The sequence below is a fragment of the Drosophila virilis genome, chromosome 5, assembly GCF_030788295.1.
Source record: "Drosophila virilis strain 15010-1051.87 chromosome 5, Dvir_AGI_RSII-ME, whole genome shotgun sequence".
In the NCBI taxonomy this organism is placed as follows: Eukaryota; Metazoa; Arthropoda; class Insecta; order Diptera; family Drosophilidae; genus Drosophila; species Drosophila virilis.
Window position 1 is genome coordinate 24,215,001 of NC_091547.1, and position 204,440 is coordinate 24,419,440.

The window sequence follows — 204,440 nt, forward strand, 5'->3', positions numbered from 1 at the left end:
GTTTTCCAATCTTAATTTTCTTCGCTCTCGTTGTTGTTGTTGTTTTATTTTTTGTTGTTTGGGGTTGAAAAAATAATTCATTTATGCAAATGAGGGGTGTTTAAAATTAAGCAAAGAGCACGTAGGCCGAAAGTAGCAGTGCCACAACAACAACAACAACAACAACAATAACAACAACAATGAGAGCAGCGGCCATCGTGAAGGAGGTGAAGCTCCCGGCATCGAGCACCAAGCTGCGACAAGGCCAGAGCCGTATCCGTAGCCGGCGCCACAGCCGAGCAGCAGGCGCATTGGAAAATGATAAAAACAAAAGGTTTTTCTCTCACCCCACCTTCTACGCAAAGCTCAGTTGCCACCCTTACCAGCCAGCCAGCTCCCCCCTCCACCATCAAACGCTTGGCCACTCATCTTTCGGGTATAAGTTACAATTTGTAAGGTTTTAATGGCGTTTTTGCCTGTCAGGGTTGGGGCGTTTCTTAAGGGGCAAAAATCAAAAGCAAGATCTGTGCTTTGAAGGAGAGGGGGGCAGATGGGAAGCGAGCTGAACAAATGTTCTGCGTAACAGTGTTTACCCGGACGCTTGCTGGACTCTTCACAAAAAACGGAAATATTTGAAAATGGGCTGTTGAAATATACAAAAATATTTCTTATGTGGGTTAAAATTTTAGCTAGAGCTGTCGCGTATTAAAAGTATTTAAATTAAATAAAAAGTCATTTGTTTGTGCAGTTCTATATGCTCCAAGATTTTGAAAATATTTAGTTGGAATTGGGCGGAACTCACATGGACCTTGTGTGTGTGTTTACTGGAACTGTGTGAAAACCCCGCATAAATTAGGAATTAATTCAGTAACATATTGAATAGGTTTTTAGGGCGAAGAACAGGAATAGCTAATATCAATACAAGTATTTTTTAAGAGTAAAGTTTCCGAATGCTTAAAAATTCCTTGATAATCGAGTTGCTTAGGGATAGTAGTTTGTTTGTGTTTTGGTAGAGTTGAAGATTTTAAATAGATTTATCTTTGCCCCAGCACACAGAACTGACTCTTATGCTTTAAGCCAGCTCCAGCCCTGCTCTAGGCCAGAAACATGGGCCGCTTGTTTGTCTTCGCTACACGCGCATAAATAAAACTCATTTCTGCACACTTCTGGGTCGTTGTGAGGGGTTGTGGTTCTTGGAGCAGGAGGGGTGTGGTTGGTGGCGTTGTGTGGAGCCAAAAGTTTGACCAATGGAATTTGTTGATTTTTCGTGGTTGAAGTTTTTGTTTTGTGCCGTCGAAGATAAATGGCAATGGAATTAATTAAGTTGTTAATTTCCCATTAAGCAGTGCGAACAGCACGTAAAGCACACACACATGTGTGTGTGGGTGGACGGGAGGCTTCTGCGAGACGTGTCCTGACAGCACTTGACAAAATTATGTGCCTTGCGGCGGCGTTTAACCTTTCAGCGACTCGCAAAACAAACAGCAGCTGCCCCCGCGGGCAAAAGGCTCCAACTCCGCCGCCCCTACCACACTACACACATGTGTGTGTGCATGTGTGTGTGAGAATCGACCGCAACAGCACGCGTCAACATTTAGTGCTGGTTTACCAGGCACACACACGCACACACACAAGCCGCATGTGTGTTGTATTAGCATATAAAAACCTCGCACCCGTCGCATTACAAATCGTATTCCTGCGGCACCCTCGGCGAAAGGATTCGCACGCCTGCACAGCACACACATGCACACACGCACACACACATGCTGTTATTCATGTGTGTAAAAAACGCATAAAAACCACGCGCCGAATTGACTACCCATTATCCTGCCCATAGCATATCCTGCCTCCTCTCGCTTGGCTCTCGCCGCTAATAGAGCGTAATAAATGTCATGTTTTGCCAGGCTGAGCTACTCCTTTCTCCAGTCAAAGGGTCACATATGTGTGCGTGTGTGTGGACAGCCCTCGGGCCCGGCTAGAAAAGGACCTTTGCTTTTCAATTTGTTCGCTGCGCCTGTGTGTTGTGAGTGAGCTGTTTATTTGCCGATTGCCAAGTGCCTGATTTTAGCTTCAGATTTCAGTTCAATGATTGATAAGTGGCGACAGCCCCAGAGCATATGGACTTAAAAAGCATGTGCGTTGAATATGTTTAAGGCCAATTTTAGCGAGAGGGTGAATGGTCACATGTATTATCTACTCTTGAATCTAAAATGCAATTGATATACACCTGCAAGTCAGGGCTGAAAGATTGCGAAAGTGCTTTCTAAATTGTGGGTGGCAACTCTGGTCTGCAATCTTTAGTTTAAATTTAACTCGGACAAATGAGCTTAGATTTTTGAAATATATAACATTTTCAATTCGTGGCAATCGCTACATAAGATTGCATTTCAATGACAGAATCCAACTCTTTTGGATAAGATCAGGTTAATCATGTTATCCTTTGAACATATTGAATAAAAAATTGATTGAAATTATTCCACTTGCACAAGTCCAAAAAGATATAAATCTTAAATTACTCGAGATATTCACATTTGAACCCACTACACGATCTTAGCTCAGAAAAATAATATCAGCTCTTGGAAGAACTCTAAATAAAGTCAGATCTTAATAAATCTATTTCGTTCCATTCCCGTTCCTTTCCAAATAGCATTAGGTAATAAGCACATCTTACAATTTGTTTGCCTTTATAAATAAGCAATAATTTCATTTGTTAATATTTCGCTTGTTAATTCAACAAACTGACAGATAAACAAAAAATAACAAGCTCCAATATTATGAACTATAAAATATTCATATGCATTTGCTTATTGCCGAGCCTCGACATATCAGGAAAACACATTAACAAATTTGTGTGGAGGAATTACGTGGCCTTCGCCTCGGCTGTGGCCCAGGCTGCCACTCATCTAATTGCATTAGAAGGTAGCATTAAGATTGAGTTTGAGCTCTGAACTGGGTGCTGGGTGTGGGGTGTTGGCCACCCTCGCGATAAGTCTGCAGGAATTGCAAGGAATTGCCCAGGCACATGTTGTCACATGTCCTTTGGCTTTCACTGCGACTGTCTCTGGATGTGCTCTGTCTTTTCTCAGCGCTTGTCTGTCTCGCGCTTTTCAAATTTTATGACATTTTTATTCGCTGCGTTGCGGTGCAGGGGACAAGATTTGGGATTGTGGGGGGAGACATATGTCAACGCACCTATGGCCTAGAGCCCACGGGCTGCCGGGCTCCCCTGCACAAGTTGTTGTTGTATTTTTATTTTTACGTTGATTTCGCGCGAAATGTCCGCGCGTTGTAAGACAAAAACAAAAACATGTTGCGTTTATTTTCGGCCCACTTTTTCTCTGTTTGCTTTTATGTGGCGGCTTTTAAGTTTTTATTATACGTCATAATTGACGTAATTGTTTTGGTAGTTTTCGTCGACTACATTGAAAGCTTTTTGCTGTCCTTTCAAGTACTTAGGCCTAAGGAACTTAAATTCCGGCAACAAAAAAGCTAAAAGCAAAACTTGTTAGGCATATTTTTCGAGTGCGCATAACTATATTACATAATTAAATGCCAAATATGTTTTATATATGTGAAGAAATCTTCTTACAAAACCTTTGAGCTTGCGGCTGAAACCTGGATTTATCAGGAATTAATGTAAATCGATTGCAGTAGAAACATTGATTTACAGCCTCAAGCCGTATCGATTTAATATGTGTAATGCATTGTCTATAGCCCGGCGCTCACAGCTTTTGGCTTAACTGTACCTAAATACACCTCGTTTCAGTCATTAGCACAGCATTTGCTGGCGCACATCAAAAGAGTTGCCAAGGATATGAGGCCAAGGCAAAGGCACAGACAGACAGGAAGCGCAGACTCGATACCAACAACGCTCGCAGCGCCAAATTGCAAACTTAATAACAAAAGGCTCAAAGTGGGTTGGGACACGGGCACAGCATATATCCTATAGAGAGTGTGTTTGCAGGGCAGGGAGCGGGCGCGACGACGATGGGCTCATAATGAAAACGAGGCAAATGCAAATGAACAAAAGGCAACATGCCATATATAGAGGCAAGTGTCAGAGCCAAGAGTTGCTCAGCCACATCAGCGTCAACATCCTTGCCAGGAAAATCAAAGCGCCAAATGGGAGGGAAAGAGAGAGACGGAGATGTAGAGGGAGAGGGGTAGAAAATGCCAAAAGCCAAAGCTAAGGAAACGCAGCTCATGAGAAAGTAGAAGAAGATGAGCAAAATAAATGGGAAAATTGCGAAAAAATAAAATTAAAAATATCGATCAACAGTCGGCAGCATCATCAGCTAACGAACTCCAACCCCTTCCGCAGCCGCGGGTTCCAAAGGACAGCGCTATGAGGCAGGGGGCTGGGGGAGGCAAATGAGAGAAAGCAGACGAAAGGGCTTCTGATATGAGCTTTTGGCGTTGTCCTCTATGCGTCGCCTGACTGCTGTCTTAGACAAGAGGCAAGGCAGCGAGGAGTTTATATACCCACACAGTTAAAGGGGGTGTGGAGGGGAAGCGGGGCGCTGCGGCCTAGTGGTGATGAGGGGGGAAAGCGCTGCATGTCCTCGACGTGCGCTCTTAAAATTAAAAGCATGTTTGATGAGGAAATTGAACTGGCATGTAAACGTGTGTGTGTGCGTGTGTGCGAGTGTGTGTGTGGCTGTCTGAAAGAAAGGAGAGAAAAAAATGTTACCCAGGGTGGCATTACCACCACCCCCTCCAACTCCCACCCACGCCTAATTCATCAGAGGACGCGAATCGCTTCACGTTATCCTTTGCCGCGGTGATATCCCAGTCGCGCTCTCTCTCTCTTTTTCACTCGCTTCACTCATTTCTCTTAATTTCATTCACCCTTTGCAAATGAGGCAACGACTTGGCTGAAGGGGGCGGTGGGGGGCGGCTGTCGCTGGTTGCGCCAAGGGGGCTGCCCAAAGAAGGGCACAACAACAACAAATTTTCCACATTATTTCTGACTGCCGCGACGCAGTCGACGCTATTCAAATTTTCTACTTTTGCTTTGCACGCGCGATTTTCCTTGTTTTCGCTTTTACATTTTTTAATAGCTAGAGAAATTTTCGCGGCTGCTTTTCTCGAAGGGTGGCACATTTTTTCTTTTCTTTTTGTCTGCCGACAGCACGACAACCCTGGCCACTTTCAGTGTGTGTGTGTGTGTGTGTGTGTCTGTGGGTACGGCACTTAAAACGTTTTTTAGAAAGTTTCCCCACACCCCCGCACACTTGCGGGTATTAAACTTAATGTTGATAGTGTAATTTTATATTTAAGAGTAAAGCAAAGCAACAAAAAAAAAAGGAAAAAAAAAGTGCCGCGTTAGGGTTGCGCGGTGTCTATGTCAACAGCTGAGTCTGAGTACGGCTTTTTTCTTTTTTTGTTGGGGGGTGACAGTTTTTTCTATGCCACAAACGATACCTTTTTTTGCCGCGCGACGCCGCTCAACGGGTTTTAATTGAAGTCAAGTTGTTGGCACAGAGTTTGGGCTAACAAAAAACATTCCCTTCTTCATTATTTTCTTTTGGGTATTAGGTCAACCACTTCTGGCTAAAGTTTTCTAGTTGTAAGCGCTTTACATATAGTTTTAATTAAACATTTTAAATAGCTAAAATAGTTGAAATGTTTTCCCTCATTTTTTATTTTTAGCTTAAGCCGAACTCTTGCGCTTGGCTAATTTGAAGCTGTTTCATGCTTCTCAACCGTTTCGCCAGCTGCTTAAATAGAAATTACTTCATCGATTTTTTTTTCTTCTTCCTCTCAAGTCTCAAATAGGCCGCTGGCAATGAGCACCAGGATAAGGAACAAAAAAAATGGGTCTGGCGCGCGCTTCCGTCGCCTGCCCCTGGCCAAGACCCACAAAGGATAGACAAAAAAACGGAGAAAAAACTTGAGACACACGCAGCTTTTTTCAACGACTTTTTAATTTAAGGGTAGCTCTTAGATATTTTTTATACTGCACATCCTTTTGCATCCTTGCCCGGTTGCCTAATGAAAAGTCACCGTCAATTAGAGGGTCGCCACGCGTCCAAAAAAACGCAAATCAAATTAGAGAAAAGCGGCAAAAAGTTTCTCAAAATAAAAAAAATGCAAAAAATGTGACCAAAAGTCAGCAAACACGAAGGACCCTTCATCAGGAATCCTGTGCAAGCAACTTTGCTAGGCAAATGAGCCAGGACAACAGCGTAACAACAAAAAAAAAAAATAGAGAAACAGAAATTATATTCAAGGATGGACACTTTAGAATGCCAAGAGATGGACCTGGGATATAAACGAAAGACGTGTCTGCGCATTTTTGAATGTCTCCGAATATTTATCAGGACATTTTGTTTGCCTGTCGAGTGCCCGCCATTCTTCAAGACTTATTGTTTTCGCCGATCGTTCCGGCTTGATAAACCCCAATTGTATCTGCTTGCAACAGACAACTCTTTCTTTCGGAGATCTGGTCGCGTGTAATTGCAGATAAGCCACGTCTGCTTCAGTGATTGTCAGCTCTACACTGCCCATAGAAGTAGGCTACGGTTTTTTATATACTCTATAGCAGAGAATATATGAGGTATATTGCATGGAGAGTTAGCAGCTGGAAGAAGGACAGAGTGTGAAATACAAAATAGTATTCATGCATTTAAGGCTCGATGTATAGGGTATACCAACTTGAAGCAGATCATAACTAAAGCAAATGAATTAAGATGTTGGACAGTTGTATAATACATCTGCTCGAATTGTGATATATTTATAAATGTTGCGTGAACATAATGCCACAGAAATATCTTAAATAATTAGAACTCACGAAAAATTAAGTCTCGGAAAGAAACTTAATGCTCTTGAATAATTAGAGTTCACAGAGTGTAGAATCTGGGCAATACACAAAAAACGCGTAAATAATCAATTATTATCTTAAATAAACTATTGCATTTTTTTTTTAATTTTTACAGGGTATCAGCTCATAATTAGATACAAATATTATAATTTTTTTTTTTTAATTCTTGCCCATGCTAGGGTATCTTCTAGTCTTTAATCTACATTACATTATAGTCTCTGTTCGATTCTGCTGTGTTCTGGCATTGTCTACCTGCTGTGCACGTGCGTGGCTCTATCAATATTTGCCTCACAATCGTGTGTGTGTGGCGTGTGTGTTTGGTCCGGAAGTAACCTGATTTTTTGCGCAAAAACAAATTCAAAGCTGTTTGGTTGCGAGGCCAGCCCATGGAGCTGTGTAAACTGCAATGTCCTGTGCCTCCCGCTGCTGCTGCTGCTCTGTTTGGACATGTGTCTGCGCCGGCAGCTTGACCAGAGTCTAATGTTTGCTCAAGGCATTTGGGGGGGGTATAGGGCGGGTCAGCGGGGGAGCTTTTTTTTGCGAAAAGAGAAGAGAAACGCCGCAGGACATGTCAGCGAAGCCATTGGGCAGCTGTCAGGCGCAGAAACAGGAGCCGAAGCCTGGCAAGCCTTTGAGCCAGCGGCTCACCTTTGGCGCAGCGGCAGCTGTCAAAAATGTTAATAGGCGTAAATGAGACGTCCAATGAGAGAGAGCGAGATGAGAGAAGAGGAGAGAGAGGGAGAGCTGACTGAATGGTAGGGAAAACTAATTTCCGCCGCCTCCGGGCGAACAACAAAGACGCATATCTCATGTCTTTGGCCAAAATCCATTGCACAGGCCGCCGCAGCCAGGACGTGTGCCAGACGCATCCTTTGCGCAAATTGCAAGCCTCATGATCTTGCGCCGTGTGCGGCCCCTAAACAGGGATTACTGTCGCATGCAAATGGAAAATGGGAAAAACAAGAAAACTCTGCTGGCAAGTCAATAGAGAAACCAAAACCCTTTTCAACAGAAATCCCTGGCTAAACACAGATCCTGTCTATGGGGTGTAATTTCTTTTTTTTAATTCTGCTTTGCATACGGCCAAAAAAAATTAAATATTCAAAAAAAAAAAACTGAGACTGTGCCTGGCAGGACACACGACAAACGCGCACCCCTCGGTATCGTTTTTTTCCTGGCCCCGTGTTACCCAGACAACGGCTAGAGTCCTGCGGCTGTGGGCAACCCTTTTTTTGAAAGGGTTTTTCACAACTTCTTTTTTCACTCGACGCACTTTTAATTTGCATTTTGTTGGCATTTCGAAAATCAAGTTCGAAACATACCCCAGACGACCGATTCCGGCTGCCGTCCACAGCCATAAAACACAAATGCTCCTTTTTTGTGCGTACAGTTTTTTTTTTTTGTATTTGACAAGTGAATATTCATGTAATTTTTTTTTAGCTTTGCAAGGGTTAAAAACTTTTCAGGGCCGCGCAGCATGCCGAAGAATCAAAAATATCGGAGAGAAAAAAAACGTGGGTACTTTAGCATGTGCTCGTGCAGAATAATTTGGGTTGATTTGGTTGAGACAGAAAAAAAAGAGTTGAAAAACTGATGCAGGCGCTTTACAGGGTGTTGTATTAAGTGCAGATCAAATGAGAGGAGCTTAAAATAGGAATAATTAAGGTATATGGCATCTACAACAGATCAGCTCACCTGCGAAGCAACTGGAAATAAGCTGAAAACAAAAAAGTAAACGCCGTTAGAAAGAAGAAGAAAGAAGATTTGTTATTGTATATTAAATAATAAATGCCAGTGACAAATTAAATGTTTAAATAGTTAAATAATTCTTTTAACCTACAAAAATGCTCAATAAATATTCAATTTAATAGAAGAAATAACCTTAAAAACAAATAAATTAAATATTATTGTAAGTTTTAAATAAAAGATAATATTTAATTAATATAATTTTAATTTAATAATAATAATAGATTATGTTCTCATCTCATCTCAAAGATATCCTTCGATTTCGATTTACCGTGGGTTTCTCCAATACTTCATCCAGGTGCTGTTGCAACTCTTTTCCCGGCCACCCTGTTTTTAAGTCTGTGCTAGAAAACTACCCATAATATCCGCTTAAAAAACTCAAAATTCATAAAACTTGGCAACGAAAAAAATCGCACAAAAACGCAAAAGTTGAGGACCAACAAAAAAAAGTCCTTATGCCCAGACATGCAGGCAGGCAGCCCACAGCAGCCAAAGGGTTGAGATAGATGGGTTGAAATGAAAAAAAAAAAAAACAAGAAGAAGAAGCACGCAGCGTTGCATGCAAAACGAAAGTTAATCACAAAATACATAACGGTAACAAAAAAAAAATAGATGAACAGAAAAAAATGAGGCAGACGCGCGTTTTTTTGTTCCTGTGAGGGGTTAACTTAATTTATGCGCATCGCGAGGCTGAAAGCGTGGCAGCGTCGGCGACGTCGACGCCGACTGAGGCAGCGACTGCGACAGCAACTGAAGCTGATTATGCAGCGCGGGCGCAGCGCGAATGTTTTTCTTTGCTTCCTCTTCTACACTTTTTTTTTGCGCGCCGCTCGGATTTTAATTTGAAAAATATGCGACGCTTGATGGGCTCCGGTTGCTGAGTTGTTGTCGGTTGTTGATGATGTGGATGGAAATCCTTTGGCTTTATTGGAAATTATTGATTTATGATTTGCAATATGCTACATATTGCGCTCAGCTGGGAGAGCCGTATATATTCTGAGAAAATCTCAAGTAATTGAAGTTGAATTAAAAAGAATTGATGGTACTTGAGAAGTAGGTATACAAACGGGAAGCTATACACGGAACATAGCTCGGAATCTTGTGATAAAAGATTGAATACAGTGAAAATAATTAAATTTAAAACCAAAAGAATATGGATTATTTATCGAATCCAGGGATAGTGTCGTAAAATTGAAGATGTTAGCGGAGACTCACTTGGCAAATAATAATAAAAACAAGTAAAAGGTGCGCATGTCACGAGTGCCCGACTCGGGGATACTCTTAAGCCTGTTGGTGATCTGTTAAGTTCATTCTGGAAGCGAAATTTCAAATTTGTTGAGGGTAGCTCTTAAAGCCCGAGAGATTTGCTCAACAACACTATATCGATTTAGATTTTTATCGGTTGTTCGGTAACTAACCAAGTTATCGATTGTCGGGCAACGAAATCGCACTGCGCGAGCACTAGGACTACCTAATTTAAAAATTTCAATTCAGTAGCTCTTGTAGGCTCTGAAATCCTTGCGTTCAGACAAATGGGCATGCGACTCGGCTTTTGATGCTGACCTAGAATATATATGCTTCCTTCTGCCTGCACATCAAGGTATAATTATAAAATTGATAGTAATTAAGATATAAAATCATAAAAGATTATATATAGAAGGCTGTACAGGCAACATTACTCAGCATCTGCTTGAGCGAGCGGTGAAAACTTGAAATATCTATATATCTTAGGCATTACAAGGATTATAAATTAAGCTATTCTCGTTAACTTCCTGCTAGGTGGTGACTTTTATTCGAGGCATACTTCTGGTAGCTAAAAACAGTTTCAAATACTATTATGTATTTTGTGAAAGCATTTCGCCTATTTGTCTTTTAAAAGCCTGCCCTGACGCTTCAAAGCGCTCTCGACCCACTTCATGCGGCACTTTAGTAACAGAGTCTTCGCCCCGCAAAGAACACTTCAAACACCAATTAAAAATTATAAACAGGCTACGCAGTTGCAAGGTAAACGCCCACCTCTCTAAAAATATATATACTTATAATACCATCTTTATGGAAAAAAACAAAGTAAATTGTACATTAAGAAAAGCAGAAGAAGAGGAAGCAGTGCGTGGCCACCTGGGCGAGCCGGCGCCAAATGATGCCGTTAAGATGCTTACAGCGCGAAGCTCCATACAGAACGGCGAATACTTCAAAAGGCATTAAAAACAAAAAAAAAAAAAAGAAGCGCGCTCACAAAATGAAAGCCAACTGACCCACCGCCCCCCACACACGCCGTCAAGGGCTGCCGCCACAAGGGGCTGGTCCAGCAGAAAGGGTGGCAAACGAAATTAAATTTTGTACTTCGCATAAACTTAATTACTTGCCATGGAAGCGCCCGAGGGGGGACGCAGGATACTCGAGCGCAGGCGCAGGCGCAGACGAAGTGCGTCCGTCCTTTCATTAATGGCCGCGCTTAATGGGCAATATTACATTATGCGCTGCATTGTCCTTTTTGCTGTCCTTAAAACAAACTTTTGCTCTCCCCCGCCGCCGTCGCCCCACCTTGGCTGGCCTGCTAATTTAACCCTCCTTGGGCACCAACTGGCTGGCATTTGGCCTTTTTGTTCGTGAGTTGGCTGCGTTTGGTGTCAAACAGAATCATTTTCATGTTAATTGCGCGCCATTTTGTTGTTGTTATTGTTATCCTCCGCTGATTATCCTTTCATTTATGCAAAGTCCTGGCCGCTGTTAATTCGCTTATTCGCTGCTTGGCCAACTCCTGCCGCAGCTTCAGCTGCGTTTTGTCTGCATTTTAATTAATGTTTTCCTTGTTTTGTATGCAAAAGGAGCTGCTGATTAAAAGGATATGACTGGGGTTCCTGTTCTGTTTCTGGCTGGACGTCAGCGTCGTCGTCGCCGCCGTCTCCGGTTCTGGCCACTTGCCGGATATGAGAGGTAATTAAAAAATTTTCATTGCCCTGTTAAATTGCGCTTTGCATATTTTGTGGGTGCTGCCCGCTTCTTGATGCTTAGTCCTTTGGCTCCTTTATGGCCTGTCCTGGCCAGGCGACTTTGATGTGTTTGTAAATTGCATTAGGCTATTGACACAACATCACACACTCACACACACAGTCACACAAGGCCGCAAATTAGTTCAAAGGCTATCAAGTAAAAGGCTCAGCCACACACGCGCTCAGACTCCCGTCAGCCGGCGCCGCCCTGTCCAGTTGCCTAAGCGAATTATAGAACCCATTAGAGCCGCTTCAGGCCCAAATAAAAGCAAACCCTACATTATTTAATAATGTCCCTGGTTCAAGCATACATATATTCTGGCAAATCCTTTTAGACTCATATATATATCTGTATATGGGTTATAATTGAATCAACAGCCTCGGGCAGCTAGAACAAGACATCTGCTGGACACGCCCACTATGGCCTGGCATAGCACTGACCTCTGCCAACTGTTAGACAGCACACACACCCCTCACACACACACTTGGCAACATATGCCCGAAAGTATGCTACACTTTTTTTGCATAATACCCGCCAAACCAAATATAAACAAGCAAAAGGAAAAGCTGTGTCAAGGAAAACCCACAACAAATCGCTTAAATCGCATCAACAGTTTGCCACACATACACAAACACACACATACGAGAGCAAGCCCTTATCACACACACACACACTTTTTGCATATGTGTAGTGAATGATAGCTTGTTGATAGCTCACTTTTCCTTCTCGCTCAAAATGTCAACACGCACACACACACACCCCTACACACACACACACACCACCCCTATGCATATGATTTTCAAATGTTTTTCGTTTTTTTTTTTATTTGCCAGCTTTTCACTTGATTTTCGCTAAACAAATTTCTTGGTAAACGCACGCAAAAAAAGGGGGAAAAAGGGTCGGTGTATGGGACTCATATGTCCTACATAACAACGACCCACGGGACCGCCCGCAATATCCACGCAAATCGCGTGCGTAGTTTTCGTATGTATACCCTGGAAATATAAATACTTTTAATGGGCAGGTTTGGTTGTTGAGTTTAAATGTATATAAACAAAAACGTTCGACAAACCTTCTTACATAGAATCTGGTGATGCTTAACTGCTTAAATGTTACTAATAGATATAACCCGGCTTTGCAGGGCAAAATTGATACTATATAATATCTTAAAATTTCTTTTCCGCAGAAGTAGATTGGCTGGAACAGATCTCCAATGAAACTTTGCATATATCTTTGAAACAAATCTGATGAAAACCAAAAAGCCTTCAAATTTCTTGAATAACATTTCAAATATTTGGGGTACTGCCTTTAACAATTTAGAGGTGCGTTGAAGCAGTTAATAAACATAACAAGTTTAGTCCATAAATCATAATTTAGAGCATTTGTAATCCTTTATTAAGTTAAGTTTAATGTATATATTTGTATTAATTGAACCAAATCGAAAGTTAATTCGAAAAGCCAACAATCTTACTGCTCTGATAATTATGTTCACCCATGCTCGTTCAGAGTTATTACAGGGTAGCTGGTAGTCGACTATTTAGAGCCCAAACAGCTCCTACATGGTATTTTATTTGCCATTTATTGTCGGGCAATTGCCGCTTCCGCCGCCCATGTCGCGGTTTATGCATGTAAATTTGTACAAAATTGTCGAATTTTTGTGGCAAATAAAAGGCAAAGCACGAAGGGGAAAGGCTAAGCGGCAAGAGGGGAGTTTGCGTGTGTGCGGCACTTGTCTAATGTACGCGTAATCATCAACGTTTTTATCATAGAATTGCCATTGCCAGTGTTGTTGCTCTTCTTCTTGTGGCTGGCGGCTCAATGGGTGGATAGAGTTATGCCCTTTCTGGCTATTATGTAAATTGATATGTGATATGTGTAGTTTATGTGGGTTGTATGTGGTTTTGGTTTGGCTGGTGCAAGTGGGGCAGAGCGTGGGAAAATGGCGAAAGGTGTGTTTTATTGGCATAGGTCAGCAAAGAGAAATGATATAGTGTGGTCACATATGCTACACACTTAGTTAAAGGGAGTGTTATGTAGGAATACATCATATTTTTCTTGATATTTCCTGATACAGCAGAGCTACATGCACCAAACCATGTATCCCTGGGGATAATTCAATTATTGGACTTCTTCTCGATTCTCAACCAAGGGAAATTAATAAGAGAATGAAAGGGATTTTTTTTTAAATTAGTTATAGGAGGTGTTAAGCACCCTAAGTATTTCTAGTATTTCCTGAAATCGTCATAGAATGGATATCATTACAAATCGCCAAGCTTCATACACCAAATAATATGTAGCCATAAGCATTTTTTTACTAATTGGACTTACATTTCTAGAAAATTTCATTTCATGATTCTCAAGAATAAGGAACATTTTTAGAGCCTTTATTATATATGCACACATTTAATTAAAATGTTTCGATGCTATTAATTAAGAGTAATTTTTTCATAGAAGGTAGGGCTGTTTGAAGAAGAAGCACAGCAGGTGGCTAAGGCATTTTATGGGTATGACTTATCAAATTGTTTAATTAATGGACTCCAAATTCAAAGTTTTTCTAGTATGCCTAAATACTCATCACATTTAATTTAATAAATAATGATTTCCTATTAAAACAATAATCAAATATATTGCTTAAGAGTTGCTTTACAGTGGTATTTCATGTAAGTCATAATACAATGAAAAGAACTCCCGGAATAAGCTGCTATATGTAAAAGATCTTGAATTAATCACCGTTGCCAAAGCACAAAAAGCGCATTAAAATTTTTGTTGAAGAAGCCTTTTTGCATACATACATAAGCAGTTAAGCAGAAATACACGTTTGGTGACATCTGATATGGCCAGGTGCCTGGCCCTGCTCCCATGTCCCTTTGCACAACTCCCTTTACCAGCCCGCTCAACTGGTTCATCAACCTGAAACACTTGCACTTAAAATTTTGTTGAAAACTTAAAGTCTGTGCATTGAGTGCTCGGCTACAGTGTAGCGTGCGGTGGGCCCCCTCCTCTCGACGAATGCTTGGCTCCAACCGCGCAACGCCCCCCAGCCCTCAGCCTGCCCCATCCCTTGCAACCGCCCTGTGCTTGCGACATTAATACCATGAATAATATACGCTCATTTCTTTTGCTTTTGCGTTGGCGTTGGCCCCCACTCAGCTGCCCTTTGCGGCTCCTTCAGCTTTTAGCTGCTGCTACTGCTGGTGCTGGTGCTTCTTCTTCTTCTTCTTGTGCTGGCGTCGCCTTCAGAAAAGCCAAAGGGGTTGTTTGTAATTTTTTTAAAAACAAAATTTTCTTCATTTCGCTTTTACGTTGATTTTCGTGCAACTTGAGAAAAACAAATAAAAAAGGAAAATGAGTCAAAGCCAAAGCTAAAAGCTGCTGGGCGAGCGGCAGTGCGGGTGCGGCTGGGGCTCTGCTCTGCCAGTGGGGGCTGCAAACGTCTCAATGAGTTTTACGCTGCTTGCTTGATAATGAGCAGCGCGGAAGCTGAGCTGAGCCGAGCTGAGCTGAGCAGGCGACGTCGACAGTGCGACTGTGCTCAGCCAGCATTAAACTCTTTGACTAAAGCCAAAGGGCCAGAGCGAGCTGGCAACAGACATATTGCCGGCTCGCTTGCACGCAGGCGCAGGTGCTGCGGCGGCGACGCCATTCGACAAGAGCAGCAGCAAGGCAAAGGAAAAAAAATGGTTCGAAGCAGAGAAAGCGAAAGCACTTCGTATGCAAATGAGTTTCTCGTTATCGCTGCCTGCGTCGCGGCTGGCGTCGCTGCTGACGCTAGCTGCGCAACGAGAGGGTTGTTTTTTTTTTTTATTTTACCCTGCTCTGTAGGGTTGACTTGATAAAAATTACGAGCAGCCGCGTAAAGGAGTGAAGAAATGCTCGCAATGTTAAATGTGAAATTGTAATGAGCATTTGTTTATGCTAGATTGCAATTTGCGTTTGTCTCAAGGCGAAACTTTTCCTTAAAATACACACACACTCACACACACACACATATATATCTGCAACACACGCTGTGTGCAAATATGTCCTTGACAGTCCTGCCACTTTCTCTCTATATGCGGCCTGCTGTGTGGCCAAGAAAATTCGCAATGCCTTTTGGTAATTGAGAACGGGCATCGCTTACAGCACAAGAGCTGCCACTACCTACCCACTGTTAATTGTGTCAGCAGTGTGTGTGCGTGTGTGTGTGCGTATGTGTGTTTGCCAAAAATTTGCATGCCTGTGCGCATCGGAGGGGGGTTAAGGGAACAGGCCAAGGATCAAACAACAGCCACATCAATTGGCTTCAGTCTGTGTTCATTCATGCGGCATTTGCCGTCTACTCTGCTTCTTCTCTCTTTCTTCTCTCCTTTGGCGATAACCCTTTGTTTGCTCCGCACTGATCCTGTTGCAATTTGTTTTGTGTGTGTGCATTTGATTGATGCCCTATACGCCCCTCAGCGCTTCACTATTTTTGAAACATATTTCACAATGCTTGAGCTCTATTAAAAGGTTATGCGAAGACGAGCGTAAGAATTATTAATAGGTATGAGAATTTTTGTGGAATTTATTTTCGATATTGAATAGAAATATTGTATAGCGTCTCTTAAAGAGACATAGAATGCGGAGGAGATTGCGGAGGTCTCATACAATCGATTTCGCAGATCGGTTTCTACAAGTGTTAAAATTTAACGCAAAAGCACAGAAATTAACTCAAAAGCAAACTTAATAAATATATTATATAAGAAGCCCTTGTTGAACAATAATTATATATATCTTAAGGATATTTTCATGGTTTTATAAAGGCAAAGCAAGAGTTTTGCTGGTTGTTTGGAGCTTTAAAAAACTAATAAATAAACTTTATTTATGCTTACTTTAAACATAATTTTCCCAATATTTTCATTTTTGCAGAGCTGCTGTAAACGCCACCAACTGCAATTACTCAATATCAACTAAGCTAAGTAAATCTACCCAAAATTCTACGCCTACACAGACTTAACCTTACTGGAGCGAACCCCGCTGTAAAAGGACGACTCTAGCCATATTAATAAGGCTCATAATTTTACCCATTTAATTGAGGCGAATGGCCGCAGGATAATGAAAGTGGCAGCCAATGCGGCATCAGCTGCCCTACTGCTATGGCCATGCCCATTTCCCTTTCCTGCCTTTCCCAACCATCACCACCACCACCGCACTGCCCATCGCCCTTTCCACTCTAGAGTCTATTGCACTTGAGGCAGCTTATTAGAATCGCTTGCTTCGCTGGACGCGAACTTCGGACTTCAAGTCCTGGGCGCAAATCATAATTTTTCAATTTGAATAATGAGCAGCGCTCGGCGGTTGGTTGTAAAAACGGAGAAGAAGAAGCCTTTAAAATTTATTTCAACTGCCTTTTCACATTCTTTCTTGTGGGGCTGCAACAGCAACTAAGTGGGTGCAACTGTAGATACCCTTTGAGTACCTTTCCTACTTCTTTATAATAATTAATCTTACATATCTTTAGGAAACTTTTTACAGGGTATATAAATCTTTGACTTGGACACCTTGCTAGCTTCTTATGCCCTTTAAATCTCCTTTAGATATCTTAACTGCAAAATTACGATATACGGGGTTATTTTAAGTAATACGAGCTTTGTGCTTAAGTGTACACGAATGCGAGATACCTATAAATAGAGTTGTGTAAAAGGAAAATGTTCAAAATTCTTACCCAATTAAATAAAAATATTACGATTTATTATGAATATGTAATATTGTTATTGTTACCTTTATGGTTGCTTTTACAGGGTACCCTATCCATAGAGTACAGCAAAAGGACGAAAACAACCCAAATCAATATTTAGGGAGAATTCTTAGCCAATTAATTTAAGTTATTCAGATTTATTATGAATAGTTAATATACCCTTTTTTAGTTACTTTTGGAGGGTATTAAAATCCTGACAGCCAAACACTCGTAAACTCATTTGGCAAAAAATGCTGGCTACCCAAGTCTAAATCATTTACTCGAAAGGCAACGCTGCCGCTCAGCGAAGAAAGGCTGAAATGCTAATAAGCAGCGCAGGACTACCCCCAATGCAGAGGAGTGGGCGCAAAAGGAGCTCGAGCTGGAGCTGGAGCAGAACAGAATGCCTCGTGCTATGTAAGTCGACTTTTTATGTAATACATGCTGCCATTTTGTACATAGAACGAAGCCTTTTTCGGCTGCTGCTGCTGCTGCCTGCCGTTGAAAGGGGCACAAAGAAAGGAGGCGTCGCATTGCTGGCTGAAAGGATGGGGGCTGGATGGGACCTTGGTGGGGGTGGACTGCCAATGTTGTTGTTGTTTGCTCGCTGAAGATTAAATGGGAAAACACTGTGACATTTTCTGGCTGCGCGCGCGGCGCGGTTTTTTATTTTTATATATATACATATATATATATATATATATATTTTCACGTTTTGCGCTCAGCCGCCGCGCGGCGCAGAAATTCAAAACGGCGAAGTTTGGGGTTGGCGCTTGGCCCAAGGGGTGAGTGGGCTGGGGGAGTATGGCATGTGCCATTGCGGCGACAGCATTAGTGGGGCGTCTCGTGGCAAATGTAAAATAATGCGAAAGGGCTTCGTTTGCATAAATTAAAAATTTATATAATGTCGCCCGTTGTCGCTGGGTTCGGGATGGGCAGTGGGGGAAGCGGGGTAGGGGCTAATTTCGGTGGGGTAGGTGGGCGTTCTGGGTGCCTAAATATATTGATTAAAAATGTTGCGGCTTTAACACAATATTGTAATATATATTTCGCTTTTGTATTCACACAATTTGCCATAAACATAATAAATACTCGTACATTGAGGTTTTCATTTTTGGTTTTGCATTAAAAATTAATGAATCTTTTTTTTTGTTGCTTTGTTTTTTTTTTTTTTTGTTATATAATATTTATATAATATTTAAAATGCTTGAAAGGACAACAACAATAAACTAGAAAATCAAATATGCAAAGCAGCGCATGCCTTAGTTAGATTAGAATTACATATATAATAATAATGTTTATATAAGTCATATAATAATTATGAATTATTAGTTGTGAATTTTTCTAGTTTCGTTTTTTTGATACTTTTCTTTTTAAAGGTTAGTTTTTAAGTGCAGAACTTTTGGACTATATATTGCACATTATATATTGAGCGTAATAATATAGAGTACACATTAGTATTTACAGTTAAATTGACTTTACGTGCATATAGATTTATAATTTAGACGATATTTATACACTTAGATTAAGATATATTTTGTAATATATTTAAATATACATATACATAATTCATATGAAACATGTGTGAGTATGTGTGTGTACAATGCGCAGTTTCTCAAAGGCCGAAGTTTGCGGGCCTCGAGATGCGTTCAACTATTTCGGTATTTTTATTTTGTAATTATTTAATCTTGAGGAACTTGTATACCATACACTTGAATGAACAAAGAAAATTACACAATATTTTGTTGCATTTGGTTTTTTTTTTTTTTTTTGATATTTAAATTAAATCGAAACCAAAGATTGCACTAAAATTATGCTGTAGTGTAAGTTGTTCTTTGAGTAAATATGTACAGCTTAGGCTATTCGTATATGTACACTTAGATCTAGGCTAATATGTATACTAAATGCTTGGAAAATCGTTCGTTATGCTTAGGTCATAAAAAATATGCATAAAAATTGCTATATATATATATATAACTTTCGATATTGTTTATCGGTTTACATAGCTCCACTTTGCCTTTTTGTTTTTGTATATAAATTCAGTTGAATTGTACGATTGCCCAAATTGTAGTTATTGTAAGTATATATATATCGCTATATATTCGCTATATATATATATGCTATATGTGTGTATGCTATTTATGAGCTCTGCATATGTCTGTGTGTGTGTGTCAGTGTGTGCAGCTTTGTGTGTGAGTTGCTTAATGACAATCACAACAAATCGTTTTTTACATAGAGGTATTGGAGGTATTCGGTTATAGTAGTTCTTCCTGTTTACTTGGTTCACGACTTAACAATCTAGTTTTAGACAATATATATTTATGTTTGAGCTATATGCTATATATATATATAATATCAGTGGAAGTGGAAATGGAAGTGGGTGGATAATGTAGGCAAATAAATGTGCAAATAATTTATGAAGAGAAAAAAAAACATGTAAAAGAATATTTTTTGTTGAAATTTGAAAACTTTGCAACTCAAAATAAAATGATATCAAAAATACGTTAGAGCTAAAATGTGTTGTTCAGTAATATTTTGAAACGAATAACTTTAAGTGAATGAAATGTCAATAATTTAATATATATTTTTTCAGAAGAACTGAACTGAAACTTAAAAGTAAAATAAAAAGAACATAAAATATTTTTCGCTGACTTTTATCAATTTTATTTTCGCAACATGCCCCCCACAGCACGCGGCAGCAGTTGGCGGGGCTTCATTAAATACAATTTAAATAGCAGACTAAAAAAAATGACTAAAAGTAAGAATCATGTTGACATATATGATAATAAATGCTTTCAATAAAACGAGATTCATGCAATAAAACGTACTGGCTAGTTTAAATAAAATAATTAAATTTATAATTTATGGCAAACAAAACAATTGGCATTACATATAAAGAATTTATTATTATTCTTATATACTCTTTCTTCTTGTTAATAACTTAAAGTTAGTTTTGATTTTTGTGTTGATTGGCGTTTTCTTTGAGAATAATCAAAAGATGCGTACAAATTAGACTAAACAATAACTAAAATGTGTTTTTTGATTTGTTTTTGTTTGGTTTTTTAAAAGGTTTTTTTTTTTTTGTTTTTGGGAGAGAGAGCGCTGTATAATTTACAATTGGCAGCTGCAAACGCTGGCTATATACAATTACTGGACAACAACCGAGGATAATATTTAAACTAAATATAACTAAAACTAGGCTTTGAGAATGGCACAACATTAGCTGGGTTACGTTTTGTTTTTGGGTGAGAGTGTTTTCTTATCGCCTAAAATTTGTCTTAGCTTAACGTGTTTTTTGTACAATTTTTTGGAGCTTTTTGATTTATGTGCAATCTGCATTTGTTATTTGCTAAATGACTAAAAATTAATTTAATTTTTCATAGTTTGGTTGTTTTTTGTTTTTTTCTTTTTTTTGTTGTTTGTTTTGTTTTGCAAGCTACTTGTACTTGACATAAATTCCTGTACCGTAAACTCTTAGCCAGCCTCATCTGATGATCGCCGGCACTCTGAACCATATATACAAATTCATCCATTTCCCACAGAGAGCGAGTTTGCTCCTTTAATGGTGCTGGAGTTGCTGCTGTCGCAGGTAGAGAGCAGCTGCATCGTCCAGCTCATCGAGATCGATGTCCTCGTGCTGTTCGTGCGATTCGGCGGAGCGCGGCGAGTGAATGCTCAGATCCTCGGGCTCGGTCTGTTCGGGCATATCGCTGGCCACGTGCACGATCTGTGGCGGTGGCAGCCGGAAAACGCGGCGTATGTCCTGCGCCTTGCGGCGCGCATTGCTGCCGCTGCAATGGCCGTCCACAGAGCTGGCGCCATCCTCGGACAGATCGAGCGGTGCCTCTTCATCCAGGCTGCTCTTGGCCAGATCCACAGACTCCTCGGAGCCGCCATAGCTGGCGCACATGGCCGCAAATTTGTTGGTGGAGCATTCCAAAGCGGCTGCCGCTGCCACAGCCGCTGCAGCCATGGGATAATCGCCACTCATGGCTGGCGAGAGAGCGGGCGTCGGCGGTGACTGAATGCCACATTTGTGATTCATCAGATGATGGCGCCGACGGAACTTCATGTGACAGCGTTCGCACTCGAACGGCTTCTCGCCATTGTGCACCAACATATGGGACTTCAGCTGATTCGAATCGCTGAACTTGCCCTCGCAAATCTCGCAGGTGTAGGGCCGCTCGCCGGTATGGACGCGCAGATGACGCCGCAGATTGGCCACCTGCACAAACTGGCGATCGCAGTGGGAGCAGTGATAGGGCTTCTCGCCCGTATGCAGACGCATGTGCGTCTTCAGATGATGGTCACGGGTGAAGCGCTTGTGGCACTCGGGGCACTCGAACGGCTTCTCGCCGGTGTGGGTGCGCTCATGGTTTTGGAGGACATGCTTGTAGCCAAAGCTACGCGAGCAGATCTTGCACGTGAAGCTCTTGTCGCGCGACGGATCCTTGGCGGGAGCGGCAGTGGCGGCAGCAGTAGCTGCTGCTGTCACACCTGAAGTGGCCTCATGGGCCGAGGAGTTGGGCGAGCTGCCGCTGCTGGGCGGTGAAATGGGCCCGCCAGGCGTGTGATACAAATCGCTGACGCTCATGCTAATCTCCGTTTGGAATTCCTTTTTGACTGACAGTTTTCGCGCCTTCTTAACGGGCTCACCCAGACCCAGGCCCAGATGATGCTGCTGCGGCGTACTGTTCGGCGAGCTGAGCGGATGCTTGCCGCTGTTGGCCAGCGGCGAGTGCGGGCTGGCGGGCGGTGAGTGCAAATGGGTGCCGGCCAAAGGCAGCTGCTGCTGCTGATGCTGCTGCTGCTGTTGCTGCTGTTGATGCTGTGCCGCCCAGGCGCCAAACAGCGCCGCTGGATTGTGTGGAAATAGCGTGTTGGCCAGCGTGCTCATGGGCAGCTGGGCCATAAAGGCAGCCGCCTGCCGATTGGCAGCCATCAGCTGTGTGGGCGACAGCATGCCAAAGGCGGAAGCGGCCGCAGCCTGTTGCAGACCCATCGATGGGTACAGCGAGTGCGTGTTGAGGCCATTGCTTGAGGCCACTGGACTGCTGGCCGAGGTATTGGCGGACATGGGCGGCGACAGCGACATGGAGCGATCCACAACCATGTCCTCGCGCTTGATGCCAGCCAAGGCAGCGGCCAGGCCTAAGGAAAAAGCAAGCAACAAAAAGTGTGGCTGGTTAGCAAGGCGCATAATCAAAATATAAAGTAGAGCAAAATTTCCTAATTTTCTATTTTCTATTATTTTCTCCAACCTCTCAACCTCACCCGCTGAGCTGTCAGCAGCAGTTTGGTCAGTTGCCCGCGGCGGGGGCAAGCACGAGAAGCACACACAACATTTTAACTTTTTGTTCAAGGTTCAAAGCAGCACGTGTGATTGGCATAGCTGATGGAGCGGGAAGCGGGGAGTTTGAACCTTAACAAAAGAGCGGAAGAGCGCGCGCGCTCAAGAGCGTCACATGTGTCACATATGTGTGAGCTTTTGTCTGTGTGTGTGGCAGATACTCTCTTTCAAGCCCGCGCTCTCCCTCTCTCTCTCTCTCTCTCGCACTCTTTCTGGCATTTGTTTTGGTGGGCGTGAAACGAGTTAAATGCCGGCGAAAAAAAAAACTTGTAAACAAAACTTAATCGCATGTGTGTGCGTGCGTGTGTGTGTGTGTTGAGCATTTGGCAAAATGGCGCCTAATGTTAACTCAAGCACATTGAGACGTCGTTATTGCTGTGCGTGCTTAAGCATGTTTATGTGTGTGTGTGCATGTGAGCAGTTGTGCTTTAATGCGAGCTTTAATATGTTATGAAGAGATTTCAGGAAACATTCAGCACGAAAAAATACAGCGAATGCTTTCCAAATGCAAGCTTGCAGTTAGCAAAATGTAATTTAGTCTTAGCTTATCTTAGGCAACTTTTGTTTTAAATTTCTTTTAAACTTTGCCAATCTTGGTTTAGGAAAACTTGATCAAATTGATTATTCTTTAATGTTGCATACCATTTAAAAGCAAGCAAACAATTTTCTAGGACTTGTTGTCTTGTTTAAAAATTAGTAGTAAGTTTTGTTTGATTAAAACTTTTTAAAATTTGTCTTAATTTTTGAGATTGCATGAAATATGCTTCTGCTCCTACAAATAATATTTCTAAATATAAAGTTTTGCTCAACAAGACGTTCTAAAAAATCTTAGCAATTACCAAGACTCTTGGATTTAAGGAATTGTGTCTAATAATATTCCCTATACTATATTTTCCTGTTTAGTTTAATATTCCTTTTGAGAGCTTGCCCAAACTGTTTCTATAATCTTATTATTTTGCACATTTTGTTGAAATATTTTACTTACTTCGTGTCTGCGCGTCCTGCAGCATTGATATGGCCATAGCTGTGTTTGTTATGTGTGTGTGTGTTGTATGTTTGTTGTCCTTGCAAATTAAATTGCAAGCAATTTGCTTACAATTTCACTTCAAATGTTTATTCTTCAGTTCTGAACACAAATTTTCATTTGAGCTGCGTTTTATTTATAAACTTTTAAACTGTATATAATTTCGTGCACTTTTTGGTTGGGATTGTGTGTGTTTGTGTGTGTGTGTGTTTTGTACTTTGAGGTAGTTTTTGCACAGTTTACAAAAGTTCACGGTATACAAAATGAGGTAGTTGCAATTATAATTTCTTATTCTTATGTAAATTATTAACTTTGATTTTTTTTCTTCTATTTTGTTGAGGTATTTGGTTTGTTGTTGATTCTCGCGTTTCTTTTTTATCGTTAAGACACAACAAATTTTCTTTTTATATATATTTTTTTAACTAAGTTTTTGAGTTGTGACTGTGACGAGTTGTCGCTGAGAAATGATATGAAGCGACTGACTGCAACACGTTTTTATATTGAGCTGAGTAGAGAGTATCCTTTGCGCTGTGGAAATCCTTTAGAAGCAACAAATTTGCTTCGTGAGTGTGTACGAGCGGGTGTGCGTGTGTATGTGAGTGTCTGTGTGCGAGCGTGTGTGTTTGTTTGGCATCAAAAACTGTGCTCCTCTCACTGTCAGAGCCAAATCACGAATGATACGAATTCGCCGCGTGCGCTAACTATAAGTACGCTCGCACGCTCACCCTCTCTGCACGGCACACACACGCACACGCACACACACTCTGGCATACATGCACGCACTCAATCGTTCACTCACTCAGCAGCAACTCACTCGCTCGCTCACGCACATTGATAGCCAGCCAAAGGGAGGAAGCACGACACAGAACGAAACGAACAACGAAATCCGAAACGCGCTGCCGATCAAAGCAGGTAACATGCTCTCCTTTACGAGCATGCTAGTGTTTGTTTGTGTGTGTGTGTGTTTGTTTGTGTGTGTGAGATTGTAAAAAAAAAACTGAGTTCAAAAATACCTCAGCTCTTTATTTTTTTATTTTTGCTTTGCGCTCTTTGTTGTTGTTTTACCTAAAGAATTTCTGATGCTGCATATATGCAAATTAATGTGAAAGGGAAAGAGCATGAGAGAGCGAGAGAGAAAGACAGGGCGAGTGAGAATGAGTGGGATACAGCTGCTATTCCGTGCAAATCTCAACTCTAGAACAAAACTAATTTCTTTTTAAAACCGACACAAGTTGACTTTTAACCAAATGCCTTAAAAAATAACAAAACCTTATGCGGCGACGGGCGGGCGTAAATATTTTTATGGCTTTATGACCAAGGCGTTTTTTACAAGCAGCACAAAAAACGTTGCTACCTATGTGATCCCTAAAAAAAACTAGCTCGCACTTCCGTTTTTTAGAGCCTTCATAAAAAAAGGGCAATTACAAAAAATAAAAATAAACACTTGTTCGACCATTTCTAGTCAATGTTTAAAACAGTTGGGCGAAAAAAGCACTCAAACTGCAGCAATTAACTCATGTCAGAGACTTCCCCTTTGAACATAAAGGAAAACCAAAAAAAAGTGCTCAAAGTGCGCAAAGGGGGATGATAAAGAGCGCCTGAGCGCGCGAGTGACCGAGTGAGCGAGCGAGCGAGAGCGAACGCCAAAAGTCACCAGCAGTAAAGGCGGGGTGTGGGGTTAGGGCCAGGGACCGGTCGGATCGGGGTTGGCTGGGAGCGTGCGCCGTAAGAGTAAACAGGAAGTAAACAAAACGAAACGAACGCCACTCAAAAGGGGGCGAAGCCCACGTGAAAGTTAAGCGAAGGAGCAAACGCGAGTGAGTGAGTTTTTTAAGCAGCCTGTTGAGTTGACTCAAGTTTCTGAATGAGCTACGCTTAATGGCCAACTAATTGCCGGCACACGTCTAAAAAACCAAATCATAAAAAAGAGCAACAGCTAAAAAAAAAAAAAAAAAAAAACTAAAAACAGGTAACAGAACAAGAAAAAAAATGTCAAACAAGCAAAAAACTTGCACAAAAACCCTTGCTAAAAAACAGTTTCAACGATTTTCTTTTTTGGTCGTCGCGCTGCTGACTTTTGCGGATTGACTTTTAAATGGTTTTATGTAGATTTTTATGGCCAGGACATGCGCAAGTTCAGCTGAAAACATGCATAAATAGATGTAGTTAGATGAGGACATGCCGTTAGGTAGGCCAAGGACGCGACCGTAACGCGACGGGATGTTAATTTCGGTCAACATAGAACTACCGTGGAAATTTTGTAATTTTCGAAAGTGAAAACTACAATGGCAAAAACGGACCATTGTCCATCCACATTGTCCATATAGGACTGTCTGCTCGAGACATTTGCTCTGCATAATGTTACGTAAAACTGCAAAACTAAAACAATTCCCGACGGATTAGTCGAACAGATATGATTTTTGCCGGGAAACCAAAATACGCAGAAAACATTAAAAACGCAAGCAGCGAGGCTCTGGCGAAAACTCTGACTTGGCTCTTGATAAATATATTTGGATACCCTTTCTGCTGATATTTTGGATTAGTCAAAACTATTTTGGATTAGTCAGTATAATCGTGTGTTGATAACAGCTGTTGGCTCAGCTACTTAGTGCTGTCTCTTCATTAAGATCCGGTCTTTGCTGATAACACAATGTCAGGCTTGGCAACCCATTATCAGCGCTCGTCGGTTGTCAAGAGAAAGTTAAGAGCAACAGTTCAGCGAGAGACTAAGACATGGTCTACACGCACGTGCTACATGACATCTATAGTCTATCAAATGTGGGGCACTGGCACGTTAAATAGTGCGTAGTGCTATCAAAATTTTGATACTAACCTAAGACAACTTTAATTGCTGTAATTAGTGCGTAGCACACGACATTAAATACTATTAATAAGTCAGCCTACCCACAAATTGTACTTTGGATTGTTGATAGCTCAAATTAATATTCAGTTCCAAGAAATGTCTATTTGCTCTTTGATTGAGCATTCGATTTTTCTAGACCATTTTGAAAAAAAAAAAACTATATCTATATATATATATAATTATGTAAACTACATTTTATTAAATTGCACTTTCAATAAATTGATTGAATGTAAATTCATTCACATATATATTAACCAACATTTTGATCAGCTTTTAAGATGTTATAATGTAAAAACTTAATGTAACATGGAAATCTGAATAGCAAAAATGGAAGAAGTTGAAGTTTGGTTGATGTCAAGCATAAATAAATGTAGACTTGATGAATTACAAATTTTGATGGTGCATTTGATCAGCTCCTACTCAACGTACGTTCATTTCTCGAAATGCCTATAGCAAGAGTCAACATATATTTTGATCAATCAAATATTGGTGCACGTACATGTATAAAAACTTTCAACCAGCATTTTGACAACTCTTTGCCTGCAGCTGCACTAGTTTTATGCACCCAACTACAAGTTTTCTATAGCCATGGCATGTGTCCAGTCTCGTATTACAGCTGTTGCCAGCATTTGCTGAAGTAACCATAACCCTACCGCTAACAAGCAATGCACATAAAGCCAGAAACCAAACAAAAAATGCAGCTATTTTTCAACCCAAAAATAAAAAACGACAAATTTTTTACAAATATTTCGCTCGAGGCGAGCGTCAGGGGAAGAGCGAAAGTGAAAGCCACGGGCTAGGGTTAGACATAGGGTTAGGGGTAGACCAGGGTGCGCGCCCTGAGTGCTATGAGATCTGTGTGCGTTTGTGTGTGTGTGTGTGTGTTGCCCACAAATTTTTTAGCTATTTGTAACACTCGATCGAGCCGAGAGGGTTTGCTGATTTATAGTCAATCGAGCAATCGATAATGTGCTGATAATGTTCATGATGACAATAAACATGACAAATCGAATTGCTATTGATGAGCTATGTGGCCAGGCAAGCAAAGTGCGAGAGAGAGAGAAAGAGAGCAGCAACGGCGCTTAATGAACTGCCATGCAAAGCAGGCTGATTAGGGACTACCCTAATCCTGGAGCTTAGCGCTGGACCAGGCTGAGCACGCGTCTTCCTTGCTGAATGAAGACTAGGAAGGGCTTAGCCATGCAATCTTGAGTTTTATATTATTTTAGAGTTGCGGAACTAGGCATTTATTCAAATCCGCTTTTTAATGCGCCGAAAAACCAGCTACCCTTTCACTTTGAGCACTAATGATGCGCGGCTTAAGGCCAGGACTTGAGTTTGTGGTCCGCATGTGTTCTAAAGAGTTGCAGGAAATTACAAGGACTACAGCTAAGCTGAGCAAAGCTAAGCTCTGGCACAAGCATTTCCAGGAAATGTGCCTCTCCAAGAAAAAGATAGATCTGTAATTTAAAACTATCTGGGCGTGGCATTAGCTCTTGCCTCTTGCATGTGCGTAAACAAGCTCTCTGATCCCGCTGAACTGGCGCTGACAGCCGCAGCATCCCTTAAAAAACGATCTGAGCTCAGTTTTTTCCTTAGGGCGCACAGTTCAACAGGCTGCGGTGCCGCCTGTTTGATATCAAATTGATTGCGCTGTCGAGGGGCGAGTAGAAAGAGGCTTGGGTGCAGACTGTGTCTAGCTGAGGCACAAGCCAGGCGCACGACACACAAACAGCATCTTGGCAAGGGGTTAGGCGGCAAGTCGAGCGCGAGCTTGAATGAATCTTCGAGCACGCGCTCGCGAGCTCGGCTCAAGCTAATCCATGTGATTTAATTAAGCCAGCGTGTGACGTCAGCAAGCGCGGAAGCAGCGTCTGGGGATTAGCTTGAGCCAGGACGCACAAGTTCCTATTGGGATTAAGATTAGGCAACCGCTAAGCAGGCCGGATTATCGTTAGACTCAAGACATATATGTGTAGCTACACTCGGAAAATATATTAACCCATTAATACAAAATAAATTGAAAGCAGGCTTTAAATAATTTGCATAATTGTTTTTTATTTTTTTCTACTGTTTAGAAATTAATTTTTGGTTTTTTTTTTTTTTTTGGTCTTGTGTTCTTCAGAAAAAAACTATTTCAGAAAGGAAAAACCATTTCATTAGATATGTATTTTATAAAAGGAAAATCATAGTTGGTAGAGAAAACAGGAACTTCTAGAGTAGAGAGAGCTCCAGAATTTTAGAAAGTTTCCGGGAATGCGAAATGCTACTTTTGCTGCTTTTTATGATCGTCTGTCATGTATATTTTTGTGCCGTATTATATTCCGGGTAAACAGTTCACGTCTCTATAACTCATTAAAATTGGCCTAAAAATATTTTGCGCTAATTGTTTGGCCGTGTTACAAAAGCATTGTAAGAGGCCAGCGGCAGCACCTAATGCATGTAAATAGAACACCCAACGCAACGCTCGGCCCAAGGATTAAGCGACTAATCCGGCTAGGCAGCAAACGGGCAGCGTCCTTCGTTCAGCATTTCTATATTTTTGGTGGGTTGGTCCTCGGCTAATTCTAATTACAAACATACGCCAAGTGTTTGGGCTTCTTAGACTATGGAAATTCTAGGGAAATATTTGTGCTAACTATTAGCTATTGCGTCCAAACAGCTGTGCGCACACACACACAAACATACAATTCCCTCTATATATCGAGCCAATCGCTAGTCATTCAGTTTTCAAATAGTTCACTAACCTCACTTGACTCTTTTACGAAAAAAAAAATAAAAAAAACTGGCCCAGTAAAAAGCGCAATTGTAAAACCAGGTAGTATCATAAAAAAAAACGAAACTAAAACTCGGCTAAAAAACGGAAGGAAGAAACGACAACCGTAAAAAACTGGGCAAAAAAGTCAAACCGCGCACATTAAAAACAGTCAAGGACACAAATAAAAAAGGTAAGAAAAAACTAAGGAGAGAATTCTCGGCGCTGCGGCGAATTCGATTTTATGATCATGCAAATGCGCAGAGAAGGGCGAGAGAGCGAGAGAAAGAGAGCGAGGGAGTGAGAGTGGGTGACGGCAACGAAAAAAAATACAATGTCCCATCTTCCACTTTATGACGCAAAACCTGGCCTATTGCCCGGCGTTGTCATTCTTAAGCCGGATTTAGTTCAGCTTTAGCACATTTTTTGCATTGTTTTTGCCAGTGATCGCCGTCTTTTTGTCTTTTTTTTTGGCCGAAAATTGACTTCTTAATTGCCAAACGGTGACCTCAAGGCTGGCCAAGGGCCGAGCGCTACCTGGCAACTGGTCAGCGCTAGACCTGGCAAAGAGGTAACCCACGCTTACAGGTAGCACACGCTCGTGTACTTCATGCTCGTCCTCGTCTCTCTCTCTCTCTTGTTTAGGAATTCCATAATTATGATCCTCGCCGGTCAGTCAGTCAGAGCGAGTTGCCTTCTCGCGAAAAAAAGAAACACAACAAAACTGGCAGTCGCGAAAAAAATCGCGTCGCGCGCTAAGCCGGAGATTAGCTGACGGATTTAGAGGAAAATCCATCAATATTACGCCCATGTCCCCGGAGGATCAAGCTCTAATCGCCGTGCTTAAGACTGACTTATTTTGTTGAAAAAATTTAATCCGCCCTCCGAGGTAGGCGCAACGTGTTTTTTCTCTGTTCCCTCTGCGCAGTCGTCTCTACTAATCCGGGAGTCAGCTGCTTCGCGGAGTAAAGAGGTAAAATAAAAAAAAATAATTGTCGCAATATTCACATTTTTATTATAATCCGACATGCAAAAAGTTAAAGCCCGGGATTAAGCAAAAACAGTTGGCGTTGACCAACACTTGCCCAGGTATCCGACTCGAAGCACTGGCGAGTGGATCATGCATTGGATTATAGTTAACTTAAGGCGTGCGATTAGCGTTGCGATCGACCCGACTGCTGCGATTAGCGCCAGGATCTACAGATTTGTGGCGCAATAAGCAGCCGCAGATTCAGCGATAGTTCCGCGGATTTTGATTTGATCTCTGGCTTAAACTTAGTCCCACTAGGAAGTGCGCGTGTGGCTGGGATACGATCTGAATGGGTTTTGGGCTTGAGAAAATTGTGGCCACAGAAAAGACGGAAGGAATTTGAGATTTGTGTTAGGCATACCTTGGAAAAGCGATAATGTGATATATTCAAGTGCTTATAAAAAAGGCTTTGCTTAAGAGAAATTTATATAGAGAGAGGAATATTATTGAAGGAATTAAAGTTGGGATACTGCCTGAAATTACCCAAGCACATAATATGGCGGCATATTGTTACGAATCAACTGAGTTTCCCTTAAAATAAATAAATTTAATATTCTGAAAGCTCAGGATAAGTGAAAAGAGACCTTTCATAAGAATCATATGCATTATAGTAAAATTAGGTTACCTGACAACCTATAAACATTTGATCTCAAGGATTCCCGAGGAGTGCGGGCTGATCAATGCCTTAAAGACATGGAAGTATAACTAGTAAGGTTCTTACTGTATATATTCTAAAGTCAGGCAAAACTAGATATATTTCAAATCTTTTCTTAAAGGGCATTTTATATTGTGATTTTCTCAGCTACATTTAGTCCCAGATGTAGTTATATTTAAATGAATATAAATTAGGTCTTGGTATGAGACTCGGCTGAAGTTAGCTGAGCATCCATTGATGTTTAAGTTTTAAGAAGATTTTGCTGCAAGTCGTTAAAAAGACTCCTATGGCATACTACACTTTATACGCAGTGCAGCCAACCAATTCCTGTTGCTGCTCATTGCATGCACTTCCGTTCTGGCCATTCATCTGTTTCCTTAACTGTTTTTTCTTTGGCCGTTCAATCAATATCTTTATTTATTTTTTATATATATATATTTTTTTTTTGGCAATAACAATGCAGTTGGCTACTGGCCCCTTGGCCCTTGGACTCTTTTGTATAGTTTTTGGGTTGGGTTTTATGCAATTTGTCCAACTTCCTGTGCGCTTACATAACGAGAGGCTTAGCAGCCATTCAATTTTGGGCCGAGATCGTTTGTTTGAGCCGAGATCTGAGCTCGTTTATTGTGAAGATGTTACGATTTCTTTTCTTTTTCAGATACTATGCGGATTTGATCCCGTGCCTCAGTTTGCCTGTGTGTGTGACGCGGGGGCTGCAGTCAAGTCTAAGCGGCCTTCGTAATTTGTGAGATTTGTGTGCCACTTGGTGGCAGCTAGTCAGCTAAGGCAGCCTGGCTGACAGCTCGGGCAGCTGTTGCCGTAGCCGTAGCCGTTGCCGCTACTTAAGCGGCTTTTGGGCCAACTCCAACGCGTGCCCAGGACACACCCACACACCCAGCTGCCCCTCGCGTGACCTTATCAGCCAGCAGATGCAAATGCGTCCCCATTGTGTAATTAGGCAGCGAGAAGCGGCCTTCGTCTGGCTGCCGCGCGCGCCGCATTGCGCTGCGCTTATCAATTCGCGGCCCGCCGGCAGTGCAGGGAAACTTTTTTTTTAGAGGTGGGACTCTTATCAACTGCCTTATTGCTATTTCTTGCATCTGACATAGACATTGGGCTGTGGTCCCTCCTTGATTTTTAAGCGGCTGCCAGTTGAGAACGCAAAACACTAGAAACGCAGCTCAAGATCAAGGATTTTCTGGCGCTTATCAGCGGGTCGAGCAATGCACCCGGGCCGCATTTAGTCAACGAGTTTCTTATCAACAATTCTTTAGCTTATTCGGCAATATTTGCACAAAAAAATCTCCTTTCGGTGTCAAAGAGTACGACGAATGGCGCGAGCGACGTGACTGCATGCTGCGGAAATGGCAATGGGCATGAGGGAGGCTTGGGGTAGCATACGGGCGGGCATTATCAGCAGACACTTGGAAACAACTAAAGAAAAGCACAAATTAACCCAAATTCCGATCTGCATATAATTATAAGGAATTATTGATTGGCATTCAGTTCTGGCTTACACGAATTGATAGCCTGATTGTAAATATATATTTCAACGTAAAATATATGATTTTTTTTAAAAGGCTTACATTTAAATTGTGACTATAATTTGATTGTAAATAAAGTTGTTATTTAAGGAAGTGAATCTTAGAGATAACTGTGACATTTAAGGACTTCAACTTGATCTTTCTTATATAAATTTGAGCTTCCCTTTTGATTTTAATGTAGAATTCTTCTCTCATATCTATTACATCTTTTTTATTTTCTTTAAAGCATTCTATGCAATTAACAGCATGCTGTTAAATGTTTTTTTTTAACACATTCTAAAACTTTGACCTACCAAAACAACAGGCGACTAAAATACAACCGCAGCAAAATAAATATATATATTTAGAATAGAATCATTATCTTTCATGCTGGGCTGCACAACAAGTCCATAAAAATGGAAAGTGTACATTAACTTTTAACACCAACAAGAAACAGATTAACATAATTAAGTGATTGGGTTGTATTCTGTTTTTTTTTTTCGCATAACACTAAATGGGTTAATCAGCATGAAGATTCCATAGAATGCAGGCAATCTGAGGCCGAAAGTTTGTTTATTGTTTAGCGCACAATTTGATTATAATATTGAGCATTATGTTCAAATATATTTAATTTTTTTTTTTTTTTTTTTGTTAGATTTGTAGCCGAGGCACAACCTGGCGCTAGAACTGGAAATGGGCTGATAAGGTCGCAGTCATGGTCGTTCATGGCCAGGCGCGATTTGCGTGCGATTTTCGTTTTAGTTGTTCGTTTTTTGCCGCGCCAAAAATAAAAAAAAAAGCAAGAACATTTGCCGATTGTGGAAAGGTGCGTTGATGGCTTTGCGATGACGTGATGTCACTCACATGTCCACGGCTGTAGGCAATCCAATTAAACAAAGCGGGAAACCGCACAAATACTTGACGCCTGACAGGATAATCAGGCGCAATTGTTTGGCAATTAGACGGACGACGGCGAAGTCCTAGAAAAAACCCCCAAACCCAAGCCGGGCGTTTAAAAAAATGCTTAAAAAGTATCGCGTTGCACACGCATGAGCAGCTTTTCAAGTCAAACGTTGAAGGACACGGCGAGCCACATATCCTGTTTAGCAGTTGGTGATTTTGTTGTTGGCCTGGCTGTCAACAAGGCCGACTCGTCCGTGTGTCAATTTGCCTGGTGTAAATTTGCAAAAATGAAGCTGTAAATTGCATTGATTGGCCGTTGACAGCTGTGCTACAATTGACAGCAGGATAACGAGGGCGAGAGGCGCGGCTGGGCTGCGCAGGGCTGGCGGCCACACAGCTAGCAATTCGCAAGGATAACTTGTCAACAGGCGCGCCGAATTGCAATTTTTAACGGCCAATCCTTTGGGCCAACAATTAATCAAATCTACTGGCCAGCACCTACAGCAGCCACATTTGATGTCCTGCGTGTGTGTGTGTCCTTTAATCAAAGTGCATGATTTATGGTTTGCGTAGGCAGCAGCTTCATCAACAAAAAATTGTATAAAAGTCGACAGTTTTTCAGCATTTTTTTTTGTCAATGGCCTTTGGCTTTGTTTGGCGCGGCGAGACCATTAAAAATTCGGCCTGCCACTTGGCCAGAACACTCAGCCAGTTGGCCAACTTTGCTGCTGCCGCTGATTCTGCTGCCAGGATTCATTAATCATAATTCCGACCTCCACTTCAGTAGCCCTAGCTGCAGATTATTTCTTGTTCTTGTGCAAAAGACACAAAACTGCAGTTGAAGAATTTTCAATGCCTTGAAAACTTTTGTAGAGTTTTCTACCAAAAATTTCACATTTTGTGTTTCGTACTTTATTTTTTATTTCTGTAAGGTCCTGTGACACTTTGTCAAATATTCTCGTCATGCGACGACGTTCTAGTTATTCAACTTGGCCTAATGAAAGGCGCATTCAGAGGAGCAACAGCCATTGGTTGTTTTGTTTTTTCCTTTTTTCCCCTCGCCCAACTCAACGCGTTGTGGCAGATGTTTGACCTTATCCTGAACATAATTTGTGGACCATAACATATATAAGCGCATATGTGTTAAGTCTAATACTAGAATAATATGATTATGAGCAAAATTTTAGATGTTGCGATAACGAATATATAATATTTTTAAATGCATTGAAATATATTTGCATTTTATCGATTAAGTCAAAAACTTTGTGATAGTCCTTTGGATAGTCCTTTATTTAAGTGACCTTCTCTAGTTTACCTTCCAATAGTTTTAACTCTTTTAGCACACTCCATCTAAACTACAAATGCACACACGTTCGCTTTGCCATGAATAGGCTCGCAAATTGTGCACAGCTTAGCCGCCAGAAAGGATATGAATTGGGCTGCGTGCAGTTGAAGCTGCCGGCAGGATTACGGCACATCTAAGAGCAACTGCTCTCCATTCAAATATTGATACCCAAAACTGGCAACTTGTCACTCAAATTATGCAAGCCCCAAGTCAAAAGAAGCCGCAGGCAGCGGCCGGGCATCAAAGGCGAGCTCCTGCTTATGCTGCTGTTACAGTCAAATAAAAAAAAAAGGATAATCATGCTCGGATGCGTGTCTGTTAATTTGTTATAATATCACGTAAGAATTGACGCCGAATCGATTTTTTATGTTAATGCCGCAAGGTGACAACTCAATTTGTCGCCCGGCAACTGCTGCGAACGTGTGAGCACAGTGGTCCATGCTGCTTAGTAACCAGGCTCAAACTATTGGCCAAGTGCGACGTGACCTGTTCCGAGCACAAATCCAAATGCTAAATTCTTTGTTTGGGAGTTTAAAATTGGCAAAAATCTCGACTGCTCGCTGCTGGCTTCGGCGTGTTGCCTTGACGCCAGCTTTGACAGGAAGTCAGGACATTTCCGCATGTGGTTTTGCCCGCACCACCACCGCGAACCACTCCAATCTGCTGCTCCATAAAATGGAATACATTTACTTGGGTTACAGACAGACACACAAATACGCTCTCAAATTGGGTTTTTAGTTTCTTTTTCCTGCGACGCCACTTGTCGTCCTGTGTCCCCGTTGTCCTTGCAGCCCGTCTGCGCTTTGTTTTTGCTGCACTTTTGTTTACACAGTTGGCCAGGCGTTGCCTTAGCAGTAGCGACTTCGGCATCCTTTTGTTTCACCCATTGTGCAATATCCTTGCTGAACGGTGCCCAACTACTTCCTCCTACTGCTTCACAGCATGTTAAATATGCCGCTTGACTTAGTTTTTTAGCTAAAAGTGAACACTTGAAATACTTAACATATTTTAAGGGTAATTTCAACCGAATAAACTGACTATTAAAGAGACGGAGTAGATTTCAAGTAGGAGAAGACAGAACCGAGTCTAAAGTCTAACCATAGGGAACCAAACAGAGAGAGACAAAAATCCGAAAGGAATATTACGATCGCCATTTCATACTGAACAAGAATACATAAGCCTTATGGGCTGGCTGCCTCTGTATTTTCTAATATAATATAACCTGATCTAGTTTAACTAAAGAGAGTTCAACAAAAACCCAGATATACAATGAGTTCACTTAACACCTGTTTAATGTCTACTAAATACTCTTCTGATCATGGGAAAATTTTCTACATTATTTTACTAAGAGTTGCGAGAGAGCTGGAATCCCCAGCTCAATGAAATACCGATAATGTGAATATTTCACAGGTCTACTTAATAATTATCTAATAGCTCTTTAATGTCATTTGAAAGGTTTTTATGATGTTTGTCGCCCGCATCACCCGGAACAGCATCGCTGCTGCTCCACCCCGAACCCTTCGCACGACGCCCGCGTCTCGTGACCATGACAACCCACAACAAAAAAGGAATATATAATTCCAATGAATCGGGGGGGAAAAAAAACAATTAGCAAACAAACACCAATGGAAAATTTGCCTAAACAATGGACAAATAATTCAAATATTTCATTTGAATACGAGGCTTGCCATTGGACATTTGTTTGGGCTCGCAATTGTTACGCCTCCATGTGGCATAAATTAGAGGCCACTTAGATGGGCAGCTAGGGGCAGGGACGACGGCGCAGTCGCGGCTAGTCGCATAAAAATTGATTAACAATATGCGGAAATATTTAGTTATGTTTGATTAGAGCTGCGACTGAGCCAAAAATGCGGCATCATCACAGCCGAGTGACGAGCCTGTTTAAGTGGCCACTCTTAAGAGGGGCAGGGGCAGGGGCAGTCGCGGTGCTCGGGGGGCATAGTTAAAGAAAATGTCACGCCGGATGTGGCAGTTAGCTGTTGTTGCTGTCGTAGTTGCAGTTGCAGTGGCCGCTGAGGTGGTTGACTTATGCGGGTCTCGACTACACAAAACACTTTCACTTAACTCGGACAAACCACGAAAAATCAAGCCGCAAATACGCCCCTTTGGCCACGCCCCGCGACCCCCTCGCTATCGATTTGCAATACGATAACTGATCATTACCTGGGATTTATTCCATTGAATTCAAATCCAGAGTGAAACATAGAAACGTTTGCAATTGCTGCGCGACCTGCAACACGGAAGTGAAATTTGAATTTGTGATCGAGGGGCGTCGTCCAATTCGCCATTGTTCCACAGTTTGATGTGGAAATTATAGAAAATCGAAGCGTATTCTCATTTAAAGGGAATAAAAAGCGAAAGTCGCAGGACTACACGCTGATACCGGAAATGGTTTCACTTTTATCAAGCATTTGAGGTGCCCAGCTAGACGCTGATTTATGTGTGTGCCTAGTTACCCAAGTGTCAGGTTACGCATCAAGGATGCCAACGCACCCAAACACACACACACACACATACGCATAACAACAACAACACCCAACAACAGTTAATTGCTTTAAAAATGTATAAAAATGAAATTCAGCGAGGCATATGAGTTTCATATACCCTGTGACCATTTGAAATGATTAAAAGAGGGTATATAATGCGTAAGAAAACATTTCAGAGTTCATAATATATATTTTACTTAACACGAATGTGAATTACGTCTCCTTTTTGAGCACTATTCCAGATTAGGGACATTATTACTTCATATATGTTGTATACGCTTTACAGCTTGTCATATATAAGATCTGAATATTTGATAATGATAGGAATTTAAACACAAATATAATTCATATTTAATAGAGCTCAAAGGCAGAAGTGGCTTGCCTAAAGTCTTTTTTATTTAACTTGTTACAGGGTATCTCTTAAGCATTCACTCTCAATTAGTGCAGTCTTGTTTCTTTCTGGCGCTTGAACCTGTTGTTGGGCCACGCCAACGAGCAGGGGCTGGACACGCATTTTGCATGCTTGATTCAACTGAGGGTTTTCTTATTTCTCACTACTCATGCCCAAGTTGGTCAGCAGGTCAGTCCTTCAGTGCGTCCATATGGTTATTTATTTGTTATCCTTTTGCGCAAGATTGCACATCTTATGCGTGGGTTTTTGGATACTGGAACTCGGCTGTGAGAGCGCATTATACGCCTCATGATTTGGGTCGGCTATGCGGAGATTTGTTCCGGGTAGCAAAAAAAAAAAAATAAGGAGAAGGGATTATCGCTGGACACTCGACAATGAGCTGGCTCTAATGAGCTCAAGCCGAACACTTGAAGAGCTCTAAAGCGCCCTCTGTGGCATACTAGAGGCAAATAAACACAGTACCCCAAGCTGTTCACCTTCCCAGGCGGGTTCAAAGCACCCACTTGGCGCCACAGAGTAAATTTAGACAACTAATACGAAAATATTTGACCTGACTAAATGACCAAAGGCACTTTGCATGATAAGACAACCCAATAATCATCATAGACCTCGTCATCATTGGCTTTTTCAGCACCCACACACAAAGAGGCCAAGTTCAGCAACATTTTAATTTCTATTCTATATTTTGCTCAAGTCAGAAATTATCTCAAAATGCATTTGCCCCCCCCCTAAACAAATTTCTTTTCAACTTATCGGCGAGAGTCATGAATTGCAATTGAGTAAACAGAGCCGGAAATGCATTTGCTTTCACCGACTCTCAGACACATTCCCCGGGGTTATCAGGTTGTGGCTCTCGGGCTCTGATTGCCGATTGACCCGTCGGACTCGACGAAATTTATTTGCACGATTGTAATTCACTTAGTATTTGTAATGTGGCTTCTGTGCCGATTTCTGTTGACGTGGTTCTGTTTCGGGTTGTTAATACTTTTTGCATTATCTTAATGGATTGTTTACTCATTTAAAAGGGTGTAGAGAGAAATTTAATTTTTATTTAAATTAATTTTTGTACCATAATATACATTTACAAAGGTAAAGCACTCTGATATTTATAGATAGGTGTTTCTACTTCTTTTTCTATCTCTAGCATAACAACATTTGGCTTTAATGGAGACTATTATACTATACTTCAAAGGGATTCGAACCAGCAACCTGTCCAGCCAATTGACATTTGACCCGCATTTAAATCTGTAAAACGAAACCATTTTATTTTAATTCAATTAGTTATTGATCTTTAATCTTAAACAAATCGCGTTTCTTTAAACAATTTCATCAATTTGTCATATACTACATTTCAGATTCCTCCCACCTAAGCACATATATTTTATAAACCTCAATTACATTAAAATCCAACTAATGGCCATCTTTATGGGCTCCAGCTGTCCTTTGTAACTTGCTTAACTTCTCAATTTCCAAGTCGAAAGATCCTTTCTTCCATTAGATGCCCTTTCGGAGCAGATTGATTAAGTGCAAATTACTTGAGCTACGTGAGAAGCAGCTCCCAAAAAAATCGAGTGAATGAAAAACTGGATTACTAGGAATTTAGCTAGCAATTAAAACAATTCAGATGCAGATAATTGGCGAACTGTAACACTAGATGCCAAGAGTTTCAGCTACTGTGGAACGATCAGACAGAGACAGACGCACCTGATCCTCGATACTGATCAGCGACTCAGTCAGCGGCTCAATCAAGACAAGAATCATTTGACATTTTAGCGCCCCACAAAAGACAACAAATGAACAGCGATCGGACCTGTTCAATCTAGCGTTCAGAGTAGGCAAAGTATCAGATGGCACAACTCCAAGGATTCCCACACAGCCGGACGAACTTCTCACATGAGAGATGCAGATAAGCTGCCGTCAACCTGCCAGTTTTGTGGTTGACAGTGGCTCCATTGTTTGATGCTCTCAAGGAAACGCAGCCCAGTTGACATTGGCAATGTGGCAACTCAATCGCTGGCAGCTGTTGCCGCATCCCTGAACTCGCAACCGCAACAGCAAGTAATACGAAGCCATTTTGTGCCGGACACTGGACTGGCCAAAAATCTACTAGAAAGAAAATTCGGAATCCTTTGTCTAGCGCATCGGGCTGTTTTTAAGGCCGCCCTCAATGGCTTTTGTCTGTTGGCCATATTGTCCGCAGTGGACGCAAAAAAGGTTTAAGGAGTGCTCTAAAATTTCGCAACATGTTTCACATTATTAATGATCAGAGCCTCACTCAGCTCAGCTGCGTGATCCCTTTTGTTCCTTTTGCTGACCATTGTTTTGTTTCCTTATTTTTTGCTGCCCTCGTAACGAGCGTCTCATGAGTTTTCTATGAAATGCAGCGCACAGCGGGCGATCTTCAAGGATCTCTGCTCCCACATGTTGTACAGGCTCTCAAGGAACTTGCATAATCTACGCTTGACCAGCTCAGCACTTTTACAAATGCCACGCCCACTGCGCCTAATTCGTGCAGTAGGTCAAGCGTGCAGCTAAGATTAATTAGCAGATACTTTTTGTTTATTGTGGGCTAATTGAAGGAAGATCGAACGTGAGCAAAGCGAAGCTTCATCTGGAAGCTTCGCTGATTTTATGAAAAATCTTTTATTGATAAGACTTTTGATAATTTCCGATCAGCGACTTGTTCACTTTTAAACATCTATAACAATGTTTCGGTCGTGCAATGCCGGATAATATTTGTTAATATGACATATTGCGAGACTCAGTTTTTTTGCAGCGTAATGAAAATCCTTTATGCGGCCACCACACAGGCAACCCTCACACAGCAAGGATGCGCACTCACTTTCCCATGACGCATTCCCAAACTGTGGCAAGTGTTGCTGCGCTGTGGCATGTTGCATCCTTTTGCCTGTGTGCTCATGTGGGTGTGTATGTATGTGTGTGTGTGTGGGAAAGCAAACACTTTCACTTGCGCGCACTCACAGTCTCTCACATTACAACACGCATCCTGTGCGCAACCTGCAAAGGATTGACATGCAGCTGACAAGTGTCAACTGCGACGGGGTTTCTCTCTTTATTCTATTTGATAAATCGCTTGGCTCACAACAAACAATTGGAGGAGAACGAGTGGGGGGCAGCAGATCGAACCCTGAATTATGCACAAGTCGAAATAGTTGCGGAAATGCTTAGACAAAGCAAATAAAATCGACCACTAGGCCTGGCCCTAAAAAGGATATTAGGCGCTAAGTGTCATCGAATCGTAAAAAGGCCACAAATGTAATCAACTGCAGACATTCCAAGCAACGCTTTTTTTCGCTTACACGCGCAATACTCGTAAGTGTTGTCCTTGTCCATACGGCCCGGGCATAATATATCCTGGCGTGGCGCTTTTATGGCCACACATTCGACACTTTGCCGCAAATTAGTCGCCGGATTCTCTTCTTCTTCTTCTAGCACCTCGCTGAACTACTTTTTTATGCTGAACGCTTTACGCATCCTTGCGGACGTTAAACGCGACATTAAGTGACCCACAGACCATCACATAGGAGCCTTAGTTCTGTTCTAGCATCATTTGGAATTTCGCTGTGGTTTTAGGTTTTTGTTTTAGCAACGCCCAGTTTCTGTTTCAGCTATGCGACGCATTCCAAAAAAGATACTATAATCTAAGTGGGTTTCCTTGTTTCGTATCGCTCGCAGTTTTATAGATATTTTCTGTTCTGTCTTCTTGAAATCTCATAAGGTTCATGTATGCTTAGAGATGCATTTTGATTCGTGAAAAATAAAAGTCAGGCATGGAATAAGCCGATTTTAATATTTAAAAACTGATATATGTTAATATAGTAGCTCGATTTTCATTCAATTCATCCCAAATATTAAAGGCAAAATTATGATCAAGTTTGATCGAAATAACTAAAAGTTTCTACAGCAGATATTTGATATAGTGATCAGATACTTTCGGCTCGAATTCTTGCCTAGTTTCTTTCAGGACTTAATTGTTAATGTTGATCAAATATATAAATACTTAATGGGAACGGAGATGTCCTGCTCCTCTTCAAGCTTCACAATGTTTACATTAAAAGATATAAAAATTCAAGGCAAGTCGAGTTCCGAACACGCCAAAAGTTTTTAAGAGATATCCCAATATTTATCATAGAATAGAGATCTCAACCAGAACTAGTTAGCTGTTAGCTCAGCTGATTGGATGTTTCGAGTAGCTCCAAGTGGCACCTGGCGTTCGCCCTCTGTAAAACGTGAACTAAGTAAATAATATAAATGTCTTGGGCCGCGCGAAGGGCGCTATTTTTGTCAGCAATTCATTCATTTTGTTCGTTTAGGCGTTGCAATTGGTTGACTTCCCCCTCGATCTGCGATCCGGGAAGCGTGCCTCACTCACTCGCTCGCTCGGTCGGTCGCCGCCTGCTGCATTTCAAATGTTAAAAAGTTCAAATATTTTTTAACAAAACCCCAGCAAATGTCTCATTTCCTTTGCAACGCTGCAACAACTGCAGCAATTGTCTGTGCAACAGCAAGTGGCAGGGGCAGCGGCAGACAGAGTGAGAGTGTGTGCTAGCGGAGGGTTGGGGCCCGTCGCATATGCGCGCCACTTGGAGAATTTTAAATAAATGATGATATTTTTCCCCGGTTGAGCTAGAGGGAAGAGGGAGAGTCTTGACAGTGAGCTCCCAGCGCAACGTCTTCATCTGCGCTGCACATTTTTCACCTTTGCTTGACCTTGAGTGCGTGCCTGGCAGCTGGAAATGGCTGGAATACGAGCAGGACTGGGGGATTCCAAATGCAGTCATGCCAACTCGCATTAGGCCGACAACTTTTCACTTAGTTCATTTATAATAAGAAAAAATACTTGAAAAGTGAGAATGCACTTAATATGCTTGGCTATTTTAAAGACCAACAATCTATTCCAATCAACGCGTTTTACTCAATGTCGCAAATATAATTGAGTTGGACTTATTATAAAAAGTTCTCTAACAAGAGAAGCAACCATTGAGAAAATATGCTATGAAAATTGACTCAATTCTGTATGAAGCTAATTCGATAATTTTCCTATATTAAAGAGAAAAAAAAAATTAAAATGCCAAATTAAAATCCTGCCTGTATGAAAATCGGTTAAGTTTTGGCTTGGTTACAGGCCTGGGAACATTTATCCGATGGTCAGACTCAGGGAACCTCTGTCCGATCAACTGACCCACAGGAATTACCTCATTTGATGAAAGGAAATCTGTGCCAGTGGACAGCAAACAAAACCTGTGCCGGGCAGCCGAGGAAACACCTGTGAGAATGTTCAACAAAGCGCAAAAGATGCGCAAAAATTGCATGAACCAAAAATCGAAGAGCAAATAACGAGAGCGTAGAGAGAATATGAAACCACTTGAGCCAAAACAAAGATGCGCACAGACCGCAAATAGAGGACGTGGCTGAGGTTGCTTTCATTGATGATGAAAACACAACTCAAACCCGAATTCAAAGCAAAGTGAAGTGCATCCGTTTGCATTTTCACTTTCACAATGAAAATCGAAACCGCAGCGCGTACACACATGCAGGATACGCCTGTGCAATCATCATCATCAGCAGCAGCAACGTGTCCTAGTGTCCTAGTTTCGCTGGGGCAAACAAAAAACCGGACACTGCGATCGTATTGCCATACAGAGCAGATTGCATCCTTAAAGATAAATATATATATTTTTTTTGTTTTTATTAAAGAAATCAATATCACACATACCCAAAATAAATGCTACGGAAATATCTCGCAAAAATAATAGGATAAATAAAAATAGAAGAAAATTCGCTGGAAAACACATAAATTTTTAAAGTCATTTATTATTTCTCCAAACAAGTAGTTGGCTTTACTGTTTCCTCTTCTGCTTCGCACTCATTTAACTCTTAACCCTAACACAATATCTTATCGCTGTGCTGGCATCAACGCTGCCCTTTCTGCAGCCCTGGGCAGCTCGCCCTCGCATAGATCAATTTGTTGCGCTTACGATTTCAATCATTGCCCCTAGACACAGTTCTTTAGGGATCACCCTTAGCTACCCTTTCGCTGGCAAGTGCAGCGACTTTGTATCCTTTTTTCTATATTTATTCTTTCCATTTTTCTTTTTTCTCCTTTCTGAACTAATCATCGTGACAGGCTCAGTCAACCCTATGGCAACACCTTCGCATTTTATTTGTGTCTCCTGTTTTGTTGTTGTTAACCTTTTACTTCCTTTCGGCTTTGTCAACGTTTCGGCTTGTGCTTATCCTTCTTTATTTCACGGAATTGTGTGGCTGCCCCCGCAAGATTGCATGCCGTGAGAACTGTTTGCTATTTAATCCTTCGCGCGAATCCTTCTTTGTATGCGATATGCTGTCATTATGAGTCACTTGGCCATAACCCGTTCTATGCCCCATTGTACACACAAAAAATAGGGGGAATCCCCAAATGTACGCTCATCAATTTAATGAGACGCAGCAAAGGACAACACAACAGTCTGGCCAAATGGCCACTAGCAAACAGAGCACGTAAATAAAACAGTAAGTAAGCTGATGGATGGGGGCGTACACACACAAACACACACACACACACACACACATACACATAAATAAAGCTTAAGCTAGCCCATCCCGCATAGTTTCCACCCACTCACCCGTTTATTACTCCTTTCAGACACAACACAATTTTGCTGAAAGCTTTGCCGACCACAACAAACCGTTAAGTTGGCGCCTCACACACACGTACTACAACAAATATGGCCGCCCACTCAGAGACACACACACACACACACACATAGTCATAACAATGGCGAGAACGCATGTGCTCCACTTTAACACTTTCGCTCTCTTTCGAACGCACATGGCAGCAATTTTAACCCTTTTAATGCCGTCTCCGTCTGCGTTGTCGTCTGCACACACACACACACACACACACACAGTCAGACACCAAACACATACGGCCGGCCATTGACTTGCCGCCTCACACGACACCCACACACATACGAGCCAGCAGTCTCCCATTGGGGTCCCGCTCTCTTAACTGGCTACTCAATTCGCTTTGCTCACATTACTCTTCGCCGTGCTCTTTGCGTGCGCGTGCATAAAGGGGAAAGCAAGCCTTTTGTTCGCCTACCCCTTCACTCACATGTGCAAGCATTGAGTGAGTTTTTTTTCTGCTCTCGCACACACTCACTCGTTTTTTATGGGTGCTTTGAAAAGTGAAAGGATTTGTGTGCGAGCGTAAAGGGGTGAGAGCGCAGTTTATTTTTATCGATTTGCTGTGTGCGAGAGGCGCGAGAGTGAGTGCGGCGAATAATTGAGAGCAACTCTTTCATTTCGATTCGTCGCTTTCCCTTTAACTCTTTTCAGTGGCCGCGCATTAATTCTATTTTGACAGCGCCTGTCATTTGCTGTCCCTCGTTTGGGCGAGTGCGTATCTGTGTGTGTGGCGCTTTGTTTAGTTTGTGTGTGTCTATGTTTGAGTTTGTGTTTGCTTGCGTGAGCAAGTGGTGGGCGGAGTTTGATCGATATTATTCACGAAATGGCGTCGCAACTCTTTAAGGCCCAAGGGAACTGCCAAGCGTTTATGGTAACTTGAAGCAATTTAAAGAGTGTTATTAATGTGTGGGCTACTGCCCATAAGGAATAACTAATGAATAAAGGTATTTACATTACAATCAAAGATATATGTAGGAATTATAATTTTTGTCTTTAAATCAAGTAAAAACATTGTCAAAATCCAGCCAAGGCGTAATATACAAAAAACAGCGAAATCTAATCAACACAGAGCTATAGATACACATATGTATGTTTACACTTAAGCCTCATACCGCTCCAACCCCCCTCTCCCCCAACATGCTTTACAGCTCAATTTAGGACAGCATTTTGATGAATGACCACCATTGAAATCTTGGCAAATGTCTAAGCCAAATTATATAACAGACAAACATATGTAAAGAAAATGCATTTCGAGACGAAAAACAGATACATCATCTTCAGGATGAGACGACACGAACATACTAAGGGAAATTTAAAGAGCCAGGACGAGTCCTCAAGTGCCAAAGTAAATGCAAAAGTTGATATGATGAAAGAGCTGGCAACCCTTAATAGCGCAAAAATTGATGAGAGCAACTGGGGAGTCGCACACACACACTCATGTAAGCCCGGCATCAATCGTAAACCCAATGCCAAGCCCAAGCCCAATCCCATAACGTGTTCATTAATAACTAATATCCTGCGGCCGCAAATAGCATTAGCTGGCAGGACAACGCACATACAAACATACACTAACCCATATAGCGGCCATATAGCCGGCCATTGTTGTTATTGCCTTTGGTTTTCAATTACACAAGGAGTTGTGGCACAAATGATTTACGTATGTGCATGTGTGTGTGTGTGTGTGGGGGGTTGTATTAGTGTGTGTATGCCAATCGATGAAAGTTTGAAATTAACACCCAAATAATGTGGAGGCCTACTTCCTACGTAATTAATGAGTCCACAAATATCCGTGGCAAACTTTGCCTACGACTGGCCAACTTTTGGACAATCGCTCAAGCTGCCAGCTCACAGTCTCGTGTTCTGGCAGCTTTACAAGCAAATGATTTTAGCCAAAAAGACACACATATATCCACAAACACAATAAGAAATATGGGCTTAAATGCCAATTTTTGTAATTTTCAATTAATTGTAAGTATTATATTTTTCTTATTTACTTCTTTTACTCGAGCTAGTTCCCAGCATAAATTCCAATTATGCGTAAATTAAGTTGTAAAGCACATTCCCACACATAACTCAATATATACTCGATTTATTTAAATTCTCAACAAACCATAATTAAATGCGGCTTTGGCAACCCTAACAAATCGTGGGCGTTAATTGAATGCGTAGCTTCTGATGAGCGCACATCAAAAAGGGGGCGCGTTTGCGTGTCCAAGTTTATTTCTCTATTCTCCTCAAGTGGGTACAACAATGCCGCCGGGCGGCTTGAATTGAACCACTTTCTCATCAAATTGGACAGGAAATGTTTAACGAAATCTCAAGCATAATCCGTTGCCTCGTATCAGTCGCTTTTATCGTGGCATATTCAAAAAAAAGAAAAAAAAGATGAAGCGAGAAAAAAACACTTTTCAATTCGCACACAAAAGACTCATTTATGTTGGCAATTGTACGGCGTATTTTTGGGCAACCATCCGGTATTTGCAACCGTTTCGGCATTTGGCGCCTTTTGTGTGGGGCTCTTAAGTAGCGACAGCAGAAGGTATTGCACATGATATTCTATCAGATTGGGCAGTTGATATGTGGGCTGTGATTATCTTCAAAATGAAGAACTTTGCTGCTATTGTTAAGTGCACAAAATGTGTGTGCGGGAAAATACTTGTGTGTTTGTGCGATGATCGTTCATGATTTTCAAGTGTTGCGAGTTAATAAACGGTTTGTACTGGATGATAAACTTAGTAGCAGCTAAAGCTTTTGATTTGAATGGAATCTGTAAAGGATTTGAGACTTTTATAGAAAGAATAAAAATTACCAAACTGTGTACCATTCCTTTTAAGTAAAATTCAATACTTTCAATAATATCTTCTTTTACCATTCATTTCATAAATTTCGTAAAATCCATCTATTTTTATCCATGTTCCGCCAGGGAAAGTGAATTTTGAACATTTAACTTTAATACTGAGGCAAGGAAGAAGATATTTCATTTCATTTGAATCAAACTCAACGCAGCATTCTTTTAATAAAGACATAATATATATGTAGTGCTCGTAGCCCATGTACGCTACATCTATTCCAGAAGAAGAACTTTTATATTGCAGTGTTTCCTTTAGTTTCCACTCGCAAGTGTGAAATTGTAGATAGTCTAAATAATACATACTTAAAAGAAAGTTTTTGAGCTATTTGTTAATCAATTTTCTTCAACTTTCATTCGCGCTGCATACCTCATCTTTTTTTACAAGACTCTCAACGCAGCACTGTTTTAATGAAGACACAATATATCTGTAATGCTCACAGCGCATGTACACGATATCCATTCCCAGGGCCTTGTAATATGGGTAGTAGTTATATGTGTAGTTAAGAAACCCTCAACCCTAGACATGCCACGGCCCATTGAAACTAACGAGCGACACATGCAACTAGTTAACACTATGTGAACGTTCAGGGTTGGGATCAGTAGCGGGGTCAGGGCCGTGGTATCTATTGATATTAATGTGCGATCAAACATGGCACCCGTTGATTGGCCAAACTTAAGAACAGGAAGTCCGAAGTCTCATTTATGTGAGGCAGGGGCAGACCAAGAGGTAGCCTAGCAAATTGGATTTTAGTTTTTCCATTGAAATTTCAGACTTTTAAATAGAATTGAACGCCCACGAGAGGCAGCCAAGCGATCAGGCAGGCCAAAGCCAAAGCCAATTAATAGAGTCGCAAAACAAATTAACCCCAAAAGAAATCAACACGAAACTTTTCAAGCCGGGCGGCCCCGAGACTGACACACGTCAGGTTCCCAAAAGCGATGAGCGCCATATGGCCAAACGCGACTAAGTGGAAACAAAACGAAAAGTAAAAACAAGTAAAAGTGGTCAAATTGGCCATGACAGACAAAGAGATGCCCTGTATATGACTGTGCTCTGCTTTTTCTTCTCCGATCTTCCATAAAGCTTTCGTTATATTCGAGCTATGCCTAGCCAAAGATGTTAAACGATATTTATCAACATCAACTTGGCTCGGCAACAAATTCTGAAATACTCTGTTCTGCCTGCTACAAGCATACGCCCCTTCGCAACGATAACGGGGTATCAAAAAGTAAAATACAAAACAAGAACAAAATAAGCCGAAAAATAGGAAAACAAATAAACACAAATCTGAAGAATACGCTGCGTATGCTCTGATTTTAGGGAGAGGCAACGCGTGCCTGAAGCGAACTCCAACCCTTTCTGTGGGGAGGCGAACAATGAAGACATCGAGAGTTGCGAGAATGTGATGCAAGAGTCATAAAGAAGCAACAGATCGTTAACAAGAGGGGCGCCAGCACGTAAGATGATCACTAAATTAAGGGTTAGGAGAGCTCAGCCGCCGCAACAAACAAGACGATTATCAAAAGGCGTCTTTAAAAAACAGGGAAACCGAAGAAGAAAAGGGCAGAGCAACAGCAAAGGGTGCCTTGGCGACCCTTTGATCCTGATAGCATCAGAGGGTCGCGATCTCTAAGCGGCTTGCTAATGAGCTCACATATCCCGTTTACCCCCTGCCCTGCCGCTGGCTCACGTGACTTCCTCCGCGAATGGAGTTCGAATTGAATTATCTTGCGGCTGCCTTGTGGCATTTTAATGTGTCTAATGTGTCGCCCCCAACGCGCTGGAAAGAGTTGATGTGGGGGACCGCCCAGGGTTGGGTGCTGTAGAACTCAAGTGTTTCTGGATTCTACTTGGCGTTTGGCCATGTCGCTCACGTGTCAAATTAATCATTTAAAAAGAGTGTTTAGCCTGGGGGTAGCGCTTCTGACAGGCAGCTGATTTAGTGGCTTAGTTAAGATCAATGATCGTGCATTGCGATCAGCCGGAGTCTTAAATGTGTTGCGCATGAGGAATTGATCAGGTCACCGAGGTGCAATGAATACGCCGTGATGGAATGAGCCTGTGATTGAAAGTGAGCGCAGATGGAATTCATTTAGTTATTGTATATGAAAAGTGATCGCGCATGGAATTGATTTAGTTATTAGGCATGAGTTATGCCGAATACGTTGGAGGGGAGGCAAGATAAATTGAAAAGGTAATAGGGAATAGTAAGTAATAAAGCTGGAAGAGTGAAATTAAAAACGTGGTGAGAATAAGAATAAAGGTCGGCTTTTAATAATTTACTTAGATCAGTTTTAGTTTCCTTTTCGGGTACATTTCTAGTTATATGAAAAACTTGTTGAATTTATATTTTTATTAATTTACAGAATTGAAATGAAAAGCATTTTTGAACTCTTATAGTTACAGCTTCACAAATGTATAAGTGAATTAGCTGAGCGAATGATCACAGCCAGCCCTTAGCTTTGATATCTTAATGCAGCATCGATTAAGATGCAGGTCAAGCTCTGATCATTAAATGCGCTTCAGTACTCACAGAATGTGTGAGCATCAGCTTTGGCTCAGAGCTCACACAACTCTCACTTACTCTCCCTCAATCTCCCACTCTCGTTGTCCCTCAATATACAATTCTCACACGTAAACAACAAGCACCGCGGTTTTCACATGCGGGCTGCGGTTAGCCGAGACACGGCACACGAACTGACCAAAGGCGATCATCAAATCGTCTAGCAGCGATCTCTGACAGGGGGAGGGGCGCAGGAGCAGAGCTGAGACGAACGCTTCGACCGCTAATTACGAGTGCGTCAATATTTGCGGCATGGCGAGATCGAGCATAGCGGAGCAGCCACAATGCGGCTATTGACTGACCCAAATCGCAAGCAAACAGCAACAAAAGATGAAAGAGACGACGGCGTCGGCGGCGGCGGCGGTGCAGCGAAAGGATTCCCAGTTTAGCGGCTCAAGTGCGCACACGCGCAGGCGTCAATATTTGCACAAGGATAACGAGAGACGCGCGCACAAAAAGGATGTTTGCGCTAATTGCCCAAGAGCTCTTGATAAAATATAATAAAAAAAAATCCAAAACCAAAACCAAATTATGATTTGTTTAGGACGCCTCGCTCTCCGCTGCTTGTGTAATTTGCGATAAGCGCTGTGCGGTTCAATCAGAGATAAGCTTCAATCAGTGGAGCCGAAGTCGGAGCAGGCCCTTTTGTTCGCCCTAGGATCACAGGATGTCTATGTGTGCGCCCAACACAGGTGACGCTTGCCTTGATAAGCAATTGGAACGACCGAGCGACTGGCCGGGGGGTTTGTGCAAATTGTTTTTAGGCGTTTTCCGGGAAGCAGTGTTAAGTTCATGTTTGCGTCCTATTGTTTCTGGGAAAATTTTAAGCGAATGATCGCCCAGTCACTAGGAGCCTTATCTAAGTAGATGTGAACCAGAGAAGCAATCACTTCCTTTGACAAGTGACCCAAATGCAAATGTGTGAGAGCGATCGCATTCGTTATCCATATCCCTATATAGAAAATTACCTTAACTTTCGTAACTCATTGTACCATATACATATATGATGATATCTTTACCGATTATTAATCGATTATTAGGAATTATTTAATTTTAACTTCCACAAATCCATTCTCAATGCCTTCCTCTCTCTCTCTCTGGCTTCAGTTCCCGCTGCTCATTTAGTAAGTCATAAACACACTTTCGATTAGTTTCCAGCGAAATTCACTAATTAAAAGTAAGAGTGAAAATGGGGCGTCATCCACAGCTGTTGCCAAAGAAAGTGGCGAAGGGTTTTTCGATCATATGGAGAGTTGCCAGCAAGTGCGAGGCGTAACGCGCACTAACAGGCGGCACACGGCAATCGAAGGACCACACGTTAAGAGAAATTATAAACGAAATGTAGCATGTGTTTGATGGGAAAGTGAAAGAATAGGCTAGGGTCAGAGTTGAGCCAGCAGCAGCAGCTCAGTTATGACGATCGATGATGACTCAAAACGGTTTGCTTGATGAAACGATTATGCTGCAAAGCAGACCCGTGCCGAGGTCATGAGTGTGATGTTTACTTTCGTTTTCATATTTATACTCCTGCTGCTGTTGCTGCTGCTGCGTCTTGGCAGGATAACCACCACTTTCTAAGCAGCGGGTTAATGTTTAGTGCAGCGCATCTAATTGCTGGGCATGTGGGCAATGCCCGGCGGTGGCATAAGGATCTTAAGGGGTTGCCACGTTTTCTAAATGCGTCATAAAATGTAGAAAAAATAGAAAGAAAAGGAAAACGACAGTTGCTGGGAAAAAGTGTGGCAAGGGAACCACACGAGTTGAGCGAAAAGCAATCAAGTGCCTGGCTGGGCTAGAAGATAATAGGAAGCTCAAAGACAAAAGCCTCAAAATATACGCGCGCTGCAAAGGATTTGCGGTTGAGCTTAAGGATACACCAAAGCAAATGGCAACACATCATCATCATCAAGCAGAGAGTTGGCTTCGGTTTCGAATCCCAATAAGAGTCGTCAATGGGACGCGCCACGTCATCAAATCACACAGCAAAAACCTCACGCAGCAACTACAACAAGTAGTAAAAACTTCCATGTGTGTAACTGTGTGTGTGACTGTGTGTATGTGTGTGTTTATGAGATGATTTCATTTTGGTGTGCATGTCCCCAAACAGCAGCTAGAGCCAAGACCAAGCCAAGACCTCCCCAGCAGCAGTCGCCCATTGTTGGCGTGCCGAGCGGCCATTGTCCAACCCTTAAATCAAAGTGTACGCAATTTCGTTAATAATCCTCAAGACAATATCGAAATGCCATAACAATATCCTTTTGATGATTATCGCTGCTCCTATTTGGCATTTACTCCTTGGTCCTCCTGCGAGCCATCTCGCCTCAACTCGCCTCACCTCGTCTCGTCTCACCTCGCCTCGCCTATCCTGTCTATTTAATTCGGCTGCCGCAGTTGCTTTCATGTTTATTGCTTGGTTAAGGCGAAAGGATAATGGCCGCTGAGCAACAGCAGGTTACTTAGTTACGCACAGGACACACGACTGATATAAGTCGCATCAGCTGTTCCCTGGGCACAGCCCCTCTCGTTGTCGACGCCTGTCTCTGCAATGCTTTTTATTACTTATCTCAAAAAAGCTGGCTCATTAAATAGAGAATGACAACGCTCTGATCGTTGGGGTAGCGTTGGTGCATTTCAATTAAAGTACAAGCTGAAAACTTTGCTTTTATGCCCGACACGGCGGCCCCTTTAGAAAATGCTAATTTAAATTACAAAAACAATGTAAACAAAGCATTCCAATTAGGGGGCCAGCGGCTGGGAATTGTCCCCAACAGAATTTATATACCCTTTCTAGAAGTTAATTTTACTCTCGCAAAGACAAACATGAAAACAGATCTTGTTAGTATATTTAATAAACTTTAATTCCTTAGAACCCTGAAGAACAAGTGTGATAAGTCCAGGCAGAAAATAGTCTCTAAGAGCTAATCTGCTAAGAAGCATTTTGGCAATCCTAAATTGAAAGCTTAAGAACAACTCGAATAATTTACAGACCTTTCTTCAGAAATAAGTGCTTTAAAATCCTCTACCATATTCATGTCAGATTTGATAGCAATTTCACATTACCCCCAATGCTAAGCTAAAGAGCATAATGAGAGAACGCACTTAGGCCCAAAACACCTGATGCGAAATGGCTGCCAAAGGATTTTTGAAGATAGCCAATGCGCAGTTCCTTGTGGCCAGCACAACATCAGGCTCATTTGAAATGCACCAAAAGTTTGTAAGCAGGAAGAACAAAATAAGAAAAAAAAAAATGAAAAGAAAAGAAAATGATGTCCAAACTTTTGACAAAACAAAGCCATAGCGGAAAAAGATGCCCGTAACATTTCAGTTGAGGGATAAAGCAACTCGTTTGGCTGGTCCCTTTTTGCTGGCCATTTAAAATTCTTTTCATGTTTAAGCGTGCAGAAGCAAAAAATAAAAAAAATATATATATATGAAAAGAGGAAAAGCAAAAGCAAAAAGGGAAAATATGTAAAAATTGTAAGAAAATATTAGAAGTATTAAAATTTTAATGCAAATTGTTATTTTATGCAAGAATGTGCGGACGCACACGTACCGTGTCCTTGTGCCTGTCCTTGGCTCGACTTAAATCCCCCTTTTGAAAAAGGCTGCGTACGTAAAGGATTTTGGCTATAAGAAATGTTTATTGTGCTCTGCTTCTTTTTTCTTTTTATTTTTGTTATACATTTTATGCACAAAAGTCGACGTTGAGCGAATGACCTTTGCCTGAGACAGGCGGACTCTGTTGTGCAAATATGCGGCAGGCTATGTGCCGCATGCGTGTGTATCCTTGGGCATTCATATGCATTGCTCGTGCTCCGCATCTAAGCCCGATTTCCTTATGGCCTAAACCTTTACAGCTCGATCTGCCTCGACCCGAGCCAAAAAGGATAATTGAAATGCGGCCAGCTGCGCCCATCTGCATGCAAATGATTTACAGCTGCCTTGCGAAATTTTCACTGCTTCTTCTTGGTTTTTTCTTATAATTTTTAAGGTTTTTTCGACATTTTTTTGTTGGCTAGAGGGCGGCAGTAAATAAATTATATGGCCACAGAATTTGTTTTAAAAATTTATAAAAATAATTTCACTTGAACCCCAGGGAACTCGCATATGTCTTGCCGGCCAGTGTCCCTTCCCCGTTCTCCCGTTAAAAGTAATAACAGTTACAACAACAACGACAACAACAACAACAACAACAACGACCAGCGAAATGACATTAGGAATTTAGTTTAAACGAGGGTTGCGCCATTTCCCAAGTCGTTCGCTTCGTCAACGACGCGTCGCCATCAACAATGTTGTTGCTTGGACCTTAACCCTAAATGCAGGGCCCGCCACTGCCTGTCTACTTCTCTCTCTTTACCCTTCCCCCTCACCATCTCTTTCTGACACACTGCTTCTTAGTCTTATGTAATTTAAGCTTGTTGTTGAACATTTACCAGCTGTACGTAGAGCTCAAGCCAACAGCTTTCATTACACTTGAAATACTCTTTCTTAGGTGGAGCACATGAAATTCTAGATAAAGAATGTCTGAACTTAAAACCTATCCTGAAGTTAAAAGCCAAACAAATTATATTTCATAAAAACACTACTCTCAAATTTACATCAACCAAATGAATAAATGCAAGCATTTCCACAAATTTTCCACCTTTGCATGGGGAATTGTCCGAAACTATGAATCGGTGTTCATTAACAACCAAATATTCCAACTATGAACAATTCAGCTTCTACCATTAACGGTTTGTGCTATTCTTAATCAGTCAGTCAGTCAATCAATCAATAGTATGGAGCACAGCATAGAGTATACGCTCTTCGTTAGCTCACAACTTGAAGGCTCTCTTGTTTTTGTGTGTGCGTAAATTTAGTCGAGCGTGTCTGCGCATTTCGAAATTGGATACAAAAATTCGTCTATTTTCAACCAATTTCGAATTTGAGTTTCTGCATGGCGAGGGTTGGTTGTTGGGTTTCTGGTGTCGCAACTGTTTAGCCGTTTCATTTGTCACCCCTCTCCGCCCTCTCCGCCCTCACCTAGGGAACCGGCACATCCATCCACCCACTGGTCAGCCGGCCATCCACCACTTCTTTGTTGGGTGTCTCAAATTCACCCGTTCTTTGACTTTGGTTCCAGCGCTGAAGCACTGAGGTTGCCCTCTGACGACCTCGCGTGTGCCGTTGTATTTACTTAAATGTCCTTTCGCGTTTTGTGTTAATTACACTGCCAGGAAATACACACAGGCATACACACGCACGCACCCACACGTACACACACACTAGTGTGTCCTTATCGTCGCATTTAAATTGAAAGGCGTGTCCAAGTCCAAAGTTCCCAAGTCTTTGGCATTTGTTTGGTTTTATTGCCGCTGCTTTTGTTAGCTGTTCTGCGGCAATTAACCCCTTTTAGGCGCTGGGTGGTCGCCACGGCCGAAGCAAAGTGTTAGCACCCACGCACAGGTTTCTTTTGTGTGCTCGACAACCCTGCCGTGCCTGCCATGCCAGCCCATTAAATGCGCAATCATTATTCATAGCCCCGGCAGGCAAGTGCGTGTCTGTGATGGGGTGGCAACCCACTCAGCTGACAGCAGCGTTTAATTAAAAGCCAAAAGCTCGACATGCCGGGTTAAACGCTTCTGCTCCATTCAGTCCCCTGGCATGCATATAATTATGATGGTTATTATGTGCTTTTTAGCATTTATTTTCGTTGGTTCGGCTGCCATTTTGTAACCACGGGCAACCGCGCAACCCTGGTGTGGTGTAAAGGGTTGCGTCTCTTTGGTTGGGTTAAAAGGGGTTGCAAAGGGTTAAATGCATAGTAGGGGCAACTTTTTCGTTCACTTATATACCCAAAAGAATGGTAACCAATGACAACGCGCAGACAAAAGCATTAAAAATAGCATGGTTAAAAAAGGGTAGGAAATTGTTATATATATCTCAAAGAGGAACCTTGTGAGGCTTTGGATAGGATACGAAAGGAATGCAAATGACTCGGTCTACAAAGAAATTAACTAAAATTTGTATGTTTTCATCTTCTATAAAAATCATCTACCTTAATATCGAACTCCTTCGAAGATAGAGAAACAAATATTTCTGTTTATCTTTTTCGATTGGTGCTAAATAAAAGAGAACATTAAAAACTCATCTTATCAAATAAAATTTGTCTTATTTATTAAAATTTTAAAGCTTACAGAATTTCTCTTTTAATGTGTTTCAGGTTTCCACTAACCCTCTATAATATTTTATTATCGGAACAACCAACATTTTCTCGTTGAGTTTACTTTAATTTCTGTTAGCACTTTTCACCTCACCCCACGTTACCTTTCAAACTGCCTAATTGCGGAAGTGTCCCAGTTCTTTTTAGGGCTGCCTGAACTATTAAATTTCATAAGCACAAAATATCGCATATGAACAGTGGGTCCTAAAAGTAATCGCCTTGCTTCCAGTTGGCGTTACTAAACGGCCACTAAATAAAAATTTCCATTAACTTAATTAATGGGATGCAATTATGACCACTAAAAAGCTGGCAAACAGAAACTCTATAGTTTTTAATCAAAAAGTCATTAAGGATATGTCACAGCGTGTACTCTAGGACGCCCCACGGCAGGCTCCCCCAACCGCACCCGCCCCCTCTCCAAGTAAATCAAGCAGCATAAACAATTTGTCGCCCGCTGCTAAATTCGCAATAAAAAAATCACTCAACGCACACATGAGAAGGCGCAAATTAATTTGCTGTTATTATTGCCGCCTTTTATCCTTTTGAGAAGGACATCCTGTTGATATTTTTAGTGTGGCCACAAGGTAATAATTATTATATGTACTACGCACACATAAAAAGCCAGCAAATAGAGGCTGGAGGCAACCCCTATACATATATAGGGACGTAGTTCCCTTAACTCCTTGTTGCCGCAAAATATTTTGCCGCCACATAAATTTTTTATCTTTTGAGCAAAGACTTGGGCTGATTGAGTGCTCTTGCGTTTGCCCGGCTCCCTCTGTCAGCTCATTCTGCTGGCCCTTTTGCCCATCCTCAGCCTCATTGATGATGTTGCTGATTTGATGATAAAGTTCTGGTTTATCTATTGTTTACAATTATTGTCTCTTTTTTTTGTTGTTAAAAAACCCGAAACAACCCTTAAAATGCGCCCTGCCCCTAACTCGAATCTCGAGGATTTTGATGCCTCGGCACGTGTTTGGCTTTTGCGCAAATTATTAATCCATCAAGTTATTTCAATTGCTTGCAGCTGACAATGGAATTCCGCAAAGTTTATGGATTTTAAACTTCGAAACTTTGGAATTTGGAAATTAATTGGAGATAACATAATAGTATAACAAACCTTTTAAAAAAAGGAAATAGACGAAATATCTGGTTAACCACAAGTTCAAACCTTGGTTCCTCATCTTGATTCGGTTCACATTAAGATTCTGTTTGTTTGCAAAAATAAAACTGAGAATTCCGGGTTCAAGCGGGAATATTATCATGAATAGGAAAATCTCTAGAGAGAATAGGAAAATCTCTAGAGAGGTTTTTAGGATGTTAACCGCGTTCCAGATTCTTAAGCGTACATTAATTGTGTGTAAAAGTGGAAAAGCTTGCACCATTCGCCATTTAACGGCAAAGCCAGAGACAGAGCGCGAGCTTATGAGATAAGGCAACGCCAGAGCGAGAGCGAGCGATAAGGCAATGAGCACAAAATTAATTGAAATTTTATTTCAAATGCGAACTTTGACATGGTTTTCCTGGAAATCCGACGTCGAGCGTCGCTTGCCACGCCCCCATCCACCTAGCGGCACAGCGCCTGTGAAATATTTACGCACGACGACAACAACAACAACAACAACAAAGAGTTGGGGAGTCGGCACTTGCGGGCATTTTATGAAACGGATATGAGAAACAAGCAAATGCAAGGAACTTGGCCAGGACACCAGGACGACGGCCAGCTTTAAGCGGTAGAGAGAGAACGCGTGGGGCTTCGCGCTCATGACTCAGAACTTGGCGTTAGTGAAAATTAAAAAATTCTTAAAAAAAAAAAATTAAAGAAAGAACGCGGTTGGCTGGGTGCTAACTACGCGGCCCCTTATCCTTGAAGTGGTTGTCCTTGCCGCTGTTGCTGCTGCTGCTGTTGTTGTTGGGGTAAACAAAGGATCAAAAGCGCACTAATTGTTTTCTACTTAGGCGTAGTCCAACGCACTGGGGTCCCTGCCCTCGGTCCGGTACCAACCGAAGACTGCCCGCAGTTGCCGCGCCTGTACAGGCTAATCTTTCGACTGCCTTTGCCGCGTAATTTTTCAAAACGTAATTTGCAATTAAAGACGGACAACGAGCGTCCACGCAATGCGTAACCATCAGCCCAACCCCAAACCCTGCCCCAACTCCTCGGATACCCGACACCCAGCGCCCAGAGGCTTGGGTTTTAAGCTATGAGTCCTGAGTCCTGAGTCCTGGAGCCTTATGACGTTTCATTTTCATTGCTTTAGCATTAAGATTACGTTTACAAGTTGCTCCAAGGACTCTTCCTGCGACTCCGACTGTCTCTTTGTAAAGGATGTTTGCTTCAGCTGATTTACACAAAGAGAATTTTAATTAATTTTATTGCCTGGCCACACAGCAAATGGCATTCTACCAACGTTGGATGAAAGCTCGCTTAGGTTTAATATTACAATTTTAAATTGTACTTAAAATTATTAAATGCTGCGATATCGGTAAGAAAACGTGTTATATTTCGTTAACGATTGATGCTTTTTTAAGCCACTTTTAAATGTTTATCGAAAGAGAAATTATGTTACGGCTAACTTTGCCAAAACTTTGCTAAAAACTTGGCTAGCTTGTAATACCTGCCAAAAAGTTAGAGGCTACCGACTAAGTGGCCACCGTAGATACCCTAACTATGCTCGATTTTGCGACTAAGAAATCTGTATATTGATTGACATGAATAACTCGTGGAATCTAAGCAGATGAGAGTATGAGAATGAGATTGAGCAAATGAGAATGTAGATTAATAGAAAGAAATTCGTCTTCTTAGAAGTTTTTGTTTTCACTAAGCTCCCATATTAAAACATGTTATACGCTTAAACAAGTCTGTTTAAATATCTTTGCTAATAATAAGAAACATAAAGTTATAACATTAATTGCTTTAAAAATATCTTGAAGTGTTAATCTGATCGATTCACAATTTTTTGTACATTAAGCAAGCGTCTTGCACACACAAGCGCCAAAAATCCATGACGCAAATTTATCAAAGCAAGCTGCAAATCGTAGCCAGAACACTAAAGCACACTCACACACACATACACACACACGAAAAGGATCTCAGCATTGGCAATAGAAATCGATAGGTCGCTTTGTTTTTGGCAACACACAGGCAGCGGATGGCGGCGACTGAATTTGCTTGATGACATGCCATTCGCAACAGCCTCCCCCTCGTCCTTGCCCGCGAGTAACCCTTATGATGGACCCAAGTAAAACCAACAACCCTATGCTGCCAACCCATTTGATTTTCGGCTTTTTTTCGTTGCTTTTTCCCTTTTTTTTTGCGCTCGCACTGCGGCCGAGACGACATGTGGTCCGGGGAGGAACAGGGAGGACTAGGACTAGGACCAGGACCAGGACCAGGACCAGAATCGAGACCGAAGCCGAGACCGGTTTGCTTCGTGTCCGTTCAAGTTCAAGCAAACAGCAAGGACACGCGCTACACATGTCCTGTGCGGGGTGGGTTTCCCATATAAAAATAAAAACTTTTTATAAGACATGCGAAGGGTAAACGGACCTCAGCAACGGACTATGCTATAATATATATATAAAGATATACATATATATAGCATATAATGTATGTACATAAACGAGTTCTGCGAAGGGTTCGCTCTGGGACTTTTGTCACATGTGTGTGCCACATATACATAAAAAGCTGTCACATATACACACACACACACACACATACAGGCTTTGGCTTTCACCCTTTTTATTGCGTCTTGAAGTTTTATGTGGCTTATGTACTGTCCCATAGGCGCAGCATGTGTGTACATAAAGGGGCCATTATGTGCGTGCGTGTGTGTAAGTGTGTGTGTGTGTGTGTATGCATTTATGTGTGCGTTGTTGGATAACCGGAAATATGAGACATCAAGGCTTTTATAAATGGCGCACGAGACGAGCCACGTTTACTTCTTGCTGATGTTGATGCTTGATGGCAGGCACTGTAGATGCTGCGACGGGCCCGCGAAGGGGGCTGAGCGAGTGGGGCGTACTGCCTCGTGATGTATGTGTTTGACAGCAACATAAGGGGGTAAATTGAGTTTTCACATGGCGAAAGTTTTATTCGAATTGTTTGCTTTGACCAGCCGCCAGCTGCCCCCCGCGCCCTACACCCACACATTCAGGCGCCTCATGCGTGCCACATGACGTGCCGCACAGCAAACCGAATTTAATAAATGACTTTATAGTTATTTTCTTGTTCTTCTCCTGCTGCTGCCACAAACCCTTGCTGCCTCTGATCCGCAACCTCGCATTTTATGTTTGGTTGCGTGGGTGGTTGGTTGCGAGTCCTTTGAATGGACCGAACAGGCTGCAGCGACTATCAAAAATTAATACTTTTTGTCTGCATTCGGTGTATAGTGCCCCCTCTCAATACACACACACGCCAGCGCTAACGCCCACGCCCACGCCCCTCGCTTAGTCCACACGTCATTTTCACGTAATACTTTTTGCGACCCACACGAACAACAAAAGTTGTAAAAATTTTAATTTTCCTACAATATTTTTGGCATTTCAGCTGCTGGCGACATATGTGTGCCAAATAAAAGCCAAAAGCACATAAGCATACATATATGTATATATATATATATTAAGGTATGGATATGTGTGTGTGTGCCTTTTGTGGCTGTAAAAATCTGCGGCAAGAAATACGCCCTAATGTGACGCCACGTTGCGAACGCATGTTAAGCCTTTAATGGCTTTAAAATGGCCGCCTTATGGGCGGGTGATTCATTTTTGTGGGCAGAGCACATGCTCTAGGAAACTGTCCATATATTTTCTCAGCAAATAAGAATAGTGTGCTTTTTAAATTTTTTAAAGAGCATTAAATTCTGGAAGAAGGAACTTTTTAATCGGGGAATTAGGAAAATAAAACAAATAAACCAATAATATACTAAAATAGTATATCAACTCTGCGAAACTGTACAGGGCATTTTTACACTCAAACTACTTATTGGAATTTCGAAGGAATTATATACGCTATATCTTCTTTAATTTAGTGTAACCTATATAAATAAATATCATAAACTAAATTTCGAATGTTCTTCATTTTTTCAATTCATCTAACTCTGCGATAGGACCCCAAGAGTCCAATAAGACTCGTGTCGGTTAATTTCTCAACTATTTCCAGCTCCTTTTCAGATGCTTACATAGAAAACCTAACTAAATGCAACCTTAATTGATAACTGGAACTCAATGTAACGTTAGGTAACCACAAAATGGAGTTTTCTTAGAGCACTTAAGTGCAGACCAACTCTTGTGGTTACAATACCTCAATTTGACTCGTATACCTTCGTACCCCTTATAGGCAGACTCACGCAATTTTAATACGTTGACTCAAGTGTCCCGATCATAATTTCAAATTTTACATAGACATTTTCAGCTGCAACCTGTTTCATAAATAAGACACAGCACACAAAAGGACGCAATAATTTCAGTTTTTTAATAACAAGGTCGTTGCGAGCTCAGATCGGCTTGGTTCTTTAATCTGCTCTTAAACGAGACGCGGGACACGACCACACAAAGCCCATAAAAGAAAGGTGAGCAATGAAAGAGATAGAGAGAAAAAAAAATAGCGAGAGAGGAAGAGAGAGGGACAGCTCGAGGTCGAAATAATTGGAACAATTTCCTATCAAATTTATGTGCTATAATCGGGAGCAGCAGGTTCAAAGATAAAAATCGAACGCGCATTCCAGGTTCAGCGTGTGTGCGAACAGGTGAAAGTGGCTGCGACAAAGGAATATGGAGAGAGAGGGAGAGAGAGGTAGAGAAAGAGTAAGCGGACAAGGACTATGGGGTTCGGCCGAGTTATTTTTATGGCCACCAAAGCGCTTTGTTAACAATGATTTTTATATGTGTGCCACCGTGTGCCACTATTTGTGGTTAGCTCAACTCGTTAGAACGCCTTGTTATATATATGTATGTATGTTTATCCCCTGCCCCAGATTCCCTTTACCCCTTATCGCTGACGTTGCATCTTGATGGCGACGTCTTGACCGCCCAGAGAATGAGACGTCTGTGTGTGTGAGTGTGTGTGTGCGTGTGGGGTATAAATGGGATGCGAAGGATTGCGTTTGGGATTGGTAATAACCGTTTTGTCCTGCGTCCTGTCAGAAATGTCTCAATCGTGGCTTTTGTAAATTGGCTCAGGCCCATAATCGAAATTCCATTGAAACGTAAAATTGCCAAGACTTCCCATTGAATGCCAGACAAAGATAGATATAGCATAAGGACGAGCAGCTAACGGTTTCTACTTGCTGTCAAACATTTTAGGCGCCATTGTTGACATTTCTAATGTACCCTTTTCTTTTTCCCTTTGGCTTCCTTTATCGATTGCCCGATAAGCAGGCATCTCAATTTTGGTCCAACAGACATTTTATAATAAGATTCGAGGCACATAGCTTGCAGAGGACATTAAGGGGTTTAGGGAAAGAAATCAAAGAGGAAGAGAGCAGCAAGTGAAGTAAGTTGTTGACAGATCGATGAAAATGATAAGATCTCGGTTAACTGATGGATGAATTATGCGCAGACAGAGAATCCCGTTGGAAAGGCCGGCTAGACCAGACTCTATAATAAGTTTCCTATTGGGAATAGGATAAATTATGACAGAGGAAAATATTATAAGAATTAAGATAAGCTATACAGTAGCCGATCAACTCCCCAAAAATTACTTTAGACAATCGAAAATAGTTTCTTATATAGATAAATAATCCTTCTGAAGTCAACTTGATAAACTGAACAACTGTATGGTTAAAAATGTTTTCTTTAATGTGCAAGTATATGGAAATTAAGTCAGATAAAATATTCAGTAGACTAAGTAACAATATGGCAGATATCGTATCTTTTTTCTAGCCAACTATTTCTCTATTTCTCTCCACTTTGCTCATATCTATCTATATCTCTGTAGACGCAAGTAGGGGCAACCATTAACCAATTCCGTCTAACTCCTTTGAGTTCCGCACCGCTGATCTGTCTGTTGTCAGTGCTCTGCATTAATCATTTCGCTTTGTATTTCAATTAGATGAGCTCAAAACAAAGCCCAGGTCTTGGTACAAATGTGCCACACCCAGGGGCAAACAAAGCGCAGCACCCTGGTGCGCTGGTAACCGGGGGCAGCTACAACTGCAACTACAACTGCAAAGACTACTCGAAGATCGAAACTCTTTCGGTCACAATTAATCAAACGCACATCACAAATGGTCAGTTTGCAAGGAATTACAATTGTAACAAATTGTTGGGCCGCTCGATAAGACACGAAAACTCAGGTTGAGCTCAGGTTCTGCTCTGCTATGCGCTGCGCAGCGGGTGATGCACGACGGGCACTGAGCTGTAACATGGACATGAGATGGACATCAGTCGAGCACGGCATGTGGATGACCCGTTTTGCTATTTATCTTATCAGTTGGCAAAAGTCGAGTTCCTGGAAAATATTTTTACCAGTTTGCGCGCGCGCGCCGCAAAATGTTTTGGGTAATTGTAACAAATGGAATGAAATGTTGTTATTGCTCGTCTTGGTCCTACACCTGCCATTGATCGTCGGCATTCCGTAAAGACTCCACTGAACGCACAGAGGGCACGTTGCGAATGACTGACGAGTGCCTTTTGATAAGATTAGTTCGGCTTAGCTCGCAGCAGCTGCAGTTGGCACGGGCAGGTAGCAAGGTGCGTCGACTTCTAAGTTCATAATCGATCATAAGTTCTTAATTACCAATAATATGACACGGGCTCGAACACCCAAAGGAGTTTCTATAACGTTATGCAAAGAATGGATCAAGCTATTGTCTTTTTGCAAAGTACCTCAAAGTGAAAGAAGCAAAAACTTTGGTTACATGCTTCAAGTTACGAAAAGCAAACAGATTTTATTTACTCAAAAGTTCTAGGATAATGTGAACTAGGGGAAAATGTGCTTCCTCTCTCCCATTCTTTACAATTCTGAATTCGATTTTTGAGCTTAACTTAAAACTCTTTTCTCCTAAATATTCAGTGCATTATAAATTCTTGGAGATACTTATACAGTAACTGACTTTTTTCTACCTATCTCTCACAACTTGATGTCTTAACTTAACATACAACTTTTTGCTCCAAAATATGATCCTTATACAAAAACCGACTTATTTGATCTCTTGGATTTTCTCCTTAGCTGCTTCTTTCTGTGCTCATTCTAATCAAATGCATTCACAAATTCGTTTTGGACTCATTCTGTCTTGCAGCACACGTGCCACGCCCCATATCTTTAACTGCCGCCCCCACTCGCATTAACGACGGCCCGTGCCCGGCCTCTAATTACATTCTTCCGGCTTAGACCGTAAGAGCGGCTTTCGCTTTCGTCTGCAGCGGGGCACAATTAGTGGCCTTTGACACGCCCCCGCTGGCTCGTCTTGGCGCGTCCTTGAAAAGGAAAAAGGAAAAAGGGAAAACGGAAAACTGAGCTGAATTGAATTGAATTGAGAAAACCGATGCACAATAAAAACGTTCGCTTTTATTGATACGAAAATTGGTTTACACTGAAGAAAATCGCTGGCAGCTGCCTCTGCCCGATGCACACGCAGCCTCCTTCGTCGCCCGCTTGACATGCGGGGGCAACACCTACAGGACGCACGTGTGTGCCTCGGCGTTTATGTGTGTGTGTGCGCGAGTGTGTGTGGTGTTCAGGAAAATCTGCTTTTGCTTTTGCATCTTTTTTGGCCAACGGCGTCGCCATCTAAGCAAAACATTTCAATTTTCTAGGCCAGTGGGCAGGCGGAGAGGAGAGAACTAGGCGGAAACTACGACGCGAGTGGCGGCCCATGGGGCCGTTGTCCTGGCGAGCGTAACCACGCACAACGAAGGATTCGCAGCCCAAGGATTTGTTTGTCAAAAGCAGACAACAGCAACAACAACACCAACAACAAACGGACTCTTTCTTAGGACTGGACGTGGGCGTTTTAGCCTGGTTGCCTGTCAACTTTCAAGTTGCTTTATTTATTTTTCATTTTTAGGCTGCCTTTTTTACCGAGCAGATCCTGGCCCCAGCTCCTCTCGCTGCCAATCTTTGAGCACATTGATGAACCTTTTGCGCAGCATTTCCTTTTATTTTTTTTTTTAATATTTGCAGCTTTGCTGTGTTTGTTTACTGTTAAAGGACACAGAGCAGTCCACAGGATGTCCTGGGCGTAGGCCCATTTTGGTTGGTGGGATAAGCCCAGTCCGCTTTTTTTGCCACCCGGCCAAATAGATTTCTAAACGAAAAAGAAGCAAAAACTTTTCGCCTTTTGCGCTTCCCTTTTACCATTTACTTTGTTGTTGTCAGTTGAAAATAGGACACTAGACGAGGCAGGGGCGGGTGTGGTGCCACGAGCTAGGGGGCATACCTCGATTTTTCAATTTGCGCCCACAGCGATGATGACAACAACACATTTCAGAGCTGCGGCAATCAGTTGGAGAAATACTTGAACTATAATGGTTTCAAGAGTTGGCTGGAAAAAAACCTTTACGAAAAACTAGAGCGGAAGATTAAGACCCTATATAAAATGGCAGATAAATAAAAACGTAACGATAAAATCCTTACCAATCTTGACTTTACTGTTATAGACTGAAATCCCTTCTCTCTAGATATAACTTTGAATAAAATTGAAACAGTTCGTAAGTGAACTTTGTTCAGAGTCCAAGTAACTATAACATTTCTTACTTTTGGCCTCTTGAAAGAATGGTATGCATATAATCCCCAAAGAAGGATACAAATTGGAACCTTGAAGGTCGTCTTCAATGCTGTGTTCCGTTTAGACCTACCAGAAATTATCGCCCCTTACTCCTACCAACGTGCACAACAGATTACGCTAGGCACAACTCTTTTCGTGAACTAGATAAAAATTACATTTTTTATTCACCGAACTTTCACTCCCCTTAATAAAATCGTTGTTTTTGGGAACTAACTGACCATTCCCAGCTATGAGTAGGGGCATAACTTGCCGGGTCTTTGATTTCCCATCACTATCTCTTTATCCTATCCACGTTATATTCTATATACTTATATAGATTCAATTACTTTTTTAATAACTTTATTCTTTATATCTTTCTATTTATTTATTTTATAATATGTAAATTAAGATTACTTTTGAATTTTACTTAAGAATACTAATTCCTTCTTAGGTCTAGGCTCCAATGCCCTCAGTTTCGGGCGGGCAAATGAAATACCTCTAACCAAGTCCTTAAGCATTTAATCTTCATACTCATTTGTATTAAATAATTAGGAAGTCACTCTTTATTATATTCCAACAACTCTACAGCTTAGCTCTACAGCTTAGAGCCTGTGATTGTCAAATTTCTAATTCTTTAAACTCTTCTGATATTGTCCTTATAGAGCAATAAGATTATTAGATTGAAAGCTAAAATAGAACATTTCTTTTTAGGGCCTGCAAAACTACGAGGCAACAGAGTTAAAAAAAATACCCCACTCCTAGAAATTTTAAATGTTCAGAGCAAGACTTTAAACCTAGTACAAGAAATCGAGATGTTCAGGTCAGTAGCGTAGCTGTCAGGGTGACTCAGAAAACGGACCTATTTCAAAGCAACTCGCATAACTCTACAATCTATCTAGCATCGGACCCTTGACCACTGCTTCATTAACATTTCTAGTTAAACAAAATAGGTGAGCGCGTTCGAAACAGGCAATTAACCAATTAAAATGTGAAAAGTTGACCAAGCAGCAAGAAAAACCCAAGGGTTAAGTAAGCGCCAGGGGCTGACTGCATTTTGTATTCTCCATTCTCTAGTCAGATCTGGTTCGCGCGATAAAGCCACACACCTGCGTACTTCCGCAAAGGCTAGAGGAAGCCAACTTGAGCCTGCTCAAAATTGGAATTTACGACGACGATAACGCCTTTACCATATAGCCAAATGAGGCGCAGTAGCTCAAGACGCGCGAGATAATGTCAGTTGGGTGTGAGAGTTACATAAATTTAGATGAGCGACTGCGACAGCGACTGTACTTTCGGGGTTGAGCGCACAAAACGGCAACCTTAGCTGACCTGCAAGGGGACTGGCCAAGACATTAACGACTCACATTTCTTCAAAAGGATAACAACAAATTAAAGGATTTGCTGTATTGTGCCTCTTTTGTACGACTGTTTTTCCATTGTTCGCTGCAGTTTTCGTTCTTTTTTTTTAAGTGCTGGCTGTCCAAAAGGATTCCAGGAAATTGTTGTTCTTTATATGCTCCTTTTTGCTTCTTATTTACACATTGTGTTTTCCATTTTTCTTTTTTTCAAGGTAAAATGTTGCGCAATTTGCTGGAATTATGAGGGGCCGCGTGGGCGTAACCATTGCCAAAAGGCTCTTAACCAAAAGAAAATGTCACAACAAATCCGTGCAAAAAATAACCCTCGAAAGTGTAACTAAACCCTTTTCGTGGACATGCCACTTAACTTTCCGAGTTGTTTTGGTGTTGATGAAGTTGTCAGTGAACAGAGTCAACCCCTCCACAAAGGGTTGCCTCCAAGCGTAAACCCTTTAGCTATGCGCCGGCGCAACATTTAATGGCTTATTAAACGCATCAAGGCAAAAGGGGTGAACGCGAAAGGGTTGCAGCCGGCCGCGGCAAGGGTGCAAAGGGTTGCTGTGGCCGCTGATGACACCGCTAATTGCTGGCTAATTTGTTAAACACGCGCTCATAATGGAATGGGTCCATGAAAGTGGTTTCAAGAGGAAAGTGTTGTTAAATGTGTCATATCGAACCAGTGTTGCAAAGCTGCTAACAACAGCTATGGACAGGCCAGTTGGAGTCCACACTCACACCTGTTTGAAGACGCTGCGCTCAAGTGAACTCATGTGAAAATTTCTCATCGCTGGCATTTCCTGCGCCAGCGGCGTGTGATAATTAAAAACTAAGACAAACGATGACAGGACCAAGCAGCAGCAGGACGAACGACATTTGCTATGCAAATGACAGGACAATGGCAAGTTGCGCCAACGAAATTGCCCATCATCATTCTCACCAGCGCAATACAATATAAAGAATGTATACAGAAATACGAAATAGATATAGATAAAATAAAAAGGAAAGAACAGTCAACATTCGAATATTAAATGCGCTTTAGAATAGGTTAGGTGGGCCAGTTTGCCATGTACTCACATATACCAAGATTGGCCTACTGTGGCGACGGTTCCACCTCCAGGTTTAATGAAGTGGGTGGTGTGAAAATGCTTTTGGGTTTTTGCTGGGAGAAATCTATTTGTGCATGCAGATTCCCATTTAAGATATTGTAACATGAAACCAAATAAGAAAAACTTCATACCCTTTGCAAGTGTATTAGAAAATGGCGGCTAATTAAAAACGTAGCCAAGCGAATGCTGCTGAATAAACAAGAAGAAGAAGAAGCAGGAGCAGAAGGCAGTGCGATAATGGCCACGCCAAAATGAAAGGACACGAAGCGCCAGATAATGTCCTGGCACGTCATTGGCCATGCAAAATGGCCAAAAGGATAACTAAAACTCAAAAGCAAACGGCAGCAGCCCCTCTTTTTCTTTGTGTATTTTTTTTTTTTTTTGCTTTGCTTGAAAGCCTCTTTTAATATTTAAGGCACACGAGCGTAATTTGCGCTTACGAAATTAAAAGCGAAATATGCACAAAAATAAAAAGAAATATTTGCCACCAGCCATTGAGCAGGCGAAGAGGTGGACGGGAGGCAGCAGCTACTTGCGACCAGTTGTCCTGCCTGTCGCGCTTTTCTATTGTCCTTGGCAACTGGCTTTGTTGTAGCTGCCAACGCTGGTCGCGATAAGTTTCTCCTGCGTCCTGCTTCCCTTTGCTTGCTTTGCCTGCTTCTTTTTGTTTCTAAGGCAAATGCAAAACAAACTTTTGCCAAAACTCGTGCACAGTTCGTAGGTTAAGACGGGTAGGCAGGCAGCTGGGCTGAAATTGCGGGCGTGGCTGAGCTTCAAGTGCGCCTCGCTGCCTGCGCACAAAAGCCTTTATTTAATTTAATTTTTGAGTGCGTCTACTCTCGAAAGCTTTTTCATTAGCAGCTGCCTACAGGCAAAGAGCGGGTGAGTTCAAGGGGTCGGAGGACAGTGTAAAGGATGGCAGCACCAACTTTGACAAATATGAGCTGCGTGTGCGGACTGTTAAGATTTAAGGCCCACGTTTGCACTAACAAATGTTATCGATCAATTTGGATTTTGTAAGAATATTTTTTCTAATGGCCAAATGAAGAAAATGTCAATATTAATTAAGTTTCCTCTACTTTGAAATAATTCATATTCTTCTTCTTTCATACATGCATATACTCGATATTATTCGATAATATAAACGGTTTACAAAATTTCCTCTACTCTGAGATTTGTGCTATATATTTGTCGATAATAATTTATCATGTAAATTAAACTAAATTGTATTTAATGATTCTTAAATCGATAATTATCGATGATGAGACTTAAATATACTTGAATTGGAATTTTCTTCTACTTTCAGACATTTAACGGTAATAACTGATAATCTAAATTAATGAAAATTATATGAAAAGTTTCTTCTACTTTCAGACATACATATATACTCGATATTTATAGATAATAATCGATAATATAAATTTAAAAAAAAATTGTATTGAATGTTTCTAATAATTTCAGATATCTGATCGATATATATCGATTATAATCTTTTATGAAACTTAAGAAAAATTGTATTGGTAGTTCTTCTACTCTTAGATATGTTCTCGATATTAATGGATAATAATCGATTGTGAAGCTCAGCATTGCATTTAATTCATATTTATTGAAAATAATTATAATTTTTTTAAATGATTTTTACGAATTTAACTATTTTAATTTATAGCTGTGTTCTTTAACTGATCTACTTGGACATTATAAGCCTCATATCAGTTCAGTAGCACCTCGCAGCTCCCCGCCCCATCTTACTGCTACAGGCAACGTACGAAACATTAATCTGCTATGTAAATCTTGAGTCCAGTGTAAGCAAAGGCATCGTATTCGCCCATTTTTAAGTACGCCCACACCGAATGCTGGGCCAGAATGAAAGTTCACTTTTTGCGCGTTGTCATTATTCATCAGTTGTCGGGGTTGGGGCGGAGCGGGGGAAGGCGGTGCCCGGGCAACTAAACTTTTAGCTGCCGTGCAAATGCTAGGCAGTGTAATGCCATTTTCATGGCCGACACGGGCTGGGGTTTCTTTCGTGCTTTCATTATTTCGTTTCTTACTTTTACCCTAACAGCACATTAACCCACCGAAAAATGCCCATTAGAAATGTAAGCAGCGAGAAAGAAAAATTAAAATTGGCCACGATTTTCATTCTCGCTGGATCTGCTACGTGTCGGTCCGGTCGGCTCACTGTCCTGTGCTCCCACTCGCTCATCCATTGTTTCATTTCATTTTTTGCTCATTTTTCACTTGAAATGAGCCGCCGGGCATTCATGTCATGTGCCCCCACCAAGCCCCTTCCAGCCCACGTCCACGTCAACGACACCGGCCGGCCAGATAGCGGACAGGCGCGGCCAGGCGCCGTGGCTTTCAATTTACGCGGCTGCGTCCGGCACATCCTTTCAGCGTGTGTCCTTCGAGTTGAAAGCAGCTTAAACAGCCTCCCGGTTTCAAGTCTTTGTTTGCTTAAACATTTTTTTCTACTTTGGCGGCATTTTCCATTAAAATTCCGGCACTCGTAGAGCAACAAGAACAGCGCACAGGACAACGAGCCGCAGGACGAAAATTTAGAAAAATAACGCAAGAATTTAAATAATATAGCAAGCGCGCACAAATGAATCTAATTTTTCACAAAGGGGGCAACCGGCTAGCACGCAGATTTGGAGGGGAGCTCGGGTTAGGGGCAGTCCAGCAGTTGGCGGCCCAGTAAAGTGCTCAAGTGGGAGGCAAGATAGGGGCATGGTTTTCGCCTCGGCCCGGGGTAAATGAAAAAGTGTTTTGCTTTCTGTTGCTATTGCTTATTTTTTTGTTAATTTTTTCCTCGACGCTTGGAAATTAATTTTATTTCGCCTCGCTGCGCATCCTTCGGCTCGCATCGCATTGTTGTCCGTCGGCTTTCGTTGACAATTTTTCTTAAGCCTAATGGTCGACGCTGCAGAGAAAGCCCCGACAAATGGCCCTTTGGGGCTTTTGCCCGGCTTAAATAATATCCGCAGTCGATTAAAAATAAAATGTTCAGGTTGCAAGTTGAAGCACCAACGTCCACACACCAAACAAGCCTAGAAAAAGCCACGCAATTGACTAGCGAATTGGGCGGAACACTGATCGAAATTGAGGGATCGAACTCCTGTGCTTGATGTTGGCGCGAACGAATTTTGGTATAATTTTCATCTATTTATTATTGGTAGCTTTCAAGTTATCTTAAATATGAATAATATTACCTTATAATAGCTATAAGTAAACAGAAAACATGAAACTCAAAGATAATGTAAATTGATTAGTTTTACAGAAAGAATTCTTTAAGCTTATGTTTAATCAAAGCACTATCAAAAGGCAGAAACCGCCAAATAGTATTGGAAATATGTGCTAATATTGACCTCACAAAGGCCGAATTAGAAGTCAGGCTTATTAACGGGTCTTTTAACTGATTAGAACTGCGCCTAACAAACCCTAACATCACATACGCGTTAAGCATAATATAGTCGGTATGATAACAGATAAGAACTTACAGAAGAAAATTACTTTTAAGTCCAAAGATTCAGATTTACGAGAAACTTTTGCTAAATGAGTTGTGATAGAATTTAGCTAAGTCTTATATATGCCATGTAAATGCAAATAAGAACAAATCGTTTGTAAACAAAAAAAACTTTAGTTTTATAAATAATCCAACAAATCTTGTCCAAAATTGCCTCAAATACAAGAATCTGTTTTCGATAGAAAGTCGCGACATGTAATTTTGAAGCAGTTTGTCAAAAACACAGCTGAAGATATCCAATTTAGTTTTTTTCGTTAAAAACAACCCCATTAAAAACTATAAAACCGTTTCGAACACCTTTCACACTTTAAACTCGTTACGTTAGGGGTGGCCCAATAATCAAGTGTGACACATAAAGGACACGCGCACCCTTTCGCTTATCCTTTGGCAGATGAAACCAAAACAGCAAACAAAAAATCGTTAAAAATCCAAAAAATTCGCAACAAAAAACGTAAAAAAAATCGCATTTCATGTCACGCTTGGTAAAGTAGTTCAAATCACAGCTGAGCCGCCCGGCCGCGCCCCTTCATTAAAGCGCGGGGCTTAATCAACGTGCACCACCAACAGCACAAGTACGAGTTGCGGGAATCAACTTGAAAATGGGTAAAAAAAATTGCAAATTGATACAAAAAACAAAAAAAAAACAGAGAGAACAACAAGGCAACGACAGGCGCACAAAAGGGGCGCGGGGAGGGGGCTGTCAGCTCGTGCGTGGCTGATTGTAGGGTTGAGGCTGTGCCAGGATAACTGGGCACGCGCGCAGCGAAAGGATTTGTGAGCGCAAAAAAAGGACACAAAGCAGGAAAACAGAAAATACATTTCATTGAAAATTTCGGTGATTTGCCAAATGAAAATGCGTTAATTTTTGAGCTAGAGAACTTGCGGGTGCTGCTAGGCCGAATGGCGTAGGGCAGCAGGATAACCATGATGATGATGATCATGAACATGACGATGATGAAGTTGATGAGCGGGTGGTGGTTACATAAGCCCATTACCAGTATATAGTCTATGTGTATATATATATATATATATATTGTAGCCTTTTACATGGGACAGAGCCAGAGCAACCCCTTGACCAGCAGGCGCAATTAGATGACTCGAAAATGTTGCCAGCGCATTGCTGAAAAGGACACGCAACGAAGAACGGTGCGGTCAGTCCCAGCTACCTTCAATTCGCATGACCAGCGTATCCTTTGAGACAGCCAACCCCCGAAATGGCACTGGACAGCTGGCAAGCTGGCGAGCTGGCCAGTGTAGTAGGTCAGCGAGTGACCTACAAATGCCGCCAAAAGTGAACAGCAGCAATATTGGGCAAAATGTTCGGCCGAAAAGGATGCTAAGGACTCGCATTTGATGGACGCACCCAACTGACAGTTTTAATGAGCCAGCGGCAGGCAAATTTCATAGCGGAACAAACAAAAATTGCATGATTTTTGATTTTTTTCCGTTTGGTGGGGGGGGGGGGGGGGGGGAGAACAGATTACGCGGCAGGTTTTCCTTTTTAGCAAGAAAATGAGCCTATTGGAGCCTTGGCTCAAGGATATAACGCGCCAGTCAGGACACGCCAAAGCGGCAGCTGTGGCTGTGGCTTCCTCTTGCCGTTATGTGTCGCCTAGATAACCTTTGGCCCCGTCCGCACACACACACACACACTCACACAGAGAGAGAGAGACCAACTGGCACAAAGGATAATACACAAAGGACCTCTCGCTGACGCAACAATGGCAACAAAAATGTTTTAAAAATGTGTTTTTGTGTTCAGCGCGCTCTCGCATCGTGCGCTCGCATCGACTTTTTGTGTAAAAACTATAGAAAATACCGAACACCCCATGGGCCCAGTACCAGTAGCTCCTACCCCTACCCCCGGAGGCTCCTGTCATATAAAGCCATAGGAATGCCACTACGATTTCGAATACCATATGATGAGGGCTCTGCTAGCGTGTGTTGGCACAATTCGTCATCGAAGTCGACTGAAAAGTTGTTACGAGTTGCTTTTACACGGCAAAAATAACAGGAAGAATTGTAAAAGTGAAAGTTAGGAAAGAAAATAGTTGAGAACTCCCCGTGAACATTACTATTGAGTAAGGTTGGGCTAGATTAAACAAAACTTAGATATGGTGACTAAGTCGAGATGTGTTTAGCATAAATGAACATAACACAAAAAGAAGTAATAGTAGACGTTAGGTTTCCAAAGACATCGCTATACAATTAAATGGTTCAAGCCCACAAGGAAGCTTTTCATTTATTAAAAATTGAGTTCCAATCTTATAATTATTCTTATTTGGCTACAAAACAATCTCTAGTCCCCACAAGACCATTTTGAGTTATGAACAACCACGTTAGTGGGCATAGCCGCAAATGCCCCAAAATGCAAACATTACTCAACATCAACACCAGTGCGTCCCCTGCAACCACCAACCACCAAGTGTGCCCCTGCTCCACCGGCACGTGGTTGCAGTCATCAAACCGTCAGGCTGCAGCCTGGACAAGAAGTCAGCGAACTCTAGAAAAAACAATGTCGATACTTTTCTTATTTTCCTATTTTCTTGCTGTGGGGGAGAGAAACTTAATTTTTTAATCGCGCCAACTGTGTTGGCGATCAAATGACAAATCAAACAAAAGGCGCGCACACACACAAAAAAGTTGACAATGAAAACACAAGCGCAAGGGGAGCTGCGATTGAGTGTGTGTGTGTGTGTGTGGGGGGGGGAGGAGGAAGAAAGACTCTGTTGCAGCCACTCGAATGTCAAACGAAGTGTGCAACACATTAATTCCACAGCCCCACTCTCATGTGGGCTCCCACAAACTGACAGCAATTAAAAGCCGCAAGACACGCGTCGTGTCCCTCTGTACACCCCCTCCCACCCCTTGGCACGCTGACAATTCGGATATGTAAATGTGCGACTAATGAACACTTCAAAATGTCGCCTACCAACGCCTCTCCCCTCTGCAGCCAGTGGCAGCTGCGTCCTAAAAAGAAGTATGGAAAACCAAACCAAGCCAAAGCAAAAAAACAAAATCGAGCCCGGCGCGCGCTCAAAGTGCAATCTCCAGGTATGCAGGCAAATGAGTCGCAGCCTCCGTTTCAAGGAGCCGGGATCCTAGTCGCGTGCTGCAGCTACCCTCAGTTTTTTATGCTCCCTATTAAAAAAGATGCAGCTTCCTCAGCTCCTCAGCTCTCGGATCTCAGCTCTCAGCTCTCGACGCTCTCGTGCCAGGCAGACGCAGGCTATGCTCCTGCTGTCATCCTGTTGTCGCCGCCGTTGCTTTCCCTATCATTTTTGGCCAGCTCCTGTCTCATCTCATCTGCCGCTGCCGCTGTCTACCTTTTTTTATAGGTAAATCTCCTTTTTAATGCGCTTGTGCCGCGCCATCGATCCGCCTGTCGGTTGTTTGTATTTTCGTGTTTTCGTATTTATGTGTGTGCGTCTTTTTAATAGGATTTTTTATAGGCTTTGGGTGCGTGTCTCTCGATTGCAGCATCTTTTTAGTAGGGGATTCCTTCATCCATTCTCTTGGCATCCCCTTCGCTCGCTTCTGTCGCGTGCTTTGGTCTGCGTCTCTCGCTCACTTAGCGGATTGCTCGCCGAAGATTGTTCGTTTTTTATTTGTTTTGATATTTTTAGCAATTTTATTATCTTGTCTCTCTCGTTTTTTTATTTTTATGATGTATGAAATATTGATAGGTTTTTATGTGCTGCATCCAGGTAGGGGGATTTAAATGTGCGATCGCTTGTATTGCGACTAATTGTTGGGCTATAAAAAGGTTTAGGCTGGCGAGTAAGTTATAAGCTAGTTACAATGAGGAACAATTTAACATGCAGTTGAAATAATGATGCTTTGTGACACTTAAGCTGAAAAGTTTATTTACAAACTAGCTACAATGAGGATCAATTTAACATGCATGGTATTTCAGTCAAGCGATCGGTTGAGTTTTTAAAGTAATCGCAAGTGCTATTTTATCGGAAGAGTTTCTTTACAATTTACTAAATTTAGCATGCTGTTGAAATAATGTTTGTTTTTTTTAGGGATTCCTCTTAGTGATAGGCATTTCAATAAGCGATCAGTTTTGTTCGCGGCTCTTTAAAAACCTGGCTACAAGTAGAATAAATTTAAAATGCAGTTAAAATAATGATCGTTTACGAGGCATTGCTCTTAGAAGTGGAGTGATTTTCTGGCTAAAGACTTTATTTACAAGCTAGCTACAATGAGGATCAACTTAACATGCAGTTGAAATAATGATAGTTTATGAGGCATTGCTCTTAGAAGTGATTTAGCTGCGATTCTAGCTTAAGAGTTTATTTACAAGCTAGTTACAATGAGGTAATATTTAACATGCCGTAGAAATAATGAATAACTGGCTACAAGCAAGCTAAATTTTACATGCAGTTTCTAAAAGAGCACGAAATATCAGATATTCTAGATGTTCCTGTCACATACTTTCCATTAGTTTAAATCTCATTCCATTGCCTTGACTTTTGTTAAGATTGATAAAGAAAGAAACATATCCAATCATTCCAGTTGAATAGCAAACTGTTAAATGATTAGCTCGAATGCTCGACAACAAACCTCCCATAGATATATTGAAATTGCGCAACAAAAGAAAAACTTTTTAAATGATGGCGTTGATTGTCCACCAAAATCAAGGAAACAAGCAACCCCTTGTTGAGTGACAGTTAAATTTACTTTGCATAGAGCTCAGCTAGAGAATTGTCTACTAGAATGACCGTTAGAAATCTTGCGAAATGTCATAAAAGCAGAAGTACCCAAAACTCGGCCTTTGTCTAGCAGAGACATTGACAAAGTTGTTGCAGCACATGAGAGAGGTGGGGAGTAAGGATAGAAGGATAGAGGTATAAATATATAGAAGACAATTGTTAAGAAATGCGTCGCATCATGCAAACGGTCAACAAAACACGCAACATTGTAGAGGTTCCATCTGGGTATGTGTTGGGTTTGATATGACAGAGTTCGTTATATGTATGGGGTAGAAACGGAAGTTCTAGAGGTTTTCCTACACACTAACTGACAGTAAAACGAAAGTTGTTCAACAAAAGATGAGTTTAAGTAAGATTTAGTAGAAATAGATATATAAACTGCAATTGGGAATCTGAGAGTTCTTTCTATAGGGGAAACTTGTGCATTCTATGAAAAAACTATAAAAAGTGAAGTTCTGTATTTAATTTGTTTCTGGCTCTCAACGTCATTTGTCCATATATTATGCAAAACGAAAGCATTAGCTGCAATCGACACGGCAGAAATCAATAAAAATTACGGCATAAAAGTGCAATTAATGTGCCATGACCTGATCCTGGCAATGGCCAGGACAAACGCGAGCTGACAATTGCCAATGGCTGCCAGGAGGATTAAATGGACAAACCCCTCACAGTCTGATATGCATGACGAACCGTTGCCATATGCACTACACACATACATATATAAGTGTATATAGAGAGATAGAAACCGAGAGCAACCCTTGCGCGTATGCATAATATGCCACCCCTTTTTGGCATACACCCACCCCGTTTATCGAAAAGCTGAGCTGCAGCCCTCGCACGTTGGGGTTAAGCCCAAAATGGCGCGTGTTTGACAGCAGAGAAATTAAACGCACATATGCGAGCTGCAGGATCCTGTAGACCAGGACGTGGCATATCAATTTACACAACATATGCAGATCCGATTAGAGAAGCGAACAGTAAAAATAACAATCAATAAAGAACTGTTATGCGCCGGTTAGTCGAAGACTTAATACCCTGCAGGAATAATGGATTTGTTTAATAATCGACCAAGCACAAAAAATAAACTTTAGTCCGATTATTTATATAGTCCGATGTTGATGAGCTTTGGCGAATGATTAAGAATTAAATTAAGCCTTGCAATTATAGGTGTTGCAATTATAAGTTTTTTCATAAAAGACCCCAAGCTCTCCCAACGTTTCGATTCGATCGACTCTGAAAATAGGCATTAGTCTGAGACTAGCCATTAGACAGTTACAGATCAAGAAGTTATATGCCCTATGCCCGTTTCCGAGGCTAAAATACCCTCTGAAGGGCTATAAAAAACAACGAAATTTGAGGGCGATTCGGGCCACCAAAAAAATGGCTGCAACGCGTGCCGCGGCCTTCTGCTTGCTGCTTGCCTCCATGCAACACGTCGCGTGCCTGGCAGACAGCATCCTTAACCTCAGCCTGCTACTGCTCCTTTGCATGGACACAGATAAAAAATTAAAAAAAAAAAGTTGGGAAAAAAATTAAATGCAACATTCAAAATTTCAACAGCAAAAAAATTGTGAAAAAACATTGTGAAAATTGTCCAAAATGCAGGCAAAAATTCTGAGTGTGCGTGTGTGTGCGATTGTGTGTGGCTGCATCCCTTGTCAACAATGGCACGAAAATCCCGTTGCTGACCTCTCGATGACCCCAAGCCCGAGCTGCCGCTGACGCTGCCCCTGTTTCTGTTTCTGTTGATGATTTTCTATCCCTTGGACTTTATTCAGGCCGCAAACAAAAGCCGGCGTTTTTGTGACTGATTGCATGCATGCAACGGCAGCATATCCTTGCATATCCTTTTTGTCTATGCTCGTGTGTGTGTGTGTGTGTGTGTGTGAGTATATGCTGCGCCTGGCGCTTTGGCCAAACAATGTTTTCGTCTAGCATTTGCTTTTGTGCAGCGTTTTAGCGCGCCATTTGCATGTTTTTCCACTTCCATTTTCCCTACATACATTTCCCATTTCCATGCCAAAAATTTATACAAAATGCAAAATAAAGGGGGCGCCCCGATCCTTGCCTCACCTCGGCTCGGCTCGCCTGCCTGTTATTTATGGCAATGTGGCAAGCTGCCAAGCGGCAACCGAAAGGCACACGAGGGGGTTGCACAAAACGGCGTTATGCAAAAAAGGGGACATGGACGGGACACAACGCGCTGGACATCAGTTGCAAAATTATTAAAATGCATATGAGAAATACTTGCGAAAATGTTTGAAAAAAAAAATAGGGGTAAAAATGGACTGAGCAATACTCTATGCAGTCTAGTTACAGCTGGGAACTGCACGAAAAGAAAATGAGAAAAATTAGATATAGAAGAGTTCATGTTTCAAATCGTGAGTCCTTAGCTTCAAATTGCATTGATACAGAGTAATTAACAGACGCAAAATGCACAAAACGAATATACTCTTCTTCACTCTCTTACGAACAGTGTATAAAATGCACAAAATGGACTCACAATGCTTAAAAACAGACTCTGTTTTTATGTGTGTTGTCAAAGGAACTGAGTAAATAATGAATTCCGATTGCATTTTACAGCAAAAGGAATGCCATTCTCCTCTCTGGAGAATACTCCATTTTAGAATATTGACTAAGACAATTAAATCAAATAAGAAACTACCTCCTGATTAACTACATTAAAAAAATAAAGAACAAGAAACAGAGGAGGCATATTATCAGTTAATCGCATTTCCTTTAGTTCCACAAGTTAGGAAACGCTCTCTCTTTAATCGCTTAGCAATTGCTGACAGATCTTAAGTTCTTTTTTAATTTAAATCAAAATCATATCCCGATCAGATAACACTCTTGTTCAGTTCCAAGAACTTTCCGCTTTCCCTGTCAATGTAAATTGCATTTCTCACACAGTTCTGCCCCACTTAAGAGCTTGACCCCCAGGTCCTGAATCGAACATATGCAAAATTATCGCCGGGCAAACATCAAAATATTATGCCTACCTATGCAAAACAATAAAAAAGAAACCAATTTTTTCGCACATCTCAAGCACTTGACCTTGTCGACGACCCAGGACATTTAAAAAACATTTCCTTAAAATTGCACCAAATAAAAAGTCTCTCATTTAAAGTAGTGCGGAAAAAGTAGATGACTCCCCGGGCAGCAGGCCGAGGGACACGTTCACACGCCGCAGGACATCGGACATTGGGTAGCACATCATATACAAGCCAATGGACCATGCCGCATTCTTTGGTGGTCACGGGTTCGAATCTCCGCAGCATTGCGAAATTCTCTTAGCTGCATTCCCTGCCCTGGCCCTTATCCTTGCTGACATGCGAACAATGGGCAAATATTTTGCATAAAGCCGCCGTTACGCATTATGCAAAGGAGAAAATGGAAGAATTCCTGAATGCCCATGGTAGCTGCCGCTACCTAGCTGGCCCTAAGTACGCAGATCTCTCTAGACGTCGTCCATTTCTCATGACGCAGCATTTTCCACGCCTGCTCCGTTTAATTAGAACAAACAAAGGCTGTCCCAAGACGCAGTCTCTGCATTTAAGTTCTTTCTTTTTTTTCTCTCTCTCTTAATTTTGCAAGTAACCTCTCTCTGAGATCCTGCACCGGTAAACTGTTTACTTAAGCCAAGAGCCCGGAGGGTCCTGTCTGTGTGGGTGGCTTAAAAAAACACTCAGACGAGCCAGCAACAGCAATTATGTGAGCTCGGCCCCGTTAATTTGGCCGGCTTTAATCCTTTTTGGAAAAGTCATTCGTGCGTTCCAAATTTCACCAGCTCATGCCTCGTAATTGTCCGATTGCCGCAGGGGATTGGCTAGGAACTGGTCGCAAGTAAAATGGGTACGCCTGAAGGATTCAATTTCGACAAGTAATGCACTTGATTTGTGTGTTCAGAATTAAGACCAGGTGATCTACACTGGGGATTAGGCAGCTATTTCTAACGCTCTATTGGTCTCAAGTGAGTTATCAGAGACAGGTATCGATGCTAGCGGTAAATGCACAGACTGCATATACACAACAACAACACTGAAAGCTTGCTTAAACGAGTTTACTTTTTAGGTGAAATGTGAAAAAAAGCATAAAATAGTAGAGTAACTTTTAAGCTGTTGTTAATTATTGTTAATTATGTTTTAGTGGGTTTATTCGAACATAACCTCATTCTAAATATAAACAGTTTCTACTTACTTTGTGGCTGGTTGTGTTTGAAAATGCGCCAAAATGTCAATTGGGAATTTATTTCTGAACCGGCGCGCTCCTCTGTTAATGCACATTCGCGCACGCGAGAGTGGGACGGAAAAAGAGAATATCAATTTCACAATTCGTGCGTCTCTGCTCTGTCAGCGTTGCAGTTGACGCACTGAAGCTTGCGGAACATGCACAAGTGCGTGTATTCATGCACATAGATGGCAAAATTTCCCCATCAGCATATAAGGAAATATTCACAGCATGTGGGAATTTCCCAACATACATATGTATTAACAAATATGCATGCACACATATGTATGTACATACATGTGCTCATTTGCCATGCATTTTAAACTTTAAAAAAAGCAATTAATATTAAGCACTTTCACAAATCAAAGAGTCACTGAATTAAATATTTTAAACTGAACTGCACACATTTAATATATTTTTCGATTTGCAAAAAAAAAATTCGCCTACTGCAGCGTCCAGAAAATTCCCTCATAACAGGTGGAAGTGATTTTATTTTGCCAAAAAAACACAATAAACATGTACACATTTCAGGCAGCTTTCATGAATTTCGCCCTCTTTATCACTTCAACAATATATTTGTAATATTTTCACATGCACTGCACTCATATAATGCGCGTATTTCGTAATTTCCAATTAGAAAACAATAAACGTCTCGATTGCTGCGTCAACGAAAATTCACTCAATGCTGCAGCGCGCGAATGAACGCTGTTCATTTTATCAATCAATTTACGATCATTTACAACACTAAATTGCAAAAATGTGCTTTGTTTACATTTTGCATTGTCGGTTTTCGTTTTAGCTTTTGCCATTTTCAATCTATATGAAATATTATAAATATGAGTCAAGCTAATGCACAGAGCTCCAATGGATCCCTGGATGAATCAGACTTAACGGCGGCATTTGATTTGAACGTTCTGGGTATGTTGGCCATTGAACAACGCTGCTCGACGACACGCAAGCAGAAGCAACAATTGCAAGGCGAAGAGGAGACGGGTGTGGCAAATTTGGAGTCGCCAGTTGCAGGCGAGGAACCAGCACCTGATACCGTCGCTGTCACGGAACCACCGCCACCGTCACCGTCATCGCCACCGCCACCGCCACGGACACCGTCGCCGCCACAGTTACCGCCACCTACCCGAACAACACGCCGTAAACAGCCGTATCCTTTGCAGCGTGCCGCACTGTTCAGGCGCGAGGTGCGAACGCTGCAGCGTTCACCGCATTTTATGATACCGCGTTTGTCATTTGGGCGCGTGGTCCGTGAGATTATGCTGCAGCACACCGAATCGCCCTATCGCATCACCATTGGCGCTCTGGAGGCCCTACAGTCGGCCACGGAGATGTTTCTAACGCAACGCTTTCAGGACTCCTACCTGATGACCCTGCATCGCAGTCGGGTGACCCTAGAGGTGCGCGACATGGCCCTAATGGCATTCGTGTGCAAATTGCACGGACAACTCTGATCCGCACGTCGAATTTGAATTTGCCATGTAATGTACTTTTGTGTATAAAAATACTGTTAACATTGTTTCTAGATTAGCGGAAAGTTGGTTAAAAATGGGAGCGAGGTTTATGTGCATCTGTAAAATCTGGAATGCGACGACGAGCCAAGTCGGTTTAGCCATGTTTCAGAAGAGTGTACTCATTTCGTAGGAGAAGATTAGAAGCTAAGCTGGACACAGGGCAGATTCCAGTCGGATCATAGCTGCTTCGAATAGATGCCATACTCAACTCAAGACTTCGGCCAACCCAATTCAAGCCCAATCATTCATTGGCATCATATGTGCTGGCGCCCACTCAGCAAAAAGCGACGGAGAAGAGGCGAAAACTTTTGCCCCATGTGATTACTCAATTTAAATGGCAACAGCTTCCCTCAGTCTCGAGGCTTCTGTATGCTAAAACAAAAAACAAACCCCGAGCAAATCGAATCCACAACAATAAGATGCTAATGCATGTGCTCCCAAATGACAAGAGGCAAATGGCTGCGGTCTCGAGTGTCGTGGTTGGGGCACGTTTCTCTGATTGGGGTGTGCGTGTGGGCTTAGTGTTAATATTTTTATTTACACCCTTATAATGTAGCCCACACACACACGGCCCACACCTCAACCTAACGCCTGCTAATCTAAGGCACACAATCGAAATTTGCCTAAAAAAAAGACCGACCCTGCCACACCTCGCTGTAGGCTGGGCGGGGGAAATACGTTGGTCACTTGGTCGGCCTGTCGCAGATAAAAGCATATTATGGACAAAGTTTTTCTCTCGGCCACACATAGGTCTATTACATAGATCATTTATTACACGACCAGCGGCAGAGACTTCTCGTCGGGTGTTGACGGCAACGTGTGTTTCTAATGTGATTTTTTATTTGCCCGCACGCCGGACAAGCATCCCGTAATATGTCCTTTTTTACCCTCCGCGGCGCCTTCTGCCTTTTTTTTTAGCGTTCGCCTTCTCTTATCGCAACAGTTTCATCAGCCACAAACCCACTGTACGATTGCTCAATTTTCGAGACACTTGGCGTTGGAGTAGGTGGCACGAAATGTGCCAAAAGTTAAAGAGCATCTACTAGAATTCATATTCAATATGTGGGATGAATTGCAATGTCGTTTAAAGGCAACCCTTAAAAACAATTGGGTTAAGAGGTTTAGGTTAGAATTGCAAGAAAGAAATCAAGAGAATTGTGTAAAAACTAAAATCTAGAATGAATACATTTTAGCGAATCTGGCATTATTAAAATGATTATTCATTCAACACAAATTTCAAAAAAGTCATTCAACATAACCTATTTTCACTAAAACACTTTCTTAATGAATTTTAAGAAATCATTATTAAAATCAAATTAAATACGATTTTAAGGTAACTCAGTTACCTCCAAATCTTACTTATCTTTAGCGAAATCTTAGGTCTAGATCTAGCCTTGTTATACTTATACTTGTTTTTCAACTTAACCTCACTTAAAAAAAAAAACTATGACAAATCGTTAAAACGTTTGTACCTTCAACTTAACCTCACTTTTAAATTTTTGAAGAGCTCCTGGCTACTTGTAATCAACTTTCCCCAGAGTTTTGTGCCAGATGCTAACAACTTTGGTTTTTAGTTGCCACAAACACAACTGTACCCCACCGCTGCAGCACCCAGCAGCCCCCACCAGTCGAATTCTAATCAAACTGTCAACTGGCAGCAAAAGTCGTAACCCAGAGTCCGCCTCTCCTTAGTCCCGGAACATGTGAGTACGGGTAGTATCTCAATTTGTACTGTTTTCTCAGCCTTGCTGTTGTTTGGGATTGTTTTTTCCCCGCTTCTTCTTCATTTTCTTTTGGCAACTTAATTTACTACTGGGAGCATATGCTAAAAAACGAATGGCCATGACTTCTTCTATTTTTTTTGGGTTCGTTTGCTTATCAAAAGTCAAGTAAATATCTGCAGCTAAGAGATACAAAGATACAGATTGGCCCCAAACACTCACACACACACACACACACACACACACTCGTTGATGATGTCGCTGTGTGTGATGCTCCCGTGAGATAGTTTGATTAATGGCCAAAAAGTGCCCAGCATTTTGGTCTTTGGTTTTGTATTTTGTAATGTGCGCCGCATTAGGACCAAGAAAGCAGTTAGAAAAACCGTTAATACACATGTGACTCGATTGTCTGTGTGTGTGTGAGTGTGTGTGTGCGTATTTGTGGACACTATTAAGCGTACATCCCAAATATAAACAAGAAATTTGGCTTTGGCCTCGTGTTTTTAATGCCCTTTTTGAGGGTATCTGAATTCTGTCATAAAAGAAGAATTATTTATTCAACATAACCTTTAAATTATTATTCATTTAGCATAATCTATATTCACATTTTCAATATAACCCTTAAAAAATTTGTATTAATATCAAATGAAAAACAATTTGTAAAAATGTACTCGCTAATTGCATCTTAGATGGAATCGGATTTCTTAACCTAACCTCACTTTGAAGGAAATCAATTCTGAGCCCGTAGAGTGAGTATATATACTTTTAATCAGCATCTATATCCGACTCTTATACCTCTTTCATTTTCAATGAAAGCTAGACTTACAGCTTCAAAGTGAAGATTAATTAAGTTCTTTTATTCTTAAATAGGATTGTAGGCCTGTTGTAGGCCTTCGAGGGTATTTAATCTTCGACGTGCAGTTTCTACTGTTTTTCTTTTAGTTTTTTTTTTCTGGGCAGGCCAAGTGGGCCGGGCATAAAAAGTTGCCTGTTTATAACGCGAAATCATCAAGTTAACGTATCGCTTGATTTATGGCATGTTACGCTCACAAATGTATTGGTTCCGTTCACATCCAACTGGGCCAGGGGGGCGGTTGGGGTTGGCGTTGGCGTTGGCGCTGACAGTTTGCGTTTGTCACGCGAAGGCATTTAACGGGTCGTCTCAGTCGTTGTCGGCGTCGTTTTATTAATCAAAATTTCATATCGGCCGCCAGGTGGCGTGTTTGATGCGGCATTCTATTTAAATTGCTTGCAACGCCATGTTTTTGATTGCCACTCCGACCATCCATCCGTCTATCCGTCCGGCTGTCTGTCTGTCTGGCAGCCATTTGACAGGCGGAAAGGGTTCGCTATTGACTTATGACTCCACGATTTGGACAAACCCCACGGCACAAATGGAGGCAAATCGAAATGAAGGCCAAAAATTGCGGCACGACATGCAACCCGATGAAGTTTTCGAGGTATATAAAAATACTTTACAGAGCTGCCAATACAAAAAACTATAATCTAAAATTGTGTTTGTTTCAGTTGAAGGATTCGAACCATTGTTTTCTTCATTCATGATTCTAAACTAAGGCCCAAAAAGTGTTGTTAAAATAAGTGCAAACAAAATGTTGTTAATAAGAAAACCAATGAGAAACGCTTGTTTCTATTTGAGGAAACACTTTTCAGAGCGGTCAAATTAAAAAAGCTGTGGCCTGTTCCGTTCAAAGAGTTGAACCGTTGTTTTCTATTTTCATCATGCTAAGTTTCATATTCATAAGAAAACCATATGTTTGATCGATTCTCTCTTTTGGGCTAGGGCGGTTGTCTTCTCCGTGCTTCAACAGAAGAGATTCCAACCGGCTTGCATCAATATTATTGCTGTAATAGCAGGCCTATAATTTCCAATTAGTAACTGCCCAGTGAACATTCTCTCAGCCCCTCTCAGCCCCTATATCCAGCCAGATCTCATCACTCACTAAGGCCATTATACACACCCACACTCAGAGCTAACCCTTTAATTGCCTGGCTGAGGAAATGCGAAACCGGTGAACCCTACTCATATGTTCTATTCAAACAACAGATCACATGCTATGAAACAATAAGAAAGATAGTTGTTCATTTTGTTGTTTGTCGACAATTTAACCCTTGTCCGTGGGCAAATTGTGGACTTCCGTTGGGTTAGCTGGACAAAACAAACACATAATATTCCTATTAAATTCAAATTACAAGCACGAACAGTTGGCGCCCCCACGCTTAAGGGTTAGACTGACCCCAGACCACTTGAACTGCCCTCCAACCCTGGCGTGAACCGTGAGAGACCAGCATATGAGCGGCCAGTGTGTGTGTGCCATATTTTTGATTGTTTTCAAAGCAATTAAGGTGTAGAAATTTGTCTAATCGGGTGTGGGATATGGGCAAGGGTTCTACGCTCTAGCCGCCTTCTAATGGCTTTGTTGACGCGCTGTCATTAAAGTTAAGGGTTCGGTCTGGTAACAACAGCTGTGCATTAGATTATATGTTGATTGAACCCTATTCTATAACTCTTAATGCTTAATGCTGACGTGGAAAAAAGCACAAATCAACTTTAAGTTCAAGCGGAAATATCTCATACTTCCTTCCGACATTCACACAGAAAGAAACTGGAAACTATGCCGCACATCTTCCCCATATAACGACCGACCCTCATCTGCATGCGTTGCGCATAAATTTTAACCCAAAAATACGTCCGACAGCTGCCTCCAACTCCTCCTACTCCTCATCCGCCCCAGACTCAGTCACAGTTCCACTCAGTCCCAGCTGAAAGTTCGACAGCTTCCGTTTTGGTTTGGCTTCATTTTTGTTTTTTTTTTTTTTTCTTTACTCTGCGCTCATTGGCGCTGGAATTGGGTGCTTTACCCCATTTTAATATTATACGAATCTCTATACGAAAGAGTTTCTTATCGTAATGCGTGGCCTATAAAAAGTATTAGGCAACTGCCTCGTTTATGTGGGCGTGCATGTCGAGAAAATGGCTGTCATAATTTTTGTGCTGTAGAGCTGATTCGAGTTGATGTACACTGCAAGAAATTGAGGTGGAATAAACTGGAAAATCGAAGAAGTTCAAGAGAAACCATGTTGTATTAATGGGTGAATGAGCTGATGAGCTCGAACAACCTTACATGGAAAGAATTGGAGGAGATATAAACTTTGAATGTGAAGAAGTTGACGAGAATTTCATGAAATGCTCGTGGGCCTAGAACTGGAGAAACTATACACTAAAAGAAATGGAAGACAACTTCCAAAATCAAGCAGTTTTCGAATGTCCTAAGTTATTTTTTAAGTTTTTTAAGCTTCTTTTGCTGCCTATCATCATATTTTTGTTTTGCTAGTTGGAAAAAATGTACACTAAAAGAAATTTGTAGACCAGAAACTCAAGTTGACTCTCAGCAATATTTATGGACTACTTTTAATACTGGGCATTTGTTTTTCAGAAAATACTTCATACTTATAGAAACGTTTACATGCATATATATAAGCTGCAATAGCTTGAGATATTTTCTAGAAATCGTATGACACAGAGGAAGCTCCAAGTTTTGATTTGTGTGTAAACAGCCACAGCATTAGACACCCTCTGCTGTGGCCCCAAAAATAACTCAGTCAAGTCATCTCGATATTAAAAAACAACAAACAGACAACGAAAAGCAGACACACGCACAGCCAACAGAGCATGCAACCCCAAAAGGAAGGCGTAGAGGGGCGGGGGGTTTCCCAGAGGCAGGCCGACAGCTTTGCACATACGTGCCCGCCCCGAACACAGATCCACTCACATAAAAAATGAAAATGTCAAAAAAAAAATACAAGAAATGTGCCTCAACTCGGTTAAAAAAAAAGGCAGCAGAGAGCAAAAGATACAAGATACACAGGCCAAAGATACACACGAGCTGCGGCTACATGTGGCACGCAGCATGTCGAAAGGCGAAAGTCAAAGATGGCGTCCTCTGCGGGCCTTGCCACCCCTTTTTCCGCGCGCTGCGCTGTGCTGCCAGACTGCCAATGGGGGCTGAGAGACTGATTAGCATATGTGTGTGTGAGTTTTTGACTACGCAAAATGGCGGACGCATTACTATCTGGGTAGATCTGAGTAGATCTATGGGGCACTCGTGGCAAATGTTGCGGTCAGCACTTGACCAGACAATTGCTTGTGGCAACATATGGCCAGGCTCAGGACACTTTCTTGCATAATCATTGTTTGTGCGTGTGTATCTTAAGGATCTCCGGTAGCCGCTGCGGAGGGTAGGAGAACTGAAGAAAGCAAACGAGCCCGCGCGCGCGCGCCAACATGCATAATCTCCTGGGCACACCTTGAGCCCGGGTACAGTATTTGATTAAGGATAGCAAGGCTAGCAGGAATGCAACGATTGCATCGAAATTGCAAAGGAATTCTCTTTACAAATAGCCAAACAACAGCTGCCTGTCTGGCTCTCTGTGGCGTATGCAGAACGGATGCTGCGGCATTCAGCGCAGTTGAGGGTTGAGTACTGTGTAGTGTGGGGTATCAGGTAACAGCAGATATGTTTATTTGTTTTTGTCTATTTGCATTGCAAAGTGAAAGTAATTGGTTGAGCGTGTAAGCAATACAGCCGGGAGCTAAGAAACCACTCGAGAAAAGATGCACCAAGATCCAAAATGAAAGTGATTCAAAATTTGACAATATTTCAGACGCATGTATATGCGGAACTTGAATCGCTAGCGACAGATTTTGATATAAGTCAGCTTCTAAAACGCATTTCAGACTAATTTACCAATTTAAGGCAATATTTCCTGAAATATGACTCTTTAGTTAAGATTGTAAAGAAACACCAAAGAAATGAACTTTCGAAATACAATTTTACACATTTTGTAATATTTAATAAACGCAAAACTACATTTGTCAGAGCCAGCTTAAGATATAACTCAGATCATTTGATGAATTTCAGATGCACATACCAATTTTTAGCTTTATATCTGCAATATTTTCCGAAATATTCTCCCTATGTTAAAATTGTAAAGATATACAGAAGAAAAGATGAGCTATGATGCAGTCATATGAATTTAATACTCTTCAATAAGACCAGAATAATAATTGCAAGCTGAAGTTTCGGATATAAATCTGAACATTTGATGAGTTTCAGATTCACATACCAATTTTCAGCTTTATAGCTGCAATATTTCCCGAAATATTAAATACCGAAGAAAACATGGAACAATACAAAATAAACAATGTTGCACTCTTCAATAAGAGCATAACTACAGTTCCTATCTCTAGTTTTAGATAAAAACTAGATTATTTGATGAGTTTCAGATTCACGTACCAATTTTCAGCTTTATAGCTGCAATATTTTCCGAAATATGACTCCTAGGTGAAGAGTGAATATAAATACCGCAAAAAATTATTTATATTAGTTAAGACGAATAGTTAGACGAATTTAATAAGTGAAAGTCTACAATTAGTTTTAGCTACAAGCCAGATCAATTGATTAATTTCAAATCCACATATCAATTTTCAGCTTGATAGCTGCAATTTTTCCCGAAATATGACTTCGAACGGCATTTACCTTATTTCATTGAGAGTTCCAGGAATATAGTTGCTCAACCTGCAGAGCGTAAGAAGAAAAGCGGACTGCAAGACAATCGTCAATGGTTTTTTTCTGACAAACAAAAAAGGAGTACAAACAGTGCTGCCACACCCTGTCTGGGCACATCCTTTTGGTCCTTTGGCAACTTATCAAATCGCAAACAATAACTGAAAATGCCAATAAATCAAAACACCTACAAGAAAGGGAATTCTCTGGCATTGGTTAAAAGGTTAAGCAGCTCACAAATAGGGGTAAGACAGTCCACACAGAGGCCCTAAAGTATTTCCAGATTGAGCATAAAAAATCGAACAACGATAAATCCTGGCAAACAAACTCCAAGACAGCCAGCTCGCACACAAAGGACATGAAGCACCATTAAAAAATGGTTAAAGAATAGCTGAAACTCGGCTCGCATTTATAGGGTTACATTAGGTGCGAACCAGACAATGTCTTGGGGTTAAACGGAGCAAGGGGGAAAATGCAGCGAGGGGTAGCCGAAGCAAACAATGCGGCCTTAAGTTACCGCAAGCATCTTAGCCGAAAGGCAACGGGTTCCTTAACCCTAAGGTTACAAATAGGTGCGCAATAAAAGTCGTCCTGTCAATTCCAAAGGGTCGACAATGTGCATTCAGGAATTAGCCTATTATAGGGTTTAATATCGAAGGACAACACGTATAAATCGTAGGTGTTAAAAGAAATGCGGCAAATGCTCGCACAGCGGGAAGGTCTCTACCCGATCAAAGTGTTCTGGCCCTAAAGAGTGCACTGCAAACAATTTTTACATTCATTTTAAAGCCATTTCATTGGCTCTAAAAAACAATTAGAGCTATTTTAGAACTGACAAAAAAAAAAGAGTAAAATATGAACGTGTTTTTCCTTTAAAAAATGTAGCAATAATTGTTAAAAGATATACGAAAAAAAAATGTGACTATGCAAGTAAATATTAACTCAAAATTTTTGACACTGTAATCGAATAGTTCCCCTTGAGTTACTATCTATTTGCATTCTCTTCTGTTGAGGGAAAGCCAAGTTTAAAAATTTTGTAGAGCTATTTTAAAAAAAGTGCTGGTGCATTCATTTTGAGACACATAATTTACTTATTATCGAGGACTAAGATCGTAAATAAAAACAAAAACTAAAATAAATTATATTTTAACTTCATTAATAAGAAAATACTATATGTTGTGAGATAGGGAATACGCTTTGAAATCAAATATTCTTCTCTCTAATGAAGCTGGTTAAAAAAATATGTTGCTAATGAACCATTTTCAAGTTTTTTTTTTCAAATTATGTTCAAGTTTTAAGGCAATAACGAAATAAATTGTGTGGTAGACGAATTTGTCTACTTTTCTTATATTAAATAAGGAGCGACTTTAAAATTGGGTTATATTAGGCAAAAATAAATGTTAAAAAGTTTGTGAACGTTTTAAAAGACTTTTTTAACATTTTTGTAATAATTAAATAAAGTGTAAGTAAATAGGGCTAAAAAGGCCATTAAATAAATGTTGAAGTTTAAATGAGAATAAGTGAAGAATAAATTGTAGATAAGTTGAGTAAATTTAAACGTTGACTTAAATTGGAAGCATTTAAATTTTCAATTAAAAACTTAACATTTTAATCTTTTATATATATTTTGTATATTTAATTTGAGCCAAACTAATTTTACTGTGTGCCAAAACTTATCGAAAGGCCTGGAATCCGTGCACTGCTTGAAGAGAAAACCCCGTTTCTCTCGCATTATGCGGCTGGCCTAAACAGTTGTAATCCATTGTACTACCCACTGGCTAATTACCAAGTAGCTTAACCAGCCGGTTGGGCCATGCCACACTTTGGGCATCTAATGAGCAACGGGTAGGGAAAAGCAAACCAAAACTGAGATCGGAGATTGGGCAGCTGAAGCCTAGGCTGCAGCCGCCGGCTGGGCATTGATTAGTAAAGTAAACACTGGCATTAGACGGCTAATAGCACACGCCTCGCTGCACACGGCCCAGGCCCAGGGCACAGATCCTGCCGAGCAGATCACAGGACGAACCGTCTAAGCCGAACACGAAGCGTTTAGAGTTTGCAAACAGTTTGGCTAATTTGCAGCCGACGGTTACACCTACCTTTGATATAGGATATATGCAAATGTTGCGGCACGTTTTTGAAATGGTAGAGCACACGGTTTCCCTGGAAGGGATTAGACTGGACACTGACACCAGGACTAGGGGTTAAGCGGATTGTCTAAGCTAGTGCCGAAGTTTTGCTAACAAATGAAATTGGCACAGATTTTTGGCCCAGCCTGTAAACTGAGCCACATGTATATATAACAGTTGATCCTGCCAGGACATAGAGCCTTGTGCCACCGTAAAAATAAATTCAGTTAAGTGGCCATTAGGCGGCTTTGCCACAAGCTTGGAGCTTACCTGGTGTGTGGGGAAGGGGGCTGGGGCAGCACATAAAAACTGCTTAATTCGTGTTAAAATCCCAGCCCCAAAAAAAAAAAAAAATATTATTTTGAATGTGCGGCACACTCCAAGCCCGAGCTTAACATATGAAAATTTGTTGGGCAACTTAAGCTGGCGCATAAAATGCAACAGCTAGCCTTGCCCCCGCACTCTCGCACTCCATTCCCACCCCACCCTCCAGGCACACACAACAAACAGTCACATTTGCTGCTGTCAGTCGGAGTTAAGGACACATGTCGATGTCCTGTTGCCTTGCCCTGTCTCTGCCAACTAACTCATAAATTTTTTATCCAGCTACCTAGTTATTGTTTTTTATGAGCTGCGACAATTGCACGCCCACAAACAGGACGCGACAGTGTATCTATGTGACACTGCTATGAGCTAGCATCCTTTGCCAGACAGTTCCTGGAATGCCAATGCATTGGGGATTTCCTGCCAACACGTGCAAGTGCCCTTCCGCAGGCAACGTTGCGTGCGAGAGTTGTTCTTTCCTTTTCAATTATATTTATTTTAATTAGATAATGTCTAATGATACTTTAAAAACTCAGAGAGTCCACATACCAACAATGCGCGCCTAGCTGATAGAGTCTCTGAGTTCGTATGGTCGGGCTTATAGGGTATTCGAATGCAGTAGAGACTTTGACAGAATTTGATTTAATTTCCAATCAAACTCTAATTTAGAAATTTGGGTTTGTCTACATAACAAATTTTATCTACCTAGCTGCCATAGTCCCCGAGCTACTCTAGTCTGGAAAAGAGGTTTCGCCTCTTATCAAGTAGAAGCTTTGTCAGAATGCGATCTTCATTTTAATCAAATGACTTTAGAATTTTGCCCTGAGCAAAATGGGTTTTCGGCTTAAATCTATAAGAAACTATGTCAGAATCATATCTAAACTCTTATTTGAATTAAGAATGTTTCTTTGCGTGCGAGGACTTCTTTTTACATTGCGATCGTTCTTCTGCTATTTTTGGATACAGGGTGTTCCAGGCGCAGTTGATGCCCAACACAGCGCTTCTTTCGGCCTTTGCGGTAATCCTTTGCAACCAATGCGACATCAAAGTGAGCCAGCGCCTGAAATCCTAAGCCGCCACCTACAAAACAAAGCGATTACACTAAATCCGCCGACAAAGCGAGCTGTGGAAAGGGTGCATTGTGGCAAGGTGCCTAAGCGAGCGACTTAGAGCGGGACGGAACACAAGTATGTGCGTAGCACTTGGCCAAAAGCAGCCAAAATATTTGCACAAAAACCACAGCAATTAAGACCGCAAACCAGCTGGAGCCTAATGCGATGCAGTCTAGTGGAATCCTTGGTCCCGAGCTCCTCCTTGAACTGCTGCGAACTGAAAGCTCTGACCGCCTGCTGAGTGCACACAAGAGCTAAACAAAGGCTGAGTTGGAAATCAACAAGCCGCAGCGCAAATCGCAGCAGGCGAGCGGCCATTTGAAAAGCTGCAGTTCAAGCTTTAGCTAAGGGTTGTGCCTGCTCCAAGGGTTGTGCGGCTGGGTTAACCCTTTTTATGCGGTAGGCCAATCACAACGAGCCAAGGGCTGGGCAAGTACTTCCATTCGAATGTGATAAATGACTCGCTTGAAGGTAATTCAAAACTTGTTAACGATGTGAGCTGCTCAAAATATTTACGAGCCCTGATTAGGGCATCTCTTTGGGGGCAGACGGACGGACAGACAGGATGTCTAAATGTGTCAAAGGATCGGCGGACACAGCAGCTGCAGTGGATGCTCAACCACTTGGACACCTTGCCCGGGTACTACTCGAGTGTGACAGGATATGTTGGGTTATTAATGAAGTGGCGCGTCATCTGAGTAGCGTGTGAAATATGTAAATGGAACTGGTTTAAACTGACTCTCAATCCTAGCAATCTCTTACTGTAGCTGCAAAAAACCATAAAAGCTTAAGTTCAAGCAAAAGCTTAAGGATTGATCTTGAAATCATATTTTCTGCTAAGCGAGCTTTATGGTACCCAACTCTATCATACTCTAGGATAGGTAACGCTTTAAGCCTAAACTTAAACTGAGCTTTGATTGTTTGTTTACTTTATAGTAATTTTAAACTTGAACTAGCTGTAGCTATCTGTAGGTTAGAGCTTTAATATTAATATTAAAAGCTTATGAAAGCTTTACCTTTCATATGTAAAAGCTTTAATATTTGCTTGAAAAGCTGAAAAATACTTTCAGCATGTTTTACAGATTTGGTCAATTAATATAAACCCTGAAAGCTTGCCAAAGCTTTAAGCATTAGCTTAAAATACCTTTTAATTATACCTATGTATGCTTTATAGATTTATTCACTGAATGTAGCTGTCAAATGTAAGTGCTTTAATATTAACTGGAAAATGCTCACCAAAAGCTTTAAGCATGCACTTTAATCTTGCTTTACAGACCTTCCTTCGAGAAAAACTTTAAAGGAACTTTGAGCTTCACCCAAAATCCCAATACATAAGCTTGCCATATTTTTCTGAAGCTTTTCTAAACTGTTTCCCCGCTAACCTCACGCGATAATTGCTTTAATTTTCAAAGGCGCCCGGCTGCCCAGGTAACCCAAAGAGCTGTCCACGTACACACACACACTCACACACAAACTCACACACACAGTTTCGTGTTGCCCCCAGCTTAAAGCTTATAAACTCCAAGGTACATGAAAGCGAATACCACGCAGCGGACTCATCCCAGCTCAAAGAAGTGCCCGAAAAAAAATACAAAAAAAATAAAATAAAATAAAATAAAAAATAGTATACAAGAAAATGAAAAATGAAAGCCCACTTTCCTTTTCATTAGAAGAAAAACGAGCAGCGGCAGCAACACGCATTGTCCTAGCCAGAAAGGACATTCATTGAAAAACAAGAAGCTGCTGCCCGAAGAAATAAAAAAAATAGAAACTAAAAAACAAGCTAAAACAAGCCGAATTCCTGCTTTGCCGCCTGCACACCCCTCCCCCTCCCCCCCCCCAAACACCACGCAGATGAAAGTTAACAAGGCATCAAATAACAGGCGGCTGCCTTAAAAGCAAAAGGGTATCCTAGCGACCAGGCAGAAGCATCAGGACCTCATGACATGCGGCAACGAATGTCCGCCAGAAAGGAAGAAAACAGCCAAGAAAAAAGTAAAACGTAGCTTAAAATGGACTGAAAAGGGGCGGGGGCAGGCGTGGCCAGCTTATGCGCACAACTTACCTGTGGGGCGCAGGACATGCGGCACACACATGTCCTGTGCGTGCGGCATGTAACGCCCACAGCCACAACTTGAAGCTATGTCAGGCAAAAACAAGACAGCTTCGTCTCAATCAAAGCTCGAGAGCACTACAAATCAGGCTCTAGAAGAAATTAAAACTTAAAAGAGAACGACTGACCAATACCCTGTAAATGCTTCTGCAGACGCAGCCAAGGCAGGAAAGAGTCGAAGTCGAAAACTTTTATGTCTACACTTGAAGCAGTTCGAAGAAAGCCTTGCTAACTTTTTGAACATTTACATAACAGTTCCTAAGATTTTCACGTGAAGAGTTTTTTATATCCTGCGCCTTAAAAACATCCTACTTCGTTTGTTATCGCTAAAAAGGACATCCACACACACTCGAAACTGTCGAAATGAACGCCATCGAAAACACTTGAGAATCTACAGCAACGGCTTGCCCCACTAACTCCCCCCTCCACGCATGCCCCGTCTGGGCACACTTTTCCCCTCGACTTTTCCACAAATTTTCCCCGCGTCCAAGTCCCAAAAATTCATTAAAAAAATGTCAACGACTATAAAAATAAAACCGAAAATGTGCGCCGCCGCGTATAGTTTAGTTGAGTTAATTTGTCGTTTGACTTCCTGTCAGCTGGCGAAGGACCAAGCCATTTATCACATATGCAGCGCGAGTCCTGGCATCCAATGGCTTATAGCTGATATAGCCCGGCATTGCACGTGCAATGTGTTCGACTTATATGCAACAATTTTCCGCACCCTTTGCCGGCCGTGGATTAGAAAACGTCTTTCAACTGACTTGGATTCCATTTTCACGCAGAACTGTGGATTTGCGGAAACAGTATACAACGATATATAGCTGGTAATGCCCGAAATAGACCGGCATTGCACGGGCAAAGCAATTCAAAATGTATTTAACAAGTTTTCGCAGCCTTTGGCTGTCTTTTAGATTAAAAACTGTATTAAAATAAACTTGATTTCCCGTTTCCACGCAGAACTGTGGATTTTCTGGAAACAGATATATAGCTAGCTATATATATTATCCGGCATTGCCCGGGTGAAACTTTAAAACTTTCCGCACCATTTTCCGACGAACGATTAAAAACATATCCAAAATAAACTTGAGCATCCATTTCCATGCGAAGCTGTGGATTTACTGAAACCAGTGGAACTCATCTCGATTTATGTCAATCTGGTAAAAGCCTCTTGAAGGCAATGGGCTAAAAAGAAAAATGTCTATTCAGGCTATTTTTCGCAAATAAAAATCTTTGAATATAAGCTTAAAGTTACGTGGAACCAACAAATTTACACTCGATGCTTTTCCAACAATTTTCCGCAACTACAAAAGGAATTTTCTGAAGTTCCGCCTTAGTTTTCCGCTGCAACAGATAAGTTAAGCACTTTGCTGACTATTTAGTTAGCTAGTTTAGAGGGCTCTTTGCTTAGCTCATCAGTCAATTGATAGCTAAATTTTCCACTCACAGTTTGAGTGCAATAGCTGCCACAGTTTGAGAGTCACACGCTTAACACTTGTTGTGCTTAGTAATAAAGGACACGGCCACGCGTCGTTAATATTTAGATTTCTCTAGTGTGCACATGTTTTTATTTTATGGCTCCTTGCCGCACACTTTCACTATCCTTTTCGTCCTGCCGCCGCCGCCGCGTGATTATTGCCAGTCAAATATGGATTTGTTGCGCCTGCGCCGTCGGCCATGTCCAAACGCATTGGCCATGCCACATAAATTCGTAATTAAATAAGTCAAAGGAGTCAAAGGATTCGACAATGGGTTTGCTTCTTCTTCTGCTTCTAACTGCTGCCCCTACCGGAGCTGACCACGTTCGGTTTGCGTCGACGGGTGGTGCCAGCTGCTGCGGCTGGGCATGCTGGTCAGTCCTGGCCATAAATTACACAAGTCCTGTGCAACGCGCAGGACACGCAATCCTTTGGCAAACACTTTTACGGGCGCTCTTCGTTCTCCTTGTTTTGCAATTCGGTTGGATTTGGCTATGTGTGCGTGTGTGTGTGCGAGTGTGTGTGTGTGTGAGTGTGTGTGTCGCCTGCAATCAATAATTATTGTCCTGCATTGTCCTTTCTGCCTGTGCACAGCCCATTATTTATTGTGCTCTTGCTGTTTACCTTTCCCACGCAGAAGACTGACGCCATTTGACTGCATGTCCTGCGTCCTTTTTACTGTTTTTTGTTTTTTTTTTTTTTGCCATGTTGCGTGTGTCCTGTGGCTTCCAGGAAAGTCCATGCAGAGATTTCACATTTTTCAGTTCGACTTTGGAGCCGTCGCTTAACTCTTTCGGCTGGTGTCCTGCGGAGCATTTGCTGTTTGCCTTTTCATCATTATCCTTATTAGTCCTTTGTACAGGCTGAAACCTGTAATTAAAACAACAGCAGCCGCATCCTTTTTGCGCAAATGGGCGCAATTATCCTTTCAGCGGACGCGGGGCGTGCCAGCTGCCACACACGCTTAAAGATAACCCGCAGCATGTTTGATTTGCTAAACGGTTGCCTTTGTAGCCAGGACACAAGCCGACCAGCTACAGTAAATACTCGGTATAGCGCACAAAAGAAACATAAATTATTTCGAATAATTTGGATTTGTAAATGTACAAAAAAGTTTTACAGCCTCTGTGCATTGCTCAGCCATACAGTTTCAAGGAAATTGCTGTGAACATCGCCAGATAGAATGTCATCAAAGAAAGCCAAAGCGGTCCACCTTGGTACAGCAATTGTGGAGTACAATTAACAAAGATTACACATATGAACAATTAAAAAGTAAAAAATTAAGAATAATATATCTTACATTGTCTGTTAATTATCAAATGCACAAAATTGCAATGTTCATCAGCAGTTTGGCAGCCGCTGTGCATTGCTGAGCAAAACAGTTTGAGAGCAATTGCTCTAACATCACAGCGTCTGTAAACATCGCACAATAACAGAGTGTAGAAAAATCTGAAGGAATTTCAACAACATGCTGTGGCGGTCGGTCGATTTGAAGGCAATTCGCACACATGGATTTAAAAGAATGTAAAGAAATGTCAGCAGGACTTGAAAGTGCACATTGAACGACTATTATATGGCATTTACATTAACTTTTATATATTTTTTACATTTATTCAGTGATTTAATCAAATATAGATCGCATTTAGCATGGATATTTGTCACACCAAGAGAGAATCAAGTATTTAATACCAAGTCGGGTTGGTGTCCATTTTTAGCACATTTTTCCCTTGCACACATTCCGTCTTCTTTTTCCCGGCAAACAAAAAAGAGAACTGATAAACGTAACGCAATAGTGGAAAATTGTTGAGACATGACGAGTTTTCGCAAACGGACCGTGCAAAAACCAATCCGTGGCACACGCACAAGCCCCCACACCGCCCAGGTGATCACCTCCAGCGGTAATCCATCGCTCGATCTGATTTTAGGCGGCGGACTGCCCATCGGCTCGATATGCCTGATTGGTAAGTGGAAACTGCGAAACGCAGTAATGGCTAACTGATATTCTAACTGTTGTTCGCGCAGAGGAGGATCGGTTTATGACGCACGCCAAGGTGCTGGTCAAGTACTTCTTGGCGGAGGGCGTGCTGTCCAAGCAGGAGATATTTCTGGGCAGCCTGGACGATTTGCCAGCGGAAATGCTGCGTCGTCTGCCCAAGCCGCTGACCGACGAGGAGGTGGAGCAGGAGCAGCGCCAGGAGCAAGAGCAGCCGGCGGATAAGAATGGGCTGCGCATTGCCTTTCGCTACAGCGACTTGCCGCTGGTCAATTCGGAGCAGGCAACTGCCAAAATAGGACATCATTTCAATTTGATGGAGCACATGGAACCGATGATGCTCTCCTATGCCCAGGCCACCATCTGGGATGATAACAACAAAGCCAATATTGTTGTCCAAGAGGATGACATATGCAACTCCACCAGCTCACTGGAGCCAACTGCTGCTGCTAGCGGCGATGAAGCAGCTCCAGTTGTTCAGCTCGAGGCCCAAAGCACTGCCAGCAACAACAACAACAACAACAATAACAACAACAATGACAATGCTACCACGGACAGCAGCACTGCCAACAATGCAACAAGCACAGCCGCAACAACAGCTGCAAGTGCAAATGAGTCGGCGTCGGCAACTGCAACTGCATCGCCGCCAGCCGCTCAGCCACATTTCTTCTACAATCCACGATATGGCCGCCTGCTCGACTATCTGCAGCTGCTGCTGAACGACGAGAGCTTCGAGCCGGGCACCAATGTGCAGCAGAAGAATCTGTGCCGCGTCTGCCTCACCTCGCTGGGCTCGCCACTCTGGTACGATGAGCACTTTGCCGAGGATCTGCTCAAGTTTCTAACCATATTGCGCGCCAGCGTGCGCAGCTGCACCGCCGTCTGTTTCATCACAATGCCCATGCATCTGATAGCCAAATATGTGAGTAACCAATCGATTCGCTGAAATGTGTGTCATCTGGAGCAGTTACTGATTGATATTTTTCGTTGTTACACAGGAAACCAGCTTGGTGCCCAAGATACGTCAATTGGTGGACTATGCCATTGAGCTGGAATCGTTTGCCGGCTCCGAGCGTGAAACGCATCCGGCCTTCAAGGAGTACAGCGGCCTGTTGCATCTGCACAAGATGAGCGCCATCAATACGCTGGCCGTGCACATGCCCGAGACCACGGATCTGGCATTTAAGCTGCGCCGCAAGAAGTTTGTCATTGAGAAGCTGCATCTGCCACCAGGTAGGAGCTGCTGCACCCAATCACAAACTCTCCAATAACCTGTTGAATGTGTTTTAATTATCCTTGCAGAGCTGCAGGAGACGTCGGATCAGGCGGCAGCTGCTGATATGATGGCCTTGCCCAACTGCAGCGCCAATATGCCCGTCAATTCAAATGTTTCCATGGATTTCTAGTGCCTGTTTGGCCCGATATTATGGCCATTGCCACCACGTTTTGTTGGTTGTTTCATTAAACCTAATTTTATACTCTGTCTCTGCGCAAACAAAAAAAATCCCAAAGCTGTGCGAATGCAAATCAAATCTTTTGTACAACAAACCAAACTCATTATTTGGCCTCAAAATCAACCCAAAACAAAAACTAAACTAAAATGAAAGCCACAGCAAAAGCAAATGCTGAAAAAAAGTTATAAAACAATTACCAATTATATATACAATATAGAGCGTTTGGCGTTTATTAGACGCAAACGCCGTTAGTACAACCAATTTTACAAGTTTTCTTATTTTAAATAGTTAATAATAATAACACAATATTGTACACAGAGTGCGCCCAAAATTTCCATATATATGTTGTGTGTGCATGCGAAAACTATTTTCCAAAAAAAAGAAAAACAAAACAAAAAATGAGGAGATGCGAGCAAAATTTGTAAGATTTTATGTAGTTATATATGTATTAAAACAACAACAAAAAGCCATTGAAATTTTTTTAAAAGTAGTTTTTATACAATTTGGTTTTATTTTTTTTTTTGATTTTATTACAATTATATACACAAATTTTAAGTACAACTGCAATGGGTTTTAATTTGTTGTTAAATATTTTATTTACTAATATTTGCATTTGTTATATGTATTAATTTTTAGTTGATTTAAGTGCAGCCTACTCTATAAAAAAGTATGGTATGTATTTAAATTCTTCAATATCGTATAAATCATTTACAATTTCTTAAACATTCTGCAGGGCTTCCCTGGATAGCTGACTAGCCCGGCACAACTTTAATCTTGAGACTGCTGCGATATTTGCCCAGTTCCGATTTCAGTTTCATATTCGGCCGCAGCGCATCGGCAAAGTATTCGTCGCACGGCGCATATGTCATATATAGTATGAAATCGGCTGCCTGTAGCCCATCTGGAGTCTGGTAGCAAATCTTGGGCAGCAGCAGGCGGCCCTCGTGCTGGCATTCGAGCAGCTTGTGGCCCAGGCTGCCCTCAATGGCCAGCTTCATGTTGGTAACGCCAGGCAGCTTGATGCTGGAAAATGGAATGTGAGCCCGTGAATCAGGTTCAATGATGTTGTCAAGCTATTTATACTTGCTGTCCTCGAACTGCACCAGCAGCCGGTGCAAAACCAGTTGGGCGAACAGTCTGATCTCCAGATCCTTGGTCATTGTGAGCGGCAACAGCAGATCGATAATGCGCTGCAGCTGCTCGACTCTGATCTGATTGTACTTGCTGAGGCAGTAGATGTGCAGCACGGAGATCAAGGACAACTGCTGGCATGCCTTGAGCGCGGCCAACTGCTGCAGACGCTTCAATAGCAACTCCACGTTGGGCAAACAACGAGCCACCAGGCACTCGTACATATATCGAATATTCTCCCGCTCGTTGGCGGCCAGAAGCGCCAGCCACAACTGATCCGACCAGAAGCTGGAACTTTTGAATGTGATCCTCAGCAATGCCCTGGCGATGCGCATTTTGATGCGATGCTCCTTGGAGTTCTCCAGATAATGTTGTTTCTTCTCGGTCATCTCGTTGTTGATGCGCAGCAGTTCCTCTAGAAGTGGGTTCGTATCGGTTTTACCTTCAATAACAAAATTAATATAACTATCGCGCTTTCTACAGCTGGTGAAGAAATAATTATACTGATTGATCAGATAACCATACTCGATGCTGTGTGGACAAATACGGAGTATTAATTGAGATCGAAATACGAACTGCTCTACTTACCATTTTTCGCCAGAGAGCGGATTGCCCGAGAGTACGCCGCGTATAAGCAGCGCTGTGGGCACGCTCTTTGTGCAGCACAGGACGTTTATGTTCAGGAACTGGCTCGCCTCGAGCACCTCGTTTAGGATCTGATCGCTTTCCTCAATGGGCCAATGCGTAGAGGCGTACTTCACAATGGCCGTGGCACTGCAACAGGGTAAGTGGAAGCACGTTAGACTGTGACTGATCGACTAACTGATGCCCTGTTTCCAGCTAACTTTTCTTAATCTGTGTACATTAAACAACTTGGCTATATTGGGAAGTAGCTTAAGCTCTGAGCTAGTCGCGTTTATACAGACGGACGGGAAGACGTAGCCGAATTAACTCTGCAATCGATCTATTGTATCCAATACTAGGACAGAGACTTACACCAAAACGCTGTCCGGATATTGTTTTAGATATGCCATTAGGGCTTTGAGTATGCTCTCATCCTCCAATCTGGCCTCAATGTTGTTTAATAAAGTCGCTATACGTTGGGCTGTTAGAATGGTGCCTTGACTAACTAAGTCCCCGGGCTTGATGCTCATCTCGTCCAGTTGCTTCCAAGTAATCAGTTTCTCACAAGTAAACCAATCGACAGCTCGGTGCTGCACAAAACTTATCTCCTCCTCCGTTTCACATTTCAGTTTTTCGACTAGATATTGCTGCAGTTCTTTGAGATCTGCGATGCGCTCGAGCACATCTATGTTCAAATCGTAGATCTCCTGATAAAAGTCGAGTATATGCATTCGCTCACTGGGACACTCCAGTTTCAGGCTGAAAAAGAAGGAGAACAGACGCCACCAGCCATGCTGAGCCCGAGGCAACTGGCTCAGTTGCTTATGCAGCTCGATGCCTACCTTGACATCTGAACAAATAATATAGTACAATTAAATCTGGCTAAGTTGAAACTATGTTTTGTTTGTTACCTGTGCGAAAAATTGTTGTGAACAGGGCTTTGTCAAAATATACCATTTCCTCAGTGATATTTGTGCAGTTCGCAATTTTTGCCGTAAAACGTTTGTGATCCCTACAAAAATTGTCACTTGTGCTGCAAAGCGCCTTCATAAACTGTATATAATCGCCCAGCGAGAAGCTTTCAATTGTGGGCTGAAATAAAAGAGTGTGAAGTTTTTAATAGTTGGTGGGTTTTCTGCACCGTTAACGATAATTTCTCAAAATCTCTTCAATCTCAAAGGTAAAAAGTTCACCTTTATATCTCTTATGGTTAGGCTAATCGTTCATCATCAGTCAGTCAGTCAAAAAGTAGCTCTTTCTAACAAAATATAGATTATAAGACGCTTTTGCAACACTGTTCCGCATCTTATGAAACCTAACCTCAAAACCTTATACACATAACCTCAAAAGCGCATACCCTCAACTTGGAATGTGCTCAAACTCACCTCAACTTGAAACGGACTCAAACTCACCTCGAATATATCGAACATGCGATTTTGAGCCTCATAACGCAGAGTTTCATGCTGCAACGATCTGACACGCCCGCAAATCTTCAAGAGCAAACTCTTGGCCACATGCGGCTGGCGAGGATGCATGCTGCGCAGCCAGTGGAGCAGGGGCAGACTCAGCCAGGGCACAGTGACCAGCGACTCGAGGAACTGCAGCGTGCCACTATTCTGGACGAACGCCTTGATATTCAGCTCCGGCAGCATGTAATCCTCGGCATCGTACAGCTCAGTTTTGTTGGTGGCATCCAGGAATTTGGTCAGCAGATTGACACGGCGCAGCTCCGCGATGTTGGAGTGCAGCAGAAAGTATTCCAGAGTCCAGCGCACGACAAGCTTGTTTTTATTGTCGAGTAGTCTCAGATACAGGATTCGCAGCCAGCTGAGCCAATCGTTGTCCTGGCTGCTTGCCACAAAGCGCGGCAGCTGGCCGCTCAGCATGGGCAGCACCAGGTGCGAATCCTGATGTTCCAGCTGCTCCATGATGACTATATAGGCCGGCCAGTGGGGCTCCACGCACTTCAGGGCCGCCTGCACCTGCGGACAGTCCTTGTCGCAGTCCTTATTATTCTCCTTGCACTTCTCAATGCTGAGCAGCAGCTTCCGCATTATGGAATAGGCCAGCTGGCGGTTCTCGCTCAGCTCCGACTGCAACAGCTCCTGGATCACTGTGAACAGCTGCGGCGAGCAGGTGCACTCCAGCCCGAGCTCACGCACAAAGTCATCCAACAGATGCTCCAGTATTTGCCCCGCATGCGGATGCAGTTGCGCGCCCGTCAGCTGATCCCCTTCGGCGCCCAAGGTTTCGCACAGCGATATCGAGGAGAGCTTGCGCAGCAGACACAATCCCGGCCAGGGAAATTGACGTGCATGCGCCTGCACCGCGTCGAGCACCTTGGAGATCTGCTCCCGATTCACATGCACGTTGTCCCTGTCCGCGATCACCACCGAGATCAGCTTGTCATAGAGCTTGGTGCCAAACTTGACCTCGTGGCTGCTGTTCAGCTGGCTGTAGATGCTCTGCAGGACACGCTTGAGTGCCTCCTCGTTGCCCTTCACCTTGTGTATGTCGATGAGGTCGCACAGCATGTTGTCCATTTCCACATTTTCGCCATTTTCCAGCTGCGCATCATTCTCAGGCTTTTGTATTTGCATTGTGTTCGTCTTCTGAGTGATGGCAACTGTTCTTAGCTGATCCAACGTAGGGTTACTTGAACTGTGTTTATATCCTATACAAAAATATATATATATGTATATAAGTATTCGACTTAAGCATATGGGGCACAATATTTTCAGTTTTGACACAAATTTCAATGGGAAATTTGACCATTCTTCGCATTCGGTTCTCATTTTTTCCTTTGGTAAGAATTTGTCCTATGTCTATATAGGATATTTGAGGATATTTGAAGACTTATATTGCCAGATTTAGATCTAGAGGCCAACCAATGGACAAAGACTTAAGACTCGTAAAAATCGGATGAGATTTGGCCGAGCTATCGAAGTCGAAAATAAGTTTTACAACCGTTTTCCGCCAATTTTCCACTGTTGCGGGCGGAATTGTCCATATTAAGAATACTTTTAAGACAAATAGAATTGTATAACAGTTATTTTGACTCGTTTGGTAAATCTAGTGTTAGTAAATGAATCGGTTTATTCTTAAGTTAATCCTCTATCGGACCAATACGTACACTCATCTGCTTTTCACCCACATCTCCCAAATGTTCAAGTTCATTGAACGCTGCACCTCTTAACCCCAGCGCCCAATTTGGATGAGTTCCAGGCACTAATTCTGGAGCGGCTACACTTTGCATCTTTGCCGCTGCTGTGGTGATTTCTAATTGCCCAGGCAACCCTTGGCAAGTGGTTGCGCCCACAACAGCTTTGACCCCAATCCCAAATGAGTGAAGTAATGAATGATTTAATGTGCTTGCGGTGCGGCGGGGGGGGGCAGGGTACGGCTATATGCGTATTGCGCAGCGGCAGCGGAAGTGCCAGCGCCATGTGGATCACAACGGTAAAGTGGGCAGCGAGAGAGTGCGCGAGAGTGGGAGAGAGTGTATAAAGAGAGCGCACCAAGCGCAGGTCAACAAGAAAATTCAATTAAAGTGTGTCTTCAAAAACGCAAAGAACATGCTCAGAGCATTTACGAGGGCTGTTCCAAAAGTTTGTACGGTAGCTGTGCTGAGTCTGAACCTTAACCAGATAAGCCAGCAACAACAAAGGCTGCTCTCGCTCGTTTTGCCTTGCATTTGATTCCTTTCGATATTCGAACATGCATGCAGCGGCACTTTGTCGAAAGAACTGTAATTTGTTCTCGCGTCTTAATGACTTTTCGGCAGCGTCTATTTCAGCTGTGTGTTAAAAGTGAAATGTTCGAAGATACTAAGTGAAAATTATTATATAGATATGTTTGAGCCACATCCATTTGACATGTTTTACAACTTTTAAAGCAGCCGTCGCGCATTGAAAGATAAGCCTGTCCAACAAGTTTTCCATGCAGAGTTCTGACCAGCTCCCATGGCTGTTGTTGTTGTTGTTGTTGCTGCTGCTTCATTGTTTACAAACGGTTCCATTTGACTGCAGCTGCAGACGCAGCCGAGCAAAAGAATGAGAGCGAAAGCGCAGAGAGCGTCTGTGAGAGTAGGAGAGGGAGAGCGAGAGAGAGACAGATCGTAAACAGAAATGTGAGCGTTAGAGCTTGGCTGGGCTCTGCCTCAACGCTCGCGCGTGAACTTGCCACAACTTGGGGCAGCTTTGGACTTTTCAGTTAACGTTCATCCGTCAAGCGCGCTGTTTGGTTACAGAAAAAAGAAAAACCGTTGAAAATTGAAAATCGCTGTCGCTGCTTTTTGTGCATTTCCACTTAAACAGCTGCCCAGCCGCAGAAATGACATAAAGAATAGAACAATCTATGTGAAACGAACGCGACTTGCCACAGGCCACATGCCACAAAACGCTGACCGCTCAATTGTCTTAAAATTCACTTAATTAATTAAGAAACACCCACAACAACTGCGAAATGGGGCGCTGTTTTAATCACAAGTTTGTGCTCAACTTTTGCAACCTGTTGTTTTTGGTAAGTCTAAGCAGAGGTATACAGATATAGATAAATATATATACCATATAGATGAGGTGAAATCTAGGGCCTATACGCGTCACAAGCTGCCCAAATTACTTGTGTAAAACTCCATTTGTTTCAGTTCAGTTGGGTGTAAACTGAGGGGTACCATGATTATATGATGAAGTTTACAAGAATATTTAAAAAATTAAAAAAAAAATTGACTTGGGAGTTCGGGCATAATCGCCCTATTGCTAGCCGGATTCTGTATGCTATTGGGATTTATGCACTTAATTTTTATAATTTGATAATTAAATACTAAATAAATAAACATAGAAAATTAAGAACTAAAATAGTTCCCGACTAAAGAAGTCTGAAAAAAAAGTCAAGGAGCAGGCAAATAATAGCATTATAATATTAATAATAAGATTATAAGGCAATTGGATTATAAGAGCCATGAAAGCATGGACTAGTTGCTAAGTCTAAAAAGAAGTTTGGAATAAGGTAAATAATAAGATTGTAAAAAGCAATGTGATACCTAAGCCCGCTTCTAAGAAACCTACGATTCGAACCAGCAACTTCTCTTATAAATTGACTCACCGTCATCTAACGTGGATCTCTTTAAAATCAAATCAGTTTTTCCAGCTAACTTATCAAAATAACCAGCCAAATAGTTGACACAAGATCGGTTTTTCAACTTATCTTATCTCGGGTCCACTTAACTCCTATCTTCCCGCCGCACACCTGAGCTGAGTTAGAGCATACGCTCTTCGTCTCTCTGGCGTTTTACACTATTTTGCTTGCTCGATTTTGTTGTATTAGTTTATGTTCTGCTTGGCTGATTGAAACTATTTGAATGAGGCAGCTGGATGGAGGAGGAGGAGGCGGCGGAGGAGTGGGAGGAGGAGTCCAAAAGTTTTTGCCAACGCTTTTTGGCTGCCAAACGGGCGGACCAAGCGCAGGCGCAGCTTGGCACCAGTAATAAAAAAAACTCCAGTCGAGGGTATACGACTAGCAGATACCCTGTAGACAACTTGACGAAAATAACTGAATTACCTGGAGAATCATAATGAAATTTCCAAGGCTAAAAGAGGATATTCAAAGATGTTTGTTTACCAAAAATGAAGACTATGAGATCCAGGCGTATATAGAGTAGTACAGACGTTTCATCTGAGCAACAACACCCTTTCCATTGGGTACAGGGTATTTGCGAGCAGGTAACATCTCATATAGGAAATGGGCAGGGGTTAATGGGGGCAGGCGAGCTCCAACTTCCGTTGCGTGCGCGCAGACCTCATGCTTTTCACACAACAACAACAACAACAATAATAATAATAATAGAAGTCGACTTTTGTTTACACCCTCTTTCTTTCTCTCTCTCTCCCTCTGGCTCTCTTCCAGCTCTGTGGCACGCTGCTGATTGTGGCAGGCTGTTATCTGTATACGGATAGCAAACGCATTCTGCTGTCACGTCTCCTGGCGGCGCCCAGCGAGCAGCTGAACTCGCTGCCCCAGCCGCTGCTGTACTACATCGCAGTGGGTCTGGCCATAGCCGGATTTGCGGCTGTGCTGGCGGCGGTGCTGGGCTTCTGGGCGAGCTGCCTGCACACCTACTGCTTCCTCAGCATCTACTTTCTGAGCGTGGTGGTGCTGCTGCTGGCGGAGTCTGTCATTTGCCTGGCCATCACACTCTGGCCGCACTGTCTGGGCATCAGCTTGGACGAGGGGCAGATGGTGAAGGCGCTGCAGCGCAATTATGGCGTGCCCGGCCAGGAGCAGTTCACCAATGCCATGGACCTGGCCCAAACCCGTTTCGGCTGCTGCGGCATGCGTAGTTCCTTGGACTACGACAACTCGCTGTGGCGCCTCCAGAGCTATGGCCAGCGTAACTGGCCTGTGCCGCTCAGCTGCTGCGTGCTGGCCAATGCGCCACAGCCGCTGGCCTTTCTCGATCCCAAGCCCGCCAATGAGACCCAGTGTCAGGCGCTGGAACGGTCCATCTACGAGCGCGAGCGCTACACAGAATCCTGCCTGATGCATCTGGATGGCTGGTATCGTGAGCAGTATGGCATATTTCTGGCCGCCAGCCTGGTGCTTGCGCTGGTCGAGTTCAGCGTGCTGCTGGGCATAATACTCACCTGCACAGGCATTGCATCCCGGCGCGCCAGACTGGACAGTGGTCCGCGCTCCCAGGCATTCAGCCAGAAGGGCAGACGCCGCACCACGGCCAAGTCGCGCCAGGCGCTCGTCGACAACATTTACGAGTCGGAGGTGCAGCTGCGCGGCCATGGCCAGAGCGGCGGCATGTGCCTGGGCTCGGCCAGCCGGCATGTGAGCAGCGAGGACTTCAAGGAGCTGTACGTCCAGCCCAGGGATCTCTACAAGCAGCGCCATAACACAACCTTCAAGCCGATTGCCAGCGACTATCAGACGCCAGCGCGCAGCTACTTGGTCTAGGAGACGTTCCTGGAAACAGGTGAGCAGACTTGCGCCCCATTTCAAATGCATAGGGACTTGCAAAATGATATAAAACATTATTATTATCATAATAGGTACATCAGAACTAACATCTCTAAAGTACATTCACAGATTCGATTTAAGGTACATGTCACAAGACTTAAAGACTAAACGTACGTATTTTTCTTAATTATTCTCTTTGTAGCTCCTGCACAACTGGAACCACATACATATAAAAACCAAAGTATTAAACAAACACGTAAAATAAAGTACTTTAACTAATGCGTTAAGTCACAAACGAAAAACCTGAGACTTTACAGGGTATTAACTATATAGAGTTAACATTATAGGGTATGCACAATACAACAGAACTGGTCGCACTCGGGCTAATCATTTAACAAAGATAACATCATCCCATAACATAAACCTGAGTCTGTACAGGGTAAGAATGAAGTAAAGTAAGGGCTACACAAAGGAGAGGAAGTGTTAAACTGGCACTTGGAATAGTCAATTGACATAGACAACGTCAAGTCTGTAGAGGGTATACATGAAGTAAAGTACAGGGCATACAATAGAGAGGTAGTCTAGAAGAGCTGGCAGCACTTGGATTAATCAATTGACATCGTCTCTGGAGCACGTTAAGCCTGAGTCGTAAGAGGGAATAAATTCGGTCTGTTATAGGGTATACACATGAGAAGGCTTAATCATTTAACGTAGACAACATCATCGTCACTGGAATCGCTCAGCGTGTGAATGCGCCGCCGCTTGCTCCTGACAACTGGCGGATTCTGGTCGATTGGGGCGCCACGTCGTCGCTGACGTCGCTGCTCCTTGAGAATGCGCTCGGCACGCTCCAGCGGGCATTCGGATATGTCGTGCTTGTCATCCGCCTCGCTCTCATCACTCACCACAAACGAGCAGGGATAGTATTGCGATGGCTCCGCCTCCACGGGCTGAGAGAAAATCGATTCGTCGTGGAACGCACGCGGCGCAGGCATTTTGAAGGCGCCCGGACGATGCACAGGACTCCTGGCAAGGACAAAGACATGGTATCAGTTGGTTACAAGACAACCCGGGCGAGCCAAGACTTACTTCATCGCCTGCAGGTACATGGCATGTGTCGTGGTATCGTTGTGGCCCTCATCCTCGCTGGACACAATGACAGAGTCCTTGAGGTAAGCGCCGTAGGTGCGTTCCGCATCCTCATCCTCCTCGTGATCGGAGCCACTTTGCTCCGCCTCCTGCAAGACGAACGCATTGAACCTGGCGCGTTTGCGACGCGGCGGCGTCACCAGCTCCTGCTGTGCATAGATCATAATTGGACTTGGAACTTAAGAGGAATTTTGTGCACTTACCAGCTGAGTGGCGGGCACCTGCTCAAAGCTGTCCTCCGCCAGAAGCTGCGTAGCGAGCACGCACTTTGACTCATCCTTGGCCTGCTCCTGCTCCTCCTCCTGCTCGTCGAATGTGTCATAGATCTTTCGCTTAGCTGGCCGGCGTCGCACTATTGGTGAATCCTCCTCTTCCTGGACAGGCGCGGCACCAGCTTCAGCTTCATTAGCAGCTGACAAGCTGGTCATGCGATGTATACGTTGCGCCTCCTTGGACAACTGACCACGCCCGCGCATGCTGCGCAGATAATTCTCAAAAATGCTGGGGGATTTCTCCTGGCCAACGGGCGCTCTGGCCCGCACCGGCGAGTGTTCGGCATGCACAGCAGCCGTGGATTTGGCGGCCAGTTTGGCGGCTAAGCTTCTGGCTGGAGCAGGCGCTGTTGTTGCGGGCTTGCAGGGCGACATGGAGTCCTCCGAGAACAGATCAGGCGATAGGTTGCGCGGCGTGGTTGCCGCTGACAAGGCGGGCGGCTGTTGCTCCGGTTGCTGCAGCAGCTGCTCCTCGGGCAGCGGTTCCAAGAAATCATTGAGATCGATGTCGAGTGCCTCCGGCATGGCATCAGCTGCCTTGGGCTGGCATTCCTGCTGCTGCTGCTGCTGATTGGCCAGCTCATCAAAGGTGGACAGATCTTCATCTAGCTCTGCCAGCAGCGAGTGCTTGTCCAGCTTTTTGTTGAATGGCGTGCTTGCCGCACTCATCAGGCAATTAAGGCGACTCAGATTGGCGCTCAGCTGGCTGGACTCCACCCTGGAGTCGTCTTCCAGTGGCAGCTGCTTCACTCGCAACGGCGTGGAGCTGTGCTCCGCGGTATGCACCGAGTTCGCCCATTGGCTTTGATAGACAGAAGCGTCTGCCAGCAGCGAGTCCTGCTCCGCCAGCTGCTGCTCCTGCCAATCCTCGTAGATGCCCGTCGACTCGTCGCCCAGCTGCTCCTTCATGGTCTGCTCCAGGCGACGCAGCTCCAGTTGCTCCAATTGCTGCTGCAGCAGCTCATGGTTATCCGCACACAGACCCTGCTCCCGCAGACCCGCAAATATATCCACGCAGTCCGCCTCAAAGCGCTGCTGCTCATCGTCTGGCTGCAGCAAATCCTGCAGGGTCAGCTCCGCGCCGCTTGACTCCGGCTGCAGGAGCCGCTCCAGGTGCTCGCCGCAGACCGCCTGCAGCAGCTCGTAGATGCGTCGCGTGCGCTGCTGTCGTGAGTTCAGACGCGCAGCCGGCAGCTGCCGCTGCATTTGCTCCAGCATCTTGGCATGGATATCGCGCACGAAGCAGACATTGGATTCCAGCAGATAGAGCTTGAGAGCAGCCGGCAGCTGCTTGTCCTGCAGCTGCGCCTGCAAATCCTGATTGCGCTGCGAGTCACTCACCAGCGGTTTTGTGGCCTGCAGCAGGCGCGTAATCTTACGCAGACGCTGCATCAGCTCCTGGCTGCTGCTTGTTGAGCTGCTCTCATTGGCTGGTGCAGCTGCCTCGGCTGGGGTGCCCGGCTGCGTGTCCAGCAGAAAGTTCTTGATAGGCACGCTGTGTCGCGCCGCCTGCTCCTGCAGCAGCTGCTGCGAGGCCGCGCTCGTCTTATAGGTGGGTTCACCCTGCAGAAACCTGTCCTGGCTTTGCTTAAAATATTTGCGCAGATCCTGGCACCCAACCGTTGCCTGCTTTGGCTGCCTGCCACGCGCCTTGTTCGCAGGCGATGGTGGCTGCGGCTTGACTTGTGCCGGCTCCATGAAACGCTGTTCGCAACGCGGATGATACTGCGGCGGCACCAGGCGCGGGGCGTGCTGATACAGAGCGCTTTTAACCAGCGTCGATTGCAGGAGCTTGCGATTCGTTTGATCCTTGTTGGCCAGCATCTCCTTCAGCAGCTGCTGCTCCCGTCCCTCGGTGACCAGCATGACCACGTCGCCGCGCTTTTGCCGGCCCGTGCGCCCAATGCGCTGCACAAAACGCGTTGGGTTCGAGCTGCATATATCGAAGCACACAATCAGCTCCACCTCGCCCACGTCGAGGCCCTCCTCGCCAATCGAGGTGGCCACCAGCACATTGGTAATGCCCTGGCGAAAGTCCGACATTATTTGCAGCTGCTCCTTCTGGGTGAGAGCACAAATCCCACTGCCGCCGGAGCTTTGGCCCACAAAGCAACGCGGACGCACCAGCGGCCTGTGCTGCAGCAGTAAACGTTGAATCAGCATCACGGACTCACGATACTCACAGAAGACAATGGCACGCGAATCGGCATGCGACTGGAATAGCAGGAAAGGGAATAAATCAGTATACAAGTACTCCTTGGAATCAAACTATGGACTCACCTCGAAGTGCTGGAGCAGCACCTGACGCGCCTGCTCGTATTTGGGATGTCCAAAGTCCAGTGTTGCAGGCAGAGGCGCCACCTGGCCATTGGTCATGGCGTGCGTGGAAAAGTCTAGGGGATTGGAACCCAGCTGCTGGCGCACGTGCTCCACTAGCTCCCTGAGCGCCACATCCTTCAGCACAAACTTATCCCGTCCATGCTCGTCCGCATCGAAATTGTTGACAAAGACGCGCAGACCGTGCCGCTCGAGCAGCTCCATGGCATGATACAGGCTGATGCACATGGCAAAATTACTGACAATTAGACTATGCTCCGGATGACGCTCCCCGTTGGCGACGCGCTCCTGGAAACGGCTCTGATCGTACAGCAGATTGTTGCGCGAGATGTTGCCACGCGCGTTCTTCAGCACATTTGCCGCAATTAGCTGGCGCAGATAGGGATCGATGATTTCCAGCAGACGTGCACGCGGCTCCTTGATGCGATCCTTGAGGGGCACAACAATTGTGCGCATGCTGCGCTTATGCACGTACTGCCGCACATCAATCGAGTCCTCCCAGCGCACCTCCAGATGCGAGATGTACAGATTTCGACACACAGCTGCCACATCGTCCATGGTGCGTCCAGGCGTCGCGGACAGGGCCAGCATGCGGAAGTATGGATTGCGTGCCATGATGGATTCCGTTACCTGCATGATGAACCTGGATTAACATTATGATTGACTGACTGGGAAATACTTTGCCTGGGCAAAGCCGAGTATATTGTCTAGCTGGAGCAGCCCCCACCTGTGTGTATGCATATCGTCCTTTGGCCCTGTGCGCCTCATCTACCACCAGCAGCTTGATGGACATGTATGGAAACTGCATACCATCGCCCGTGTCCAGCATGTCCGACTGCACCACTTGGGGCGTGGCAAAGAAGACGCGCTTGCTCAGCCACAGCTCAGCGCGTTTGGCACGCGGCAAACGGCCCGTTAGCTCCACCGTGTCCTCGGCGGGAAAGGGCATTATCTTCTGGCAGGCGGCAATCTGCTGTGAGACCAGCGGACGAGTTGGCGCCATAAAAATCAGCTTGCTTTTGGGATACCAGCGATACAGATTGTACATCACCACGGATGCAATGAATGTCTTGCCCAGTCCCGTAGGCAACACCACCAGGGTGTTCCGATAGAGCGCCGCCTGGACAATGCTGTGCTGATACGAGCGAAGCGGCAAATTGCTCGGATAAAGCCAATTATTGCCGCAGCTCTCATCGAAGCCCTCGAACTCCGGGCTAATGTTTGGCGGCTGCTGCTGCGTTGGTGCATCTAGTAGTTTACCCAAGGCTTCATCATTTAATGCCAAATCGAATGCGGCGTCGTCGCCTGGCCAGTCGTTGTTCATGTTTGCATTTAAAATGCAAATAAATTTGTAAACATAAAATTGCAAAACGAAAACATAAATGTATGAAAAATTGCAAACTTAAACAGCTGTGCAGGTTGCCAGATCGGCTGGGTTTTTGGTATTTTTGCAGCGCGAACTTATCGATAACACTAACAATATGACGAACACACTGCAATTGTTTTAGTTGGAACACAGATCAAGGTGCAGTAAGTATATTAAATTATGTGGCATATTAATGTACCATTTAAAATCAAAGTGTAAGCTGCTACAGCACGTTAAACAATCCGATATATCGTTTATGAGTGGCACTTTGCAGCACTGCTCGCTGTATACCCTTTTTTTTCGCTTTGTGTAGCTACACTGTGGCAATATACGTTTTACTAAGTACGGTCACACCACGTCAGTGCCGCTTTTTTTTCTGTTGTATGCAGAGCACGTACGCGGTGTTTTTTTGTGCCCTTTTTGGAGTTTCGTATATTTCTCGCGCATATTTACGTTTAATGAAACGAACATTTAACAAACAAGAACTGTGTACGTTTAGTGTTTATTGTGTGTTTAACAAAGTGACCAAAATATAAATATAATACATCAAATTGTATGGCTTCCCAATACATTTGTGAGTTTATACGCGCGCGTCCTTTTTGTGCGATCCCAAAACAAACAACAACAACAACAAAACAACCCGATGGGTATGCAAAGTGCAATTGCTTATGCTAAATGTGTTAATTAAATCAAATGCAGCTTATCAAATATTTTTATATACATTTTTATTGCGAGTTTCAGTTATGCGCTGCTTAAGTTGTTTTTACATTTACCGTTAGGGCCAGTCTCTGGACGCTGTGTGAGTGCGTGTGTGTTGAAGCTGTGTGTGTGTGTGTGTGTTGGCTGCAACATTCAACATGTTGCAGTCAAAACAAAAGGCAGCCATAAGAAACAACAAGCGCAACAGCAGCAATATTAGCAACAATAACAACAACAATACTGTACAGCAGCAGAGATCGCAGCTTAATTTGTTGTAGTTGTTGTTGTTGTTCTTTTTCTATGCTCGCACTCTCAGTGGCCGTCGCTCTCTCACTTTGCGTGTGTGTGTGTGTGTTTTTGTCGTGTTTTGTTTTGATTTTTACACACACACACACACACGTAGTAGCAGCGGCCGCAATTTTGAACTGATTTCCGTGCTGCTCTTGTTCTTGTTGTTCTTGTTGTTGTTGTTGTTTGCAATCTAATAATTTTGTCGTTGTAGTTGTTTTTGTGCGCGTCGTACTCATTGAAATGACAAACTAATAATAATAAAAAAAAATCAAATTGGATTATCGCCAAGCCCCGTGCTAATGTTGGGTAAGTGACAAAAGCTGCGCTGTTGCTGCTTCTTATTTGTATACCTCGTTCTCTTTATTTGCTGCTCCTTACTTATTGTGTGTGCGTGTGCGTGTGCTTGTGTCCGTATACCTGTGTGTGTGGGTGGGCGAATCAAGACCTTGGCCATTAACTACTTCACATTGATTGCCGTTCCGTTGCGTTTGTGAACTTTTGCAAGAGCTTTGCAAAAGCTTTCGGCTAAACTAAAAATAGATCAAGCTGCGGACCAGTTTAAGTGGGTCTACTCTAACTCCAACAGTAACAACAACAACAACAACAATCTTGCCTAATGCGATTATCAAATTGGTGCGAGGGCAGACAAAGAAAAGCTAAACACTATGACACTCAGAAATCTATGTAAAAGCTAATGACAGCCGTTAAACTGTGTGGCAACCCTCGTAACAAAGCAATGCGAAGAGCGCTTGCGAAACGGCGCTTGCAGTTTGTTGCTGTTCTTGTTGCTCTCTAGAAACAATTGGCTGGATTTTCTTTGGAGTTTAGCTCGCATTGCACACTACGACGAATGATGGATGTGCTGCTGCTGTCGACGTCGACGTCGACGTCACCGTCACCGTCGACGCTGGCAGCGTTTGCTGACTCGAAAAGTTGTCGGTTGAGTTTTTACGGCTTTGGTTAGGTTAACATTTTATTTGCCTTTTTCTTGTTGACTCTGCTTCTCTCTCTCTCTCTCTCTCGCTCTCTAGCCCTCTTTTTCGGTCTTTGGCTCTTTTGCTGCTGTCTGCGCTGCTGTCCTTGCTTGATCCTTTTCCTTTTTTTTTTGCAGCTGAGAGAGCGAGTGAGCGGAGAGAAAGTGCTCTCTCACATTCCAGCTAACGCTCGATGCGGATGCCGATCAAATCAATCAAATTCCCATAACAGCATAAAAGGAACTGAGAAACAGAAGATAAAAGAGAGAGTACGAGAGAGAGAGAGAGAGAGCGGTTTGTTTATTTTAGATTAGATAGGTTGGACAATGCTTAAAAGATACGTTTTAATAATAAATGTATACATATTAATTTAATTCCGATAATGTTGTGACAGTTTAAGGTCCTGCGACATGGAAGCATTTCATTTTAGAGGCTAAACATTGAAAAGAATAACTGAAATTTAAAAAGCTCAATCAATCAATAAAACTCCGAACAACGTGAATGCTTTGAGATATATGCTATACTTAAAGAATTGCCCGGCGTTGCGCGTGTCGGATATGTTCCGGTATTTATGTATTTAAGACCATGTTTCGAGTCGCTTCCATAGCTTAACGAACGCTGTCTCGCTCACGCTCTCCCTCTCTCTCTCTCCCTCCCTGTCTGCTGTCTTTGTCTCGTATGTTCGCGTGTCTGCGTCTTGTTGTACCGGAAGTTGCTCTGGCTCAAATGTTGTGTGTGCCTCTGTGTGTGTGTGTGTTTGTGTGTGTATTTTGTCGAGCAAGTGAATGACCCAATTAAGCTGAGCAGCTATTGCCGCCGCAGCTTAGGCTTAGCCGTTGTCTAAGGCCTACACAAATGTAGGTGGCCTAAGCGAGAGATGCGCCGCATTGGGATTGTGTTTGGCTCCAAAACTGGTTTCGCCTGCAGTTGCAACAACAACAACAACAACTGGCAGCAGCTTCTTTTTAGCCATTTGGCTGTGGCATTTCTGTATTAAATATTTCGCACCATGTTCTGCATTATTTCGATTGCCTGATCCCTGCGGCCTGCGGACTGGCATATTTTGTCGTTGACTCAGTTGAGGTCAATGCTGCCGCCTGCCGTCTGTCCCCTGCTTGCCCCCGCTTCTACAGTTGCTGCCGCCGGGCGAGCAAACAGGTTTCGCTTTGCCAAAGCTTTGCTGTTGTTGCTGCTGTCGCTGCTTCTCCCACAGTTTGGGACAGTGAACCCTCGCGTTCAATGCAAGTTGAACCGATGCGAAACATCCCCTCAACAACAGCAACAACAACATAATCGACTCGAAGACAGCCCTTGAGCAAAAGCTGCAGCTAAAACTGCGCAACACGCAGAAGATGTTGTCTTTATGTATATTGTTTTTCCAATTTTTAAACTATTATTATTTTCCAAGTAATTGTTATTATAACACTAGCCTGAGATTCGAACCAGCCAGCTCTTCTTCCAACTGCCTGAAAGACTAGGTCAGTTGAACAATTCGTTTGCTTTTTCGCTCGCTTTAGCATTTAATACACTCAGCGAAAATTGTTATCGTATACAAACCTTTCAGCATATTAATATTAAGTTTATGTTCTTAACTAAACGTTATTTCTAAATTTATTTTAAGCTTTAGAGCATACAAATGCACTTTCAACTTATGCCCTTTTTGCTTAAATTTAAAAACAAAGTTTAATTTAAAATCTTAATCTAAACACACAAAATTGGTGGTTCGAATCCTCTGCCTACACAGTTTTCGAGGGGTAGTTTAATTGCAAGCGGCAGCGCAATGGAACGACTGACGCTTGGCGAGCGCGCGATCCCTGGTTCGAACCCGCCACGAACAAAACACATTTTTCGCCATTTTTGTCGTCAGCGCGTTTAAATTTAATTACACTCACATAAATAACTTTCAATAAGTAAATCTCTTTTCTCTTTTTATTAAATTTAAGTGATGTCTGAATGCATATAACATCTAAAAGAACACACAATTTTGCTTAAAATCAAAACCCAATTTATTTTTTGCGGTGTATTATATTCCCTGTGCTGTTTGCTGCTGTCGAGCGCTGCGGCTATCCCGAAATTGTATGCCCCATTCCAGGTGTTTTGCAGACGCTGCGTAACAGGCGCTCAGCTGTTGCGATTAGTTGCACGCTGCTTGTTGCACATCGAAATTGCCAAGAGCCGCAGCCAAAGCCAGAGACGGCCACGGCAACAGAGACAACAACAACAGCAACGATTTGCACCGGTTTATGGCTTTCTTCATCAGCGTCAATTCGCCCTCCCCGCCTCCTCCCCCTGCCCCTTACACGCTGTGCATTGTTGTATGTGCGCGCGCGTGTGTGTGTGTGTGTGTGTGTGTGTTTGTATATTATGGAGCTTTTTTGCTTGCGCTTTCTTTCTAGTCGCCTGTTTCGTTGCCGCTGCTGCCACAGCGCCAACAGTTGCAGCTGCACTTGCTGCAAAACATCTGCACGTAAACCGAGCAGAAGGGGCGTGGCATCGGTGTGTGGGCTGGTTGTGTGTGGGGGGTGGGGGGTGGGCTCGCCTTGCCGCTGTTAACGTCATTTGAAGATTTCGAAAAGTTTGCGATTCGCGAACTTTGAACTTAATTTAAGTTACTTTTTATCAAATCGATTAAAGTAATTGAGGACTTAGCTGACATAAACTCGGCTCGGATAAGTATAAAAGGCATAGAAAATACTAACAAAATTGAAGAGTTTCCTTAAGGCAGTCGAACTACACTTAAGTGTTGTAAAACGTTTGAATACATTTTTGCAAACACTTTTTAAATAATTTAATTGCACAACTACAAAAAGACAACACGCGAGCAAAGAGTGCGAAATGCTTTAATCAGCATAAAATCTTAAACAGAACATGAACATGCATATATATACATATGTATATTATGTATATATATATATATATATATTCAGCGGCGACAATATACATATATATATGCTATGTACTAACGCTTACATACACATACACTGCAAGAATAAACACATGTACTTTGTGTGTATAAAAAAAGGCAGCGAAAAATAAAAAAGGGAAAAATATAAACAAATAATTAACTGACATATCCGTATGCTTATCGCGCAACAAACCACAGCAGCAACACACACACACACACACACAGTAACTCGCACACACACACACACACACACACATGCGCGCGCGCGCGCCCGAGAATCTGAATTTTGTATCTGACAAAATGCCATAATGAACGTGCTGAGTGGCGTCGTCGACGTCGTCGTTGTTGTCGAGGCCCGAGATACACTCGCACTTGGCTGGCCAGCAACAACAAAAGTATCTACAGCAACAACAAAAGTATCTACAACATCAAACGTGCGTTGCGCCGAAGCCAGCAGCAGCAGCAGCATTTGCTCTGTACATTTTTTCGGTTAATATAAATCAGTTGGGCGCACACACACACACACACACACACACTTGCAGGTATATATCGTATATACACATGTATCTGTATGTACTACCTACAATTCGAGGTATAGATAGACATACAGCATAAAGAAACTCGCTTGCTGTCGCTTGTGCTGCTCGTGTTTATGTGTATTATATGTATATATATATATATATATCTTAGAAGATTTGTGAAACGATTTAGAAAAAAAACACACACAGTCGTAGAAACCGAACGACTGGCGAGGACGGCACGCGTATCTGTCAGATACATTTGCAGCTAGCTGATGAAATATATTTTCTTTGCATGGCCCGTTAACTATGCAATGGCCCAAGGCTCTGTGTCCCAGCGAGGCATAACCGGCAAAGGACCCTACGATTCTCTTAAAAATATATATGTCTATTATACAATATTGATATTATACACTCGACGAAAAAGTCTAGCATTTTGTTCAAGAAGTCTTTGGCTATGTTGGAAATTCTTAGTCCGACAAGCCCAAAGTTCCCTAATGTAAGATGCAAATGCAGCTCTTGATAAAAAGATCCACAAAACCTAGCCCATTCATTTTATAATAAATAGCTGGGGCTTTTCGCGCAGTGTACACGCTCAGCTAAAACTGGTCTGGATTGCATTTTTTTAATAAATCCCAAAGCAGAAATAAACCAACAACAAAAGTTTGAGCTGATATTTGCTTCAGCGTGGGAATTCGTCTAGTCCAATAACTAAATATACCCTAGACATGGCAAGCTTAAGTAGCTGGTAATGATGTTTGTGTTTTAGACAGCTAATGATGCTTAGTTGAAGCACAAAATTGGAAAATATTGAAACGAAAACGAACTGCAATTGATGAATGCTCTTAACGATTACTTTGTATTTCTCTTAACGTATCGATTACATTTACAATACAGGGTATCTAGCAGTCGAGCACTACCCACCCCAGAGCACTTAAATCCTTGTTATCTTAGGTAATATATATGAACTGGATCTGGTTACCAGCTATTAATCAAACTATTTATATACCAGGAGAATGCTACATCCTTATACCAGCCTGAGGTTCGAACCAGGAACTTTATTTTCCATTGTTCGGAAATGTCTGAGTGGCTGACGTATGCAACCCGTTTAAGTGTACGATCATATATCGTTCTATATAGCTGAATAAAGTTTCTATAATGTTATATTTTGACAAATATTCAAGTGCGAACGGAAACGCAACGAAGTTCCGGGTTCGAGCCCCAGTTTAGTCTACTGTATAAAGGTTAACTTAACTGAAATAAATAATACGCCGAGTGCCATTTGCTAATAATTTAAACTCATATTTTACTCTAACAAAATAATAACTATAAAAAGGAAAGCGTATTCAAACTTCGCTTTAGTCTGTCTGCTGCACGCCTTTGTTTTATATAAAATAAAGTGTGCGTTCGTTGCCTGGTTTTATTTAAAAATTATTTAAATTTCGTTTATAAAAAGTTCTACCGTTTTTTTTTTTGGTTTTGTTTTTGGCACAAATGAATTTCCTGCAACATTTTTTTTTATTGATTTCGAATTGGCTCGACAAATGCGAAACGCGAAACTGGTTTAAGCAGCGGGCCACAATTGTTGCCAAAGTTCAGATACTTTTGCTGTACACTGTCTTTGGGGGTGTATTGTGGGTTGGTGGGGGAGGGCGGGTACCAGCTCAATATTTTCATATTCATTCATTAATTTTATGGCATGCCAAAGACGCGACGCGACGCGACGCAACGCGATGCTTCGCCTTGTTCGCTTTTCTGATGCATAGTAATTATCTTTGAAATATGTTTTTTGTTTATAATTTTTGTGAGGAACTCCGCGACCTGCGCCAGTTAGACTTTCACTTTTCTGTTTTGTTTCAGGCAAACATTTTTTGTCTGTTCAAATTACGTAAAGATGAATGCCCGCCCATTGTCTGAGCCGGGCTCCGGAATTTGGAGCGGGGGTGCCCCAGGTCGTCGACTTGCAATCTCTCTATCAAAATGCAACCGTGACCAAATCTAGGCTAACTGTGTTTGACTATGTCCAGAACTATTCAAAGCGACTGATATGAAGATGGAATGTGTACGACATGCACATCGCATTTGAATCTCAATCGTTAACGTAAACGCTCCCATTTACACTCTTGTGGGCATTTAAATTTTCTTCATTTCCGCTTTGGATCGTATCCGTAAACGTTGCATGTATGCTCTCACCATGCCACATTGTAAATTCTAGCATGAATTATGTATGATATTTGAGTGAATGTATAATATTGTCGCACTTAGTCTCTTGCAAGCATTTGAATATCACTTTTCGATGCATGCTCCCCTTGACTCTCTCGTTTTCATTCGATTTTTCTTCCTGTACGCTTTGAATCGCATCCGTAAAGATAGCATGCGTGCTCTCACTCTCTCGCTTTTATTATTATTATTATTTGTTAGCATCTCATTTATTGCTTTGATTCCCGCATCTTTGTTACTGTCACATTTATTATTTCATTTCACATAGTTTCTGTTTTTAATCTTATCCGCAAGCGTTGAACAGACTATAAATCTATTAAGTATTACGCGCTCTCCCTCCTTCTCTCCCCCTCTCTCTCTATTTGAACACTTGCGCTTGCTTTCCGGAGAAGCGTTAAATATTCTATTAATATTAAATATATTCATCGGCTTTGCATCGCATCCGTAAATGGTTAACGTAGCTGCATTCTGTTGTGTGACTGGCCAACAATTAGCTGCCTATATTTGGTTGTTATTTATTATGCATTCGATAAATTTGTCCGATAACTATTCGATAGCTGTCAATTGTCAATGAAAATGAATTGCGCACACACACCTTCTATGCACATTCACATGTCACAGATTTGAGTTAAGCGCAAAAGAAAAAATTCATTTTTACCTCCAGCTCTGTGTCGAAATCAATCAAGGCCACACACAAAACACACAAATGCACACACAAACACACACACACATGCACACATCATGACACATTTCATTGGAAAATGATTGCAGGGAAAACAACAACAACAGCAGCAGCAACTCAAAGATGTGGAAAAACAGACCGTATCGAAAATGAAGTCAATTTATAAAAGTCGCCCCAAACTGGACAACAAATAAGCACAACAACAACAACAACAACAACACAACTACAGCCCTGTGTATGTGCGTGTGTCTGTCGGTGCTTTTAACTCCTTTCTGGTTGTCAACGTTAATTAATCAATCATTGTACGCACGTTGGCGGCGCATTAATCATTTTTCCCGTGTTGCTCTGTAACTTAAAATTTCAATTTTCAACTGGCAGAGCTAACCGTAGATTGAAGCATCATCCTTCAGTCATTCAATCACATTCAATCAATGTGGATTTTAATTTTTAGAAGGGTATTGTACGATTATAATGCATTCTTAAAGCGATTCGTGATTAATATCAAATATTAATACAACAGCCATATTGACTGATTACTCGAAGGTTAAAGCACCTTTAGTCATTCAATCGCATTCAATCATTGAGGAAATTATTTTTTATGACCTTTTGTTAGATTGTCAGATTGTAATGCATTGTTGGATGATTATTCAAAGCAATTCTCTACTGATCATATCACTATATTATATAGAAGGCATATAGACTGATCGCATGGAGATTGAAGCATTTTCTTTTGGTTATTCAATCACATTCAATCAATGTAGATTTTATTGTTTATGCCATTTACTGATTCTAAGTATATCTTGATTAATATCAATAGTTGATACGGAATCGGATCATATAACTATATTTTATAGCAGCCATAGGAATGAACTTTTTAAACTATGGGAACTATATGCTTTATAATCCAAATCAAATCGGACAAAGGACATATAGGAATATATCCCACATACGCTTGAGGTCTGTTAGGGTATTCAATAATCGACAAGCTATAGATAACAGTTATTTGGGCTGATATCCTTTTCATAGCTGTTGCTGCTCTTGTTCTTCTTCACTTTTCTGCATGAGACGGCACTTTGCATAGCCTTTGTTGTTGCTTTTGTTGGGCATTTGTAAATCAAATTGCATGGAAAACAAAGTGGACAAGCAGGGGCGTTAGAGGGTGCTGTGCAGGAATGGATGGACCATTGCGGTAAGGTAGAGGAAGGAGGGGGCTGCGTTGTATTGGCCCTCAGCATTGAACGTGCGCTGACCCAAGCGGAGTCACAAATGTTTTTGGTGTTTTTTTTTTTTTTTCGCAAAAGATAGCGCAGAATTGCCAAAGCCCAACAGAGATTCGAGAAAGATAGAGAAGAAGCGAGTGAGAGCGAGAGAGATGGAGGCGAAGGTAGACGGAGACAAAGCGACTTGTTTGGTGGAGCCACTCAACACGTTTCTGACTGTCGTGTGTGTTGGTGTGTGTGTGTGTGTATGTATGTATGTGTGTGTGTGTGTATGTGTGTATGAGTGTGTGTTAGTGTGTGCTTAAGCATGCGACCGCACTTGTGCCACGTACAACGAAAAATACAAAACAAAACAAGTAAGAACATTAAAAATGCTAAAGTGGAACGACTATAAGAATACCCTGTAACTGATAGCAGAATGTAAAAAGCAGGGGGAAAAATAAGTTAGAGAAAACTAAGTGAAAAAATAGAGAAAAATTACAAAAATGGCCAAATGGGGAGAGAGAGAGAAAGACAAGAATGGCCAATGGAAAGAGAGAGAGAGAGAGGTGAGAGACAAAGAGAGAGAGCACGTGCAATGGGAGATAAGGGTAGAGAGAAAACGAAAAAAGGCTTCAAAAAGGAACGAAAGAGTCTTAGACACTGAAAGTGAGAGAGAGTGAAAGAGCGCAGTAGGTTCAGTAGAGAAAGTGAGAAAATATGCAAAAAAAAAAACTAGGATTAAAGACAGAGATATTGTGTTCAAGAGTCAGAGATAAAGAGAGTGAGAAAACAGAAGAAACTGGAAACATTTTCCTTTCCTTCTTTAAATAATTTTGAAAATTGGGAAGATAAAAAAATATAGCTCAATATATAGCAAAATATAAATAATTATAATGCGAATGCTTCTTAGATGAACATATTCGCGACAAACCTAATATACCCCATTCAAGAGGCCAAAAGGGTGCCAGGGTATACGAAAAGTTCATTTGAACGCTTTTCTTTTATGCTGCGGGATACAGATACACAAATTTTTATGCTCGCCGCGCCACTTGAGCATATTTTCGTGTTCTTCGCCTCCTCCCTCTACGGCCCCTCTCCTGTCCTTCCTCCTGGTTGTTGTTGTCGTTGTAGCACTTGAATTTGGTTTGGCGCGCTCCAAAAATACCAGGTCCGTAGCGCTCCAGAGGAGAATGATTGCACTCATCGTTTGTTTTAATTGGGCATTTTTATGTATTTATTAAATGCAAAAGCAAATCGAGTGGCTCAGCCAAGAGGAGCCATCAGGATGCCCGCAGCGCCTGTCCCACTTGAGGCATTACAAATTTATGGTATGCCCCGCCTTGTGCGGCATGCCCCATGCCCCATTCCACGTTTAATCTTTCCCATTTCAGTGCTTATGCTGCCCAAGTGGAACTTTAATCTGTGCAGCAGCGAGAAAAATAAACTTGAATGTTAAATACATAACAGATAAGAGTTTTACATATTTACTCGCACATATTTTCTTTGCTGTACATAGATTGGGGCGCTTGCTATGCTAATATAATCTATGGGATTTATTCAAAATTTGCACAACATTTTGTTTGTATATGACCTGGTTGCGTGTAATCGACTAGATTATACACTGTATGCAGATCTAATTCTTATATAAAGCTCCAGGTATTTCTAACACTTCTTCAATAAAAAAAACCAGCAGGTTCGAACCGTGAACCGACCTTCAAGCCTGGGGCAAAACACATGATTTCCATATAACATTCTATTACCTTGTAACATACTGCTTCATGGTACTTCTGTCTGCCTAGTAATTCATGCTGTAATGCAACGACTTTTATGGTTATAACTGTAAATGTTGTTGATAGACATAACACAAGTATTTGCTAATGAGAATTACTTTATCTGTGGAACTGTAGCTTTAGCATAGCATAAACATGTTATGTTTACTTGGAGAGCGCACTTCCTTGGCTGAGAGCGGGGGAGAGAGCAAGCCTAGCAGAGAGCAAAGCAAAATAAATATCTGCATAGGGAAGCCGAAGCCGGTCAGCCGGCAGCTACACACACGCACACACACACACAACACATCTGTGTGAGAGGAGGTGAGGTGAGAGACAGCAGCAACAATGTTCTTGATGGCCGATGAGCGTCTATCGTCCATCGTCCATTGTCCGTGTGTGCAGTCGACGTCGATGTCGACGTCGCTTCGTGGCCTGCATGTGTCACTGCACACACGGGCAGCGCTGCGATGTATGTGCGTGTGTGAGTGTGTGTGTGACGGCAGTGCAACGACCTGTGACAAAAAGGCAGCAGCAGCAGCAGCAGCCGTCGCCGCCGACGCTGACAACGTGTGACGCATCCGCAGGGACGTTGTTACGTGCCAGCGCAACAGTCAAAGAGAGTAGCCATGCATGTGTATGCGTCTATGTGTGTTCGTGTGTGCATGCTTGCGTCTGTGAGAGAATGTGAGAGAGCATAGCAGTGGGAGAGCATTGCCTTAGTGTTGTACAGCTGTTAACAGACTCCCACGCTCTGCTCAGAATGCGTCGCTGTTGTGCGGCTTCTGCTGCTGCTGCTACTTCTTCTTGCTTTTGTTGTTGTTGTTGTTGTTTTTATTTTTTTCGGGCGGGTTCGAGCGTTCGGTCATTTGGTCGTTTGTTCGCTTCATTTGCGGCAGCGTTTAATTTTCTCTCTGCCGCTGCCGCTGCCGCTGCAACTAGTAAAAATATTTTCCATGAAATTGCTTTGTTGTGTACACAAACAACAAAACAGGTTGGCCCTGGGCGCTGCTCACCTAGGCCCGTTGCGGTGCGGCAAACAACAAGTATCTTCAAGGAGTTAACATTTCTAGCATGTGTATCTCTCAGATACAATTCAAGCTGCAGTCGACGGCCGCTGCCGTTGCTGCTGCAAGTCCATTAATTAGCTTTATTAACTGCGCTGCTGCTAAACATGCGTAAATTACTGGGTCAAACATTGCCATGGGTGTACTTGTATCTGTATCTGTATCTTTAGCTGTATTTGTATCTGTATCTGTAACTATGTGTGTGCGCGCATTTCCGGCAAGCTGGCTGCCGCCTGGTTAGACGAATTGGACAGCTCTGTGGCTGGAGCTGTCATTCGCTCGTCTCGTTTAGTCATTTGTACAAATAAAAGCGACGCGTAGCATGGATTAATTAATGTTAATCAAGTTTTCGATCCATAAAACCAACAACTATAACAACAACAACAGTCAAATTAAGTGGAATCGCATGGCACGAGACATTTGATAGAGAAATGCCAGCGCTTATATAGATAAGTATTTATATAATTAGAGCTGATTAGCAGCTATATAATTATGATATTTATAATTGCGTTTCCAACTTTGTTTAAATACCTCAGCTCTTTGTTAGATTATGAAAGCCTTAGAAACAATAGAAGCAAACTCTATTCTAGATAGGATCATAGATCTACTGCGAACAGCATATAGCTTATGCTATCATATGATCTAAAGAACAAGAGATTGTATGCTCTCAAAGAAACTAGAGATCACATGATCTTAAAGAATTTTAAAGCTAGAGCAGGACAGAGAATATTAAAATAAATCTCATTTAAATCAGATTGAACTTGAAAATATTTAAGAGGAATTTCAATGAACTTTTTAAAGGAAAAAAACATCAAGATGATTATGATTTAAGAAACACGTTTTATATTTAATTAATAATTGGATTTAAAGAATTATAGTATTAAAACGAGTGTAAAGCTCTTTTACCAAACAAAATTTCTTTTCCTAAATTAGAAAGTGCCTTAAAGTAGAGAGAAGCATTGTGAGTGAAGCGATTCGAGAACAATTTCGTTTTGAATTTTAAACTAAAATATGTACGAATTGGTAACTCGTATAAAAAGCAGACAGAGCACACTTGTGTCTCGGCTGTCACAAGACAAAAATCAAAAGTCTTCAAGTAATGCTCAATATATTTACATCTATTTACATTTTATTCACAGAGCTACACTTGAAACTCAATAATAGAATTCTCTGTTCTCTGTCAATCACAATAATTGTTGTCAATTTTGGGTAGCACACAGATTTTCTTAGCCAGGCTCGCAAATCCGGTTTCAGGATCTATACAAAAGTGGGATACATTCAGACAGTCCTTAGACAGGCTGTGTGTGTGCGTGTGTGCGTGTGTGTGTGTGTGTGCTGTACAGAGGCAGGTGTGCTGCTTTGCGAGCGAATTTCTCTCGCACTCTCTGCCCCCTCTCTCTCTCTCTCTCTTGCTCGTTTGAAGCCTTTTCACCGGATTCTGTCATATCCTGTGCGCAATTTAAACTTTCTGCGGTCACTGCCGGCAGCAGAGCGACTGTGCAACGTGCCGCACACTGCTTTGCAATTATTTGCAATTTAGACAACACTCGGCCTAGCCACGATTTCACACATATATATATATATATATATTTATATATATATCTACATTTCCATTGCCATTAGCATTTGCAGTTCCAGTTCCAGTTCCACCCCGAAGCGTTCGTAATGAAGTCTAAAATTGCGAGTCATTTCGCAATGCTTTTTGCTAAATTAACACACAGAACGCGAAAAACTATAAAAACCCCGCAGACCCAACTCACGGGCTCAGACGACTCCGTTCGTTTAAATATTTATGAGCTACACGTGACGTCGACAGAGCCATGAAAGCGACGCACAACAGCTACAACACACAAAATACGAATGCTCTTGGCAGAGAGTGCACGACTAGCAGTTACCCTGTACACGAACACACTCATGCTTGCCACGCCAGCTGCTCACTTTAACCCTAACTGACCCCTATGGAGAGGAGAGGGTATTTATTTTTCGGTAATAACTTTTGTTATATTCATGACGAAATTCATGACACTTAAAGATGGTATTCAATTGTGTTTATATAACCATAAGCAATGCTATATAGATCAATAAATTTCCATTTATCTTTTAAGAGAGGTATTCTTTTAAAGAGAAAGCACATGTTTTGGGCCTCTAGCTAATCGATTTTAGGTGTTTAAAAGTTCAAATTTCCTAAATGCTTCCAAGCACTAATATGCCCATTTGCAATAGGTGTAGGGTATAACAATAACAACTCTGAACATGGCAACAACTCGCAGCAAATGTCGCCTCAACTAACCAGCTTATGACACTGTTAATATTAATACTATTGTTGTTGTTGCTATTTTAGTTGCACAAATTAAAACTAAAACAAAGAATCATCAAAAGAAGGCAAAGAATCTAAAAAGTATACTAAATTTTAGACGCTTCAGCATTCACACTTTCACTTCATTTAGTAAAATATTACAAATTTCATTATATAAATAATATTAATTATAATCAAAGCAGACCACGAAACCAGTTTGAACCGGCGCCCAGCAACTAGTCGAAATACCAAACTCTAGACGGACATTTGTGGGCGGCTTGAACTTTAAGCTCTGAACTTATGTAAATCGTGTTTGGCACACGTGATATTGACTGAACTGACATTGGACCAGCTATCAGATACTCTGTTTTCATTTAACATTCATCTGTCAAGTGAGAGCTCTGCAAGTTACGATTGGAAAATGTATCCCAATGCTAATGTTCATGTCTATAAAGCGACAGGAAGCATGATCTTCCGTCTTCTCGAATTGCAATTCATTTGGAACATTTAAAACACATTTGCTCTGAATATTGAGTATCTATATCAATTGTTAACCATTTACCAGGTGCTTAAACTACTCTTAACAATTTTTCACTCCCCTTTTGAGGCTTAAATTCTGTTTGTATATTTCATGGTCATCCATTTGCAGGATGTTGTTGTTGCCATCTTTGCATTTGCCGTCCGTTCAACTAAATGACAAACGCATTGTCATGCGGCTATTCGCCTGCCTCAGCCACCCCCCCCCCCCCCTCCGCACGGCTGCGCCCCCTTGCGACTCTTGCAGGCAGCGGAGCGCAAAACTGTGAATATTTCGTGTTGTGGCTGTAACTTCTTGGGCTTCTTTTGCCACCCAAATGGCCAGTGTATGGGCTCATCAATCGTTCGGTACATCTTACCCTTAAACCCCCCGCCCTCTCTCCTCCATCTCACCTTCCCTCTCTACCCCACAGCAACCCCCAGCAACCCCCTCTGCTGGCTGGCTGGCTGCAGCCCGGGTAGGCGCAGCTGCGCCGTTTAACGCATGTTGTACAACATTTTAACGGCCAACCACTCGATGTGCACTGTTTGTATCTACCCGAAAGGCGCGCACAAGCGGGCACAGGCACAGCTACGGATACAGATACACACAGCTACAGATACACACACACACACACTCGAGACAGGGGTGACTTTTCCCCGAAAAAAAGGGATAATAATAAGTAAATGGCATTCGGGCTGACTGCACTACCAAGGCGCTCTAAGGACTCGCAGTTAACTTTAATTAATTTTCTATTTCTGGCGATTGTCATAGCCATCAATCGCTTCCTACTGAAGCTATTTTTGTATAGTTTCCCCTAATCAGATGACGTCATTCTGCTGCTCCAATGCAATTGGCAGATGTTGGTAATGGGTTCTTAGGAATAATAAACTCAACTGGCATTTAATTAAAACTTAACGCCTAAGCAACACTGACTTTTTCACGATTTTCTACACTAATTAGCTTTACATTGTTTATTTGCTTACGGCTTGCAGCACTTAAATATTGCATTTATCATTAAGCAACACTGTATGTTTATTGCTGAATATAAGCGAGCTTATTTGCCTGTTATTCAACACTGTTCTGTGTGAATATTTTGCAAAACTTGTTAATACCTTTAAGAGTTAAACCCTTACATCTCGCATTACAACACTGCTGCTCGTTACACAACACTGTTTACAAAGTCCGATTTGTGCAATTATGTGTTGATTAGACTGCGCAATGCAATTGTCTCAGAGCTGATAACCCTGAGGCCTAGCCAACGATAGGCACTCGTCAGAGAACTGTAATACTTATTCATTCTCTGTATGTGACTAATTTAATTTGTAATTAAAATTCTGGTTGCTAAAGGAGGAGCTGAATACGAGAAATACAGTATAAGGAGAGAAAAATATTATAGCTAAGAGCTATAGCAAAAGGGCTTAAGCAGCACATTAAGTGATTTCCAACACTGTTTAACTGTTCATTTTCATCACAAAACTGTACGCTTGTCTCTTATTCAACACTGTCAACACTTCACAAAGTATTCATAAGCCAAATAAAACAGAACAAATCAAAGCAGGGGATAAATCATTTCGCATGTCGCTGACGCTGGTCGCCTGTGTGCAGAAGGGAGCCCAGCAAATAAAAGACGCTCTCGAGGAGATGACAACGAAATGCTGGGAAAAAAAAAAAACAGCAGCAACAATCCCCAAGTGGTTCAGAGCTGGTGGCGACCACTCTCTGTGTGCGCCACACTCTTTTGTCTACTTTTTGCGCTAGTTTTGCTGCTGTTTGAACCGGTTTCATTGTTGTTGTTGCCGTTGTTGCTGTTGCTGTTTCTTGTTTGCTTGCGAATTTTCCAGGCTGCCGTATCCCGACTTGTGGCACTTGTGAGGCGCTGCATTTGCTGTGCGCCGCATCGCTGGTGGCACGAAACAACAACAGTGGCGCCCTCTGCAATGTTGCAGCAGCACAAGAAGTTGTTGCACCAGCCACAGCCAGGCAAAATGTTGCTGCTGCATGTTGCAGCTGTTTCCATATCGCGCTGCCTGCCACATGTGAACGCCAAACAGCAGCAGCAGCAACAGCAGCAACAGCAGCTCCAGACGACATCTGTTTTGCAAGCCGCCGCCTCACTTTTGCTGGATGAACCTGTTGTTTTTGTTGCTGCTGCTGTTGCTGTTGCTACTGTTGCAGCTGGCCAACAGTTGGAGCCATCATGTCGCTGACAATTTGCATTTATTTATTTGTGGGGCTTTTCCTTTTGCGGTTTTTGAACGTCAGCGGCGGCGCGTGTGAGCCACATCGCAAAGCGCCGCTCTATGCAATTCTCACAGAATAGAGCATAATATTTTTTCAAATATTGTGATTATTTTATAAAATGTACTCTAAATAATTATGTAAACATATCTTGAATAATATAAATTTCTTATGCTTATAGTTTTTCTTTCTTTGAGCTGCCTTTATATATTCATATTCATACTTCTTCTATATATTGTTCACACATATTTTCATAATGATTTCCGCTATTTCATTAGCTTGTTCCCAAATATCTCAAGTATCTAACGACATTCGCATCAGTATGCTCATTCAACTTATTCCATTGCCAAATTATCGCCTTCATTCAGATGTTATCTAACTGAAGTTGACATTTTCACCTAATCGTCTGGTGCTTCTTCTTCTTCTCGCTATTTACAGCCGACACTGCCACACTTATGGCCACATTTCTGCAATCCAATTGGAACAATAACAAGAACTGCCCCTAGCTAACAATTTAATTGCCATTGCACAAAAACTGTTTGTGCTGATAAGAAGAGGCCAGAACACATCGTGGAAAACCCTTACACCCAACCTTAAGCCCCTCTGCCATCCACCAACAAGGGGTAAGTTTTGCCAAGCATGCGGCATGTGGAATATGCTGTAAGATATACCCCAAAAAGCGACACAACGCGCATGTGCAGTATTTGAGAAAGAATCTTTGAGCGAGAGCGGTTCGTGAAATAATTAAGAATAATATGAGTTATTTAACTTCAGCTTCAATATTCATATTTATTCATACATTCAAGAGTCTTTTAAGAAACAAAACAGAGGAATAAATTAAATTCTTTAATAAAAACTATTATTAACACTAACTTTTGAAGAACACCTCCCAAATCGAATGCTAAATTTCACCTCTGTTAAATTCACACAGAACAAAATACGTTACTCTTACGTATAACTAAAATGTATTTTAAATATCTTTACATACGTATGTATGTAAATTAACAGACTACCTAATGAGCCCACCTCGCTGGAGTACAGCAAGAGCAGTAGTAACAGCAACAGAGACAATTAAGCTAATTGCTGTACCAGATAGCAGCAGAGGCTGCGGTGAGTTTCGAACTACACCTAACTCGCTCCCACTTTCTGGGCAGCCCGCGCCACCCACCACAGCCAATGCAAACGCAGAGCTTTGCTCTCTAATCGCTCTCTCTCTCTCTCTCTCTCGCTCTTCGACTCTCTTTGCCTTTGGCAATGTTTGATGTGTGTGTGTGTTTTGTGAGTTTGTTCGTTGCAGTTGAGCCCACAGTGGAGCTGCGAACTGCGTGTGCCTTGAACTAGCTCTAAAAGCGGATCTTTCTCGCAATTTGGATTAGGCGCACAGATATCGAAAAAGCGTGCTGTGGCAAACGGCGGCAGTCGGTCGCTTTTCCAGGCGTTTGCGATTGCTGCTTTTCCATACACGCACTTTTCCGCATGCTTTTCCTGCACCATTTGCCATTTGCTTGTTGCCTGTTATATTCCGATAAAATTGACTTTTTGTCGGTCGTCGTTAGCGTTGACGTCGCCGATGCCGTCGCCGTTGCCCGTTTTGCCGGTCTCGTCGGCGGCACCATTTTGTTTGGCGTCGTTTTCTAATGGGCCAACAGCCAGTGCAGCACATAGCCAGAAAGCTGGGAAAGCTGCTTGCCACTGCACGAATGCGATTTGTCTCCACAGCGCACATGCTTGCAGTCGGGCGATTGCAATTATGTGCGTTTAAAATCGCGCGCGATTCTCACTATTGCCCTATTCACATGTATGCCATAAAGAAACTACAATAAGAAGAAAGTGAAGCAATAACAGAGCACAGACTGGGAACATAAATACCATGCGATGTAATGCATACGGTATATTTTGATATATAAAACGTTTGGTCTTTCCATTAGAAAACACTTAAATTCCTTGTAATTAACAGATTTATTACATGTTAGTTACAGTGAAAGCTCTATACAATGGACACGCATAATTTCAGTTTTTATATATTGTGCTGCTAAAGCAACATATGTATGTACATATAGGGAAAAGTTCGGTAATCAAAAAATTTGTCGATAAAAGATGTCCGCATTGATATACAGTCCCTTAATAAAGCTTTTACTGTACATACCCAGCTATTAACATACGCTGCTATAAGACGTTAACATAACATAAAAACACAAGAAAATGTTATGCGCAATGCCACTGCTCTGCAAAGAGCATAAAAAACAATTGAAATTCGTGTTGTTGTCGCTGTTGTAGCTGCTGCTCACACAACATAAAGCAAAAACAAATGCAGACAGATAGCGACGCGTCGACACAAACCACAAACACACACACACACACGCACACACACAACAGACACAACACAGCAGCCGAGACAGGCAGACGAAATAGGCAAAAAGTTTACTCGGCAGCAACGAGCGAGCCAGCGAGCGCCACACAGCTCTCGCACTCACACCTACATAAACACACACACACACTCAATTGACTCGCACTCTGTTTTCTCTTGCCAGCGCTGCAGAGTAGAAGGTATCGCCCGTTAGCATTTGCTGTGCGCCTGTTCGTTTTTGCGATAGACGCGCGACGTAAGTCGCCGTCGTTTTGCCTGAAAAAGTCGCCGTTGCACAGTGGACAAAATGTACGGTGGGCAGCATTTAACGATTTAAACGATAAATAGATATTGTTTTGTATTATCGCTCTGCAGCTTAGAATGGAATGCGCCAGCTGCTCTAAAAATTTTCCATTATTTATTTAACTCGCATTTACGTATGCACAGCTTATTGATATTGGATTTTAGCATGCTATTAGGAATGTAAGCAGCTGTTTTGTTAGTTTCGTCCACTGTGCGTTGTCGTCGACGTTGCTTCAACGCGTTTTTGTCGTCGCCGGCGATTTTGGATTTGCGCCGATTTTGCAATTTCTGTGCCGGCGGCGACTGTTATTAAACAGAGCCCAGCTGTTAAATTGCGGCTCAGTTAACAGTTGACGCTACGCGAGTGCTCGCTCGCATTTGCTCTCCCTCTCTCTCTCTCTCTCTCTCTGTCTTTCTCACTGTCTGTCGCTGGCTTTGCTAGCGAGAGCTGCTTGAGCAGTTTCTCAGAAAGCATTTGTACTAATTATTGTTGTTTCCATTCTGTCTTGCTGCTTTCTATACAGTTTGCAGTCTTGCATTGTTTCTGTTTATTGCATTTGATTTGCCAAATTTTGATGGAATTCATCAACGACTTTTTATCTATGAATCAGTTTGCAACAAAACGCACGTAAGTTTGTTTTGTTCTAAGAAATTCTGTTGCTTACGATTGCGGCTCAACCCCCACTACGTGCCTGGTCTGTCGCTCTCTCTCCCTCTCTCTCTCCCGCTCTCTCTTTTACTCTTTTTGTGCTTGCTGCTGGTTGCGTCGCGTCGAGTCGTCTGTTGCTTGTTTGTTGTTGCTGTTGTTGTTTTGTATGTTGAACAAATAATTATGAGCAAAATAATGTAGTTGCAGTAATGATAATTAACCTGCATTTGATCATGATGTTGTTATAGTTTGTCTGTGTGTATGTGCCGTAACTGTAGTAAATCTCATCTTCATTCCCGCTTTTACAGTTACTGTAAAAACCGTTTCGCTAGGAAAAGCCCAAGTTACTGCCCGAAAATGTACTGCACGAAATTTTATGACTGTTATCGATTTCTTGATGCGACCGACCCCCTTCAGCCCGCACTTCTCGAACCTCTCAGCCCAAATACAATGCAAATTTCGGAAGGGGATTTACTTGACTCGGTGTAATTTAATGCGAATGTAAGAGAGTCAGGGCGTCATGCTTTTATTTTTTTTAATTAAATGCTGAGAGCTCATAAAACTCTTATCGATGCTTTGGCGCTTTTGTGCAGTCCCAAAGCTGTCTTAAATTACAACTGTACTTTTGATTATCAGTTGCTGTGCAACACTTGTCGTCATGTGACGTCACGCCAAGCAGAATATAATTGCTAATCAGTCGGAACTCAGCTAACTACGTCATTCGGATCAAATCGCATTTCTCCGCGAAGTGCTATTTGCGGAATGGGTTCATAAATAATAATTAAACGTGCATTTGTACAGCGAGAACTCCGAGCGAAGCAGATGGCTTTGTAGGTGATTTTTTTTTGGTTTCAATACATTTTGCTCAAATTGTTAAACAGTCGAATTTCTTCACTCTTATTATGCACATAATGTTTACATATAAATATTTAAAAATAAAAAATTTTAATTTGAGAAAACTATAAAGTGTAAGCAGTTGATTAAAAATAAATATGTACATATGTATATTATTTCTTACATATCATTCTTCGTCTTTATTACTATTTTTATGAATTCTATTAGTAAATACTATAAGCAACTATAATAAATTAAAAAAAAAAATATTTACAATATATGAAAGTATTTATTTTTGCTAAGTCGAAAAATCATTTTTTTTCTAATGTGAAAACAATTTCTTGACATACTGTATGTATATGTATGTATGTACATATTAATTTATTAACAGAGCCTATTTTGTGTTCACTTTTTTTGTTTACATTTATTTTTTATGCTATTAACAGAATATGTTAAACATAAAAAAAGCGCGTGGCTTAGTTTCCTAATTAAACTTAAGCAGTAGCAACAAACAAATCGCTCGCCTTTAATATGTTGACCTTTTTCGCTTTATGCATGGGCTCTGTCTCTGTTATGCTCGCCTTTCGCTCCTCAGGCCCAAATTGTGGTCGGCTGGCAAGCGAGCGACAGAGCAAGAGCGAACAACAACAGCAAGCAACAACAATGTCAAATGTAAACAAATGCTCACGCCAACTCGCTTTGCCTTGTCTCGTTTATTCGCACTCGCCGCACGCTCGCTCGCTCGTTACGTTCTGCAGTCCGCTCTCTCGCTCTCGCTCTCGCACTCGCTCTGACTCGCAGCACTTGACGTTGGCGACGGCTGCGACTGCTGTTGCTGTTGCTGCGAGTCGTTGTCAGTCGACGTACGCTGCCTTTTTATGCTGTGCGCCTGTTCAAGTGTTCGGCCAAACCGCCGTTCGTTTGTATGCGAGTCGAGTCGCTCGTTCGATCATCGAACGCGTCGCTGTCGCGAGTAAATTTTTGTTGTTGTCGATTTTCGTAAAGTCGCGACAACGTTTCCACTTCCATTTCTTGGTGCTGCTGCTGCTGCTGTTGCTGCTGCTGCTTGTGGCGTGCGTTCCTCAAGCCTTGCAAACCAGTTTTGTTTACAGCTTAATTTGATTGGGGGCCCTGCCCCCTATACCCTGTGCCTTTTGGCCGGCGTGCTTCACGTGCCACATTAGGCATAAGTTGCAAAAGGTTTGCTCATTTGTGCCCACACACACACACATACATACATATATGCACACGCCTCTCACAACTCCAACATATTCGTTGGGTTCGTTGCAGTCGTATCCACACAGCTCCACCCTGCCCCAGCCGCCTTCGCTGTTGTTGCTGTTGTTGTTGTAGCCAGCACAGCACAGTGTCAGTCAGTCAGTCAGTTAGTCAGTTTGTCAGTCATTCATTTGGCAGCCCGCGTGCAGGCCAGTTCACAGCTCTCTGTGTTCGTCTGTGCTGTTTTTTTTTTTTCGTTCAGGGCAGACGCGAGAAAACTCGCGCGCGACTCGCTCGCGTTTAATGCATTTAATCAGTGCGTAATTATTGATGTTTTTGTTGTTGTGTTGTTGTTGTTGCGGCTGTCTCATACGTTACGGATGCGTTTTTATCAGTTCACCTGAATTTTTGTCAAGTTTTTTTTTTGGCACTATTTTGCATTTGGTTTATAACGCTTGTTGTTTTGATTGTTGTGTGTGTGTGTGTGTGTGAGTGCTGCCTGCAAGCACGTAGCACCTCTATTTGTATTCTTTTTTGACTCATATGCTAGTCCATTCGTGTCTTATCAGCAGTTTGTTTTTTGCGTCCCATTGTTGCGGGGAAACCGCCACAACCCAAATGAGAAAAGTTGGAAAACAGCGCCTCAGATTGCCAAAAAACAAAAAAAAAAAAAAAAAAAAAAAATAGACACAAACCAAACAAAAAAGTCGTCTGTGCAAAGTTTGAGCTCTAAAAAGAGTTCCTAGAGGAGTTTCGTACACAAAAAGTTTGATCTGTTTTAAATGTCCGAAATTGCTGCAAGTGCCATATATCAGGAAATTATGCATAAAAAAGTAACTTGAAAAAGTTGAGATCATTTGAAGCTCTCATAATTCCAATGAACCATCCTAGTATGTGTGCTTAATGTGCCTAATGGGCTTTCTAATTGTGCTTTTTCTTTTGTTTATTTCAAGTTTGATGATATGTTATCAAGCAATTGATAAATGAGGCATGTTTCTAAACAATTTTAATTGATTTCCTTGGCTTTACACTAATACAGTGCGTGTTCGATGGTCTAGACTGAGTGGAAGCAATGAAGGTAGTTGAAAGCAATTATCGAGGTTTTGTTTTAAAGAATTATTTTGGTCAAAACTTAGTAATTGCTTCGAATTTTTACTGTGCTCGTAGAACTAGGTCTGTTTTTTTCTACTATTTCGATGGCATCGATAGTTTTAGTTTTGTGGGTGAACTAGTTTTCCAACTGTTTTCCCTTTTTATGTTCTTGTTATGCACTCTCTTCATTTCTAACATTTTTCCTGTATCGATATTTATCGATAATGCTTGCTTTAACTTTAACAGCTTATTAATTACTTGTATTATCTTCTATTTACAGATAGTTCAACATGTCTACCCAATCGCTATATCGCTGCCTCTTGCCTCACGTCCCGCCACTTCGAGCAACGTAGAGTTTCTTCTGTTTTGTCTCATATTCTTCCAACAAAATTGTGGCAATTGCAACAACAACAACAACAACAAATATAATAATAATAAGAACAAAGTCTTGTGAAAATTCCTGCCAACAGCAACAAGTGAAACGCAAAGAAGAAAAAAAAAACATTTAAAAACTAAATATAACAAATCAAAAACAACAACAAACTACACTGAGAGAAACGCTCGAGCGTGTTTGGTGCCGTTTTGTGGTCTTGTTACTTCGTGATTTCGTCGCCGTCGTCAGCGTTTGCCGCCGACGGAGGAGGACGAGAGACGCGAAGCAACGAGCCGTAGCCAAAGCCTCAACACGGACGCATTTATGGATGCGGGCGGCCTGCCAGTGTTCCAGAGCGCCAGCCAAGCAGCAGCAGCCGCCGTCGCCCAGCAGCAACAACAACAGCAGCAGCAACAGCAACAACAGCAGCAACAGCAGCAACAGCATTTGAATCTCCAATTGCATCAGCAGCACTTGCAGCAGCAGCAGAGTTTGGGCATACACCTGCAGCAACAGCAGCAACTGCAACTGCAACAGCAACAGCAACACAATGCACAGGCGCAACAGCAGCAGCAGTTGCAGGTGCAGCAGCAGCAGCAGCGACAGCAGCAACAACAGCAACAGCAGCAACACTCGCCCTACAATGCCAACCTGGCAGCAGCAGGCGGCATTGTCGGCGGCCTTGTCCCTGGCGGCAACGGAGCTGGCGGCGTTGCGTCTGCAGCAAGTGTCGGCGGACCCAATGGGAACAACAACAGCAACAACAATAACAACAGCAACAACAACACCATCAATATCAACAACGGCAACATTTCGCCCGGCGACGGTCTGCCAACGAAACGTCAGCCAATTCTTGACCGCCTGCGCAGACGCATGGAAAACTATCGACGCAGGCAAACGGACTGCGTGCCACGTTACGAGCAGACCTTCAGCACCGTCTGCGAGCAGCAGAACCATGAGACATCCGCGCTCCAGAAGCGCTTCCTCGAGAGCAAGAACAAGCGGGCGGCCAAAAAGACTGAAAAGAAACTGCCGGAGACCCAACAGCAGGCACAGACACAGATGTTAGCCGGACAGCTGCAGAGCAGCGTACATGTGGTAAGTGCCCAAAAATACATATTGAACTATATATATAAATATAAGAATAATTATTCAAAGCGAAACGCATTTATTTTGAAAGTTTCGTGTATGCGATATCTTTAGAGATGCTGAATTTACCGCTAGAAAGTCAGAGCTTTGCCTTTTACAGTAGAATAATATTGGAACAATTTCGGATAATTTTAAATCTAGTTTTGACACGCAGATAGAATTACGGTTAAATTTGAAGCCAGCTTTGCCAGTCGGATAAAATTCGGATAAACTTGGAGCTTGTCTTAACAATCAGATAAAATTTCGAAAAAATTTGAAGACAGATTTTACAGCCGGATAGTCCGATTTTTATCCGGAGCCGGATAATTTTATAAACTTTTAGAATAAAACAATCTGTGTAAAAAGTATATTTACGTTGTCCGATAAAACTGGATAATTTCGGATAAGAGCTTTTATAGTCTGACAATTCCGAAAAGTCTACGCGGCAGAGGATTCTTTACGGACTATTATGGAATTCTTTTAAAAAGCAACTTAAATTATGTGATACATGTGAAATTCGCATAGCTGTTTGCAATTCCGGGATCGCAATTTGGGTTGTTGTCGTTTGCCTTGCAGCACTTCATATGTATATATATATATATATATATAAATACATGTAGCCAAGACGTGTGCATGCATGCTTAGATACATATGTATCTGTCAGATACGTCTCTCTCACGCTCGCTCGGCAAAGGCTCATTGTGCGCTTATTATTATGTTTTGGGCGCAATATTAGAGCTGGTGCACGAAACGAAGCCAACACACACACACACACACACACACACACACACACACACACAACACAGACACAACTGCACATGTATACAAAATAATAATGAGGTCAGCGTTTTTTTTGTTTTATTTTTTATTTATTTATTTATTTTTGCTTTTTTTTTCAGTTTCAGTTCAGTTTCACTCGCATTCGCATTCGCATTCGCTGCCAAGTTGTAGCTACAAGATACATTTTGTTGTTGTTATTGTTGTTGTTGTAGGTACTGCTTTGGGTTGTGTGCATTTTAAATACCTTGAAATTATTTTGTAAGCCAAAGATTTTTCTCGTCGAATACTTCAAACAGAGCCCAGCGAACTCTGTGGACCTCGTCTCTGTCTTCATCTGCAGGTCGGCCGCATGAAGGCTTGCAACATGTCAGTCGACTGGCCAACGGGGCTGACAGACTGACTGACTGACTGACTGACTGACTGACTGACGAACTGATTGACTAACTGACTGACTGATTGCAACTCTAGCTTATGTAATTGTTGGTTCTGCCAATGCGCCGTTCGTTGTTCGCTTTCTGTTGCAATTCTAGAGACCAAATCGACCCCGTGTAATTGCCACAAATTTACAGAGTCAACTTCAACTACAACTGCAACGCGATTTGAAAACTCCAAGTTTCTATTTCTTTTTATCAACTTCCACTTGAGCCAAACGTGAGTTATTCGCATTTATAGCTGACCAGTTGCCCATCTGCGAGCTGAACTGAACTACACGAATCTGAGCTCAGTTTTGTTCAAATTCAGTTGTGCTTCTGTTGGCGCACTTTTAATACCCTGTAGTAGAGTTAAGCTTAAAAGAAAAGGTAGTTTGATGCGTAGGCAATGCATATCATATCTTTTATCAATATATATTTTAAGGATATGTTTGTTTCAGGTATGTGTAAGCCTATCAAATTTAATGACTTCAAAAACTAGAGATAAAAAAATGGAGCTTATATTACATGCGACTCCCTAATAATTCCATGGAACTTAGGAACAACAAGGAATAGATATGGATAATTCAGAATGTTATTATGATCTAAAAAAAATAGTTTTCCACTCACATGAACTCAGGAATTGCAAGGCATACACATAGAAAGTTTTGACTGAGAACGTGCTTTGAATACATTCTTATGAGTCCCTTAAGATCCTTATCCAATCTTCTCACTAATTCACTTAAACTGAGGAGATTCGCATCAGCTAAATCAGCTTATGCAGCCAAAATGAGTTAGGAATTTGGTATATCTCACGCTAATTTGCTTAAAACGAAAATAGAAAATGTATTACTTATCTCTACAGGGCATCTTGCAGTCGTGCACTTGCAAGCAGGCAATTGCGACATTTTCCGCATCCGTTTGCAATGTCATTTGTGTCATGTGCGACCGGTAATCATTCACTTGTATATATAGTCGGTTAAGCCCCGTCCCCTCTCACCTACCCCCCTTGTTGATGCCTTACGCTTCCCTTTAGCCACGAACGATTCGCAGTTTTTGTTTAATTTTAATTAGCTTGAAAGTCTTTTGTCGTTATTTCTGTATGTTCTCTGCCTTTCTCCCCCTCCCTCTCTCTCTCTCTCTCTCTCAATCTTTCCCTCTCTCTGCTTTCTGCGTAATGCAAAAATTTGTAGCTGATTCACAATGAAAGATTTTACTCTTATCCGCAAACACGTCAGTGCCAGTCCCAGCCCCTGCCCCTGCCTCAGCCCCATACTCAGCCCCAGCCCCAGTCTCTTTATCAAGAGGCTTAGCCATTGCGATAAACGATAAATGCTGTTATTATTTCGCATACCTTCAACATTAATCGCTAGCTGGAGACCTCCGACTTGTCGGTTAACCGCAAACTATAATTATAAAATTAAATAGAAAATCTCTAGTCAAAGTTTCAATTGAGACTTAACTACTTAGAGCTGCTCCGATGCAGTCAAGTACTTCCTTTTCTATAGATTAGTTTCGATTAATAGAAGATTTTCATTTATTTTTTAAACTGTGCTTTAATTATATGGAATTGCAGCAAGTTCTTCGGGCAGTTCTTGACATTTTGTTGGGTTATTACAAATGCAATCCTTAATTACCTTTTTTAAAGAAACACTCGAAGGTTCTCTATAGATGGAAATTTATAGAAATGTCTAAAGATATTTAAAAGTAAAATATATATTTGCAATGAATATTGATGGCAATATATGAATATATATACTTTTTATATGTATATAGTTCTTTTCATGATGTCTTACAAAGAACAATACATTTTTACTTTCTTTTATTTTTAGATTTCATTTCATTTGTATATATATTTGTCTGATTTGCACTCTCCCTAGTTATTCACTCATCCGACTCTGCGACAGGTGGCATTAAAAATGCGCAAATGAATTAATGATCGACTGTTGTCCATCGAGCGCGTCCGGCCTCCGAGCAGGGGGTCCCAATCCTAACTCTCTAAGCTTTTCACTTTTCTTTTTTCGTTTTGGTATTGGAAAACTTTTACTGCTGTTGTTGTTGTTGTCGCTTCTGCTGCGGTTGGCAGTGAAAATCACGGCAAATTACGGCCAACAATTGGCGGCCGGCTGCAACATGCAAAACATGAAAGCAACAACAACAACAACAACAACAACAACAACAGAAACAACAACAACAACACAAGTAAAACATATTGTTTATAATGCGTTTTTTATTTGGGAAAGTCGCGTGTTGCAATTTTCTCTCTCTTTCGTTTCTTGCATTCAATTTTTTCAGTGCTTCTTGTCGTTGTTATTATTTTTTTTTTTTTATTGGCTTCGTCTTGCGTTTTTTTTTGTTTGTTTGTTGTTGTTATTGTTGCTGCTGCTGTTACTGTTGCTGTTGTTGCCAATTTTCACTTCACGTGGTGGCATTTTCTGACAGACGTCAGTCAAAGAGTCAGAGCGTTGCATGTTGTCTGCCCCAGCACGACACGCGTCTCCCTCGAACCCCATTGTACCCTTCGACACCTTAGTAGCCCATCCACCTCCCTCGATGCTCCCTTGCCAAACATTCGACAACCCCTAGAGTTAGTTTCAGCCAGTTTTCGTGCCGTTGTTTCAAGTGCGAGATTGCCTTGGTGTTTGTTGTTGCAGTTGTTGTTGTTGTCTTGATTGACAAGTGACAACATATTATTGGCGTATCGTTTCAAGCTCAGCCAAGTTTTTGTTAAGTAAGTTAGTTGTTGTTGCTGTTGTTGTAATTGCTGTGGCATTGTGTGTTTACCTGTAGTGTGCAACTTGAGGTGTTTTTAGTTTAAATATGTATATTACTACGATTTTATCTATACAGATTGCCTCACATTTACAAGTGTTGTGAAACGATTTGTTTATCTTGATACTCTGGCCGTGGGCTGAGCTGTCGGACGCTTGGCTTTGTTTTGCCTAGAGACGGATAAGTTTGTTTGAATCTATATTAGCTACATTAATTATCCAAGTGCATTTGGCAGACTCGGATAAAAGCCGGATAAACTCGGATAATGTAAGCTACTCTCAAATAAGTGCTGTGCGTATAAGCCAGGTCTGCATCGGCTTTAAATAAGCTCCGGATAATTTTGGATAATATTAAATAATTGAATTTGTCTACTAGGCGTGCTGTTCTGCATTGTTTTCGTTCCGGATAAGTTTTCTTTAGCCCGGATAACTCTGGTAAGGGTCTGATAAGTGCGAATAATAAAGAACACCTTCACATATTTTAATTTCGTTGCTTTTCAACCCCAACAAATAAATTTTAGCACTTGAAAATACTTTAATATAAACTCATAAATGATTTGATTTGCTTTTAAATTACTTCCCCGGGGATAAATTTGCAATGCATGTTTGTGGCTTGTTTGTCACAGCTCACCTTGCGGCAATTGTGCCGATTGCATTGCCGTGCGCGCGCGTGTGTGAGAGTGTTGGGGCGTGGCATCTCTTTAAATTTTCTAGCTTACCATGTGCATAATTTATGTTTTTTGCGTTATACAAATTTGTAAAATGCATCATTTATCTTCGGGCCAAAGCCGATGCCGTCGTCGACGCCGACGACGACGCCGACTGCAACGTAGACCGAAAACCGCCCCCGAGCAGCAACTGACACCCTCCAATCGAGTCGCCCCCGCCAACCGCCTGCCCCGAACGCACCTAGCGAGCGCACCCCTTGCGTGTTGTGTCTGTCTTTGGACTTTTTATTTTGGAAATGGGCAGAGGAAAGCACGAAAGAAGTTGAGTGGCTTTGGCACTGGAACTTGAACGGGAACGAAAGCGGGAACTGGTGCTTACATAAAATCGATTTGCAATCCGAAGGCATTGCCAGAGTTTTCAAAATATGCTAACTTGAATAAAATTCGGTTAATACATAATAAGGTGCAGTTATTACATTCTTTAAGTTAATTTTCATGCTGCATTTTGATGAAGAACGAAAGCTAAATCTTTCCCATTTAAACTAGGATGTCCATTACACAATTGGACGCTTTAGATTTATCGAAGGCTACTGAGTTTTTAAACAGATTTTTAAAAGTCTATTAGAAGTTCAGTGTACTACAAAATTGTTTTATTTTACTTTCGATTTAGCACCTCTGGTAGAAATTATTTAAAACTTTTTCTTGAAGTTCATCTACATCAGAAAAGATAACAAGTGTGAAAAATGAAGCTGACTAGCTCTTATAGTGTGGCCTGTGCGTTGATTATCGGTCAGTCAGTCAGTCATTCAGTCAATCAGTCAATCAATCAGCCTGGCAGTCACTGCTTGGTTATGTGTTTCACTGTGCACAGTGGTCTCAGCTTGTACAGGATTCTCACGCCTCGTTTCGCCTCATAAAACAGGTTTGCTTTGGGGGCGGGCAGCTCTCGTTTATGGGTTCCACTCGTACTTGGCTCGTATAACACACACTTATATACATACGCTCACTAATACACGCACACATGCACAACAAGCTCACACACACACACACACACACAATGTCACGTTGTGTATTTGGCGCACTTCAAAGGCTTTTATGCGATAGTTGCTGGGGTCCTAAAAAGGGTAAAGGGGCAAGGCTGAACGATGTGCTAGGGGGGGCTGGAGGCGTGGTGTAGCTGAGAGAAAATGCATATTTGAAAATTTTACATCTTTTATTTATTATGTTTGGCAAATTTCATTGCATATTAATAATGCAATTTTCTGCTGCACTTTGAGCTGTGAAATTGAGAGGCGACTGCTCAAAGTGCTTTGCCAACCCCTCCCATACCCCTGCAGCTAAAGCTTATTTACAAACGACAGGAAAAGCTGCGGCCAACCGCAGACCACCCAACCCACCCATCTCCTTGCCCCATCCTGTCTTTTTGCAGCCATTTGGCCAATTGTCTTGCAGATTTTAATTGCTGCACGTTTGTTGCCAGGCCGCAGATAACAAACAAGACAAAGGCGTAGCAACAGCAGCAGCAAAGGGGAGGGGGGGGGGAGTGGGAAGGGGTGGATCGAATGGAGGGTGACCTTTTAATATTTTAACCCTTAAATAATAATGCAGATTTTTTTTTGTTGCATTTATTTTATGCACGTTGCGTTGAATTTATTGAAAATTGCACATGAAAATCACATGACTACACACATACACACACACACACAAGCGATGGGGCACACACACACACTCAAGGGAGTGGGGCTGCTTCTTTGCATGCGCTTTAGTCATTGTCAAGGGGTATGCTGGATTTGTGCCAACTTATGTAACAGGCAGAAGAAAGCAACGATAATCATATAAGGAAAAAATATTCCTGAGCAGCAAGACAATCGATTATAGCCGACTGTAGGAATACCCTAGGAATCTTACTCCCTAAACTAGCTGGATGCTTCAAATGCTGCATATAGTTTTTCTCTCTCTCGAAAATATCCTAAATTTATACGAGCCGAATGCATCTAAACACCTGAATGCCTCGATTTATGAGGTATTATCTATATATTTGATATATGCTATATACAAATGCAGAAAATTATAAATCAAGCGGACATCGAATATTGCAGTTATTAAGGATTGTGCTTTTCACTGAGTGTGACAAAGCAAAAGAAGAAGCACAGCTGTATCATATTTTCAATATTTATAGGGTATTTTGTAGTCGCGCTCGTTCAACTCACTGCTCTGACTTGTTTTCCATTTCGCTTTGTGCAGCCCGCCCTTGCTGCTCCCCTGCACTCGTCAAGCCTTCCACACATGGACTAACAGCGTGTGCAAAGCAAGACAAGCGGGCAACCGTTCCCTCTGACAGACCCCCCCGCCTTCCCTACCTCTAACATACTACCCTTGCCTCGAGGCTGGCCTTAAAATCGATAAACTCATTTTGAAGTTGTCGCTCCTTCTCGCTCGCGCTCACTTTGTGCCTGGGCTCTCTGTACGTGCGTGTGTGTGTGTGTGTGTCTACTTACTTTTATTTTCTATGCGCCTATTTACCCCGCGCTCTGCAAGCACCCCTCCCTCGGGCTCGTCAGCTTTTAAAGCTCTGCTCATCTGAATTTGCGGCTGTTGCTTTTGCAGCCAGCAATAAATTTGCCTTACAGTCAACATTTCAGCTAATTAATTTAATTAAATTTGTATGCTCCAAAGTGCGGGCAGCTTCTATTTGTCTCTTCCTATTTTCCTTGTTTTTTTTTTTTTTTTTTTTTATAGCCCGTAATGCTCAGTGGGTAGCTGGCAATTTACAACGGGATTGTCACCTTTTTGCTTTTAATCGGGGTATTGAATTTGATGGATCTATTCAGATTATGTGCTGCAAATATATAACAAAACTGGGAGGTTAGCTTTAACATGGGCAAACGGCGACTCGAATGAAACGTTTATTCGAATAGGGAATGCTTTAATAAAGCGTCATTTAGCCAAGACTACGGAAATACTTAAAAAGCGATTCAAATTCAAAATGAGTTTTAAATATAAATCTGTTTTGGAATTATTACCCTCGTTAACGAATTTATTATTATCCTTTCTTAAAGGGCATATATAACTATATGCATTCAATTTTTAACCAATTTAAACTTATTTTTTGATAAGATCCCAAAAATGTTTTTAATTTCAACCGGAACTGTAAACTGCATGTTAATCTGTCTGCCTCTTGCTTGCAATGCGCTTACTATTAAAGCGATATGGCAACGCCGAGCAGTGTCAGTGTTGATAAACCAAACCGCAAGCTACCGCAATTTCTCAATCATAAATGCTGACAATGTTGTCACTGGACAGAGAAGCTAAGTCCAAAGCCACCTGCACCACAATGCCCACTTGCAGTCCCCACGCCTAACCTTTTCTGGCATGGATTCGATTTGTCGACTGTCGAGCGACGACAGCATTTGCCATTCGGTTTGCCGTCTTTTCTGACTGCAGGATAAACGGGCGCAGGAGAGCGGGAGACAGGATAACGGCGCCAGACGCCAATTGCCAGACGGCAGTTAGCATTGTGCGTCGGCATTTGCCATCCTTAGACCCCCCCTTCCTGCTGGCCTGCACATATCTCTCGTATTTATCCCCATCTGCATTACTTCACGCATTGCATTTCTCCTGGCTGCACTCGTGGCTTCCCATTTGATGGCGTTGCAAGTCTGTCGATTACTTGCGTTGAGCTCTTGACTGCCTAACGGAGATTATATAGAGGGTTCCCAGCTCTGGCTGGGGTAGCATACGATGCAGTCATATGTAAAATTAACCCAAACAAGCCAACAAACCTAAGTGTTATATATTTAAGACTCTTTGCAAAGGATTTCTTATTTTTAAGGCAGCTCTACATATGCTGGCAATTTAATGCTTGAATAGTTAGTGAAATAAGCTCATTAAAAGCTGATCTAAATAAGCAACTCTTAAAGAAAAAGCGCACGAAAAGCTCATTAAAATCGCATGTGACAAGTTGGCGAGCTTTTTATTCCATTCAAAGTTATTTAATTCCATTTAAGTTATTTATGATTAACTCATTAATTCTATAAAATAGAACATTTTTATAGAATAACTAACCAATTAAAACCAGAAATTCTGCACAGATCGTTAACAGCTCACATTCTGCAATTAACAGCGGCCTGTTATTATATTTAACATAACACTTTTACATGACAGAATTGATGTTAAGTTAAATGTTATATGATAAAATGCTACGACTTAGCTAGATTTTTAGCATCCTTTAAACACTTTTCGGAAAGTTTTTAATGTATATTCCATATTTCCGTTAAAAATGACTAAAGTTAAATTTACTACAATTGGATTGTTTAGTTGCTTTGTTAATTTTCAGGTTCCTAGTTTTGTTTTTGGGATTTGTTCTATTCTATGTCATTCCATTCCCATTCCCATTCCTATTCCTATTCGTATTCCTATTCCTATACCTATTCTCTTTCCATTTCCTTTTCTATTCTTTTTTATTCCATTTTACAATCGTTAACATCTTTTTCTGGTTTATTCTAGGAACTTTTGCTTTTAAATATCCCCTCAGTGGTTTTCATTTTGGTTTATTACAACTTTAATTTCTAGTACAGTCCATTTCTGGAATTTGTTCTTAACATTTCAGCCATCTGGCAACGCTTTATGGCTGCCATAATAACCATAACGGTTATGTCCAAGCAACATTTGACATCAGCAGTTATTATGACCAACTGGAAGAAGACCTGAAAACTTGAAGGAGATCTCTCGAGCGTTGTCCGGCTTTTGCAACCTGCTTTGCACCCTACTTGCACCCTCTTTTTTTTTTGCCTCAGACGCACCGCTGTGACAATAAAAACAGTTGTTAGATGCTCTTCATTAGATTTGTTGTTGTTGTTGTGACTTTTGTCTCACCTGCAGCGCAATGTGCTCATTTTCTCTGGACTGCCCGCTGTCTTAATTCAGGGATTTTGATGCCGTGCAATTTGCATATGACATGAGATTAGGCAGCGAAGGGGAGGAAAAGGGCAGGATTCGAGTCTAATGAGCTTTACGCTTGACGCTTTTGCTGCCTGCCCCCCATTGTGACTGTGTTTGATGATTGAGCGGCAACTGATTGTCGTTTAATGCGAGCTGTGAGAGCCGAGTCCTGGCCTTTCTGTGCTTTCCATCATTTGGGGCTTATGTGGCGTATGCGCAATATGCGAATGCACTCGCAGCGGCCACCCTTAAGCTGCTGATTAGCGAGGGCCAGCTTGGAACAATGGAGACGACTGACCACTTGGGCACATTGTGTGCCAAGGGTAGGGGATTGTCGTTAACGGGATTTTCGTGGCAGCATTTTCATTTTCATAGCAGCAAAACATTTTTCATTACTTTACTCGAGCGGAAATGGCAAATTAACTGCACAAATACACGAACACACAACGCGCACGTCTGTCTGGCTGTGTGCGCGCGTGTGTGTGTGTGTGTGTGTGTGTGTGTGTGTGCACGTGTGTGTATTTGATTGTATGCTCATTTATTCATTACACTGCAGGGTCGCTGGCACGCCTACTTTTTAAAAAGCCCACCAAGCCTCAACTCATTGACTGAGCGACAAAAGTCGATTTGGGTTCAGTGCGGGCTGCCTTTATGCTGTATGCCCTACACACGCGTGTACTTGCGACGCGTCATGTGATTTGTCATGCGCTCGCTCAGCATTGCATCAGACTTAACAGTCATTCAGTGTGCATATTTTAAGTATTCATATTAATCATGTACGCGGATATCTTTGAATAAAATGAAAATAGCACAGAGTTAAGCTCAATTTTTAAATAGAGTCTATATGTATTTAGAGCATTTAAAAAAATTTTATATTACTAGTAGAATAAATTAAGCATTAAGTGCAACTATGTCGCTAGAGAATACGTTGACATGATTTTATATGGACAACAAAATTAAAGTGCGGGGTTCGAGCCTCTTCAAGTTCGATTGAACAGAAGTTCGAGTTGCAACCTTGTCAGTTGAATGTGGATAATTTCAAGGAAGAGAGAAAGATATTCGTATTAGTTTATATGCAAAACAATTTCTGGAGCTTTCGAGGTATTTTATCGACGCAATCTTTGCAGGCTTTTGTGTTATTGTTGTCTACCTTATAAATAAATATTCAGTTAAAAACAAAGCAAAAGTCAGGGCGGAGGATGATGAGAAGGATGATGATCGGGATGATGATGATGATGATGATGATGAGTTGAGTGCAGGCAACGATTGAAACTGACGACATCGTTATCAATGTCAACGATGACGAAATGTTTGTAAATAAACAAATGCCCGAGCAAAAGCAACAACAACAGCGAAATCAACGACAACAAATAGAAATGTTTAATGAATCGCGCCCCTGACCAGTCGAGGGAAAGGTGCTGCAGTGGGAGGCAGAGGGCGGAGGAGGGGTTGAACAATGAGCTCGCCCAACGATATGTAGAAAAATTTACGTCTGAGTGAACTTTAGCCAACTGGACAGACGCACAGACACGGGCAAAGGGGGCAGACTGCCAAGGGGGTAGCCGAGTGGACAGTCAAATATATCAACAGACGCCGCCGACGACGACGACGACGGCAACGAGAAAAAAAAAAAAACAAGAAAAACGGAACTTCAAAAGGTGACAATGACAAAGACAACGACAACATTCGCGTTGATGGAAAAGTGCGGCGAGGCGGCGAGGGTGGGGTTAAGCGACATAGGACTGGGGCTGGTCAAAGGCTGATTGACAACTGGGCAATTTTTTGCAATGGACGGCGGCAAAATTCACTTTAAACAATTAAATTTATGAGATTGCTGTTGTTGTTGTTGTTGTTGTTATTGTTGCGGCAGATGAAAGAGAGAAAGAGGTAAGGAAGAAGAAGAGTTGCCCAGCAGCTGTACAGGAAGGAATGTCAAAGGTTAAAACTAGGCCGCAGCCAGGGTTGCCAGCAGGCAGGCTTTATCAATAAGCGCCAGTAATATACTAAATTACACTCGAGGAAAAAAAAACAGGCTTTAAAATGTATATATAAAATTAATTCACTTGATTAAATAAGCCTATTACAGGTTATATTACGTTTAAAAAATAGAGTAAAGGCTTGAATTAAATAAGAATTAACAAAGTTAAAATGAAGGAAGAACAAAATGTCTTAAATTTGGCGCTGCAGTTGATTATTTTATTCAGGAATTTCAAGATTCTCTCGTAATAGGTATTGCGTTCTCAGCTTAAGATATTTAAAGCTCTGCAATGTTCTTTATATATGTATATGGTATTTCTTTTCTTTGAGTGTATGCCCACACATACATATACATTTCTCAATACATACGCACACATACAGCGCGAGTGGCTATAAAATTTCTTTGGTTCGCATTTAAATCCGTAATTTCAATTCAACTTGTCGTGTTTACACACACAATGCATAATTTATAGAAATTTGTCTGCAAACGCAGCAACAGCAGCGCGCCAGAGCGAGAGGGCAATGCCAATTGTAAAAGCCAGCGCGTGCGAGCGAGCAGGATGCACAGACACGAGCGTCCCTCTGTTTGAGTGTGTGCTTGTGTGTGCCTGCGCGTGTGTGTGTGTGTGTGTTAGTGTGTGAGGCTCATGTAATGTCAAGTAAGCGCTGCGTGCGACCAGTCAAAGTGGCTGCAAAAAGTATATGCATCGAAAGGCACAAAATGAAATATAGTAGCTGTATATTAAATATGCGATTGAGGCTTATTAGAATAACTGGCAACTGTTTAATTAAATACTAAGAAAAATCCAAAATAGTAATGATATTTATATTGCCACTATATATCCCTTTTCCTACTACTCCAGCCTTATCAATTTCTATCAATTTTGTTATTTTCATATGTGCACATACTTTCAGTACACACTGTTCTTATAGGCAATCGTTCGCCCCTGTGCCTTTTCCTTTCCCTTTGGTTATGTGGCGCATATGGCGAGCAACGTGTGCCTAGCAATGTGCCCCAGCCCCCGCCCCCCGCTTCTCACACCGACCCTCTGTCAGCTGACACCCTGGCTACAGCCTCATGTGCTGCTGCAGCACTTCGCTTTCCTCTACCCCTCCAACTGCTCGCCCCTCTCTACTCGCATTCGCCTCGTTTCGTGCGCTTTGGATCTGTAATGGGGCAGCTCCTCGTGCCTATCATTGTGAGTATGTATGTGTTTGCATGCATGTGCGTGTGTGTGTGTGTGTGTGCTTGTGTTAAGCTCGTCGAAGCTTAAAAGCTTTGTTTGCGCCAGGCACGACTCAATATTTGCTCCTGCTGGACTGCGTTGATTTTGCCCACTGTGCGGCGGCGACGAAAGCATCAGGGGGAAAAAAAAACCGATGGAAAGTAAAAATGGAATTTTATTTAATTATTGCCTAATTAGCAATGGCCAAGCAATTAATTTGCATCTTTTAATTAAGCGAAGAGAGCGGAAAATCTTAAGAGTAGATGCATATAAATGCTGGCATATATATACATTTTTTATTTTCCAGCTAGATTTTGCTGCAAGACGCTGCTCAATTGGGGCACGTTGATAAGAAAACGTTCGCTGTTGTTGTGGCAGTCAACAATCAAACGTGCAAGGGGAATGGGGGCAGAAGGGAAGAAGAGGAGAAATGCCTGGCCATTGAGCGAGCGCCTCACGACTTGCCGCGCCCACAATTCACGCACGCCTTTAACAGAGCGCAGGAAAAATACGACAGGCAGCCACATAATCCACTTTTGCCCACACACCTCCCACCCTCCACTGCCTGCCTCTATGTACACAACCCCCCCCCCCCCCCCTCGCCCCCCTGGCAGTCGGCAGTCGCCATATCCCCGCCGCCTCCTTCTGTTGCTTTTGTTGCTGCAAAAATATAAAAAATAATTGGAAGTCGCTTGCAACGATGTCGTCGTCGACGTTGACGTTTTGCTTGTTAGCTGCTGCTGCTGCTGCTGCTGTTGCTGTTGCAAGTACAGCACACCCCTCCTCACCCCCTGACCGTACACCCCTCGCCAGCGCACTTTGCCTGCTGCGCCTCACGTTGTGGTCTGGCTTCTCTTTTGATTTGACTTTTGTTTGCTGGTGATTAGGGCCAGCCAGCAGCTAGCTGCTCGGCAGAGGAGGGCGTGGGGGCGTGTTGAGGCAGCAGTTGCTGCCGCACGCGCAGCAGCAGCACAGGCAGCAGCAGCAGCAGCAGCAGCCTCTACCAGCTGGGCAAGCTCAGCATGTGTGCGCCATTTGTTTTTTAACAAATTTGGGCCGCCTATTTATTTTTTTCTCTAGTTTTTTGCGCTTGAGGTTATCTGAAGATTTTTAATTGATTTGCAGTCGTACATTGAGGGGCTGCCAGGGGATTTGCATGTAAGGTGAAGTGGCACGAGAGAAATCAAGAGAAACGGCGAAAGGGATAGAAAGAAGGGAGGCGACAATGGGATCACAAGTGCTAACCCAGTTAAGCTCTCAGGCGCATTCAATTTGTGGCAGCAACTGGTTTAGCTGTTTGTTTAAATACAATTTAAAATATCTCAAATATTTATAGACTATTCTATTTATTCTAAAAATAACGATTCGCTTAATATTAACCGATTGTATTTATTCGATAACAATCGATCAATTAATAGCAATATTTATTGTTTATTACTTTTCTCACTGAATTGTTTTTAAATTTGATTTAATCAAATATAAGTCGATTACTTATTAATATTGCCAGATTTATATGCCAAGTTGATTTATGGGTGAAACCATGAACGACAAGTAAGAGGTTCTAGTCGGGAACTCCCGACCTGAACCCTCTTCTTCCAACACCAAATGCAAATATATATATATTATTCTAGAAGCTACTTGTCAAGTTTGGTGACTCTAGTTCTTATTATTTACCAAAATTGCCCAAAAAACAGAATATCGATATCGATTTTTATCGATTGCTTGAAAACAGAGTGTTATCGATTATCGGAAACATACCCGATCTGCGCAGGCACTAGGAGCACCTACATCTAAAATATCTCTAGCTCTTATAGTTTCTGAGATCCTTGGGTTCGTACATACGGACAGACGGACGGACATGGCTAGATCGAATCGGCTATTGATGCTGACCAAGAATATATATACTTTATGGGGTCGGAGATGCTTCCTTCTGCCTGTTACATACATTTGCATTTTGCACAAATACAATATACCCTTATACCCATTTTAAAAGGGTTCAGGGTATAAATAGCCAAACCTCGTGATAATCGGATGGGTTTCGACCGAGTTATGGGAGTGGGAAATTTTAACCTATGTTTATAAAAGATATTTGAGGCTGCCATTTTCACATGATTGTGATAACAATTAATGTTGTCAGATTTAATTTTAGTATTTATTTATTAATCTAAGATAATAAATGATTTTATTTTATTTTTATCGATTGCATTTATTTGATATTATCAATCAATTGTATGCGCGTTTCTATCTTTAATGACTTTTTTCTTTGGAACTTGATTTGATCAGCTTCGATTTGATCATACTCCAATATTTGGCTAATCGCAATCCCTTATTAAATAATATTTATCTCATTTGGCTTCATCTAATCAACTTTCTCAGATTTTCATTAGAATATATTTGTTTTCCTCCTCCTGCACATATTGCCAGTAAATTAATAGCTTGCATTGAACTTTTGCCAGCTTATTTGTTGCCCAACGCCTTCCACGGCTGTCAGCACATTTTCCCTAGGGCCCACTTTTCCGTATATATTTATATAGGGTGTTTGTATTCGTTGGGTTTTGTATAAACTTTTCCTCATCGCCGCTCATCACCATCAACATAATCATAATCATAACTATTATTATTAACGACACAAACAGCCTATTTAGCGTCAGGCCAAAATCACGCTCTCAAGCTCAACCACGCAGCCAGCTATTCCTGCGACCGACCCCACCCCCACCCCCACCCCCACCCCCACCCAATACCCAAACCCCGCTTGCAAAAACTTTAACAAGCGATAAAAATTTGTCTACATTACGCCGCAAAACACAGTGGAAACGAGCAGCCGTCACAGGTTCCAGCGCGCATATGCTTTAGCGGATCCCCGTATACCCTATACCTCCTGCAGCCCCTCTTCCAGCCAACCTAACCCTGGCCTGGTAGGGGCGCCCAGCCTAGATAGCAACCCCTAACTATCTTGGCAACTGATATCTTGCAAGTTTTTGAGCCTCGGCAATGTCTAACGGTGTTTACGGTGTTTACTATTCGTGCAGGTCCCTTCCAACCCCATCCCCAACCCCATCGCACAACCACCCTCACCCCTTAACCCATCTACAGGCACCATTTTTAGAATGTGTGTGTGTGTGTGTGTGTGTGTGTGTGCAATTTGTGGCCTGGCTTAAAGCCCTTTTCTGTGCGCATGTCCTGCCACAAAATCAGCCCCACTCCTCCCCGTGCACCAAGCAGCTAGCTCCCTTGCGACACTTGTCTTTGGGGCAATCTTCTACTTATTGAAAATGTTTAAAGTTTTGTGCCTGTCTCTATTAATTGGTTGTCTGCCCATACACTTAGCGAAAACGAAAATTGCATTTGGCAAGCACAAATTTTCATGATCTCCCGTTGCATATTCTTAAACTAAAAGAAAAATTCTTATTTCGATAACTTTTTAACTTATCAACTTTAAAGATAAAACATGCCTATTTTAAGAAAGGAAATTCTTGAGATTTCTTGATATTCACTTGACCCCATATAAGTTTGGCTTTGGAAAAAACTTAAATTAAGAACTTTTCTACTTAATGAAAGATGTTTTTTGCTTAGTTTAAGCACTTAAATTCTTTCAATAAGTAACTTTAACTTAGTTTCAGCCCTTTTTATGTACTTAAGCTTACACTTACACAGTCAGATATTATTTATACTTAATTTAAGAATGTAGAAAATCGAGATGTACTTAAAATGTTAGAGTTCTTAAAAGCTTTTTCTTTATTTCCCCTTGACCCTATTTGATATTTTGTAATAGACTTATTTCAAGAATTTTATTACCAATTCTAGACATTTTTTAATTTTATGAGCGTATTTTAAGAAATTAAATTCTTTGAATGATTAATTTTAGTTTTGTTCCAGCCATTTTTTTTTTTGCTTAAAGCTAGTCAGGTATTTATTATACTTAGTTAAAGTGTTCAAATTTCGAACAGTCTTTTTCTCTGAGTGCACTTTTCTTGATTTCCACTTGACCCTATTAAAGCTTGGCTTTCTGACAGCCTTCGAACTGGCGCGTTCTCGCTTCCGTTTCGGCTACCCGTTTCTCTCGCTCTGTTATTTTGCTTTATCGAGTTAACTGATTTTTGCCATATAAACAAATAAAAGAGCGCAAGAGCACAGAATAAATAAACAAATGGAGTTAAATTTAATTTCATTAAACGGCTGCCAGCGCCGACGTCGACGACGACATCTAATTGAATGTCGCACACGACGCCAGCGTCGTCGTCGTCGTCGCCGTCGTCGTCGACGTCGTCTTCGTCAGCGCGGCTCTGAAATGCACTTGACAATAAGCAGCCAAGAAAATTGCAGCTGCATGAAGGCAACAACATAAATAGTGATCGACTTGCAAACACTCTGGAATATACTTTTGTATAGTTTAAAATCCCAACTGATTTGTCTTATGTATTTCCAAAACACAAACTAGTACTTAATTATGCAAACAAAGCAGAAATAGCGAGCGACTTGCAGATACCCTACAATATATTTGTATCCAGTTTGTGTTGCCAATTGTTCCAGCTAAGCAGCTGCATTTCCAATTAATTTTTAAAAATCCATTAATATTTATTTTGAAATGTTTTACAACGTTTTTTCTTTGACATTTTCAGTCTAACTGCATATACCCAACTTCACAGTTTGTCTTACAGGGTTAATTTTTTATTCCGTTCCCTCTCTCGCTCCTTCTCTTTGACCATTCCAGTCTAGCCCTAAATACCCAATTTTATGCCTGTCTTACAGGGTATAACAACTGCTGCATTCCTCACGTTAGTCTATCTTTTGCACACCTCTCTCTCTCTTATTCTCTGGCTTCCTCTCTCGCTCGTTCGCTCTCTCTCCCTCACTCTCTCTCTCGCTCTCTCTCTCACTCTCTCACTCTCTCTCAGCTACAGCTGCAGTTTAAAGCGGTTTCAGCGCTTGCATTGCCTCAAAACAAAATTCAATTAAGTTGATTGCAAATCGTGTCATGTTTATAGGAAAGAAATTCTAATGAGGACGTTGGGCTTGCCCATGGATGGGAGGTTTTTCAAAGAGAACAGAATAAAACAGTGGATTATTGCAGTGATAACATTTATATGATTTAATTATTGAGTGATACATTGCGTATACGTAATATGCAATTAGAAATTTTTAAAAATATCTACGAAACGACTTGAACTGCATAGTTGGCTATATCTATCGGGCATATTTGTATTATTATTCGGATAATATTTATTATATTGCGTATACGTAATACGTTCGATTTTGGCTTATCTATAGTGTATATATTTCAGTGTAAATATATATTTACTTCAATTAAAGAAAAGACAAAACAATTTACTGTGAAATACTTTTAACTGAAATTCCTTCATTTAATGTGAGGCTTTATGCACTTATTTCTGGCTTTCACAAATAACTGCAAATGCCAGTTCAGTAAAAACAAAAATCAATTATTCAAATATTTTCCTCGTGGCATAATGCAATTTTCATTTCACACATTTAACGCGTTTCACGCTTCTCACTTTAAAAATTTGCCTCATGTCATTTTGTTGTTGTTGTTGTTGTCATCTATTGGCCAACTCTAGTTGTCAGGCTAATTGAATTTGTCAGCACGTCGCTGCTGTTGGCTATCACTTGCATTTTTATAGTGCCTTTTGCTATATGCAAACACATTTTATATGCTCTATAATTATTTGTTTGCTGTAAACTTTAGTCTTATGTACTAGAGTATAAATATTTGTATATTTTTTTTGTTTTAAACAAACGTACAAATTATAAGCATATGCATGCTTTGTTTATTTATTCAAACCCCAAAAAAATGTTGAGAAAACTAGTTTGAGATTGAAAAAATCACATTTTAGAGTATTTGTTCAATTGTTACATTTATTTCTATGCAACTGCGTGGGTCTGTAAATAATACTTTAAAATTTAATTATGCGCGTATTTTTTTTTTTTTTTTTATAAAAAAATTGTTCCCTTTTTTTCTGCACTTGCCACTTTTGATGATTTATTTTTGCACTTACGTGTAGAATATATTAATTAATTTACAAAACAGATGCGGCACTTGTGACGCTTGACAGCCACAACAACAACAACAATAACAACAACAACAACCATTATATAGGAAGTTTTTAAATTTTTATTCAAGTGCGTCACAGTGCGTATACGTGTTAAAGTTTTTATTTAATTGTTGCTACTACACGAAAAATTAGTTGAAAAATGGAAAAGGAAACCTAAAAGAAACTTAAGCAAGAATGCATTTAAATTAATTTTACCATGATTTTGTGTACTTTTCATTGGCGGCAACACAAAATCAAGCAATGAAAAGTTGAGAAAACTTCGCAAGCATTCAAAAAAATGTATGTACATATATTGTGCATAGCTTTGATTTCACTAGATACTTTTTTTGAGAAACCAAAATGTATCTATCGAAGTCAAACAAAAATTTGTTCTAAAATAATCACAGAAACCTCTAATTAATTTATTATAGTTGAAATTGCTTTTTGTTGCCAAGTTTAACAGTCTGTTCGACACGCGCGACTGTTAGCTAACAGCTCTTTAACAGCGCCCCGCATTGCTAGTGTTTTGTCTATTTCTTTTGTTATGCTACGACTGTTTGTCTATGCTTTCTGGCACTCACTCACCCTCGCACGCGCTCTCCCACACTCTCATACTCTGTCGCTCATTCTCAGTGTATAACATAAAGCCTCCGTGTACATTTTAATGGCAAATCTGCTGCCATTTGCGGCACATTTCGCGTACAATTTTCATTTTTGTTATGCCCACATATTTATTTTCATGGTTCGCTCAGTACAGAGCAGTATGCGGGGGGCAGTCGCAGCATAACGTCGCAAAGGGGCGCACTTTACATTTGTTTTGTTTATTTTGGCGTGAGCGTTGCCCAGAGCTGCATGAAGAGAGCGCGCCAGTTGCGGCCACTGCCGGCTGGGCGAGAGCAGCGAGAGAGAGTGTGAGTGCGAGTGTGAGTGAGACATGTTGAGCTGTTGTTGGTGTTGGCATGCCATTTCCCGTTATCAGTAACAGACTTTCTGCCAACCTGCTGCCAGCTGCCGCAGTCGCAGCCGCAAAACGTCAGCGACGCGCCGCTCAACGGTGACGTCGAGAGCGTCGCCATTGCCACCTCTGCCATCTTAGCTCTCCCTCTGTCACTCTCTCTCTCTCTCTCTCTCTCTCTCGCTCGCTGCTGACGTCGCAACGTCGCAGCTAATTTTGGATATCTAAGCGAGCAGAAATATTTTTAGCTTCGCTTTGGCCGTCGCGCACGGCAGCCACATGCAGATTTTTGCAATTGTTTGCCTTTTTTGGCCGCTGACGTCGACGTCAGCGCTAACGTCGGCGTTACTGTTGTTATTGCTGCTGCTGCTGCTGTTCTTGTCATTATTGTTGTTGTATTTTTAGCCAGTTGATTTATCATTCGAGTTGCGTTCACGCTGCATTTGTTAATCAGCATTCTCCCTCTCTTCTTCTCTTTCTCATTGCAGGTGAGTTTCGTTTTAGTGTTGACAACGCTCAATTTTAAGCGGAAAAGTACGTAAGTAGCGTAAACAATAATCAGAGTGCGAAATATAAGTGGAAATGCAAAGGGAATTCTCCACAGATTAGCAATATTGCATGACATAATCTGAAATGGCACTCACCTGGATATTGTATGTTCCGATATTGGTAAAGATAAACTGTTTCAAAATTCTTTTAAAAGGGGTCGGCAGGGGCTGTGCTTGAGAATTTCTCGTCACGCCCTCCCCGTTTGCCTTGTTAGGTTAAATATGAAGTTGTTGTCGTTGTTATACGGGAACTTAATCAAATCCTGAGCATAAAGTGTCATAAAATCAAATCGTAAACCTCAAACCTTGGCAAACAAAGCCCAGTTTAAGCACACAAACACACGCATACACATGCACACGCATACGAATACAGTGTATGAGTGGGAGCGAGATACCAAGACAGATTTAGAATTGTGTCATCGCGTAAACAAACAAAGTCAGTTTTCACTTGTATGTGTGCGTGTGAGTGTGTGCGTGTGTGTGTGTGTGTGTATTTAAAGCCAAGCCAAGCCGAGCCATGACGAGACGAAGCGAGACGCACAGCGCCGAAATACCAAACGCAGCAGAGACCAAGGCGACGTCTCTCACTCCCACCCCAACTTGACGCCCGCCCCCAACAACTGCAAGCGCCTGGGCCAGCTGCGCTGTTGCAGCGGCGTCGCAATCGCTGGCGCTGTTACTCTGCTGCTTTGCTTCTTTGCTTTCTTTCTTTACATTTTTCTTAGACACCAACACATTTGCATTCATAGTTCAATGTTGTTTCTTTTTTTTGTTTTTTGATTTTCTGTTCCCAGATTTGAAGTGTTTACATATTGCGTTTGAATTATCGTTCAGCTGGTTTTTTTCCCCTTTGATTTTTGTATTTTGTTGTCGATTTGTTGCTGCTGTTGTTGCCTGGCGCTGTTTTCTGTGCTGCCTCTTCACTTTTATGTTTAAGCTAATTATAGTATTTAGCTTTTCATTTGCATTTCAATTAGAAAATATATGTACATACATATGTAGGTGTTGTAGACTGTACTTTTATGTATTTTGTTGTTATTGGTGCGTACGTGAAATCTTGTTGAATTTAGGTTTTAAGCATTTTTGCATTATTTAACATACTATAGTGTGGCTGTTAAATAAAGATTGAACAGTGATTGCTTTTACAGCAAGCAAATGCAGCTAACAGTTCGCTTCAAGCCCAAGTTGCATATACTCTCTCTCTCTCTCTCGCTGTTAGTAACAGTGCTGCGCCGACCTCGCTCGATAGTAAGTTTTCAAGTGAAACGAACGATCGCCTGTTAATAACAGTGCCCTAAGCTCGGCTTGCATATGCTCTCATTCGCACGCTGCTCGAACTCGCTGTTAACAGCCGATTTGAGCTCTGCTGCGCTGACCTCGCTCTTCTCTGCTTTTCGTTCAGTTCAAGTCAAGTTTTATGCGTCGCAATTGAAGCCCAAGTTTGCTCAACAATAACAACAACAGCAGCGAAATCCCTTGAAGCGTTGCGTTTTTCACCATTGTTTATTTTATTTTGTATATTTTTTTGCTTTTGCGTTTCGGCTTGTTTGATTTGGCTTGCTCACCTTCGGCTCAACGAAAGGCAGCGACAGCGACAGCGACTGCGACTGCGGCGGCAGCGCCAGCGGCTCGTGCTGTTACATTTGAATGAGCACGTCGCTGCTTTTGTTGCTGCTGCTGCTGCGCTGCCTTGGCATAGGGGGAGTTTGCGGGCAGCAGTGTCGCCGTCGCCGTAGTCATTTATCACCGGCCTCTTTTTGCCCAGTCTTGGCTCGACCGTGCGTCCGACCGCCCGCCCGCCCGCATTCACCATAAATATCATATTAAATATTTGCCATAGAATCGTCGTCAGCAGCAACGTTTGCATTACCGCCAAATGTTGTCTGTTTATCTCGCCTAGTTATTGTTTTGCCGTTGTTCACGGGCTGTGCTGGTTGGAGGGGGGGGGGGGGGGGGGGGGAGAGGGGATAGGGGGGGGTAGGGGGTTGCAACATTTGGCAAGACGGTGGTTGTTGTTAACTTTTTGTGGCATTGCCAGTTGATTGGATTGCCATGAGATGAATCAGAGAGTGTCAATGTGTGTGTGTGCGTGTGTGTGTGTCCTTCTGTGTGTGGCATGTGATTTATGAGTCCCCAGCGCTGATATGGGATATAGGATAAGGCCATACAAAAGATACAATGTGATTAGCTGCGAGGGTGCTGCCAATAGAAACCAAGTTCCGAGCACTTCACATAAGAATCCATGCGAGTTGCGTAATTCACAAGTCATTCCCGTTTTTTTTTTTCACACGGATATCGAAAGAGTGCATTAAGTTAGGGTAGATTTCTTTCAAACATAAAGCATCGATACCCTAGGTCCTGAATAACCGATTAGCTGATTGAGTGCCTGATGATTATCATTATTTTTTTTTTGGGGTAGCTGGCTTTTCGGATGCACGTGAAAACTAAGATTGAGCTATTCCACACATTTTCCACCAGCACGCGTGGAATTTAACAGCGCGCAATGGTGGAAATAGCGTGAAATGTCTTTTGGCTTTTTTAAAAATCTTTATGAAATTACTTTAAGGAAATACCCTGGGCAACTCGAGATGTTTATATATCAAAAGTATATATATATATATATATATTAAAAGCCAAAGGGGAGAGGGAGAACTAAGTTGGCTTTGGAGAAAAAAAACTTGCCACCTCTCAACAATATCAATTCCAATTTGTTTTCACAATTCTCAGCGAAAGCAAAACCTTAATACGGAATATACATTAAATTTGATATTCAATAAACATTAGCATGCAAACTCCGGAGGATCAAATATTTACCTGCGGCTTTGAGGTGTTTGGCGAGGTGCAGGGCGTGCGAATGCGCAAAGCAACCCGCTCGCTGGCCCTGGCGAATGGGGTGCGCGGCTGGGTGATGAACACGGATCGCGGGACTGTTACCGGCGAGCTGGAGGGCACACTACCAAAGGTGAACGAGCTGAAGTTCTGGCTGCTCTGCTTTGGCAGCGAGAAGGCGGTCATCGAGCGGGCCGAGTTCACGCCCACAAAGGAGATACCGGTGCACAGTTTCGATAGCTTTACCATACGCTATCATCCAGATCGGCGGGAGGAGCCCCAGCTCGTCTAGAGTTCAGAGCACAGGTTTGACGTGCATGTCTCGGCAAGTTTTGGCGTTGACAAAATTAATTGATTGTTGATCGTTTGTGTGTGTGTGTGTTGTACATGAATTAAACCTGGTTCAGATCCCGAGCAACTAGCCCCCATCTCGAACATCATTTATAAAACTCAAACACGCTGCCAGCCACTAATTAAGCATTGCCATCGGACGCGCACTCAGGCCAAGTATCTAAAAGATACACATATACATTCAGATACATATATATATATATATACATATATCTTTATATCTTTGGACGGGCACACACCTGCAGCCTCTGGCTGGGCCGCATTTCCAGTTGAGCGCCGCCCCGAACTGGCAATGAGTTTTTACGAGGCAACATCGAAGCAACAGCTACAGAAAACAGAGCCATAGAAATGGCTGCCATTGTCGTTGCCCCTGCCACCAACGTCTCCGCCAACATCCCCTCTCCGTCTGTGTCTCCGTCTCTGTCTCTGTCTCTGGCCATGCCACCACATGACGAAATCGCCGGGTAGCACGATTTCGCACGAGGTGTGCTGGGCATTGCGTATCCGAAAGGTACACAACTAAACCCATGAGATACACCATAAAAATGGAAACAGTTTATCGAAAGATTAATTTATATTATCAGTATTAGAATACAGGTTTATGACATTTCTACAGTAAGGCGCTATTTGGTGGTTCGAACCAGCAACCTTCTTCAGTTAACCGAATGTCCGACTCAGAGCAGTAGGTTATTTTTATCAGTAGGGGATATAGTCATAAGCTACTTATGTTACGGTCTAAATAACATCCTGGTCCGAGTTAACCTAGGTTTGAACCAGCAACTTTCTCAGTCAGCCTTGATGGATGATATGAGGATGGAGATAACTCATCTATGTTATAAATAACAAAGCGATTCGTTGAGGAAAAATATTTGCTTAAATCCTATAAGATATTTATAAATATATTACATATATTTAAAGGGTATAGTACAGGCCATAACTTTTGGTTGTTCATTTATATTCAGCAATATTAGCAGAAGAAATATTTCAAAATGTTATTTTTCTTTTTAATATTTGGTTCACATATTCTTTAAAATTTTTAGATGTTAAATACATTTTTTTTGCCAGGGTGTCTGCAAGTCGCGCACGCTTGTCCATTGCATATTTTATATGCTGCTCATGTTGTTGTTATTGTTTTTAAGTACTCAATGCCCTCCATGGGTCGCTGGCTACAGCGCGACGCCGACGTTGGCGCTGGCGCTGACGCTCATGCACTGCGCATAATCACAACAAAATCAAATAAATGAACGGCACTGACAACAACAACAACAGCAACAGCAACAGCAACAGCAACCACAGCAACAGAGGCAGCAACAGCTACAGCAATAACAGCAACAGCTTCGTAACAGAACAACGGCGCTCACGTCGTTGCGTATTTGCGCGCGCGTCTGTGTGTGTGTTAGCAACTTCGTTGCGTGCGTAACAGGCGCGCAGAGACACAGAGCAGCAACAGTAAACGCAACAGCAGCGCCAACATTTTCCATGCTGCTGCTGCAGTCGCAAACCTGCTGCCTTCGTCGCTGTTGCTGCGGCATTTTTATAGGTTAAACTGCAAAGTGCGTGGCAGAGTGTGCCAAAGATGGCCTGGGGGGCGACGCAAGGGTGGGCTGAAGCTTGGCTATGGCTCTTACTAGTTTCAGCCGGCCGGTGTCGTTGGCATTTTGCTAGCGAGAGCAGCAGCGAGTGAGAGAGAGAGAGAGAGAGAGAGAGAGAGAGAGAGGGAAAGAGAGTGCAAACATTACACTCCTGAGCAACGCTGCGTCGGCTCTCGTTCACCGTCTCTCTCAGTCGCTGCCGCTGTCGCAGTCGTTGTTGCGCTGCCGGGCTTTGAGTGATTCTTGCCTTGGGCTGCTGTTATTGCTGGCAGGAGCTGCCAGCATATTTTTTGAGACATTCCTTTGCGCATACCGCGCGCGCGTTGCTAGCCACGCGTCGCTGCCGGCGTCGCAGCACTGCTGCTGGCTGCGCTGCCAGCGCTTCCGGTGTCACTTCCTTATTTAGTTGTTTACATTGTTGTTGCTGTTGTTGCGAGGGTTGTGAAACTCGAGCGCTTGTACCCACTGTTCCCACCCGACAGCTCCTCTGGCGCGTCCTTGTTACACTTACCAAAGCTAGCAGGGTGTGGGGGGTGGGGTGTGTGTCGTAAGACGAGGCAGCAGAACATTTCAACTTAATTTAACAGTCATCAAATGGAATTCAATTTGGCTGAAAGGCGCACAGAAACGAAGGCGCACAAAAGCTTAACCCCAGCCTCACTCTCCCCTCCGCCTACCACCGCAGCACCTGCCGAAGTATTGTCATTAGTCGCTTTATTATTGCGGGCTATTATGTAGTAATCAAATTTATAGCACACTTTGCAACACTCACACACACGCACAGAGTAGCTACATGGAAAACAAGTCGGAAAACTTTTATGACGCCAAAAAAAAAAAAATAAATGAATAAACAACAGACAATATTATAACAATAAATGGGCAAAAAGAAAATGGAAATTGAAAATGAGTTGAGTGGCACACACACACACACATACACTTTGCACAAATATTTGTGTCATTAAACAAATGACAAACGAATTGGTTTTAACATGAAAGCGGCAGCAGGCAGCAGGCAGCGACGCTGGCAGCGAAGTCAGCGCTGACATGCAACAGCGACAACTGATAAGCCAAACGGCGACGCGCTGTTAAAGGTAACAGACAGACTTAACATAACAGCTTGACAGCTTGCAGCCACCCCCACAGTTACACACACGCACACACGCGCGCGCACATTTTACAGCGCTGAAAAATTCGCTTGGCTGCCTTTGCTGCTGCTGCCGCTGCTGCTGCTGCTGCTGCTGCGCTGCAACAATGCAAACGCAAACTTTCTCGCTGCTGGCGTCGCTGCCAACGTCAACGTCAACGGTCTCTGTCCGCATTCGGTTCGTGCTGCTTCGCTGGCAACGGCTCGTGCCAGTTATAAACCGACTGCCAAACGACTCACGACAGCAGCAGCAGCAGCAGCCGCAACTGAAAGCAACAGCAGCAAAAACAACAACAACGGCAGCAGCAGCAAATCACAAGCCGCAAGCAAAAGAAAAGCGACGCTCGCTGTGCGTTTAAAAAGAAAATAATAATAATAATAATAAAAATAAAATTACAAAAAACAACAAATAAACATCAAGTGCAAGCGGCTAAAAAGTGTTTACACAACAAAAGCAACAACAACGAAAATAACAACAACAGCAACAAAAGGCAAAATATTTTCATAGAAAATCGAATCAGTTACAAGTGCAACATTTTACGAATATTTTAAAAATTTTCTTTAAAAATGCAAGTTAAATAATTTGGCGAAAAATTTACCTCTTTTATTTTATGCAAAGAAAATTGTTTAAAAATATCTGGAAACATTTAAAAACAAACATAAATAATAAAAAATAAAATAAAAAATATTAAAAAATATGGAAATAAAATAATGTAATCAATACAAATTAATTAATGAAAAATACATTTGTATAAAAAATTAAAATAATATAAAATCAATAAAAAATAAAAGATAAACAAAAAAAATTATACATGCTCAAAAATATTAAAAAAAAAAAAAATAGTTCAAAATAAAAATGTAATAAAAAATTAAAAATATTAAAATAATACGTAAATACCTTAAACAAAAAATAATTGTAAACAGATTGAAAAATAATTTCAAAAAATCGCAAATAAATATTATCGATATCAATAAATATAATAAATAAATAAACAATAAATATTATATTTATTATATAGTTATAAATTAAAACATTATGATTAAAAAAGCGTAAAAAAACAAGTTTAAATCTAGCATAAATTTTCTTATAAAAAAACAATTCATTGAAATTTATGCGAATGTTTTTTTTCTTTGGGTAATTTCCCAGCGACGGACACCAAAAATATTTTGCATAATGTTTTGATTTTTATTTGTTTTTGTTCTTTTTTTTTCTAAAGAATTTTCGGGCCTCTAGAAATGTTTTCCCTGTATTTGTGTGTGTGTGTGTGTGTGTGTGTGTGTGTATTTATTTGACATTTGTATTTCCCCTGAGAAATTATGCATGGCGAATGCAAATTTATTAGCTGCAGACTCATTAGATAACCCCCCAACACATCTCTTCCTCCGCTCTAGCGCACCGCTCTCTGCCAACCCCTCCTCCCCCCTTCCCCCCCTCGCTGCCTCCGTCTCAAAGTCTGTTTTTCCAACGCGAGCGAAATTAAAAAACATAAATCAAAATATGCTAAATAAATCAACGAAAATTGCGCAAAAAGTGCGGACAATCTATTTGAATTTCAACCCCTCTGCCCCGACCACACACCCGCCCCATCCTTCCAATCATTCTGTGCCCCCCCCTCCAGCCCCTCTGCACCCTTGCCTCCGCCAATTAATCAAGTGAAGTGCATCCAAAGGAAAAAAAAGCATAAATAAATAAGTCAATTAATTAGACGTATTTTTGGAATCTTAAAGGGGCCAAAGTTCAGGGGGGGGAGGGAAACCTGTAAAATTGTTCGATTCTCATGAATTTGAAGAAGCAGCAAGAAATGGCCATTAAAATTATTCGAATTCATGGCTGAAAATGAAAGAGGAAAAACTTCCAACAATATCAATTTCTTGACGCCGCCTTCAAAGAGTTTGAGAAAAACGAAATGGAAAATGGGAAAGTTGAAAAGATATTCTAAATTGGCTGCTAGTTAAATGTGTTTAGCCAGTGTATGTGTGTGTGTGTGTGTCTGAGTGTTTGTAAGTGATAAAAAGAAAAACTAAAAATTGCCAAATAAACACTTTTCGCAAGTCAATTGGATATAGGGTAGTTGGTATTCGTTGTGTTTGGGCGTAACATATATACACTGCAAAAAATTAAAGAAATTTTAAATTTTTTTAAAGAAATTTTGAAATGCAATTGCATTTCATAACACAACTGAATAATTTTAAATTTCTACACTAAAATAAATATCAAAGCAATTGAATATATTATATATACACCAATTATATAAGTATTCTTTCCTTTTATTAACTTTTGAAAATTCTTACCCAAAGTTAGGGCAAATATTGATCTTGAAATCTTCTCGTTCAAATTGGTTGCAATCGGGCTGAAAGCGCGTGTAGAAAGCGGAAGGCAAAAAAGAAACAAGTTTCGATGCGGAGTAAAACTTAATTTTGATTGCTCAAATATTAAACTTAAATAAAACACTTTTTCATGCTCATTTCTCCCAAAGGCTAAGATATTTTCCATTAAAGAAAGGTGTTTCTCTCAGTGTAGAAATAGAGCAACAATTAGACTCAAAGAAAGGAATAAACGTTTAAAATGAATATATAATTTTTTTAAATAAATCCCTTTTTACTTTTATTATTTTTTATAAAAACTCTCTTCCAATCTAATTTTGCCTAAAGAATAAGATGTTTTTCGATTATACTTAAGTTTTTCTCTCAAAGATAAGTTTTTCCCTCCAAGAAATAGGCCAAAAGAAGAAAGGAACAAGTTTCGATCTTTTTCCTTTTTGTTTTAAATAAACGTCCTTACTCTTTTATTCATTTATTCATGCTCATTTCCCTAAGAACAAGCTGTTTTTCTATAAAAGAAAAGTTTTTCTCTTTGTGCAGAAAAAGACATAAAACAAGAGAGAAACAAGAATCGCAGCTGAGTATAATTTATTTTGTATTTTTTAAATGCATCCCTTCATGTTCTTTTGTTTTTTTTTGTGAGAAGAAAAATATCTTTCATTCTGATTTCTTCAATTTTCCAATTAGAGACAAGTGTTTCTCCAAGTGTAGAAACAGCGCAACAAATAGACACAAATCGACAGACGAATTGCAACGAATGCAACAAACGGCAGTAAAAAGCTGCCGCATGAAATGCAAATGGCCAAAGAAAAATGCGGTCGCTGCCGATCATTCAAATGCATATTTGTATATATGCCACAATAATAATAATAATAATAATAATAGTAATAATAATAGTAATAATATTATATTATTATTGCTAATACTTCTTGCTGTGGCGACTGTTGTTCTTCTTGTTCTTCCCCTCGTCTCTTAATTAATTTTGCCAACATAATTTCTAATTAGTTTTTCGCAAATGAAAAATGAATTATTATATGCACGCATCTTCTTAATACCCTGTAAAATTAGATATGCAGTTGTTTAAGCTATGCCGCAAGTTTGTTCAAGTTAAAGAAATTGTTTTAGTTTGTCAATGGGAAGGTATTCATCCGATCTTTCACGCATTACATTTACAGGGTATCTTCTAGTCTCTCTCTCTCTCGCGCTCTCTCTCTGCCTTTGCCCCTGTTAATTTTCATTATTTTTTTTCTGTTGCTGCCCAAGTGCGAAATTTCTTATAATGCGCCAAATAATTAATAGTATGGAAAATGTAATAGGAGCTGGCACTAAGTGGGCGTGGCAAACGTGGCTGGCTGCTTTAACCCTGTGCCCTGCCCGTCGCCCACTTCCCCCTGCCATCATGCTATGAATACAAATGTGAGGGGCGTTTGCAATTGCAAGGCTAAAATATTAAGCATACGCCATGGACTGCAGGTTCAAATAGCTCCAAATTAATTGGAAAATAAAGCAAGAGCGCAATAGAGGAGTCTACTACGAAATTATGTACACTTATTAATGCGCTTTTTATAATTAATTAAACTAGCCAACAAGTGAGCGTTAGTGGGGGAGTGTGAGTGGGGGGAGGGAGTGGGGAGGGGGTGTAAAAGAAGTTGCATTATTAATGAGCTCTGACAAAATATTGCTGTAAATTACAACGAGAAACAAAATTAATGAAAAATCGAATATATTTTATAGCTGCACTCAATTTCGAGTTATAATAATTAATGAAAGCCTGCGCTGAAAAATATTCGTATTTAAAATAAGCTGCTCAGCTGACAGGCCGAAAACAAACGGCATAATGTATGTGAGCATGTCTTACATTTTACCACATGAAAAAATTCAGCTCTTAAGAAGGAATCTCCAATACGCTCAATTAATAAGAGCTTTTCATGCAATTAAAAATAGTTATATTGGGCGGATAATTGGTTACAAGAGAAAATTGCTTTGATAATTTGTGAGCGAAAATCTGAAAAAGAGTGAAAAGTCTTAAGGAATTTGGTTGCAAGTTCGAAAAATAATAGTAGAGACTGTAGCAAAAAGCTCTCTATTTTTAATATAAACTACTGTAAAGCTATTTTCACAGATCTTTTGATAGATTCATTGAGTGAAAGGCAAGTAAGCACAGCAAAAGTTGTATGCAGCTCGTGCCGAGGAAAACAGTTTTCAAATTTAAAGCCAAGCTCTCTTCCTTTTCCTTTAGCTGGTTTGTAGACAAATCTCATTTTCATTTATATTTTCCGATGTATTTCGTACTGTACATGAGGGCGAGTGAAGCTTCTTAATATTACTTAACCGATCTTATCTTGTGCTCTTGACTTACTTGCAAATAATTACAGTTTTTTATTTTAATAGAATTTCGTAGCTATTGAAAGTGGGTAAAAATCAGTTAAAAGTTTTGTGCAAATGTTACAACAGAAAGAAGGAAGCATCTCCTATTCCATAAAGTTTATATAGTCTTGGTCAGCATCAATAGCCGAGTCGATATATCCATGATGAACTGCGAACCTATAGGAACCTATAACGCAGATCCTGCAAGTGCTTGCGCAGCACGAGTTTCATTCTTTCCGGTTATCGATAACTTGCCACGTTTTCAAGCAATCGATAAAAATCGATTATGAGTCAACAAATTTGACATGAAACTTCTAGAAAAGCAGAAAAACCGATCAAGTATCTTTGATTTTAGAGCTACTTCCGTGCCCTGCCCACCTCTTGCGTGAGCTGGCTTCGGTGGTTGGTAGAAGAAGGTTCAGAGTATCCTCTAGTCGGGCACTCCCGACAAGAGCCCACTTACTTGTTGTTCTCCCTATTGTCAGCTAAAGGTGATCCGTTCTCTTCATTAGCCCGAACCACTTAATGTGCCTGCCGCTTAACGGCTTTTAGTCGCACTTATTAACATGCTTCCCTCGCGCGTTTCGCCCCCCTCCCCCTTTATAGGGTAGCAGAGGTCTATCAGCGGCTGCAGACAGCTCGACGCGGTGCCTCGCAGCAGAATTGAAATGAACGCAACTCAATTCGATTCACGCACACACAAGTTGCTTGTGGGCATTGGTTGGAGGGGTTGTGCGGAGGGTAGGTGGGGGGTAGGGTGTATGGTAGGATAGTGGCTAACTGGTAGAGGCTTTCCACGAATTTTTCGACCACTTCCGTTGGCCACCCAGTTACTGGTTAACAGTTCGCTTACTGGTTTTTGCTCTCTCTCTCTCTCTCTCTCTCTCACTCTCACTCCCGCTCGCTGCTAATTCGCATTAATCATACGCCGCGTTGTGCACAGCATTTATTTATTTTATTTTTGCAGCTCGCCGCATTGAAACATGAAAATATGAAATTCAGACAAAACAGCAGAAACCAGCAACAGCAGCAACAACAGCAGCAACAACAACAACAGCCGCAAAGCTTTTTCGCATTTTTATTTTTACACGCAAATTTACTGACTGTCGACGACGGCGACGTCGACGTCGTCAACTTTTGCCGTCTTACTCACAGCCGCTGTCAACGCTGGCGTCGCTGCCGGCGCTGCTATTGCTTATTTTAATGTGTCAAGGTTCGCGGCATCATATTTTGCGCTTTATTTCAGTGCGCCTCAATCGTAGAAAATTATTTTAGCCCCCGCGACTGATACGAAGAAAGAGAGCGAGAGAGCGGCAGAGAGAATGGGGGGCGGCAGGAAATAAGAGGGCAGTAACAAAGAACTCTCTCAAATACACTGCGAGCTTTCGACTTTCTTCTCGAGAAAAGAATTGAAACTTAGCGATTTGCACTGAGAGAAAAAAGGGGGACCTCAATTATGTTTGGGTGAGCTTCAATTAAGTATTTGAGAGATTTTGTATTGAGATACTTACCTAATATTTGAGATACTTACGGAATGAGTCTTAGTATCGATAGGGAATAGGCAAACTTGTTAAAAATGGAAACAAAAAATATTTAAACTGTTTCCAGAAATCTCTTAAAAGCAAATTATCATAAAGTAAATAAACCCCCCAAAGAATATCCAAAAAATATGTGCAGCTGACTAGTTCTTGCCCCTTGGACTGTGCCTCGATTATCAGTCAGTCAGTCAATCAGTCAGTCTGAAAAGTTCAATATATAGGCAAAAGTTACATCACAAGTAATCTGAACAATCAAATAGCTTATTCTCCATTTACTTCAGCAAAGCTCTGTATATTTGGGTAGATAAGCTCTAGACATATGGATCGATATATGCAGATGCATTTCTATGAATCTAACCTAAAAATCGTTTTCATCTGCGCCTTATCTGCAAGATATATGAAAGTATATATATTTAACCAGAAATATACATTATCTTGATTTTATTTTGCTAAGGAAATACCTCATGGGTTTGTTGGCATTAAAGGGGATATGGCAGGGAGCGGGGGTCAAGAAGAAGAAGAAGACAACGAAAAAGACATATCGATAAATGTAAATTCAGTGCTTGGCTGGGGCGTGTGTTGGTGGATAGGGGGAGGGGGGGGGGGTTCAGTTGTAAATTGGAAGACGGCAGCAGTGTGAAACGAAGTTGTAGTTTTAGGTGAGCTGCGAAAGTGTGTAAGAAAGCGTAAGAGAAACAGGGACAGAGTGCGAGAAGGGAACGGCAAGAAGCGGTTCCCCCCAGCGAGCGAGCGAGTGAGCAAAACATTTTTATTACCGCAGCGGAGTCGTAAAAAACTAAATTACTTTTAAGTTTGTAAATTGTACGAGTTGCTTTAACGCTCTAAACGGGCCTCCACATTGGACCTGTCGCTCACTGTGTGTGTGTGAGCGTGTGTGTGTGTGTCAATGTGTGTGTGTGTGTGTTTGCGTTTGTGTGTGCTTGTGTAACATAAGCTTAATATTATGGCAAGCTATGCCCCCCGCCAACCGCTCATTGCCCAAGCGCAAGAGTTTTGCATTCTTTGTGTCACGTTTCCATCGAGAGATGCCCACAGAGCGAGCCGCACAGGAGGTGAGAAAGCTCTGCCAACACGAAACAAGTTGCGAGTGCTCGACTGGCAAATACCCTGTGGCCAGACGCTGTAAATATTAACATGTCTCCCCTAACAAATGTGTCTGACTTTTGTATAAGAGAGAAGTTACTCGCCTTATCTAATACCTATCGATATATTCATATTTATCGATATTTTTATAAACAAGCAACATTGTTTATGGTGTCTAGCACATATTTGCACAGAATACCAATATACCCTATTCAAAGAATTTCAATGGGTATATTGTATCAAAAACCCAGAGTGTGCGAGGGGGTGAAACGGGGCAGGGGCCCTCCCCCAGCAAGAAAAACAAATTTATGAAACGGCATTTATTCATAATGAGCCGAGCGAATGGGAAAAGTGTTTGGCGCGTGTATCGGTTCACTCGGTTTTTATGGCCACAACGGACACTGAGAAGATTGCGAGTACCCAGCCAGAGGCAATATTGCATTGAGTGTGAGTGTGAGTGTGTGTGTGTGAGAGTGTGTGTGCGTGTGTGTCTGTGTGTCATAAAGTTATTAACTAGTGCTGCGACTGTTCGGATTAGGGAAAGTGCCTGACTATGTCGGAGTGAAATACACATAAAGTTTATGTGAATCATTTTATTATGAATATGAATATCGCAAATGATGTGCACTAAGAGTATCGAATATGTATTCGATTGCTTTTGTCTTGTGAATTTGATGCGCATTATTTTGTGAAAGTGATAAATTGATTAAAAGTACTCATGATTCTATATGAATACTTTGAAATATTAAAAAAATTACTCATTTTTTATAGCTGACTGAATTGTTATCGCTAATCAAGTATTTTAGGTTCGATTTAAAATGAGTATTAACATAAAATCATATTCATGTTTGAATATAGTTATGTATTTGGTTTTTTAAACAAATTGTTTGGAAAGTGTTTAATTGTGAAATGAATACACTCGAAACACTCACTTCATTCGTTCTCCCACGAATGAAGTAAAAACAATGAATATTGAAACACCCACTTTAACTGTACCCACACAAAAAACTGCTCCCAGTGCTTGCGACGTAATCCCGTGTCAGTTTACCGTTCAATCCATTTCGCAACTTCCTCCACTACGTGTAAATGCATATACACACGTATATACATATATGCATGGGTGTGTGTATGCACATATGTATGTATGAGAGTGCTCTTCTTCTGCCGCTGCGCTGCCTTTTGTCAAACCCTAAGCGCTATCCGCACGTACAAACAGAAGTGTAATGAAACAGCGAGAAGAACAAGACACAAAAAAAAAGAAACACTCGCTTTGTCCAGACGCGCCGCTGCCCGCGCACCTCGCGCGACCCTTGGTCTCTGCTGCGCCTATGCGCTGCTATTTTGTATACATTTTGCATTAATTAAAAACAAAATAAATAGCAAAAGTCGCGCGCGCGGTCTGCCGATTCGATCCAAGCCGAGCCGAGCCGAGCCGAGACGAACCGAGCCGAGTCGACCTGGCGCGAGCCGAATCGAGCCGAGCCGATCAGATGCGAGCTATGGCCGATGCGGTGAGGGGCGACGAGGCGAGAAAATAAAACTGAAAAGCAAACACATTCTGATTTAAATGTGATTGTTTTTCTTTTTGTTTTTTGTTGCTTTTCATTCTTGCGCTAAAAGCACAGCAGGCAACAAGCAGCAGCAAAACAAAACAAAAGCAGCGACGTCGACAGCGCTGGCTTGCTCACGCCTCATGCCTGCTACTCACGCTCTCGTAGTCTGTTTGCAGTTGTGCGGCCGACGTCGCTGCTGATTAGAAGTGTCTTTTGAGTATTTTGTTCGGTTGCTGTTGTTGTTGGTGTTGTTGTCTTTGCGCACTTGCGTTTTTGTGTTCATTCTCTTCGCTTTTGTCTTTTGTATGTTTTCAATAAATTTTTGTGCACGCCTTGCAGTGCATTTCTTTTGATTATTTTTGTCAAGTCAGCGCATTTTGCGCTCGCCTTTTGTTGCTGTTCTTGTTGAACTTTTGTGTAAAGTGTTAATCGAATTGTCACTCCTCGTATGCAGCTGCCCAATCAAATTGCAATCAAAAGAGACTCAATCAGAAGCAAATTAAGAAAAACGTAAAACCAAAAACAAAATCAAAATCAAAAACAAAAACAAAAACACAAATGCGCGCACGCAGCAAACGCAACAAAATGCACAACTGTCGACGCTTAGCAACACTGTCGACGTTCTACAACACTACCGGACGACAGCGCCACTTTTATCAAGTCTAAGCGGCGCCGCAAACCTCCTAAGTGATCAAACATAATCTCAAATCGTAACAGTTTCTCAAAATATAGACTTCAATTCTAAAACTCAACTTAACCTCAACTCTTAACTCGCACATGCTGTAAAACTGTATCTTATAAATACTTTGCCTAATCGAGCATAAACACTAAAAAACTATATCTATGAATATTTGGGTAAGACGCAAATTCAATTACTTTTAAATACCATATTACATATGCAACTGTAAGGCCTGACATTGATTGAATGATTGATTGACTGACTGACTGAGTGAGAGCTGAGTAGCTGTATTTTTAATAGAGGTTGGCTTTTCTGACATTTTGATGGTATGGTATATTTTGATAAGTGAAACTTTTTGTTTATAATCTATTCGAGTTTAAAATCATAACAAATATTATTGTGAAAATAGTTTCTCGCTTTTGGTACAGTTAGAGAAGTGTGTTAAGAAATCTTCCGATTGCTTTTTAACACACTTTCTAGTGGTTTTGCAGAATTCACTCACACAGGTGGAATATAAGCGAAAAACTTGTTTTTAATATTATAAGAAATGCTTGACCCGCGCAATGCCGGGTTATAATTTTTGTCGTGTCATGCACATTTTAAAATTATTTGAAAAATATTCTTTTGCAGCAACAAAAAATCCTAAAACGACCAGCGGACGATGTTGACAATGGCGCCGAGAATTATGAACCGCCGCACAAGTTGCCCAATAATAACAACAATAACAATAATAATAACAATAACAACAACAACAGCTCAAGCGGCGTTGGCGGCGGCTCAGAGAATCTAACCAAGTTCTCCGTGGAGATTGTGCAACAACTGGAGTTCACGACATCGGCGGCCAATTCGCAGCCGCAGCAGATCAGCACCAATGTCACAGTAAAGGCGCTGACCAACACCTCCGTCAAGAGCGAACCGGGCGTGGGCGGCGGGGGAGGAGGGGGCGCCGATCAGCAGCAACAGCAGCACCAGCAACATCAGCAGCAGCAGCATCAGCAGCAACATCAGCAACATCAGCAGCATCAGCAGCAACAGCAGCATCAGCAGCAGCAGCATCAGCAGCAGCAACACCAGCAACAGCAACAACAACATCACCACCAGCAGCAGCAACAACAAGGCGGCGGTCTGGGTGGCCTCGGCAATAATGGGCGGGGCGGCGGGGGTCCTGGCGGCGGTGGCCACATGGCCACAGGACCCGGCGGCGTTGGCGTTGGCATGGGACCCAACATGATGTCCGCCCAGCAAAAGTCCGCCCTCGGCAATTTGGCCAATTTGGTCGAATGCAAACGGGAGCCGGATCATGATTTTCCGGACTTGGGCTCGCTGGACAAGGACGGCGCCAATGGCCAGTTTCCCGGATTTCCGGATCTGCTGGGCGATGACAACTCCGAGAACAATGACACATTCAAGGATCTCATCAACAATCTGCACGACTTCAATCCCAGTTTCCTTGACGGCTTCGACGAAAAGCCGCTGCTGGACATCAAGACCGAGGATGGCATCAAAGTGGAGCCGCCCAATGCCCAGGATCTGATCAACAGCCTGAATGTAAAGTCCGAGACGGGTCTGGGCCATGGCTTTGGCGGCTTCGGCGTTGGCCTCGGTCTCGATCCGCAGTCCATGAAAATGCGTCCTGGCGTTGGCTTCCAGAACGGACCCAACGGCAATGCCAATGCTGGCAACGGCGGTCCCACAGCGGGCGGCGGCGGTGGCGGCAATGGCCCCGGCGGACTCATGTCCGAGCACTCGCTGGCCGCGCAGACGCTCAAGCAAATGGCCGAGCAGCATCAGCACAAGAGCGCCATGGGCGGCATGGGCGGCTTTCCACGTCCGCCGCACGGCATGCAGCAGCAACAGCCGCAACAGCAACAGCAGGCGCCGCAGCAGCAGCAGCAGCAACATGGCCAAATGATGGGCGGTCCGGGCCAAGGACAGCAGCAGCAGCAGCAGCAGCAGCCGCGCTACAATGACTACGGCGGCGGTTTTCCCAATGACTTCGCCATGGGCCCGAATCCCACGCAGCAGCAGCAGCAACACTTGCCGCCGCAGTTCCATCAAAAGGCACCGGGCGGCGGGCCCGGCATGAATGTGCAGCAAAACTTTTTGGATATCAAACAGGAGCTCTTCTATTCCTCACCAAACGATTTCGATCTCAAGCGTCTGCAGCAGCAGCAGGCCATGCAGCAGCAGCAGCAGCAGCAGCAACAGCAGCAACAGCAGCAGCAACATCATGCACAGCAGCAACAGCAGCATCCTAATGGCCCCAAGATGGGCGTACCCATGGGCGGGGCTGGCAACTTTGCCAAGCAGCAGCAGCAACAGGTGCCTACGCCGCAGCAGCAGCAGCAGCAACAGCTGCAGCAACAACAACAACAATACTCGCCATTCAGCAATCAAAACGCCAACGCCAACTTCCTCAACTGCCCGCCACGCGGCGGCCCTCAAGGCAACCAGGCGCCGGGCAATATGCCTCAGCAGCAGCAGCAGCCGCAACAGCAGCAGCAGCCGCCACGCGGCCCGCAGTCGAATCCCAATGCGGTGCCTGGCGGCAATGCAGCCAATGCAACGCAGCAGCAACAGCAGCAGCAGCAACAACAACAACAGCAGCAGCAGCAGCAGCAACAACAGCAGCAGCAGGCAACAACAACCACGCTGCAAATGAAACAAACCCAGCAGCTGCACATAAGTCAACAGGGCGGCGGCTCTCACGGCATTCAGGTGAGTTTCAACCAAATATATATTTGCGTGCTGCTGGCGCTGACCGGGTAGCGCACAGCAACAACTCGCAGCAGCTACAATATTGCCCCCTTGAGATTGCTGCTTATCCAGTAATATAATGCTACTTAATACCATTGACACGTATGTAAATTTCCTATGCATATTTAAGTTATCAGCGTAACGAAGTCAACAGCTTTGACAAAAATCCGGCATTGCCAAGCAACAGCAACAGCAGCAGCAGCATCAGCAGCAGCGACGCTGACGCCAGCGCCGACTGCGCTGCTTGCATGGCAAGTGTAAAGTTTCGACCATAACCATTCACACAATTGACATACAAAAGTCGCCCGAGCAGGGACGTTACATGATTTGCCAGGCGCCCGAGCAGGGACGCTAGACGCTTGCCAGGCGCCCGAGCAGGGACTCAATTTTTTCTGGTGGTTGTGCTCGCATTTTAATGCACTCGCAACTGACTCAAAAATGCGCTCACTCACACACACACACACACACACACACACACACACACTCGCACTCACGCTCTCTCACTCGTCGCTCGCTCTCTTAGCTCTCTCAATCACTCGCTCAGGCGTTTAACCCTCCTTTGGCAACGTCCGCCCAAATTTATCTCTGTCCATTAATTTTACCACACATCTGTTCATAAAATTGTCAGTCGAGCTGGCGTTCGGCTTCAGTGTGCTGCTCGTGCCGCGTCGGGCAGCAGCAAACAGCAGCTGCGTCGGACCCGCACCAGCGACCGAGCCAGGACTGTGGCCATGTGCGCCATTTTCATTACGTGCCGCACGATTCAAAGCAGCAGCAAAAAAGACAGTTAACTGTTGTTGCTGCTGTGTTCCATTTGTGCCTATATTCCGGCATTCGAGTAAGGTTGAATAAGGCTGATAAAGTACTCGTCCAGCTCCATGTCCTTTCGCTGGCTTCTAGCATGAAGCGTCCAGTCATCCAGTCATCCCGTTGTCACTGAGCAGAGCGTTACTCAGATTCTCATTTCCGCTGGCAATTGGCCTGCAGGCGTGTCATATTGTAGTTAATCGCTTTGAATACCTGTGTGCCGCATTCGTATGAATAAAATATGTAATTACAGGATACACAATGTTTATGATTACGTACTCACATAAGAGCAAAGGAGCTTTGAATAAGGACAGCAGCGAGTCATTCACTACTCATTCCATGCATATATTCATTTGAAATTTATTTATTTTTTGATTTATTCATAACTGTATTCACCAAAGCATAAAAATGACAAAAGCTTTGTCCTGTTTACATTAATACGCATACTAATCATTGGACACTCATGAGTGTATTCATTTACAATTTTATTTTTACTTTTAATACGAATACATATATTCACGCAAGCACAAGATTGACTAAACCCTTGACTTGTATACATTAGCATTCAACGTATTCATTATACACCCATGAGTGTATTCATTTCTAATTTTGTTTTTACTTGTAACATGAATGCCTATATTCAACCAAGCAATAGATTAACTAAAGTCTTTCTTTGTATTCATTTGTATTCAAACTATTCATTGTACAATCGTGAGTGTATTCACATTTATTTTGGAGAATATTTTTAATATGCATGTCTTATGCAATGAATGCTACTTAAAATATTCATGAATACACTCATGAGTGTATTCACTTATTCATACACCATTTTGATTGTATTTTTGATGAGATTATTCAGATAGTCATATAGCAACTCACATTCAAATCATCTAATGTTATTCACATTACTTTATTCACAAGTAACTCAATGCACATTTGCAGCGTTGAAAACATCTTTTGTCTGAACTTTATGGCAGGACCTCATTTCTCTTTACCGCTATCCCTCTCTCGAGAGTCTCATTACAGGTTGTGGGGAGCAGCTCTTCACTCAAATGATATTCTTGTATTCAGACATGGCACATGCCCTACCTAACCCATATTCATTATCCGCTCCAAATTGTTTTCCTGCTATTTCATAGCAACAGCAACAGCAACAACAGCAACAGCAACAGCAGCAGCAACAACAAATACAACATTTCATTTACAAAATGAAAGTGCAAAACTTTTTAAGTTAAGTTTCATGTCGCTGAGTAGTTTTCATCAGAAAAGCAGCCAAAAAACGAGGAGCGAACAGAACGAACAACTCGTTGGGTGCTCGAGTTGTTGTTGTTGCAGTTGCTGTCGTTGTTGCTGTTGCTGTTGCTGCTGTTGCTGCTGCTGCTGCTGCTTTTGGCTTTGCCTTTGCTAAAGGACACGGTTGAAATTTCCGTTTTGCGCTTTAGCCTGGTCCAGGCTGGTCCAAGCTCAAGTTTTCCCATGAATTTTGTTCATGCATTACCAAGTGGTAGCCACGGCTCCCTCCCCCTCCCCCTACCCTTACCCCTACCTCTCCACTCAGTGCGCAACCCCTGCCTGCATATAGAAATAGTTGTGCAAGTGGAGAGCCAAGCTCTGGCCGCAACGAGCCAAGCAGATTGGCAAAAACTTGTTGACGATTGAGATTGAAATTTGGTTTAGTTCCCGCTGCCGGACAACCCAACCCACCAACACCAACCCCTGCCCCACCACGCCTCAACCGGATTTTAGAAGTTGCCACCCTGCGAACATTAGCGTCCAGTTTTACAGCCCCCGTCAAAATCAACGCGTAGGACGGGTGCGTTTTATCTTCTGGTCGAATGAAAGGTCTCAAGTCAACACGTATAGACACTTGGCTCTAACGATATATTTGCATAGGACTCATTAAGAAACCCAGAATTGCCCGTGGCAACCCCAAAAAAAAACAAAAGCCTTCGACAGGGAAGCTGCAAAAAAAAAAAAACCAATTGAAGCACTCGACTGCAAGAAATGAACACGCATCGTGTAAAATGTACAAGAAATATTCCAACACAAAGAAAGGCGAAGAAACCACAGCGAAGAAGAGAAAGATAACAAAAAAAAAAACACACTCACACACACACAAATGAAATGAAAATAAATCTTCCTGGTAAATATTTGCCTAACGAGCTTTTTAGATGTCCTAACGAACGGTAGAGGGCGGGAGAGTGAGAGAGAAAGAGTAAGAGAGGGGGGGGCAAGAAAAAGGGGTACAAGCCAAGTGCATAATAAAGTCCAAAAGAAATTGGAATGTTCAGTATAAATGTCATTTAAATAACATGCTTAAAAGAGAATATGTAAGTCTCTCCATTGATATTCAGGTTTTTACGCCGAGTTCAATTATTCATGCATATCTCGAGTACTTTTTCTTTAACGCAAGAGAGAGAGAGAGAGAAAGTCTCTTAACGGTATTAAAACATGTAATAACAGTTGTAGGAATTTGGTCTTACTTAAAACATTGGACTATATACCTTTTGCTAATCAGAGAGTAGAGAAATAGTTTTGAATAGGTAAAAGGAAATTATGGATACATAAATGAAAAATAAAATGAATATAAAATAAAATATTGAACTTAAAAGAATACCCATTATGTAATGTAAAGAAAGCAGGCCTGAATTGTTCAAATAATATAAATATATATATATATATAAGTATGTAAAGCATTAAAGAAATGAGCCAAATGAATTAGTTTTGTGGCAGGGCATAAAAGATTCGACATTGTTCATTCAACCAACTCTAACTTGATAACCCACTCTGCCTGCCGCCCTCTCTCACTCCCTCGCTCTGCCAAACAACCTGACGCCGCAGTCAACGTCAGCGCTAACGAAGCCACACGATAGCAGCAGCAGCAGCGGCAGCAGCAGCAGCAGCAGCAGCGATGGCAACGGCAGCGACGTTGGCGTTGGCGTCGCTGTTGTTGTTGCTGTTATTGTCGACGTTGGCGTCGGCGTCGGTGTCTACATCGACGTTGGCGTTGGCGTTGGCGTTGGCGTCGATGTTGCTGTTGCTGTTGTTGTCTTTGCCGTTTGGGCCGTCGTGTAAAAGTTCAATGAATTCAGAATGTTCACATTTGCATGTCCTGCATTAACTCGTTAAAATGCCAGCTACAAACGAAACCCAAAAACAACAACAACGCAAACAGCAACAACAACAGCTACAACAACAATATGTTTGGAATGGCAGCAAGAATTTATATAAAATAAAATAATGCACGACTATATAACAGCACATAGAGTATTCGGGCATAAGAACAACATGAAAATGGCCGCGCGCACAAAAATATGCAACGGAAATGAGCGAAACGTGAAAATGTGCGGAAATTATATATTTCAAGGGTGCAGATTTGCAAGGGGTCGGAGGAGGATGGTGAGATGGGAGAAAGGGGGGTCTGGTTTTTAAAAGCGTGCCAGATTTTTATGACCCGCCGCGCCAAGTTAATGAAGTTGCGAGCTGCAAAAGATTCGAGAGTTCCTCACAACTGGACAACAAAATGGCAAATGGGAAAATGGAAAATGGCAAACAGAAAATTGCCTTTGTAATACTTTGCAGCGGGGGGGGGGGGAAGGGGGGGGGGGGGCAATAAATAATTTATAACCATATAACGTAACATATCTAAGGACCAAAAAAAAAAAAAAAAAAAAAAACATGAAATCAACTCAAGAATTGAGCTCAAAAGCCCCCAAAAAACGAGTCAAAATGATTTTGAGCCCAAGTTGAGACAAGTCGAGTTGAGATTCTGACTATGCGCCGGCGCCAAGGCAATAAAACGAAGTGAGATTGTGTTGGAAAGCGCAAAGAGTGGGTGCGACTAGCCAAATATCCTGGAAATTGCATGGAATTTGGTGTAAAGTAAACAAAAAAGTAAAGTAGAAGAAGAATATGCTACAAATACTTGCATATTTAAAATGTGAAATTCCTGTAAAACAAACAGATATATAATTATTATAATATTTTCTTATTTTGCTCTAAACTTTGATTGACACATTTATTATTAAATAGCCATGCCGCATGTGAGTCAAATGTATTGCAGGGTATCAGCATGCCTTGACTATCTGTTGGGTGGCTTGTTGACTGGGTGGTTGGCTGTCGTGGACTGCCTGGCGGGGGGGTCAGTGGGTAGACGTGGGTAGAGAAGCTTTACAGGAAAACATTCGAATTGTTTAACAAACTCGTGACATAATTCGTTTGTTATGTCGTTCAGTGCGGCACAGCCCCTATCCGTGGTGCCTGCGAGGGGCAAGCCATCGCTTCTCTCCAGCTGTCTGTCCAGCGAGGCGCATTGAGTCGCGGATTATTGTAAAGTTATGCAAAAGTGTATTTCTGGTGGGTTATGCGATTAATGGACCTCAATGCACGACATAAGCACGCAACTGTCTAGAATTGATAGGGGGGATCATCCGCAACTTTGGCACTAATTTGTTGTTAGGGAATCACCTGAAATATTTATGGCATAAAGTTTAACAACAAATTACGAACTGGAACAGCGAACAGCGGCAGCAGCCGCCCCAGAATGCCATAAAATCTATGCCAGGGTTGCCGCCACCATGTTGCATTCATAATTCAAAGCGGCTGCCAAACGAAACGGCATGGGGCATATTCTAGTTACATTTTTGTTGTAGGGGCCAGCGGTCGAGGCAAAGTCGGCGGCAGCGGTAGGTGGACCCGCACTTTAGCACATCCTATCAAACGATGAGCCCCCGCCATTTTGTTTTAGGCCGCCATTACACAACGCATTTGATGCTCTCAAAGGTCACATTATTTACCTTTTATATTCCCATTCGTATGGTAGGGCCCCCCCCCCTAACCCCCCAACTGTAACTGTAGCGGTAACAGTTGGCAGTAGGGCGTCTGTTACGTAGATTAGGGGTGGAGTAGGGTGGGTGGGTTGGTATCATGATGGGTTTTTGGCGCATCGCAATATTTGCTGAAATTTTCTTTTTTGCTGCTTACTTTTGCTGCTGTTTCTTTTGGGCTATGCCTCCTCTTCTACTTTCCAAGAAGTTTCGTAATAGTTTGCGTAGTTTCGTAATCAGTTTGCGCTGCGTTTCAATCAATTTTGCAGGTGTTGCCACCGCGTTGATGCGTTGAAACTGGATGCCTGAGGCGCCTCAAAATATGTTGCGGTTAGCAAGTGCGCTGGCTGGGTGGAGGGACGGGGGTGGGAGTGGAATGGAGTGTAAAGTAATGAACCTTGAAATTCAATGAAGAGGCTTACTTCGATTAGAGTTGTGCAGGAGGAGGGATATGCTCTATAGATACATGTATATATAAATAGTTATATGCACAAGCGTTTATGCCTAGACATCTGCCTTTCATTTAAAATATATCATAAAAAATATATATCTGTGTCCACTTTCTAGGAACTGAACAAACCGATTGCACAAACCGATTGCCGGCTGCCCTATTATGTTAAGAATCGGTTATTTTATAACTACATACTATTCTGAAAAAAATAATTTTTATAAATATTTCAGTGGAAAATCCATTTTCCATATTCACTAGAAATTTTTGCTCAGTTAGTAGAATTGTATATTAATTTTTACATGGAAACATATTCATTTCTTTTGTGGCAGCGCTTTTCAGCGCGTTTGCTGCTGCACTTTGTCTCCTCCCTAAAACTGATTTTAACCTTGTCAAAGTTCTCTTTAGCTATTTTCCGAATGGCTTGCCACCTCTTAAATGGTTGCGCCCCTTTGGGGCAGCCTTCACCTGGACAGCGGGCAGAACTGCCGATTCCCCTTGGCTCTGCAGCCAGTTGCTTCTTCTATATACACATATATTTATTTATATATATATATATATATATATATATATATGTTTGTATCTATATAGAAACTGGGAACTTGGAACTGGTTGTGTTTGCTTCATTCGCTGCTGCGTGGCATAAAATTTAATATTTGCGCGTGTGCTTAACCCCAAGTTGGCCCCTGCTTTGCCGCATTTATCTATCGCTTGGCTGCTCGGCGAATATGTGTGTGTGTGTTTGTGTGTATATATACATGTGTATATCTGTGTGTGTGTGCGTTGTGATTATTATGCCATGTAATCTGCTTCATATAACAACGCAGCGACGACAACGACGATGTTGAGCGTAAAGCGTGGCAAGTGGCAAGTGGCAAGCGGCAAGTGGCAAGCGGCAAGTGGCAAGTACTTTTAATACTTTCACCTTCGCCGGGCGAGCGCTGCGTGCCCCTTGGGGCATTATCCATACATATTCATCGCGCCACTCTCACACACACACACACACACACACACCGATACATATATATCCATATATAAATATTTCAGTTTTTAATCTATTTTAATGGATATTATTTGAAACGAAGCAACTTCTTGGCGAGTGAACCGCTCAGGTTTTACATTTTACTTTCTATAATTCGCTTGTCGCACGCCCCCTTACTCCCCCACCCTCTTGCGCTCTCTGTCTTCTCTTTCTGCCTCTTTCCCTCCCTGCTGAGTTTAATTTTTTCTAATCTCGCGCTAAAGTTGCGAACAGACAAATCGTCGCGGCGGACGCACCAAAGTATGCAACACTTTTTGCTGCTCCTCAACCCTGTCTGTGTGTGTGTGTGTGTAGTTGTTGTGCGTGTGTATGTGTGCGCGCTCGCTCTGCAAACAGCTCACGTCGCATATTTATAGGCTGCCAGGCATAAAAAGCGATTCCAACTCGAGCTCTCGAGCCGTTTGCCAAAAGATTTACAAAATGTTTTGCCAGCTCTCGCTTGTATTTCCCTTTTTTTCCATTTCATATATTCTTTATCATTTTATGTTTTTGGAATAATAAAGCTGATCCAAAGCTTGTATCGACTAAGCACAAAATGGGCTTTGAGACATTGCCTAAGTGCAGTGCTTGCAAAACTGTAAACAGAAGTTGTACTATAATTCCCAAGCAGTTCTCGCTGAGACACTAACTAATCTACGTCAACTTAACTGGAGCAAACTATTGTTAGGGTATCATATCTTGTCACAATATCAACACTTCTATACTCTGTTCATATAGGTAAATAGGCTATATTGGTGTCGAGCAAGAAATTGGGTGTATCGAGAAAGTTTCCCAGAGAAGTATTTGCTCCTCAACCAGATGCATGATATTTGCAGACTGTGAGCAGAGCATTTCGCAGTCGATAGCAACCGACTGCAAAGTTCTGGTTAGATTTTTTTTTTGTCCATAGCCACGTTTTTGGCTTATTTGTAAGTTGCAGTCGCATTTGTTTAGGCCACAGGCTCAAAGTTTGTTATCACCGACTGCAGTTGAATATTCAAATTAGTTTTTATTTATTTTTGGCCCAGACCAAAAGAGCAAAGAGCCAAAGAGTTGGCAAGACGGAGATAAATAGAGAGCTAGTAGCCGAGAGGGGGATTGTAAGGCATATCAAAAAGTGTTTGCACAATTTGTTTAAATTTCATGCCACTCCAGACGGAAATTCATATAAAATGTCTAGGTGTGCGGGTGTGTGCGTTTGCGTGTGTGTGTGTGTGTGTAAAACATGCAAATAATAAAAATCGTTACATTTTATGCAACTGTCAAAGGCAGACCAGAACAGACAAACGACCGGGTTGAGCCTCGGTCAAGTGCAATTTGTAGCAAAGCGAGACTTAGTAAAAGAGTTAAATGGAGAGCAAGAGAGACAGAGAGAGAGAGAGAAAGAGAACATGCACATAAACAAACAATATACAGAAAACATAACATTTGAAATTCCATTAAAATTTGTAGCTGTTGTCACAGAATTTTACACTTACAAACAAACGAAACATAAAAGAACACCAAACTTAACGGCCACATTGCGTATACGCAACGTTTGCCAGCCGTGTCAAAACAGCAAAGCTCATTTCATTAACTGACTGCCGCCACACACAGGACCGCACTGGACACAATCTGTTGCTGTATATTTGCTCATAAATATGTCTGACCAGGGCCCACTCCCGCGCACTGCTACTCCAGCCACTCCGCCCACTTCTTGGACCGCCCCCTCAACAGGCAACAGTCACTTTATCAAATTAATTACTTTTTCAACAACAATTGGGGTCTGGTGTGGGACTCGGCAAAGTGGTCTAAAAGCTGCCTTTGCTTACATTTGCCTTGTTTTATTGCACCCCCTCGCATTATAATCACGCACGAAACTTGAGCTCAACTGCAGAGATTACATGCAAGAGATTATGTGAAAGGCGTAAGGAAAAATCAGAGAATCCTCCGATTCCTTTAAGAGTCGCAACTGTGAACTCCGCTCTCTGTTTCATAAGAGTTGAAAAACAAACAGAGCTTGAAGGCTTAGCATAATATTATGATGTTATATTTAACTGCATATCTTATAATTATCTAAAGCTTAAATTGATGAGCTCGAAAGCGCTTGAGAATACTTATTTGCAACGTATGAAGAAACATAAATCTTCCATTATTGTGACTGACGGATAAGTTGACTGACACGAGGTTTTTGGCCAATTCCGCTCTCTAGCGTGAAAAATGCGTGGAAATCAACTTGTTGCTTTTCATCTGACTGTCTTTAAGGCTAAAGATAGGTGAAATATGTGAGGTGCTTGTGCTACAAAGTCTTCGTTTAAATGTAAGCCTTTTTAGCTCTACAACTGCGATATCCATTATCATAATAATAATAATTATTATGGCATTGTGTACTTAAATGGAGCGTTTTTTTTTTGTAAGGCACCCGCAAGGAGCTAAATAGCTGTATGGAAGTCATGTGCATTTGTGACGTCATTTAACGCAATTAAGTGCCGTTTAAAAATAGTTCAAGGAGTGCGGCAGAATACACGACGGCAGCGACTGCAAAAATGTCACAAAGGAAAATCAATAAAATAGCAAGAGTAAGAACACGAAGAAGAAGAAGAAGAAGAGCTGGAGGAACACAGTAGAAGTTGCGCCAAAGACCCACGTCCCATCCATATGTCGCTCTAATAATAAAGTAATTTAGTTATAGGGCAAAAATATTTAAGGGCCTGCTGACAAATTTCCATTGCAATAAAATGGAAATTGTGAAAATGAGGGCGGACTCGACAAAAAAAAAAAACGAACTCTCAGCGGCGAGGGGTCCGCGAGGTAAGGGCGTGTGGGAAAAGTCGTGCGCACGTGACAAGGACAACGGCAAAGCCAGTAATTAAAAATATAAAAGGACTTGCAAAAAGCACTGTATCCACACACACAGGGCCTCTAATATAGCCACAACAAACAGACAGAGCCCTAGTAGAACCAACTAACCAGTTAACCCACCTGGCCAACATGGCGTATGTGTAATTTTATATTGTCAGTCTTGGTCTGGGCGCACTTTTGATCTTTTGCCAGGCGGCGTCAACACCAACAACAATAACTGGAGCCAAAACTGTGACCAAGGCATTAAACTAGCTAACGAGATGGCCCACAACACAGGGCGGGGCTGACTATTCAGAAAAGATGGCTGCTTGAGGGCGGGTTGAGCGGGCGTTGGGTTGGACAGGTGCGTGTCTGACGCTCGTCACTTCAAAGTCCTTGCGCAAAGTAATTGAAAATGTAAATGGTCGACACGAGGACATGAGTCGAAAGTGTTGATAAATACCCTAACCAAAAACAGCCTGAGCGTAAGCGAAGGGAAAGGGCAACGCCGATGCGGATAACATTGTTGTGTGTGAGTGTGAAAGTTGATGCTGCAAACGTATTCAGCTTGTATCTAAGACAAATCTCAAGAATCGCTCAATGTAAAACCCTTACGAATAGGACGTAAAGAGAGAGGATAACACAAAAAGCTTCTTTGCGGGAGGCTAAATTCATAACATATGAGATAGAGAGAGAATTGTCCATAGTAAAACGTTTACGAATGAGAAGGGTGGAAAAGAAATGAATCTTTTTGTGAGGTTAATATGCTTTAGCGTATGATAGGAGGAGAAAAGAAAAGAAAAGACTAAGACAAAGATAAAGAAAAAGAAAATAATAAAAGAAATATAGAGAACAGTAAGAGACCAAGAGAGAGAGAGAGAGAGAGAGAGAGAGAGGGAGAGAGAAAGCTATCATAAGGTGTTTGTATGCCTGACTCGTGCAGCAGGACTTTAGAAAGGGCGAGGGTATCTGCCAGGCGGATAGTAAGTACCATTGAGAGTCGCAGAATTTCATATTTAAAAGAGAATTTATAAATCTGTATTTAATCTACTTGGTATTTAGAGAGGTTGTTTATGTTGTCTGTACGTCTGGCTTCCAGCTAGATATTTTAAGGGTGCGATTGAGGTGGGGGAAATGCACAACAATTGCTTTAATAATGCTTTTGGTTGAAAAGGCAGCTTTGGGTATTTCGTGTCCACTGCCGCCCATTACAGGGTATCTTTATGTTTATTTGCAGATAGTTGCGATGCGCTTTGTGTGTAATAAACATGCGAGAGCTGGGCTTAGTTCGGGACTTAGAGCGCGGTAACCTTTTTTCAGTTTATGTGACGGGCCATGTTTTTGTTTAGCCCGCCGCATTTGCGGCTTGCCAACTGTTTTGTTTGCTTTTATTATTATTAATTGCTTATTATTTTAATGCATCAGCGGCAATGGCAGCAGCAACAATTGCGAACCCTTTGGCAATGTCAGCTGCTGCTGCGGTTGGGCAAATAAATTAAGTAATTAACTTTAACGATTGCCGTTTGGTTGGGATTTTTGGTTAAATGGATTTTTATGCTCGCCATTTGCAAAATTCTCATTGATTTTTAGTCCCAGCCATGGGCCATGCCCCTCCGCCCATTCAAGTCATTTGCATTTCCAAAAATTTTGTGAATGCATCAACAGCAAAAGTCAAAGGCAGAAAATTCAATTCATTTGTTTGCCAGTTCAATTAGAGGTAACCCTTCCCTCCAAATGGTTTAAGGTGTGGGGAGGGAGCGGGGAGGGTGGTGTGTTGTTGATCTGTGGGCATGTCTCATTTTGCGCAATTTGCAATAATTTTTGCTACGTGTCGCTGGACGTGAATTTTGTGCGTTCTCATTGCGCTTTGCAGCGACTATTTGAAAAGTGCGTGTAAATAAAATTAACGAATACTGAACTTCAAATTAAAGCGTAAATACGAAAATGTGGCGGGTAGGGTGTGGCAGGAAAGGGGGAGCTTATTTGAATGCTGTTATTTAACTATAGATTAGATTGATCGATGCCAAACTGAATTCGTTAAATAGATTTTTATCGAATTAAACACGATTTTCGTTAAACGAAAAAGGATGCTCAAAATGGTATACATTATGCTGCTAGACTAACAGTCAAAACGTTACATATATAAATCGCTTGATTTTGATTTCAAGTATATATAATCTACTATAATCTTATACTCATGTATACCTATCTTACACATATATGTATATTACTGACACTATATCGTAGTAATAATCATAGTAATAACTCATGTGTATCCTACACTCCCAATTCTATCGCATTCTCATATCGTCAGCTTATAATAAACATGCGGGTATTTCAACTTTATCTTATACGCCATTATACAACTATCTTATACTCATAATAGTCGCTGCATTTCTCTTCACAGTCCAATATTTATATCGTATATCGTATACTCACAGTTATATCGTATGCTCATACTTTTGCTTATATCAACATCTTATAAACACACTTATATCTTATACGCTTTTATACTGTCATACAACTATCTTATTCTCATCTCATCCGCTGCAATTCACTTTTTCAATCGCAATATCGTATATCGTATGTCTAGACGTATATCGTAATTCATACCTGCGTTCACATCATTATCATATGTATACTCTTATATCTTATACGCTTTTATACTATTATCTTATACTCATATCACTTGCTGCAATTTTCTTCAAGCATTTTTTCCGCCTCAATTTGGGTGACAAATAGTTTGGGCATTTCATTTGTAATGGCCCCTCCACCTCCTACCCAAGCACCCGCCCCTCTCAAATGCGACATGCAATTTCCATGCATCTTTCTATCTTTGGGTCACCCTCTCACCCGCCCTCCTCTGTCGCTCTGGCTTGTCAGTGATTGCATTTAGTTCTTCTCGCTGGGCACTTGGCACGTTTCGTTTGGCATTTCAATATCGCGTCGCCGCCAGAAAACGCGCTGTGACTCAGATGCAAGTCGCGCGCGTTTCGCTGGCGTTTTCAGTTGTGTAGATGTGGTTCGCAGATGTTTTGTTGTAGCTAACGCTGCCGCTGCCTCTGCTGCTGCCTCTGCCGCTGTCGGCCGACAGCTGCTGTGGCACACGAGTCACTCGCCAAAGAATTCTTCCCATTGCTATTTTGATTTCAATTCGTCGTCTTGTTCTTCTTCAACTGTGCTTTGTTTTTGTTGCCATGCAGCTGTTTTATCTATCAGATGCTTTGGCTCTGACTCACCCAAGCGAGCCTCTTGCCATTATCATTTGCTGCCTTATCGCCGGAGCCAACGATAAGTGCTCTGTATACCCATTAACTGGGTTTAGTGCGAGAGATCGATTTGCTATATTCAGCAAATATGCTGCGATCTGGCCCAAAACAATTACGTACTGAAATTGTTTACAGCTCGTTATCGTTGCAATAATTGTTAAATTGTTATGTTGAAGCAAACTGCACGCAATGGGAATGTATTGTACATTTATCTCGGAATGGCTTTCAGAGATTTTTCAACCAATTAGGGCAACAGCTTTTTCCAATTACATTCAATTCCTAAGTCATTAAGAGCTAACAAGAAAACACATTTTTTATAGCTTAAACAAGGAAGCAAATCTGAATTTGAAAGAGAATGTTCATTAGACCTATCCAACGGGCTAAGTGAGAATAAAATAGCAAAAGTATTTCAGCATGGAATTCAATGTAACCCTAGAAATATTTGGAATATGCTTCGAGGCACGCAAATTCATAGAATTGATTGGATATACGTATTATGAGTATCTCGTATATTCTGCGAAAATCTATAAAGATAATTTCAAAGAATTTTACCAAATTTTATTTTTCTTCTATTGTTGTATTATTGTGTGCTGGCAATTATTACCCGGAATTAGTCGGGTCAAGGTATATTTTACAAAATTGTTCACCTTTATTATTGGAATTTGCTCGTCTGGATACGTGAGCTTTAGATGGGATGAGCGTTAAATCAAATTTAAAAGAATATTTTTTAGAGATTGACTTGTCTTTTATCTAGGGCTTGATATGATAATTCTTGTAAATCTTAGATTTATAAATCAACTTGAATTTTAGATATTGGCTTTATAGAGGGTTCTAGTCTTAACTGGCCTATATCACGCTTAGCTTTCCATAGTTGCTCAGCTTATCGTGAAACTTTTTTATGGTGCGGATGTGTTTAAACCGGAGTCATTTGCAGGCTGTTCGTTACGGCATTGGCGAGGCCATTAACTTTGACAAGCGATCCATTAAAATGCATTCATAAATTGTACAGGTGTATGTGTGTGTGTGTGTGTGTGTGTGTGCGTGTGTGTGTGTGTGTCTGGTGTCCAATGTTCAGTATCATGTCCAATGAGCTGGACCTTAAATTAAACCAACAAAGTAACAAATCGAATGCACTGCGGCCCACAAAGCGGCCCAAATGATTTAAGCGCACAATTCCCCAGCCACCCACAACACACACACACACACACACACACACACACATGCACACATACATATACTCGCTGTGATGTAGTACAGTTCATTTGGGGCTACAGGCGGCAGCCGTTGCATGTTTTGTTGCTTTGCCTCCCCCAAAGCCCGCCCCCTTTGGAGGGCCTCTGCCGCTAAGGTTCCCTCCAACCCTTGCCCCGCTTTTGCATATGGCGCTCTCATGCCCATTTATGCCAAAATTTAATTTATAATTATTGCAAGTTTAATTTATGATCATTGACATGCTGCAGCACACATACACACACACCGCAAGCACATGAACATAGACAAAGGGGGCGGACGGGGTGGGGTTTGCGGCTGTTGTGTAACTGAGATTGGGACCTCTTTGTGTCTATACCATGTGCGGAATTGAGGGCCAAAGGGTTCCCTTGCATTGTGTGTGCTAACTGCAACTGTTTCAAAAGTTTTACACACACACACACACACACGTATACACACACAGTGAGGCCATCTCTTTCACTCTTGCAGTGAAACATGCTTGTAGCTGGGTCTCTCTCGTGCACACATAGACATACATATATTGACATTTACCCTCGAGCCTGCAACTCGAATCCTTTGGGCCACTCACCGCTCGTTCAAACTTGCCTGATATACCAGCTATTCCCTTGTAGTTCTCGTTCTTGTTGCTGCCGAGCTGGTGAAAGTTGGCAGCTACCCGAGAGATTCGCATTAAGCTGCTGTTCAGAATGTGTTGTAATCTAGAGGAATATCCAAACGGCCTGGCTAACTGCTTGACGGAAATAAGCTCAAGTTTAGACTAGACTGAGAGAACGAGAGAGAGAGAGAGAGAGAGAGACAGGGTGAGAGATTAGCTGAGATATATCAAATTTTATAGTTCTGCGTCAGTTTTTTTAGCGAAACTTTTTCTTTATACACAAAACTGTTTATTCTGCCTGATTGATTGACTGACAGACTGACTGATGATCGACGCGCAGAGCACATCGCAAGATCTGGGCAACTAAATTCTTCAACTTTTTGTGATATGTATTAAAACTAAGACGGAGTTGGGTTATCTTTCTATGTTTTTAAAATAGGCGCATGCGTGCTTCTTCTTTAATATGTATGCCATTTAATAGCAATCGATTGCTTTGTCAATCATTCAGTCACATCATTTTCCGCTCTTCTTATCCTAATCTTAATCCCGTCGATAAGTCGATAAGTGCCTTTAAAGTTTATGCTTAATAACATTTTTGTGCGCAGCGCCTCCTCATTTGGCTGTCATTGCCAATTAAAAATCAAATTCGCTTCGCTTTAACGCCTCGCCAAATGAGATTTCTCCCCCACACCCTCTCTCTCTCTATCTCTATCTCTGTTAGACACTGTCATAAATTCGTTAAATATCCAGCCGAGCCAGAAGCAGGAGCAGGAGCAAGGCAGAGCAGAGAGAAAGAGAGTAGCTAGTTTATGTCACACAAATATCCAATGACAGCGGCCTCTATGCCTCCTCCTGCGCCCCACACATGCCCACTCCATGGGGCCGTCTCCTGGGCAGGACGACACATTCTCTTGGCTTCATTTGGATTTTTTGGCTTCCGTGCCAAAAACAAGGAAACAAATAAGGAAAAATATCAAGAAAAGCGGCGCACAGACAATTCGCGTTGGGGACTCTACCGCCTCCCTTAGCATTTGCGAGGGGGCGACAGTTGTAGGGGCGTGTTTTTTTTGCTAATTTCATTGACTCTACGCTGGGCCGCTGCCAAGTTCATAATTCGATGAGTGGGCGGCTGTTGCTTCAGTTGTTTCGATTGCTTTCTGTGCGCGCACTTGAAGTTACTTCCAATTATCCTTCGTCCTTTCGCTGGTGCCGGGGGGAGTCGCACATATTGTCAGCTTAAATGTAACTCAATTGATCAGTGAGTAAAAAAAGTGACAAACTCGATTTACTCGTTATAAACTTTAAATAAGAATGCTAATTTGCTGCAGTTAAAAACAGCATTGCCCTTAACAGGCTATGTTATTGGGCAGTTGTAAAACCTTAATGTTAAGTAACATATTTCATGGCAAACATTTCCAGAGTCAATCAATTTAAAAACTAAAATTTAAAACAACATATGGCAAGCTTTCACTTAATAAACATTGGCATGTTAAACGGTTGTATCTGAAAGTTTGTTCTGTTACTAACAGAAATATAAATTCAGTAGCCCAACAATGCAACTCGTTTAACCAACATTACATTAACATGTTGGGCAGTTGTAACTGTAAATCACGCCGTGAATATAATTGCTGCAGCAAAGCGTAAGATTAACATTTGTTAAGCCACATTGAGTTATTAGCATGCTGTTAACTCATGACAAAGCATCAGCTGTTATGTTTTGACATGTGGCTCATGTAGCTTTCAGTTCAGTTTCTATATATTCCTTTTCAATTATTTTAAGTGCCGCCTCACATTTTGTTATTGTGTTGATTTGTGGTACAGTTGTGTTCTCAGTTTTCAACTACTTATGGCCTGTATGGGGGCCAATAAGAAGAAACAGCCCCCGAGGCTGAGTTGAAGTTTCATTTCTTTTTAGTAGAGCGACCCCAACGCACACTCACACTCACACACATACACACACACACACACACACACATCAGCAGCAGCAGCACACATTGTGGCATAGTCACATATATCATTGTCAAGTCTATATGCAAGGCAGCCCCCCACCCAGTCGACGCTGGCCACCCAAGCAGCATTCAAGTTGCCCTCTGCTCAAATATCAGTCCCTTGGCGGGGGCGGGATGCGACAGCAGGGCATATGCGGCAATCTTTTTGGCTTGTCAAATGCGCATTTCCTGCTTACGAGTCCTTGCTGTGTGGCATGCGTGGGTGTGTGTGTGTGTGTGTGACATGTGTGTGCGCGTGTGTGCGTGTGTGTGTGCGGGCTGCCCGGTTTGTCTCTAGCGCAATCAATATGGCGGCGCTGGGGTAATAGCTTAGGATTTACGCGCACGGCTTACAAAGAGAGGACGACTACAGCTCCTGCTGCTTCTTCTTCTGCTACTGCTGCTGCTGCTGCTGCTGGCGCTTCCTCTTCTGCTGTTCCTGTTGTGGTTTCGTCGCCAACGCTCGCGCCAAGTCGTCGCAGTTACCTTTAAACTTTTTTATTGATATTTTATGTATGTAGTCTCGTTGCCCGTTGGCTGATGCTGCCCCCCACTGTTGCCACTGGTGGATGGCTTAAGCCTGGTCCTGCGCCTGGTCCTGCGCCTTCGACAGTGCCATGTTTGTCCTTTTATGAAAGCTGCTGTAATGATTTGTTTTATGAAGTCGTTCGTGTTGCCAACCAAACCCGCAGCCCTTTCCCATTCCCACTCCCCACCTTCCCTTCCTTTCGTGCAAGTTGCGCCCCAAAGTATGCTAGTAAAAAGTCTGTGCTTACGCCTTGTTTGCCCAATGACTTAGTTATTGAGTCCTTACAAAGGATCTCTGTAAAGTCAATTATTTGAAATGAGAAAAGCGTGCAGGCATTCACCAATTCAAGCACCGATTAAGTCGATCGCATATTCACCCTGTTATCAATATGCCAAGGGAATTCATTAGAAGCACTCAATATGTGTCTGTGAATGCATTTGCAATTATTCATGTTGTCTGTGTATGATCATATATTTAATTATTATCTTAGCAAAAGGCGCATTCGTCCGAAATTCAAGTCCAGTTATGAAATCCTTGTTCATTTATCAAACTTGGGCATTTGCGAGCTTTCTCAAGCTCCTATAGAACATAAAAAATATGCCTAAAGTTAATTTTTTCTCATTTTTCTTATGAAAATAGCGTCAAGTATATGTCATATGTTTGTCTGCGATGTTGTTTAATTACTGCTGGTGTATGGATACAGATATATGGCAACATATTTAAGGCATTTCTCTGTTCAGTCTACGTTGCGTATACGCAATAAGCAACACTGCGTATCTCATAGATTTCAGACATTCTCATCCACACGTCGTGTTGCAGACGCATTTCACACCTTGCCACTGGCATGCAAATGATTTATGAAATGTCGGCCATGGGGTAGGGTGGGTAACAGAGGGCCGAGAGGGGGGGGGGGGGGTGCTGGTGCTGGAAGTTTTAACGGCTGGGGCAGCGAGCCCAATGGCAACACTTGGCGACCGTGGCCAATGCTGTTGCCGTTGTTCTTGTTGGCACTAAACTTCAATTAGCTCAGCGAGTCCATGACTTTTAATCAGTGTACTTTATGCCACACGCACACACACACACACACACACACACGCACACGCAGGCATATGCGTGAGCCAAAAAAACGCAATAAATTAAACCAACAAGCAATTACAACAACAAAAGCAGCAGCCAAAAGAGGCCACAAAGTTGCTTAGTGCGCTTTTTGGGGCGCCACCAAAAAAGCAACACACGAGGCAACAACGAGCGACGCTGAAGTCGTGTCGCCAAGATTTATTGACTGTCCTATGCGTCGCGTCGAGTCGAATATTGAGTTGACAATGATGAGGACGAGGACGACAGCGAGGACGACGCCGGGGACACGGACACGGACACGGACACGGGCACAGACCCAGACCCAGACCCAGACCCAGACAAGGACACGGAATCCTGTGTATATACCAGAACAAGGTGCCTGGCCAGGGGCAAGCGATTTCCTTAGCCTGCGACCAAACAAGAGAAGCGCGCGTGTCGTGTTTTTCTGTCAACGCGACGCTGTTCGTGAGCAGAGTTTTCACTGTACGCATCTCCAGCTGCACACACACACACACATGATTTGGGGGCAACACGAGCTGTGGCACATGGCATTGAAATGCGTCGCGCAGTTGCCCCTTTTAACCCCATTTCCTGAAGGGGGTTGGCTTGGGGAGTAGCCCTCCATTACAATAACAAATAAATTGAAAATATGAATATGAACTGGGTGAGGACAGCGGATTGTAGCCGAAGATGCCTTTGCCCGCCAAAGTAGACACTCGAAAAGTGCCACAAGATTTATGCCTCAATGTTGTTGCTATGTGTCTGTCCAGTGTATGTGCGATTATGTGTGTGTGCGTGTGTGAGTGTGTGTTGAATTTGGCAGCTTAGCCAGCAGCAGAAGCCATTGAATGCGACACTGATGCGGATGCGAATGCAGTTGTGGCGATAATAAGCTTCAGCAGCCGACTTGATGTCTGCGCCACAGCCCCCGCACCAGCCCGCCCACAGGCCCCCCGCTTACCAGCTTTATGGCTGCTGTTGACAGCCGCAACGCAAAGGCTGACAGCTGTAAAGGGAGTAGGTGATGGCCAGGTCTTAAATGCGTCGCCTGGCCCAGCAACTGTCCGGGAATTAGCCTCAAAATCGTTGACTTTGGCTCTGGCAGTCAAATTCAGCAGGATGCCCAAAGCTGATGCAAATTGGAAAGTGGACAGCGGGACAGGGACAGGGACAGGGACAGGGGCCGGGGCATAAGAGGAAGTCTGTAGCCAGACAGCTTGATTGCAATTAGCAGAGATAAACTACAGCTATTGGCGCTCAAATATCACTTGATGAGCTCGTGCTTTACGGCTGCAAACGAAAGAAAACATATATATATATATATATATATTATCGGTGAATCGCTTTAAGGTTTGAACTAATGCCTCGCTTTGGGTTTCTGTTGGGTAAAGCTGTGTTTCAAGCTGTGTGTATTAATCGAGAATCTGCATACCAAATCTGGTATCTGGTAACTTTAATAATTCCCGAGTCGAGAAGGTTTTCGTTACGCTCTGCCAACTGACAGGCACAGTGCGTATACGTAATATGTCGAATTGCTATTGTCGGGCCTTCAATTAAAACAGAACGAAACTGATATTGAATTTTAATTGGACTTTTAATTAATCTACTCCTTCTCTGCTCCTCTCTCTTCATCACAGGTCTCCGCTGGGCAGCATTTGCACCTGAGCAGCGACATGAAGAGCAACGTTTCGGTTGCCGCGCAGCAGGGCGTCTTCTTCAGTCAGCAGCAGGCCGCGCAGCAACAACAGCAGCAGCAGCAACAACCAGGGAACGCTGGCCCCAATCCTCAGCAGCAGCAGCAGCAGCCGCACGGCGGCAACGCGGGCGCTAATGGGGGCGGTCCGAATGGCCCGCAGCAGCAGCAACCAAATCAAAACATGAACAATTCAAATGGTAAGCAGCGCAGACAAATGAATAACACCAATGAGTGCACTCACATTAAATTCGAATCAATTGAATTATATTTGACAGTACCCTCCGACGGCTTCTCGCTCTCCCAAAGCCAAAGCATGAACTTCACGCAGCAGCAGCAGCAACAGGCGGCGGCGGCAGCAGCAGCTGCTGCTGCGGCACAGCAGCAACAGGCAGCCGCCGCTCAGCAGCAGCAGCAGCAGCAGCAGGTGCCGCCCAATATGCGTCAGCGTCAAACGCAGGCGCAGGCAGCGGCAGCAGCAGCAGCGGCAGCAGCTGCACAGGCGCAGGCCGCGGCCAATGCGAATGGCGGACCCGGCGGCAATGTGCCGCTGATGCAGCAGCAGCAACAGACGCCGGGCGGCGTGCCGGTGGGCGCGGGCAGCGGCAATGCCTCTGTCGGCGTGCCAGTCAGCGCCGGCGGACCCAACAATGGTGCAATGAATCAACTGGGCGGACCCATGGGCGGCATGCCGGGCATGCAAATGGGCGGACCCGGCGGCGTACCCATGAATCCTATGCAAATGAATCCGAATGGCGGCGCGCCCAATGCCCAGATGATGATGGGCGGCAATGGGGGAGGCCCGGTGCCGGCCGCCAGCCAGGCCAAGTTCCTGCAGCAGCAGCAAATGATGCGCGCCCAGGCCATGCAGCATCAGCAGCAGGTGCAACAGCACATGGCTGGCGCACGTCCGCCGCCGCCGGAATACAATGCTACCAAGGCGCAGCTAATGCAGGCCCAGATGATGCAGCAGACTGTAGGCGGTGGCGGTGGCGGAGGCGTTGGCGTGGGCGTGGGCGTGGGCGGCGGTGTTGGCGGCGGCGGTGGTGCCGGCCGCTTTCCAAACAGCGCAGCCCAGGCAGCGGCCATGCGACGCATGACACAGCAGCCGATTCCACCATCCGGGCCCATGATGCGGCCCCAGCATGCTGCCATGTACATGCAGCAGCATGGTGGTGCGGGCGGCGGGCCACGCGGCGGCATGGGCGGCCCGTACGGTGGTGGCGGCGTCGGCGGCGCAGGCGGACCCATGGGCGGCGGTGGTGGCGGCCAGCAGCAGCAGCAGCGGCCGCCCAATGTGCAGGTCACGCCCGACGGCATGCCCATGGGCTCGCAGCAGGAATGGCGCCACATGATGATGACGCAGCAGCAGCAGCAGATGGGCTTTGGACCAGGCGGACCCATGCGTCAAGGACCCGGTGGATTCAATGGCGGTAAAGTCGATAAAGCCGAGTCTTACAGCTTAATTTTTGCAACTAATCGTCTTGTTTTCCAGGTAACTTCATGCCCAATGGTGCGCCCAATGCGCCGGGCAATGGACCGAATGGCGGCGGCGGTGGTGGCATGATGCCCGGCCCCAATGGACCGCAGATGCAGCTGACGCCCGCGCAAATGCAGCAGCAGCTAATGCGACAGCAGCAGCAGCAGCAACATATGGGACCCGGCGGTGGCGGCGGCGGCGGCGGCAACATGCAGATGCAGCAGCTGCTGCAGCAGCAACAGAACGCAGCAGCCGGCGGAGGTGGCGGCATGATGGCCACCCAGATGCAGATGACCAGCATCCACATGAGCCAGACCCAGCAGCAGCAGCAGCTCACCATGCAGCAGCAACAATTTGTCCAGAGCACCAGCACGACAACAACACACCAGCAGCAGCAACAGTTGCAGCTGCAGATGCAGAGCCAGAGCGGAGGACCCGGCGGCAACGGGCCCAGCAACAATAATGGTGCAAACCAGGCGGGCGGTGTAGGCGTCGGTGTTGGTGTCGGTGTGGGCGTCGGCGTGGTCGGCAGCTCGGCAACCATTGCCAGCGCCAGTTCGATCAGCCAGACGATCAACTCGGTGGTGGCCAACTCGAATGATTTGTGTCTCGAATTTCTCGACAATCTGCCCGACGGCAATTTCTCCACGCAGGATCTGATCAACTCGCTGGACAACGACAACTTCAATATACAGGACATTTTGCAGTAGAGCAGCGAGTATCCCGAAAGGATGCCCAGCCAGAGACGCCGCCGTCATCACCACCACCACCAACACCACCCTAACCACCACCAATTGTTGCCTGTTTTTGTTTGAATATTTTTTGTTGTTGCCTGTTGTTGTTATTGCTTTCCTGCCCCATGGCCCATGTCCCATACCCCATTAACCTACACCCACAACCAACACCCCCGCCCCCCCCCTGTTTGTTAATTGTGTGTATTTAGAAGCTTATTTCGTTTCGATGTACTCTAATTTGGGACTTTACTGTATTATTAGCCGCTAGAGCTGCCCGCTTTCTTTTGTAGGGGGCAGCAACGGTCCAAGGCGGGTGAGCGCTGGGGCGTGGCAGCGGCAGCGGCCAGTACGCAAACATTCCATACTCTACAAATATATATCTATATATATTTGTCTATATATATGCACAAACAAAAACAATTCGAAAAAGTATTTGAGAGCAGCCTCAGAAATTTTTTAAAAAATAGTAAAACGCACCTACACACACCCACAAACACACACACACACACACGCACACCCACTCGCAGAACTTAAGCACCTGTACTTAATGTAATTTGGCCACGCCCAGCGACCAATTCGCCCGCCCTACATTTCATTTTACTTAAGCAAAAAGCGAAAAACAAAACATAAAAAAAAAAAAACGAAAGAAAGAAAATGGAACCAACAACAAAAGAAAACTTTTTAAGAAATGCGTCAGAAAAACAACAAAAAAAAAGAACATGAAAAATTGTACATTTTATATTGTATTTAATTTAATTTAATTTTTTAACTAAAACAAAAATGCGAAAGTAGCAAAAGAAAAACACAAAAAAAGAGTAAAAAGTGCAACAGCAAAGGAAAAACGTAAAAAGCAAAAATATTGGTGATATTTTAATTGCTTACACACAAAAAAACACACACACACATACACACACAAACAGAAAGAAAATTTGATTGAAATTTTACTAGAGAGAGAGAGAGAAAATAGAAAAACGGAGAAACAGTTATTATTATTATTGTACATTATTTTTGTGTAACAATTAAGTTTAAATGGATTTTACAAACAAAAGAGCAAACGCGGAGCAACAATGCGAATTAAGCGCAAACAACAAACATATTTAAAAAACAAATTATATATATATATATAGATACATATATGTATGTATGTATATGTATATATACATATATTATACAACTTATAATTAATTACTACGCGTAGTTTTTTGGTAGTGAAAAGCGTGCATAAAGCCCTAAACATTAGTAGTTTGTTAAATAAATTTATATATATATATATATATATATATATATATATATATATATATATATATACAACAGCCAGATAAACACACACACACACACATTATATAGTTCTCGAGATATATATACAGATATATATATATATATATATATATATATTCGATTATTGAATTAGAGTTCTAAGCAGCAGACAGATTTTTAGCTAAATGCGTTTTTTGGCCGCGTTACCAAGTGACGTCATGCCATGCCACGCCCACAGCAGCCCACTTGACAAAATGAAATGATAAGTAAAAAGAAAAGAAGAAATGATATACGCCGAGATTCCAGCTATGAAATTATTGTACCGACATTTAATTAGCGCAATTCCATAAGTCCATAAGTTAAATAGTTCAGATCGGTTCAGATTCAGCTCAGAGGCCATAGAAATTGCGACAGACACTTCCAGAAATATATCTATATATAAAGCGAGTACATAGATAATGCCTAGATCGAATGCTGATCGAGCACAGACACACACACATACACACACAGAGACACAAACAGACACGCCTAGAAAACAAACGCGTAGCCCAAAGTATTTAAGCCGCAAACAAACAAAAACAAAAACTAACAAAAATTATTATTAAATAATTATTATTATAAAAAAATACGCGAATTGTAGTTTGTAATTAATTATACGAAACCAATTTGTTTACAAAAAAAAAGAAGAAAAAAATTAAAAACCACGCAAATTATATATTATATAGTATATATATATATACATTATTATTATTACTATATACAATATGGCATATTATTATTACATATATATACGAGTACAGATATATATATATATATAAATATATATATATTAAAAATGAGTACACAAATTAGCAGCGCAGCTTGCAACCGAATCGAGGCGCAGCGAGTTGCAAGTGTTGCAAGTAAAACACACACACACACACATATTTACACTCACATATACACACACAGCCAGACACAACTCGATATCAATTAAAAGCAAACAGCTGCCAGCGGCAAACCAAAACTTTAACAATTTACAAAAAGCAAACTTCAAAAGCAAAAAAAAAAAAAAACAAAAACAAAAAAAGCAAATGCAAATGCAAATTAATTTTAGCTCATAATTTATATAAAAAAAAACAACAGAAAACACAAACAAAAAAAAAAAATACAACAAATCGAATTGGATTTGAATTCGATTTGAGGGCCTTTTGCAGCATTTTGTTATGTTTTTTCTCTTTTTGTCATTTAGCCAAAAGATGTTTGGTGCACAAGTCTTCGGTTTGTCGTTTTGTTGTCCTACAGGATGTGCAACAGAACTTATGTGTCAATAAATCGAACACGTACGAATTGTTGGCCGCAAAAAAAAAACAAACATACAACAAACAAAACAAATACAAACATTTGTAGATTTTCTTTTAATATTAAAGAAACCAGATAAAACAAAAACAAAAAGCAACAAAATAAAATAGTAAAATATTACTTTTGTAAATAAGTGAACAATTTCTTCTTATTTCACGAGAAATGCCAGCTAAGGCAATTGCATACTCTTAGGCCGACCCAAGTAACTGATTCGTTTCTATTGTTATAAAAGCACGGCATACTCTTAGGGTACAAAAATAAGCAAATTAGGATTAATTACGCTGCATACTCTTGGGGATGCCATTTTCCATTTGGGTAAATATCCACAAGAATTAAACCATTAGGGGGTCATCAAAGTATCAACGGCAAACTTTTTTTCTTATAGCGAAACGATTTTGTGTTACGACAAAAATTTGGCAAGTACTAGATTCTAAGATGACTCCTTATTTTTAGAATGCAGTTTGCCGCTGTTAGTTCTTACGATTCTAACGCATTTCGAAAGTCTGCAAGGAAAATTTCGGCAATATACAAAAAAAAGGATGAAAGACCTTTAAAGTGATGAGAAAAACGTACAATTGTGTATGCTGATAAAGTCTCTTAGCTCTGTCATATCCTTGCGTATTCTGATGAATCCTCTGTCAAACATTTTGTATGAATTAGGATTAAAAGCAGGCCAAAGTAAATTTCGATAGAAGTTATAGTTGCCGAGATATGCCTATTTTTCAAATAAGGACATTATATTCATAGCCATGGCATTCAAGGATTTCCCAGATTCAAAGTAAGGGGCAAAATATGTTAGGCTTAACGGTGGGCTGTTAACAGCTGCAGCTCATGTAAAACTTCTGGAAGTCCCTTTCGGCTATGATATCGATTCGATCGGCAGGCCATATATAAATTTGATTTTGAAATGCTTATAACTAGGCCATATCCTTACGGATTTTAAAAGGAACTGGTACGTTGGATTCGTAAGGGCCAATCGCATCGACCTGCATCGAAAAACTAGGGGGTCATCTAAGAGCCCTGGACTTGGTCATTTATTCAGCCCCGAATCGCAAGGAAATGGGCAATTGACACCAAATCAGATTTATTTCCGAAACTACAAGGACGATTTGGATGTCCTTTGGCCAGTTGCTAGACCTGGTCAATACAATCTTTTTGACAAGAGACTCATCAGGATACGCAAGGATATAGCCGAGTTATAGCCTATTTTTTGCTTAGAAAAAATCAGTATTCCTCAGCTATTTGAAGGACTATCGTCCTTCGGGTGGTATATTCTTAAATGGAAGAACGAAGACTATTTTCTGGCCAAAGGACAGCCCGATAGTTCTTCAAATGGCGAACTTAGTCTTGAACTTTTTAATTTTCTGATATTAAAGTTACATTTTGGTCGAATCCTGGAAATCCTTGAATGCCAATCGACAATACTAATCCTCGAGAGCTTAAGAGGGTATATCCTTTTGATATCATTGAGGATGTGCCCGAGCTTTGGCTAAAAATATGGTTTCCTTTTCATACAAATAGCCATAACTCGGGTAAATCCTTGCGGATTTTCAATAGACTTGATTCTTTCGGATTGCAAAGGCGAACTGCAGCAAACTGCAT

General features: G+C 42.2%; 9 protein-coding genes and 1 long non-coding RNA gene across 14 annotated transcripts; 7 read left to right on the top strand and 3 right to left on the bottom strand.

The window, feature by feature from the left end:
* Positions 1-19,875: 19,875 nt before the first annotated feature.
* On the bottom strand, positions 19,876-24,287 carry Kr (Kruppel). Its single transcript, XM_002048918.4, has 2 exons — positions 23,573-24,287; positions 19,876-22,388 (listed from the first exon to the last, which is right to left on the bottom strand). Exons 1-2 carry the CDS (start codon positions 23,607-23,609, stop codon positions 20,797-20,799), a joined length of 1,629 nt encoding a protein of 542 aa, XP_002048954.1. The 5' UTR covers positions 23,610-24,287; the 3' UTR covers positions 19,876-20,796.
* A 57,117-nt stretch (positions 24,288-81,404) lies between these two features.
* Positions 81,405-82,031, top strand: LOC6627141 (histone H3-like centromeric protein A). Its single transcript, XM_032437270.1, has one exon. It carries the CDS (start codon positions 81,405-81,407, stop codon positions 82,029-82,031), a length of 627 nt encoding a protein of 208 aa, XP_032293161.1.
* Positions 82,032-84,920: 2,889 nt separating this feature from the next.
* LOC138911406 (uncharacterized) lies at positions 84,921-85,525 on the top strand. Its single transcript, XR_011417007.1, has 2 exons — positions 84,921-85,272; positions 85,340-85,525. It is a non-coding gene; the product is annotated as an uncharacterized lncRNA (long non-coding RNA).
* Positions 85,526-98,284: 12,759 nt separating this feature from the next.
* Elp4 (Elongator complex protein 4) lies at positions 98,285-100,561 on the top strand. The gene is made up of 4 exons (XM_002048916.4): positions 98,285-98,514; positions 98,576-99,468; positions 99,545-99,779; positions 99,849-100,561. The coding sequence occupies exons 1-4, from the start codon at positions 98,364-98,366 to the stop codon at positions 99,950-99,952; spliced, it is 1,383 nt and encodes a 460-aa protein (XP_002048952.2). The 5' UTR covers positions 98,285-98,363; the 3' UTR covers positions 99,953-100,561.
* Positions 100,562-100,752: 191 nt separating this feature from the next.
* On the bottom strand, positions 100,753-104,472 carry LOC6627133 (uncharacterized). The gene is made up of 6 exons (XM_002048915.4): positions 103,168-104,472; positions 102,667-102,847; positions 102,128-102,605; positions 101,720-101,905; positions 101,084-101,662; positions 100,753-101,023 (listed from the first exon to the last, which is right to left on the bottom strand). The coding sequence occupies exons 1-6, from the start codon at positions 104,353-104,355 to the stop codon at positions 100,753-100,755; spliced, it is 2,883 nt and encodes a 960-aa protein (XP_002048951.1). The 5' UTR covers positions 104,356-104,472.
* A 1,452-nt stretch (positions 104,473-105,924) lies between these two features.
* On the top strand, positions 105,925-109,019 carry Tsp68C (Tetraspanin 68C). Of its 3 annotated transcripts, XR_011416891.1 has the most exons (4): positions 105,925-106,276; positions 107,660-108,734; positions 108,811-108,859; positions 108,921-109,008. XR_011416891.1 is itself a non-coding variant. In XM_070209872.1 (3 exons), the coding sequence occupies exons 1-2, from the start codon at positions 106,220-106,222 to the stop codon at positions 108,713-108,715; spliced, it is 1,113 nt and encodes a 370-aa protein (XP_070065973.1). In that variant the 5' UTR covers positions 105,925-106,219; the 3' UTR covers positions 108,716-108,734; positions 108,811-108,892. The 3 variants fall into 3 exon arrangements, 2 of the variants coding, with proteins under 2 accessions (XP_070065973.1, XP_002048950.1); XM_070209872.1 differs by lacking the exon at positions 108,921-109,008 and having other exon boundaries at positions 108,811-108,892; XM_002048914.4 differs by lacking the exon at positions 108,811-108,859 and having other exon boundaries at positions 105,937-106,276; positions 108,921-109,019.
* Fancm (FA complementation group M) lies at positions 108,772-113,907 on the bottom strand. 2 transcript variants are annotated; one of them, XM_015174165.3, is made up of 5 exons: positions 113,204-113,907; positions 112,420-113,106; positions 110,071-112,353; positions 109,808-110,013; positions 108,772-109,744 (listed from the first exon to the last, which is right to left on the bottom strand). In XM_015174165.3, exons 1-5 carry the CDS (start codon positions 113,798-113,800, stop codon positions 109,420-109,422), a joined length of 4,098 nt encoding a protein of 1,365 aa, XP_015029651.1. In that variant the 5' UTR covers positions 113,801-113,907; the 3' UTR covers positions 108,772-109,419. The 2 variants fall into 2 exon arrangements, with proteins under 2 accessions (XP_015029651.1, XP_002048949.1); XM_002048913.4 differs by having other exon boundaries at positions 109,808-110,016; positions 113,204-113,906.
* Positions 113,908-114,195: 288 nt separating this feature from the next.
* LOC138911399 (neurogenic protein mastermind-like) lies at positions 114,196-159,554 on the top strand. The gene is made up of 5 exons (XM_070210210.1): positions 114,196-114,489; positions 115,044-115,138; positions 131,659-131,843; positions 137,944-139,134; positions 159,428-159,554. Exons 4-5 carry the CDS (start codon positions 138,361-138,363, stop codon positions 159,479-159,481), a joined length of 828 nt encoding a protein of 275 aa, XP_070066311.1. The 5' UTR covers positions 114,196-114,489; positions 115,044-115,138; positions 131,659-131,843; positions 137,944-138,360; the 3' UTR covers positions 159,482-159,554.
* A 2,599-nt stretch (positions 159,555-162,153) lies between these two features.
* On the top strand, positions 162,154-162,737 carry LOC6627129 (acylphosphatase-2). Its single transcript, XM_002048911.4, has one exon. The coding sequence runs from the start codon at positions 162,273-162,275 to the stop codon at positions 162,606-162,608; it is 336 nt and encodes a 111-aa protein (XP_002048947.1). The 5' UTR covers positions 162,154-162,272; the 3' UTR covers positions 162,609-162,737.
* Positions 162,738-165,606: 2,869 nt separating this feature from the next.
* On the top strand, positions 165,607-202,592 carry mam (neurogenic protein mastermind). 2 transcript variants are annotated; one of them, XM_032437483.2, is made up of 6 exons: positions 165,607-165,752; positions 174,742-175,142; positions 175,597-177,684; positions 197,971-198,226; positions 198,305-199,459; positions 199,522-202,592. In XM_032437483.2, exons 2-6 carry the CDS (start codon positions 175,131-175,133, stop codon positions 200,214-200,216), a joined length of 4,206 nt encoding a protein of 1,401 aa, XP_032293374.1. In that variant the 5' UTR covers positions 165,607-165,752; positions 174,742-175,130; the 3' UTR covers positions 200,217-202,592. The 2 variants fall into 2 exon arrangements, with proteins under 2 accessions (XP_032293374.1, XP_070066310.1); XM_070210209.1 differs by having other exon boundaries at positions 165,612-165,894.
* Positions 202,593-204,440: the final 1,848 nt, after the last annotated feature.

Bases quoted from the DNA above. Each gene is read 5' to 3' on its own strand.
- Kr (XM_002048918.4), bottom strand. From the start codon at position 23,609: ATGGCCATATCAATGCTGCAGGACGCGCAGACACGAA. The intron at 22,389-23,572 runs GTAAGTAAAATA...CTTTTTCCTTAG, and splicing joins GCAGGACGCGCAGACACGAA to GCCTGGCCGCTGCCTTGGCT.
- LOC6627141 (XM_032437270.1), top strand. From the start codon at position 81,405: ATGAGTCAAGCTAATGCACAGAGCTCCAATGGATCCCTGGATGAATCA.
- Elp4 (XM_002048916.4), top strand. From the start codon at position 98,364: ATGACGAGTTTTCGCAAACGGACCGTGCAAAAACCAATCCGTGGCACA. The intron at 99,469-99,544 runs GTGAGTAACCAA...GTTGTTACACAG, and splicing joins TGCATCTGATAGCCAAATAT to GAAACCAGCTTGGTGCCCAA. The intron at 99,780-99,848 runs GTAGGAGCTGCT...TTATCCTTGCAG, and splicing joins GAAGCTGCATCTGCCACCAG to AGCTGCAGGAGACGTCGGAT.
- LOC6627133 (XM_002048915.4), bottom strand. From the start codon at position 104,355: ATGCAAATACAAAAGCCTGAGAATGATGCGCAGCTGGAAAATGGCGAA. The intron at 102,606-102,666 runs GTAACAAACAAA...TTATTTGTTCAG, and splicing joins CACAACAATTTTTCGCACAG to ATGTCAAGGTAGGCATCGAG. The intron at 101,906-102,127 runs GTAAGTCTCTGT...ACCCTGTTGCAG, and splicing joins TATCCGGACAGCGTTTTGGT to TGCCACGGCCATTGTGAAGT.
- Tsp68C (XM_070209872.1), top strand. From the start codon at position 106,220: ATGGGGCGCTGTTTTAATCACAAGTTTGTGCTCAACTTTTGCAACCTG. The intron at 106,277-107,659 runs GTAAGTCTAAGC...GCTCTCTTCCAG, and splicing joins TTTGCAACCTGTTGTTTTTG to CTCTGTGGCACGCTGCTGAT.
- Fancm (XM_002048913.4), bottom strand. From the start codon at position 113,800: ATGAACAACGACTGGCCAGGCGACGACGCCGCATTCGATTTGGCATTA. The intron at 112,354-112,419 runs GTGAGTCCATAG...CTGCTATTCCAG, and splicing joins TGCTGCTCCAGCACTTCGAG to TCGCATGCCGATTCGCGTGC. The intron at 109,745-109,807 runs GTAAGTCTTGGC...TGTCCTTGCCAG, and splicing joins ATGTACCTGCAGGCGATGAA to GAGTCCTGTGCATCGTCCGG.
- LOC138911399 (XM_070210210.1), top strand. From the start codon at position 138,361: ATGGATGCGGGCGGCCTGCCAGTGTTCCAGAGCGCCAGCCAAGCAGCA. The intron at 139,135-159,427 runs GTAAGTGCCCAA...TTCTCATTGCAG, and splicing joins TGCAGAGCAGCGTACATGTG to GTGAGTTTCGTTTTAGTGTT.
- LOC6627129 (XM_002048911.4), top strand. From the start codon at position 162,273: ATGCAAACTCCGGAGGATCAAATATTTACCTGCGGCTTTGAGGTGTTT.
- mam (XM_032437483.2), top strand. The intron at 177,685-197,970 runs GTGAGTTTCAAC...TCTTCATCACAG, and splicing joins GCGGCTCTCACGGCATTCAG to GTCTCCGCTGGGCAGCATTT. The intron at 199,460-199,521 runs GTAAAGTCGATA...CTTGTTTTCCAG, and splicing joins ACCCGGTGGATTCAATGGCG to GTAACTTCATGCCCAATGGT.